We start from the raw sequence: 244,418 nt of genomic DNA on the forward strand, positions 1-244,418 counted from the left end.
ATGCAAATATGGAAAAGGCAAGTGTTCTATGGTGTTCATATCTGAAAGGGCTCATGTAAGATTCTTCTGTAACTTCAGAAAGGCAGACAGAGATCACAACTATTGAAAGAGAAATTCTTGATTGGGAAATAGTAGTAGAGTAACTGAACAAGGTCTAATGAACCATTGTTTTCATAAACACTAAGAACTGATCAGAGATAACTTCAAGAGCTGAAGACCCTTGGAGTCCTTGGAGTCCTCTTAGTTCCTCTGCCCACACTCAGCAGGCTCCTACCTAGGATGTTCACCATCATATCCCCTCAACACACAAGGGCTACACAAATGCTAACCTCCTCCAGTACCATGCTCACTGGGAATTGAAGTTTGGGTTTTCTAGAAGTGCCAGTGGCCTCTAAATTTTTACCTGGATCCCTGCCTTCTATCAGAGTACAGTCCTCCCTCACAATGCCAGTTCCCTTGTTCCTTAGCGCTCCGTGTTCTAGTTGTTTCACTGATCCGTCCTAGAAGCGCAGAAGTCACAGAATTCAGTCCAGGCTCCATTCCTCAGGAACATCAATCACAGTGAGGCTCCCTAGGCTCCAGTTTAGCCCCTAGGAAACTACCCTAGGCTGTAGCTCCCCACCCCAGAAATTCTGCAAGGAGATATCCAAGGCGTTACCCACAAAGCATCATCTGCATGAACTAAGAACTCTCATTAGAAAGTAATTAAAAGTTCTATACTCCCCAGGATCATGTGATGATTCTGATTCCCATTCTCACTTACCAGATTTCTACCATCCCAACGTTCACTCTTACACCCACACCCTGTAGACCCCCAGCTAGTATCCCTGGTGAAGATGGTAGAGGTGAAATACAGCTCAGATGAGGAAAATATATGAACTTAGAGATAAACAGTGGGCCATGACAACCAATTGGGTTAAGAATGTGAATACAGAATACAAAAAGGATGGTAAAGATTAAATGAATAAAGACAAAGATAGATGACTTTGGTTTTAAATGACTACAAGTTTAAAATGACTCCTTTCTGGATTAAGACACGATATGAACAGTTAAGTGAAAAGAGATTTGGGTTCCAGACAAGGGATGTGTAGGAGACAGATAGAATATAATTATGATATGATTTTAAATTGCAGTAACTGTAGGGTCAACCTAGGATAATTTCCCACAATGTCCCCAAGCTATGGGGGGTGCAAGAGAGATACAGTAGTAAAATATCCATGGTCAAGAGCAATTATGCTTTGCTCTCAAACCCAGAAAACATCAGAGAGTAAATAATTGAAGAGTGACTCAGAAATTAGAGCTATGGCTCCCAATAGCTGGCCCTGGACAAGAGCCAAGTATACATGCTGTATCCTCCACTAGAGCGTAAGTTCCTGAGGGCAGTTACGACCCTGTTTAATATTATGTGATGGTTAAACCGTGGGCTCTGGGGTCAGATCACCTAGATTTGTGTTCCAGACAAACCCCTTAATAGATATGTGTCCTTGGGCAAGTCAGCCAATCTGAGTCTCAGTTTTTTCATCCGTGAGTTGAAATAATAATAACAGCAATAACAACAACAACAATAATGCTACCTACTTTGTAGGGTGGGATTATAAAGAACAAGTGAGAAATACATGTAAAACACCACAATGGTTAGTAGCAACACAATAAATCTTAGCTATGATTATTATCCTTTGTAAATCCAACGATACATAGCACAGTGCACTCAAAGGGTGGTGCTCAAGTAGACATTTCTTGAATAAACTGAATACATAAATGAATGAATGAGTCTCATCAGGCACCTTAGAAATGGAATGTTACATAGAACAAGCCTCAGAGTCTCCAGGGCAGAGGACGGAATCAGTGATGGCCAGAGGTCACAGCTCTTAAATTCCCAGCCTTAAACTGGCTTCCTACCATGTAATGATTCTGCAGATTTTATTTGGTTTCCTTTCTTTTAGGTTTTACTATGTCGCAAAGTCATCTTGGGCCTTTTGTGGACTGTTCTGAGGAAGACCACCCCAGAGTTTTACAACACAAGGCTTTGTTTTGAGAAATCTTATGCAGTTTTCCACTTCCAGCATTTGAGAGGAGCCCTGCATCAATGTGAATCTTCTTGCATCTTGCCCTTCCTGTGGATTGCCAGGGAGACATTATAGGTCCAAAGAACATATTTTGTGCTTTACTGTCAAAGCCGTGACTCAGATTTTTCCAAAGGTGATTTCTCATTATTATAAGATATTAAAATAAAAGACATCCTTTTGTTCATAAAATGCTTTCACAAGCTTTTTACTTATAGTTTAAAAGAACACTGTTTCCTATGGCAGAGCCTAAGCATCTTGTATGTGTTTTGTCTAAGTAACATTTAAAGCTTCCTGATCTTTCTTCAGCCTGACCTCAAGTTCAGAACTGAGGTGTCTCCAGGAGAAGAAGAGGGAAAGGTGGCTTAGAACAAGCTCAGGAGATTCTTACAATTTATTCAATAGCCTAAAAGTCCTCAGCATCTGCAATGCGTTTTTGTAAAATATCCGAGAGCTTTGCAGCACAGAAGAAAATCCAGGTATACCTTACCCTTGCTTCCCTATTTTTCCACTAAAATAACAATAAGCAACAGATGAGGGAATTTGCACAAAAACATGCACATAAAGTGCTCACTTCCTTTGCTGATGATATGCAACTATATGCAACCAAGTGAATCAGCAAAGAAGGAGGGCCGTAATCCATCCTTTTAGCAACAGTGCAGAAGCAGGGCTGGCAAGCTCCAAAGAGCTGCATGGAGAGGCTACTTTTGCTGCAGATAAGTTTGCAGAGAAGAAAATTGGAATTTAACGGGGAAGAGGTGGGTGAGCAACTTGGAGATTTCCGGGTAGCCTTTCAGGAGCTGGAGGAATTAACTAGTAAGGGTGCAGTGGGAAATAATTAAGTCCTAAAAGGAAATAGCTCAACAGCTTGAGATCATGGCTGCAGCTTTATGGAAGTATGCATCCTCCAAATCTCCATGTAAGGAATTTTTGAAATGCATTTTAAAGGAAAACCAAAGAAGTCTTTTAATTCTCTTGTCTGAAAACGACCAATGCATATACTATGATTTTTCTTTTAATTGTTGCACAAAGTAGGGCCATGGTTCCATTATGTCTGTCACATCCCTCTGTTTGGCATTGTGGTAATTTGCTGGGATCTTTGTCTCTATGTGAGGGATGCCACATACCACCCTGGTTCCCACCAGAGTCAGCGGTCTGTTTCCTCTTTGTCTTCCTCTGAACTACCACTGCATGCCTTTCACCTCCCCAAATGTGCTGTCTTGCATTATTCAACTGAAAAGATGCTTTACTAGCACCAGCGTCCTCAGATGTGGTTCACTCAAATAGCATCCTACCAGCAACTAAATAGTAACTGGCATCCACCAGCCTCTGATGAGCGAGGGAGCTGAGAGACAAGACCACTTCTGGCTTAAACAAACAACAATAAGAATATGTGCAGATTCCAAAAGAACACACACAAAATCTAATAAAGACTTGATGGAATGAAAAGAATTGAAGACAATCTCAGAGACCTCTGGGACAACACTAAATGCACCAACATTCAAATTATAGGGGTCCCAGGAGAAGAAGAGAAAAAGAAAGGGTCTGAGAAAATATTTGAAGAGATTATAGTGGAAAACTTCCTTAACATGGGAAAGGAAATAGTCACCCAAGTCCAGGAAGCACAGAGAGTCCCATTCAGGATAAACTCTAGGAGAAACACACCAAGACACATATTAATCAAACTAACAAAAATTAAATTCAAAGAAAAAAATATTAAAAGCAGCAAGGGAAAAACAAAAAATAACATACAAAGGAATCCCCGTAAGGTTATCAGCTGATTTTTCAGCGGAAACTCTGCAGGCCAGAAGGAAGTGGCAGGATATACTTAAAGTGTTGAGAGAGAAAAACCGACAACCAAGACTACTCTACCCAGCAAGGATCTCATTCAGATCTGATGGAGAAGTCAAAAGCTTTTCAGACTAGCAAAAGCTAAGAGAATTCAGCACCCCCAAACCAGCTTTACAACAAATGCTAAAGAAATTCTCTAAGCAGGAAACACAAGAGAAGAAAAAGACCCACAAAAAAAACACCCCAAAACAATTAAGAAAATGGTAATAGGAACATACATATCAATAATAACCTTGAATGTAAATGGATTAAATGCCCCCACCTAAAGACACAGACTGGCTGAATGGATACAAAAACAAGACCCATATATATGCTGCCTACAAAAGACCCACATCAGACCTAGGGACACATACAGACTGAAAGTGAAGGGATGGAAAAAGATATTCCATGCAAAGGGAAATCAGAAGAAAGCTGGAGTAGCAATTATCATATCAGATAAAATAGACTTTAAAATAAAGACTGTTACAAGAGATAAGGAGGGACACTACATAATGATCAAAGGATCAATCCAACAAGAACATATAACAATTATAAATATTTATGCACCCAAATAGGAACACCTCAAAACATAAGGCAAATGCTAACAACCATGAAAGGAGAAATCGACAGTAACACAATAATAGTAAGGGACTTTAACACCCCACTTACACCAATGGACAGATCATCCAAACAGAAAACAAATAAGGAAACACAAGCTTTAAATGAAACAATAGACCAGCTAAATCTAATTGATATTTATAGAACATTCCACTCAAAAGTGGCAGAATACAATTTCTTCTCAAGTGCTCATGGAACGTTCTCCAGGATAGATCACATCTTGGGTCACAAATCAAGCCTCGGAAAATTTCAGAAAATTGAAATTTTACAATCGTCTTTTCTGACCACAACGCTGAGATTGGAAATCAATTACAGGGAAAAAACTGTAAAAAACACAAATACATGGAGGCTAAACAGTGCACTGCTAAATAACCAAGAGATCACTGAAGAAATCAAAGAAGAAATTTTAAAAATACGTAGAAACAAATGATGACGAAAACACGATGACCCAAAACCTATGGGACGCAGCAAAAGCAGTTGTAAGAGGGAAGTTTATAGGAATACAATCTCACCTCAAGAAACAAGAAAAATCTCAAATAAACAATCTAACCCTACACTTAAAAACATCTAGAGAAAGAAGAACAAAGAAAACCCAAAGTCAGTAGAAGGAAAGAAATCATAAAGATCAGAGCAGAAATAAATGAAATAGAAACAAAGAAAACAATAGAAAAGATCAATAAAACTAAAATCTGGTTCTTTGAGAAGATAAACAAAATTGATAAACCCTTAGCCAGACTCATCAAGAAAAAAAGGGAGAGGACACAAATCAATAAAATTAGAAATGAAAAAGGAGAAATCACAACTGACACTGCAGAAATACAAAGGATTATAAGAGACTACTACAAACAACTATATGCCAATAAAATGGGCAACCACGAAGAAATGGACAAATTCTTGGAAAGGTACAATTTTCCAAGACTGAACCAGGAAGAATTAAAAAATATAAACAGACCTATCACAAGTAATGAAATTGAAACCGTAATTAAAAATCTTCCAACAAACAGAAGTCTAGGACCAGATGGCTTCACAGGCAAATTCTATCAAACATTTAGAGAAGAGCTAACACCAATCCTTCTCAAACTCTTCCAAAAAGTTGCAGAGAGAGAAACACTACCAAATTCATTCTTCGAAGCCACCATCATCCTGATACCAAAACCAGAAAAAGATATCACAAAAAAAGAAAATTATAGACCAATATCACTGATGAACATAGAGACAAAAATCCTGAACAAAATACTAGCAAACAGAATCCAACAGCACATTAAAAGGATCATACACCATGATCAAGTGGGATTTATCCCAGGGATGCAAGGATTCTTCAATATGCACATATCAATCAATGTGATACACCATATTAACAAATTGAAGAAGAAAAACCATATGATCATCTCAATAGATGCAGAAAAAGCTTTTGACAAAATTCAATACCCATTTATGATAAAAACTCTCCAGAAAATGGTCATAGAGGGAACCTACATCAACGTAATAAAGGCCATATATGACAAACCCACAGCAAACATCATACTCAATGGTGAAAAACTGAAAGCATACCCACTAAGATCAGGAACAAGACAAGGATGTCCACTCTCACCACTCTTATTCAACATAGTTTTGGAAGTCCTAGCCACAGCAATCAGAGAAGAAAAAGATATAAAAGGAATACAAATTGGAAAAGAAGAAGTAAAACTGTCACTGTTTGCCGATGAAATGATACTATACATAGAAAATCCTAAAGATGCCACCAGAAAACTACTAGAAGTAATCAATGAATTTGGTAAGGTTACAGGATACAAAATTAATGCACAGAAATCTGTGGCATTCCTCTACACCAACAACAAAATAATCAGAAAGAGAAATTAAAGAAACACTCCCATATACCACTGCAACAAAAAGAATAAAATACCTAGGAATAAACCTGCCTAAGGAGGTGAAAGACTTGTACTCAGAAAACTATAAAACACTGATGAAAGAAATCAAAGATGACATAAACAGATGGAGAAATATACCATATTCTTGGACTGGAAGAATTAATATTGTGAAAATGACTATACTACCCAAAGCAATCTACAGATTCAATGCAATCTCTATCAAACTACCAATGGCATTCTTCACAGAATTAGAACAAAAAACTTTACAATTCGTATGGAAACACAAAAGACCCCGAATAGCCAAAGAAAACTTGAGAAAGAAAAACAGAGTTGGAGGAATCAGGCTCCCTCACTTCAAACTATACCACAAAGCTACAGTAATCAAAACAGTATGGTACTGGCACAAAAACAAATATACATCAATGGTAGAAGATAGAATGCCCAGAGATAAACCCACGCACATATGGGCACCTAATTTATGACAAAGGAGGCAAGAACATACAATGAAGAAAAGACAGCCTCTTCAATAAGTGGTGCTGGGAGAACTGGACAGCTACATGTAAAAGAATGAAATTAGAACACTACCTAACACCATACACAAAAATAAACTCCAAATGGATTAAAGACTTAAATGTAAGACCAGACACTATAAAACTCTTAGAGAAAAACATAGGGAAAACACTCTTTGACATAAACCACAGCAAGATCTTTTTTGACCCACCTCCTAGAGTAATGGAAATAAAAACAAAAATAAACAAATGGGACTTAATTAAACTTAAAAGCTTTTGCACAGCAAAGGAAACCATAAACAAGACAAAAGAGCACCCTCAGAATGGGAGAAAATATTTGCAAATGAAACAACAGACAAAGGATTAATCTCCAAAATATACAAACAGCTCATGGAGCTCAATATCAAAAAAACACACAATCCAGTTAAAAAATGGGCGGAAGACCTAAACTGACATTTCACCAAGGAAGACATACAGATTGCCAAGAGGCACATGAAAAGATGCTCAACATCACTAATTATTAGAGAAATGCAAATCAAAACTACAATGAGGTATCACCTCACACCAGTTAGAATGGCCATCATCAAAAACTCTAGAAACAATAAATGCTGGAAAGGGTGTGGTGAAAACAAAACCCTCCTGCACTGTTGGTGGGGATGTAAATTGATACAACCACTATGGAAAACAGTATGAAGGCTCCTTAAAAAACTAAAAATAGAACTACCATACGACCCAGCAATCCCACTACTGGGCACATACCCTGAGAAAACCATAATTCAAAAAGAGCCATGTAGCACAATGTTCATTGCAGCACTATTTACAATAACCAGGACATGGAACCAACCTAAATGTCCATCAACAGATGAATGGATAAAGAATATATGGCACATATATACAATGGAATATTACTCAGCCATAAAAAGGATGAAATTGAGTTATTTGTAGTGAGGTGGATGGACCTAGAGTCTGTGATACAGAGTGAAGTAAGTCAGAAAGAGAAAAACAAATACTGTATGCTAATGCTTATATACGGAATCTAAAAAAAAAAAATGATATTGATGAACCTAGCTGCAGGGCAGGAATAAAGAGGTAGACATAGAAAATGGACTTGAGGACATGGAGTGGGAGGGCAAAGCTGGGGTAAAGTGAGAGTAGCATCGACATATATACACTACTGAATGTAAAATAGTTGACTGTGGGAAGAAGCGGCATAGCACAGGGAGATCAGCTCGGTGCTTTGTGATGGCCTAGAGGGGTGGGATAGGGAGGATGGGAGGGAGGCTCAAGAGAGAGGGGATATGGGCACATGTGTATACATATGGCTGATTCTCTTTGTGGTGCAACAGAAACTAACACAGTATTGTGAAGCAATTATACTCCAATAAAGATCTATTAAAAAAAAAATAAAGACTTGATGCCACAAAAGGCTGTGTTAGTGGATGTTGCTGGAGTTCTTTTCCTCCTGGATTTTCTTGTATTGGTTTGTCTCTGGAAGCTGTGGGTCCAAATCTACACTCCCCATTATGACCATGAGTTGATTCACCTTTGAGTGTGCTGCCTCGGTAGCTAAGAGATGGGGCCGGGCAACTAAGGGGCTTGTTAGATCACTGCTCCAATGGAGCCAAAGTGTGAGCTCCAGCCCACAGAGTCGCTAGGCTCAGTTCCTCCAGCCACCCCACAAAGGCCTGGGCTTGGCCACAGAGGCATTGAGTTAAGGTGCTGGTGAAGTTTCCATGCCGTAGTGCCAAGAGAAGAGCCTTAAAAATCATTGCTTCACTGGTAGTAGCAAAGAACTTCATTAAAACTAAGTAGTAGATGTACGTAGTTCCACTTAGTAGTGCAGAGTAGAGAGTAGTTGTACCTACAGTGTATAGAGAGAAGTGAATATCTGAGAGCATCCAGAAGGCTTCACAGGAAAGGAGATATTTGAACTGGGTCTGGAGAGAAGCAAGATAGCACTGTTGCCCTGTGGAGAGAGAGACAAAGCATGAGCCATGAAACCCCACGGTGCATTCAGGTTTTCTAGAGGATTTAACTTTTTTTTTTTTTGGCTGCGTTGGGTCTTTGTTGCTGCATGCAGGCTTTCTCTAGTTGCAGCGAGCGGGGGCTACTCTTCGTTTCGGTGCTCGGGCTTCTCATTGCAGTGGCTTCTCTCGTGGCAGAGCACAGGCTCTAGGCACACGGGCTTCAGTAGTTGTGGCACGCAGGCTCAGTAGTTGTGGCTCGCGGGCTCTAGGGCACAGGCTCGGTAGTTGTGGTGCAGGGGCTTAGCTGCTCCGTGGCATGTGGGATCTTCCCAGACCAGGGCTCGAACTGGTGTCACCTGCATTGGCAGGCGGATTCTTAACCACTGTGCCACCAGGGAAGTCCCCACATTTTTTTTTAATAAAAGTAGAGATGATGACAAATTTCAGACAGTGCAGTAAAGAAAATTCTTTTTCAGACAACATTAGGAGGCGAGTGAAAGTTTAGCTGTTTGGATGCAAGATGGGCAGATTGGCCCTGAGAGTCTGGCCCAGAGCGCTTTCTGATTGCACATTCTCTTACTTTCTTTTGGTTTCTGAACTCCCAGATTCTCTCAAATTCTAATTTTTTGTGTTTTGATGTGCAGTTGTCGTGGTGGCGTGGGGAGAGGCAGGAGAGAGGAGAGGGAAGGCACTCAGGTTCCAGGGAGCTGCGAGGCAGGTACTGGCTGCTCAGGGACGTCTCCTCTGTGTGAGGGAGGGAGGGGGGCACGGGCGGCCCCTCTGCCCCAGGACGGAGCCTGCAGCGGCCCTCGCGGCTCCTTCTCCAGCCTCACCCAGCGCTGCCCACGCCTGACACTTGGCCCTGACCTCCCACGCTGTGCAAGCCCAGCACACTGGGCTGTTCTGTTGAGTGTGCCCCAGGTCTCCAGAGGGAAGGGAAGGAGGTAAAGGGAGGTGAACAACAGTCCCCGGAACCGTACACGGCCGGCCACTACGTGTGTCCCCGTGTGACTGAATTCTCATTCACAGGTATATTGAGCTAAAGGGTCCTGTTGTGGGAAAGGGACTGCAGGATGGATTTCATGACTTTTTCACTGCAGGGGAAAGAGGCAAAGAAGAGTGGAGACTCCCCATGGTCATCAGCAAATGTCCGCGTTTCATCTGGCCTGTCTGTGTAAATCTGCTTCCCTGCCCTTGACCCTGAACGACTTGATCCTGTCGGAAGGCAGCTGCTTTGGTGGCAGGGTGCTGCTCAGCAGCCGCCTGGGGTAGGGGGGCGGGGGGGGGCCAGGAGGTGGCCGCCCCGACTCCAATTGCGGCTGCTCTGGGTGAGCAGTGGCAGCGAGAGGTCCTGTGAAAATTGTCTGGGCTGCTTCTGCTGGCCCTCCTCCAACAAGAGCCGTTCACAGGCCTGTTCTCAGGCGGCCTCGTTCCAGAGGCTCTAACTGGGAACACAAAATGCATGGCTTTTTTTTTTTTTTTTTTCCTACCAACCTCAAAGAGGTCCTTTTATGGACAGACCAAGCCTGCCTCCTTTTTGAAAATTCCCGTTGAGAAGCTGACCTCCTTTGACCTGGGCGAGGCAACAGGTGATGACCCTCTCGGAGAGTGGGTGGTCAAAGCAGCTCTGCCTCTGGGGTGTCCGTGGAACTGAAGACAAATAAAGCTTTCAGCCTGAAAGGACACAGGCGATGCCTCGGGACATGCCCTTGAGTTTGGTGGTGCGTCAGGGCAGTGGGACTCCTGGCCTCACAGAGAAGTTGTGGCTGTTCCTAACCCTTGGGGAACTCACTGGGTTATGGTGATCGTGTTGGCAAACGGGAGAGCGGAATGTGTAACTACCCTTTGGGAAAAGTTCCTTGGGTTTTTACCCACATATACTTGGTTGCATTTGGCTTAAAAACTTACCCTCAGTGCAATCTCCTCTGTAGACAGTTGTGGAGAAGAGATTCTGAGTTAGGTCAAGACTGTCAGCATCACTGACTGGATGGGAAACGATACACTAGGTTGAAGAGATTTTTCTTGAAGACTGTGGTGTCTGGGATTTTTCAAATCTCCCAGAAAGCATTAATTTGATGTCGCTAATTTATCAAGACATAATTAAGCACTAAAACAGGAAATGAAATGAAATTCAAAATCAGCTCCAGCTACCACTCAAATGTCAGCAACTTGAGGTACAGATCTTGTTTTAGGAAAGGACTAACAGACCTGGATCTATATAACAGAAAGTCAAAAGTTTTGTTTATTTTTGGTGCAAATGCTTTTGAGTCCGTTTTAATGGCATTCTTTAGCCATGTATTTAGATCTCTATATTTATTTTATGTTTGAAGTGATAAAGAGGAAGGAAGCTACAAAAATGCTGGGCTCTTATATAGAAAACAAGTTTGTGGTTATGAAAGGGGAGAAGGAAGGGGGAAGGGACGAATTAGGAGTATGGGATTAACAGATGCAAACTGCTATAAAATAGATAAGCAACAAGGATAGACTGTATAGCACAGGGACTGATAGCCATTATCTTGTAATAACCTGCAATGGAATATAATCTGTGAAAACACTGAATCACTATGCTGCATACCTGAAACTAACATAATATTGTAAATCAACTATACTTCAATTTTTTAAAAATGCTGTGTTCTTTTTCTACTATTAGGAGATTTGGAGTAGATGACTCACTTATCCCTTTTGTGTATTTTCATTCTACTTTCAAACACATTTTTGTTTTATTTTTTATTCTGTTAGACTCTCATTTATTATACATATATGTATATTAAAAAAATTTAATAGGTATTTAGCACTCATACAGTGCCTTGCACTAAATTAATCATTTCAATTGGTGTTATAAATCTGGAAGACACAGTGGTTATCACAAGTGATATAAAAGACCTAAGGAAAAAAACAGTGCCAAACACAGAGTTCTTATAGACTGTAGAATTTAGGTGTGTATTATTTCACCCAGACAAGAAGCCAACAAGGCAAGTATCATGGCTTCTGGGAGTTGACCCAGAGTCAATCCCAAGTTGAGTCAAATCTCATCCCCAAATCATTTGACTCCTCCTCTTTGCTCTTTTAGCCATTGGTAAGGAGCATAGGGAAAATCACTGGCAATTAAAAAAAAAAAATTCTTACAGTGCTTGCTTGCTTCTGAAGAACTGAGCCCTGGTCTTGAGTGGCTGTTAGGCTCTAGGTCACTCCCTACTGCCCTGTATATCCCAGCGTCTGCATCTGTGAAATGGGGATACTTAAAACACAAGTTATTCTGCAGCTACGTCTCAGGGGGTAACAATGACAGTTATTTACATAGAGATCATTCTTTATTGCTTGGAAAATTCTTTTTTGTAAACAAAGATATTACACAAAAGAGCTTTGAAAAGTAAAAGACTGTACAATTGCAAGTGATTACTGTGCTTCACTTTCTAGAACTCCTGTTTCCCCAACAGTAAAAAAGATGGCTTGTAACAGTCTCAAATATTTAACAGGAGTTTGGAAAGTCACTCAGTGTCACTTGGACAGTCTTTTCTGAGCTAAAGAGATGGTCATTCAAAACATTTATAGAGCATCTATTATCTGTTAAGCATTGTGTTAGGTACAGGACAGGTGAGCAAAATCCTTAATCCTTTGATCTCGCCTCCAGGGACTTGCATCTTCACCTCACTTCCGCAGTCCATAGTAATTGTTACACCGTTAACCTTGGCAACTGAACTTTTAAATTTCAATATCCCACATTTTTAATGTTATCTTAATGCAAACCAATTAATGTTATTGAAATCCAAGATAAAAATTGTCCCGTATCACACTACCTAATTTGCCTGTGATATCATCTACTACTTGTCCATATGTTCATCAATTTTTGCATATTTACAGTATTAATATCAATAGAGTTCTTCAAGCTGTACTTTGTCACTTAGTATTATACCAGAAGACTTTATTTTTAAACTTTCCTAGTTTTTCTTTTCTGCCTCTAATAATCTTGTTCTAATATACTTTCTCTGTCCACTGTGGTGGATATAATGGTGGATATTTGCTTGCTTAATATCTATTCTAATCTCCTTCTACTTTTCTTCCTATACTAAAAAGGCTTGAAAACTAAACAATGACATTTCCCAGATGCCCTTGAAGCTAGAGCTGATTGTGATTTACCTTCCAGCACACAAGTTACCAGGGCAAATTTAGGCCCTGGACAGGAATGATAACCTGAGTCAAAGTCCTCAGTAAATGAGAGAGTGATTGGAGAGTGGTGGACAGCAGAAAAGAGGGAGGAAGGATGATGGTGTGAATCTAAAACACGAAACGTTTAGCATGAGGTTGGGAGACGTTCAGACAGTGTGGGCATTTTATGAAATGGCCAAGGGTGCCCATGACCCTCTATTGCCTTTCTCCCCTGCCCCCAATGCTTTCATTTCAGTACCTGAGGGGAACTTCAGCTCAATGTAGCTGCTATTCCTGTAGATTCCAAAGGGTCAAATTCTATCATTGAGCCTCTGCTCACGCTGCTTTCCCAGTGCCAAAGCCCAATCCCTTCTTCTCAGTTTACACACTTCATGGTCAACTGGAAGCTTTTTCTCTTTCATGATTTCCTTGTCAATTGTGACTCTAAGAAGTGTGTGCTGTACATGAATATCTAACACAGCTTAGTTGTGTCTTCATCACAGACTGCCATTTATTACTACTCTTCAATGGTTCAGTAGATCTTGTTACACAACAGTAGTGTCAAAACCTCATTATTCTTCTCAAGCCTTCTACCCTATCAACTCCCCATTCTTTTTTCACTCTTTCATTTCACGGAGAAAATAAAACATATCAGTTGAAAGAATCCCTCACATTTCTCCCTCCTCACAGTCTTCCTTCATGTCTTCTTATCAGGGAGGAAGAGGTACCCCTCCATGTGTCAAAGACACACATCCTCTACTGGCATCCAGTTCTCTTCATAATTTCCTGAGCATCTAGATGTTCCAGCACCAGCCCAGGTGCCAAGTAGAGGGTGATGATCTACACAAACATGGTCCCTGCCCTCAGAAGTTGAGAACCTAGTAGAGAACAGGTATTTGGTTATTATAAATAGGATGAGTGTAAAGTCACACAGGGATTCTCTCTCCTCCTGCCTTCTTGGAAACTGCCATTGGCCACCCCCTACCATCTTCACTATCTCCAAGCGCTTGCTTTTTATAACATCCCCACGATTAGTATTTATGCTTGCCGCTTCACCTTAAAAGTAAGATAAAAATTCCTTTATGCCTATTTCTCTCTAAATATAGTCCTACATTGTCTTCCATTCCCCAGCAAAACTTCTAGAAAGAGTTGCTTATAATCACTGTATTCTTTTTCTTACATCCTCCTGCAGCTTGGCTTCTGAAACACTTCCCACCTCCATCACCAGATCCCAGGAACCTCTCCCACCAAAAACAATGACTTTCACGTTGTGAACACAGTGCGTATTTTTCAGTTCTTGTTTGACCTCTCAGCAGTATTTGAAGTTCTTTATCATTCCCTGTTTCTCCAAACCCTCTTTGTTTAGCTTCAGGCACTCCACAATCTTAATTCCTCTCTCCTCTTTTGCTACTCTATTTCCATCTTCTTTGGAGGTTCATTTCAGCTGTTAGACCTCTAAGATTCAGTTCTCCCCTCTTTTCATGTGCTGTCTTCCACCTAGGCGATTTCATCCATTCCTGAGCCCTAAATTAACATCTTCAGAGAACTGTTCCACATTTATACCTCCGGCTCAGATCTTTTCTCTGAATTTCAGACTAGCATACCTAACAGAGCTTGGGTAATTTCCTCTGGGAATGTTTCACAGAATTCTTGACCAGCTTAAGGTCTCTTACAGTGCATTCCCATTTCACTTTGTATTTTTCTATCTACTTTATTGTGATTTTATTATGTCTTCTTCCCTGAAATGTACTCTGTGAGGGCAGGAACCCCAGTACTGTACCTATTTTATTCATCACTTTACCCGCAGTGTCTAGCAAAGTGCCTGCTTTGTAATTACTATTTATTGAAAGTCTGAATTGATCAATTTAATGATTTTCATTTAAGCCATTGTGGGAGTTGTCTGTTTTAAAGGACATCAAAATTAGTGTGTCTTTCACCTTTTACAGTATGATAGCCCTTTAATAACTGATACTTTTGTGAAATATTTATAAAAACAAATTACTAAAAAAGTGAAGCCAGCAATAACAAAAAAGACATACAAAATGCAAGCCCCAATTTTTCATTATTAGATACAGCAGACTTGTTTTTACTCTATGGGATAACTGTAAAGGTTTCTAAATGTTTACTCTAAATTTCTGCAATTTTCCGGATGCTGCATGGTGACAGCTCACACACCAGCATTAGACAGCTGACCATACTTTGAGTAGTGCTGGGTCGGATGACAGAGGTGGTCATACCTCTCAATTTTTTTGCATTTGCATCTTTCCCTGATCATTTTATTTGCCAAGGAACATTAGAGAAAAGTCCTTTTTGTTTTTGCAAAGCACGTAAGGAGCTGCTTCTCTAATGGTCAATGAATTGAGTATCCCTCATAGTTCAAGTTGTTGTAGAGGGTACAGATGTCACGGATGGTGCTCTGGGGTGGTGCAGGGAGCATCAGTGTGCACGTGTACCACGGAGACTGCTCGAGACTTTTGCTGCGTGGTTATCACGTGGTCCTCGACAGCGTGACCACTGCGTCAGTGCCCTCTATCGTGCAGCCTTATCCTTGGCACTGAGTGCCTTCAAACCAAAGACTTCCTGAAGATACCTGCATCCTTTCATTGTTTATCAATACTACATTCAGAACCCCTCAAACACTACAAATATTATAGCCGTTAGAAAACTCTTGCATTATTTCTGCTAAACATATGAGAACTGCAACTTCTCATGGAATTGCCAAAATTTTTTTTTCTAGGACCAAATATCCATGACACTAAAAGTTCAGGGTGATGATATCTATAGTTTTCCCACATATTTTTTAACAGTAAGACTATGGGGAAGTTTCAACCTCTTCCCCTTGTCAACTTTGGAATATTTCTCTGTTTAATATTTGAAGAACTAATAAAAGCCCAGCCTCACACTGGAACCTCAGATTATCTCAGGCAGAAATTGCTGGACAGAAGCTGTGTTTTTAATATCTTATTAAGGTTGCCAGATTTAACAAATAAAAATACAGGACACTCAGTTAAATTTGAACTTCAGCTAAACAACAAAAAATGTTTTTAGTATGGATGAAGCACATATCCGTTAGATGGGACACTAAAAATGTATTCTCTGTTTATCTGAAATTCAAGTTTAACTGAGTGTCCTGTATTTTATCTGGCAACGCTGTCTTGGGTAAATTATTTTATTTAGATGGGCGCTTTTTCCTATGTTACCGCTGTGGGTTTTTTTGTTGCTGTTGCTTGTTTCTTTTTTTGTTTTTGGACTCTTTTCTTCACTATTTGAACACACTTTTTAAAAGGCTCTCTGCCAATCCCCAGCTCATTATCAATGACATCATTAGCATCACCATAGCTCTAAATTATGTTGAAACAGGATTAGAACTACTGACAAATTGTAAAGACAAGAGGCTCCCAAGGAAGTTAGGATCAAATTATGATCAAGAAAGGAAAGGAAGGAAATGCCAAACTTAGCCTGTAGATAATGCCCAGCATAGTGAATGCTCTGTGAAGGCAGTCAGACACGAAATACCCCTGGGAGACCCATGGGCACTCAGCCTCGCATTTCACAGATGGAGAAACTTGAACACAAAGGGAGTTAGTGACTTCTTGAGGGGGCAGGAAGCAGCTGTATAAAGGGATGGGGGAAGAGAAGAGAAAGAAAATCTTCTGAAAGCCAGTCTTACCTGGCAGGGTGTGGAGAAGGCAGACATCACTGAAATGTGGATATTTTATTGAAATATTTTTCTTCTAGACGAGTGGGAAAGTTTGGTCTCTACAATCCCACCCTTTATATGCACAAATCGCGGAACAAGCACAGTCTAAAATTTGGAAGGGACGTTAGAGAACATTCATCCCAATTCCTTCATTATATTGATGGAAGAATGGAGGCCAAGGGTTTGAGTGACTTTAACCAAATTGTATAACTTGTAGGACTCCGCCTGGGTGTAGGCCTAAGGATGTCTACTTCTTAATGTTTTCATCCAGCTACTTTTTAATTAATAATTGATCCATAAACTATAAAAAGAAAGCCAGGGTGAGTTTTTTCAACCAAGGAAAGTGACTCCAGTAAATTGGGGCATAAAAGGGTCTTAAAATATCTCTCTTTTAAGTAAGTTTAAGAGCTGCCATGTAAGAATAAAGTCTGATCCTCTTGTTAAAGGGTAAATTATAAAAGAGATATGACTTATGCAAGTATAAAAAAACCATGTCAAATATTTGATTTAACTAATTAATTAATGAGGGAACCAGTAAGATGTTACAATTGATTTAAATGGCAGTTTGACATACAGAGAGAATATATTATCTACCTGAGTGCTAAGGACTGAATTGTGTCTGCCCCTCACAACTCCCACCCAAATTCCTATGTTAAAGCCCTAACCCTTCATATGACTGTTTGGGGTTAGGGCCTTTACGGAGGTGATTAAGGTTAAATGAAGATTTAAGAGTAAATCCTTGATCCAGTAGAACTGGTGTCCTTGTAAAAGAGCAAGAGATACCAGCGATCACTCTCTCCCTGCCATGTGAGGACACAATAAGGCGGCAGCCACCTGCGAGCCAAGAAGAGAGCTGTCACCAGAACGTGACCATACTGGCATTCTGATCTCAGACTTCTAGCCTCAAGACCTGTGAGAAAACAAGTTTCTGTTGTTTAAACTACCCTCTCTATACTATTTTGTTATGGCAGCCTGAGCTAACACACTGAGAAATCCATTTGCATTGCCTTGAACAGGAATCATTTGCATAGCTATGGACAGAAACATTAGCAGTTTTGTACGGTTAACTTCTCTCCACAGAGTTGTAGGAGCCTAGTCAAAGACAGACAAAGGCACACAACCCTATAGAATTAGATAATCCCCATAAGCTACATCATTCCATGGAAAGGCTATCTAATAATCTCTCTTAGCCATTTAAACATCTTCTATAATTTCCCCTCACGATTTTTATGAAGATACATCTGTAGGAAAATATTTTACCCTTGCTACTTTGAGCCCGCCTGCACTTCACTGGAGGTCACTCCATTCCTTACAGCACACTTTTTACAGGCTTCTATGGACAGAGAGCTCTACCTACTTCTCTTTCCTCCATTTTCAACTTTTTACTCTCCTCACTCTCCATCCTTTTCTGTGATTGAAAGTGTTAATTACATTTATCTGCAGTTAATTTGTATAAAATAAATATAAAACCTCTTTCCATTGGAAGATTAAAACACTTCCAAAATCAATAACCAGTTTATTTAGGAGAAAGAAGAGGAAGACTCTTTCCTAAATGTGTCATACTTCTCAGAATTAAGAGGCATCTCAATAGATAATTTTGTTCTTCATATTTAAGTACCTAGAAGATAAAGTTTTATTGAAACTATTCAAAAATGATTGAGTCATCCTGTTTCTAGATGATTCATAATAAAAATTTTATAACTACTGATAGAAATATAAATATTCTTATTGTAATGGTACTCATCCTTAGAGAATCACAGATTTAAATTTTTGAAGAAATTTAGAGATTGAAGAATATTTTCTCACCAATTTTTCATTCCTTTTGTATTACTCTTCAGAAAAATTAAGACTGCTTAAATATTTTTGATTATCTCAACACAAGAGGAATTCCTTTCTCTTGTTAAATAGCTCCAAAAATAATCATAACTCCCCCTAAGCCTTAAAACATTAAAAATATACTACTAATGCAAAATAATTTTAAGAACTTAGAGAAAGCTACTATTTCTCTGGTATGATAGCTACCAATTACATATATTAATCCATCTGTTACAATGAAGCTCTTCCAAGATTATTTTCCATCTTCTGAATTCATATCATCTAATGATGAGAAGTCTAGATTTTGGAATATATATATAGGTTACTAAGAAAGCTTTCAATTCTGCTTAATTTAATCTTCATGTGACTTTGGCTTCTCTATAAAATTCCACTTATTTTCTAGACCTTTATGGAGATTTATAATGACAATATTATAAATATTTTACATGAAAATAATTATAATTATTCTATTTAGGAAACCTGTAAACTGTACTTATGGAAATTAAAAAACGCATCCTCTAAAGTTAACCAATGAGTTCTTTGTAAAGTGTATCTTTACAAACTCATTGATTTTAATGTATTTTTGTATATCCATCCACTGCTGTTCTTCTTTTTCTTTTATGTTCAAAATTTTCCATCTTTGGCCAGTAGCATTTTCTTCAAGTTGGCTCCTGAGTCCCTTTGTTACAATTCCAATAGTCTTAGAAAGCTTTTACGTTTTTTGATATGGCATATTCCATCTTGTTCATCCTGGCCCAGGCCTGGAATCAGCCATTTCTTTCAAGCCCTGGTTTCTTCTTTAGGAGGAAAATAGTAGTAGTAGTAGTATTTTTTTTTTTTGGTTGCGCCGGGTCTTAGTTGCGGCAGGCTCCTAAGCTGTGGAATGCAAACTCTTAGTTGTGGCATGCAAACTCTTAGTTGTGTCATGCACGTGGGATCTAGTTCACTGACCCAGGATTGAACCCGCGGCCCGTGCATTGGAAGGTGGATTCTTAACCACTGCACCACCAGCGAAGTCCCAAAACTAGTATTTAAATTGCATAGTCCGTATGCCAACATTAACAATATTACAGAATCAATCCATTATTCTAATAACTGGCAGAATGGAAAAGAATCAAACATCTATATTGCTTTTCAAGAACAAATTGTACCTCAGGATAACCAAATAAGTGAACATTCTTCTTTATGAGAAGATTTCCAATTAATACGTGCAGAAAGAATGGTAGAATTGGAATGTTACCATTTTCAAGACCCTAATGAGATAATGGATTTAGACAGTTATTAAGTAGAAAGTTGTTGAACAATTTATAATGGATTGGGCTGACAATATCAATCATTGATCAATTAAACAATTACAATGATAAAACAAAAAGAGGGATAACCATAAAATATGTACCTTCTGATAGGATGTAACAGGAAGTACAGAACATCACTTACATAATGTCTCTCTCCCCTCCCCCACCAAAAAAAAAAAAAAAAAAACTGGAACCAAATCAAGCCTCTAGATCTAACTACCAGTTTGCTAATATGCTGGAGACAGTGGACCATGTTAAATGACACAACAAGGGCACAATTCTACATCCTGTTTTCCTAATAATTTCCTAAATTTTAAAGAACTAAAAAAAGGGGGAGAAGGAACTTATAGACTAAGAGAAACTTATAAAGCATATCAACCAAATGAGTGTGCAGACCTTGCTTGATCCTGATTTGAACAAAACAACTATACAATATGTTACAAAACAATCAGGGAAGTCTGAATATTTTTGATAATATTAGGGAGGGGATATGAGGATATATGTATACATATAGCTGATTCACTTTGTTATACAGCAGAAACTAATACAACATTGCAAAGCAATTATACTCCAATAAAGATGTTAAATTGAAAAAGAAGTTATTAATTCGATCATGGTATTTGGTTATATTTTTAAAATGAAAGAGTAGATATGAAGCAAGTTTAAACATGTGCTGATAATTGTTGATGGTGGAGGATGGGTTTCTGGGGTGTCGCTCTCTACATTTTGTAATCCCCCTATTTTTGTATGCTTGAAATTTTTCACCATGAAATACTGAGAAAATTTTAAATCCATGTATCCTTTCTTTTAAGAATTGTATTTCTAAGAATTTTGTCTTGGAGATATATTTGCATTTGTGCTGAACAACATGCATACGTGAATATGCATTGCAGTAGTGCTACAATATCAAAAGATTAGAAAGTATCTAAATGTCCATCACTGAGGTACTGCTTATATAAATTAAGATATATCCATACACTGGAGTACCATGCAGTCTTTAAAAAAGAATGAGGTAGCATTAGATATAAAATTAGGAATGATCTCCAAGACATAATGTTAGGTGAAAAAAGCAAGCGGAAAAACAATTTATATATCCATATATTATTGACTCTGGACATATCAGGGAGCACATATTCTCAAGTACCATTGGAAGATATTTTGTCATCATGAGGAAAGCTGGTGTGAGAACTAAGCTGATACAAGGGCAGAGCTGAGTGGATGTCAAAGGCATGGAGCTATTTCATTTTCTAAGTCAACTTGGTTTTCCATGCTTGCAGTCTAAAATAGCCTAATGAATGCATCAGGGCTAGTCCTGCATCACCAGGAGAAGATCACAGGAAAGGATTGGGGTTGGGATGTGGGAAAGACACAAATCACCTCTTCCAAAAAGTGACAAGTCAAGGAGAGATATTAAAATTTTTCATTGATAGCAAAGCACACTTTAGAGCAGTTTAAAAAAACTCCTTTAAAAGGTTACTAGTATAACCCCTGAAACAAATCTAGTACATTCAGATGGGATATCCAAGATTTCTGTCTAATTTTCTGCCCTAAGATCTTCCTATCCACTCAAATGTCCAGAAGTGCATTCTGGTATCTATAACACATAGTGTGCTGGGCAGGACTGTAAAGGTTTTTTTTGAAACCTAAAATAAGCAAAAGTTTCCTTGTCTGATTTTTGCTCTAAACACTAACCCAACCTGAGTGTGTGTGCATGATTTATAAACCACAAAGAATTCTGGGCCAAGTTTCAGGTGAAACTTCTTTTTTCCCCCTGGTTTCAAGTTAGGCAAAAATCAATGTTTCGGGCCCATTAAAAGTGAAAGTTATTGAGGTCAACTGACAGGAATTCAGATATAAGATTTTCCAACTCCGGTCTAAGCAGCAAGCTGCATAGAAAAAAGTTCTTTTATTCAGATCATTCCAACTGGTAGGCATGATTCTCCACAGACAAAAGGGCTTTGCTTAGTTATTGTTTGTAAACTAAACTTTAACAAATTCGATCAGGTAACTCATCCAAAGCTAAGAAAGTTTAAGTCAAAAGGATCCCAGGATTAAATTATCAAAGCAAGCCTTTAGGGTGCTTATTTTAGGTGGTTTAAATGTAATCATTATTTACGGAGTTTGTAGACCTCCGATTTGGTCTACTAAGGAATAAAAATGGCTCAAGTCTCTTATTTGGCTTATTAGGTTCCAACATCTTCTCAAGGGTAATAAAGGAATCTCAAATAACATTCTTTCCAAAAGTTCATCCAGGCCTTTAAAGTCTCTGAATTGAAATTACTCTTTTATTAACCAGATTCATAGTCCTAAGAACGCACGTTTCCATGCTGATCTGCAGAAGAGAGAGGTAAACACATTTATCTCTGATTGTAAAAGGCAGGGAGTAGAAGTTATAAAAGAGGAGACTACGTCACAGATGAAGGGCTCAGATTCCCAACCCAGGAGAGAGTTGTCTTTTCCCTGCTCCAAAAGACTGAGTGGCTCTGAGAAATAGGTGCCTGCCCAGGTCAAATAACTAACATATATATATATATATATATATATACACACATACATACATACATATACACACACATACATATATATATATATATATATATAATATATAGGTATATATATAAATAGGACCGCAAGCCCCACAATAAGCAAGTGAGAGGAAGAAGACCAGTAAGACAGGAGCAGGGCTACCAAAAAGGAGAGTGGAAAAAGAAAGATCAGGTCAGAGAGAAGGACTACCTAGAGCCTTGGAACCAAGGTCAAGTGTTCATATTCTTTTCTAATTAGAATGGAGAGCCACTGGAGCATTTTTAACAAGCCACAGTCTCTCCTTGTAAAGTGGTAAGTGTAACTACTTCAAAGGAGTGAATCATAGAGTACCTGTTTCTTAGTAAGGGTTCAAGAAATGGTACTGTTGCTATTTTTTTCTGGATGAGAAAAGCACTGCCCACCTCATCATTCTTTGCTCATCAGCACCATATTCCGAGAGCATCTTACTTGTCCTGTATCTCATTATGTCACAGTCAACTAACAAGTCCGAGAAAGCTACTTCTGCAGCGCTGTGCGGTACGGGAAGCTCCTGGAGGATGGGTGTGCAGTAAAGGTGGCTTCTCAGAGGTCTTACAACATCCCTGTTCTCTCAGAGTGGAGGGCACCACAGGATCACTAGTTTTTAATTGAAAAAAAAAACCTGCGGGTTTAATAGTAACTCCAAAATTGAAAATGTGACTTGAGTAAGCATCTTCAGTAGGGTGACAGCTCATACGCTCCCCCGGACCCCCAGGAGATTTCCTTAACCCCACTTATGGGTCAGGCAACAGCAACATGTTTTTCCTAATCTTCCAGCCTGAACCAAATTAATAATGTCATAGTTCATCTTCTGTGAAAATACATGAATGTTTCTAATACTATCTCACATTGTTATTTTAAATAAGGATTAAATGACTGTTCCAGAAGAATCATTTGTGGTTCAAGTAGTCTACCCTTGGCCAACAAATACTTTTTGAGGGTTATCACCAGCCAGGCATTAAAGTTATTTAGTACAGTGGTTTTACACTTTTTTTAAAGGCAGAGACAACTTTCTTCAAGCAAAATCTATCAAATGAATCCAACCTGTGAAACAGACCAACATGAAGCACCTTTTGTGTAAGCAGGGATGGGGTCTCAGGCCTGAGATGGGACTCTCAGATCAGCCATTGCTTTCCAAGGGGATCCCTGAAGGGTTTGGAGGAATTTGAGCACATTTGAAAACTAGTGCCCTGGGTGAAATTCAGATACTGACAGAAAATAGATTTTTTAAAAAATCACTTGGGAATGGTGGCCCAAATGTTAATCCCTCGTTCTTTTCTCTGTATAAGATTTTGTGTGTGGGGGGGGGAGGGTTATGAATTATATATCAAATCCTTTATAGTTTTAACACTTAATGTGCCTTTTTAGTCAAAGTTCCTACAGTCTACTGTTCACATAGCTATGCTGAACCTTCTAGGTCCAAGAAGCCCCCCTTCAATCCCCTTTCAATCACTCATCACTGCTGCATCCCACCAATAGCATCTAGGAAATAAAATCCCACCAGGTGCAAGACTCCTTCACAAATGTGCATGAGAGAGTCAACTGACTCCTAATGTACCCCCAGTGAGGTTGGACTGATTTAAGTATGTTAAAAGATAAACCGAGACCTGTTAAAAATTTTAAGAGCTTATTTGAGCAAAAATCGATTCAAATCAGGCAGCACCAAACCAGAAGTGTTTAGTAGCTCTGACAAGAGCTGGGGAAAGTCTTTTACAGAGAAGAGGTGGAAGCAAAGAAAGGAGATTATTTGATTGGCTGTAGCTTAAGTGCTTACCTTATTTGAAGAAAGCTAGTTGGCTGTGTGTGATTGGTTGTCCATTAGGTTCCAATTTTTTCATCTTGAGGCATTTACAGGCTTAGGTTTTGTTTGCTTACAAATGCTGCGAAGACATTAGAACCTCCTCAGTCTAACGGGCTCCTTACTTACTTAATTTAATAAGCAGGAACATGGTGGGTGGCAAGTGCTGTGATTTTAAGTTCTTGCTCTCCCACTTACCAATAGTCGGACCTGAGGCAGGTATTTTAATTTCTCCAAGTTAGCTGTCGTTTCCTAGTACACAAAAGAAGGATAATAAATAATACCTTTCTTACCCAAGAATGGTATGCAGTCAGTACTCAGTAAGTGCAGGTTTCCCCTTTTCACTCTTTCCTTTTCCGTTGTGTGGCACAGTGGTTCCCTCCTGCGAGCCTGCAGGGATGAGGGAGAGCTGGGGAAGGGCTGTGCCACGATTTGTAAACTATACCCCCTGTTTTCCCATGTATGCAGCTGCTGTTGAGCGAAGAAAATACAAATTCACTTAAAGTGTTTATCAAATTCAAGGTAGCCTTTTTTTAAATTTTATTTAAAAAAAAAACATGCATCTCCACTCATGTAAAAGGCCACAAAATAGGTTAAGAGGTCCTTTGACTTCTAAGGAGTGGAAACAGCTTTCGGGTGGAGCAAAAGGGCAGCCGCAGAGCTCTGGGCCTCGCATTAAATCCTGCTGGCTTCGTTTCCTCTGGTAGCACCCCCTCCGCATCTCTCATTACTGGTTATCAGTGGGTAGGTAAGGACGATAGCTTTGCTTTTCTTCACGTCGGCTGTCGTGTTTCCTGGCTTCCTGCCCCTCCTCCTCCCTGTCTAAGCCCCTCGAGAGCACATCTTAGGAGCGCGGCCGCAAGCAGGCCACTGAGTCACAGGCTCCGTGGTGGCGTGGGCCCTGCTCCCGACCCGGAGACAGCCCCGTGGCTGTGTCTGATTGCTAATGAGCCTTCTGGAAGCTGCGCCTTCTCATCTGCACCGTTTGTTTTTACAGGGCGCCGGTATAGACTTGACACGTGTTTTCCTTGCCTCCGAGGCCTCCGAAGGTTTTCCTCTTTTCTTTTGAGACTGTGTGGGAGCTAAATTTAAACTTGATTAACAACATTTTAGCCCAAGGAGGGTCAGCATACTATTTTCATGTTAAATGCTGCTCTTTCGGGGGATTCTGTTTTAAGACACAGTAGGCCCTCACGATGGGAGCCCTTCTGATTTTGTTGCTATGGTGTGAAAGACAAAAATAGCATAAAGCCTTGTGTCCTTTGATTCCCATCAGAGATGGAGGGGGAACTGATACCCTTTTGTGAGAATATAGTCTACTCTTGACAGAGATATTTGACAAACCTCACAAATACTTTTAGTAATGACATTTTGACACTTTACTTCTGAATAACTTCTTCCACTCAACATTTGGGGTCCAGCTTGATGTCATTTACTCAGGTAAACTCCTTGACTCCCCAGATATGTCAAGTCCACTCTTAGGGATCTCTTTCCACACCCAGGAAGCATGGTCTAAGGCCTGATTAAACCATTATTCATCATCTGCCTTCTTCCATAGCCTGTAAGCTCCACAGATGGGGCACGGCTTCTCTGGCTCGCTACCAAAGGGAATGAATATATAAATGGACACTGGCCGGATCACATAAGACAGTAGAACTCTGACCCTCAACCTCTGCAGCAACCAGTTCCGGAAGTCAAACTGCAACTTCTTGATCCAGAATGATCAGGAGAATCATCAGGGCTTGGTTGATGCCTGCCAGCTTCTCCAGTTTTGTCCCCATACCCAAATCAGGACCAAACAGAGAAAGCAAAATATGCTCCACAAACTTATCACATAGGATGCTCCACCCCCAGTCAGCCCCCCTCCAGCTTCCCCCAGGCCTAAAGCCTTCCCTTTTTTCACTATATTGCTTTACCACTCCCCTGCCTGCCTTGGAGTCAACTAGACTTAAGTGATGGTGGCTGATTCCCTTGCAATAGCAAACCCCAAACAAATGTCCTTTGTTTGTTCTCATTTGGATGGTCTTCATTTATCCCCACACTATAACCTTGTACTCAGGATAGTGTCTAGCACATAGCAGGCACTCAAAAGTAATTTAATGAGTGAAAGAGTACTCATTAATCCATTACTGGATTATAGTTCAATCTTCCTGAACAGAAAATTCAGGAGCCAAGAGGACCTGGGGCTTCACCTTAGGTCTTTATGTATCTGACTTAGGTCTTTAAGTATCTAAGGCTTTGGGGACGTCACTCGCTGAATCTAGGTACCATTTTTCTCAAGCTGTAAACTAGCAAGTTTTGACATGATGCCCATGTTTCAAAGATCTCTCATAAAACCTCTCTCTACAGCTGGGAGCTCAGGACATCCACCTAAACTTCTCCACATTGTGCTTAAATAGAAAACGTACTGAGTGCTTTCTCTGATAACACACCCTAGCTGACTCATGGAAAGAAAGAATAGCTTTTAAGAAAATGAGTTTTTTCCACCTGAATTAGGACTCGGTGAGCCATGATGTGTGCAGGGAAAGAGCAAGATCGTTTTTGTTATTTATTTCGTTATCTGCTAAAGATCCTGGGGAAAGCATCATGCTTTCATGTTGGAAGGCCATACTGTTAAGCTCTGTGCACCTCTGCTTTCCTTCAACTTATTTCACTTGGCTAGGATGTTCCCTCCTCCGCTCCAGCAATGCAAACTCTTCCAACTTCAAGGCCCACCTCACATTCCATATTCTACATGAACTCTTCCCCAATTTGTCTTGTTCCTGATAATCCTCTTTCTCAATTCTTATAAGACATCATTGGAAGTTCACATACAATCTTTTCAACTAGAATATAAATTGCTTGAAGAAAGGGATTATATCTTCTGATACTTCTACATTTGGCCTAATACCTTTAAAAAGTATAAAAGAAAAGTATCACTGGATGAGCCAGTATTACATGCCAGCAGTTTTCATTTCTGTTATGTCATTGAGTTTCTGCCACAATCTCAGGTAATGGTTATAGATTCCATATTACAAAAGGACAGACTGACTTTCAGAGAAGGTAGGTGAGTTCTCCAAGGTCACCTGGGTAGCTGTGTTGGGTCTCAAAGCCAGATTTCCTGACCCCTGGTCCAGCACTACACTGTTTACCCCACACATGTTGATTACTAAATCAGTTCTTGTGCTCGTTGACAAATCCAGCTGAAATATCTAAAATGGTAGCAAATACAGACTGGAGGACAAGTTCCAAAGTTTCAAGTTATATTTTCAAATTCAACTGAAATTTTCAGTTGATCACAGCATTTAAAAAAATTTTTTTTCCTAGATGTTTTGACCGCACAGACTTATGTCCATTTGTATGGCAGCAATAATGTTTGTCTTTATGTACTGAGTAATTTAAATATTCTGAAACTTTTTAATAGCTATTCGGTAAAAACCTAAAAACCAAAATAGGCAAATCAGAAGTAATTCCACTGCAATAGAAGTTTAGTTCAAAGTCAATGTATTAGATACTAGGAGATATTGTCACCTCTCATGATTTTTTCTCTTTTCACCTCCATAACAGGGATGTGAAAATAACTGGAAGAAAACCTAAAAGGAGAAAAGATTGAGTAGTGTACAATTCAGTAGAGTAATTACTGTTAAAAGCATTTTTAGAAGGCTGGGGTGTAGAATTGGAATAACGCATTTTTTATTACTGGTCAGACCTTTACCAAAACAAGAAGTTCGAGCTCTAGAATACAAAGTTTAAACACCTGGGGAATTTAGAGACAAATCAGAATAGAGTGTAGAAATGTTTAAAATGATCAAAAATGAACCGGAAATTCGACTAAAGCAATTGTGATTATTTGGCCTATAGAATACAACTCCACAACTCTGAGTGAATGAGGGCCTCCAGGAGTATCAAGTACAATAAATAAGACAAATATGAGTGACTTTCTATTTCCACTGAAGACTACAAAAAACAGAAGAAATGGGCATATGTATAACTGTGTCTTTCCCTGGCTATACTCCCTAATACTTTACAGGTACTTCTCCCGGGGTACTCATCACTTTCTCTGTGTCTTGTCAGTCATCCTCCTCTCTTACTTTCAGGGGCTATTTTTTATACATCTTACATTCTTACATTCTTGCACTTAGAAGAAATGAAACCAATGGGAGAACAGCAGAACTGAAAGATGCAAAGAGGCCAAGTCCTGACTGTGGTGATGTAGCGCTTGGATCCAGCCAAGTTTTAAGGTGGTCTGCCGTGGACTTTTCAAACCATGATTTTATAAATTCATATTTTTTCTTCATCAAGTTTGAATAGGAGGATTTTTAAACTAGAATTATGGGTAGGTGACCAGGACCATCAGAATAATAACAATGTTTAGCTGGGTTTTTAATTGGCATCTATCCTAAGCCTGGTTTTCACTCTTCATGGTCTTCTTGTCTGGTTTTCCTATCCTCACAGTTTCAGTAACCTCTATGACAATGACTCCAATATCAGTCCATATTCATAGGTCAGGACTTCTCCAGGCTTACACATCTAGCTGCCTACTGTCCCCTTCATGGGCACTTCAAACTCAATATTGTTAACACCACTTGTTTCCTTCTCCTTCAGACCTGTACATCCTCTCGTTTTCCCTACCTCATGTAAGGAATTCAGGCACCCAAGTCAGTCTTTTCTAATTAAATGATCTCCTCATGGGTGGGCATGATGTTTTCCTCTTGTTAGCAGTCCTAGCAGCATACCTAACACTTAATAGATACCTCCCAATTTTTTTGCTAAATAAATTATTAACAAAAACAGAATGAAGAAATGGTAAGACTACTCTGTTATTTAGTGATATCAAGAGCAGGTCTTAATCGAAAAAGAATAAACTAGAGGACCTCTTAGAATTCCTTTCAGCAAACTAACGTTTTTAAAAAATGACTCCTTTGCCTTGTTTTTAAAGTAAAGAGGTAAACCACTTTTACAGGTAAAAAGTGTTTTTGGTTGTTTGTTTCTTTATATTTCATTTCTGATCCATTTAACAAAGTAAGATGTCTAATTGGTGTTGATGCAATACAGTTGGTCAATCATAGACCATAGACTAGTCAATGGACTAGTTTCTTAATTCAAAGATTTGGAGTTGTCCTAAGTATCAATAATGCAACTTTGATCAAAAGTTGTTCTGAAGAAATACCTCTTTTATAAGTAAACTAGGAGGAGAAACAGGAAACTGGAGGAAGTAGACTAAGATGGGAATGGATGAAAAGACTATGGGAAGGTCTTAGTGGCAAACAACAAACAACTTCACATCAAAAAAAAAATGTATAAGACAATTCAATATAAAGGGAGTATTGAGAGAAGAATAAAGAAATTATATCCTGGGGGAAGTTCTAGTTTGATGAGCATTCTCTAAAATTTATTCCCGAATATAGCATAACATGTTCTTGTTTAAAAGAAAGTTTATAAATTAGGAGTTTGGAATCAGCAGATACAAACTACTATATATAAAATAGGTAAACAACAGGGTCTTATTGTATAGTACAGGTAATTATATTTAATATCCTGTAATAAACCATAATGGAAAAGAATATGAAAAAGAGTATGTATATATATAACAGAATCACTTTGCTGAAGACCAGAAATGAGCACAACATTGTAAATAAACTACACTTCAATTATAAATAAATAAATGCAGAATGGGCTCCAAAAAAAAGTTTAGAGTAATTGTTTTAATTGCAACATTGTAAGATGTTAAGATTGACTTCTTCAGGTGTCTGTATTTTATTTTTTATTGTAATTGGGGGTGGGAGAAAGGAAGATAAAAAATAGTAAAATTTTCAGAAGCCTAATTTCTTCCCAGGGCAAGTTCACAAACTCTAGATTTAGGTTGGAAACGTTGCAATACCAACTACTCCTGTGTACTTATTTACCACACAAGTCTTGTGTTCTGCCACAAAATCCTTTCCTAGCTAGCATATTGCTCCCACAGTGGTTTTAACTCAGGACTCTGAGATGCCAGTGATGACCACCTCTGACCTGGAGAGGCTAATGGTGCTGAATAAAATCACCTGAGAGATCTCACACAAATTTCTTCACAAAGCAACCACTTCCCAAAAGGGCATTCATCAAATTCTTCAGTATACAACCTTAAGATCTAGCCTAGACCTAATTACCATAATCTTCTTGCCATTTTTTCCCTGTAGGACAAAGTCAAGATGCAGTACTTGTAATCAACAGTAATCTCCTCTCCAGAATGCCATATTTGCTCAGAATGCCCACCAACATGGAGAGATGTGATGGTTCACAAAAAGGACACGAGAGAGAATGATTTATCTGGCAGCCAAGAACACAGACTCAGGCCTAATCTCTATCGCTTAGATGTAGAACAGGGCAATCAGGCAGAAGGCTCAATGAAATACAAACAATAGCCTGAAAAAACATGAATTACACTCTAATATCTTTTTGCTTGTGGGAGAATTCTCTGTGTTTGCTAGGTAGAAATAGCAAACAGATTTCTTGTTTCAGTCAAGAAATCTGGGACTCCGAAAGGACAAGTGAATATGATTGCAGCGGGGGTGAAAAGGTAGGGGAGATATCAGTAAATGTGGGCACACCATGAGGTCCCTTCAGAACCTCACTTTGGTCAGAAAATATGTTCATACAGTCACTCTAATCACACCTCCTCTCCCCACCATGGCTCTCATGCACATCACTCCCTAAACTTTACTTTTGTTGTACATAGTTATATGCATTCCTTTGTACCCATCTATTCGTATATATGTTTCCGAGTTGGTTTAGATACTCCTGCTAGCTCTTGAGAATTTTAAGGTCAACCTTTATATCTAAAGTATTTTCATTCCTTCTCCCTTGGGTTACTCTATGATTCCTTTTTTTGAATCAATGTTACCAACTAAGCTGTCTCATTTTCAATCTCAGAGAATCCCTTCTGAGAATAATGAAAATGTTATGGGTATCTATAGCTATCATTATGACTATGAAAGAAGAGTCTGGCTAACATGGGTGTGATGTCATATTTATATGCCAAGGGATATATGTTTTGAGGACAAAGCTACCAATTTTCTTCCCACTAGTCATTTGTTTTTAAAATAAATATCTATCAAGTGCCTGCGTATTAAACCTAGAAAAGGAGATTCAAAATATTAAGACAGGCTCTGACTTCTTTGTACTTTTGCTTTTAGCCCTCTTTTATTGATTAGGGCATCAGTTCTCTATTATTGCATAACAAACAACCTCAAAACTTAGGGGCTTGAATAACAACCACTTTTTAGCTCACAATTCTGAAGGTTGGCAATTTGGGCTGGATTCAGCTCGATGGTTCATCTGGTCTCAGCAGGCTCATTCATGCCTCTGTGGTGAGCTGGCATGCTTGCTGGGGCACGAAAGCACCAAGGCTCAGAGCAGTGTGGCATCATTTCCACTACATTGTAATACAGTATTAAAATAATAATTGTTATTAAATAAGTAGTATATGATATGCTATTAAATAATAATTTAATAATTATTAAATAATATTAAACATAATAATTATTTTTTAAAATCTCATGCTTTTATGGTTTTAGTTTTTTACAGATAATCTTTGCAGTTTCTGGAAAGCCAGGGGCTCTTTATAAACATACAGGAAATTATTGTTTTTCATCACAAGCGAATTGTAGCAAAAGCAAAGACCAGAGAGTAAAACTTTAGAAGCAAGCACTGACTCTGACACTTGAACTCTTCTAGCTCTAGTTTTCAATCTGTTGTCTTATCTGCAAAATGGGGTGTCATGGACTTGTCTCCCACCCCAAATTAACATGTTGAAGCCCTAATCCCCAATGTGCCTGTATTTGTAAATAGAGTGTTTAAGGAGGCAGTTAAGGTTAAATAAGTTTGATCCCTCATCTGATAGGACTGGAGTCCTTATAAGAAGAGGGAGACAGTGGCGCGCACTCTCTCTCTGCACATGCGCACGGAGCAAAAGCCCTGAAAGAACACAGTGAGAAGACAGCCACCTGCAAGCCAGGAAGAGAGTCCTCAACAGGAACTAGCCCTGCTGGTCCCTGGACATCTGGCCTCCCGAACTGTGACAAAATAAATTTCTGTTGTTTAAGCCACCCAGTCTGTGGTATTTTGTTATGGTAGCTTACAGTAACTAATCCTGTAAATTAAGATAATACATTTCGGAGGGATTTGTGGGGTTCAAATTAGATTTGCAAGTAAAAGAAATTTATAAACAAAAAAATCACACAGTAGCTAACTATGAGTAATATTTATTGATAATTAGAATTGGTAATTATTTATACTTGAATTTAATAATGGAATTAAAAATTGCCAAGGGTAGGTTAACAGGGTAGGGACAGGCTTGGTGTAGGGGTGTAGGATTTATGAGCCAGCGGAGATTGTCTTTCTGCATTGCTGTTGTTACTGACTCTGCACGTCGTGCAAAGAACCTGCCTAGTTTCAGGATGATGAGTGGAGGAACATTCATGCTTTAACCTATGATATGCCACTCAGGTACAACATTTCATGTCAACAGGGGACAAACGACTCCAGTGATCAAACTCCAAATTATAGAAATCATCATCAAAAGCTAAATGGATTTGCTTACAATGCAACACTTCAAAGACTAGTAAATCACATACATAAAAGTTGAGAAAACTCATAAGAGTAGATGGAAGAGAATTTTCTGAGATTAAAAAAAATTAATCAGGTTCAGCTGATATGTTTTCCTGATGCTTTTCTATTTTAATCCATTAAACCAAATACATGTACATTTACCATTGTATTATTTTATTATTATTTATTATTATTAATATTATTGATATAATATTATTATATTAATATAATATTATCATTAATATTATAATATAAATATAATATTATTATTAATAAATTATTTATTATTATTTATTATTATTAACAGCTCCCCTACAATCTCATTGTCACTATGAACTGGGTTTTAGAATATGGTTTAAAAGATGAGCTCCAGGGGCTTCCCTGGTGGCGCAGTGGTTGAGAATCTGCCTGCCAATGCAGGGTACACGGGTTCGAGCCCTGGTCTGGGAGGATCCCACATGCCGCGGAGCGACTAGGCCCGTGAGCCACAATTACTGAGCCTGCACATCTGGAGCCTGTGCTCCGCAACAAGAGAGGCCGCGATAGTGAGAGGCCCCGCGCACCGCGATGGAGAGTGGCCCCCACTTGCCACAACTAGAGAAAGCCCTCGCACAGAAACGAAGACCCAACACAGTCAAAAATAAATAAATAAAATTAAAAAAAAAAAAAGAATTGTCATTATTGGGCATATCGAGAATTTCATAAAATACTAACTCATAGGGCATTTAAAAAAAAAAAAAAAAAAAAAGATGAGCTCCAGGCTCTGTCTCAAAATATAAAAGGTCATCCCATAGTATTGGGTGTTTTCTTATATTTTAAGTAATACCTAGTTGGCTCTTTATCAAAACTTGAGGAGAAAACAGAAGTTCTATGGTAATAAAAATAAGATTGCGTCAGTTTTTTCCTTTCCATCTGGGCTGCCCTAGAGAATGGTGTGGTCACTGCAGCAGCTAGACTCCAGAGGCAGCGGCCAAAAACAACCCTTGGACACTGCATGGAGATGCTGGCCCAGGGGCGGTGAGAGGCAGTGAGCAGCCCTAGCTCAGTGACACCTTCCCCACTTCCAACCTGCCTGAAGTCCAGGTATTCTAGGGTCCATGTGGCAAGGGAAGAGGAGCTTCCGTCCAGGAAATAAGGGCACCATCTCCTTTCCCTTTCTATTTCAGCCACTCCCCTTGCCCCACTTGTTTTTTTGAGTACTTGAAACTGCCTGGATTCTCTCTTCCTCCTGAAAGGAAAAAAAGTCAATTCCAAAATGACATACTTGTCCAGCATCATTTTCTCCAAAGAGCTCAAAATATATTTTTAAAAACCTTCTTGTTTGCATAGCTCTTGGAAAGATAGATGGCAAATATTAAGTTTACAAATAGGAAAAGTTCCAGAAAAAGACTCTCCAGGGACTTTCATGAGAGAAAAGTTATAGAGTTGGACTGAGTTGTTTGAATGTTTTTCTCTATATTATATCCCATTACAAAATGCCTGGAAAAGTATAGTCTTTGTGTCTTGTACCTCTTACAAATTAAAAAGCAGGATACTTAACATGAAGAAAGAAGGTATTATAGGTTCTTCAACAGTGTACTTCCAAAATTTCTAATGGGATATGGGCAAAGGATGGATATTATGGTACTCCTTTTCCCTCAAAAATGTCTAAAAATATACAAACTAATAAAAACATCCCAATGATTTATAAAGAATGATTTTTAAAATAAATCAAGTTGAGGTGTGCATGCAGAAGGCCCTGGGTCTTGATGACCATTAAGTGGAAAGACAGGGAAGGATTGTGGTCTATTTGACATATACGATCTTTGGGATTTTTTAAGCCCAGCTGGTGAAGCCATGGCCACAACTGCTGGTTATTTCCATGAGTCATATTAGAGAGCTTAGACCAGTGCAATCATCAAAGAAGCTCTGCCTTCTGGTTAACTCTGTTTATAAATATATCACAGCTAGTTCCTCCCTGGGGCTACAGAAAAATTTGATTTGTTCTTTGGGTCATTTTAATGAAATGCTGACTTTCAGTTTGTGATTCTTGGCAGTATCCCAATTGCTAATAAAAAGAATTAGGAAAGAGACCCCTCTAAATATATACCATCATCTCCTAAATATACACCAGTATCTGAGAAACACTCTCAATTCATCACTCTGGGATGAATTTGTTTATGTCTGTGTCTATGTAAGAGCCTACACATAGTCTTAGAAGGAATTATCAGACTCTGGGATCAAAGTGTATATTTCTTAATATGTAAACTAGTTTCACCAAGCCAAACAATCAAAATAGGCTTTGCTGCCTTGTAAGCAGGGACTTCAGAGCAATTTTGAATATCCAAGAAAGACAATCTTAGAAATGAGGCTAGAGAGAAACATTTTTGTGAATGAATGCATAGAGACTGGTGTGATTGTAGGCAAGTCATTCACTCTTTCCAGGTATCAGTTTCCAAGATTCCTTTCAGCTTTAAAAATCTCTGCTTTATAATCCCCTCAAATTGAAATTTTCAATTCCAAAATTATCACTGAGTACATAGGGTGAGCCAATTATATCCTAGAGCTGCAGGGGGTCAAAATATTAAAGAATTAGATATGGTCCCTGCCTTCCAGGATTATGCACCAGACAGGACATCTAGATGAGAAATGATAAAATAACGATTCAGATTAAGGACACAAATGATAGCAGGGAGTTTTTAGCAGAGAGAGTAATGTGGACAGAAAAATAATTACAAAAATGTAATTCTTAAAGGATAGGTTAGATTTGAATTAAAAGTATTCAGTGTGTTCTTCCTCACTTAATTTCTTCTCTCCACTTTGGCATTTTCCCCTTACTGATGCCTTTCCTTCTGCTGACAGGTCCAGTTGTCACCAGTGTTGGAATGCTTCCTAGAATTACTTTTTCTAATAAAATTTTTGTTCTTTATGTCATTCCTTCAAGACAAACCATAGATCAGAGCAACATATAACATTTACTAAATGTTTGTTGATGATGATGATAAAAATGCAGTTTCGAAGGTAGCAGCTAAATAATTTGGGGGACTAATCTAATCCATTCTAAGTTTATTAAAAAGAGAGAGCTACACAAATTTTATATATGTTATATATAGTTTATATAATATATAATATGTACTTTAAACATAATATAATTAATATAACTATAACATAAAATAATGAGCTTCTAGATGATGGAGAAAATAAGGTAGTGACCACTGAGTGCCATCCTGGATTCAGTAGGAAGAAGTCATAGCATGCTAACCTCTTTTCTTTAGTTAGCAGAGTTGATGAAAGAACAGAATATGGAAATGCAGTAATCCAAAGATCTCCATATGGGATTTTTTAAAGGTCTGGAAGAAAGTTTAGTTAAATGGATTCTTGTGATGAACAACAATGCTCAATGAACATTTCCTCAAAATAAACCTGATGGGAGGATTCAGTAGGCTGTTTGGGACCCTCTCCTCAAGTTCTGTCCTGTTCTGCATTTTAATCAAGGAGTTGGATTAAGTTATGTAAAATTTGCATATTAAGTTTTCAGATGCTTTGAGACTGGGAAGAATAGCTTATTTTGTTTGCAGAATATGAGACATTTTTCAGAGACTTGAACAAAGAAATGAATCTAAGACTGAATTTTACAGAGATAAATATAAATGCCTGTATTTGACAGCAAAAGCCAAAACACAGGATGGACGAGTTATTGGTGTGGTAGGGTTGATAACTTGGAGACCTTAGTTGATAGTTGATTCTTAATCATCAGAGGTGGGATGTGGCTTTTAAATAAGTTAACATGTCCATGTAGTATATAAACAAAGGAGTTACAAGTTCTACTCTCCTCTGGGCTGTTTATCCAGACTGCACCTAAAAGATTTTCAGAACAGTATATTTTAAAAGAAGATAAATCAGACTGCATTTAGCAGAATGTCACCAGGATGGTTGAAGAAACTGGAGATAATTAGATTATAAAAAAAGGAAAGTTTCCAGGAGTGAGGAAAGAATAGAAAAGAGGCATGTATATTACAAAGGCTTTCAGATATATATGTTCTCTTTAGATCCAAGGTATTAAAGAAGGCCCAGTAGATTAAAAATCACAGATTAGATGAGAATTTTTAAAGAAAAATGTTCAAATGTTAGATTGAGTTGCTTTGTGTGAGGAAGAAATTTTCTTTTTGGAAAGGATTTGGGCTTCAGTGGTATTTGAATCAATGGCTTTTAAGATAGTATCTGTTGGGAGACAATTCTTCATGAATCTCTCATGTGTTTGTGCATTTTGTGAGCAGAGTTACTGATTGTATTTTAATCATAATTTAATCTTAATTGAGGTATGGTGAGGTCATACACAGATCAAAGAGAAAGGGGCCTTGAAGTCATGGAAGTTTATGATACTCACAGTTCCCCAGGGGAAAATTCAGCGGGCCATGCAGGACCACACGGGGAAACACCAGGGTCAGTCATGAGGTAGAGAGGAGGAGAGGGTGGAACATAGGCAAACAACTTTATTGTGGTTTCCACAGGAAAGAGGAGGTGAATCAAGGAAGGATGCTCTGGGGGTTGGTTAAAAGTGATGCCTCTGCAAATCCTTGCTGGGTGAAGAGTGTGAGGATGCCAGGTGATTAACTCAGGTCCCAATTGTTTACTTAAGGTAGCTGATAACCATCTTGAAGATGTTAAAGCATCAAGTTACATAAAGCCCAAAACATAGTTAATACAGATACTTTTATTCAGAACTATCTTTCAAATTTGTTTTTACAGAAATCAGTCTTGGAAGTTAGATATAGTATCTCCCCCCAGAGCAAGGGGGTAGGCTTGTTTACTCATCAGTACAAAGCAAACAAAGGGCAGGCAAGGTTATCATCCATTATAAAATATTAGGGTTCCCTAAGTTCAGGGTTCCTTTCCCTAATGCATCCACTGCATGTGCAGGTATCATCTGACTTTCTTTGCGTTACCTTGTGGGAAGTGGGGCTCAGGGAACCAGAGAAAATGCTGATACTTTGGCTACTGCTATGCCTGTGAATAGTAAACTGTTCTTATCTGTGACCCAAACCTCTCCTGTCTTCTGCCAGCACCTAAGAAGCTGTGACTGGTTAACCTGCTAGCATGCAAGTAGGATAAAATCTGAGGCCCTTCACAGTTCTTTTTTTTTTTTTTTTAATTTGGGTATAGTTGCGTTACAGTGTTGTGTTAGTTTCTGCTGCACAACAAAGTGAATCAGCTATATCTATACATATATCCCCTCTTTTTTGGATTTCCTTCCCACTTAGGTCCCCACAGGAGACCCTTCACAGTTCTTGACAATACCTTTTGACACCATGATTCTGTGATTTTCAAGAGTCTGGAGATAATGCCTTACTGCAAAAAAAAAAAAAAAAAATTCTAATGGTGAGAATTCCAGAGTCTGCTATATGATAGAGAGGTGACTGAGAGCAGGTGGGAATTTGAAGAGACTATTGGGACAAATTTCATGGACAATCATCTGTTCAGCCTCTGTCATTGTCCCTTCTCATGCAGTGAAAGATCTTCAGCACAACATGGATGGGGCCAGAAATACAGCCACTTCCCGGGAAAATTGTGTTATTTCAAATTTCTACTGAACAAGGATATTCTGTTTTGAAATATGACATAATCTGAACTGTATTTGAGTTCATACAATAGTGGGCTGCATCATACAAAGTTCCTCTTCTTTTATTGTCCCCAAAATGTATGAAGGTTTATCTGGCAAACACATGACCTATTAATTTTACTATCAACACCAGATTACATTTCTTCTCCATGAGACCTTCCCATTGGTGTGGTTGAAATCATAAAACTATAGTGTAAGGTTTTTTTTTTAATATCAATTCTTTTTGAGAATAGTGATAAAAGAGTGATTTATTTCCTTGAAATTCCAGCAGCTTTAGCAAGACCGATGTCTGATTATTTTTCCTTTTTCTTTAAACAAATTTTTACAATTATGTTGTAAGTATTTTATCAAGTAAAGGAATGTGAAACATCACATGTACCTGGGAATTTATGTGTGTGTAAACTTACATGTAACATGCACATGTGTTGAAGTGGGATTCACAGTCTAGATTCTTCAGGTCTTGAGCTGGGTGAGAGAAAGCTATAATGAGAGTCAACCCTAGCCACTCATCCCATGTCTCCCATGATTGGGTTTAGGACTGATATTTAGGATTGATTCTTCATCCAATCTTGCTCTCTAATAAGGGGAGGCAACTGATATAACACCCAGACTGGAATGGGAGCAAGGAGTGCCTGGATCTCCTTGTGGACAAGTTGACAGCTGAAGACTATGAGTGCCAAACTGGTGTCTGGCTCCGGAATGCCTCTGGTCTATGACACAACACAGCTTGTACCCTAAAGACTTTGAAAAATGAAAGGGAAAAAAGTTTGCTTATTGAAATACTTATAGTTAGGGTGGGAAAACTGCTTTCATTGTTTATAAAAATAATACATTCCAAGAATGGTGTATAGGGGAGAGCTTTAATTTTCTCACTCTCCACTGGATTTTTTTCCTCTTATTTCAGAGAATAATATGGGGAAAAATGGAAACTGATAGCATGCGTTTCCGTTGGATCGCTTGTAATTGGAGACAGGGCAATCCTAAAGAGAAAAAGAGTTGCTTATCTTATGGAAGAAAAACTTTAGTCATTGGAAACAGAGCAATATTGAGTTGACCTGTTAGAAGCAGGAAAGCATCTGTACTTACATTCATGACTGATCAGTGAGATGCATAAAACCCTGGATCATTCCACTGATCGTGTAAACCATGAGAAGACTGGCTAGAATTGCAGATCGGGCATATGCCCCAAAGGGCCCATGCCCTGTGGAACAGGCATCAGACACAATTCATGAGGAATATCCCAGTCTCTCTGATTCTTCTGACAGGCTCGGCCCCAGTATCTTTCATGGGTCTTGTATCTAACTGGCTCTGCTTCTCATTAGACAAATCAATTTAGTTCTCAGTGTTCCCTCACCTATTCTTTGGTTCCTGGATTCATCTCAGCTTCCCTTCCCATTCTTTTCCCGTTTGATTCTCAGTTTAAATTGGTCGCTCGTTCCCATTTCCAGTTTTTCTGATATCAAATCTCATCCCTCCCTCTACCCCCATCCACACTTGCGGCTCCCACCTTCATCATAGCACCTTTGTCTAATGATTGACACAAGAGTTTTCTTGCCTCTTAGGTGCATGTGAGCCTACCACTCCAGCAGTGCTTCATTTAGGGCATCCTGTTAGTATCACTTGCTATAATCACTTATAAACACTTTGGCAGCCTGGACTTAACTCTTCAAATTTTGACCCTTATTTATGTCTCGTACTGGAATTGGGGGAAATTTTCTTTCGAAATAGGAATTGGATTACAGGCAGAAGAAAGGTGTAGGCATAAATGGTCGCATTTTCTGGATAAAATGTACAAAATGTATATTCATTAGGAATCAGTACTCAGACTCTTTTCTGACCTTTATTGATTAAATGTTACAGAATGAGGAGTCCAGTGAAACATGTTAGTAAATTAAATTCTTCTTGGAAATGAATGTCTGTGTTTGGGGAGAAAAATCACAAGCAAAATCTTGTAGAAATATGTAAGTAATAGAAATGTGGCAGGTAAATTTCAGTCTGAGCAGTTGTAAGGTAATGAATTTTAGAGGAAAAAATCCAAAAGTTACTTATGATTATTATCTTTGAGCTACCAAAGAAAGTCTAAGCTAGCAACTGGTGTAATCATTGCAGACTATTCCAACATCCTACCATGACCAAAAAAGGCTAAACGACATTTTCTGGTATAAATGAGATACATAAATACAACATCACCTCCATGATACATAAAAGTTGGTGAATTCTCACTGGAGTATGCTGTCTTGATTGATACATTTTAATCAAGATGAGACATACAGATCTCAAGGAAGCCCAAAGGAAGGTAAAAAAACTCCATCTGTGGAAGGAGCTTTTCATAATAAGAGAAAGTAAAAATATTTTTTAAAAGGGACATCAATCTCGAAAGATATAGGCAAAGAGGACACATTTTCCTGATGACTTTTAGAAAACATAATTTTAAAAGATGACAAAATAATTCTTTTAAGCCAGCAGCCACCTTTATACTTCATGATGTCCCACCAGAGGCTTTCTCGTTAAAAAGCCAGACAACATAACAGTATTCACTTTATAACCATCCTATCAGGCTACTATTTCGCAGAGCTGAAGCAATCAAGAGAGAAAGTTCACAAGGTCCCACCACAACAAATTTGCTCAACTATATATATATATATAGTTGTATATATGACTACATACTCTTTCTTGTTTTCCATTATTATTCATGAACTGGCCATGTTCCTACCTATGTCAATCCTGCCACTTGGGCATCAGAGCCCACCTACTTTTGCCCACTCCAGAATATTGCTCCAGCAATTCTTCCCATCTTGCATCATGATTTTTCTCTGTTTACTTTATTATTCTAATGAGTATAGAAATATGCTGTTATTTTCCCCACTAAAAAAATTCTCTTGATTTGAAAGCTCAGTATTGTAAAGATGTTAATTCTCTCCAAATTGATTTAAAGATTCAACATAATTCCAATAAAAATATTTGCTGTGTGTGTGTAAAGTGATAAGGTGCTTCTAAATGTTTACAAAATTAAGTAGGACTGAGAGTAACCTCAAGAAGTACAGAATTGGAGGAAATACACCACAGATTATTAAAATTTATTGTAAAGTTATGTCTTGTAACCCTTCAGGAAGAACAGACTTGAAAGGAATTGAATACTGGATATTAAGATTTATTATGAAGTTATAAGACTTATTTTAATAGTAATCTTCAAGAAGAACAGAGCTGGAGGAACTACACTGTCAAATATTTTGATTTATTATGAAGTTATGACTTATTTTAATGTTATAAAAAGTAATCTTCAAGAAGAACAGAGCTGGAGGAGTACACTGCCAATTATTATGACTTATTATAATTTACAGAAAATAAGGTGGAGTATTTGTGTAAGAATAAACAAATAGGCTAATGGAACAGAATAGAAAATACAGACAAATACCCACACATATATGGTCACTTGATTTTTGATAAAGTCACAGTGCAGTGCAGTGTATAAAGAAGGGTCTTTTCAGTTAAAGGTGCTAGATCAACTGGATAGTCATATTAAATAAAAAAAAAGACTCCTACCTCACACTGTACCCTAAGTCTCTTCCAGATGGGTTGTACTCTTTCTCATTTCAATTAATGGACATTTAATCCTTCTAGTTGCTAAGACCAAAAATTTTGGAGTCATCCTGATTTTTCTGTTTCTCTTACATTTTACATTCAAGGCATCAACAAATCCTTTCAGTTCCTCTTGAAAACATATTCAGCACTAAATCAATTATCCCCACTTTAAGGATACACTTTGGTCCAAGTTATTATTCTGTCTTGCCCGGATTACTACAACTCCTATCTTAGTTTGGGTGCCTCCAGGAACTGTCCCTAAGAGGGTGATCCAGGAAGCATGGTGAGTTAGATGGAGAATGAAACTGGGAAAGCTGATGAAGCTGCACTAACGAGCAAGATACTGCTTGGAACATCAGAGCTCAGTTCTGCTGGGGACCCTCCTAGAGACTGTGTAGAACACACCTCGGAATTATCCCACTGAGAGAAACTGGAATCTTTATGCACAAACTCCCTCCCCCATTTGTTGAGAGTCCTTCTAGGTGTAATTCCCTGGCACTTCTGCTCCCGCTGCTGTTTTCAGACAGAGAAACAGGAAGCAGTCAGTATATATGAGAACTGTCTACAGGTGCCTTTTGGGGTGAACCAAGGCTGTATGGCCAGGAGAATGACAGCTTCTGTTCTACTCCCCAAATGGTCTCCTTGCTTTCATCCTCTTCAATCTGTTCTTAACACAACAGCCAGAACCACAGCAGTCTAAAGCAGTTCATATCACTTTTTGGCTCTAAATCTTCTAATATTTTCCCAACTCATTCCAAATAAAAACTTCAGAGTCTTTACTATGACACACAAAGACCTCCATGATCTAGACCTTCACTATGTATTTTTAAAATCTCATTTACTACTACCCTCTTTCTGAACTGTTCCAACTTCTTTACTCAGAAGATATATTTTGGTGAGGCTTTTACTCTATCTAAAATTTCAATATCCACCCTGGTTATTTTATATGCCTCTTCTTTGCTCAATTGTTTTTCCTTTGTCCTAAGCACTACCTATCCTAATTTATGTTATCTTTGTTAAAAGCTGGATTGTTGTTCCTCTCTTGGCTAGAAATATACCATACTCCCCCCCGCCGCCCGCCCCCATCCCAGTATTCTGTGCCCAGTGCTTAGAACATTTGGCTGATACAGAGTAAATGCTTAATAAATATTTTCCATTGAATGAATAAAACATAATTTGTAGATTATAAGATTTGCTTTTGAGAAAACCCAAGATAATCAATCTAAAAACTATATATATAAAACTATATATCAATTATAAGCACTTATAAAACATAATAAACATATAAAGCATGATAAGAACCTAATAATCTAACAGTAAAATAATCTAGTAGTACCTTATTAATAAATGTGAGACTTATGTTAAGAAAACCATAAACATTTACTGAGATGGAAAAGAAAGTTTTGCTATATAAAGAGGTAAATCATATTTCATGGAAGATGGAATCTGACAAATACGTTAATTACTCTAAATTAATTTACATGTTTATACAGGTTCCAATAAAATTCCACCCCTGCCCAAAAAAATTGTGTTGTTTTGGGACATTAAAAACTACTCTAAACATTTTTAGAAGACTAAAGAGAGAAAGTTAGCCAATAATATTTTGGGATTAAAAAACATAGAAAGAGTAGCTAAGAAGGAATTTGTTTTTTTAGATATTAAAACTTTATGTAAAAATTTAATATGGGGCTGAAATCAATGGATACATCAATGTAACAGAATATATAGGTCTGGTGCTGACCCTTTACTCCTTGGGGATAACCTATGCAATCATAATTATCCTATTTGTGGGTTGCCTACCCCAGGAGTGTAGGTCTTGACTATACTAGGTCTCTACCTTTTCTACCCATCTCATTGTGGTTCCTTCTTTATATCTTTAGTTGTGGAAAATTTTTTCTGATAGTCTTCAGGTCGTGCTCATGGATAGTTTCTCTGTAAATAGCTGTAATTTTGATGGCCTGTGAGAGGAGGTGAGTTCAGGGCCTTCCTACTCAGACATCTTGGCCACACCTGCTAGTTCTAAACAAAGTAAATTTCATCAAATCCCTGTAAAACAAAAAGCCTGTATGAGTAGAAAAGCTTTGCAATATAAATATAGAAAAAACGGGTTCTTCTGAATTAACTTGAACTATTATACACAGTTAAACTTTAGATTTATCTAAACCCATGGCATCACTTATTTAGTATCTTGCTTTTGAATTTTGTTTCTATTAAATTTGCTTTGATCAGAAAAATCTAGTCATCTAATTTTTCTGTTTTTATTAGGGACCCAAAATATTATTTTTTAAGTAAAAATTTTTAAATAAAAAAAGAAAAAATGAAATTTGAGCTTTACCTTCACCCTTAACCTCTTTGTCAGAAAAATAATTCTACAAATTCTTCTACCTGCTAATAAGCAGTCATCTAAAAATAAAAACACTGCAGGCAACAAAGCTTCTGTTCTAAGAAAAAGATTGATTTCCTTGTTTTGATGATTTTAGTCTTTTGTAGCCTGTCTCCACTGAAAGAGAGCTTTCAATTCCCCTCAAGACCTCAAAATACCCCCACTTCTCCCTCATCATTGTGGTTACCAGTTTATTTATCAGTTGTGGCAAATGGTAACCCTTTACACCATACTTAGCTAAATGTTGTTTGCTTTAGGAACAAAGCACAGAGGACAAATATTTCAGTGTGGCTTTTCACTTGGGGAGGGAGTGCGACAAACACTTGAACTCCAGCTGATTCTCATCCTCTCAGCCCCATGTTATTTGGCAGCTGAAACTTCACAGAGCCCTCAAGCCTCCAAGGCCTTGGACCCTGACTTGCACAGAGGAGGCAGGAATTAGACTGGTTGCAATTAACCTGAGAAGCCCATAGATTCCAGGCCCCTGGTAAAGAGAAAGTTTGAAAGACCACTAGAGCACCCTAAGTTAATTATTATATAAATAGCTCATAGGGAAACAGTGTCTCTTCTTTTAAGGACCCTCTGCAAGGGATTTTTTGGGTCAGGATTTATGCTGATTTCAGTAAATTTGCAATGAATGTTAACTCAAGCAAAATCAAAATTAAAAGAAACTACCTCTACCCAAGGCCACCCAATATGAATCAAAGAAAATCCCCTTCAAGCCTAATATATTAGTGGGGGTCAAATGGTAGAGGAGAGAATGTACTCTATCTTACTTAATTAAAAAAATACATTAGTTATGACGCACTGAATTGATTTCATGGTGCACTAATGGGTCACAGTCCTCAGTTGGAAAAACACTGGTCTTATGGGAACCCATTTATGAGTGGGAAAAGATTTAGATCTGGTGCATTGAGCCTGTGAGTATCCCAGATGTGTAATTTTTTTTAAAGCAGAATGGCCTGAGAAAAAGGAAGTATAGGGTTGCAGGGCCACCAAGGAGGAAAACCTACATTTTTTTCCACTGGCATTAGATTTCCTGGAGTCAGAAGCTGATGTGCAAGAGTGCAGGCTATTTTACTGGTCTTACCCATTTGTTTTTCTACAAATCGATCAGTCAAGTTTTGATAAGACTATCGGTTCAGGCTTTCATTTTTACCAATGGAAATGACAAAAAGCACAGTACAAATGAGGCAAAAAAAGACTTTGAAGTACTGGATAAGAGCACAGACTATGGAGTCTGGCAGGCTTTGAATCCAGTTCTGGCCCTGCCATTTACTAGTTGGTTATCTTGGCGATTTACTTAACCCCTATGACACTGTTTTCTCATCAGAGTGTCTTGTGACACTAAAGCACTTAGCACAGTACTGGGCACAAGAGGCTTAATAGATATATATGATGTGATTTTTATAGCATGGCTCTGTCACTAATAAATTATGTGACATTGTGCCAATCACTCAACATCTGTGAGGCGAGAGGAGCCATGACTTTCTCATCTGTAAAGTAAGGGCTTGAATGAGATGGGTAATGCGTTCCCCAGCTTTAGGTTTCATTAATTAAAATACACTACCACTAGGAATTTAGGAATACTGGGACAAGTTAGTGGAAATATACCTCTTAGCTAGATTTGTGGAAAACAGTCTTTTCGTTTTTCTCTATCATCCAGACACTGACTTCTTTAACAAACTGCCTTGTTTGTAAAAACCGTTTAGAGACCATTTCAGAAACAGAATAGGACTATAGAAGCCAAACAACAATTTTTCAGCAGGAAAATAAGCAGGCTGCAATGCCATGATATTGTGTTATTTAGATGCCAGAAGTCATGAAAGATGTTGCTACATATCACTGGTAAAGATCTAACTATGAATAAGGTTTTCCTGATCCAGTTATTATGAGATTTTCTGTCTTTAATACTATAAGGATTATGTATAGGTGCTTCTTTTGCTTTTATTTTTTTTTAATCTCAATCAGTTGCTTTTCCATTCAAGAAGGACATCTTGTCTTAACTATTGGAAAAATAAGTCCTATTTTCCATTTACCCCTATTCTACTTACTACTTTATTCTAGGCCAATGATCCATTGTTTAATTTAGTGAGAAGTCATTCAAAATGAGATTTTCCAGTCGTCCCTGAGCTTTTAGTCTTCCTCTCCCCTTCACTTTCTTCTGTTCTAAGAGAAATAAATGTCCTCCTTTCTGTGCATTTACCTGCTTTTGGTTAGAACCCATACCCTTCAGCTTCTCCAGCTAGGGTTATTTCTGCCTTATCTATATCTGTAGAATCTACCTCTATTTCTAGGGAATTTATTCTCCCTTCTCTATGCCTCCATTTTGGCATAGGAATTTATTATGTCTCTCCTTCACAATTGAAACAGCGTCTTAAAAGTTCACCTAGCCTCTCTTTTTTTTCTCATTTCAATATATTCTTGCTACAACTGTTAGCCAAAACTTTCTAAATCATATCACTAAGTCACAACCCCACTTCAAAATCACCAACAGCTACTGAGTGTTAAGTAAAAGAAAAATTCAAACTGGGGAACTCACTATTTCTTGGATGCTCATTACTTATTTGCATTTAAAAGCTACCCTATCAGACTTCTGCTTCTGGCCGTAATGTTGGGACTAATACTAAACTTATTCTAAGGCATAAACAACTATACAACTGGAAAAAATTAAATGAAATAATTATTTCAAATGTTTGACAAAAGGTAGCACAGGGCAGCAAGCCCTGAAAAAGGAAATAAAAATGAGGTGAACCCATTTTTTCCTAAGGCATATAATCTTAAAAGCAGACAGAGGAAAAGACACATCACCTTCAGGGGAATGTAGTAAGAATGATTGTTGCCTTCTAATCAGATATAATGGAGAAAAAATAATGGATCATTATTTTTAAATTACTAAAAGAAAAGAAGACTGTGAACCTAGAATTCTATAAACAGATAAAGTATTTTTCAAATGAAGTTGAAGTGAAGAGATTATTAGACCAAGCAAATCTGAGAGAATTTATTGCCAGAAGACCTGGGCTACAAGAAGTATATAAAGAAGGTCTTCAGGTTGAAGGATAATGTTGTATTAAAATGTGATTCTACACAAAGAAATGAAGAGCTCCAGATACGTTTAATATATAGGTAAATATAAAATACTTTTTCACATCATAATTTTTTAAAAAAACTAGTTGACTCTTCAAAGGAGAAACAAACTATCATGGGGTTTATGATGTGTGGCAGCACAAAAGATGAGAAGGAAGAAAATGAATTTATTCTGTTGCTAAGATTCTTACGATATACATAAATTATTATAATATTTTTGGTGGCAGAATCTAATATATTAAAATTCATGTAATAAATCCTAAAGTAACTATTAAAAAATAAAATTAAAAAATATGAAGATAAACCAGTAGAGGAAATGCAATGAAATGCTAAAAATTGCTCAACCCAAAAGAAAGTCAGAAAAGCAGGGGAAAAGCCTACAGATTATGTGAACAAATAAAAAGCAAACAATAAGATAGTAGATTTACAACCAAACATAAACATGCCAACAAAAATAAATTCACCAGGCCTGATTAAATCCACAGCCAAATTATTAGCTGCTTAAGAGAGGAGTAAATTAAGTGTAAAAAAAGCTACAAATAGGCTAAAATTAAAGGGTGGTAAAATATGTATCAGTCAAACACTAATCGTAAAAATTTGCCCATATTAAAAGCAGACAAAGTAGACTTCAGAAAAGAAGTACTGACAAAGATAAGAGGAACATTTCATAATGATAAAAGGGTCAATTCATCAGGAGGAGACAACCCACAAATCAATATGAATCTAAAAAGAGAATACATGAAACAAAGACTTACAGAATCAAAGGGAGAAATAGACAAATCCATGATTGCAGTTGAAGATTTCAATACTCTTCTCTCAGTAAATGATGGAAAAATTGGCATAAATCTCTAAGGATATAAAAATTTTCAATAATACTAACAACAAACTTAACCCATTTGACATTTGTAGAATACTACATCCATTGACAGTAGAATAAGTACTTTTTTCAAGTGCACTTAAGACATTCACAGAGATAGATCAGATGCTGGGCCATAAAATGAGTCTCAATAAATATCAAAGAATTGGGATAGTTCAAAACGTTCTCTGAACACAACAATACTACTTTAGAAGTCAGTAAAAAAATACACCTGGAAATCATCAAATATTTGGAAATTAAACAACGAAGTTCTAAACCATCTATAGATCAAAGAGGAAATTCCAAAGAAAATTGACATATATTTGGAACTGAATGATCCTGAAAAAAATTAAAGTATAGTAGTATATCAAAATGTGCGAAACATAGGTGTAGCAGGGCTTGAAGGGCAATTTGTAACTCTAAATGCTCATATTAGAAAAAAAAAAGGTCAAAAGTCAATGATATAAGTTTCTACTTTAAGAAACCATAAAAAGAAGGACAAATTAAACACAAGCAATCATTAGGAAGGATAAAATAAACACAAGAGTGGAAATCAATGAAATTATAGACAATAGAGAAAATCGAAGAAACTGAAAGCTTTTTCTTTGTAATGATTAATAAAATTGATAAATTAACTCGACTGACCAAGAAAAATAGAAAAAAAAATCCCCACAAATTACAATTTTTGCGAATTAAAAAGCGACTTTATTACATACTCTACAGACATTAAAGCAATAGCAAGGCAATATTGTAAACAATTCCATGCCAATAAATTCAACAGCTGGAGAAGAGCATGGATTCTAAAAGTAGATAAATGCATAGAAAGAGGAAGGCATTTATTTCTTTTAGACCCAAAGAAAGTGAAAGGGAGAGGAAGCCTTAAAGATCAGAGACAACTGAAGGATCTCATTTTGAATGACTCCTTGCTAAATCAAACAATGGATCATTGGCCTGGAATGAACTGCAAAGGGAGTTGGAGATAAATAGAAATAGGAATTATTTTTTCTGATAGTTTAAGACTAGATTGCTTTCTTTAATGGAGAAGCATCTGATTATTGAAATTTTTTAATGCCAAATGTGAATGTTGAATTACTCTTTCATTGAAAATGTTAGAAAATATATTATTATGCTCAAGTTTAAAAGTGGATCAGAATTAGACTAGTATCTTCATTCAGGTTAGACAAATTTTCATGTTAGCTGATTACATGGATTTCAATTCAAGAAGTAATTTTTTAGAAGGAAAAGGTATTTTTTTAGTGGGTATTGGTGCTTTCAATTCAGTCCCCAAACGAGGCATCTATGGGTCCTTATCAGTATGAATTCAGAAAGTATAGATATTAGGTGTTCAGCAGATAGTATTCTCAAAGATCCCCTTCTGTACACACAGAGTAGTCACCAAATGCATAAAATGTAAGCATGAAGAAAGTCTGCCACTGCTTTCCCGGCTGGCTGGGTTTCCTGGACCCAAGTTAAAGAGTGAGCTTTTCCAAGTATCTGCATGTTGTAGGGGGAAGAAGAGTTAAATTCAGCCTTTCCTGGGTAAACAAAAGAATTCTTTTCCCCAATCTTATTATTTTCTCTGTCTCCTTGTTCTCTCTAAATTGATTCACTTTCTTCTTTTTCATATTGTAAATGAACTTTTTGCCCTTATTGGTCTACTTCTTTTTAGAGTAAATCAATTTGTTCACAATGTGCTATTGAGTTAAAAAAAAAAAAAAAAAGACAGCGTTACAAAATATTGTATATATTATTATTATATTTTATACACATATATAGAAAAATGCCCAGGATAGACACAAATATGTTAGTCATGGTTCTCTACGGATATGGGATTATCAGTGTGTTTTCTTTTTAAAAAATTTGTTTACTTATTTACTTACTGTAATTTTTCTAGAATAAGCATAATTTTTTTTAATTAAAAATCAGGGGGCTTCCCTGGTGGCGCAGTGGTTGAGAATCTGCCTGCTAATGCAGGGGACACGGGTTCGAGCCCTGGTCTGGGAAGATCCCACATGCCGCGGAGCAACTAGGCCCGTGCGCCACAACTACTGAGCCTGCGCGTCTGGAGCCTGTGCCCCGCAACAAGAGAGGCCGCGATAGTGAGAGGCCCGCGCACCGTGATGAAGAGTGGCCCCCACTTGCCACAACTAGAGAAAGCCCTCGCACAGAAACGAAGACCCAACACAGCCATAAATGAATGAATAAATAAATGAATAAATAAAAATTAAAAAAAAAATCAAAGTCTATAAAGAATCAACTAAGAAGACATCAAAGGAATTTTTTAAAAAGTTTAATTCCAGCTGTTTTGTGGAAACTGAAAAGATTAATGCCTGAGAAATAATTTCTGAAATATAAATGTTATTGTAAACAGGTGAAGGGCTTGAACTAGTCTTAGAATAAGACAATAGAAGATTGAAGTCCTCATCTCCTTGGCCGGCTCTCTCATCACCCACATTATCTTGTCACTGTGCCTAGGTGTCTGAGTCATCATGTTTGAGGTATGACTAATCTGATGAAGACTCACTTTAGGAAGTGAGGAAAGAGAAAGAGTCTATGTGGCTGACATATAGGAAATCATATGAAAAAAAAGGTTAACTTTCTTTTCCTCCCAAGGTTGTCAATAGTTAGAGAACAGGTCAGATTTCTTTTGTTAGCTCACATTTATTGATCATGTAGCATGTGCATGAGTCATACTAAGCCCTTAACTCATTTAATTCTTACAGCAGCCTGTGAGCTAGGTAAAAGTATTATCCCCATTTTTCAGATGAGAAAACTGAGGCATAACCTTAAGCAGCTAGTAACTCAAGATCTGGGATTCAAAGCTTAGCAGTCTGTCTCTTAACCACTGTGCTATACTGCTTAGAGACTTTGGCCATGTGACAATAGAGGAGATAATGATTGCACTACCATAGTGTATTAGACGGAATTGACCAAGAAAATAGAAAGAACCCATTTCATTACAGAGAGTATAATCATAGGGGAGAAAGGAACTTTTGAGATAACATCAGTTTCTACCTTCAGGCAGGTGAATACCTGTTCCTTGCCTGACCAAGTGTTGTCTATTCTGTTCTAAAATATCCAGTGATACAGATTACTTTGTGGAGTGCTGTGGTAGGCAGCCCTGAAGAAGGGTCCCAGGGATTCTTGCCTCCTAACATCGATGCTTTAGCACATCCCCTCTGCTTGAGTGTGGCTGAACACAGTGACTCACTCTGACACATAGGATAGTGCAAAGGCAATGTGATGTCACTTCTGAGATTAGGTTAGAAAGACTGTCGCTTCTGTCTTACTCTCTCTAACATTCTTTCACTCTCTAGCTCGCCTCCTGCAAGGGAAGCCTGGCTGCCATGTTGTGAGCTACCCTATTAAAAGGCCCATGTGGCAAGGAACCAATATCTTCAGTCACCAGCCAGCAAGGACATAAGGCCTGCCAACAGCCAGGAGCATGACCTTGGAAGTGGATCTTCTCCTACTCTCCTACTTGAGATGACTGCAGCCCCAGCTGACTCCTTGCCTGCCACCTTGTGAAAGACCCAGAGCCAGAGACACTCAGCTAAACTACTCCTGGGTTCCTGATCCACAGAAACTGGGAGATGATAAATGTTTGTTGTTTTAAACTGCCAAGTTTGGGATTATTTTGTCACATAACAACAGGTAAATAATACCAGCATAATCACTGATCTCATTGAATCCACTGACAGTTCTTTGGGAAGATGTCTACTTCCTCCCCAAACTAAAACGCACGTGTCCCAGTCTCTGGTGTTGGACAGTGTCTTAAAGATGTTGCCTAGAATGACAGGACAATGTCCTTCAGGCAGCGCTAGACTAAGGAAGAGCCGTCTGACTTCTTTGGCTTTCCATGTTCCTGCCTTCAGTTCCTGGGTTAGTCTTACAGGTTACAGTTTTTCTGCTCCATCTTCCAGCCGTGTCCCTGGCAATGCCCCCACTTGGCTCCTAACCATCAACCTTGGCTGACCCATCACCCTCCACCTCCTGGACCACAAAATAAACCCAGGCCTCTGATCAGAGCTTCTTCAAGACTGTGTTTACCCTTTGGTTCGGCTCTGCCCGGACTTTCATCATGCCTTCCAGAGCATCATCTCTCTGTCCTGCACCTACAGATGAAGCAAACCATTTATTTCTGAAACTATGCTAGGTAAGGCCAAGTTATATTGTAAGTAATTTAATAATGTAGAATTTCCAGAGTTATAAAATAAAGAAGTAAGGTTATAATAACTATCTATTTTTAATGGGTTATAAAATAAAACAATGTCATTATTTCCAATAAATTTTGAACAATAGGCTATAAGCATAGCTCACTTCCTAAAGAAAAATTTGGGTTCTTGAGGATTAAAAGGTTAGAATTAATTATGAACCACACAATAAAATGTTTATTTTTCAGCTTAGATCTGGCACAATATTTTTTTCTAGAATGAATTTGAGGTGCTCTCTAAATTAAGAATTTGCCCTATACTACTCATAAAATAATTGTGCAACATATATTCGCTGAAAAGCCATGAAATGCAAGACACCAGGTTAGGCTTTATGGGAACATAAAAATGAAACTAGAAAAGTTGGGGGGAAATATTTTTAAGAACTTTCCCCTCCATTCCTCCACTCCCTTGTGAAATAGTTTGAAAAAATATTTTTCTTTCTTACTTATGTTACACTTGAGCCTTTGATCACTGAATATAAAAAATTTTTAAATTTTGAAAAAAACCACTATAAAGTATTTTTGCTCTTCAGACTACAAACTAAGAAAATCATCTTATATTTGTTTTAAAACTGCTAAAACATGTTTTGTATATATTCCAGTTTTCTTAAATGTTTGAGGATTTGTAAAACATTTCATGATGCTAGGACCTCAAAAAATTTTGTATCTTACTCTTGACCTAATCTGGGCATATATATATGAGAGTGTTTAAAGCAAATAATCTCTGATAAATAAAGGATGTTTTAGGGCATCTCTAATTTGCTACCTGACCTCCCATCCCCAAGACTCTCAGTTTCTTAAGGGAAAGGATTTTTACCTGTTTTGTCCACTGTGGTATCTCCAGTGCCTGAAAGAATGAATGCACGACACATAATAGGTGCTAAATAGATGTGTTGATTGAAGGAGCGATCACTCTGGAAGAAGAGGGTTGGGGTTTTGTTGGCATTATTATTCTCACTTGTCTTGCCATCACATGTAGATGAGTGTGGAATAGATATTCTTTCCTGCTGATATTATGATTCTGGCTTTTAACTCCAGTAAAGGAATTATATTTTGCTTTAAATGGAAATAAATGTGAAAACATGCTCAAAGGCCTAAAGTCAAAAGACAGAAAAAACCCTTCCCCAACCTGTTATTTATCTCAATCTTTTTTAGAGTGAGACTTTGCGGTCCTCAGTCTTTTAAGCACCTTCTAAAGATGAACTAGATCAGATTCAGAAGGATGAAAGGAAGTCAAAGACTCAGATTAAAACACGAGCTAACAACCAAATAGTGGCGCTGCTACAAAGGACTCAGCAGGAGAAGAGCAAGTGACTTGTGAAGAGCGGAGATTCATTTCCTTGTTGGGTCTGACCTTGGCTTTCTCTCCTTTGTTTCTTCCCTTCTCTCCCCTCCATTTCCTTCCTTTCTTCCCTCCCTCCTTTCATTCTTTCATCTTGATTTCAGGGCTTTCTAAGAAACTTGGGATCTTACGGGGAAGGCCTTTTTCCTACTGTATTTTTTCCACTTGTATTGCATTGTGACATACACAAAATGAGGATGGAATTACTTTTTTCTGGGATTTTCTTTTAGGAAAAAAAGAACAAATTTATTTTTTTAAAAAAGAAAAAATGCTGATGGGGTTTTTTTATCTCTTAAAAATATTTTCAATTTATGTCTTGAGGTTGGTACACATTTAGACCAAAAATCTATCTTTTCTTGTCTTCTGCAACCATATCTACATCTCTGAAACAGTAAGAATTAATTTTTAACATTTGGGAATATAAATTTATATAGTTCTTTAACAGCTTACAAATGCTATCTAATCCTCACAATAACCCTATACAATTATAACTCAATACAGTGAAAGACAATTTTGTTACCACCACATAGAGAATTCCTTGTATTTCACTCATATTTTATTTAAGCAGAATACATGCTGAAAATCACATCTGATTTTCATTGAAATTTCTTAGGCAGTTAGATGTGGGTATGAACTAGGGAATGTGTTTTCTTTGAATTCTGTAGCTCTTCTGCTCATTTCTTTATGTTCTCTTTCTTTCTTAACCATATGTTTTTGTATTATATTAATGAAAAATGTGGGATCCCTTGCTGGGGGGATTAGACTTGAGGGAACTTGTTATATGTTTAGGGAGGGGGAGAGTATGTGTGTTTGGCTTTGTCTTTCTATTGTGCTATCACATTTCCCAGTGCCAATTCTGGGGAGGGTAGGAATTGGTCATGAAGTGCTTCTATTATAAAAAGAATATGCTTTCTTTATTGCCAATTCGATTTTTATTTGTGTAAATGTGACAGGCTGGTGTAAAATTAAATGAAAATTATTATGCTTTGAGAAACAAAATGCTGTGAATGTATAGACATTATTTCTAAATTCTCCAAGTATGAAATATTAATTCAAACCCACTCAGTGCCAAGACACGAGGTTGGTCGTTAAAGGAGGTTGAAAAAACTTTCAGTGCCTTTTGGAAGGTTGTAATTTTATTTGAATTCTTGTGATCATTCCAGTAGCTCCTTCTTCCCTCCTTTCCTTCCCCCCACTGACCCCCGCTGTCCTTACCTCTCCTCTTAGAAGTAATTTAAGAAGGAAAGTAAAGGAAAAGAAACATTATTCTAATTTCTCACTAAAATTCCATCCACATCAAGCCCTATTTCACTCCTTACTAATCTCCCAAAAAGAACAGAGCTGGCTCCTTCCCTGTGTTCACCAGGACATCTCTCTACCAGACGATATTTGACCCCTTGCTTTCCAGATGTCATTGGAAGTGAAACCACATGTAGTTTTCTGAGTCAGAGTCAGCCCTTCTTACATGAGAAGTTAGCCTGGATAGCATGGACCCATGTATCCCCTGGGTGAAAAAGAACAAAAGTTAAAACTCAGTCCCCCGCTGCCTTGCCCAATAAGAAGGGAGAGAGTTGGGCTACCACGTTGTGTGGGGTGGCCAGATATTTCTCCTCCAGGGTAACTATTGTGCATCTGTGTTCCTCTGGGCCTGCAGCCTCTTTAGTTTGCTGATTGTTGTTGTGGTCATTTAACCTGGCCAGCTGTGAAGCTCTACTGACAGCAAGAGCTTCCAGGAGGCTGTGGACTTTTCAGTACAGTGAACAGATACCTGCCCATGAGCTACTGAGATCTGGGCTACAGTAAGGTCCAGTATAATTCCATTTATTCCTTTACTCTTTAAAAATTACATGCCAAAGCACTGTGCTTACTGTTTTGTTTTAAAAACTTTAAAAAAAAGAAAAAAAAACTCCCCTATCTTGGGCTCATCACAGACCCCTTTAATGCTTTTAGTTACTTTCAAGAACCACCAATCATTAGTCTCACTGCCTGATCAAATCATAGCCACTTCCTTCTATTCTTTCTTCTGTTAAAGTGTTTTAGATCCATTGTGCCTTCTTTTTGTGTTTTCCCACTATTTTCATTTCCATTGTTTGTCCAAGTGACTTTCTGCTTATCTGTAATTTACAATGGTTCCCGTGATCATATTCATTACTCACCTTTCCTCTTTCTCTGCATAGGTCAGCACTGATTGGAGATGGTGGTCTTTAACCTTATTATGGCCCTCCAACCTTCAACTATTCAAGGGAGCCTTGGCTCCTTTGTCACACAGGAGAGTTAAGGCCTAGGTTTATCCTCACTCTCATGGTCTCAAAGCCAAAGTTGCTGCAAGATCTGGTTCATAAAACATTGGCTAAGCAATGTGCCATCGTGCAGTGTCATCCTATTATTTAAAACAACTTGGCTTTTCTAGCTATTCTGCTGTCTTATTACTTCCAGATTAGCTGTCTCCCTGAAAAAGGTCTTTTCTGGCTGGTCAAGAAACAAAACAATGTATTGGGAGAAGGAAGGTGAAAATTCAAATGTTAATTTCACTCCTCAATGGGTCATTGAGTTCACTGCCATGTTAGAGATAGAAGGACCATCCATTCACTTCATAACCTCACTTATTCCCCCGCTTCCTCAAGACAACTCATGAAAATACTGGGCAACATTTTCACCACACAACACATAACACCCAAAGCCATCTTCATTCTCTTGTCTGATTGGTCATGACAACAGAACAGGCAGATTCCCACCATCCTTGCTTATGAGGTAGAATTTTAAAGACAAAGAGAGACCAGTATTCATCTATCAACTCACTTAAGGTGAGAACTGTTACTCTTTGGGTCACTTGTCCCATGTTGAATGGTCTTGTGGGACAAGTTTACTTTTTTCACATGGGTTTTCAATCTAGGAATGCTTAGATGATAAACCAGGGGAGGGAGTATAATGGGAAGAGCGCTGTTACAGAAGTTGGAGGGATTTCAATTGTTAAAAGGCGAAATGCCCGCTTTGTCTCTGGTTTAAATTTAAGTTTACTGCCAAAGGTCACATGATGCAACAAGTCATGCGGGCAGTCTTCAAGGCGCCCAAGGGACAGAGCTTGTTCTCTATGAAATGATGTCCAGGCAGGATGCCCTTTAGAAGGTTGTGGTTTCCACAGCAAGAGGCTGAATTGTGTTGCTGTCTCTAATTCCAGCTTATAAAAGCATGCAAAAAGATTATCCAAATCCTACAGAGTTTAGTAACTATATTAAAGACAGATTTGCTTTGAACATCAGTGGCCAAAATGATCGAGAAGATGAGAGAAGACAGAAGTGGAATACAATCAGAATTTCTATCTACAAATAATGTATCTTTAAAACTAAACCATTATTGCAAGACCTTTCTATACTCTCTGGATTTCAGTCTGCTTTGGCACTCAGCAGATGACCTTTGATCATGTCTGCAAAGAGACCAAAACATGAGTAACTTGAAAATGACAAAACTGAGAACCAGATACTCCCATTACTATAAGAACCATTCTTGTGTTGTTGTTGTTAGATATTTTAGCTGGGTTCCCAAGTAGCTCTTCAATGGTCAAACCAAGTAAACAATCTTTGGTTGTTTGGCAATATCTATTATAGCTCCTTCAATTGGATATATCCTTCAAATCAACATTTCCACCTTTAAAAGTTTGTCCCTAAAGTATACTTGCTCATTAGGGAAATGACATATGTTCAAGGTTATTCCTAAGTTAGGACTATTAAATATATTCTGACACATCTGTTCAAAGGAATAGCATACTGCTGTTTAAAAAAAGGCAAAGTGCATTACATATTGATGTGGAAAGATCTCCAACATATATTGTTAAATGGAAAAAAAAAGTCAAGGGGCAGAACAATGAGGATAGTTTTATTTTGCTAAATGTGTTTAAAATAAGAGAGGCAGTAGGAAGGGAAGAAGGAAAAGAGAAAGAGGAGAGAGGAGGGAAGGTAAAGGAAACCTGGGATAGCAACTGGAAGCTGGGCATGTACTTTTGTACCTTTTAATATTTTGAAAAATTTTGTAGATTTTAAATTTTCAAACCAAGTGAACATATTACTTGTCCTATAGAAGTTGAGAAGGTTGCCATACTTCCCTGCTTCCTTTGGTGGAGCTGGAAATGGGCAGTGGTGTTTAGTCCTGTAAAGTGTAAAGCATGAATATAGAAATGGGCATTTTGTTTCTTTCATCTTGATGATTTTACTGTCGTTTGTATTGGGATTTGAACATGTTATGCTTAAAAAGAAGAAGCTTTAAATATCCTTCTCTTGCTACTCTGGCTGGGTGGTAAGTAGTGAGGGCAAAACAATTAGCAAAAATATTAATAAACTGAAGGTAATAATGTTACAAGGAAGTAGAAAGCAAATTGGTAGTTTATAGATTCTCGTAAGAGGAAATAACATGAAACTGCTGAAGGATAGGCAATTTGAAAATAAAGCACATATCCGCATCTATATGCAATTGAGTGTGAATGAAATCCACTTCTCCCGTGGAACTTTTTTCATATGTCTATTTACAGTGTCATACAGCTCTGTGCTGTATTTGTCTGTTTACATGTTTCCTGTATTGTGAGCCCAGGGAAGGCATGACCTCTGTGCTAGTCACTTGCAGACATCTATGCCCAGCTCAGCTTCTGATGCCTGGCAGGGATTAATAAATGATTATTGCCTGTGTAACTGTGAGCCCCAAAACAATAGTGTAAGTTTATTGTCAATAAAGGAATCTAATGCTTTGTAACATAAAGATGCCAGAGTGTGTAGTATTTCCACCCTGAATTCTTTTTACCAAGGCATATACACATTTCTTAGCAATAAAAATATTGTCTAAAACTGTAACAAGGTTTATTTATGCAATTTGTAGCAAGCTTGTGATAGAATACAAATATACAGATAAAACGCTAAAACGGTTTTAACAAGAACCAGTAAAAAAAATAGTATACGCTATGATTTCTTTGCTTTAAATTTCATGAATACTAAATGTAAACATGTTGGCATTTATTTGTTAGTGATGTCACTTTACAAAATATATGAGACACTTAACAAAGTGATTTAACAATAATATAAAGATACAAAGAGCCACAAGAGATAATGCCAGGAGTCCCACTCTTCCCACAATGTAGTGACCATGTTCTCAAAGCTTTTAATTCTACATTTAACTCAAAACCACAGAAATTTCTTTATGATCAACTTAAATGTATAGTTAAAAAGGAGGAAGACATGTAAAAATGCAAAAAACAACCCATACTCTCCTCTGCTTTTGGCTCTTGGGTGCAACCTCAAACACAGATTAGCATTTGGAGTTTGATTAAAAAAATGAATGTCTTTTTCCTGACTAGCAAACCTTTGCTAGTCTAAAAGTTGAGTCCATCCAACTGAGAGTTTGAATTATTGATAGAATGAGATAATATAAAGTCAGGAGTGATTGTTTGACTGCGGGATTTTTTGCTTTTTCTTTTCTTTTCTTTTTTAAAACCAAAATAGTTTTAATTGGTCTTTCCTAATCCTGGATTTCTAGAGTTGGTGTTTTCATATAAGTCAGAGGTAAGTTTAAATACAGAATGTATGAACTTGCTGTTCCTCAGGGAGAGCTGTGCTTTTGTGAGAAATCCCCCAAAAGGGGCCACAGCAACTGATGGAGACAGAGGGCTTGGGAGGCAAGAATGGCTTTCAGTGTGTGCCCTGCATAAGCTGCCCGGACTCTGGTCGTGTGACCCTGGCTAAGTTTTACAATCTAACCTTAATTAGAAACCCTGTGAAGTGAGGAAAGTACTGTGTGTCTTCAATTCTAAGACATTATCAATTATAGGATGCACCATCAATTTTTGTCATTAATAACTAATATACAACTGAGAAAGCACAATTAATGACTCGTCATTGTCTGTAAGATGCATTCTAATTTCAGAAATGTTAGAATGTTGGGGACGGTGGGGAGAGTGCATATTAGAACACTTGAAATGCAGTAAGGGTATGTACCTCGTAGAATTGTGAGGATTAAATGAGTGAATGCATGTATATGGCTAGCACATCTCAGAATGCAATACGTGCCCAATAGCTATTGTTATTATTCACAGTATCCTCAACTTGAGAAATGACTTAGCTTTGGGATGGTGTCCAGCTAAACTGGAAGCAATCTGATACACTGACAAGGGGCAGAAGGAGAGGAGATTGAAATGTAGACCACATAGAATGGAGACTGATTTCATCTCTTGATTCTAAGCTGATTTGCAGGCATATATGTATCCATTCATACATGGCTTGAGAATAGTCACAAGATTTAGCTGTAAAGTAACTCTTATGTCAAGGTTCTACCAAGGTTGCTGCTGCTGCTGCAGACCTGTTGGTTTTTCTTTTCCTTCTCACGTGTCATTTCCTAAAGCTTCTTATTTAAATGTCCTTAATGTTGACAGCCAATCAAATTTTAAATGTTATTCTAATTTTTACATAGGCCTCAAATTATTAGAAACAAAACTAGTGAATAAGGGATTCGAATTAATTTAGGTACAAGCATCATAAAATAACCAAATAATTGGAACAGAAAAGAAAAAACAGACCACATAGCCCCTCCCCTATCCTTAGTTTTGTACTTGATTAAAATTTTAAAAATCTTCCAAATAATGGAGCTAGTTTTCTCGAATAGCTCATACTTTTTATTAAAAAAAAAGCAACTCCTTAGACTGAAAATGTTAAATATATATATATATATTTGAAGACAAAGGTGAATTTATTGTATTTATTCCATTTTAATCAAATATATAATGTCATATATTATCTCTCTTTCTTATGTAGCAATATTAAGAATAGTACTTCTATGAAATCCCAAGTTTCCTGGAAATCACAGCATTTGGATTCAAGTTGTCTGTTGATTATGTTATTTAGCCTTTCTGAAGTTTGCTCCTTAAATGTCCTCCATATCCAACTCTAAAGTTCAAAAGGGTTTAAAGTGAGAAAATACTATCTATCCACATAAATGGCTCAGGGTTAGGTTTATCTCAGATTTTATTTAATGATTTTGTCCGAATAAGGTCTCAGGCTTTAAAACTTCATTTTGTAAAGACAAGTGCTATTTATTCCAGCTAAGAGAGGGCTTCCCCATTTGTTCAATGTTCGTGAGGCTATCGCATGTGTATGAAGCTTAAAGAACCCTAGCGCAGGAAGAGAAGTTAACTCTCCACACCCCCATGCTTACTTGCCAAATTCACTTTCATTTTATTCCAAGTTGAAATGTTTCCCAGTGGTCTCAAAGTTCTTTCACGGGTATTTTTGAAATGACTTGCTTTTTGCCCAGGAAATGCTGTCATTTGGGATCCCAGTCCAAGCCTGGCATTTCTTTTTACAGCCATTGAGCAGTTTCAGGGGTAAATAGTGTTCTCTTTCATTCAGTGCCACTTGCTTGTGGAAGCCTCAAGGACCACTGCCCCATCAGAGTCGCACACAGAGCGCCCTGCTTCTGCATCTTTAAATTGGCTTCGTGAGCTGCTGAACATGTCAGCTCTGGTGATCCACTCTCAGATATCACAGGCACCTGCTGCGTCTGACAGGGGCCTTTCTGCAAGTACACATGGGGGTTGGCCTTGTAAAGTCTTTATCGTTTGCAGATTATTGCACAGAGTGGATACGAGCTGTGGTGTGATCCTGTCACATGGAGAGATTGGCCACGTTTTCAGAGCACCAGGAAAGTGACACCTGTAAGCTTAATACTCATGGGATTTTCAAAAAATTTTGTGTTACTCTAGGAAAACAAGACTCAAATAAATTCAATCATTGATCTGTGAAATAAATCATCTGACAGGAATGCATCAATTGACATTTTGGCCTAGGATTTTAGGCACAAATGAAAATCAGGCACAAAAAGTTTTTTAATTTATTATTATTTCCTTTGATAGTTTAACAAACTTCTAAAAAGTTTCATAAAACTACTTTCTGGGTTTCCTGTGACATTTTCCCCATGATATAAAAAGTTAATATTTGATAGCTTAAATATCAATATTGACAGAAACACAATTATTTAAATAGAAGCACAGATCATAAAACAACAATTTTATGTGATATAAAATAGTTGAATATTTTTAAAACTCCTTGGAGCAGAGATGCACTTAACATGTGGTAAATATTAGATACTAAAACCATCCCTCAAAAGTTGCTTTGGTAATCCTCCCTTTCTCTCCTGGCCATTTAAAAAACATAGGTTGTGGTCATCTGAATTTCCTTATAGGTTTAAACTAGGGAAATGCCTGCATTTAATACAAAGTGGCCCTTCCCTCCCCTTTTTTCACAGAAATGTATAGAGTTACAAGGAGAGTCTCCTCTTAGGTCTTGTAGAAACTTCTTGGATATTATTTATATCCATTTTAAAAATTCTGTTAAATCTTTAAATTGTATTTGGTTTTATTATTGTCCTTTCCTCTCATCTCCATTGTAATTCGCTACCTACATTTTTTTTAATGTATGAAATGTCAAACCTGCCAACATACCACCAAATCAAACAAACCAAACAATAATCATGATGGGTGGTTTTCCTTATATAGTTTCTTCTATCGTTTCTCCATTCTCTAATTTATATGACTTCTCTTATGTGTTAACTGTCTTCTCTTTTCTCTTAATAATATTGTTCTGATTCCATTGTTTATTTTGTTCTAAGAATGGCACTCTAGTACTAGCACCCTTTCATTACATTTTTATATAACCTATACCCTCATCCATTCCATTCAGACGTTTCTGTATTCCTCATATTTTGCTCCTCCAAACTCAACATCATCCTTCTATTCTCAGGGGCTCTGTGCTTTATTCTTCTATTTGTAACCATTAGGCACTCCTTCCCTTTGGAAAATAGAACAAACCAACAACCAACAGCTTTTTGTCTTTCTTAGCTCTTAAATAGTTACTTCCAACTATACATCCATTCTTCCTATATTTGCATTTTCTTAAGACTCCTCAACATGTATTTGCATTGTTCTCTTTTGAATCAAGCTTATTTGCAGAAGTTTCCTTCAAAGTAGCTGCAAGAGTTATTTTCCATTTGTAGGATACAATTGCCATCTATTTATTACCCACTGATGTTATTTTACTATCTTGCCCCTTTCCCACTTCTTTTTCTTTGAAAAGAGCCAACTCTCCCATCGTGATTTTGAGTGGGAAATTTGAAACATCTTTTTCACTGTGCCCTTTCCCTCTCATTCAAATGGTAGCAACAACAAAAAATAAAAGTCACTGTAAAGGGAAGCTCTGAAATCATTATCTTCAGTCGTTTATTTCTCTTGGATGAAAAATCACTAGGATCCTTTAAAATCTATTTACCCTATCATTCTAGAAAGCAAGAAGATTCTTAAGATGCTACACACATAGTTACGGGAAGCTAAAGATAAATTTGTATGCATAACTATAAACATTTAGATAGATGTGAAATAATTTAAATAGAAAAATAAAGGAAGAAAATGTAAAATACAATCTAAACAAGACTTGCCATGTGGTTGGCAGGCAGGATATTTCTTCCATGAGGTTTTTTTTAAAAGCATGAATGTACGTAGACCACATGTCTTTTCTTTATCACATGAGATTTAATATCATCCATCTTTTAAAATGTCTCCATGTGCTGACACAGATTTTATATGACAATTAAGGCAACTTACACTATATAAATGAGGCTTTTTTGCCCAAATACTAAAAGACATTGAAAATAATTTACCTTTGCAAATGTTTTATTTCATAAAATCCTTTGACATACTATCTCACAGGTTTTTCACAACAACTTTGTGATGGAATAGAGGTAGTTATTATTATCTTCCCAACATTTTAGATAATACAAGAAGCTCAAACCCTACGTGACTTGTCCAGTGTCACAAAGTAGGTGACACCCGGAGCTCCAATGTGGTCTGCTACAAACAAAGCCACAGCTCTCTCTACTTTGGGACTAGTGTAGGATGTTGGCCTTTCAGTTCATGTTCAAGTTTTAAATAAGGAGTTCCAGATGTAAAGACCTTTCTTTGCTACTAAACCAGCTATTTATGCTTTGGAAGGATATTAACCTCTCTCTCTTTCACTTTCTTCCGTCATAAAATTAGCAGGTGCTTCGCAACGGTCTCTGTTCCCTTTGGCTTTCACAGCCTCAGATGCAACACCACCAGTGGTTGGTCTCTTAATACAAATAACTTTCACCACTAGCCTAATTATATTTTTGTCTTTAATTATTCATCCCTAACTCATATTACAGATTCCTTTTTGCTTTACCCCATTTTGTTTCCCGGCTTTAGTTTTTGCTTGGGAAATGTGTTAAGGTTTGTGTCCACAAATATTTATTGAGCATCTGCTACTTCAGATGATGTGCTAGGTACCAAGGCTGCTGATGTGAGCAAGGAATCTTTCTTCCTCTCAAGCCCAGAGACCATCATCCAGGTGTACATCACATCAGCTCTGCCTTCCTCTATTCTTTCTCCCAGGTCCTGGGCTGAGGAAGCCTGCATTTCACCTAGCCATCCTCCCCTTTCCAAGGCTTGATAGGCCTTTAAACTCACCCTCAAGCAGAATCCTTCTCCGCAGGGAATCAGCACCACTGTTTTTCATTATCTTTCCCCCTCTGCCAGACTTTCTTCCTCATTTCCACTTCAACATGTCCTCCGTGTTCAATTTGTAATTCACAGTTTCTCACACTCTCATCTTGAGGCTTGAAGCCAATGAGTGTTTGTACTGAGCCCTGGAGGGATGGAGAGCAGCTTGCAAACATGAGCAAAGGGGGAGAGTAGATGTCACAATGACACTGATCTGTCTTTATTATCTGCCTTGGCCGTGTGGAGCAGTGTAAAGGAGGAATGAGAATTCCCCATGCAAACGGCACCTAAGGGAAATAGACTTCTGAGAACTTGAGTTCAAGTCTCAGCTCTGACAATCTCTTCCTGAATGGCCTTGCAGCAAATAACTTAACCTTCCTGTAACATAGGAGTGCTAATGGTATATATTTTAAATTCCTTTTTAAGGTGTGGCTCAAATGAGCTCATTTGTCTGGATAGACTCAGTGGGACTTTGTGAGGTGAGCTAAATAAATTAGTTTCTGAGAGCAGCAGGGGCTGCTGAGTATCTGGGAGACAAGGGAAGGAGCAAGAGATGGGAGAGACATTCAGAAAAAGAAATGAAAGGGGCACGAAACCCAATTCTACATATTCTGTGGTTTTGCACAGGTCCCCTCAGTAGCCCACGGCCACTGATATTGCTGCCTTATCCCCGACTGCTGAAGTTAAGAAATCCGGACTCCTTGAAAGGCTGCAGGCTTCACATTTGCCCAGGTCGAGCAGGCACATGGATGGGGGCTTGCGGCAACATCATCTTAATTCATGCTCATAATAGAAGAGAATTTCCTCCTTCAGCCCCGCCCGGTATCCCCACTCAATTCCATCTCTTCTCTAGTGAAAATAAAAGAAAAAGAAAAGGGGTAGTCATGTATCCCTAAGTTCAGTCTTTCTGGATTATGAGGTTGTACACGGGGAGTCCCTGTTCAGAAGAAACATCTGATGGGAATGCAGTGGTGGCACCTTGCTTCTTTGAATTTCTGTCCTCCAGCTTCTACCCGCCCTCACACTTCACTGTCTCTTACCTTTGGGTCTTTCCCTCTTGTATCTACAGTGGTCATTTGGAGGGAACTTTAATGTGGTCATCCTTTTATGCCCTTTTTCATTCTCTGGTTCTCCATACTGATTTTGCCCATCCTCACCAGATGGGATGTATTTTTTGGTGACTATTCACCTCATACCAAGATATTTGCTTCCTTCATGTCCACAGGAATTTGATACGTTTGCTCTCTCCACGCCAAAAATTTCTTTGGCTAAACGTCTTTTCTGGCTTCTTCTAATACATGTTTCCTTCACAGTTATCTTTTCCTGACTAAAAAGGTCAAGCGTCTCACTCATCTGACTTACGATGTTGCAGTCCTTTGCCTCTTCTGGCAACCATTTGATTTCTGGATACTCTGGACATAAGACGTTTTTATCTGTGACCTACTTATAATAATAGTACTGCAAAATCAAGCCAGGAGTTCTTTCTCTTTTCCAGACATGTTTTCCAAAATCAGCATCTACTACCTTTCTCTTAAAACTCAGCTCGTATGTACTCACTCACAACTTTTTTTTCTGGCCATGGAAATGTCTCTCAGAATTATACCAGGTGCCAGTACAACCAAAGTTCCTACCTTATTATCCGCATGTAGGAGTTTCCTGCCTCTTTTTTGAGCCGCATTTATATTTTATAGAGTAATGGAGTTTCTTTCCCCCTTGTAACGTTAACTAGGTCCTTATTTCTTTTTGTTCATCTCCTTTTCTTTATGGAATTTTAGAGAAATCCCAACAAAAATAGTTATTCAGCCCCTGTTGTATGCCAGGCATAGTTCTCAGTTTTGAGAAGAAGTAGAGACATAAGCCATAGTCTTGCCTTCTAGAAAATTATAATCTAGTTGTGGAATCAGATCATGAATAAATATGGAATTGGAAATCCAGATCCCTGTGGACCATTTCAGTTCTGTCCCTAACTCAATTTTGGGGCCTTGATAAAGGTTAGCTTCTTCTGTGTAACCTAATCACCACCCCAGTAACAAAGGATTTGTGAGGTCGACCTTGGTTCAAGAGAATTGAAGTGCACCTGGGGATGCTTAAACAAAATAAAAGCAGAAATAAGGTTAGAGGGACCTTGTTTCAAAGCATAAGTAATCTTAAGACTATCACTAAATGAATTGCTCTGATTAATTATATGTGTCTTGTTTATTCATTCGACCAGATCCTGAAGGACTGGCTATAGGTTATTAGTAAATATTTGTTATTTGTGAAATAATCACATTAGAATATGTATGAATGTGTGTACAGTATGTGTGCTCATAACCACATTTGAAAGTCATGACCAGAATCGTGGTCTTTGAAATCGATCACTCAGAACACTCGCCTTATGCCAGGTGCTGGGTCTCACTGATATTTTGCTGCCTCGTTTCTGGCTTATGTCGTAGAAAGCATCTGAGTATTGATGAAAAGGGGCAATTGAGCGACAGGACTGCCTCGGATTAGAGAGCCGGTTAGGGCTGGAGCCAGGAATAGCCCGCAGCAGGATTCCTGAGCGCTAATCAGGCAGCGTGACCGCGGGCGGGCTTCCCCCCAATAGCGGTCGGAAGGCTTATCAGTCCTCAAGCTCTCCGTCCTCTCCTGAAAGGGGTGCTGTGGGCAGCTGGAGACCTAAGACCTGGAGGGGTGAAGGCAGTGACCTCACTCAAGTCAGGGCAGAAGGCAGCCCTGGCTGATCCTTTCTTCTGTGGGTCCTCCTTGACTGGGTACATCCTTGTCAAGAACCTTCCAAGACCCGGGTGCTGGCTCTTTGCCCAAGAGCAGTGCGAGGCACACAGGCCAGCCTGGTGGGAAGACTAGCCAGACGTGCGCCTCCCTTTCGGCCCTTGCTGCCCTATCATTCACTGGGTGACAGTTGCATTGTTCTGTGGGAGAGGCCGGCCGCTCGACGGGGCGGCTCCGCTCCCCCCCCCATCCCGTCCTCGGGCAACCCTGGCGCAGCGCGCAACGCAATCGCCCACCGTGCGCAGCCAGGAGGCCCGGCGTGGTGGTTGGCGCTCCCCGAACTTTTAACAACACCTGCTACAAGAGTGTCTGTTGGTGGCATGAATGAAGCTGGCTGTCCGTGCAGGGGGGCTTTTATATTTTTTGCCCCGAGGGGGGAGGCTGGGAGCTGTCCCGTGGGACCGGAAAACGGCAGGGATGTCGACGAGAGCGAGAAAGCGATAAAGCGTCCGCGCCAGGAGACACTTCACCGGCCTCGGGACTGGCCGTCTTCCTCCTACCTGGCAGAGACGAATGCATTGTCTTGGGAAGTTTCAAACGACCTCATTTGTCCTACTGCAAGGAAGCAGTTGGCCCCGCAGAAGTGGAATCTGCAGAGTTTCCTCCAGGCAGGAGCTTTTCACGGTGTGACTCACGCTCACTTCTCCTGGGCGGGAAGGGAAGGGCCCTGAGTGAAGGAAATTTAATTAAAAAAAAAAAAAAAAAGATGCTTAATTTGTACCAGGCAAACGCATTTCCAAATGCCTGCTGAAATTTCCTCTTCTAGTCGCTTAAAATAAGACATCAAAAACTGAACTTGGTATTTTCTCTCCTGTCACTGGTTTCTCTGCTCAACTTACTTATTATGTTAAACGAATTACCATCTCATCTAGGTTTGCAGATCTGAGATCCTCTTGACTGCCCTCTACCCTGCCTGGCACATCCTGCCAGCTATGAAATCCTTTCCCTTCTGCCTTTGCACCATCTTTCACTGTGGTGGTCTTTTCCTTGATGTTTTCACAGACATGGTCCTAGCTTAGGCCATGATCTCTCCTCGCCTCCTGCACCTTAGCCAGAATCTGCAGTGTCTCACTCTCCAGATCTCCTGCCCCCCAGTCCAGGGCACACGTTGCTACCATATTGTCATATGGTCACCCTCCCAGTGATATTAGATGACTCCTTATTCTCTATAGCAAAATGTGCAGCTCCTTGGTGGGACATTGAAGACCTTTATTTACCAACATTATTTGCCTCCTCTCTATTCAAACTCTTTGCTTTGGTCAAAATAATCCATCAAAAATTCCGTAAAAATACCTCATGTTTTTTTTTTCTTCTGCCTCTGTACCATGTGCCCTATCCAAGACACCTCTCGCCTCTCTATTGAAACTTTACCAAGTATTCCTTTTACTATGACTACTTCCCCAACTTCTCAGAGGAAAAATTATGTTTCCTTTCTCAAGAAACCTAACACTTGTTTGTGTCAGTCTTGGGCAATTTATTATACGTTGCTGGCAATTTGTCCACATATCTTGTCTCTTTCTATCTCCTCTTTCTATACCCTAGGAAAGATGAGCAAAATGATTGGTTGCCTGCTTAACTGATGCAGCCTTGAAAATATCCATTAAGTGCCCATGAAGTACTCAGTAGTGTTTTGACACTATTCATTGATGAATAACCTACTTAGAGTAAAATAAAGGACATTTTAAAGCGTCAAAGGAACAGTCACATCTGTTTCCCAAGTTCCTTCCAGTGCTGACCCTGACATGCATCCTGCCACACGTACTTCTGACCAAGGGTACGCATTTGTGTAGTCTGTAGCCATGGGAGTACTGAGATCAGCTAACATTGGAATATTGGGCTCAGTAGCTCTATGCAGAGCCAAATGAACTAACGAAGCCCAAGTAACAGGGGTTTATAATATGGTCTAGAAGCAAAAACATCTTCTTAAACCCCAAAGTAGAACCAGCTATTACATTTTATTTAATACAAGTAAAGTAAAAACACACATGCCTCCATATGAACTAGTGAAGCAATGCTTCCAAAGTGTGAAGTTCCCCTAGAAATGCTCTTGTTGGCTTAATGGGCTTATGTGAAGTCTGATATAAGACAAAATCTAGACCTCCTACTTCAAAATGCATTATAACCAGAAGATGCTGCAAACCCAAGTGGCCCTGAAAAGGGTTCAGGAAGCAGTGTGTGTGTCAGCAGGGGCAGTATTCCTCATACCATCAGGCAACGCTTTGAACATCAGCTGGGTGTCCGATAATTCAACTCAATTCTGACACCATCTACCCCAAAATAGAATCAGATCCCACAAGTTAAAGTTCTACATTTCAGACGTTGCTTAAATCTTGGCATATCTGCCAAGCAAGAAGGTAGATATGACAAAATGATTCTTCTTTTTATTTAGGAGAATTAAAGTACATAATGAATTTTTCATTACTATTGATCCATAAAAGGATCCGTAAAGGGAATACTTCTTTTTAGAACATTTTTCTTTTAAAACTCTAGCCAGTGTTATTAGTCATCATTTTCTCCTCATTTTGTTTGGCCTCCTTATCTCAGAATGTCTCCCGCCAAGCTAGGAGAACGTAGATAATACCTTGACAACCAGGAAAACTCCATTTCCTAAATCCAGCTTTTATAAGAAAGGCTGCAGTATCATTTCACACCTGCCAGGATGGCTATAATACAAAAGACAGACAATAACAAGTGCTGGTCAGTGTGAGGAGAAACTATAATTCTCATCCACTGCTGATAGAAACATATATTTGGGCAGACATTTTGGAAAACTGCTTGGCAGTTTCTAAAATGTTAAACACAAATTTACCATATGACCCAGCAATTCCACTCCTAGATATTGACTCAAGAAAAATGAACACATATTTCCCCATACATACTTGTACGCAAATGTGCGTAATAGCACTATTCATATTAGTCAAAAAGTAAAATCAATCAAAAGTCAATTAACTGATGAATGGTTAAACAAAATGTGGTATGTCCATGCAGTGGAATACTATTCAGTAATTAAAAAAAAACAAGGGCTTCCCTGGTGGCGCAGTGGTTGAGAATCCACCTGCCAATGCAGGGGACACGGGTTCGAGCCCTGGTCTGGGAAGATCCCACATGCCGCGGAGCAACTAGGCCCGTGAGCCACAACTACTGAGCCTGCGCGTCTGGAGCCTGTGCTCCGCAACGAGAGAGGCCGCGATAGTGAGAAGCCAGCGCACCGCGATGAAGAGTGGTCCCCGCTCACCGCAACTAGAGAAAGCCCTCGCACAGAAACGAAGACCCAACACAGCCATAAATAAATAAATAAATAAATAAATAAATAAATAAATAAATAAAACAAAACGAAACAGAGTACTCACAGATGCTACAACATAGAAAAAACTTCAAAAGGGCAGCTTAGGTGAAATAAGTCAGACACGAACAAGCAAAGAAATGTATGTATGATTCCATTTACATGAAATGTTCAGTAAAGGCAAATCCATGAGACAGAAAGTAGATTAATAGTTTCCTGGAGTTGGGAATGGGGATTGGTTGATAAAAGAAAGAGGTGTTGGGGGGTGGTGATAAAAATGTTCTAAAATTGGATTGTAGTGATGGTTGCACAACTCGGTAACTTATACTTAAAACAGGTGAATTATGGTATGCAAATTATAAGTCATAAAGCTGAAAGAAAGAAAAGGGAAAGGAGGGAAGGCAGGAAGGAGGGAAGGAAGGAAAGGAGAGAGGAAGGGGATGCCGCAGTGCAATAACTCTCTAAACCGGACAGCCCTGCCTTGTAAGCATCATGCACAAGGCACCCAACAGCCTGAACACACAATGTCCCACTGGACTCCCTGTTTCTGGAAGAAGGAGCAAGTTATGCACAGTGCTAAGGAAGTTTACAGGCTGCAAAGGGTGGAAAAAACAATCCTTCCTTTTATCTATTTTTGTAAAAGTAGCAGAAGCTATAAAAATCTTCTCTTTCCTGGGCTGATAATTTTATCCCTCATGACCTGTCTGTAGCCCCAGAGGAGGAAGTCATGTAACTCAAGCCATGAGGATGGAGAGGTACTTGGAGCTCCCTGAAGCCCTCTTGCCAGCACGGAGCTGCCTCTGTGGCCACATCTGCTCTCAGCTGCTTCTGGCATTAATCTTGCCAATCAATGGCAAGAGGGCAGGAGAATTAGCTGTTGAAGTGGTAACCCAGCACAATGGGCTGAACCAGGGGCCCGGGAGCAGTTTATTTATTTGGTACCATTTCCTCAGAACTGACAGGCAACACTTCCTTCTGAAATCCCTCCTGGGCCCCCAGCACACTCTGACAGTGAGGGCACTCAGCTGGCAAGAAGCCAGACTCGACCTATGTCCTTATTACCCGTTGCCTTAGAAACAAGCCAAGGACTGTGTGGGTGCTTTGCTTCCTGACAGGGTGAACCTCACAGAGTCCTGCCAAGATGCTGCTTCTGCTGCTGCTGAGAGAAAGAGAAAGGGGGATGCACCAAACATACAGAAAGTAGGGACATGGACCCATTCTCAGAGCGAGCAAACCCAGCAAGGAAATGAAAACTCTGGATGTCCTTGGAGTTAAAAACACACGCACTTGTTCAGGTCTATACAGGGATGGGCTCGCTCCTCGTAATCACATCCTGTGCACATTGAAAATCTCCAATAGAATGTAATGCAGTGTGTGTGCCAACAATGTCACCTTCCAGCCAGAGCAGTGTTTTCTATTTTGAAGAACAATTTCCAAGAGGATGTTTTTCTTTTTCACAGCAAGTCCAATATCAGATTGAGTGTGTTTGGGGAGGGAGGGGGTAGTCTACTTCTAAACAAAAGGCTGTTTACCTTCTTATCTTTTGAACTAAATATAGAGATTTCCCTAAAAATGATCACAGATGATCTATGAATGTGGTGAGCTCAGGACAAGTAAGTGGGGACCTAACCTGTTGTCCACTCCCAGGGAAGGACTTCTCCCACGTGACTGTCAGAAGCCTGAAAATGCTGGTATGTTCAGAACAACCGCAGCCCAGTGTGGCACATCCTAGGGGGACGCATGCTCAAGTTGCATTGGGAGCACACAGAACATGGGTGTAACCTGGGCACAGACGGTCATGTGAGGCTTCCCAGATGAAGGAGTGTGGGATAAGCCCCATTGCACTGAGACTACTCAGGTAACTCCAGTCTTTAGAAGAAGCACCTTAAGTTGCTCTACATACGCTTTCAGCTACTGCCCATTTCTCTGATCTGCAGAGAAAAATTTCTAGAGTGTTCCATCCACGGTAGCTCCTTTCCTTATCTATTTACTTTCCACTTCCTTCTATCTGCCTTTTGTCCTAAGCCAGTCTTCTGAATCCACTCTGGCAAAAGCCACTGGTCACCTCCTTGGTGTCAAAACCAACGGATGCTGCTTTGGCCTCATCTAACTCACCTTTTCAACAGTGTTTAACACAGTTGAGCACTACCTTCTTCTTGAAACACTGTATGCATCCAGTTGCTTCTGCCTGGATGTAAAGAGCCATCTTTCTTTGTCAAAGGTGACATCTGTCCAGCAAGCTGAGCACCAAGGGGGTTGTGTCTGCCTTAAAAGGCATCTTTGTTATCCTTACAAAGGATCTGTGTAGGTGAATTACAGCCCCCCATCCACCCAGTTACCAAGAATGGAAACCCCGTTACCAAGAATGACACCTGCCAAATTCACCAGCAAGTCCTGTTGATTCCACCTCACTTCCATGGCCACCTTCCTAGTTCACACCACCATAGTCTAGGATACAGACTACCCTAACCTCCATCAGATCCTCCGTTTTCTTCATACTTGTCTCCTCCGATCCGTTCTTTACAAAGTAGCCAAAGTTATTGTTTAAAAACAAAATCAGATGTTTTAAAACATCTCCCTGGGCTTCCCTGGTGGCGCAGTGGTTGAGAGTCCGCCTGCCAATGCAGGGGACACGGGTTCGAGCCCTGGTCTAGGAAGATCCCACATGCCGCGGAGCAACTAGGCCCGTGAGCCACAACTACTGAGCCTGCACGTCTGGAGCCTGTGCTCCGCAACAAGAGAGGCCGCGATAGTGAGAGGCCCGCGCACCGCGATGAAGAGTGGCCCCCGCTTGCCGCAACTAGAGAAAGCCCTCGCACAGAAACGAAGACCCAACGCAGCCAAAAATTAAAAAAAAAAAAAATTAAAAATTAAAAAAAAAATCCCTTTTGTCCTGCATAATCTTTTAAAATTATTCTCCATTATCCTTAGAATGAAGTTCCCGCCTCACCTCTCCAGCCTCTTCCTTTTGTGCTTCTTACCTGTCCCCTTGCCCATCACCCATCACCAACAACGGCCTTTTGTCAGTTCCCAGAAAGGCCAAGCCTCTTTCCTCCTTCAGGGCTGTAATACTTACTTTTCCTTCCCTTGCTCTTCATGGGGTTGGCTCCTTCTTACCCTGAGTCTTCAACTTAAATACCATCTCTCTCTAACAATCTAAAATGGGTTGTTCCTGTAATGGTCCATTCCAGAACCTAGTTAACTTATTTTATAGAACCCAAAACAATGTCTAGTTAATATGTCTATTTATTGTCTATTTTCCACACTAGACTCTAAGTTCCTGAGGGCAGACCCCTCACCTATCTTGTGTTCCCTCATATCTTCTGGGCTGACACTTCCTGGGTCACAACAGGCACTTAGTAGGTACTTGTGAGTGAATCAATGAATTAATCTGAGTTTCAGATATGAGTTTTGAAAGATAAAGAAATTATTTAAATGAGACACCATTAGGGGCAGTTCCAAGTGTAGAGACTCAGGAGATAGAGCTTGTGGTTGAATGAGGAAGGTAATTGGTCAGTTGGAGTAGGTAATTAAGTAAGGTTGAAATGTAAATTAGAGGGGGAAAGTAAACTAAAAATGGACAGATAGGGCCATTGTGCCTCAGATTAAACTGGAGGGAGAAATTCAGAAAGAGCACACGAAAGCTACCTTTCCAAAGAACAGAGCAAAGTGGCTTTGAAAGCCACGCATAACTGGAATCTTCTGGTTGTGCTGTCAATTGGTCTTTCATACAATTTTAAAAGTGAAATAGAACACAACACTAGGACATTTCATGATGATTATAGTGTAGTTGGAGCATTCATGTCATTCATCTTGATGTTAAATTTCCAAACTTTTTTTTTTTTTTTGGATTTAATTTCCTGTTGGGAGAACAGTTGCAAGTTTAATACCAGATCCATATTGGATTCTGGAATCCATTTTCCTGTTTTGCTAGTTATCAGCTATGGATCTTGAGCAAGACAATTAACATCTCTGAAATGTGGTCATCTTGTTTGTGAGCAGATGAAAAGGAATTAATGATGGATCAGAGATTTGGGAATAGTAGGACACCTATGTAGATTTAAGTTATCCAAAGCAGGGTGAATATTGTGTACAGCATGTATGATTGTGTAAAAAGGGGGGAGGGCTAAATATAGATATTTGCTAGTATTGCTGTAGAATACTCTGGAAAAATAAGTGAGAAAAGAATAAGAGTAATTGCCTCTGTGGTGGGGATCTGGATGGCTGGAAAGGTGGGAGAAGGGACTTTCACAGTATGTCCCACTCTTCCTCCTTCTCTCCCCTCAGCCATCCCTGTTGTTCTCATTGCCAGTAATAGCTATTTTAAAAGGTACCAATCTTCTCCTTGACTATCAACCCGTATCTCAGCACTGTGAATTCTACTTCACAGAAAATGTAGAGATCATCTCCAGACATGTTCCTCAATTATATGACCACTTTCTTATATATCACCTGTCTTGGCATTAGATTTTACTTTCCACCATTTTAGATAATAGGATCCCATTCTCTCTCTCTCTTTGTACTTTCTTGGTAGTATTAAAATACCCTTATGTTTTCCTATCCTTAAAAAACCTCTCTGTACCCTAGAACTCTTTGCTGCCATTTTCCCTCTTTTCCCCTTTAGAGCTAAGTTTCTTAAAGAGTTTTCCATATTTTCTCTCTCTGTTTCATAATTAACAATTTACGTCCTACCTCACTGGATTTTCTTCCCTCCACTCCTCTGAAATAGTGTTCCCTCAGCTCACTAAAGATCTCCTTTGTCAATAAGCCTGATGAACATATTTTCTGTCTTTATCTTGTTTGACCTCGGCCCAACATATTGTCACTGAAGCTTACTTCTTCCTTTCCAAATGTTTTCTTTCATGGCTTCCATAAAGCCTTCTTCCTTTCCCTCTCCCTTGCCTGAGTAGGGAGCTTAGCCTAGTTGTTCTCATAGAAAGCTATACCTACTTCTGTTATGTGATCACCTGTGAACATGAACGGGAATATCTTCTCCATTAAACTGTGGTATCCTGAAGGCAGGAAGTGTGTCATTTTGGTCTTTGAATCCTCAGTGCCTAGGTCAGTGTCTTAATCAATAAATATTTGCTTATTGAATCTTGAATGAGTGAGAAATTTTTCTTCTATAACATCAGTTTTAATATTAACTATGGCAGGAACTGTTCACTGCCTCTAATATCTGTTTCCCCCCTTTTCATTTATAACAGAACCCTGAATGTGTTCAGCTGAAAAACTGCATTTCCCAGCCTCCTTGGTGTGACCATGCGGCCATATTCAGGGTAATGAGATGGAGGTAGAAATCTCTAGAGTACTTACAGAAGGCTCTTTAGAAGGGAGGTGCACCTCTTCTCTGCTTATTGTTTCCTCTAATGTGAAGTGAATGGCTGTAACTTTATCAGCCCTCTTATGACCCTGAGAATGGAGGGCAAAGCAGCAGAAGAAAAGGAGCCTGGTGCCCTGATATATTTTATAGGGTAACCCCACCAGCTTTGTACCAAATACCGCTGGACTTTTTAAATGTAAATTTATGGACCCTTAAACTGTTCAGTCCATTCTAGATGGCTCTCTGGTATTAGCAGCAGAACTTAATCCTAACCTACACACATCCTACAATAAAAATTCTTAACAGAGTTTAGCACACCTCAGTGATGGAGAGTTGGAGCCTTTGGTTCCTTAATTCACTCACTGCACAGGGAAATGGGGGACAGACAGCAGTTTAAATTTGGGTAATGCACAGAGACCAGATGATCACTATCATGTTTGATGCCCATCGATTAATGGATTTATCTAGAGCAATGGGCTCCTGTAGGGAAAAAAGTGAGAGTTTATCAGACTAAGATACGTGATTATTCAGTAGACAGTTTTTGAGGGATAAGTGACTGGATTAAATCTACACTAGATTATTCAAAAGCGTGATTGGATTAAATAAGCCAGTTAATTCAGCCCAAGCAGTTATCTTCTTTTAAATAACTTTAAAATTGCAAGTTGATCATTCTAAGACAAAATGGAAATTTGGTCACAAAACGGGACATTTCAACACCACAGGATCATGTCACCCAGGAGCAGTCCAGGAAGTGCCTTCATTCTAAGTATGGGAGCTAAAAGTAACATTTGGAAGAAGGACTGTGGATCTAAAAGGCATGGACCACAACAGGTAGAGATGTAGGCTGGGTGGTAACTAATTTTTTAGTGTCTTAGAAAGGCATGCAGTTGATTTATTCTTAGCAGGGCTCAAAAGATTTAGTGGACATAATCTTAAAATACATTTTCAAATAATTTGAATACCTGAAGTATGTGAGAGAGTCCAGACTCCTGCATTTACACTGGAAAGTTTGATAAGCCGGAGTTTTTCCCATATAGGCACGCAATTGATTTAACTATAGGCTTGACCCATGGAATTCCCTTGTCAACTGACAGCCATGAGAAAACCCACTCTTGCAGTGGAGTCCTCCTGAAAATAGAGCAGACACTTCTTGCCCTTTCTCACAGGCCTCTTGGCTGCAGGAAACAAGAATGCCCTTTGTCAAGGCATACCCAGGAGGAGCATTTTGGAGCTCAATTTTCTCATGGTGTATTCAAATAAAAGGAATGATGATAATTCAATTTGAAATATGTCCAAGTGTTTCTAGTATCTTCCCTGTGCTGTGGTATGTTTCTGAAGCAAATAAGATAATAAGGAATCCAATATGGAGAGTCAGCTAAATGTCTAATATCCTAAAAATAAGACCGATTGTAGATTTTTGCCATGGCTTTCTTTTATCCCTCCGTTTCTGAAATAAAATGCTTGATAACCTGATCTCCTGAATTCAAGAAACATACAAGCAGAAATGATTACCAGATCATGTCTGTGACCACAACCTATCTCAATATATAAAGTAGCCATTTCTTCAGTAGTCCTGCAGCTTAACTAACTGCCTTCTGGACACAGTGAATGAGTCATGAGTCCAAGAAGACTTAGCTGGAGAAAGGGTACCCAGGTGCCATCCACACAGACTAAGCCTACAGGGCCCTGCATTGCCGCCTATAAAGGGTACTTGGTGCCCTGAAATTATCCCATCCAGGAGCCTCAGTAGGAGGCAGCACCTCCTCAGAATATGACCTAGCAATTTGCTGCTGCACTTGACCTTGATCCAAGGTGTTACTATAGCTGCAGGCAGCACCTACTAGGCACTCAGTTAAGATGAAATATTGAGGAGTATGTGAAAAGCTGTTTTCACTTTTTCCAACTTATATACACTTTACTCACCAACTAATGTCTCCATAACCATTATTGGTTTAAGGCTAATGGCTGAAAACTATTTTTAAACGAACACATGCAGTGCTTTAAATTTTGCTGAATGTGATTTTCATGCTATTCACATACCAAGAAGGTTAAAAGAACAGGCTCTGTAGTCGGACTGCCTAGGATCAAATCCACTGGATCTGCCACTTACTGGCTGTATGATCAGGGAAGATTACTTCCCCTAGCTGTGCTTATTTGTCATATGTAATAAATGGGGATGATAGCAGCAAGTACTCAATAAAGCTGATTATATATAGTGGAAGGCATCAAACATATAGGATGGAAATTCAGTTGCTATATACATGGAAAGAATTCCAATGTTACAATTAATGTCTGTGTGTGAATGAATCTGGAGATTTGGAATTACTCTATTTCAGTCTTGCACAACCATATAGAACTCCCTAGGTAAAATGTCTTTAACTGGATCACATCAAATAGTCTGATAATTCATTTGGCCTGCTGCAATGACATTACAGATGTGATTATAAAATTGCAGGATGAACTGAAAAAAAAAAAGAAGCACAAACTGCTATGCTAAATTTACATATCAAAAGAACTGTTGACTTTCAAAGCTGTCACCTTGTGAGACATTTCTAAAATTTATTCTAATGCTACTCTGAGATTGCTGAAAATATTCTTGGTTCTTCTGTTTGGGAAAATGGTTTATAGGCTACAGGCAAAAAGTAATCAAACCTATTTTAGTTTTCCATCACATCTGACACTGATTGTAACTATTCTCCAAAATCCTATTTAGTCTTAAAAAGAATTGTTAACACTAATAGAAATCCAAAGAATGAATAACTGGCCCTGAAAGCAATAAATGAATGAATTCCCCTTTCATCCATAAATATTTACTTCAATGCACTACAAAAGATGCTTTTACAATATCAATCACACTGGCTTTAGTAAAATATTTTAAGTGATTGCTTTGATAGGAATGTGTATAAATTCCTGCCTATATTTAATTAAATAAAAGCTATTCAAATTAGTTTATAGACACACGCCAAACTTGAAAGCATCCACAAGGATGCCTGCTGAGGAGACCACAAGAAAATCATGGTAAATGTACTACTTTTTTAATGGAAGTGAAGTTTTAAAAGTTGGTGAGGTAGACATTATTTAAATTTATTATGATTTAGTGTTATGTTTAAGATTCTCTGCTTAGTTTCCTTGGGCTGCCATAAAAAAATACCACAAACTGGCTTAAAACAACAGAAATTCATTGTCTCACAGTTCTGGAGGTTAGAAGTTCAAAATCAAGGTGTTGGCAGGGCCATGCTCTTGCTGAAGGTGCCAATGAAGGATTCTTCTTTGCTTCGTCCTAACTTCTGGTTCCAGTAATCCTTGACGTTCCTTGGCTTGTAAATACATCACTCCAATCTCTGACTCCATTGCCATATGGCATTCTTCCTGTGTGTCTGTGTCCAACTTCCATCCCCTTCTTATGAGGAAACCAGTCATATCCAATTAAAGGTCACCCTACTCCACTATGACCTCATCTTAACTTGATCACATCTGCAAAGATGCTATTTCCAAGTAAGGTCACATTCACAGATACCATGGGTTAGGACTCCAACATTACTTATGGGGGGAACACAATTCAAGTCATAATACCTTATGTGTCAGTTTAGCTAGGCCATAGTCCCCAGTTATTCAATCAAACACATAGACATTGCTGTGAAGATTTTCTTTTGGTGTGATTAAAATCTATAATCAGTTTGCTTTACGTAAGGAAGATTATCCTAGATAATCTGAGTGGTTCTGATCTAACCAGTTGCAAGGCCTTAAAAGAAGAACTGATGTTTCCCTGAGAAAGACAGTCTACCTGTGGACTACAGTGTCAGCTCCTGCCCCAGAGTTTCTAGCCTGCCCTTCCTGATGACCTGCCCTGCAGATTTCTGACTTGCCTATCCAGCCCTCACAATCACATAAGCCAATTCACTGCAATAAACCTCTTAACATATGTATATACATATATAGTACTGGTTCTTTCTCTGGTGGAACTCTGATACAATACCTAAAGGAGGATAAACTTCTTGAAATCAATATTTCATCATTCAGAAATCATTTACTGAACACCCATACGACTGCCTGCAGTATGGTACCGGGGTTAAGTGTGTGGACTCCGGTGTTAGGCTGCCTGGGCTCAAAGCCTGGCTCCGCTGCTTACTGGTTTTGTCACTTTTGGCAAAGGAACATAACGTCCCCATGCCTCAGTTTCCTTATCGGTATGAGAGTGTGTGATAATAGTCTCACTCGATAGAGTAACTAACACTTGTTAATACTCAAAGCAGTTAGTACCAGTTAATACTTAGTACCATCGGTATCCTGGAGCTGACTTGTACTGGCTCAGGAAAGCCAATTGTGATCATTTCTCTATTCCATATTCACTTTCAAGAACTTTGGCAGCTTGAACTATGTTGTGGAGGGAATATTTACACTATGGAAAACGACAAACACTGCAGTTCAGGGCTTTTTTTTTTCCAGAGCTGGATTACCAGCATGATATATACTTATACTAATGTCTGCTAGTCCTTGGTAAATAGTAATGATTATAATAGGTAAAGTGCAATATGAAAAAAAGAGGATACTGCTGGTCCATTATGGTCCGTTTGTACAAAACAAACAAACCAACAAAAAACACCCCTCCTTCGAGAAACTTCACTGACACTTGCCAGGAAATCATGATATTAAATTAAATCTATAGTGTGAATGGTGACACCTAGAGTTACATCATGCATAACTTAGACAACTAACTACACTCAGTATTCCTGCAAGAAACTACACCCAGTGACAATTTCATTTTTCTATTATTGTTTTAAAGGTAATTTTTCTCAGTAAATATGTGAGTGGTCCCCCTATTTTCATTTTAACCTCAAATGAGCTTTAATTCTTGTGAAGAAATTCATTGAAAATAATGATATTTCTCAAATAAAAGAAAATATTTTCTATTCCAGGACATTTTGAAATATTTTTCTCAGTGGAGATAAGAACCTCAGCAAGAGCACCAGAAAGAGAAATAACCAGTTACTGGGAAGAGCAATGCTGAAGGGAAGGGATGGGGGCACATATTTACAGAATATCTTGACTAAAGCTGGATAATACACAAGGACAGCCAAACAAAACACGATGACAACAAGGACTTCCACATGAAAGCACCCTTAGAAACTTGTGAGAGCTAAATCTTTCTTGCTAGTGCCCAAGTTTGCATTAAGATGCCCTGCAGTTCAGCCCTTGGCCTGAGCTGGCCGATCCACGCGGCCAGCAATTCTTCACAGGCCCAGGGTGGCCGTCCTTGCGAGGCACCGTGAAGATAGTCTCCCTGGCACATTCTTGGTGCATCTACAGGGTCTGCTGCTTCCCAAGTCTTGAAGATGTGAAATGAAATCCCAAGGGCTACATTAACAAGGGCCCAAAACACAAGCAACCCCAGCCAGCGAAGCATCCTGGATTCCCATGAGAAACTCTTGGGATCTAGTTCATGTGAGTCACATGAGTCTGCAAACAGGAGGCCACAAGAGTTTAAAAATACTGGGACTGAAAAAAATAAAATAAAAATAAAAATACTGTGACTGTTGGAGATTTCCGTGGCCATATTTAGTTCATAGGTCTCGCAGGAAAGAACTGGAAAGAGACATAAGGCAGATGGAGGGAGAGAAAGAAGGCAAGGGGTGCTGCCCGCATTAGGAATCAGGATGCAATACTGCACCACCTTCCTGCTCCCACCTTCCCTTCACCCCTCACCCCTCACGCCCCACCCGCAAGGCTCCGTTGAGCACTTGTTTTCTCTCCAAGGAAGCTGCAGCCCAATGTAACTCCTCCGCCATCCCTGGACATCTGCTAGGCTTGTCTATTTTCTGCTACAGGCAGAGGACAGGAAGGAAGAGTTTGTTTCCTGTAAATAGAGGGAGAGAAAATTACAGCTATTATTGTTTTGACAACGGAAGCCCTCCCTGAAGCTTGTACCACGGTTCATTCCTGACAGGCATCGGGTCTGAGTTGCCGACTCTCGGCAGCAATTCCTCTCAAGGGGTCCCCGGGGAAAGCTGAAAGCCTTGATGGCTTTGCATTAGATGTCTAATGGCCTAAAGATGTAATTCTGGGCAATCTTGATATCGGGCTGTGGAAATGGAATGCAGCCTGTGTTTTGATGAATGTTTTGAGGCAAACCTCTGCTACCCGAAATGAGCGTGCTGGAGCTTGACACACACACATCGGTTCGTGCAAAACACATACCCCAGGGTTGAAAACGCCTTGATAACACAAATTATTTATCTTTTAACTATCTCCCCTTGCTCCCTGCTTTCCCAAACTTCCTTTCTTTTGAAGATTCCTGGGCTTTTTAAACTATAGACACATATTCAGTGGAAAGGTATAAAATTATCAACTACATACTGGGTATCCCAGCTTCTACTTTCCACGTTTGATGTGTCCACATGTTGTTGTGAATATATTTGACCGTGATCCTCAGGCATAAATTTGTTATGTTCAGATGTTTTAAAGTCACCTTTTACCTGATCAGTGTTTGAAATCTAAAAAGAAAATAGGAAGGAATTAACCAGAACTCAGGTTGGGAGCCAGGGGAAAATCTAATACTATGTGCATTTACTAATAAGAATGAGATTTGTTACTCAAAGGGAGAGATTTCTCCTCTTGGTAGGAGAAATAAACTTAATTTTGATAGCTGAAGCAGGATTCATATTTTTGTCAAATATATTAAAGAAGGGTTGTTTAGAATTTTTTTTTTTTTTTGCTGAACTTGTAACAGTAACAGAACACCCTATGCAGAATTAAATTAATGGGATCATTTTTACTCTTGGCTGTCTTGACAGTACACCCTTTGGTTGTCCTCTTTCACTGGCTGCTCCTTTTAGCATTGTTTCCTAGTCCCTTGTCCTCAACTCCACCCTGAATGTCCCAAGGCTCAATCTTGGACCCTCTTCACTGTTCTTTCTAGGCTTATAGCTTTAATAGTATCTATATGCTGATGGTTTTCCAATTTGTGACTCCAGACATCACCTGTCACTGGGATTCCAGATTCTTAGAAGCCACAGCCTACCTGATACATCCAGTTGGCCATCTAACATATATCTCAAATTTGACATGCCTAAAACAGAGCTCTTGCTTTCCCCATCTCCAAATCTGCTCTTACTCAGCATCTGCTATCTCAATAATTGCTACCACCATTCACCTAGTTGCTCAATAAAGAAATCATCCCTGAGTCTTCTTTTCCCTTTATCTCCTATATCCAATCTGACAGCAATTTTTCTTATTTCTACTTCCAGCTGACATCCTCTATTTGTCTGTCTTCCTCCAACCCCATGGCTGCTCTCCCAGTCCAAGCCACCTGGCCTACTGCAGTAGCCCCTGTCTGATAGCTGTACTTAGACACTTGGACACCTAAAATCCTTCACACACAGCAGCCAGAGTGATCTTTTGGATATGTAATAAGGGCAAATCCTTTCTCTGCTTAAAGCACTTTAGTGCCTTCTCATTGTACTTTGAATATAATTCAAACACCTTACCCTGACCTGCAGAATCCTGCCCCTGGTGATCTCTTCTACAGAGCCTAATCCCCTTCACTTTTGCATTCTACCATCTTTCTACTCTCTAGAGCCTTCCTTCTACCACTAGGTTCTACCACTAGAACCTCTGCTGGAAATGTTCTTCCCTTGGAATTTCATACCATGGGCTCCTTCTTGACACTCAAATCTAAGTTTAGAAGTCACCTTCTCAGAGAGGCCTAATGCCTCACCCACTATTTCTATCATTGAGCTTATCACCTCCTGGTGGTTCCTTGTTCATTTATTTGTGCATTATTTCTTCCTCCAACTATATCATAAGCTCATGTGAGCAGAGGTCTTGTCTTCATGTCCAGTGATATAGCTCACGTACCAAGAAGAGTGCCTGGCATGACCTGATGCTCGATGACTGTTGAATGAATGAGAGAATCAGTAAACATACTCTCAGGGGCCCTGATCTGTTCTATGATATCAGGAAAGACTTTCCTGAAAGAGTGTTGTCTGAGCAGAATCCTGAAGGATGGGTGGTAATTAACAGGAAGAATTTGGGGAGGAGACAGAAGAAACAACAGGTGTAGAGACCTGGAGTTGGCAGGAACACGGAGCATTTGTTACAGCATAAGAAGGGACCCTGTTCAGCGTGCAAAGACAGAGGAGAGCAGTGTGAACTCAGACTGAGAGAGGTATGCAGAGCTTCTAGACCAAGTTAAGGATTCCCAGCTTTACTATGAAAGCTTTGGGAAACCACTGTGCATTTAAGCAGGCAGATGCCATCTTAAGATTTGCCTTCTAAAAATATCCCTTTGCCTGCAGTGTAAAGAAGAGGCTGAGGTGTGGGCATTGTGGCTGTTATCCTTCCTGCCATTAGGATGCTGCGGCAGTAATCTAGAGGAAAGATCATGGGAGCATGGTCTAAACAAGTGGTGGAGGAGAATGAGAAATTGGGACGATTCCAGAGACAATAAGGAGGTAAAATAAATGGTGGTGTTCAATTCAGTGAAGGTAGAGTGATGGAGGGTGGGGAAAGATGGTGACATTAGGCCTGAAGCTCAGGTTTTTGACTTGCATGCATACTTGTATGGATGGCGGCACTGCTTATGGAGAAAGAGAGTATGAAAGAGAATTAAAGTGGCAAAAAATATCAAAAGTTTGGTTTTCTGTATGTTGAGTCTGAATGCCTTTAAGATATGTAAGTGGAGATGTGGAAGTAGACAGTTGGAATTAGGAGTAGGGAGCTCAGGGACTCCCCTAGCAGTCCAGAGGTTAAGACTTGACGCTTCCACTACAGGGGACGTGGGTTCGATCCCAGGTCTGGGACTAAGATCCCAGGTTGGGGAACTAAAATTCCCACATACCGGACTTCCCTGGTGGCACAGTGGTTGGCAGTCCACCTGGCAATGCAGGGGACACGGGTTCGAGCCCTGGTCCGGGAAGATCCCACATGCCGCGGAGCAACTAAGCCCGTGAGCCACAACTACTGAGCCTGCGCTCTAGAGCCTGCGAGCCACAACTACTGAAGCCTGCGTGCCTAGAGCCCGTGCTCTGCAACAAGAGAAGCCACCGCAATGAGAAGCCCTCACACCACAATGCAGAATAGCCCCCGCTCTTCACAACTAGAGAAAGCCCATGCGGCAACGAAGACCCAATGCAGCCAAAAATAAAATAAATAAATAAATAAAATAAATACATTTATTTTTTAAAAAAAAAAATCCCACATGCTGTAAGGTGCAGCCAAAAAGTAAAATAAAGGAGTAAGGAGCTAAAAGAAGAAGTATGGTGAGCAGGAGGTGTAAATTGGGGAACACTGGTTATAGCCTATGAACACTCTGATGTCAAGAACCACCTTGTATTATTTATACTTGCCATAGAATCTAACACACAAATATAAGCTAACGTGACCATTGCAAGTAGTAAGTATGTATGAAGGCAAATTGTACAGATTATTTTAAAGAAGCAAAATAAATGTCCATTTGGAAAGCTTTTTAATTTAAGACTTAGTAAAAAAAAAAAAAAAAACAGGAAAGACAGGAAAATCGTATATTTTAAATTTACTGTGAACATTCACAACACTTTTCTGCCAGAATTTCAAACTGGTTAAAAATTACCCCATTAAAAACTCCTCAAATGACTACTTCCTTTATGGGCAAGTTTATTGGGATTCCAAAACTAAATTAGTCATGGGACAAATATATCCTAAAGAAAGATTTTTATTATAATTATATCATAACTGTTTTCTGAGTTGAAGAATGATAAAGGGGTATGTTTTCCTTACTTCCAAAGCAGAGCACAAAGTAGCAGTTGCCCACCTTGCAATTCTGACTCATCTTTCATTTTATTCCAAAAAGGACGGCCTGACATGAATTGATTGGAGTAGAGTGGCTGAGTTTATTGTGTTTAAGCTTGAATTGTTTTAAGTGAGACATAATACGAGTATGAAAATGTGTTAGAAGATGCATACATGAAGTGCCGTGTGAGGGTGTCCATTTCCTAGAAGTAAACTATACTAGTTTCCTAGCGTTTTCATAACAAAATGCCACAAACTGGAGATTTAAAACAACAAAAATGTGTCTCACAATTCTGGACGCTAGAAGTCTGAAATTAAGGTGTTGGCAGGGCCATGATTCCTCCAAATCCTCTAGGGCAGGATCCTTCCTTGCCTCTTGCAGCCCCAGGCATTCCTTGGCTTGTAGCAGCCTAACTCCATTCTCTGCCTCTGTGTCTGTATGTCTCTGTGTCTTCATGATATTTTCCTCCCTAGGTCTCTGTTTTCTCTTTTTATAAAGACACTAGTCATACTGGTTTAGGGCCCACTCAATTCGAGTATGACCTCATCTTAACGCTACATCTGCAAAGACCCTACAGTATTTCCAAATAAGTGCCCATTCACAAACATTGAGAGTTAAGACTTCAACAAATCTTTTTTTGGTGGGGACACAATTCAACCCACAGCATGAACTATCAGAGCTAATGGAAATGCACATGTGAATGTGCAAATGAGGGCTCAGTGTAAGAGTGTGTGTGTTTCTGTGTGAGTGTGCATTCATGTTGTAAAGAACTATAACAAAGTAACCAGTTCGTTGATCTCTATTCTGATTCCTAGTTCTTGCTTTCAGTGGTTACTTGGAGAGCTTTTATGCTGTCCCAGGACTCCATTCTCAATGAGTAATGGATCGTTTCCGGGCTCTCACTCCCACTTTTAATGAATACCCACACTAATTAACTGACAGTAACATGTAGCTGCTCTTGGGTGCATGAATCTCTCACTGAGGTCATAACGGCTGTTGGTAACATAAGTTATTACTTCGTAAGGCACACTCTGGGACTCTCAGCGTGAAGACCATTTTTGCAAGTGCCAAGGCAGCGTAAGGCAGGCCTTTAAGGTAATATGTTCCATAGCTCCTGGGCCTTGGTATAATGACGCATCCAAGACACAATGGTTCCTCTGGAATGCTGTAAAGATTTCCAACCACAGTACCATCTGTGGGGAGGGACAGAGGACTATTGTTTGAACGAGGATTCCTGCTTATATCCTGAAATCAGAGACAGCAAGAGAACCCCCTAAATTATCAGAACACAGTGTATTATTAGTGTTATTTGTATTATCAGCCTTAGAATTGTTCTGGGAGTGAGAAAATTGCATCTCAGGAAGAAACAACACCAGACAAGCAATATCAAGGATGTCTGATTAGGAGAACGGCAGGCACCCGAGCCCTTGTGTGCCCTGCAGTGAGGTCACTCGGGCAGTCTGCTTCAGGACCCAACTCTGTACTCCCCGTGAACTCTACCAAATTAGCTTTACATGAGGAAGCGGCCTTGCTTCTCTAGAGGATCAAAGTAGCTGGACCCAGTCCCAATGTTCTGTAGATAACCAGGTCACAGGATACGTTTGTGCCCTGTTCTGCTCCTAGCACACCATGCTGCAGATGCCTCAGTATTTTCCAGTTTACATCCATAGAGTGAACTTGGGTTCACATGCTTCCTTCTATTATCTGCACTAATCTGGTGACCTGAGATCATTTACGTACCCTCCACTCTTGTTACAGTGCTTCTGGAACCGTGTAACATTTTTTTCTCATGTATGGGGCTACTGTTCCCACCAAGTCCTTTTATCCTCTGTAATAGTACCAGCACCTCCTTGTAACACTTAAAATGCTTGTCTCCCAAGGGCAGCCTGACAAGGGAAAATATGTAAATATGATTTTCAAAATGACATCTGAATAGTGAAAAATCACAAGACTATCTACGCAGCCAAAGTAATAAAAACAATGACTGTGAAAAGATGTATTAACAAAATAAATAAAGAATGGAAGAGAATAAGTTAGAATGAATTTGAGCTGTTCAGTGGTGGGTGTTACTGGTCAATATTCCATGTTTAGATTCATTCTCCTTTTTCTGATGCTCAATTCACATATACCAAGATCAGTCTCTACATCCATCCTTATATACAAATACACAGTAAATGTGACCATAAAGTTTTGAGACTGACTTTTTTTAAAATGTCAGAACTTAAATAGCCAAATTATTCTTTTCCTTGATCCTGGAAACATGGTTATTCCAATGCAACTGTATTTACCTAAAAGCCTGTGAAACTGTTCTTTTAGAAACAACTTTGAATTTAGTTTCTGAAAACTAAAAACAGAAAGCATACTCATTACTTTGTGTTCACGTCTGAAATATGTCCTGAAACTGTTTAATTATCTTGAATACTTACCATATTCAGAGAGTTAGTACCAAACATCTTGTCTTTAAACCCAGCCTCTTTGAATGAACATTTGATTTGATATTTTTAACTTTGTTAGATACTTTTAATAACAATACATTCATTATAATAAGTCAAAGATATGTATAAGGAAAAATAATAATCTCCATCCTCTTCTCTCCCACTAATGTCACCCTCATGAATGAATAGGATATGGTACATCCATATTAAAGAAAAATAAACAGCTATATGCATTAATCTGAAGAGATTCCAAAGATATATCTTAAATAAAAAAGAAAGAGAAGGATACAGTATACAATATGACTTTATTTTTATTTTAAATTTTGTCTATAAATGTATAGATCTGTAGCATGGATGTACCATATTTTACTCAAACTTTGCCCTATAGATGGACACTCAGGATATTTGCAGTTTGCCTCCACTACAAGCAGTGTTCCAGGGGACTTCCTTAATCATAAGCCTTTATGCATACGTACCTTTATATTGGCAGAAGAGATCCCCTAAGGTGGAATTTCTGGGTCAAAATGCATATATCACTTTTTTTGTGACTCCTAGGAAGAGGAAAAAAATACATAGAACTGGTAAAGCATAACTGCATTTAATTAATAGAAAAATTAAAAATCCAATCTGTGTTTCTCTATACTCATGAACAGAGAAAACTATCTAGATTATTGTTCAGTATTTGGTGAGCACCTGTTCATATGACACAACAAATCCATCACAGTCATGGGCAACTGTGCTTGTTAAGGCGGTCACTTCAACTATGTCTCACTCTTCAAGTGTCTAAAGCCAAGTTTCAAAATGAAAATGACAGTGATACAAGCATAAAAGAAAAAAATCTCCAGCTATACTATTAGATATAACCTAACAAAAAGTGCCCAGATAAGATATGAATTTGGTCATCCTGTTTTATGACCACAAAGTATACAATAATCCAAGTCTAACATATTATTAAATCATTGTAAACTCTGCCTAAAAAAAGCAACCATTTCACCCATTTGTGACTTTCTCTAGTTACTCAATAAATACCCACCATAGCAATGTCTGTGTTTCATCGCTGAGTCATTCTTCTAGCCCTATCACCTTCCTAATGTCATCACAGTGACTTGTCGGTACATAAGATGCACACTGATGAAAAATGCTGCATGCCAGTTTGCAAAGAGTAACTGGTACATAGACCATCAAATAATGTGTCCACTAATAGCCATGAAATGTTTTCTTCCATCTGTAATTACAATTTAGTGCCTTCAACTGTTCAGGAGAGAGGGAATACTCTTCATACTTTATAAAATAATGAGAACTGAGGTCACTGAGAACAGGAGAAAAGTTCTAGTATGTCCCATAATGTATACATTATGTTTCATTTGATAAATACTTATTGAGTGCCTCCTCTATGCCAGGAATTGTCTAAGGTATAAGGAACATAGAAATGGAGAAACTAGTCACTGGCTCCAAAGAGGCAAGAGACAAACCAGTAGCCACAGTTCCAGCACAGTTTGAGAGGAGCTATGATGGAGATGTGTACAAGTTGCACTGGAAACCCAGAGATGGGTCACCTACAGTACCAAAGATTCTCTAAAATACTGTAGAGTCACCACATTTGGCAAAGAAGCCCATAGAGCTGAATGTTTAGTTTGCTAAATAGTACTGAAAGCTCAGTGATTGAGTCAAGTGGCAAGAGAATTGGGCAATAAATGATATAATAGCAAGTCGAAATCTGCAAGGTTACATTTAAACCCTTCATTTTGAAAAACCTAAATACAGACTCACATATATTTATGGTGGAACCCTACCAAGATGTTCATGTTGGGGAGAGGAACAAACAAACTTTCTAAATTGTGAAATCAATTTATCAAATAAAATTCTTCTTTGGCCACATCCACGTAATAATACACCACTGTATCATGAGGTTTGACTGTATTTCTACAATCTTAATAAACAAAAGTCATTGCAAATAAAGATCTTATCTTTTTTTTTTAATTAATTAATTTATTTATTTTATTTTTGGCTGTGTTGGGTCTTCGTTTCTGTGCGAGGGCTTTCTCTAGTAGCGGCGAGCGGGGGCCACTCTTCATTGCAGTGCGCGGGCCTTTCACTATCGCAGCCTCTCTTGTTGCGGAGCACAGGCTCCAGACGCGCAGGCTCAGTAGTTGTGGCTCATGGGCCCAGTTGCTCCGCGGCATGTGGGATCTTCCCAGACCAGGGCTCGAACTCATGTCCCCTGCATTGGCAGGCAGATTCTCAACCACTGCGTCACCAGGGAAGCCCCCAAATCTTATCTTTTTATTTAATTTTTACTGACAGGGATAGACTTCCATGTGACACAGCAATTACAGCTTAATTCAGCTTCATAGATGAGCTATAAAACAAAAATTCTTTTTAAATCCTAAAGAATCTATAAAATAAAAGAATCCCAAGAAATTTTTTAAAAATTGATGATGTGTTAGCTTTAAGAACACCTGCATAATCCACTTAAATGGAAATAGTAAATGATGTGAGTGTAAAGAAGCACTCATAAAAAAATTTCCATCAGTGTTTACTTTTAATCTAAACACAATAATCCATAAAAGCACAATTTTAACCCTTGAGCTTTTCTTTTGAAAAAATCCAGTTTTCTCTGTTTCCCCCAACTCCCCAGAGCAGAGGGGTATTTTCTCATATATCATTTGTTTGTATAACATAAAATATTCTTAAGTAGTTTGTGTAAGTGAAATATTGTGTACCTTCACTTGGTGTTTTCCTGCAAAAGAATAAAAAATAAGGTCTCAATTATTTTTTAAAGTACTTTTGCAAGGACTTCAAGATAGCTTCACTTAGTACTCATTTACATGTGAGTAAATGGCCCCTTCCTTCCTTCCGTCCTTCCTTCCTTCCTCTCTTCCTTCAACAGTCTTGAGCAATAACAATTACATGTTTATCATGGTGCTATCTATACAGATTCCAAAAGTAGGCTTAACAATTACATCAAAACTGTTTTATTAAAGCATTTCACAGAGCAGTGTGGTGTTAGATTGCAAATATACATGATTACATTTAGAAAATTGAACACTTCTGATTCAGTATCATTTCATAACTTCATTAGTAGGATGAATGATTGAATACAAGGCTAGTTTTCAATACCTAGGGGCCAAAACTTTTCTCCTCTGCCTTGGGAAATATGTTCTAAATTCTGAGTGATCATGGAAAATTGGAAATGTGGTCAGATGGAAACCGATCAAAATCAATGAGAAAAATTGAACGCTAATTTAAAAGTAGGAAAATACATTACACAAATAAAATTATTGCGAATGACTTTTTATGTGAAGAACAATAGAAAAATATTCGCCAGTCTTGGACTCAGAGTGACTGCAATATGACTGTTGCAACAATTTGGAATAATCATTTCTCAGAGCAAGCATAATAGCCTGTAGGAGCCCAAAGGTTAATTCTTGCCCAACATGCACATGTAGAATTACCAAAGTATACTACTCAGTTGGGATACACCTATTGAAAGAAACACTGATGCTTATAGAAAATTCACAGTTAAGTCTTATTTGTGATATTAAGATTATTAGATCTCTTGGGAAAGACTGTCAAGTGGCCCCTGAGGATATTTACAGCATGATCCCAAACCACCATTCCCCACTTCCATTGAGGATGGACACAAGGGACACACAGGTGAGGAAAGCACATGGGTGAAGGAAACAGACAAGAAATGAAAGCTGCCTCTCTGCCTTGGGATCATATCAGATTCTCATCTTTCTGAAATGTTTGAGGTGTGGACCTCGCTAGAAATAGGGGGGAGCAAAATCGAAAACCCTGACTTCAAAGAGCTAATTAATATGCAGGTAGCTTCTCAGGAACTGCAAAAACAGCTATATTTCTCTTTTGACTAGAATATATCTGTATATATGAATTACTTACATGTAACATAAAGGCTTATAAAGTATGTGAAGGAGAACTTTACATTTTATTTAATCACTTGTTTTATAGCCTACATCACATCAGAAAGGATTGTAAATGGCTTACAAGGATTCTGGGAAGATGGCAGTGGTGAAGGCATGGTATTTAAATATCCTTGAATCCCCTTATAAAGAACAGAGCAACTATGATACCAGAACCCAAAATCTCATGGGCAACGTGTGAAGCAAACTAAGTGACAAAGTATCCTCCACAAACCTCAAAATATGAGGAGCCAGAGCACCCACAGCTACAAGATCTGTGTGTGGTCATCCTTAGCACAGGAGGAAGCAGAGGGAAGCCAGCAGGCATCTGGCAGCCCTGAGAATAGAAGAGGCCCAGCAAGCTCAAACTGGGGCCCCACAGCCATCTGAGAGAGTGGTTAGGCTGGAGGGTTTCATCAACGCTCCCTCCCAAGACAAAGCCCTGCAATGAGAAGACATTGCTGGGATAGAATTCAATTTGGGCAGTCAGGAGCGACAGGAACAAAGGAAAGAGAAGGTCCAGATAAATGCCATGACAACAACAGAAGGAGTGAGTGCAAGAGTCATCAAACTAGAAAAGATATCCAAAACTACAACCACCACTCTAAAATAATAGAAAACTCATTCCCCTCAAAAATTAGCAACAGGAAAACATTAGAGAATCCCATACAAAGTGATGAAATGAGAGAGAGAGAGAAAGACAGGGGAGCAAAACAACATCTCTACATACAATAAATATGTGTCAAAAAGATATGACCACAAAAAGATGTATAACCTAATATTTAGAAAAAACCTAAATGGAGAAAATGATAGAAGATATAAAGAATAACAAATTAGAATTGGGAAAAACTCAAAAACGAAATGATAGGACGAAAGGAAAATTTGAAAAGAAAGGTGACAGAACTTATGAAAGAATTAGAAGTAAAAGAAAAATGATATGATTTAAAGACTAAACTAGAAGGGATGCAAGAGCAAGTAAACATAACAGATACCTTTCAGGAGTTAGGTGACTCAACAAACTAGAAATAGAAGGGAATTTCCTCAGCCCGATTAGGGCATCTATGAAAAACTCACAGCTAATACCGTATTTAATGGTGAAAGGCTGAATGGTTTTCCTCTAAAATGAGAAACAAGACAAGGATATCTGCTCTCATCACTTGCATTCAATATTGTAGTAGAGGGGCTAGCCAGGACAGACAAGAAAATGAACTAAAAGGCATCCGGATTGTAAATAAAATAAAACTATCTTTATTGCTGCTGACATGATCAGCAGCATGATACAGAAAACCTTAAGGAATCCACTGAAAAACCATTAGAACTAATAAACAGTTAGAGCAAGTTTGCATGATACAAATCAATATACAAAAATCAATTGTATTTCTATACACTTGCAATGGACAATTTGAAAATGAGATTAAGAAAACAACTCCATTTACAATAGCATTAAAAGAATAATATTCTCAGGAATAAATTTAACAAAAAAAGTCCAAATTGTATACTCTGAGAACTACAAAACACTGATCAAAGAAATGAAAGAACATGTAAATCAAAACCCCGGCTGGCTTCTTTGCAGGTTGACAAGCTGATTCAAAAATGCTTAAAGGGGAATTCCTGGAGGTTCAATGGTTAGTGCGCTTCCACAGCAGGGGGCACAAATTCGCTCCCTGGAAGATCCTGTAAGCTGCATGGAGCAAAACAAAAAACAAAAATCAAAAAAAATCCATAAGGAAATTCAATGAGCCCAAAATGGACTAAATAAATAAATACTGAATAAAGAACAAATATGGGGGGCTTCCCTGGTGGCACAGTGGTTAAGAATCCGCCTGCCAGTGCAGGGGATATAGGTTCGGTCCCTGGTCCCGGAAGATCCCACATGCCGCGGAGCAACTAAGCCCGTGAGCCACAACTACTGAGCCCGCATGCCACAACTACTGAAGCCCATGCGCCTAGAGCCCATGCTCCGCAACAAGAGAAGCCACTGCAACGAGAAGCCCGCACACAGCAACAAAGAGTAGCCCCTGCTCACCGCAACTAGAGAAAGCCCACAGGCAGCAACGAAGACCCAACACAGCCAAAAATAAATAAATTTATAAAAAAAAAACCAGCTGGAATATAAAAAACATAAAAGAACAAATATGGAAGACTTCCTGCTTTCAAAGTTTAATAGAAAGCTACATTAATCCTGACAGTGTGGTAATGGCATAAGAATAGATATAGAATCATAATAATATCAGTCAATAAAATAGAATAAAGAATCCAGAAATAAAAACACTCAGTCAATTGATCTTCAATAAGGTACCAAGACAATTCAATTGGGGAAAGAATAGGCTTTTCAAAAAATGATGCTGGGACAACTGGATATTTACATTATAAAAAAATGAAGTTGGACTGCTACCTTTCCTAATATACAAAATCTATAATTCAAGAAAGCTTTCCTGAGAAAAAGAAATTTGAAAATATATATTGAATCACCAGTGCTGATAATTACTATTGATTTAAAGAAAAATGTTTGAATGGAGGTTACTGATATGAAGAGGATGAAAGTGGATGAGATTTGGAAGGAATACTCAAGGGCCTCCCTGGAAATTAGTAATATTCTATATGCAAAGCTTGGTCATGGAGATACAGATGTTTGTATCATTGTTCATCTTTATACCTCTCACATACACTGGAGGTATTCTATTCTGATTATGTTCACTATTTACTAAAAGCAATTAAATTGACTACTACCAAAAGACAGCATCTAATGAGTGCCTAATAAAGAACATAGACAAAGTAGGGGAGAGTTATCCTACAATGAGGGTATGAGCTTTTAAGTTGAATAGTATAGTAATATCTAATGATTGCTGAGCTCTTATATACAATGCTGTTATCTAAAGTACTTTACATTCATTAATTAATTTGATCCTCTGAACAATCCTATGAGATGCACACTATTATTTTCCTCATTTGGCAGATAAGAATAGTAAAGTACAAAGTAACTTATCTAATGTTTACAAAGTGAGATGGTAACCAAGAGGGAATTTGAATCCAGGCAGCCTAGCATGAGAGTTCATGCCCTTCATTTGCAATGCTCCACTCTCTGGGTAGTGGTGATGGTGGTGAAGCTGGTGGTGGTGGTGATGGTGGTGGTGGTGATGGTGGTGGTGGTGGTGGAGGTGGTGGTAGTGCTGGAGGTGGTGGAGGTGGAGGTAGAGGTGGTGGTGAGGTGTGGAGGTGGTGGAGGCAGAGGTGGTGGTGGTGGAGGTGGAGATGGAGGTGGTGGAGGTGGTAGAGGTAGAGGTGGAGGTGGAGGTGGTGGAGGTGGAGGTGGAGGTGGTGGAGGTGGTAGAGGTGGAGGTGGAGGTGGTGGAGGTGGAGGTGGTGGAGGTGGAGGTGGTGGAGGTGGTGGAGGTGGAGGTGGAGGTGGTGGAGGTGGAGGTGGTTGAGGTGGAGGTGGTGGAGGTGGTGGAGCTGGAGGTGGTGGAGGTGGATGTGGTGGAGGTGGAGGTGGTGGAGGTGGAGGTGGTGGAGGTGGTAGAGGTGGAGATGGAGGTGGTGGAGGTGGATGTGGTGGAGGTGGAGGTGATGGAGGTGGAGGTGGAGGTGGTGGAGGTGGAGGTGGTGGAGGTGGAGGTGGTGGAGGTGGAGGTGGAGGTGGTGGAGGTGGTAGAGGTGGAGATGGAGGTGGTGGAGGTGGATGTGGTGGAGGTGGAGGTGATGGAGGTGGAGGTGGAGGTGGAGGTGGAGGTGGTGGAGGTGGAGGTGGTGGAGGTGGAGGTGGAGGTGGTGGAGGTGCAGGTGGTGGAGGTGGTAGAGGTGGAGGTGGTGGAGGTGGAGGTGGTGGAGGTGGAGGTGGTGGAGGTGGAGGTGGTGGAGGTGGTAGAGGTGGAGGTGGTGGAGGTGGAGGTGGTAGAGGTGGAGGTGGTGGAGGTGGTAGAGGTGGAGGTGGTGGAGGTGGTGGAGGTGGAGGTGGTGGAGGTGGTAGAGGTGGAGGTGGTGGAGGTGGAGGTGGTGGAGGTGGAGGTGGTGGAGGTGGAGGTGGTGGAGGTGGTAGAGGTGGAGGTGGTGGAGGTGGAGGTGGAGGTGGTGGAGGTGGAGGTGGAGGTGGTGGAGGTGGAGGTGGTGGAGGTGGAGGTGGTGGAGGTGGAGGTGGAGGTGGTGGAGGTGGAGGTGGTGGAGGTGGTAGAGGTGGAGATGGAGGTGGTGGAGGTGGATGTGGTGGAGGTGGAGGTGATGGAGGTGGAGGTGGAGGTGGAGGTGGTGGAGGTGGAGGTGGTGGAGGTGGAGGTGGAGGTGGTGGAGGTGGAGGTGGTGCAGGTGGAGGTGGAGGTGGTGGAGGTGGAGGTGGTGGAGGTGGTGGAGGTGGAGGTGGTGGAGGTGGAGGTAGAGGTGGAGGTGGAGGTGGTGGAGGTGGACGTGGAGGAGAGGGAGGTGGTGGAGGAGGTGGTCGTAGTGTAAGCAGTGGTGGTGTTGGTGTTAGAAAGTTTGGCGTCATGCCAGCTATTCACAAGGACAGTCGGGAGAAGTGCAGACAATTTTTGATATTAGTTTTATTGCTAATTTGGGGCCAGATTTGGAAATGCCTTGAATGCTATGCAGAAGTGGGGGTCTTTATCCTTTCATCAGTGGCAGGTGTTGATCATTTTTCAGCAAGCGAGCTATAAGCTGAAAGTCATATTTAAAAAATGATAATAATAAACTGGGCTGGAAAGTTGATGAAAGAACTAAAGGAAGGCAGAAAATCTATTTGCAGACTTTGGGGGAGGGAGGAATACCTGAATTTAAAAGAGATGACTTTGAACCAGGAGCCAGAATCCTCAAATACTTTTTTTTTTTTTTTTACTTTTTGGCCACGCCCTGAGGCATGTGGGATCTTAATTCCCCAACCAGGAACCGAACCCGTGGCCCCTGTATTGGAAGTGCAGAGTCTTAACCACTCGACAGCCAAGGAAATTCCTCAAATACTATTTTTGACCACAATGCTGAGCAGTTCCTGAGGGAGACTGTGTACAGAGGACCAGGCCCAGCAAATGCATGTCTTTAATACTACGGAGTCTTGACTCCTAACGAATGACATCTCTTGCTTGAAGCCAGATGGACGGATTGTGTGGAGAACTCTGTCTAACTGGAGGCAGGACTAGAACCTAGACCAAAAGGTGCCAAGAAGTCTCAGAATTCTTAAGCCTCCTCAGCCTACCCTTCTCATGGTGAGTGTGGTGAGAGGAGTATTAAGAGGGGCAGCTCAGAGAGGTGAGAGCAAGCATCTGCAAGTGCAAGAGGGCCCAGAGCATCTCTTGAAACAGGCTTAACACATGCCCTCCTGCTACAATTTCATCCCTGGCGACCAGGTCATGCTACCCATCATGGACAGAAGTTGGGGAGAGAAGGGCTTCCAGCCGTACCTGCAATAGTCAAAGCATAGGTGATCTAAATGCTGATTATGGTGGTGGATATGGGAGCAGAAAAGAAGGACTTGATAAGAGATCATAATGACTGAAAGAATGGAACCATCAAAAATAACAGTTTTGAGCCAAAATAATGTGCCAAGAGCACTATGGGGACCAGAAAGAGATGCTTGCTCTGAGTAGACAATTATTCCTCCCTTTTTTTTATGCATCACAGTATAGCAAAGCTCACCAAACTTAAACGAAATTTCAAATTCCTGCTGCACCATCTTGAAGGCTTCAACAAAGGCTAGTAATTCAATATGCAAGTTTCTCTACAGGTTTATGTCTCTTTTAATTTGGAGAGTTTTTTTTTAAAGGGAGTGTACGTATAAGATACTCATACTTCTTATTATGAGGTAGGACAGAAAATGATAATGGTTTCTTAATAAAAAATAATAGTTTCTATTTCTTGAGTACTGATTTTGTTCCAAGCATTATGCTAAGTGTTTTATACACACTACAGCAATAGTGCTCACAATAGCACTGCAAAGGCTATTGTTCTCATTTTGCTGATGAGGAAATTTAGGCACTGAGAAGTTTAAAATGTTAAGAAATTCGTCCCAAGACACATGGCTAGTAAATGGCCAATTCATGCTGCAAACCTAGATCTGACTTCAACATGTCTTATCTAGAGTTAACGAAATGGTGTTCATATTGCCTCTGATTTCGTTTTTCTAGTATCTATCAAACCTACAAGTTTTGCTCAGGTGGTCACTACAAAATTAAAAGGTGTTCTTTTAACTAGATCGCAACTCACTGGTTATTTAACTAAATTATTAATCAATCAGTTTAGTCAATACTCTTAATTCTTCATTTATTAAAGCATGAAATCGACCATGTGCCAAGCTTATCAATCTGCTGGAGAAACTGAAAATAGAGACTTTCCTTCCATGTCCCCAGTTTGTCATCCATGGAGAGACACACTTTGAGAAATAAGGTACAGCATTCCAAAACGATGCAGAATATCACTACACAGCATACCAATTAGACCCTTATTATAGTACAGAATTCTATTCTGGAGTCACCAATTTGAGTCCGGTTTGGAGAAAGGCTACACCTAGTATGCAAAATGACGGCAATGATTGGGATGATAATCTAATGTAAACCCTACCACCAATTCTTGCAAAGAGACTAAGGCAGTAACTTTTTTTCTCATCTATATTTAAAATTTGTTTCTTTTTACCTTTTGACCCCCTTCATCCATTTCTCTCATCCTCCACCCCCTCAACCTCTTGACAACCACCAATCTGTTCTTTGTATCTATGAGTAATAACTTTTTTAAAAAATTAAAACTATAGTAAGTCAACAATACTTCAATTAAAAAACAAATAAACGTTGTAAAGGATGAATAAAAGAATACATGTAAAAAATTAAACTTCAATTGATACAAACCAAAGACAATAACTGAAATAATTTTTCAGAATCAGTCAGACAAAATAGCTATTTTTCATTGCATCATTCAGGTACTTCCTTTCCCAAATAGTGATTTGGGCCTGAAAAACCCAAGTAATTAATTATTTCCTTTGCTTTAGCAGCAAAGATCTAGAATGAGAAAAATATTTCAGACTGACATTTTAGAAAGTAAAGTTAGAAGGGAAAAGTCACAGACCTGAGTTACCTCAGCCTGCACGGGAACATTAATTCAGTAAATCTTCAAGTGCAGGAGAGGTTGCTGACCGCCTTCTCCACTGACGCGAGCAGAGAGGGGCAAGGCAGCACCGTGCCTGGCATGTAGCGGCTGCACAAGCAATTCATAATAACAAGGTCCCTTCCAAACAGGAACAATGCAGGAAAAGGTAACCCTCTTGGTGAGAGTTGTCTCTTGCTCAAAGTCGTTAAAAACCAAGTATAGTTTAGATCTAGGGATGACATTTCTTGGAATATTCCTCAAAGGGAGCTGGTTATGCTCCCAGCCACGCTTTGGGCCCAAAGCTGCTATTTCCTCATGAAAATTTGCCACTTTTATCTGGTCACTGCCACCCACGCCATGCTCTATGATCTCAAGAAATGAAACTCACTTCCCTAAATCAATCACCAAAAGGGATTTTAGACCTAAGTGATGCTAAACTCAGAGAAAGGGAGAGAAAAAGGATAGTGACTTCTTAACAACCTTCAATATTTTTCTCTCCAGTTTCATCTTAAAATCACATCTTTTCGATATTGGGGATGAATGTAGAACCCTTGGTAAGCCATTTCATGAATGCTCAGGCTTCTGGCATTGAAAACAGAGTTAAAGTGATGAGGTAAAGGCCTTGCTTGGGAATGCAATGACTTAGAGGTAAGCTCAACAGCTCATATCTGCTGAATCTCAACCCAAATAATACTTTAAAATTTTGTCTCACCTTAAGTCACCAGGAGAATGTATCTTGTGATATTGCTCCATTTAATAGGGGATCTATCATTATTCAGAAGCATCAGGGACTTAAGCTCACATCTCACTGTAATAGGTTCCAATGCAGCCCTCAAATTAGTCACACAGAGAAATGCACTGTGTATTGAAATACAACCATTTTCTGCATGTTCAGTAGAACACAGAAGCTATTTTGTTTCACAAGTATAACATGATGATTTTTATGGGGGAGGTGAAGAATAATTTATCCAGTGGGGGAGGAATGTAATTAGCTTGAATAGAGAGTATTGGAATTGGGCCAGGACAACAGCCAAGTTACTGAAAAAAATATCCCATTTCGGACACCAAAAATTTAAATGGTGTCCCCCTGTAGAAGCTCGCATTCTCGTGGTTATCTTATCTCTCTCTCAAAGTAGAAAATATGTAATAAGGTACTAAAGGACTACATCAGAAATAACACTTGAAATGACAATGGAGATACGACGACCCAAAACCTATGGGACGCAGCAAAAGCAGTGCTAAGAGGGAAGTTTATAGCAATACAAGCCTACCTCAAGAAACAGGAAACATCTCGAATAAACAACCTAACCTTGCACCTAAAGCAATTAGAGAAAGAAGAACAAAAAAACCCCAAAGCTAGCAGAAGGAAAGAAATCATAAAGATCAGGTCAGAAATAAATGAAAAAGAAATGAAGGAAACAATAGCAAAAATCAATAAAACTAAAAGCTGGTTCTTTGAGAAGATAAACAAAATTGATAAACCATTAGCCAGACTCATCAAGAAAAAAAGGGAGAAGACTCAAATCAATAGAATTAGAAATGAAAAAGGAGAAGTAACCACTGACACTGCAGAAATACAAAAGATCATGAGAGATTACTACAAGCAACTCTACGCCAATAAAATGGACAACCTGGAAGAAATGGACAGATTCTTAGAAATGCACAAACTGCTGAGACTGAAACAGGAAGAAATAGAAAATATGAACAGACCAATCACAAGCACTGAAATTGAAACTGTGATTAAAAACCTTCCAACAAACAAAAGCCCAGGACCAGATGGCTTCACAGGTGAATTCTATCAAACATTTAGAGAAGAGCTAACACCTATCCTTCTCAAACTCTTCCAAAATATTGCAGAGGGAGGAGCACTCCCAAACTCATTCTACGAGGCCACCATCACCCTGATACCAAAACCAGACAAAGATGTCACAAAGAAAGAAAACTACAGGCCAATATCACTGATGAACATAGATGCAAAAATCCTCAACAAAATACTTGCAAACAGAATCCAACAGCACATTAAAAGGATCATACACCATGATCAAGTGGGGTTTATCCCAGGAATGCAAGGATTCTTCAATATACGCAAATCAATCAATGTGATACACCATATTAACAAATTGAAGGAGAAAAACCATATGATCATCTCAATAGATGCAGAGAAAGCTTTCGACAAAATTCAACACCCATTTATGATAAAAGCCCTGCAGAAAGTAGGCATAGAGGGAACTTTCCTCAACATAATAAAGGCCATATATGACAAACCCACAGCCAACATTGTCCTCAATGGTGAAAAACTGAAACCATTTCCACTAAGATCAGGAACAAGACAAGGTTGCCCACTCTCACCACTATTATTCAACATAGTTTTGGAAGTGTTAGCCACAGCAATCAGAGAAGAAAAAGAAATAAAAGGAGTCCAAATCAGAAAAGAAGAAGTAAAGCTGTCACTGTTTGCAGATGACATGATACTATACATAGAGAATCCTAAAGATGCTACCAGAAAACTCCTAGAGCTAATCAATGAATTTGGTAAAGTAGCAGCATACAAAATTAATGCACAGAAATCTCTTGCATTTCTATACACTAATGACGAAAAATCTGAAAGTGAAATTAAGAAAACACTCCCGTTTACCATTGCAACAAAAAGAATAAAATATCTAGGAATAAACCTACCTAAGGAGACAAAAGACCTGTATGCAGAAAATTATAAGACACTGATGAAAGAAATTAAAGATGATACAAATAGATGGAAAGATATACCATGTTCCTGGATTGGAAGAATCAACATTGTGAAAATGACTCTACTATCCAAAGCAATCTACAGATTCAATGCAATCCCTATCAAACTACCACTGGCATTTTTCACAGAACTAGAACAAAAAATTTCACAATTTGTATGGAAACACAAAAGACCCCGAATAGCCAAAGCAATCTTGAGAACGAAAAATGGAGCTGGGGGAATCAGGCTCCCTGACTTCAGACTATATTACAAAGCTACAGTAATCAAGACAGTTTGGTACTGGCACAAAAACAGAAATATAGATCAATGGAACAGGATAGAAAGCCCAGAGATAAACCCACGCACATATGGTCACCTTATCTTTGATAAAGGAGGCAAGCATATACAGTGGAGAAAAGACAGCCTCTTCAATAAGTGGTGCTGGGAAAATCGGACAGATACATGTAAAAGTATGAAATTAGAACACTCCCTGACACCATGCACAAAAATAAACTCAAAATGGATTAAAGACCTAAGTGTAAGACCAGACACTATCAAACTCTTAGAGGAAAACATAGGCAGAACACTCTATGACATACATCACAGCAAGATTCTTTTTGACCCAGCTCCCAGAGAAATGGAAATAAGAACACAAATAAACAAATGGGACCTAATGAAACTTAAAAGCTTTTGCACAGCAAAGGAAACCATAAACAAGACCAAAAGACAACCATCAGAATGGGAGAAAGTATTTGCAAATGAAGCAACTGACAAAGGATTAATCTCCAAGATTTACAAGCAGCTCATGCAGCTCAATAACAAAAAAACGAACAACCCAATCCAAAAATGGGCAGAAGACCTAAATAGACATTTCTCCAAAGAAGATATACAGATGGCCTACAGACACATGAAAGAATGCTCAACATCATTAATCATTAGAGAAATGCAAATCAAAACTACAATGAGATATCATCTCACACCGGTCAGAATGGCCATCATCAAAAAATCTAGAAACAATAAATGCTGGAGAGGGTGTGGAGGAAAGGGAACTCTCTTGCACTGTTGGTGGGAATGTAAATTGATACAGCCACTATGGAGAACAGTATGGAGGTTCCTTAAAAAACTACAAATAGAACTACCATACGATCCAGCAATCCCACTACTGGGCATATACCCTGAGAAAACCATAGTTCAAAAAGAGTCATGTACCAAAATGTTCATTGCAGCTCTATTTACAATAGCCAGGACATGGAAGCAACCTAAATGTCCATCGACAGATGAATGGATAAAGAAGATGTGGCACATATATACAATGGAATATTACTCAGCCATAAAAAGAAATGAAATGGAGGTATTTGTAATGAGGTGGATGGAGTTAGAGTCTGTCATACAGAGTGAAGTAAGTCAGAAAGAGAAAAACAAATACAGTATGCTAACACATATATACGGAATCTAAGGGAAAAAAAAGCCATGAAGAACCTAGTGGCAAGACGGGAATAAAGACACAGACCTACTAGAGAATGGACTTGAGGATATGGGGAGGGGGTGGGGTGAGATGTGACAGGGTGAGAGAGTGTCATGGACATATATACACTACCAAATGTAAAATAGATAGCTAGTGGGAAGCAGCCGCATAGCACAGGGAGATCAGCTCGGTGCTTTGTGACCACCTAGAGGGGTGGGATGGGGAGGGTGGGAGGGAGGGAGATGCAAGAGGGAAGAGATATGGGAACATATTGTATATGTATAACTGATTCACTTTGTTATAAAGCAGAAGCTAACACACCATTGTAAGGCAATTATACTTCAATAAAGATGTTTAAAAAAAAAAAAAAGAAAGAGCCTGTGAAAACTTTCCTCTGACTCCAGGAAATTTTCATATTTTAAGCAGGTTCTAGTACTGGTTCTGCCGTAAAGAGGTTATTTCACGTTGGGCAATCATTTAACATGGTTAGGCCTCCATCTCATTATCACTTAAATAATGAGATGATTATAGAAGGAGAGCTTAGGTAGAAGATGGGCCTTCAGTTTCTTTTTGTAACCCAAATTCTATCACTCAATTCCATTTTAACCTGGATTCAATATTAAATTTATTTATAAAGGTGCTATGAAAAAAAAAAAAAAAAAAGAAATAACACTTGCAGGGGATCCACCGCATGCTAGACACTGTGCTAAACGTTCTTAGTCTTCACGATTCCTCTGTGCCAGTCTGCACAGGCAAGCTCCCTCCACACCCCCAAAAATGCCTGTCCCTTGGCCCCCCTCTTCAGCCTACAAGTGATCCCCAGTGGCGCAATGCTCTTTCAGAAAAACAGACCTGGAAAGAAAGAGGCCTGAGCAGATTGGAAATAGGCTGCGGCTGTGGACAGGAAATTCCAAGGTCCCTGGCACCCGGATGATGGCTTAATAGGCAGCATGGGTGCACAGAACACAAGCTCCAGGGGAGTGTGCCCCTTGAACTGCACACTCCTCAATGTGATGCCCAGAGGCGAGAACAGGGATTTCTAAAATGTGGAACCTGGTGCAGATCCCCATGTACCTTTCCACCTCCTGCCTTGGTCTGAGGCTAGTGCTACCAACCTGGGTCTAACTCAAAGCTTATGCTCTTAACCACTAGGCAAACAGTTTCATAGAACACAACTGGGTTCAAAAATTGCTACCTGAAGGAGTGATTGCATGAGACCGGGGACCTGTCCTCTTGTAGTAGAAAAAGACTTGTATTTTATCTATGGAACAAAATTGAAAAGATGTTGGGCTAAAGGAGCAAAAGAGCTCTGATCATCACCAGTTTTCATACCTGTGACATTTGGTTAGACTTGCCTTGAGGTGCCCCGATGGCTTAGCCATCAGGAAAGTCACTGGTTTCCCAGAGCATGGGCTCCAGCCTGGGGCCTCGCCACCACAGTTCAGGACTCAGCGTTCTACGCCATCTCAGACAGCCCAGAGGCAGTACTGGGTTATGCTGCTTAATGTGTTGTATACTTTTGGGGGTGGATCGAGAATAAAATAAAGGAACTGAAAGTCTGTCTAATCAGCATCAAAAACTATCTCAGCAGGGCCTCCTGGTAACAGGTTAAGGTGTTGTTCATTTGTATTGTGTTCAAATAAAATAACCCCTAAGTGTAAGGGAAGTAGAAATTTAGATTCTTTCTTAGCCTTTCTACAACACAAGAAAAGGTTTTTTTTTTCTTTTTTTATTGAAGTATAGTTGATGTACAATGTTGTATTAGTTTCAGGTGTACAGCAAAGTGATTCAAATATATATATATATATATATATATATATATATATATATATTCTTTTTCAGATTCCTTTCCCATACAGGTTATTACAAACTATTGAGGACAGTTCCTTGTGCCATACAGTAGGACCTTGTTGCTTACCTATTTTATATACAGTAGTGTGTATACGTTACTCCCAAATTCCTAATTTATCCCTCCCCCACACTGAAAAAGGATTTTTAAAAAAATAATGTTTTCTTTTATGATTACAAAAAAATGACATGCTCTTGAGGAATAAGTTTAAAAATGTGGAAATGTACAATGAAAAGTCAATCATATTCCCACCGACCAAGACAATGACCATTAGTATTTTATTGCACTTTCACATTCTAAAATCATTACCAGTTACTTAATTACAGCTTCTCTTTTCATCTAACATTTAAATAAGCGTTCTCCCATATTACTAAGAGTCTTTGGATACATTATTTTAATAGCTACATTGTATCCCATTGTGTAGATTTACTTAGGGTTAACAATTTACTTAATTAACTCATTGTTCCCATGTTGTTTTCCGGCTTTGTTTTTTCCTGTTGTTTGTTTTTGCTTTTATTTTCGTTTTGATGAATGATATTGTATTTATTTCCTTATTTTGCCTTTATTATAATATTATGTGTGAATCTATAGAATATATAAACACATCAAATATATTTGAGGAAGTAGGATAACTGGGTCAAAGGGGCAGACTATTATTAAGGTTCTGCTAAATTGCTTTCTAAAACCAGGGATGCAGTTTAAACACCAGATTCTTATTCCACCTCTCCCATCAGCATGGAGCACTACAGTTTGTTTAAATATTTGACAACTGATAAGTAAGCATGGCATCTCATTATTGTAATCTGTATTTATAAGGAAAACAATTTAAATGAATGGAATTATGCCACTTTCACCATTAAAATGTATTAAAAAATCATTTTATCTGATTGTCAATAATATTTCCTGACTTCCAATCAATGATAAAGTCATGAAAAATATCTCTGAATTTACTTTGTTCTTAAACGTTTTATTTTATTTATTGCTATTCTTAAAATCAGAGTTGCAGATGTCCTTGGCCTGGTCTACAGAAAGGGCAGAGTTTGGAGTGCATGTCTAAAAACTTAAATGAGCTAAAATGATTCCATTTTATTCCTGAAAACTCTAGTCTATTCCCCCCAAATTCAACTTCTTAAGGATCATAGTGGCCTCTAGCACTAGCTGGAATTATTGCTTCTTATCTTTGAAGCTTATTATGGACTTTCATTTTTATTATACTTCCCATTCTCCAAAGTATTGCATGCCATGTGATTATTTTTCAAAACTCAAACATAATTTTTTGGTGGTGTCGATGAGGATTATGCCTTACCATTCAAGCTAACTGTATTTAAAAACAAGCACACAAAAAAGCACAAGGAAACAGGTATGAGGATTACCAGCTTGAAGGGAGACTCACTTGCTAGAAAAGCATCCACACACTAACTTCAGCAGGATGTGGGACTTTTGCCACTGACTTTTTTCTATTCATGGTCTCACTTGTGAACAGCAGAAGCGAACGGAGCTGGTTGGTGGTCTGCGCCTGTCCAGTCAATGCTGGGAAACTGTCAGGATTACAATGCTCCTTTGTTGGCTGGCTTGGCAGCGATGCCAAGAGCTGAATGGGCCACAGAGACTGAACTAGAGTTATGACGACTGCTGGGTCCTCCCAAATGACCAGAGGGCCTCCCCACCTCATTGCCCAGCCACCCTGGGATGACAGCATGGACGTGGAGATGCCCCAATTCCTCCTACCAATATGCTGCACCAAGTTGGCCAATGGAGAATGCTGACTTCCTGATGATCAATCTAATTCAGTAGGGGTACCAAGCTCACTGGAAACTTGCAAAAAGAACACAAACGGGATAGAAAGTAAATCCTGAAATTGCTATGCGGTAATGATGTGCTAATCTCTCCCACTGAAATTGCACAAGGATTTTTGGAGATGGAGAGTAAAGGATTAAAAAATAAACTCAGAAGAAAACAGAAAAAGAATCTCCCCTATGATGATATTCATGGGAAAAATCTGATCTGACCAATTAGGTCATAAGGATTTTTATGTTTGTTTTTGACGAATCACATGTCCCAGAGCCCCAGTTTTCAGATTTAGATGCAGCCCCCAATAACAGAGAGAAGGAAACTGAAGATTATGAAGCAGGTAGGACAAAAAGATTATTAAACAAAAGATGACTTGTTTTCTAACAGCTTTCTGCTAACCCAGACCCCCTGGTTTTGTTTAAGAAGTCCACTGCCTTTGAAAATACACAGGGTCTTTTCAATAGCAAAAGATCAAATGATGTTAATCAGGCAGTGAGGCCTAACCCTTTAATGCAGCTGTCTCTTTACATTATAAACATCCTGGCTATACAAGCTGGAACAATTTTTATCTTAGCCTGTCTTTTCTTCTTCTTCTTCCTCTCTCTTTAAATTTTAGGTTTTGCCAATCTTTCTTCTACCTCCTTTCTAATCCCCATCAAGGAACAATTTGTTGTGCCTTAGAACAAAGGAAGACAAGAAGATGGGGCAGTGAGTACATCCATCTCCCCGTTTTCAACTCCATGTCCTCCACACTTTTGAGTTGCTCATTGTAGACTACGTTCTAGTAGAAAAGCCACATCCACAGGACACTGCATGTAGCTCAGGGTTCTCCCTGCTCAACATCTCTGCTCCTGCTCAGCTATTGGTTGGGCCTGATGGGTTCAGTTCCACTTACCACAGATATGGATACATTTTCAGATATGATCAGCAGCTTTTTTTTTTTTTGGATACAATCTTTGCTTCAGAAAGATAATAATCATATTTTGAATTCTGTAGCATGTTTAGCTGAAAGAAGAATTGATTGGGGTAGAAAGAAGGATGTATGACAGTTGTCTTCAGATATTTGACCTACCACCCTGTTGACATAGGATTGGACTTCTATAGGAATACAGAACCATCACAGCAGTGATTCTTCAGTGGGAGTGGTGGTGGTGAGTAGAGACAGTTAGGGACGTCTTCAGTTTACATCTCTGCTGAGACGCTAATGTGTCTGCAGTAGAACGCCATTGTTATCCTGAGAGTTTGACCTATTTCTTAGGAGGGTTAGGATGGAAAAAATTGAGATGGATCAAACTGGACTATAAATTTTGCCAAATCGGTTGAACTATATGTAGTTCTCTTATCATTTTACTCCTAAAGCCCAACAGGGCCTGACACGTGGCAGATGCTCAAAAATGCTTTTCGAAGTATTATTTTGTTGATGAATTAAAACAAAACTTCAGGGAAGCAAATTTCACCTTAATATAAGTGGAATGATCTGATAAGCACTGTCCAAGGTGGCCTATGACAGACAGTGAGCTCTCCATCTTTGGAGGAGTTCAAACATAAACTGTGGATACTGTTATGTAAGCTGGGGGGGTGACCCGGTTTATGAGCCGAAAATAGCGGCAGCCCATTAGCCCCTGGCCCAGGAAAAGCTCCAACACTTTCTACTGCATGACCATGAACAGATTCATTTTTTGAAGGGTATAAAAAGATGCATCCTGTAATATCATCAGTTTAAGCCAGGAACCAAATCCTTATGCTCTGCTTTCTGGGAGTTTTGTTCAATTTGAGCCACAGTTTATTAAATCCTAGGTTTTTAATTTCTATTCATAATACTGAAGTTTTTTTTTTTTACTAAGAATAATACTTGTACCTTTGAAACTCTTCGTGGACATGGTCTTCTTCACTAGAGCACCATTTGAATGCTGATACGTATTAGTCTAGAGCTGTGGTTGATAGGTCCTAAAAACCCAGTTCCTTCTTCCTACAGAACCAAAGGCTTCTAAACCCATCTCTTTGTTACACTAATTTGGAACCCAAATTTCCAAATTAACATAAGAATGGCCCACAAGAGAATTTCAACGCTTCTTGAAACATTGGAAGTCTTTTAAGATTTTCCCTTCCCTTCTCCTGTTCTTCCTTTTCCTCCTCCTTCCTCTTCTTTCTCTTCTCCTCCTTCTTCTTTTAATTCTGAATGAAGTTTATCATCTCAGGAAATGTGGTACCTTGATAATCTCTTTGATATCCATGCATCCCACGTTGATTTACACTGAACAACTGTGGTCCATTAAAAAAACTTAATAAGTGGAAGCCTCGTGCCCAACCATAAGATTTGCTGTGATGATCTTCTGGTGAAGAGCGCCACCTCTCAACAGCAAACCAAGGTGGCCTTTCTGTGGGCCAGAGTCAGAGGAACCGTCCGCCAGAAGAGTGAATCAGGGATTGCTAGCATTTTCTCCTTGCACGGCATTCAATTACCTTTTGGACCAACAATGGTAAAGTACCTGAGATTCACCATCTATGAATTCACTTTTAAAAGACAGTAATTCTTAATCTATTTCTTAGTATTCTTAGTATTCTTAATCTATTTCTCAGTCTGCACCATTCTTTAAAATCTTGGATTTTTTACTGAATAAAACAAGTCTCCAGACTTTATTCAGATTAAGAATTATTTCTTAGCATTTTAGGGATCTCACAGGTCTTCTAGGCTCCTCTTGTTACAGGTGCAGAAGGTGAGGTCTGGAGTAGACCAGGGATGGCATATACCTCCCCTGTTGACCCCACACCTGTTGACTACTACCCTCAGGCCCTCCCCTTTGGGCCACATTCCCCCTGTCTTGGGTTCCCAGAATTTTGCAGTTTAGAGGGTAACTGGAAAGACTGTGACTGTACAGAAACTAATTGTGATATCTTAGGTCATAGGCATTTTATCTTTATAACTTTATCATGTTCTGTTTGTGCTAATAAAGTACAAATCTCTCTATTCACAACACATAAAAAACCACAGATGTTGATTCTAAATTGAATTCTATTAATCACTGCCTATGCCTCTAAAATCATTCATGTAAAATTTTTGAAAAAGCATTTTAGATTCTTCTTCCTTTGTCAGGACTTGTAAGTGATTTAAAATATATACCTGCATGTATTATTTGATGTTAATACAGCTTTTCCTAAATAGCATGCTTGACGTTTAACAGAGATTTTTGGAGCTAGTGTATTCTGAGTGCCAATGGAGGGAAATTTACCTTATAATATATGATTTACTATAAAGGGGTGTTGCTACTGCAGAAGAAAGGCAAGGAGCGAAGGATGAGAACTTTGGGTTCAAGTCCAGTGTCTGACACTTAGCAGCTCTGTGAATTAACCCCAGAAAAACTCTCCTGGTGGAGGCATGTGTGTTGCTCGCAGGGACGGGGGGTGGAGGGGAAGGAGTGGTAAGAAACTCTACGCTGCCTTTCTCATTGAATTGTTGTTAGCATCAAGGGCAATGATATAGTTGAAAGTTCTCTGAAACTTATAAATCAAAGTCAAGTTAGTATTATAATGGCCAGAGCATTTGCTTGCTGCCATGTAGCATGTGAAGCGGAAGTCATATGTTTAAAGGTTAAAATCTGGGCTCTTTGATCTGCCCATTTGGATGGAATCCTAACTTCACTACTTCCTAGCTGTGTGCCCTCTGGTGAGTTACTAAACCTGCCTAAGCCTGACATCCTGAGGGAATGTAAATTGGTGCTGCCACTATGGAGAACAGTATGGAGGTTCCTTAAAAAACTAAAAATAGAGCTACCATGTGATCCTGCAATCCCACTCCTAGGCATATATCTGGAGAAAATTTTAATTCGAAAAGGTAGGGAATTCCCTCGCAGTCCAGTGGTTAGGACCAGGCACTTTCACTGTGGAGGGCCCAGGTTCAATCCCTGAAAAGATACACGCATCATAATGTTCATAGCAGCACTACTTAACAACAGCCAAGACATGGAAGCAACCTAAATGTCCATGGACAGAGGAATGGATAAAGAAGATGCGATATATATATATATATATATATATATATATATATATATATATGTAATGGGATACTACTCAGCCATAAAAAAGAACAAAATAATGCCATTTGCAGCAACATGGATGGACCTAGAGATTACCATACTAAGTGAAGTAAGTCAGAAAGAGAAAGACAAATACTACACGATATCACTTATATGTGAAATCTAAAATATGACACAAAGGAACATATTTACGAAACAGAAACAGACTCAGACATAGAAAACAAACTTATGGTTACCAAAGGGGAAAGGGTGTGGGGGAGGGATAAGTTAGGAGTTTGGGATTAGCAGATACACACACTATATATATATAAAATAAACAACAAGGTCCTACTGTATAGCACAGGGAACTACATTCAATATCCTGTAATAAACCATAATGGAAAAGAATATGAAAAAGAATATATATATATATAACTGAATCACTTTGCTGTACACCTGAAACTAACACAACATTGTATTGTAAATCAACTACACTTCAATAAAAAATAAATAAAAGATATAGTACAATGATGCATGCAAGGCACCAAGTGGGATGTCCAGCCCACAGCAAATAAACATTAGTTTGTTTTAGCACTATGAGATTCCTGGCTTTTTCTGTTCATACGGTTCTGTGGGATAAATAATCTGGGAGAGTTGGGCCTTTTAGCCCTTAAAATATTTTACTTAGGTCTCCCTCCCCTATGACTAGAGCTCTAGCTGAGACATCGCCTCAAAGGACACAGAGCAAATGAAAGTGTCATGAAACAAAATTATGAACAGAAGGATTCATAAGTTTGAGGGATAAATCCAAGAATATCTGCTTTTAATTCTGCCCTCCCTACTCTCGTCTTCAGAACCATGTCCCTTACAAAAAATTTCAACTCCAAGAGAAGAGTCGATTTCAGGATGTCTTCTTGACTCTGTTCCTAGTAAGCGTCCCAGTAATCTTAGACCCTTTATAAACCTTATGAAATTATAAATAAGTCATTGTTTTAAAAATTGTTATAAATAACTTGGTTCATTTACCCTATTTCTTCTTTTAGATTATGAACTTTGTGAAGCCTAGCCTCTTCCTGTTTTTCTCACTGTACCCAATGTTTAAGTTCCATGAATGATCCAAAGATCATTAATGCCTTAACATTACATGCACTTGGACTCATGTTGTGCTTTTATCACCTACTTGTTGGGTATCCTTGGGAAAGTTGCTTCAATTCTCTGAACCTTGGTTTCTTTGCTCATAAAATGAAGGCAACCTTGCAGAGTTCTCACGAATCTTGGTAGTAATACCTGGAAAACCCTTAACACATAATAAGACTTCAATAAAAGGTCACAATCAGTGTTTCTCTCCTTTAAGTTGTCTAATATGATTATTATCACCACGGTGGGCACCATTTCTATGCTTATCATTGGCCCAGATTCCCACGAACTAAAGGAAAACAGAAGAAAGGATATAGAAAAAGCCAGAGAAGCATGATGAGAGCAGAAAGATTTTGCTAAAACCAAATCAGCAAACACAGGACCATAAATGTATTCCACCATCCAAAGGTGACGGTGGCTTCATCATGCTGATAAAAGAGAACACTGGTGAGATAGTGCCACTTAGTGGTGGTCTCTTAATATTACATGCAGCGACTTCGTGAGCGGTGGGGAAATACTAATAATTGCCAAAGGAGCCTCCAGTTTATTCCTCTTGTCTCTTTTGAGGTGGGGATGTACCGCTTGTGCATTCCTCTCTCTCACCCATCCTGACTGGGGCTGTGGACAGCGCTGTGCTCGCAGACCTGCTCAGCAGCACTTTGTTGTTTGCTTGTTACTTCTACATTAATAGTCAGATCCTCTCTGGGCTTATAAATTAACTCATTAGCAACAAGTCAGCAATCCAACATATTAATCAATCACAAAGCAACAAAGGATGATGAGATTCTTGACATTTGCAAGTTAAGCTGTGGCCTTGATCACCATTTCCCCATCTGCAAAGAAGGAAGAAAATACTCATTTTTTTATAAGTTTATCAAAATTAAGTTCATAAAATTATGAACGTTTAAGGAAGAATGTTTTATCTATCATGATAGCGCATTCTGCAGTTACTTACTCAAAATTACAATCTTTTAAACACAATGATGTTAAGTGAGGAGTTTTACAGTGCTCTACAGACATTCAGCCCCGAGTCCCTGGGAAAGAGAAAATAAGCAGATTCAATTAACACTATATTATTTATTCACTTGTTCATAGTAGGATCTATGAAGACAAACTAACTCTACCAATAAAAGAAAAATCCAATAGCCCAAGTATAAAGCAGCATACCCTTCAACTGTAAGGAAATCTTTTTTTAAAGTTTAGAATTTTAGAATTAGAAGGCACTTTAAAAATTGGAAGGTTCAGCTCCTTCTTTTACAGATGACTCTTTGTTTATCTAACTCACATATTTTGTGATTTTGTCTTTTACCCTTGCCTGCTGTGTTAGGATTTGTTACAGAGCAGTCTGGTTCTATTAACAAGTCAGGCTGTAAAACACCTTCTACAATGTGTCATTTATTTGGAGAGAGGGAGCCTGGGAGAGAATTAGAAACAGCTGAAGGCATATACAAGCCCATCGCTGCTCCGGTTTTAAAGGCAGTTTAAAAGCTCAGATGACGAGAGAATAGGCAGAAACAGAAAGTTAGAGCAGGACAGAGGCTGCTGCTGTCTCTCTGGCCCTAGACGGGCCCTGGCCTCAGAGACAGGAAGGACCATCCCTGCAGTTTGATATGCCTCCTCCCCAACACCCTGCCACCCAGCCTCACGTGGGCATGGAAGGAGAGGGGAACACATGTGTCCCAATCCTGAATGCCCTTGCTTTATAGAAATGCCATGGCTTTTGGACCAATGGCATCTCTTCTGGTAGAAGTTGGAAAACATCTCCCAGATAGACTGATTTTGTTCATTAAATTAACATTTTTGAGCTCCTGACTTGGGCTATTCTACAAATCTCTCAACGATTTTCAGGCCTTTGGGCAAGTTGATTCCATCCCTGAAGGGCATCTCCTTTTTACACCTCCACCACCACCATCACCATCTTCTTGTCACCACATCTAGGGGAATATCGTGCTAGGTTCTAGGTTCTGAAGATAAAAGATGGATCAGACAGAGTGTCTACCCCCAGGAACCTTTCTGTCTAGTATCACCATCATGACAAAACTGCCTGAGAAATATTCCCTGAGCTCAGAAACGTACTTCCAAAAAGTTAAAGAATTCTTCTGTGGCTTCATGGTTTGCCATTTGATTTTCGCACCTTCTGAGGTCAAGTCCCACTTTGAAATGACAGGGGCAACCACCAGAAAAGAAACTTGACCTAATTTGTAAGCTCAAAAATTACCATTTCAATTAAGTTGAACCAAAGACACATGCAGAACCTGATTTGTCCCTAGAGAAAGCTTGAGATGCACTTTACCTAGAAGAAACTTTCTGTTCCATATCCCCTTCCAAGCTCTGAAATATGATTCCTTGGCAATATAGCCACTTCAGTATTTACATAATAATGGCATATTCTGACACAGCCTCTCTCTCTGTGTGTGAAATGATCTCCCCACATGGGAGAACTTGATGACTTCCAGGATTCCCACACTGCTATTCTAGAAAGTCCTAGGAGGCGGTATGGATACTAGAAAATACATGAGCTGTGGTGCTATAAAGTTTCAGTCCTGACACAGCAACTTAATAGGTGTAAAATCTTGGGCAAATTATTTAACCTTTCTGAGCCTGTTTCCTCACCTGCAGAAAGCAGATAATGATACTCTTGAAGGATGGTACAAATTTGAGTAATATGGCAGAACTCCTAGTGAAGCGTCTGGCACAAATGAGCTGTTCTTTAAAGAAAGGTATTATCACTGCCATCTAAATACTCCTTGTACTCACTTCCTGATACCCTCTCACAACACCATGCAAGACCACCTGCCTGTCCTGTGCTTTCAGTGAGGCCAAACCCTTCAGTTTTAGTATCTGTCCTTGTATTTAATTGTTTTCCTAGAGTCAATGTTCGTTGCCACCACTTGTAATATTCACCACTTGCTGCCTTTGTTGTTTGCTGTTCCCTCGCTTGTTTTCTTCCCTCTTCCATCAAACTTCCTCTATACTTCCTGGCCTGAATGTTGCTGTGGTTTGCCTTTTATGACTCTTAAAAAGCACTGAAGTATCTCTATTCTTTCTGAACATTAAACCAAGAGACCATTAAGTGCCATCTTGGACCCAATCCAATCAGGTTTTGGTTCAATGGCTTAACGCTGGATGCTCTGGTTCAGTTTGTCTTCTTTTTCCTGTTAGACACACTTTAAAAATTCCCCGCGCCCCCCCTTTAATCCTCTGGGTTCCATGCCACTCCAGATGTATAAGATTACTAGAATTTTGGCCTCTGGGATAACTGAGGTGTTGCTACAAAACATATAGGTTTACTCTTTAACAGTTAGGAATGTGCTAGAACAATAGCATTTCTTTTAGTTAGAAGTTGAAAAAAAAAATTCCAAATTGTTGAAAGCTGCATATTATCAGAATTGTTTTCTGGCTTTCTTTTAATATAATTTATTCTATATATTACTTAACTTGGCTGCTGTTTTATAGGAGTAACTATTTTTCTTTATTTAACAGGAAAATGCTACTGCTGAGTACGTACGATAGTATCATTTCTTTTTCTGTGTGCGGAGAAGGATTCTGCTACCTGGTCTAAGATACCTGATAGGTCACCGTGTAGCAGCTCCCAAAACAGTGGGTGGCATCACGGACCTCTGTGAAATTCACCTGGAACCCTGCCTTATTCCTGATGACGCATGCTGATGGACAGCGGAAAACTGTAACTTCAGTCATTCTAGAGGGATAAAAGTTCCAGTCTGTTCCATCTGATAAGGATGGAGTGATAGAGCAGCTGAAGATTCTTGTACAATTATGAAACACTTCAGTCACTGAAGGTGGGCATCAGTGGAGAAGATTTGGGGGCTTGCCAGAAAACTGGTGTAAGGGATTATTAACTCAGATAATAATTTAAAACAAAAAACAAAACAAAACAGTAATGTTGTCTTTATACATGCAGAACCCCTCCACTCTGTAATCCAGATGTGTCCAGGGGTGACTCTAACACACCCATTAATGGCAATTAGCTTGGAGCCAAACTGTTCTTGCTCAGCTTAAGGTTAACTGTTAAGAAGGCACATCTTTCTTGGCAATGTCCTGCCACCACCCTCAGCCACCACAGACAGGGTACACTCTACAGCTGCTCATTTGAGCAGAAAGCCCTCCCTTACCTCTGTCGTTAATGGCTGGTTTTATGGGGGACTGGTGCCCACTCTGACTTTTTTGCTGCACTGTAATACCGCACCACCAGCAAGAAAAGTGGCAAAAAAGAACAAAGCCCAATCTCTTTCCCTTGAGCAAATATTCCTTTTGTAATATTCCTCCACTCCCAGACATACTATCCTACATTTTTCTTCGGGGAGCTGAATTGCTCTGCTTAACCTAGTAACTTAACTGATCAAAGCCTTCCTCGAATTCCCCTCATCTTTCCAGAGTCTCTGTGGCCAACCTCCAGAGCCCTTCTACACTACTTTAAAAAGGGGTTACATGTGAAAATTGTGTGTTTACTTTATTTCCTCACTCATTTTAATATAAATGTAACATCCATTTTCTGCCAATTATAATTCATCAACAATAGGAGGAGTTTAATTTTAAGCATTTTCATTTTGGACCTATAGACTGCAGCTTCTTAACCGCAACATTAGTGACATTTGCGCCAGATAATTCTTTGTTGTGGGAGGTTGTTGTGTGCTTTGTGGGAACTTTATTAGCAGCCCTGACATCTGCCTTTTAGATGCACACTCCCCTGCTTCGTGACAACCAGACATGTCTCCAAACATTGCCACATGATCGGGGCAAAGTCACCCCGAGATTGAGAGTCGCTGATATAAACCAACTATTAACCTTTTTATCAATGAAGATATAGCAGGCAGAAGCATCATTTCTTCCTTGGGTGTCTAAAGGAAAAAAAGAAAAGAAAGTAGGTTTTGGTCAGACATGGTCTCTTTTCTTTCATCAGTTCCTAAAAGTATTTTTTTTTTTTTAAACTTTGGTTTGTTTATTTATTTATTTATTTATTTATTTATGGCTGTGTTGGGTCTTCGTTTCTGTGCAAGGGCTTTCTCCAGTTGCGGCGAGCGGGGGCCACTCTTCATCGCGGTGCGCGGGCCTCTCACTGTCGCGGCCTCTCATTGCGGAGCACAGGCTCCAGACGCGCAGGCTCAGTAGTTGTGGCTCACAGGCCTAGTTGCTCCGCGGCATGTGGGATCCTCCCAGATCAGGGCTCGAACCCGTGTCCCCTGCATTGGCAGGCAGATTCTCAACCACTGCGCCACCAGGGAAGCCCTAAAAGTATTTTTATAAATGTTTTCTGGGCAAATTTTCTCAGATCAATCCATTGCTATCTGTTCTCTTGCCCAATGCTTTACCTAAATGACAGTACATGAAATCTATTTTATACACAGGATCTCATTTAATTTCCACAGTAATAAGATGTGGTACTCACAGCCAGTTAGCTGGGAAGCAGCAGGGTGTCATGGAAAGGAAGATTTGGAGGAAGACAGGCCAGAGCTTCAATTCTGGCAGCCCTGTTCACTGGCTATGAAAACTTAGAATAGATACATGAATATGTATAACTGAATCACTTTGCTGTACACCTGAAACTATCACAACATTGTTAATCAACTATACTCCAATATAAAATAAAAAGTTAAAAAAAAAAAAGAAAAAAAAGTCAGGCCAGTTCTTCAGCTTCTGTGCCACTCAGTTTTCTCTTGGAAATGTGCGATTATTATCTTGGAGCAATGTTGGGTGAATTAAAATGAGGAAAGATGTGTGACAATATATCTCACTTAGTGGAGGCTTAAGCAGTGATAGCTTTTTTTTATTAGAACACCAAGACCAGAGCTTTGTGGACTACCCCACAGCTGCATATTGAAGCAGCTTTCTCAATAGCAGCAGATTTTGCCCCCATTCTGGTCACAGACCTCTTTAAGGATCTGATAAATAGAAAAACCCTCAAATGCAACACAATTTCAGGAGATTTCCATATTCCCCAGAAGTGTATATTAAACCCAAGGGATGAATCCCTCTAATGAGAGCCTTCTGATTTCACCTTTTCTTCTAGTTGACTCAGTAAGTGATACAAATTGTTTTCCTTGCCCATTGCTTTAAACTGGCACCCCCTTCTGGGGAAACAAATGGGTTCCAAGTCCCCTGATGTTAGTGGTTGGCCAACACGGCTTTGAAATAAGCCATCGGTCTGGTAGAGTGCAAACAGGCTTGCCAATCTCCCAGCAATAGACATTTAGCCTCAGAGAGAAGTAAACCTTTGACGTGTTAAACGCCTCAGATACAGAGGTTGCATATTACTACAACATAACCCAGTCTAGACTTCACTTCCTATTTCAGTGAGAAAATAGAGGCAATCAGAAGAGAACTCCACAATCTCCCACGACCACAACTGTCATTAATTAGTCACCATATATTCTCCCTTCCTCATGTTTTATGGATGAATGCTCCATATTCCTAAGACCAATCTTTCATCTCGTACCCTAGATTGTATCCTCTTCTATCTACTCAAGGCCGTCATTCCAGTATTTCTCTCCTTTGTCTCCTACAATACATCATTAATTTTCCCTCTCTATTAGATCACCTCCATCAGTAAACAAAAATACTGTAACATCTCCTGTCTTAAAAAGAAATCTTTCCTCCAGTAGCCCCACTCATTTTAAATGGGTTGCATTTCTCACTCCTGTTCTCTCTGGAACCATCTCCAGGTAGGGTTCTGCTTGCCCCAACAGACCAAATCTGCTCTTGTCAAGGTCAGTAGTGACAATGAATTTGCTAAATCCAGTAGTCAAATCTGTCTTTATCTGATACAATGTTGACTTAATTGATCACATTCCTTCCTTCTTGAAGTATTTTCTTCATTTGGCCTCCAGAACACAACCACGTCTTAGTCCTCTACCTAGTTCACTGGCCACTTCTTTCTGGTCTCCCAAACTCTAAACGTTGGTTTGCCTGAGAGCTGAGGCTTCACACATCTTTTCTTCTTCATCCACACTTTTCCACCAGGTGGTCTCATCCAGTTGCTTGGTTTTACAAACCATCTTATGTGCTGATGACACAAAGTTGTCACCTTTCCCCTGACCTCCTGATTTATCTCTCTACTAGGATCTCTAATAGGTATCTCAACATGTCCTAAATTAAACTTCTGATTCCTACCCTTCCCCACAACCTACTCTTCTTGCAGTTTTCTCTGGCTCAATACATAGCAACTCCATTCTTTCAGTTGGTCAGGCCAAAATTCATGGAGTCATCCTTGACTCCTCTCTTTCTCTCGTACCCCATGTCCAATCTGTCACAAATCCTGTTAGTCCCACCTTTAAATTGTACCCCAAATTTAACATCTCACCACCTCCACTACTAGAATCCTGGATTAAACCAAAATCATCTCCCCAAAGAATTACTTCAATAGACTCCTAACTGGTCTCCCAACTTCCTTCCTCCCTATACAGTCTATTTTCCATTTACCCTCTCTCATTGAGTCCTTCAGTATGCATGTCAATAAGTGCCTTTAAAAACTGGTACCATCAGTTGTTGATAGAATTAGGACAGATAGTTGAGACAGGCCCTGACCAACTTTTGGGGATTCTTCAGCACTTGAGGTGTCAGGGGGTTGTGATTTCAACATGGAATTGTATTCACTCCCTAGCCATTTACACTAATCTCTAAAGTCCTCTAGCTATGGCTAGCCTCCAAACCTTCCAGTACTTTTGTCACTCCTAACTAATGTCTCCCTTCCAAAGCATTTTCCTTGTGCCTCTGTTAAAATGTTTATAGATTGCTTGCCTTGAAGCAGAGTTCCTTATCTCTCCCTCTAGTCAGAGGTTGAATTGCTAAAAGGCAAGATTTTGGTGCATTATGGCATAACCTTCCTCCACCTCCTCCACACTCCAACCCCTCTGCCCCTCCCCAAGGAACCGCAATCCCTTTAAAAGTTTGATGGAGTTCAGTTGAACGGAGTTTAGCAAACAAGCAACGCATACCTAGATGTTCCAAGTACAGTGCCTCTGCCTTGGATGGTGCGATGCCCAACGGCAGCCACTAGGGCCAGGAAGGTGGAAGACTGGACAGAACGCCGGGAGAAAACCAGGGTGAGGAAATGGAGAAGGAGGAAGGAGAGGAGGAGAGGGAAGGAGGGGTAGGGAGGAAGAATGGGAGGAGCTTCAGTGGGCGGGGCTTCGGGGGAGGAGCTTCGAGCGGCGGTCGCGCTGCCGGCCCAGACCTGTCGGGATCGGTAGCCGCATGGCTGCGCCCATCTCGGGCCGCGGAGCCCGGAAGCTGCTGCAGTTCCTGCGGCTGGTGGGGCAGCTCAAGGTGAGCGGGCGCCGGGAGGGCCGCATGGGGCCCGGGTCGCGGCTGCGCGGAGAGAGGCCGGGGCCGGCCGCGGGGCGACGAGGCTCCTGCTCCCCACCTGGCCCGAGGCCTGCCCCCTTCCTCCGTTCTCCCGGCCTCGTGGGGTGGGCAGAGGAAGCCCTTCCGGATGGATGCGGTCGTGCGTCCGGACCGTGGGCGGAGGAAGCAAGTGGCGGAGACTGCGTGGCCGGGTTGCTAGGACCGACCCCAGGCCGGGAGGAGTCCGAGCCGCGCTGTTCCCTGTGTCGGCCTGGCGCTCCGATGGGGCCGGCCCAGGCGGCCTTTCGAGAGGTTTCTGGAGGGGATCCGGCGCGGTGATGTGCTGGTCCCTCTGCCCGCGTCTGCCCCGAGTACTTTTGGGGCTCACGACCCCACAACCGGCCAAGTGGGAAAATCAGAACCCATTGGTCCTGCAGGGTTTAAGTGGAGTGCTTAAAATCTGTCTCACAATTACTTATAGAAATAACAAGACTCTTTTTTTTTTTTTAAACGGAGGATTTTATGTAGCACACACTGGAGTTACATCCCAGGGGTCCTCCTCCTGCCGGCCCACCCCTGGCCACACCCAGTTAATGATTTTGCAGAACTTCTCCAAGTTCAAAGCAGATTATCTGTTTCATGCCATTGTTTCTACAGTTTATAAAATTCTTTAGAAATGTAAACTCCCGAGTCTCACAGGATCACATCATGATCTGAGTAAAAGCAAGAGTCATGACTGGTGGGTAGCATGAAGCAGTTAGAAATGCCTTATCCTTTCTGCTTCAGAATTTGGAAGTCTGTCGCTTGTTCAAATTCAGAGCTTTCACCACGGTTTCTACTTGTGTCTAATGAGTTGTTTGAAGTAAAACTTACCACTTCTTATAGTTAGGAAAGATAAGATACTTTACAGTTTTGTTCTTATGTTTTAAGGACTTGTATATGATCTGTACATCAGTACATCGATAACACGGAGTAACTTGACTTTTGGACTTATGTATTGTATACTTGTGAATTATTCCTCCCTCCCTCTCTCTTTCTCATTCTCTGCCCTCACTGGTTTATTTGATTCCAGAAGTTGATCATTTAGGTTAGTTAAGCGTTTTTTAATATGTACTGAAACCATGACCCAGCTTCTGTGCCCTATTCCCTGGACTTCTCTTGAAGAGCACCGTAGATAGTTAAAGTACTTATTTTTATCAATTGTTTTCTGTTCATTTTTATCAGAGAGTCCCACGTACTGGCTGGGTATACAGAAATGTCCAGAAGCCAGAGAGCGTATCAGATCACATGTATAGGATGGCAATTATGGCTCTGGTGACCAAAGATGAACATCTTAACAAAGACCGGTAAGCTGTGAACTTTGGTGCCGGTTAGGGTCTGTGGGTATGCATGACTCTTCATGACTGAGGCCTGTGTCAAATTCTTGTAGCTTAATGTATATGTCAAGAAAAATTACTTGAGGCAAACCATACAGATTCAGGATGTGGAAGGGGCACTATATGCTGATCGCTTCAGTTGTTGTAAACTGTACTCTGGGTTTTCTCCTGGCAAGTGAAAGAGCCTGCTTTGGTCTCAAGGAAACTTAAGTGTGATGTGAGGGTTTCCAGGGCCTTGAAGGTAAGTGTCTTTTGTCTAAAATTGTATCCATACACTGTATACCTTTATTTCACCCCTTTTCTGAATAGTAGCACTTATTTGTGAAGTGACCTTTTTGAAACCGTATGTGCAGGAAAGAGCTGAGAAAGATATCCTCTCTCCCTTCAGTCAACCAACAAGTGTTTAAAATGCTTTTTGAGGGACTTCCCTGGTGGTCCAGTGGGTAAGACTCCACGCCCAGTGCAAGGGCCCTGAGTTTGATCCCTGGGTGGGGAACTAGATCCGGCATGAATGCCGCGACTAAGACCTGGCTCAGCCAAAATAAATAAATAAAATAAAAAATAAAATGCTTTTTGAGCGCAGGACAAACTTTCCTAGCAATACAGTATAAGAGAGTAAATAAAACCCAGATGAATTACACAGGCCCAGAGTGGCTTCCATACAGAGCACAAAATAAATTAAGTTAGAAAATTTAACCGGAGAGATCACCTGTTCTTGGGCGGTCTTAATGGAGGAGACAGAATCGGAGTTGACCTCTAAGGTGTTGATTAGGTGGAGAAGTAGAAGACAGCACATAAAGAGAAGGGCAGAGAAACCAAATCTCTGATGGTAGGAAAGTAAAGGTATATTTTGGAATTGATAAGTGAATCAAATTGATTGAAACAAAGGTCCATTAGGGAGTCTCAGGGGCCCTGTTACTCTGTAGATGGTGTAGAATTTAGGAGATTTTTGGCAGATAGTACAAGATGAGCACGGTGTCAAATGGAGAGGCACGTAAGAACAGCCTGAGATTTGAACTAGATGAGAGAGCAACTGCAGGCAGGGACACCTGTGAGACGGCTGTGAGGCCTTCTTCTGCCTTGGTGGTGGTGGGAACATAAAACAGACTGGCCCTCTGGGGCATTTATCTCATGAGCTGCCTTTATTATTTTGATGATGTTTATCCTAATCATTATCACTAATAATTATAATCATTTGTTGAATAATCAACATGTTTCAGGAACATAAATTATCAAATTTAATTTTCATACCAAAGTTATGAAGTATTTGTACCCCTTTTTTACAGATGATAAAAATGAAGGCTGCAAAACTCATCATTTAAAGAAATTAAGTAACTTGGCAAAGGTCACACAGCTAATAGTTGTTGACTGCTGGATGCAAACTCAGATCTGTCCAACTCTACCCATTTCTCTATAAAGGGCCTCATTTTGACATCTGACTAGTACATTGGGGAAATGATAGTTTTTGAATTTTGTATCAGTTAGTAAATGCTATAACTAGATCACCTCCTGGCTTTTTAATCTAAAGTTATCAACCTTTTAAAGTGACATTTGAGAAACCAGCTATTTTTTTTTTTAATTCATGCTAACAATTTCCCCTGTATTCTCATGTATTGTGCTGAATCTTAACTAGCAGTTTTGATTCAGAACTGTTGCAGGCTGGCAGAATATAATTACTTTAGAAGATACTGCATTAAAATAAAATACTCCATGAGTCTGGAGAAAGAAAACTATATTGTGTAACTTCAAAGTAGTATAGAGAAGGAATCTGTAGTGAATATAATTCTGTGTAATTATTCACCATTTCTTGCCTGGTCAGATGTGTACGCCTAGCCCTGGTTCATGATATGGCAGAATGCATCGTTGGGGACATAGCACCAGCAGATAACATCCCCAAAGAAGAAAAACATAGGCGAGAAGAGGTCAGTGTTGACTGTTGACTCCACAAAAGACCACCAGAAAAACCCACTACTGAAACAAAGCTAAGTTTATTAGACCTATTGCAGTAAGGGAGAGTACCTCCTTGACAGAGTTTTAGTAGTGTCTCAGAAAGGAGGGTCAAGGGGGGGTATTTATAGAGTTTTAGGGCCTGGGCTGGAGGATGTTTGGATGCATCTTACAAGAGGAGCTACTATCTTACAAGATGGGATTGCATAGAGTTTAGGACATAATAACTTTGGGGCGGTAGGGCTGGTGAGCCAAGGTCTTAACAAGCGTCTTGAAGGGCAAGCTGTTAGTGCTTACTCTGTTTTGGGTGGTTTACAATCTTACCTTCCAGAAGTAAGGATTTCTTGGAATAAGCAGTGAATTGGTTTTGCTTATCCTAAGCCTTGTTTAACACAGAGACAGGACATTTTGTTGGTTTCAGTTCTTGTGGAGGGGCATAGAGGGGACCTGAACACAGAGTACAGCTAGTACGGCTTTCATTAGAACAATGGAAATAGCTGGAACTTGAAGGAATTCTCCATGCTAATTTAAGCTCTTTGGAGAGAAGTTCTATAAAGCCCAAGAATAATCATTATTATAATTAGTATTTAGTAAATTTTAAATTAGTCCTTTAATTTAGTGGTTAAAAGTAAAGAAAAAAGTTTTGTATTAGTAAAAAATGAATAACATCAATAAAACATTGTCTGCTGATTTGGACTCTAAATCAGAGCCCAGGGACAAAGAGGAAGACACATTTGAAACAGAGACTGGAAAATCCAGGAAGGTTTCTTTTTTAATGCTGAATGGCTGGTTCCCAATTCAGGGATTATAGCAAGCTGCTTTTATTGTAGGCCAGAGAGATTGATCCTAAATGTCTAAGTCAACAGATCCTTCATCAAGGTGGTTTAACAGGGAAGGTGGGCTTAAATACCTGTTCTGGAGCTGGCGGAGGCTAGAGCTCAGTAGCCAACAGCATTTTTGCCCCTCTAGAGGCAAGAAGATCTACAAGGAGTCTCAGTTTAGGAGTTCCAGCACAACCTAAATTATGGTAGTAAGGGGACTAGTGTAAGGAATGTGTTCTTAGTGTAAATACAGGTCCAGAACACATGAGCATCGTGACAGTCTGTAAAAAGGGAGGAGCTAAGGGAATGTTTCTCAGCAGGAGTCTAGACTGTCCTGAATAAAGAATTCCTAGGTTGATTGGCAGGATTAACACAAAAAGAAACCAATTAGCTCAAGATACTGAGTTGCGGAAAGGAGTTAGCCCCAAACCAGAGGATGTTGGGTATTGACATATGACATAGAGAAAAAGGAGGAGGAAAAGACTCCTCAATTATATAGCACGTTTCAGGATGTACGATAGTTTCATTCAAGGTTAAATATATACCTTGTGGACGAGAAATCACATACTGAAGTACCAGAGGGTGATCAGAGACCTTAAAGTGACGCAAAGGAAGAAGATAGCGTTCCCGTATAGGCACACAAGGAATGTGAGGTTCACTCCACAGAGGAGCGAGTCAGAACCTTCTGAAGAAAAAACATTCAGTAGGAAGGATCTCCAACCACTGGAGACAGAGAAATCCTACCTCTGTCCTGACAGAAGCTGAGTCCTGGCTAGTGACACCCCCCGGAGGGGCATAGAGGGGACTTGACACTCAGAGTGCTGCTTCTTCCTGGACGCCGTATCCAGGCAATGATGAAAAACCTGCCCAGCCTCATTAAACCTCCTGGCTCGTGCCCACTCCATCTGATTTACAGGAAAATAAATATCATCAGAAGGGACAGGGGAAGCATCTTAAAGAACCCCAAGTTCTTGGACAGGAAACCAAAGGCTTGGGGAGTGCTGATACTTCATTGCCTCTTCCTCTGCTAGTTAGGATTTGGGACACAGAAAAACATCTGGGAGGTGAACAATTCTTTATGCAAATGGTGTTTATGAGTAAGATTTGGATGTCTGAGCCATAACTTAAGATAATTAAATGAGGGTTTCTTGGCTCCTCAAGGTGGAATGCACATACTGAAAACCAGGAAGTATTATTTGCCCAGAGGCTAGCCAATGGCATCAGACAGGCTTTAAACCAAAGTAGGAATGGGAGGAAAAATACTTGATAAAATTGGAAGGCTGATTGTCTTGGAGGAGAGTAGGTATTAAGATGAAAGGGAGAATGAAGGTGTAGAAGAGAAAATTCAGCGGGGCCAAAAGTAATACTTGTAGTCTGACTCCCCTCCTAAACAGGATAAAATAAACTTCATATTATAACCCTAGTTGGTAAATGATGCCTGGTAGGGATCATTAAGAAGTAGTGGGATGAAGCTTGACTCTGGAATATAGCAATAGCAGGTTATATTCCTTTGCAAAGGGAAAACTTATTAAAACAGAAGGCAGAGTTATGATATATATGTACCTGAGAGTTAAAGTTGCTGAAGAACTAGAGGTTAAAAGGGGAAGAACCAAACTTTATTATGGGAGTAAACATGGCAACATGGAGAAAGTGAAAAATACAGTGAACATTTTACAGAGTGCTTTTCCTGTGCCAGATAATGAGCACTTTATATATATTAACTATTTAATCCTCACAGCAATCCTTTCAGGTGGGTACCACTATTAACCCCATTTTACAGATGAGAAACCTGAAGGACAAAGAAGTAACTTGCACAGGGTTCCACAGCTAGTAAATGGCAAGCAGGGTTTCAAAGCCCATCAGAATCTACAGTTTGTCATTAACTGTTGCACTCTTCAGCCTCACCAATGATGTGTGAGTGATGAATACTGCTTTCTGGGTGCTTGTCACAAAACTGACAGACATTTGCTGAAAGCTTCACTCAGCTCAGAACTGTAGGCAGATTCTTGACATGCTTTGCTAACAGGAAGAAGCTAGGGAAATTATCACTCTAAATCTTTGTGAACAAGACAAAACTCAGTTTAGAAGTGGGAGTGGCAGGGCTCACCATCAGGAAGGGAAAGTCTGACATCTTCAGCCATTTGTCCTGGACTTTAATAAAGTCGATTTCAGTGGCTCATTTGAAAAGGTAGGCATGATTCTGTGGCATATGCGGCCAAACAAGGAATAACAACTAAGAGGTCTCAAAATGCAATTCTGATTGTATAATAACAAATGATATCAATGAGTTTAGGTCCAGAAAATCATCGCTCAATTTCAGGAAGAGAGCAAAAACGTATTTGTTTGCTATGTTTTGTTTTTTAAAAGACATGGTGATTTTAGTCACCAGGAAGCTTATTAATAAGTCAGTAATCATATGTGATTTCCAAAAGGCCAACGCAGCCTTGGGCTGCATTTATAGAAAAAGAGCATTTGGCATGATGGAAGCTTTGGTTCCAGTGTGTTTCAGGGTCAGACCACATATCAATCACTATATTCAGTGCTGGGTGCATCGCTCTGAAGGAAATAAAGTAATCCCTTGTCAAAGCAGGACTTTTATGTTTATATTCTAAAAGTTTAGATTTTGATATGTCTCTGTACCTATATGTTATTCAGTTCATTCTTTTCAAACAAAAGCAATGGGCAAACTTATGTTTCTAGAATAGTGTAGAGAAAAGCGATCTATTTATAAAGACACTATTAATTTTTGAAAGTGCAAAGTATTTTCTCAAGTGTTTTGCTGAGATTTATGAAAAAGAAACAAGGGAGAATGCAGGTACAAAATACCCTAAATTTCATATCACTAAGGCTGCTGTAATGATACAAACCATTCAAGATGGTGATGTTAGTTACAAGAGCAGATCGTTGACACTGGCCAATATGGTTTGCTCTGGAAGTGGTTGTATTCTATGACATTTTTTTCTCCCGGTAATAAATAATTATATATACAAATATTCATTTTTATTTTTATTGTTTTTTCCCATCTCACCATTTGATTTTATGTGAGACCTTTGCCACTTTTATATACCCACTTTGCCAAAAGTCGTTCTTACAACCATGTTCTTTTCAAAGAGCCTGAGCTCTAGTTAGAAGAACTGGACCAGATTAAGAGGCATAGGATGAAGATAGTGAAGGAATTGGAAGCCATTTGAGAGTAGATTGCAGACCTCATGCCCCCAAAATGTGATATTTTAGAATTTCGGAGCAACATAGAAATGAAGGAAGAGATGGGAACGAGAGGGGCTCCTGGGACTTGGAGACTAGAAATACGTACTGAACACACCCTCCATGCTCCCACTCTCTCATCTCTGCTTTTCTGTGGGTTTTGGCTCTCCAGGCTCTACTCGGGGCTTCTGTCTCCCAGCCTCTGCTGGACAACTCATGCAGATGGTCCCTGAGTGGCTGGTTTGAGCTACATGGCCATCCCTTGGACCAATCACTGGTCGCAGAGATTCTGGCCCAGCTGGGCCACTGCCCACCTGTTTGACATTGTGTTTTTATGAGGGAGGAAGGCAGAAGAGCTGGGGCTAGGCATAGTGGAAGGACTACAGGGACAATTTTCAGCTTGATGTAAGAAAGTACTTTCTACCAATGCTGCCTAAAGCCCATTTGGGTAACCTCTTGAGGTGCTGGGTTCCCACCACTGGACATGTTTGTGGAGGGAGGATAAGAAGTGCCCAGGGATGCTGCTGGATGGTTTGCCTCGTTACCCTTTAACATCTCTTTTCAGCCTGTGAGTCTGTGAGCCTACGAAATGCTACTTGTAATTTCCTTTATGTTAATAACGATATCTGCCCATTTGTGTAGTGCTTTACATTTTGCAATAAAAACGTTTTAACAATAAAAAATGAACATAATGGTATACAAAAAATTTCTTTGAGATTTGTAATTCACTGATACTTTCCTATTCTCCCCACACTCAGGTTTGTTTTAACTTTAGTATGCTTATGGTTGAAATTCATGTGGGCATCTTGTGATTCATCCACAAGATGTAAAATCCATAAAACTCTTAGAGGAAAACATAGGCAGAACCCTCTATGAAATAAATCACAGCAAGATCCTTTTTGACCCACCTCCTAGAGTAATGGAAATAAAAACAAAAATAAGCAAATGGGACCTAATGAAACTTAAAAGCTTTTGCACAGCAAAGGAAACCATAAACAAGACAAAAAGACAACCCTCAGAATGGGAGAAAATGTTTCCAAATGAAGCGACTGACAAAGGATTAATCTCCAAAATATACAAGCAGCTCATGCAGCTCAATATCAAAAAAACAAACAACCCAATCCAAAAATGGGTGGAAGACCTAAATAGACATTTCTCCAAAGAAGATATACAGATTGCCAACAAACACATGAAAGGATGCTCAACATCACTAATCATTAGAGAAATGCAAATCAAAACCACAATGAGGTATCACCTCACACCGTCAGAATGGCCTTCACCACAAAATCTACAAACAATAAATGTTGGAGAGGGTGTGGAGAAAAGGGAACCCTCTTGCACTGTTGGTGGGAATGTAAATTGATACAGCCACTATGGAGAACAGTATGGAGATTCCTTTAAAAACTAAAAATAGAACTACCATACGACCCAGCAATCCCACTACTGGGCATATACCCAGAGAAAACCATAATTCAAAAAGAGCCATGTACCACAATGTTCACTGCAGCTCTATTTACAATAGCCAGGACATGGAAGCAACCTAAGTGTCCATCGACAGATGAATGGGTAAAGACTATGTGGCACATATATACAATGGAATATTAGCCATAAAAAGAAACGAATTTGAGTTATTTGTAGTGAGGTGGATGGACCTAGAGTCTGTCATACAGAGTGAAGTAAGTCAGAAAGAGAAAAACAAATACCATATGCTAACACATATACATGGAATCTAAAAAAAAAAAAAAGGTTCTGACGAACCTAGGAGCAGGACAGGAATAAAGATGCAAATGTAGAGAATGGACTTGAGGACACGGGGAGGGGGAAGGGGAAGCTGGGATGAAGTGAGAGAGTGGCATGGACATATATACACTACCAAATGTAAAATAGATGGCTAGTGGGAAGCAGCCGCACAGCACAGGGAGATCAGCTTGGTGCTTTGTGACCACCTAGAGGGGTGGGATAGGGAGGGTGAGAGGCAGACGCAAGAGGGAGGAGATATGGGGACATATGTATATGTATAGCTGATTCGCTTTGTTATAAAGCAGAAACTAACACACCATTGTAAAGCAATTATACTCCAATAAAGATGTTAAAAAAAAAGCTGTAAAATCCTTGGCCTCTCTTCTGATATCTCTGTAATCATTTCACACCCTCCTCATTGTCCTTTTTTGTGTCTGGTGTGCTGTAGGCCACAAAATAAGTGCTCGTGAATAAATACATATGAACAAATACATTTATTTAATGTACACAACTGCCCTCCTTGTAAGCCTAAATATTGTCCAATATCCTGCTGCCCCTTTGGGAGTTATTTGTAAGAGTTTGGGTCCATTATTTGGCATTTGTAGATGAGTTGTTAAATAAATGTGACTATGATTAAAATAATGATTTGGTATTTCAGGAAGCTATGAAGCAGCTAACCCAGCTCCTCCCAGAGGATCTCAGAAAAGAGCTCTACGAACTCTGGGAAGTAAGTATATCTGATGGGTCGCTTTTCATTGTAACTGAATTTATATGGCTCATCAGGGTTTCGTTTGACTTAGACTATCTCAATAAGCTGTCTCCAACTTGTTGCTTTTTCGGTCGTGTCAGTTTCTCACCTCCCAGCTGCTGCAGGAACTTCTCAGGACGAATAGTAATTTTTCTTCCCATTTCCCCATTTCCCTTGTCACCGTAAAGCCTGGCAGGGATACTGACTCACAGCCGCTGGATCTCCTGATGCATTGCTCTCATCCTCCAGCCTGTCAACCTCACACCCCCCCACCCAACCCCCGTCTCTGGTCCTTGAAAGGAATGTAGGCTTTGGGGTAGCTCAGAACTGGGTTCCCACCTCGCTCACCACTTGCTGACCTGGGGCTCCTTCCCCTCCCTGAGGCAGCTGTCCATCTCTGAAACCATTAAGGGGTGTTAGGGCTGAGTGAGGTCAAGGCCAGGTGCTGCCAGGGAGCCCAGCGCGGAACGTGGGCCCTGTGGGCGCTCAGTCCCTCCCTGGTGCTGCGGAGAGCGAGGACCGCCAAGGCGGGTGGGCCGGAGGGAAGGGGCAGAAAGAGCCCGGCAGACTCTATGCTGCCACTACTCCCCCTCCTGGTGCTGTTTTCCAGCCGTGAAGGGAAAACGACAAACAAACCCCTGCCTACTGCAGTTTCTCACTTCCCTCCAACCCCACTGACCCTCCTTTGCTTGAGCCTCTAGCCCCACCCCTTACGCTTGGGTAGCCCTGCCTCTCACTCTCACTTTTCACGTTTCCTTCAAAGCCCTGCTCCCTCCTCCTGTCTTCTGAACCTGACCTTCCACCTGTTCTTTCACCCCCTAAAACTCACATGTACCTCCAAATAAGACCTTATTTGGAGCTAGGATTCTTACAGAGGTCATCAAGTTAAAATGAGGTCATTTGGGTGGGGCGCTTTTCCAATATGACTGGTGTCCTTATAAAAAAGGGGAGTTTGGATGTAGAGACACACATATTGGAAGAATACCATGTGAGCATGAAGAAGGCCATCTGTAAGCCAAGGACAGAGGCCTGGAGCAGTTCCTTCCCTCACAGCCCTCAGAAGGAACCAACCCTGCAAATACCTTGATTTCCAATTCCCAGCCTCCAGAACTGGGAGATAATAAATTTCTGTTGCTTAAGCCACCTGGTTTGTGGTACTTTTTACAGCAGCCTTAGAAAACTAATTCTGTCTCTCTTTCTTCCTCTTTCCCTGATATTGTGCAGTGGCTACTTTATTATATTCTTCATTATTTTTTAATTATCTCTATATTCTCTCTCTTTGGCTCTTTACTGTATCTGTTAAGAGTTTTGTACGGTTATAGCTGAAAGAAAGCCTGTTTCCAACTCCCTTATTTTATGGATAAGAAGACTGGAGACTAAAGAGCTTTGCCTTGCCCAAGGTCTCTTAGCTAGCTGGTGACAAAGCAAGGCCACAAGCCTGCCTCCTAACTCAGCATTTTCTTTATGTCATTATGCTGTATGTCAATTAACTGAACAAGCATTTATAGTTCTTTTGTATTCATGATACTGTGTCAGTTACTTACTATTAATTGTAAGAGACCCTTGGTTTCCAGGGGCTGCTGTAACAAATTACCACGAACTTGGATGGCTTAAAACAACAATGTATTGTCTCACAGTTTTGGAGGCCAGAAGTCCAAATCAAGGTGTAGGCAGGGCCATGCTCCCTGAAGGCTCTGGAGGAGGATCCTTCCTTGCCTCTCCCTAGCTTCTGGTGAATGCGTCTTCCAGCTTTGACATCCTTGCCTTCTGAATACGTTGTTTGAGTCTCTGCCTCCTTAGTCAGGTGATGTTCTTCCTGTGTCTGTATCTGTGCCCAGATTTCCCTCTCGTAAGGATGTCGGTCATTGGATTAAGGTCCATCCTAATCCATTATGACTTTATCTTAATTTGATTACATCTGCAAAGAGTCTATTTCCAAATAAGGTTACATTCGTACGTTACAGGTAGACATATTTTGTGGGAACACTATTCAACAGAGAACACAGATTCTCATATTAACTTAGCATGTTTTAGATTCATGTACATTGGCTTCAATACCAGATTTCCAAGGTTCAAATTACTGGCTCCTCTGTTTACTAGCTATGTGATCTTGGGCAACTTACTGAACCTCTCTGTGTCTCTATTTCCTCATCTATAAAATGGTACTAATAGTAGTATACCTATTTTATAGGGTTGCATGGCAATCAAATGAATATATGTAAAGCAGTTAGAATATTGCCTGACACATAGTACACTCTATTTTTCTGTCTCCAGTCCATATGTTCTGGTTTTGATTTAACTTAGTACTGGTTACACAGAAAATGGCAGTTGATTGATTTCTGAAATGTTAATCACTGCTATTCACAACTGTAAATAGCTATCAGCCCAGAGGGTCACATCTAGTTAAAGCAATTAAATATCCTTGATTATAATTTCTCTTTTACCATAGAAGTGTGAAGTCAAATTTTAGTAAGTCAAGGGAAAACATTTTCATTTTTTTCCTCGAAATATGACAGAAAGATATCCACCCTACCACCTGCATTTTGCTTTAAAGAAATAACCCTTTGCATCCCAAGGCAAAGCAAGAGCTGCTCCCTGCCATATGCTGAATGCCTGCCTGGCACACTCACCTGCCCTTGGATTGTTTCCCAACACGCAGCTGAAGATACTGTTGGGTTAACAAGTACCCCTTAAAAAAGCCTCTCTCTGTTCTATCCTTTGAAGTACAAGTGCAGTATTTTGGTGGGGAGTTTGATATACAGCAACATGAGGGTCCTGGGTCCCAGAGGGAGAGTCACTAGGAGGTGGGAAAGTGGAACACATAAAAGACAAACTTTATATATGTCAATACTTCATGTAGAGCCAATCTTTCCCCAAGGGAGAGGGAGGTAACCTTTGATCTTCCTCTCCTTTCCTCTCTTTCTCTTTCCTTCGGTCCTCCATGTTGAGAACCTGGAACTTGTATCTCTTTCCTGCTTGCAATCCTCATCCTTCTGTTGTTCTGCAAACCCCAATCGGAGCTGCATCTAATAAAAACCAAGAAATCTTCAGTGATTCACATCACATCACCCTGCTGAGAAAGCATGACAGGTTCATTATCTGAACACATCTAGGGTGGAATTACAAATGAGAACTTGGCAGGGAAATCAGTTGGGAATACTTTGGTCTTAATAGAAGAATGGTTCTATATAGTATTAATTGGGACTGGTGGTTTTGTGACATGTGTCATGCACTAAGAAGCAGACTGCCTCTTATTTCTGGTCTGCACTGAGGAGGGAGGGGACAAAGGGAAGAGGAAAGGTAAAAAAGCCACTCCCCGTCCACTACCTTCACCGCCTCCCTGCCACCAACACATGCACATACCCATGGCATGAAGAGTTCTCAGACCCTGGCTGTATCCTCAAGAGTCATAACCCGGAGGGACTTGATTAACTCCTCCCTATCTGGAAAGCAAGGACAGAGATTTCCATTGTAGAGTGGTAACCGAAATTAAATGAGAAAGCTAGAAATTCACTTCAAAAGGAAAAGGAAACGCGACATTACATGGAGAGGGAAATAATTTGAGAAGCATAAGATGAAATACTAGCTTGAAGTTGAAAAGACCTGCTCTACTCAGGTGGATTAAAGAATAATGATCCTGAAGACGGGTTACTAAACAGGAAGGAAAATGCTTGGAAGTGTCCACGTGAACACATGAGGCCTCGCAGGCATTGGGTGGAATAGATCGAGCTGTGAGCACCGCCTTCCCACATAACAGCGCCGCTGTTAAGCTGTGGAATTGCAGGTGACTAGTCTCTGTGATGGGTTTGTATGCAGTGGAGAAATGTGGCCAGTACAGAATGTGCTTTTAGCTGTGACTCTGATTTCAGGTACCAGAATGAGAATTTTCCTGGAATAACCTATCATGCAGCCCTAATCGTGTGGCTTTAATTGTCCCTTTACTTAGGAATATGAGACCCAATCTAGTGCGGAAGCTAAATTTGTGAAGCAGCTGGACCAATGTGAAATGATTCTTCAGGCATCTGAATATGAAGACCTTGAGAACAAACCTGGGAGACTGCAGGACTTCTTCAATTCCACAGCAGGTACGCAATGCTGTTTTCAATAAGCATCATTTGAGTTTGGCTTAGTTTACTCCTAGTGTATATAATGTTAGTCATAACATTATATTGTATACCCACTGTTGTTACCCTCCTCTGACACTTTCGTACGGAGCATCTGAGAAGCAAATGGTCGGATTTATGGTATGAGGCGACCTAGTGCACAAGGGCATTGCCGCCCTGGAGTCTGTGCACCAGGTTCAAGTCACACATACTAGCTGTGTGCTTCCAGGCAGTCTCCTGACCTCTCTGTGTCCTCTCTGAAGAATGGAAATCATAATATACCCTACTTAAGACATAGGCTGGTTTTGAGATTCAAGAGAGATAGTGTATGTCAAATGCATTATAATATGTAAGTGCTTTATAGATGTCAGGCCATGTTATGGTGGAGGTAGAAATAGAGATTTAAGAAGAGAAAACCCCAAACAGCTGAAGTCACCGTCGTCGTTATAGCTCTTCAGAGCACAGGCCTAAAGTCAAACCGCATGGGTTTGAATCCTGGTTCTGCCACATACAATTTATGTAACTTCCAGTAAATTAATACTTAACCTAGCTCTGGGCCTTCGTTTCCTTATTTTTAACTTGAGGATAATTACAAAATCTACTTTATAGGGTTATTTGAGGATATATGTGAAGTGCTTAGAATAATGGCTGGCAACAAGCCTTAGCCATCTTCATTGTGATTCAGCTTCTGGAGTGAGGCACCAGGTGCACTGACCGCTGGTGTTCATGTTGCTCCCTGGAGTAGAACTCCATCTCTCTCCCCCGGGAGTTCTTCAGGCTCAGCCCAGCCTCCATCTCCCCTGAGAATACTGTTAGCGATGATTTTTGGGGGACCTCTCTGGACCCTTTTGTGACCTCATCAAGTAGAGGAAAGTCCCAGCTCCAAAATATGATTTGCATTGTAATGAAGTTGATTTGATTTTCCTTCTCTCTTTTCCAGCCCCACTACCTCTGCCCTAGACAAGGCCCTCATTATTTCTGTATTGGACTGTTGTTATAACCACCTCATTTAACCCGCTAGGCTCATGAGTTCATCCTGCATGTCTCGGTGCTTTCCTCCTTTGTAGATACAGGTATCGTCACCTCTTTGTTTTTTAAACGTTTGTGGCTTTCCTCTTCTGACACTTTTTAAGTCGTCTGAACAGCTCTGCAGGCTAAGGCCACTCAGCTGTCTGGTTTCCTCTCCTAATCCTCCCTGTCACAGCTGAGCGTTCCCTTCTTTTTGCTCAATCTGCCCTTGGTCTGCAGCCTGCCTTAGCGTTGTCACAGTCTGACCTGCATTCTCCGTAATGATGTTCCTCGCTGGGTTTCTTTCCAAAACCCCACTTGCCCACCCTGCCCTATCGTAAGCTGTTTGAGGGCTGAGACCAACCAGCTTTGTCTGATCTGTCCTTGATATAGGTGATGCTCAAAATGTTTGACTTTGGTTCAATGGAATAGTGTTGTAAACCAGGGGTCAGCCAGCTATAGCCCGTGGGCCACACTGGCTGCTGCTTGTCTCTATCAATAAAGCTTTACTGAAACAGCCACGCTCTGTCTTTCTCTGTTGTCTATACTGCTTTCATGCTACAGCAGCAGAGCTGAGTAGTTGGCAGCAAAGACCAAACAGTTCACAAAACCTAAAATATTTACTATCTGACTCTTTACCAAAAAAGGTTTGACCAATGATTGGGTTACTAGATAGCATATTTCCCCAATAAGGTAATAAAAATATGTCATGTTTATGTTGTTCTTTGCATTTTAATACTATTATCTTCTATTTTGGTACATTGACAATGAAAAATAGAAAATGAAACATGAGAATACTAGTACAATCAAAAACTATGGGAGCTGGAAGGGTCATCTGGTTTAAACTCCACATTTTATTGAGGAAGAAACTTGAGCCTGGAAAGAGGGTGATGTGCCCACAGCTGAGTTGAGATTAAAATTCACTGCACTTTCCACTCTGGTGCACTATTTCTGGTAAAAAATTAGTAAACTTAAACAGTGTAAATGATGTAAGAAATGGTTTCTTACCATTTCTTGCCCTGGTTTGGACCAGGGTAGTAATGGTAGAAAAAGTAAGAAGTCAGATTCTGGATATATTTTGAGTATAGAGTCGACAGGATTTGTGTATGGGGGTGTTTATGAGAGGAGTCTGAGGATTTTGGACTTCCCACTAGACAGGAAAGATGGGGGGAAGAATAGGTTTGGAGGAAGAAAATCAGGGGTCCCAGAAGCCGAGGGAAGAAAGTGTTTCAAGAGGGCAGGAGTAGCCGTCAGATTAAGCAACATGGAGCTGATCGGTGTCCTTGGTAAAAGCAGTTTTGGTGGAACGATGGTAAGTCTGACAGCATGACTTTTACACAGTGGGGCAGAGGGTGGCCGGGAAGCAACGAGGAGCGTGGAGGACAGGCCCTGGCCTGGTGGTAGGAGCTGCATGAGACAGAAGACAGCCGCGGCTGGAGGGCCTGCAGAGAAAGCTGTATCCTCAGGACGAGTGGGTGTCAGTCAGGGCAAGAAAGTGAAGGGGACATTCAGAGAAGAGATGGAGCCTAGCGAATCAATGGAATAGAGTTAACTGTGGAATGAAGAGCAAGCAACAAAAGGCACTGGCAAGAGAAGACGGTCAGGGAAGAAGAGACGGTGGGTTTAACGCCCCCCGCGTGCTAGCCACCATCCACCTAAGATAGCTCGGAGCTTGGTCGCTGCCCAGGGCAGAAGCCCAGAGGGTGCCAAGGAGCCAGGAAGGCAGCACAGACTAGCCGGTTTCATTGTAGATGTTTGCGTCCTGGGACAGCCCAGACCCCCTGGTCTTCCTATCAGTCTTTATATATGTAGGTGCATTGTTCCCCACAACGAATTGCAGATTCAGAATGGACAGCGATTGTTCTCAGTTCTCTGGACTCCATCCTTCCTGAGTTTCCCTGCAGTTCCTGGTAGGGGTATTCAGAGGCTGCCTGGTGAGATTTTCCCCAGCTCTGCCTGAGCTGTAGTTCTTTGCCTGATTCTCATCCTCATGCTTGATAGCAGCTGGGGTGACGTAGCATAAGCTCCGAGGGGTTGCCTTTGGCCTCTCTCCAGGACCTGGAATCTTACTCTGCGTTGGAGTGAAGTATGGGTCAGATCACAGACTCGAGCTCCTGACAAGCCCTAGGATCCAGCTGGAGAAACTGATGTATTCACTTGTCGTTGTCTTTTTCCCCATCTTCTTGCATTGCAGGAAAATTCAGTCACCCTGAGATAGCCCAGCTTGTTTCTGAACTTGAGGCAGAAAGAAATGCTAACATAGCTGCCGCCGCCAGTGAGCCACACTCGTGAGGTGCACTCCTGTAACAAACATTTTATTTTTCTGTTTCATGGTATTGTGTTTTGCCACTGTTGGTCTGTTGATTCCCCAGATGTGAGTCTGTTTATTTTCAATTGCTGGGACTCCAGCAAGAAACGTGATACAATTTGGACAGTAAAAGAAGCTACAGAACAGGGTGTGGTCCTGAAAATGCCCTGGATGAAGACTTGGAGGGTGGGGGGCTTTTTATGAACTGAATAAATAAATTTTGAAAACCTTAAACTTTGGAATATGTATTACTGATTTTAAGTCATCTTATTCTGAGTTAATAACCTACCTCCCTGAAGGCCAGATTCATTGAACAATAGAAAATTTAATTATGATTGCTTTTAAGAAGATTCTTCAGCTGGCTTAGTGATAAGGATCCAGGAAAGACAAAAGTATCATAATGCATTCTCCCATCAGATGAAATGTTGCTTTATTCAGATTCTGCAGCCAGATTTTTAATTCACTATGATCTGCTTTAGGCCCCTGATCATAGACTTGTAAACCTGGTAACTGGTTCTGCCTCCCCTGCTCAATCCTTTCTGTTATTTGGGGAAATAAATCTGGGCATGCGATCTCAAATGGCATTTCTCTTCCTCTGTTTTTCCCTGGCTGATTTATATTCTTTAGACCTTGATTATGAGAATATTTATCACCAGACAAGAAATATATGAGTTATACTGGGTCACGGGACCTTTTGGAGAGAACACATCCGACCCGACTTCTTCCCCTCATTTCCCTTTCATAGGGTAAGTAATCTGCCCGCTTGCCTTTACATGTTGCACAGCCACTGAATGGTGAGGAAAGGGAGGCTATCCACGCAGACCTGCTCAGTAGTTTGGTGGGAGCATAATGCCTGTCCTTTTAATTCAAATGTCAGTTTCCATTTGAAGAAGGCCTAAAAAGGCTGGCATGGTGAGAATCCTAGGCACCGTTTCTTTGGAAACTCTTTGCAGTATCCATGGATACCCAATCTGCCGGAAGCAAGGTGCATGATCTCTTTAGGAGCAACACAAACGTGTACATAGAGCTGATCTGCATTGAAAAGAGCAGTGCTTCTCTGCACTGAAATGCTGTTGCATCACAGCAACAGTATGTAAAAAGCAGTAAATAGTTGAAAGTCAGCATGGTTATTAATTGGAGATATGGTTAAGAAGAAAACAACTGTATCTATCAGTGTTTTGGAGTTTTTTCTCCTGGCATGAAAACATGCACACAAAATAACCCTTGATAAAGTTCAAATATTTATAACCAGAAGATTCTCTGTGGCCCTGGAGTTTTATTTGGGTTGTTTGCCTGCTGTAATTTTCATAAATCCACACAGAGACTTTCGAAGTCTTTACTGGGTCAGACTTAATACTGGTCACAATCATTATCTCAGTTTTCCATTTACCTACCAAATGAGGGTTCACACTTAGTCCTAAAGCTTCCTTATTGGGCTAATACATTTAAAAACAGAAAATGTAATGGTGTTATAAATAAAATATCCTTTAATAAGGACAAAACGAAGATCAATAAAAGAAGATAGCTATTGCATTCACCAGCCAGTGTCTACAAATAGTTAAGCATTATCAATCTAATGTTTTTTTCTTCTTAGATACCTGTGCTGCTTGTCTGGAATTGGTCTTCTGAATAACAAACCCTAGAACTATGTTGCCGAGTAAATAATTATTCTTGGGTTGAACTGTTGGTTCACAGACTGGCTCCTCTACACGGAGGGCAAGGAGAGACTGAAGAAGAGGCAGGCACTCCAGCTTAGTAGGTGGCCAGTTCACAAGCAAGGCAACTTACATATGCAGCTTGTCTGGGGCAGCCTCAAGACAAGATCTCTGCACTCGCCTGTCAGAATCTTGAGTTTATATAGAAGCTTTAACTGGCTTCAGTCAGTCATGTGTACCATCCAGATGGTCTCAACCATTTCTGTCTCAAGGCAGCATCCTTGAAACAGCTCCTAGTGTGGGAATGGTAGGTGGAACACACATTACATGCACAGGGATGGGGTGAGGACCCTCTGATTGCCTGGGTCCAGCTCTCTGGTCAGCTGGTGGTCACATCCTCCTGATGACCTCCTCCAGCATGAACTCAACAAAAAAAAGAATTCCTTGTTACCTCTTAGGAATGAGGAAGAGACTACCCCGCACTCAAAAAGAGCAGCTGGAAGGGTTGGTCTGCAGGGGGCACCTCAGGCTAGTTCTCCCTGCCTCTTCCCTGGGGCTGATCTGGGTCGGGTGGAGGTGGGGGTGGTTCCTTCTCCAAAACAATTCCTTGTTTTCCCATTGTTTGTGGGCTACCATTTCCCTAGCTCTTAGGTAATTCTCAATGCCCTTATATTTGACAAATAGTAATTCTAACAGAATGGCCAACCTGTTCATCTTAAAGTCTTGTAACATATGCTCTGGGATAAATGACTAACGAAGTGCCTTGGGAAGAGCATCCTCTGTACCCTGCATTTTTATTTAAGTAACTTGCCAGTCTTTATAGACAAAGTGAGATTGGGGATGATTTCTGTGGGAGATTTAGGATTATGTTATTTGTGGTTTGCCTTGATATATATACTCTTTATGGTAGAAACAAAGTCAAGTAGAAATAAAATAAAGAACTTTACCATTCTTAAATAAAGATTATCAAAAATAACCATAAGATTTTGCCAAATATAGTTTGAAATTATATTTGAATGCCAGGTTTGAAGAAGTTGCTTTACATGTCATATTTAAATCACTTTTTAACCTTATCACCACCTTACTTTATTGTACCCATCCACACTCCAATTTAATAAAAAGTGAGAGGAGAGGCTTGGGGTTAAAGTTCACAACCTTATGCACCACTTTACAGTGAAGTTCAACAACTTTCAAGCTGATGGGTAATTTTGGAACAATGCACTGTGGCAGAAGAGCCGCTTAGATTCCCAGAGTTCTCTTCACATTGACCACTGTGAGTGGCATGGCTTATCAGGACAGTTTGTTCTGTTGTCTACGGTTCAAGAGCAGATTTATAAGAAAATGTATAATTTAGGGAAAGATACAGATTGCTTTGCTGACATGACCTACCAATTGTCATAGTCTATGAGATACGAGTTTAAGATAAATTTGCAGTGTAAATTTCTGAATATTTTCCATCAAAGCAACAGGATTTAAAAAGTAATGAATGGTTAAATTACAGAATGGCTTACTTAAAAAAAAAAAACAGTTTATTTTGTAATCACAATTCACATTGGAATTTTCAATTATTGAGATGCATTTTTGGTATCATACATGTTGTGGCATTTCGTATACTTGGCTGACCTGACCTGAAGTCGTTTTGATTTGTTAGCAAAAGGCTATGTCCATTGTGTGCAAATACTGTTCAGTACTTGTGGAACACTTTAAACTACTGCATGTGAACTAAGCCCAGCTGGACAAAATAGGGCAACTCAGCGGCCAGTCAAATTGGGACATACTTGCCCATGCAAAGTCAGGGAGACACGAGCAGCTCCTGAGTGAGTCAGCAGTGAGAAGATGAGACCTACCAGCCAACAACTGATTTAATTATTCTACTCACACATCTCATGACAAAATGAAAAAAGATATGTCACGGCCATTATATCACTCCCAGATCAGAGGGAATAATTTTAATTAAAAACAAACTTTTCAATTAATAGAGGTGATGTGAATATAGTTTTTACAAAATTGATGAAATTAGAATTTTTGAAGAATGGTTTAAAATAAACAGCTAGGTACTTTCCTGGTGGTCTAGTGGTTAAGACTCCATGCTCCCAATGCAGGGGACCCGGGTTCGATCCCTGGTCAGGGAACTAGATTCTGCATGCTGCAACTAAGATCTGGCGCAGCCAAAAAAAATTAAAATAAATAAATAAAATAAACAGATAAAATATATTTTATTTTATTTTATTTTAGCTTTGAGGCATTAACACTAATTTTCTTGATTATTTTTCTACCTAATTTTAATACTGTGTTTTCAGACTGTAGGGTTGAGACTATTGTGTGCAGAAATGGGTTGGTGAATGAAAATATGTTTATAGCAACATAACTGCATTTTCTAATACAATGCAGCATGCTGAATGCAATCAAAGAGAAGGTGGCAGTGAGTTTACAAAACGTGACCAGGCAACTGCAGATTGGTCACAGAGAGACCGAGGACACGCTGCAGCAGGGGGTGAGCAACTCAGTCACAAGCCAGCTGGACAGGGTTTGGCTCCAACCAGCAGGCTGGGAGGATAAATTAGGGAGAATGCCAGCGCTTCTACTGGCAGGGCTCCTTTGTCCACTCTGGTTCAAGTTTATAGCCCCACACCTATTGCTCCTGAGGTTTCAGGCTTCAGAGATTATGTGGCCCTGAACCAGTTCGATTTTCAGTTAGGTGTACGGATTGTCCTGCTCCATTAAGTTCAATGGAAATTTTTAGGTTGGTCTTATTTCACTATTTACATATATCCACTTCTATTTAATAATAAGTTAAAAAATGAACAATGAACATACTATCTATCTATATTATGTATATTATATATTATTTATATATAATATATAGTTATATATATTGCTTATTTAAATTGTGAATTTTTAGTTGGTAGGTCTATTCTACATTCTACAGTGTATATTAAAATGTAGCTATAGGGTGCTACTAACAACAAATGCTACCTTCTACCTAATAACAAATGTATGTTCCCATTTAGAAGAAAAAAGAAGCATATGATGTGGAAGGTAAACAGTACTGCAGAAATCTGATTGTACTGATTGATGCTTTTTTCATTCTTGTGAGCAATTTGCAAACTGGAAACAGTTGCAGAGCTCTGCTTCTCCCATTTTCTAGCAATTCCCTTTTCAGCTATCTCTTGCCTACTTAACTCAGTAGTTACCAAGTTAACTACTACTCTAGGTAGATTAGAGAGAATTTTAGAATCGTAGATTGTTTCAGCATCCTAAGGTCGCTGAGGTCATAATTACTTACATATCCTCTCTCATATTTTCCAAATTAGCAGAAGTTGATTTAAAATAGCATCTGCAGAATTATACCTACCACCTTTCAAGGTCATCAGCAGAACTGAAACGTAAAGAAATTAAGAATTCAAAGTCGTCATTAAAATCAATTATTTTAATTGCTTAAATAAACATAAGGAATTAAAGTAGGCGAGGGAGATAGGAAGCAGTTTGATGAAATTCTCAGTGTCATCCCATTCACTGCTAGAGACGGTCAGAAAGAGCTCCATCCTGTGGACAGAACTGAAAGGAGGCACTGAGCCTTCAAAGACATGCACTTCGTACAGGAGTCCAAGCAAAAATCAAAGCAAATAACTAATAGCTACATGTTTGGAAAATATGTTGAATTACACAAAAAACAAGGGTCGTGATCAACTGTGTACCTGCTGAAGCCGACATTTTAAAAGATGACAATCTATGAATACTAAAGTGTGATGGTCATGTGGTCCATCAACACAAATTCAAGTGGAAATCATTTAATTAAACTTTCAGGAGAAGGCATTTGAAGAACAAGGTCAAGGCCTGGGTCTTCCAGTGGGATTCTGGTCTTCAAATCCGGATGCGCGCGGGCAGGGCAGGGTCCCTGGAGGCGGCTGCGGGCGCGGGCGGGGCCCTAGCACTGCAGCTCCTCCCCCTCGGCCCGCCGGGGACCGCCGGCCGAGCTCTGCGCGCTGGCTTGGGCCGTGGAGCTCAGCACCTCCTCGAAGCTGCCTCCGCCGTGGTTCGTCCCGCCTACTTTCGTCTGAAACGGGTTGAGACGCACACATGCAGTTATTTCGTTATTTCTATAATTTTAAAAATAAGATCGATTGCTTTCAAGTTCACAAATATACTTGTTTTCTTGAAGGGGGATGCAAAGGATGTAGAGAAGTTAGTTTCCTTTAGCAGGGGGCTAGGATATCATTCATATTTGGGTTCTGCGACTGGACTCGAAACTTTAATTTGTACAGATTTAGCGACTCTCTCTTTGTCTCTTCTACATCTAAAATTCTCAGTCCCTTCAGGGGCATATGTAGATCTGTGGATTTGCACCATCTACTCACTCACCCAGAGAACCGATTTAATCAAATGGAATTGGATATTAGATAAATTCCCCCAATTTCACAAACGTGTGAACCCCTTTTAGTGACTCCAGCTTGAGTTTTCCATTTGGGATTTAGTAAGGCAATCTGGATTTCTGAAAATTGTCTCTTGAAAAGCAGAGCGGCTCAATGGAACATGATTTCTGGTTTCTAATACTTGGAGAGTTGGAGATGAATCATGGCTTAAGCACTGCTCCTCTCACATCTTTCCAGGCAGTTGTCTTTATAGGAGGAATATACCTGAAAATGCAAAGTTATGATGCTTTACGAGGCTCTCTTTTGTGTACTTGTTATTGGCTAATAAGAATATAGTCAGGAAGAAATCAATTTATAATTAAGAAATATGGTTAAGTATTTTGAAAAATTCCTTATTATAAGGTCTCTCAAAAGAATATTTAATGGTCCAAAATGCTTAATGCAAGTCTTGTTAATGGCCGCATCGGCCTTCCTTTAACCATTAACAATTTGGAAAAATACTTTGAAGAAAAGAAAGGTATAGAATAGAAGATGTTGCTCTTCCCAAAATGCTGCCTACACCTCACTGTCACTTATGATCACTCACAAGGACATAAACCACACTAGGAAATGTACCTGCCAATTGCCTGGCCTGCCCTTTTAAAACCTTAACCAGGATTTAAAAGCAGTTCAGTCATTGCAAATCACACACAAACTTTTCTCCCATTGTCACTAAAATCCCTCTCTGCCTCTGTAAATTCAGTTACTAAGTTGAATTTTTCCACTCTGCTTGAGATTGGAAAACTCATTCTGGAAAGTGACAGATTATAAATATTTTAGGCTTGGGAACCACATTGTCTCTGTCACAAATACTCAAATCAGCCATTGAAGAAAGCAGCCAAGATAATACATAAGTGAATGAGCATGGCTGTGTTCCATAAAGGCTGTATGAATGGACAGTGAAATGTGAATTTCGTGTAATTTAATTTTCAAATCACAAAATATTGTTCTTCCTTTGATTTTTTTTTTAACCATTAAAAAAAAAGTGAAAACCATTCTTAGCATACAGACCGCTCAAAAATAGGCAACCAGCTGAATCTGGCCCATAAACCTTAGTTTGCAGACCTCGGGGACAGAGCACTAATTCCTCCTCCACTCTGTGTTATCTTAGCACTGGGAAGAAGCAGGGGGTTGGTTTCAACTATCTGATTGTTCACTATGGTTATTTCTTTTCTGAGAGAGGCAAGATTAATTCAAAGTAATTAACTCTATTAATAGTTCCCATCCTCCTCTTTAGTCGCATTCTCTTTAGCAATAGAAGTCACACACAGTGTTGAAATCAGGTGAATACCAATTACTGATGTTTTCTTCTGGGCTTTGTTTTGTTCTTCTCTTCTAGTTCTTGATTTCTCAAATCAAAAGAGAAAAATAAAGAAGGAGGAAACCACTTGGAAATAAAGCAGTTTGGCCAAGAAAAGAGTGGACTAAAGGGGTTTCCTTACCATGTGGGTTTAATAACCACACACTACAATACTTTAGCCAAGGACCTGCTTAAGCAGAGATGTGAACAATAAGCTTCTCCCGCACCCTTCCCTTCAAAATGGTTTTTCATCCAAGAAGTTGTCACTGTGTCCCCAACATTATAATTGCTCTTTGCAAAAAAATTTTATTTGAATTACTGAACTGGGCTTCCTGATCTTTCATAATAAAAATATCCGGTTGAAAGGACACAAAGAAACAATAAGTATATCTTACCTTTTTTTATGGTTTTAATTCAGGCCATACAATGTGCTCACCAAAAAGTAGGGGCACTAAAAATATGTTCTGCTTGACATGGATGCAGAACGGTCGGAGGGGATGTAGTTGCTCATGATACACTGGAACATGGTAGAACAATCCAAATATGGTTTCATAGGAGCTGATTCTGGGTCTGTTTTCTGTTTGCTTGTTTTAGATGAAATAGAAATTGTGCTTATTGAGTGTACAGGTGACACCAGCCAAGATGTCAAGTAATACATTGATGTATTACAAGGATGTAGGCAGAAAGGACTAAATTTTATATGATTTTGATGAATTGGCAAGTTTTTCATGGAAAATCAAACTATCTACACAATTGGGTATAAAATAAGAACGATCCATTGGGTGCAAATGCCAGATGGTGTGACAGACTGTGTGAGAAGATGGCAGGAACGGACCTCGCTTCACAGCAGAACACTATTTCTAATAGAACACAAATATGAACACGATTCCCTTTAAGTGGTGTTTGAAAAATCAAGCTTAAAGCAGGATGTGTGAGTGGAAATACAGCATATAGACCTGCAAGGAATTTCACTCATCTGTACTGATTCATGAGTCATTCCCTCAGCAGGAAATGACCTCAGGATTGAAAAGTTACAGAAGTTTTGGAGAAGATTCAGAACACAAAAGAAAACTATGCAGAAAATAAACTATACACAGAAGGTTTAAACATCTATTGTTTAGTCTGGAGGGAAAAAAAGGAATGAGAACTTTGTAATTATTGAGGAAGTGGGAGGTTTGACACACAGCATGATTATTAGCTATTCTCCCGTTTCCTGTGTGGGCAGAGAAAGAGAAACTAGGCATTGGGTGTGACCCAGGCGGTGGATGGGCTGTGAGTCTTGTTAAACCCATGGACAATCATGCAGACATAGAATCTGCTTTCAGGGGGTCTTGACACAGGCTAGTATCCAGATGGCTGAGTTAGTTTTGTGCATGTCTGAGGAAGGCAGCAGGCTCTGTACCTTCCATCCAGATGCGGTGAGAAAAGTGAGAGGCTGACAGTGTGGATTAGACACTTAAATCATGTATGAACTGTGAGCTAACGAGAGTTTCCTAAAAGCAAATGAAAACAGGTTGTTCTTTATTCTTCTTTTGCTTCTTCATACCTCCTTCTTCTAAAGGAAACCTAAAAAGTACAACTTCTCCTATGTCAGAACTTGACAACAGAATCCATCCTTCTTGGATTGTCTAAGGCTGAGAACCGAATGTTGAGAAATTAACTCCTGGGGTTTTTGGAATCTTTTGTTTTGAAACTAGATATTCTGGCATGAGAAATGTCTGTGACACTGCAGGTCTCTACCCATAAAAAGTTTTTCCTACAAACAGTGGCAATTTAATGGCTCCTCCGGGTCCCTAAACACTCAATAAACGATAACGTTGACAGGCAGAGCAGTAAAACTGCGCAAGTAGAGACTGCTGGTAAATGAAATCAATGAAAGCATGGTAAATGTTGAGTAATAATTTCATTCTTGAGCCTTAAACACCTTATCACAGGTCTGGAAAAGAGAAGACTATGTTAAAGCCTCTTCTAAGGGGAAAGACCCTCCAGGTCAAAATCAATAAGAGCATCTAAGACCTCGACTAAGGAATAACTTATACCCTCACAGACTCTCATCTGGCAGCACATGTGAGGGTCGTATGATTCAGAAGCAGCTGGGTAATCAGCACGAGCCTATATGTGCTTTTGATCTGATTAAAGATCACACATATTCTTAATTTTCCCAGTAATAGGGAAATACAGAAATGGATTGTATGTAAAATAGTGATAATGATATCAAGATGTAATTAAGTTTAGGTGGTATCTTTAAAAAATCTTAGTAGTATCAATGACTTTTCGTGTTTTAAACGTTCTATACATTTAGGACTAGACTGATTTTACTTTTGCTCTTTTATCCTCTGTACATTAACTTATCTATGCTCAAACAATAAATTCAATGATTTTTTTTGTTAGCACCTACTATAGAACAGGCATATTTTCAGTTTATACCCAGGGAACAAATGCACTATTACAAAATAATGCATTTTGTGATTCAGCTTTATTTTCCCTCCATGATACCCATGCTGTGCTGTGCTCAGTACGTGAGCGGAGTAGGCAAGTGGTGTTGATGGGCGGTGGATGGCAGGTGGATAGCACATGGAGCCAAGTTCATTTCTACTGGTCCATGTCCAAACCAGAGGAGCTCTGAGCTGTTATTGAACTTTCACTTACACTCTAATTTCAGAGTTCACAGATCCTTTGTCCTATCCACAGTCATCTATCACATATCTGCTTCTTGGGGGATAGCATTAAGAGTTCTAACCAGTGAACAGATCAACACAAATCCCAATTCGCTTTCATGAACAGTTCACTTCTGAATGATTTATTTATATAAACAACTTGGTATGGCTACAGTAACACTATTCAATATTGGTTTTCTTTATAGATTTATATGTGAAGAAGAGTGACTCTGTGCACCGCTGCCTTCTTGGCTGCATCAAATGCTGGTAGCCCCGCCTTTGGAGCCAACGGCAGCAATGACTAAGCTGTCCTGATTCAATGAACCCAGCGACACAAAATTCACTTCATCTGTACCTTAAGGCTTGTGACAGTTGTCTCAACCCTCTCCTCAAATGATTTGAAAGTAGGAGAATTCCTAAAATAACAAAAAAAGAGAGGTCAGCTCTGAAGACCTAGCTGTCTTAGCAATCGTGCTGTGCTGCCTAGTTTCTCCTCTTACTTGCAAACATCTCCTCTGCACCAGAGCTAGTTGCTGGCTTGCCACCTACACCAACCATGTTTTAAAATTTATTTCACTTCTGCTAGGTTAGATCCAGAAACCATAACCCGACATGGAATTTTTCTAAGTAAAATAGATAACTATAGAATAAATAATATAGCATTTGGCAAGGATACAACTGTAATAATTCCATGGTGCACCGTAAATCATTTCCAACGAGTCAAAGGAGTGATAGCTTAATTTTTCATTTACTAATTAATTGTTTCTATCATAACACTCTTTTTCCCAGCTCAGTTATTTTATAACCAATAGAAAGTCTATCTGAAGAACGTCACATTCGAGTTTTCCCACTTGGAATTTTAAAAGCCATTTATCTTAGTGAATGTGAGACAAGACAGAAATAGCTAAAGGAAAAAAAAAGTTCAGATGTTTTCAAACTTTAAAGTTTTAAAACTAAGCATTTTATCAACATCCAGGAAGCAGTGTTTCTGAAAGTCAGTGCGTTCATTATTTTATGTTGAAATATACTCACTGCTTGTTTAATGCTTGATCAAAATGGTGCTATTAGCACGTGTTATATTTCCTCCCAAAGAAGATACACTTACTTGTTCTTACCAGACAGAACCTTTGCTGTCTATCGACAATTTATTTGTGACTCATTCATTGTGTTAAATAATCTACATACCATCTTGTAACTTTAAGATTTAGATCTTTCATTTGGTGCTTTTTGGTTTCCTATACTGGATTTGGCCACATGACATTATGACTTAATGACATCATTACCATTAAAAATGATATCACCAAGTCCAACTAAGGAAACAGGAACTGAATTAAAAATGTGTCTTAAATCTTGTGTTCATGTTGGCTTTCAGCAACAACTGCCATCATTTTCAGGTCAAAAAATTCAACCGAATGTTACTATACTTGATAAGCCACTTACTATTCTCTCTTGAGTGCAGAAGAAATAAAATAAGAGGAATGGCCTAAAGAAACTTCATAAGGGCGAATGGTTATAAAATACGGGCTTCATTGTATGGTGTGGGCTGTAGCATGGCTCTAATACTATCAAGAGGAAACTAATGTAGAGGATATGTTTTTGAATGAATTTGGCTTCATCAGGGATTGTCTCCCAAGACTCTGATGCTCCGGATGGTCACAAATGCATTTGCATCCAGGCTGTATGAAGTAACAGTGGTGAGTTCAGAGGGCCCAAGCATGGCGTCACACCTTGTATATGACTCAAGCATGAGTTGAATTCCTGTGAGTAACCCTCCACCGTACCCGTCTCATGATGAAATATTAGTGAAATTACATAAGAATGATTCAAAAGTGTACACTTATTAGCACTTTACTTCCACTGCATGTTTTATTTGGCCAAGCTGGTCACATGACTAACTACCTGTCATCCATCAGTTGCACAGGACCACAGTGGGCAGACAGTTCAGCCTAATGGTTCACGGTTTATGTTAGTTGAGGAAAATCTTTTTTTTTTTTTTTTTTTAAGTTAATTTCAGGCAAGCTCAAGAGGAATACATTTGACCCATAAGTCACTATAAGTCACTAGATGGATTCCTGGTTCACAGAGGAAAATCATATTAATTTTTTTTCAAGGCTTTTTTGGACACCCAGACTTAAAATTTAACAAGTAAAGAAGCTCAGAGCTGCAGGCTGCACTGCTCAATTCTGGTGTTCTTATTCTAGGGGGAGCAAGTCATTCAAATATGGACTAAGCCATCTTGAATCTATGCTCTCTACTTACCACCAAATTAGGGAAATCAAATGCTGTGGTTAAACTTCCAAAGTAACCACATAACCCCAGTGTAGAAGAGACATCATCAGATATAATAAAACAGACATTCCCCTAATCAAATTACACTAGAGTGCATGCTGGGGAATAGGGAGAAACTATTTATTCAGATTTAATCATGTCATATACAACTACAAACTTGTAGCGCTGCAGATAACCCTGGAAAGAATTTGGCTTCAGTGGGCTCAAACTATTTAGAGTAACTGAACTCCCTCTAGAATGTATTCACACCACAATATATAATATAAAGCAGGAAGAAGAGGCACAGTTCTGACTGAAGTGACGGAGGGTCCCAGAGACTAGATCCCCTCCCACTGAGGCCCAACCAGGGCAGCCCAAGGAAGCACTAGGGCTCCTGGAAGCACCAAGGGAAGAGCAGTAAATCTGGTTCTAGCCTCTTATTTTTAAACATGATGAAACTGCTATCACTGAGGTGACCTTCCCAAGGCTGCCAAGTTCACCCCTAGCAGAACTGGACTACAGCCAACACCTTCTGATTCCCAGTCTAACATTCACTCCTCTATACTCATTACTATTATTTTGATTTTATCTGATTGTATCACTAAGTCATGCCAACTGGAAGCGAGAGGAACATCTTTCTCAGGAGTTTTCATCTCACCAGTAATTTTAATGACATTTTTATTGTTCAACAGACTCTGCCTTAATATATCCCTTAAAAAATCCTAATGATATCCGTTCTAGAACTGCAGCCCTCTTTGTCTCCTACCTTTTCATTTAAACTTTCTCCAAGCCTTGCATTTAATTCTGTGGGAATAAAAGGATTTCCACCTTTGCAAGTGTGCTTGGAATGTTCCAGGCCCTGTACTGCGTGCTTTACACAGGTTACACATCTCACAACAGCCATGTGAGGTAGGTCTTATTTATTCCAGTACACAGATAAGAGAATAGAGATAGAGATAGGTAAATAACTTGTCTCAGGTCACACAAATCAAGAGTGGCTGGATTTAAACCAGTGGGTCTGGTCAATAGCCCAAGCCCATTACACCTACAATACTTCTACAGGATTGTCAGCCTTTTTTCCTGAGGGCCCTCAGAAAAGAGCATAAGATAGGTCATGGCATTTCCCTTTATACAAAGAAGGAAAAAACCCACAAAGTATCAATAAAATAACACTTCATACACATTCTGCATTGATATTATGTAAAATAATTTACACAGATTACCTCATAGCAGGCATACTTATGGAATGGCGAATGGAGTAGCTTCAGGGCAAAAGCAGATTAAAGGGGAAAAAAAAAAAGAAAGAAAAAAGAAGATAGCACAATATAAGTACATGAGAAACTCCCTATTCACGGTTTCAAAACAGCAATTTCAACTATTTGAAGTGCTCCCTGCACACCCCACCAAGATGAGATTTGTTTTTTGTTGGGTAGGATGGGCCACAGTCACTTCCAAAGGGATAAGAAGACCAGGTGGCCCATGGCTGCATATTATTTCACTTCCTGTAGGTTCCCTGTAGGCCAGGGAGGACAGGAGGAGACTGTCTGGTTTGCCCCAGGTCAGCCCAACAGCCGGTGGACATGCTCTCTAGGTCCAGCTCCCTTCTCCTGTTCAGGAGGACAGTAAGGGGCAAGGGGCCGTGCTCAGCACACACAGCCAGGCAGCTAAAAGCTAATCATTCCATTGTAGAGAAGCACTCCAGAGGACTGTATGTAGTTAACATGAGTCAACCAAGGAAACACATGCCAGGTAAACGCAATTCACACAGTCCAACATGGTGGCAGGGCTTCTGCATCCATCCCAGGACATCTGGTACAAAGATCAACTTTTCTGAGAACTCTTAAGATGATCAGCCTTCTCACCCTGTTGCTCCTACAGCGCCTAACTCGTCTTCCTTCTGATCGACTGCCTGTTATTTCTATGTGAGTTCCACTCGGAAATCAGGCTGCAGGAAGGGAGGAAGCAAAATGGGGTCCATGTTCCTAGGCTAGCATGCCCTCATCCAATTTCCACCACAGTCCCGGCCTTCTCTTTTCCCAGGAAGCTAACAGGTAGGGGATCAGACTCATCACCTTCCCCAACAATATCCACTGAGGTCATCAGTAGGGGCGGCACTTTACTAGAACTCAGAAAGAAAAGGACAAAGAAGTGCAGGGGAACCTTACGGTCTTACCCTAAACACTCCATTTAGAAATCATAGGCAAATATTTCCTCATAAGTTACATTTAAAAAAGAATTACTAAAAGAACTTCATCAGCATTATAAATTATTCATCTCTTTAAATACAGGTAGTTTTCTTAAGAAAAAAATTTTTTTAAGGTATGTAATAAGATTCTACCTAAAAGGAGGCTTAATTCAGAGACCTGGGACTGACAGTTGCACACTTGCTAACATCTGAGCTCTTCCGGTGGCCTTTCTCCTCTTCAACTTCAGAAGGTACAGAAAGTTGAAGGTAAATCCTCTGCCTAAGTAACAGTTACTAGGAATTCAGAAAAACACGACGATCTAGAGGAAAAAACTCCTGTTTCTCAACTTCACTCTCTGAAAGTTTCGTAAACATACGCAACTCGCAATTGCCACTTTCCTCTTCTTCTCTGCATTCTAAGGACCTCTGCCAGTGTAAGAAGGCATGATGCAGAAAGAGATTCCTGAGGGATGGCTCAGCAAGTGAAAGTCGTGTAAATGATTCAGAAGTGAGATACGCAGGGGCTGAAATAGATTCAAATGCATTAGGTGCCCTATACTCTGTAACTCTCCCTGGTGGTGAACACTCAGGAACAGAGACCTGGTCTTTGGCTGAAGCGCACCCACAGTGGGGCTCTGGGGAGGAAGGGAGCGGCTCGGCAGCCGGCAGGGCCCTGGGGGCAGCGCTTACCCGATGGAGTGAGACCTGCAGCCGCAGCAGCACAGGAGAGAAGAACAGGAGCAGGGTTAGTACATCCGGACGCAAGGAAGCGGCCTCGCTGCCCGCCGTCCCCTCTTTCAAGAGCCCCAAGGAAAAGATGAGGGGGCCCCATTTGTTACTCTTCTTGAGTACACTGACTTTTTAATGTCTTCACAATTACTTTACCAGCCTATGGTACGTGTGCTTCTCACTATTTTTCTCATGGATATATAGAGGTGGCTGGATGCTCTAATAAAGTTACATGCCTCCTCCAAAGATTTCCTCTCCACTAGATCACACGCAGTTTGAACAGATTCACCAAGAAGTCCCAAGAAGATGGCAACCTTATTAATATAAAAGTGATTCTAATAGCTTGCGTTTCTTCAGAGTGCTTTCATAAATGTGACCTTATTTTACCTTCAGAGAAAACAGTCTAGTTAGGTAGCTATTAACCACGTTACCTGACAGGTGGAGAAGGAGGCAGAGCAATTCCGTGACCAGGCTAAGGGGCCTTCGCTTAGTGGCAATCAGGAGAAAACGAGAACCTTAGCTCAGGAAATATTATTTATTTTTATAAAACATCTAAATTAAATCCTAACATAGCGCTTTTCATCCAGTTATTAAAAGGCCCAAATATTAGATTTTCAAAACCTGTAAGCATTAACTTTTAATTATTTTAAAGAAAAACTGAGAGGGGATTCCCTGGCGGCCCAGTGGTTAGGACTCTGAGCTCTCACTGCCAAGGGCCCGAGTTCGATCCCTGTTCGGGAAACTAGGATCCCATAAGCCTCGCAGTGCAGCCAACAACAACAACAACAAAAAACAACAACAAAAAAAACCCCACAAAACTGAGAGGTACTGTTTTTCTTCTCAGGTATCTGAATTTTTCTGGCAACCTTTTTGAAGAAGTTCAGAAATTTGTTCCCAGAATTCACAAAAGAATTTTATGGTATAACTAACAAAATATAAAATAATATGATACTTTCAAACTGAAAAGGGGTTCAAAGTAAAATGCCTGTGATAAAATTTTAAAATTTCCCCACTATCATTTTATAAACTGGCAAATTAATTTGAACGAAAAATTTAAAATTTACTAATTGTTCTCTTTTGAGAATTGTTATTATATTAAACTTAAGTACTTTTCAAATATGACTTTTACATATATTACTTGTTCCAGTATAAAAGTAACAATTCTTTGTAAAACTTTTTGCTTTCACAGGAAGTTATCCTCATTTATTTCAAATGTTAGATATCATAGTTTGAGAAAAATATAGGCCTGAAAATATAGGTCTACAAAATATTACAGGCCCATATTTGAATGTGGACTACATTTCCCAATATTTTTAGCCACAGTTTTTAATGGAAGTTTTGTATCCTCTACACAGAGCAATAGTTAATGAAAAGTTTGGAACTCCTGGGAAACAGGTTATCCATTATGCTAAAACAAAGCCACATTGAAACAGGAGGAAAGGCAGTCAACACAACCTTGATATTATGCCCAGTTCATGTAGGAACATGAGTATGTCAACATGCTGCACGTGTGAAACACGGTCTTCGTTCTTTACAACTTATGAAACACACTGCACTCCTGTTCACCGACTCTCCCTAATTTCCGTCCTGTGGGGTCACCTTGTAACTGAGACAGTCACTTAGTAAAGGTAAAAACTGGCATTTATTGAGTGTTTAGTACATAGCAGGCTCTCTTTTGCTACTTGTATATAAACTGAAGACGTTGTTACTCTTTTCCCCATTTATAACTGAGAACAGCCACAGATTCCTAGACGCCACCCAAGACCTACTGAGGTGCAATCTTGGAGAGAGAGGTGAAATCTGAGAATATGCATTTATCAAGCTTCAGAGGTGTCTGTAAGGTCTGCTACCGTTATAGAAACACTATTCTAGTTGGCAGTATTATGCCACTGAATCCCAGTGTTCAAGTGAAAGGTTTCAACTAAGTATGTGGAGAACAAACTTTATAAACATGACAAAATATATTTTCTTGGATATAACTGGTGATAAGGTCTTTCCTGTTTTAAGGAATTATTTAATTAGTTTAGATAAATGTTTTAATGCCATTGAAATGACTGCAAATTTTTATATAATAAAGTTAGGGTTAATTCATAATCCAGAATATTTACCGTTCATCACACACTGCCTCTGAAGAATTTTAACTGCTTTTTGTTATTGCTTTATTAGCAAAAATGAAGATAAAGCAATGTACTCAGATTCATGCACATGTACTTACTTAACTCTAGCCTCATGAATGCCAAGTTGTTAAGATGATGCATGAATATTGGGAACAATCCAGTAATTTTTTTTTTTTAAATTTATTTATTTATTTTATTTATGGCTGTGTTGGGTCTTCATTTCTGTGCGAGGGCTTTCTCTACTTGTGGCAAGCGGGGGCCACTCTTCATCGCGGTGCGCGGGCCTCTCACTATCGCGGCCTCTCTTGTTGCGGAGCACAGGCTCCAGACGCGCAGGCTCAGCAATTGTGGCTCACGGGCTCAGTTGCTCCGCGGCATGTGGGATCCTCCCAGACCAGGGCTCGAACCCGTGTCTCCTGCATTAGCAGGCAGATTCTCAACCACTGCGCCACCAGGGAAGCCCGGGAACAATCCAGTAATTTTTGACGTCAAAAAATAACTTAAACACAAAGATATAAATATTTGCCTCTAGGTATCAAAGCTGCAGGGTAACAAAGAAAGCAATAGTTTAAGAATCCAGTAAAATAATACACACATATTTTTTAAAAAGAAGAAATATAAAATGTACTTGAGAAGTTTTTAAAAAGTAAATTTGATTTCTAGAGAGAAAAATGACATTGATTTATAAAGAAAAATCTCCTAAGCATATCAGCCAAATTCAAAATAAACTATGATAGGTACTTAAACAAGCAAAAAAATGAGAGTAACAACTCTATGTAAGATAGCTTCCTAGTACATAATACGAAAAATAAAAATGGTCAATACTACATTGTTTTTCTGGTGCCTGTAGTGAGGTCATTTGGTTCTCAGTTCAAAATCTTGATATTCACCCTAATTTTATATAACAAATACTGAAAATAACCATAATGAGCAAAGGGACTGGTTTAAAAATTTTGCTACAGCTATGCACTGGAAGATAATACAGCCATTAAAAATGAAGATGTAAGGACTTCCCTGGTGGTGTTGTGGTTTGGAGTCCGCCTGCCAATGCAGGGGACATGGGTTCGATCCCTGCTCCGGGAGGATCCCACGTGCTGCGGAGCAACTGGGCCCATAAGCCACAACTACTGAACCTTTGAGCCTCGAGCCCACGCTCTGCAGCAGGAGAGGCCACCGCAATGAGAAACCTGAGCACCGCAACGAGAAGTGGCCCCTGCTCTCTGCAACTAGAGAAGGCCTGCGCACAGTAACGAAGACCCAATGCAGACAAAAATAAATAAATAAATAATTTTTTTAAAAATGAAGATGTAATAGACATTTATTAACATATTCACAATATATTGCTAAAGTAAAGAAAGAATACTACCAGGAGCACACACTATATGGTACCTTTTTAGAATAAGAGAATAAATATCTATGCATTTAGCATAGAAAAAATACATGTACTAGTTGGAATATATACAAAAATGTAACCAAGAATAGTTTATCAGAGAATATTCCACTGAAGGCATATTTTAACTTATTGTTTAAATTACAGTGATTAAAATTCAGTGTGTGCTGCATTCTTTTGAAATCTCTCCTTATTACGGGTGATTAAAGGCACCCTCTATCTTCTATTTCTACTAGGTCGGGTCCTAGTGGAAAAGGCATCTCTGGGACCAGGCCCACTAAGCTGACCTTCAGGCAGAAAATGTCCCAATATAAAAATGTATCTCAGTCACCAATACTATCAGCCACATAAAATTTTAATCCAACTTAAAAAAAAAGAATGTGTTAGAAAGACCAGTTGAGATAGATATATGTATCTCTAATGCTCCCCTTCTCTCGGAAAGCCAAAGGCTTAGCCCCATTCCCGTGGTTCTTTCCCACAGTACCTCATGTCTCCAAACTTCTTGCTGATGGCCGTCCCAACGTTGCTGAAAGCTGCAGTTGCCTTCTGCCCTGCGTGACTCAGAGTTTCATGTGTTTTCTTGTAGCTAGAAATAAAACAAAAAATAAAACAGAGAAAGATAATAATGATATCATGATTTCCCATAAAACATTCATCGTACTTCTCTCTCCTGACTTTGAAAATTCCCTTTCCAAGACAGATTTAGGAAGATGATCCACAGAAGTAATTGTTTCTATTCATTGTTCGGGAAGGATGGGTTGGTGGCCGCTCATCAGAGGGAAACTCAGACCATTAAATCTGAATTCAGGAAAAATATACATATATAAGTCCAGATCTGAATGCACAGATCTTTAATCACAAATAGTGGAACTGCTCTGAGAGTAGAGAGTTATTCTTAAAGAGATGTATTAACTCTAAGAAGTGACGACGAAAGCTCTAGCCATCGACGGTAACACAAATTAGAAAATGTATATTTCAAAGGGAAATTTAAGCTTTTACTGCTTATGTGGGTAAAAGTAACCATAAAATGGCAAAATAGAACTAGTTACTTAATTTTCGAATACTTAGAGCTGGGAATAAGAAGGGTGCATAATCTTAAGATAATATAGTTACTTTTTTCAAAACAGTTTTAGGCATATAGTACTGCAATGATCTGTTCACAAGCCTATGTCCCCACAAGGCTGACTCCCTGAGGGCAAGGAAGCCATTCATCTTTGTGTCCCCAGTATGTGGCAGAGGGATACAGGGGAAACTTAATAAATACTAGGGGAATGAATCAATGATCAAAGAGCTCCTCTGTGGCTGTGAACTGGGAGTCATGGCAGTAAGAACAATGCAGTGTGATGGATTATAGAGAGAGAATGGACGGACTTGACAGGAGGTTATAAGTGACAAATGGAACAAGACGAAAAAATTGGCTTAAGGTTTTGAGCATGGTGACAGGAAAGGCAGTGGTGTATCCACTGGGCTAGGAAATTTCTAAGCGTTAATTAATAAAGTAGAAAACAAAGGCACCTAACCTGAGGGAATAAAAAGAAATCAGCCGAAAATTTCGTATACCATTTCACAGTATATGTAAGTCAAGTCATTATGCTATACAGCTTAAACTTATACAGTGCTGTATGTATTATATTTAATTTAATATATCTCAATAAAACTGAAACAAACCAAACCAAAAAATTTTCAACTGATTTTTAAAAAATAAACTAATTCTTTTTTTTTTAACATCTTTATTGGAGTATAATTGCTTTACAATGGTGTGTTAGTTTCTGCTGTACAACAAAGTGAATCAGCTCTACATATACATATATCCCCATATCTCCTCCCTCTTGTGTCTCCCTCCCACCCTCCCTATCCCACCCCTCTAGGTGGTCACAAAGCACCGAGCTGATCTCCCTGTGCTATGCGGCTGCTATGTGGCTGCTTCCCACTATAAACTAATTCTTATAATGCACACACCATCTTCTTCCAATATATGCTGCTCCCAGGTAAGTTCCCCCAAAGCTCCTTGCTTAGCCTAGAACACTTGCGTGCATATGGTACATCTAAGAAGACTATGTCCTGTGAAATTCATTGCGTAGGAACTTCCGTCATCCCTCCCACCCTTCCACCTCCCACAAATCATCCGGCTCTAAATATACTAACAGACTCTACACAAATGCTTTAAAACATGCTCCTTGGTCTTCCTTGGGACTGAAATCACTTTATTAACATGGTATTCTATTATTCTTTTTTTGTTAGCAGGAAGGAATGAGTCTGATATTATCAGCACCATATGTTATTTATTTACACAATGCCTGTTTTTCAGGAAGTGTAAAAATCAAGTATTATCTAGATGATAAAACCAAACCAAATATTCATTTACTAAACAGACATTTTCTAGGGAATAGGGAAAGACCTACAGGAATAAGGGTCAAAGCAGAATTTGGTGAACGGGAGGTAATTTGTGTCTCTGGGGAGAGGTATGTGATTAGGGGAGGTGGACCCCAGACGGCTCTGGGTCAAGCAGCAAATGAGAAGTGGGAAGATGAAAGAAAGGAACAGCTTTTAGAATGTTTGCTTAATTTTGTTCGCTGCCATGTTACAAAAATATCAGTTATTCAAATTACAACTTTCTTTTTACATTTTACTATAGGATGTTAGGTTTTAATTATGGCAGGAGAATATTTTTGATCATGTGAAATCATGGAATTGCAGGCAGATTACACATAAAATAAAATATTAATCTCTAACTTCTTATTAGTGATAAGGCAGTTAATATAGCACTAAATGTGGACCAGAAATAAAAATCTCAATCATTATTACAAGAATTCAGGAGGTGTGATCTTGAAATGGCACATGCTGAGAATTCTTCAGAAGAAACATGCTACTAAACAGGTTCCCAAAGCAGTGTCCTGGCACTTGGATTAACTAGGCATAGAGATAGCCTTGAAAACAAAGATTTAAAGGTAGTAGTTTTAGCCTTAAAAACAAAAGGATTTATTTACAAGTAAACAAAGAAAAATGTGGAATGCTATTCCAGTTATATTTTTAGGATGCTGACAAAGTTTTCACAAAGTAGTAACCCGGCCATGAAATCAGATCTATAGAGGGAACTCCCTGGCGGTCCAGTGGCTACGATTCTGTGCTTTCACTGCCGACGGCATGGGTTCGATCCCTGGTTGGGGAACTAAGATCCCACAAGCTGTACAGCATGGCCCAAAAAAACCCCAAAAATCAGATCTATGGAAAATGGCCTGTAAAACATGAAATCCATACATGATGGAAGTGAGGAAGACACTATATTATACACAGATGAAACATGGTCTTGCACTATGGGCTGGAATTTAGAATTAGGCTCAATTCTAATTAGCAAGGAAAACTTTTCCCTATGCAAAAGTTTCTCAGGCATATTGGTGAGGAAATAGAGTAATCCATTAAATAACCCAAAGAGAAGACTTTGTATCTTTTCCCTTCTACTCCTTTCACACTCCATAGCCAACCCATCAAGAGACCCTGCTAGTTCAACCTTCCAAATAGATCTAGAATCTGTCTACTGTCTCACCACCTCTACTGGTCTCTGCCTTAGTTCAATTCACCATCATCGCTCACCTGGGGTCTTGGCCAAGTGAATGTCAGAGGAACAGAGTTGGGTTCTGGGGGGAAATGGGCACAGAAGAGGGAATCGAGGAAGGCCAAGAGAAGACAGTCAATCGGGTATCCACCCAGTACTGCCTCTGTAAGCCCTGAAAGGTGACTCAAGGGAAAAGTAAAAAATTACTCTGCCACACTGTGGTCTTTGCATGAGGTTGGGACTGGGTACCAGTTAGAGAATTCCTTCTTGTGTTGGTCCTGCATTTCTTTCAGGAATTTCTTGCAATTAAAGCAAATATTTAATTTACTTGTAAACTTTCCACATAGTTGAACTTTTATATATTTGAGAATGCTTTGAATTTTGAGGTAAGAAGTGACTTTTGAACACTTTCTGTGTGTGTGTGTGTGTGTGTGTGAGACATTCTAAATTTAATGGCTTCATTTAAAAATAGCTAGTCAGGGAGAAGTACAGTTAGCCCGCCGCATCTGTGGGTTCTGCATCTGCGCATTCAACCAACCACAGATGGAAAATATTCAGGAATAAAATTCCAGGAAGTTCTAAAAAGCAAAACTTGAATTTGCCATCTGTGGGTAACTATTTCCATAGCATTTACACTGTATTTAGATCTATTTACACTGCATTAGGTTTTATAAGTAATCTAGAGATGATTTCACGCGTATGGGAGGATGCGTATAGGTCATATGCAAATACTACACCATTTTATATAAGGGACTTGAGCATCCATGGATTTTGGTATCTGCATGGGTCCTGGGACAAACCGCCCGCAGATACCTAGGGGTGACTCTACATATAGTAAGCAATAAGTGTTAGCACATTATGTGTTAAACACGCTTCTGTATCAAAATGTGAGACAGGTGTTTACAGGCATCTGACTACTTTAGTGAGGTATTAGGGACATTTAAGTCCTCACCATGAAAAATGCATCTCTATATCTATGTGAAATTTCAAAGTTAAAATTCAACCATATGGATAGCTCAATGGAGTGTTAAAGATTTTAGGGACTGTTAACCCTTTATTTCTGGGAATTATAAAATGTTAAATCTGAAAGGCACTAGAGCCCGATCCCTTAAGACTACAGATGATGAAACTGAGGCCCAGAAGAGCTGAGTGACCCTTTAATGACAGAGGTAGGGTTAGAGTAGGCAGTGTGCCTGCCTTCTATCAGGGTGTCTTGTTGCCTAGGAGATGACAAGGGTGAATTAGATCAACTCCAGTGTTTGTGGAGAGAAATAATAATACTATATTTCAAGAAATTTTAAGATGCACATTTTCTACCCACACTTTTAGACCTCTTCCCCTAGGCAAACCACTACATTCCTTGAAAACAATTAGTAGTCCTTATATACATTACTTAGAGACCAATAATTGAGGACAAGAGATTTCTAGGGGTTAGGCAATGAGAGAGGGTTATACATGGGGAAGTGAGCTCCACGAACAAAATAACTAGGGACTCCATGAGAAATAGGTCAGCAGGCTCAGAGCATTTAAAAGCTCCAAGGAGTACCACACACATTACCGCCTAAGTGAAGGGTCCCTCTGGAGTTGTGCACTGCACAGACCCTGTACCTTATGGTGCATCCTAATTGGGCTTGATCTTAAAACTGAATAAGTAATATACATCCTCATCCAGAGGCTAGGAGCCTGTGTCTTGAAAAAACGCTCTTCTGTCAGGCCACAGATAACCCCCAAGGAAGTCAGTGTATTTGCATTTTACTCCCTTTATTGTGCCATGAAATCCTGTACATAGTTTGTACTACTAATACTGAAAACTGTTTTTTCAACTCTATCACATAAAATTATGTTCAATAGTATTCAAATAATGAAAAACAATTTAAATACTAACATCCTGATTCACTTGACAACCTTATAATTTAAATGGAAGTGGTATTTAGCATTTTACATTACTAGCATCTCTTATTTTAAGCTAAATATAAATTATACCATTGCTGAGTTCCATAATTGATAGAGTGGACAACTAACACATTTTTCTTAAATAAAAATCAAGTGTTAAGATATCCTCAGGGACTTCCCTGGTGGCGCAGCGGTTAGGAATCCGCCTGACAATGCAGGGGACACGGGCTCGAGCCCTGGTCTGGGAAGATCCCACATGCCGCGGAGCAACTAAGCCCGTGCACCACAACTACTGGGCCTGCGCCCTAGAGCCCGCAAGCCACAACTACTGAGCCTGTGTGCCACAACTACTGAAGCCCGTGCTCCTAGACCCCGTGCTCTGCAGCAAGAGAAGCCACCGCAATGAGAAGCCCGTGCACCGCAACGAAGAGTAGCCCCCGCTCGCCGCAACTATAGAAAGCCCACGCGCAGCAACGAAGACCCAACGCAGCCATAAATAAATAAATTTATTAAAAAGAAAAAAGATATCCTCAGGTTGCTGTCAATTGTGCACTGGGAGGCAAGAAAACTGGGAGTATTTGCTTCAAGAAGTCTGTGTTGGGTGCCTCTCCTCAGGGTTCCCATAATCCCCTCTGCACAGCTCTTTGCAAACGTCCTCCCAATGTGCTGCAATTACGGTTTTTAAACCTCTCTCTGGGACTCGCCTGAACTTCCTGAGGGCAGAACCACGTCTTGTTCATCATCACTGTATCCCCAGTGCCTGAATCAACTAGAGAAAGAGTCACGTGAGTTTCCTCTGGACTCTGGAGGCTGGGATGCCCCAGCTTCAGCTACAGGTGCAGAGTCAGGACTTGGCGGTGCGAAGTTTCTAACTCTGGAGAAGAGCCACGCGACCTTAAGGTGAGTGAGGGCAATTCTTCCTTGCGTGCTCTAAAGCAATCCAGCAAACAGTAGCTTTGGAGGAACTGCACTTCCCAACAAGGCTCAAATATGGTCCAGTGTCGAACCTTTCTTTGGCAAAAGTTTAACTGTGATAAGCAAATGGCAGCTCACATTTATTAAGCACTTTGTATGCGTTAACGTATTGAAGATGCATTTTGTTTGCTTGTTTTGAGTACAAGTAATCTTCCTCTTTTCCAATGGAAGTCAACAGAAAAATAGGCTTTACTTTTCAGAGATTCAGTTTGGCTGGAATGGATAGCTTCCCCCCGTCCAGCTTTACTGAGGTATAACTGACAAAACAAAATTGTGAGATATTGGATTTGATATACATATACACTGTGAAAGGACTCTTTTCCATCTAGTAAATTAACATATCCATCACCTCACATACATATATGTGTGTGTGTGTGTGTGTGTGTGTGTAGATGAGAACATTTAAGTTCTACTCTCTTAGCAAATTTCAATTATACAATACAGTGTTACCAACTATAGTCATGATATTATACATTAGATCCTCAGACCTTATTCATCTTATAACTGAAAGTATGTACTCTTACCAACCTCTCCCTATTTCACCCATACGCCCACCTCTAGCAACCACCCTTGAACTCTGTTTCCAAGAGTTTGATTTTTTTTTAGATTCCACATATAAGTGATACCAATGCAGTATCTGTCCTTCTCTGACTTACTTCACTTAGCATAATGCCCTCAAGGTTCATCCATGTTGTCGCAAACAGCAGGATTTCCTTCTTTCTCATGGCTGAATAATATTCCATTGCATTCGTGTGTGTGTGTGTGTGTGTGTGTGTGTGTGTGTGTGTGCGCACATCTTTAAGGAATGGGTAGCATTTAACTGCTAGAACAGGTGAGCTGTTTGGCCAGCACACCGACAAAGGGCTCTTCAGTAGTGTGGGGTAAGGTTCTCTGCAAGCCAAATAAAAGGCATTCTGTTGACTTTTCATGCAGATTCCTCTTCATGTCTTAACAGATTTGAAAGTCAGTGTTAATAATCAAAAGGAGAAAGCGTGTCATCTTCTAACATGTTCTGACTTAAAGCATTTTTCTACATACGGATAGAAGAAAAAATTTTAAATTCAACAGTCTTTTTACAAGAAGATATCTTATAGCCCAAGTCTGTTTTCTATTATAGAATTTAAAAGAGAGCATTACTTGAACAGTTGCATATGCAGCATTTCACCAAAGACACAAAAACTATTTAGGCTTCTTTTCTTCCAAAGCTTCCCTAAACACACTATCAAAACATAGATTTACCACTTGAATCTAGAAAAGTAGAACCTACTTCCTGCCTTGTGTGATAAGATGAAAGCCGAAAGGTAAGAAGAATGAACGACCATGTGAGAGATGTGCTACGTGGTCTTTTTAAATTAGATCTTTAATCTTCACTGGCACTTCTGAACCCAATGGTGCCACAACTGGCTCCTCATAAAAAGAGGAGTGAAAGTGAGTCCATAATCTTTACTGACCATAATAAGCTGGAAGTCTTAGAAGCACAAAAGCAAAGAGTAAATAAATCATAAACTGAGCTTCAATTTTCAAGCACTGTGCATTTTTTTTTTAATGCTGAATGTTAGAGTTTTACTCCTCTGTATATAGGATGAAGTTATTAGGCTTTCCGAAAAGATGGAATGGTTTAAATTCCATTCCACAGCCTTCTCCCCTTTGTAGACCTACCATTTGTTCTACGATACAACTCAGTGTTTATTGGTGGGCAATTTCACTGGTTAGCAAAGGCTGAACACTCACTAAAATAAAGCATATCAGTTGTAATAGCCCACCACGACATCAAGTTTCCAAATTCCTTTTCCTTCTATTTCCAGAAGAGATTCAATTTCTCCTCCAGTGGTCTCCCCACCTCTTCACCCCAAAGCCGCCCACCTCCCCCATGCTTCCTTGAAGCCTAAAAACATTAAAAAACTTCAGGATGAGGCTGGGGGGAATTTTTTGTGAGTGTTCTTAGATTCTCTGAAGTCAAGGCAAATAAAAAACTATGACAAAAACAACAGCAACGACAAACCCAGGGACACAGATGACCTCTTGACCTACTACTGTATGGTTATCTTTCTATAAAGGAGATAATTTCAGTCTGCGGTGTAGTTATTCCTACTCATCTGGTCCTATTCCAATTTGAATCCTACCACAGACTAAAATATGCCAAGATCTTTCATTAACATGTCACAGATTTTCTTTTCATTATAAATCAAACTAAATAGGTCATGATTGCTTAATCAGTATGCAAAGTATTGCCTCTGGGATACCTGCAATACTCTGACAGCTGAAATTCTTTTTAGTGCTTTGAAATCTAATTCTCTCCAATCGAACCTTACCCCAGTTCATCATTCCCCCATATCAAAATTTCATTGTATGAGGTATAGATATTGTTCTAGAATGGGTATCATGGAGGCTAATAGCAGGGATTTAAATATTCAGGGGAAAAATAGATTCTGCTTTTCTGTCTGCCCCCCTCCCCCCAACATATGATTAAGACTTTTCCCTTTCCCTCAGCAGCCAAGAGAAAATGGTGGGAAAAAGATGCTCTCCAGAAATTTTGTTGCTGATAGACTCATGCCTCCCTCTTAAGAAAGAGATTTTTTCTTCTTTACAAAGCAAAGTTCACATCATTCCTAAAGGTTAGTGAGTCCATGATCATCTGTATTTATTAACTCATCTCTGAGGAAATCTCATCTAGGTCTGCAGCTTTCAATGCATCAATATGTAGATGACTCTCAAATGTCCACTTCCATCCCTGACTTTTCCTCCGAGTTGCCCTCTCAATATATAAACTTGTTTATCTACTGGATGTCTCAGACTGCGCATGGCCAGAACAGAATTCTTGGGTGTCCCCACCAGACCTGTTTCCTAGAACAGCAAACAGGCCTACAGAGTGTCAGACACGGTTCTGCGCTCATTGAATCCTCACTACCTACGATCAGTACTAATATGATCTCACTTCATGGAGGCAGGGGACCCAGATTTCAAGCCAGGCAGTTGGTTGGTGTCCACAGCCCACCAGCTTAACTACAGTGCTAAACCCCCACTGCTGTAACCAGTCTCAGTATTCACCCAGGAGCCCAAGTCAGAGACCTCAGGTCACACTTGATCCCTCTATTTCCCTCACCGCCCACCCCACCTCCAAATCAGTGGGAAGTCCCATTGGGTCGACCTACAGATCCTGTCCCCTCTCTGCTCATGACTCTCCATCACGACAACCCGGGCCACTGCAACAGTCTTATAAATGATTTTCTGGTTTCCATTCCTGCCTCTTCACAATCTATATTACACAAACTAACCAGAATGTTCTTTTTAAAAGGTGAATTAGAACAAGTCACTTCCTGCTGCAAATTCTCCAACGGCATCCAAAGCTCTTGGAATAAACTCCTCACTCCTCCCCTTGGCCTGGGAGGCCCCAGAGGCTCTGACCTCAAGCTCCTCTCACTACACTCCAGACACAGCCCTTTCCTCTGCTTCCTGAAACCTGTAAAGCCAGGTCTTGCCTCAGTGTCCTTGTGGCAATTTTTTCCTCAGCCTGAAAGCTCTTCCCCAGATCCTCACAAGATCATATCTTTCTGTCATTCAGGTCTCAGCTCAAAGAAACCTCCCAGGACAGGCTTCCCCTGTCAGGGACCCATCAAAGCAGCTTCCACCCTCTCCCGCGAGTCACTCTCTAGTACCTCAACCTATGCGGTCTTCATCATAGCATCCCGACAGATCCTCATTTGTTTGCTGCTCGTTTCCTGCCCTTTTCCCTTCCAACACTCATAGAGATTAGGAACTTCGTCCATCTTGTTGAATCCTGCATCCTGAGGGCTTAGATTAGCCCCTGGGTAATAATGCCTAATAGCAGACACTCACTAACACACTTGTTGGGTAAACAAACTGTCAGGACCCCCCTAACAGCTTTCTATTGGCTGTGGATAAAGAATAACTCTGTTATAAACAGATGCCACAAGCCCCGGCCCCTTCTCCCCACCATCTCAACAAGACTAAGTAATTGGACGGATTCTCCTTAGGAGAAGGAGCCTTCTCTGCCAGCCTTAACCAGCTGTGCCTCCCCCAGGACGCTCCTCCTGCCCCCCGTGGCCCGATTACACTCCAAATCATCCTTCAGAGTTCTGCTTAAACATCTTACTCAAAAAAGCTTCCCTGAGACACCAGGCAAGGTTCCATCCCCTGCTTTACATCCCCTACAATACCCTGGATTCGCCATTACAACCCTGTCACACTTAGCTTTTAACCGGTTACTTGTAAAAACTTGTAAAATAAACAAAAACAAAACTCTATTTTCCTGACCACGACTTAAAACTCGATAACCCCAGAGAATAAATCTGTTCTACTCATTCAACAAAAAGCTTGATACTAAGTGTACTGCCTGACTATAAAACCAATTGGTTTTTTCAAACATGGGAAAACCAGAAACTATATATTCTCCAGTGCGCAAAGAGGCTACAAGCCTTCCTTGAACTTGCCTGCTCTAAGTCCATGTCTCAGGAAACCATGACCCATTCCCCTCACTCCCCCCCCCCCCCGCCTGCCCTGGCAGACCCAGAACAAACTGGCCACACCCTCTGCTCAGATATTCCCTGCTCCCTCCCTCCTCTCAGCAACAGAAGAGCCAGAATTGCCCTCCCTCCATTGGGTTCTCTTATCCTTGCGGTGTGGTCAGGGAGCCCAAGCAGAAAGATCCTGCCTGGTTCTGACACCCCAGAAGGAAGTTCAGATGAAGTGACAAGAAACCCCAGACCTGGATTAAATACAGAGGTCACCAGACCCAGGGAATTAGAGATGGCTCGGCCTCACCCTATCAGGGCCATTAATTGGTATAGGCCACCAAAGTGCAAAGACAAAAAGCAAAACTACTGACAGATAAGCTCATTTAATTTAGTGCCTAAAATCCAGCTATCCTGAATTTTCAGGAGATTGTTCATACGGTGTTGGCAATATATATATTTTAAATTGATAAACATCAGTGTGTAGTTTCTTATCTTCTTCCATAATCATCATGTTGGGGAAGGTTGGTCAACCTCTGGAGAGACACTGATGGGCTTCCTGGCTCCATCCTGCCCTACTCTGGACTGTGTCCTGACCCTTTCTGGATGAGCCCATGGGGTGCACACGCACAGATGCAGATAGAATTGCTAGGCGCTTAGAGCTGGAGAGAATATTCCCCTTTACATGGACACTAAGGGAACCACAGTGTGGAGACGTCAGGCTCCTCTTAGATCTAACTCCTCATGCAAAGGGCATCTTCACTAAGGTCTTAGATCTTAGTTCTCAGTAACCAGCAGGCAAAGTTGGCCCCCAGCCAAACTGAAATAATTGCTGTCCATCATGGGTACCTTTTCTTACTACCAGGCCCCTCTGTGCCTGGGAGAAATGTACCAGCAAAGAGAAAAATTGTTTCCCACTTAGATACTAGCAATGTAATATCTTTACCTTCCAAGGAGTAATACTAGGGAAGAAAATGCATAACACAAAGACAAAAATTTCTTGATGGTGGAATCTGGGGTCAAGGGATAGGAAGCCTCTGTGGTTTCTCCATCGGCCCCCAGCTCCCAACACACAAAAGGAAGAACAATCACATTATGATGCGGGCACCTTCTTCGCTTTGGCACAAGACCCCCTGGTAAGCAAAATATTTTAAATCATTAGAGACGTACCACAATAGTTAAATATTTCACGTAATTTAAAAAGTAACCCCACGAAAGCATGATTGTAGAATACCCAAACCTATTCTGTACCTTGCCTTATATCAGACAGGAAGATAATGGCAAAGCTGAAAACATTTCTGTTGGTCTAAGTAAGAAAAACTTGCTTCTCCTGTGTTTCTCCTTTACTCTCACATTACTATCAGACTCACAATACTTCTGATATCAGCTATGGGGGGGTTTCCACACACCAAGCAATTCTGTGACACCAGCTGGGCGTTCTACAATTTAACTCAGTTCTGACACTATCTACCTGGAGATCGAGTCAGACCCCACAGGTTAAGGGCTCAGTCCCACAAGACTGCTCCCCACTCACATCACTCCAGATGCCAATCGCAAGTCCAGATTATCACCAGTGCTCCTGACCAGTGGGCTATAAGTCAGAGGTTCCCACAACCTCCTCCTTGAGTCCAATTAATTTGTTAGAGTGGCTCACAGAACTCAGGAAAACAGATTTCTTACTAGGTTACCGATTTATTGTAAAAATGATATGATAAAAGATACAGATGTACAACCAGATGGAAGAGGCATGTGGGCATGGGTACCGAGCTTCCATTCTCTCTCCTGGTACGCCACCCTCCCGGCACCTCCATGTGTTCAGCAACCCTAAAGCTCTCCAAACCCCATATTTTTGAGATTTCTATGGAGGCTTCATCATGTAGGCATGATAGATCATTTCCAGCTCCTTTTCCCTCTCTAGAGAATGGGGGTGTGGGACTGACAGTTCCAAGCTTCTAATCATGGCTTGGTCTTTCTGGTGACCAGCCCTCATCCAGGAGTCCACGAAGAGTCACCTCATTAGAACCAAGGATACTGCTATCACCCAGGAAATTCCAAGGGATCTAGGAACTCTGTGTCAGGAACCAGGGTCAAAATGCAAATGTTAGGGGGCTTCCTTGGTGGCGCAGTGGTTGAGAATCTGCCTGCCAATGCAGGAGACACGGGTTCGAGCCCTGGTCTGGGAAGATCCCACATGCCGCGGAGCAACTGGGTCCGTGAGCCACAACTACTGAGCCTGCGCGTCTGGAGCCTGTGCTCCACAACAAGAGAGGCCGCGATAGTGAGAGGCCCGCGCACCGCGATGAAGAGTGGCCCCCGCTTGCCACAACTAGAGAAAGCCCTCGCACAGAAACAAAGACCCAACACAACCAAAAATAAATAAATAAATTAATTAATTAAAAATGAATAATGCTTAAAAAAATGCAAATGTTAGAACAAAAGATGCTCCTGGTGCTCTTATCACGTAGGAAATTATAAGGGTTTTGGGAGCTCTGTGCCAGAAACCGGGGGCAGAAACCAATATATTCTATTATTTCATGTGGCCTTAACCCAGTTCTAACATTCCCTAGAGTAGTGGGGATAAAAGCACACCCCCAAACATGAGAGGTACAAGCTTTTCTTTTCACGTAAATGGACAAAAAGTCTGTACAGTTTTTAAAGCTGTCAACCATTTTTGATAGTAACTCAAAATATGCAGTGAATGCCAAGTATTCTGAGGATTTAGAATTTTATGAGAAAACATAAGGAAAAAGTATATATTTAACAAATGTTAAAAAAATATATATATATAATGAAGAGAAAGAACTTTAAACTGTACAACTCCATAAAAGTAGTCTGAGTGAAAACAGTGTTGGTGAACAAAGTTTTATTTCATGAAGCTACTTTATAGAGTCTGCATCATGCAACATATTAATGATTATTCATATTTCCTTATTTTACTTCTGGAGAAAATATTTTTCCCTAGCCACCAGTATGAAATCAGCCTCATGGGAAAAAAAACTGAAGAGGCAAGACAGCAGGCTGAGTGATTTATTTTTAAGAAAAACGTATACTTACGCAGTAGTAGTCTGCACGTCATGCCAGCTTCTGCTGAAGTTCTGTTTTAATTCATTCATCAAGTTCATGCCGAGTTTTTGTTTTATCTCAACCAGGCGCCTTTCTTTCGCTGATAAAACTTGTCGTAATGTTGTAATTTCATCTTCTAGCTACAGGTAGGAGGGAAAATGGTGGGGAAAGAGGTCAGACCAGCTGAAACACACACGGGTGCCCTCGGTGCTCCAAAGCAGCCTCTGCGCCCTCTTGTTTACATAGCCCGGTGCATGGCCTTAGCAAACACATCCTGTAGAGAAGACAGTCTAATATTTAAAAATGAAAGTAGATTTTTTTAGCTTTAATGATTCTAAAAGAAATCACTACTCCTTGTAAAAAATTCACTCATACAGCAAAATATAAAGAAAATAAAAATCATGTGTATTTCTCCAAAGAAGATATACAGATGGCCTACAGACACATGAAAGAATGCTCAACATCATTAATCATTAGAGAAATGCAAATCAAAACTACAATGAGATATCATCTCACACTGGTCAGAATGGCCATCATCAAAAAATCTAGAAACAATAAATGCTGGAGAGGGTGTGGAGGAAAGGGAACACTCTTGCACTGTTGGTGGGAATGTAAATTGATACAGCCACTATGGAGAACAGTATGGAGGTTCCTTAAAAAACTACAAATAGAACTACCATACGACCCAGCAATCCCACTACTGGGCATATACCCTGAGAAAACCATAGGTCAAAAAGTGTCATGTACCACAATGTTCATTGCAGCTCTATTTACAATAGCCAGGACCTGGAAGCAACCTAAATGTCCATCGACAGATCAATGGATAAAGAAGATGTGGCACATATATACAATGGAATATTACTCAGCCATAAAAAGAAATGAAATGGAGGTATTTGTAATGAGGTGGATGGAGTTAGAATCTGTCATACAGAGTGAAGTAAGTCAGAAAGAGAAAAACAAATACAGTATGCTAACACATATATACGGAATCTAAGGAAAAAAAAAAAAAAAAAAAAAAAAGGCCATGAAGAACCTAGTGGCAAGACGGGAATAAAGACACAGACCTACTAGAGAATGGACTTGAGGATATGGGGAGGGGGTGGGGTGAGATGTGACAGGGTAAGAGAGTGTCATGGACATATATACACTACCAAATGTAAAATAGATAGCTAGTGGGAAGCAGCCGCATAGCACAGGGAGATCAGCTCGGTGCTTTGTGACCACCTAGAGGGGTGGGATGGGGAGGGTGGGAGGGAGGGAGATGCAAGAGGGAAGAGAAATGGGAACATATTGTATATGTATAACTGATTCACTTTGTTATAAAGCAGAAGCTAACACACTATTGTAAGGCAATTATACTTCAATAAAGATGTTTAAAAAAAAAAAAAAAAGAAAGAGAAAAACAAATACAGTATGCTAACACATATATACAGAATCTAAGGAAAAAAAAAAAAAAAAAAAGCCATGAAGAACCTAGTGGCAAGACGGGAATAAAGACACAGACCTACTAGAGAATGGACTTGAGGATATGGGGAGGGGGTGGGGTGAGATGTGACAGGGTGAGAGAGTGTCATGGACATATATACACTACCAAATGTAAAATAGATAGCTAGTGGGAAGCAGCCGCATAGCACAGGGAGATCAGCTCGGTGCTTTGTGACCACCTAGAGGGGTGGGATGGGGAGGGTGGGAGGGAGGGAGATGCAAGAGGGAAGAGATATGGGAACATACTGTATGTGTATAACTGATTCACTTTGTTATAAAGCAGAAGCTAACACACCATTGTAAGGCAATTATACTTCAATAAAGATGTTTAAAAAAAAAAAAAATCATGTGTAATCTACTAGGAAATAGCCACTGCTTAATTTTTTTGGTTTCTAATCGTCCAAACGTTTTCCTAAAATTATACATAGATATAGTTTTTGAACAAAAGACTGGTTTTGTAGTCTATGCCTAACAACTTCTTTTAAAGTGTTATTAGTCAGTGTTGTTTATTTTTTGCCAACCACACCTAGCATACATTGTGGTTTGCCAAGGTGGTGCCTCAGGAGAGAATGAACAAGGGAGAAGAGGATGTATGCAAGGGAGTGATTTGTGTTGATTTTTCTTGTTAACAATTTTAATTGACATGTAATTAACATACAATAAACTGTACACATGTAAAGTGTCCAATCTGTACGTTTTGATATATGTATACTCCTGTGAAGTCATCGCCTTAATCAACATAGTGAAGAAATCATCACCTCCAAAACTTTTCTAGTTCTTTGTAATTCCTCCCTCCCTTTTCTCTTCCCTCACCCAGGCAGTCACTGATCTTTCTTTCACTGGAGTTTAGTTTGTATTTTCTGGAATTTAATATAAATTGAACTACACAGTATAAACTCATTCTTGCCTGACTTTGTTCACTCAATATAATAATTTGAGATCATTTGATTCATCCATGTTGCTAAATCATCAATGGCTTTTCCTTTTCTCTGCAGAGTAGTATTCCATTGTATGGATATACCACAGTTTGCTTTCTATTCAACTACTGAAGGATATTTGGGTCTGGCTAATGCAACTAAAACTACTATAAACATTCATGTACACGTCTTTGTACTGATGTATCTCCTGTTTCCCCTGTGCTAGCAGAAAAGCAAATCTCTTCAGCATCATAAAATTGCTCTTGTACACTATGGAAAACAGTATGGAGATTCTTTTAAAAATTAAAAATAGAACTCTCATATGATCCAGCAATTCCACTTCTGAGGATTTATCCAAAGAAAATTAAAACACTAGCTCAGAAAAGATACATGTACCCCTCCATGTTCATTGCAGCATTATTAACAATAGCTAAGATATGGAAATAACCTAAGTGTCCATTGATAGATAAATGGATAAAGAAGATATTTTACATACACACATACACACACACACACACACACATACAGAAATATTACTCAGCCATTAAAACGAAGGAAATCTTGCCATTTAAAACATGGATGGACCTTGAGGGCAATATGCTAAGTAAAAGAAGTCAGACAGAGAAAGACAAATACTATATGACTGTATGATCTCATTTATATGTGGAATCTTAAAAAAACCACCAACCCCATAGATAAAGAGAATAGACTGGTGGTTGCCAGAGGCAAGGGAGGGGGGTGGGTAAAATGGGTGAAGGGGATCAAAAGGGATAAACTTCCGGTTATAAAATAAATAAGTCATGAAAAAATTGCTCTTGCAAATCTAATTTCTAACAAAGGAGTTCTGTAAAATACCCAGATTTTAGAGAGCATTGCTATATTTTGTGAAAATAATTTTGAACCTCCTCGAAGTCTTTGATTCCAGTTATCATACTTCATTCCATTGTCACACTTTGTATCATATTGCCCTAGTAATATTGCTTAAATTTACATCTTTGTTTTCTGAAAAGTATAAATATTTGTGACTTTCTTTGTGAAGCCAGAAGAGAATCAGTAGTACTCCCTTAGTATCCCACACGCACAGAGGTTAAAAAAAAAAAGTGCCTGACACTTTATGAGATTATTACTTTTTTTAATGGAGATCTGTGTCTCATTTACATTCTAAGTGTCTCTCTACTTCTGACCACAAGGAGCATCACTAACCCTGTCAGTCATCTTGCAAATGTGTTCCTTGGGTCACCAGAGACGTAGCTGCTGAAAAGCACATCTCAACAATGACAGTTACCTTTGCAAAAATTAGTCCTTTTTATTAGAGCAAGGAAGATTTTACCCCAATGGTGAACAGACAAAAATAGCATTGTAAACCTTCGCATTCACAAAAAATCACTTAAGCAAAACAGGCAGAAATACTGAATCAAGCATCTTAAATCATCTAGTAGAAAAGAACAATATCTTGGAGCTTTTAATATCAGCAAAATGTCCTAGTAATCTAACATTATCCATTTTTTTTATGGTTATGGAACATTTCTCGTATGCTCATAGAAATCTTTTTAAAGTCTTTCTAAAATGAATTTCACCTTCCATAAACATGTTATAATCAATAGCACCCTGTCTTTTCTTGATGAGCAAGAGTCTTCAGGACGCAGACATATACTCATTACTGCAAAAGGAGTGCACCCAGGGACCACCAAAGGGGATCATGTTTTTAGTCTCTCCATTAAATGAGAACACACTGTCATTTTATTTTATTTATTTATAAATTTATTTATTTATTTTTGGCTGTGTTGGGTCTTCGTTTCTGTGCGAGGGTTTTCTCTAGTTGCGGCGAGCGGGGGCCACTCTTCATCGTGGTGCGCGGGCCTCTCACTATCGCGGCCTCTCACTATCGCGGCCTCTCTTGTTGCGGCGCACAGGCTCCAGACGCGCAGGCTCAGTAATTGTGGCTCACGGGCCCAGTTGCTCCGCGGCATGTGGGATCTTCCCAGGCCAGGGCTCGAACCCGTGTCCCCTGCATTGGCAGGCAGATTCTCAACCACTGCGCCACCAGGGAAGCCCCACACTGTCATTTTAAAATCAAACCCTTCTATCCTTTTGCTCTCATGTTATATTCCACTTTTTCATCTTTGTCAATGTGTTCTTCCGCACTTAGTTTGCTGCCTAAGATTTCTCAAGGTTGTATGTCTAGCTCTCTTACCATAGAAAATACGTGGCCTTCATTTCAGCCTTTTATTCTGTACTAGAAAGACCTTTTGGGCTTTCTTTCAGTTTGAGTGACTGAAGTGACTGGGAATCTGGTTTTGTACATGTATCAGGTGTTACTGTAGTTTCCAACTTGTAACAAAATTAATGGGAAGTTTTCTAACTTGCAGAAAGAAATTAAAGCTGTAGAGAAGAAGAAAGAGGTTTAAACATCTTGGTATTTTCCATCTTATATCTATGGAACCCCAGAAATTTATTCAAAACTATGGGGGACAGTAAGATATTCATGAGTTATTTGGGGGTGGGAGGCGTGGGCATTCACAATTTTCTAAAGAAATCCACGATCCCAAAAAGTGATAGAAACACTGAAGTGACCAATTTACCAAACACTATCCTAAAGAAAGATAAAATTCCACACCTAATAATTTAAAAATCAAAGCATACGTTAAAAGGCATTTGTAGGAAAAAAAAAAAAAAAAAGGCATTTGTAGAGAAAAAACTTCTAATGATGGAAACATGAACTCAGTTACTCAGTTGGGTCTATTGTCAGGTTCTATAATGAAAGTCTCACCATTTCAATAAAATGTAAGGCTCACACTTCTTAAAGCTTTCATTTATTTATCAGTGATCTAAATATATGCCAAAATATCTATTAAGCAAAATCCAGAAGGTGAAAAAACAGATTATCTTAAATTACATTAACATGCAAGACTGAATATGGCCAATCTCATCTCTTTCTGCAGAGCAGAGAGTCCTGACACAGCAGAAAGGTCTTTAATCACAAATGCTTTAAATGACAATCCTGGTGAGATTCATTCACTTATCTGACTAAGGAGAATTTTTGGCCTAGTTACACCAGTGGTTCTCAATTTCAGTTTATATAAAAGTCACTCAGAGAGCACATTTAAAATGCAGATTCCAGAAGTAAGGCCCCTTTTAATGCCCTGAGATTCTGATGTCTCAAATTTGGTGAGGCCAGCCTACATATATTTTTTAACAAGCACCCCCAGATATTCTGATGCAGGTAGTATGCAAATTCTACATTATAAGTACCTCTGCAGCTATATCAAATTCGTTTTGGAATGAGCTGGAGGGCAGGTAAATCATCAATTAAAGTATTTAAGATATCCTTTCCCCTTTAATTTTAAATGAATCATATCTTCACTAGAAACTGATAGTCTGGTTCTTTGGTTTCTTGACCCCTTAGAAGATCTTCTTATAGGATAAATATTTATGCACAAGATTAGATATTTCAACTTGATTACTCAGATATGAATGAATAGGAATGTAAGTGTTGGTGAGGATGTGGAGAAATTGAAACCCTTGTTCACTGCTGGTGGGAATGAAAAATGATTCAGCCACTGTGGAAAACAGTCTCTCAGTTTCTCAAAAAGTTAAACATGGAATTACCATATGACACAGCACTCCTGCTCCTAGGTATATTCTCCAAAGAATTGAGAACAGGTACTCAAACAAATACATGCATATGCATGCTCAAAACAGCACTACTCACAATAGCCAAAAGGTGAAAACAACCCAAATATTCATCAAAGGACGAATGGATAAACAAATTGCAGTATATACATAAAATGGAATATTATTCACTGGTAAAAATGAATGAAGTACTGATATAAGCTACAACACAGGTGAACCTCAAAAACACTAGGCTAAGTGAAATAAAGCCAGCCACAAAAGGTCACATATTGTATTATGATTCCATTTACATGAAATACCTAGCTAAATCCATAGAGACAAAATGCAGGCTGATGGCTGCAAAGAAGAAAGAGAAATGGGAAGCAACTGCTTAGTGGGTATGGGGTTCCCTTTTGGGACGATTAAAATGTTTTGGGGCTGGACAGAGGTGGTAGTTACACAACACTGTAAGTTTCTAAATGCCACTGAATGGTTCAATTTAAAATAGTTAATTTTATGTTATGCCAATTTATTGCAATAAAAAATGAAAAAAATTATAAATTAAGTAATGAGTTAGCTTCAATATGAAATTTATATTAGAAGATTGAAAACTTACTTTTCTATTTAATCTGCTATATTACATAAAATATCTAATTTAAATCCAGAAAAAGAAATACTTTCATAAACTATTAAGTATCAGTATGATGTTTAGGAGTAAGAGCATTTGGTCTCTTGTACACACTGCTTCAAGTCCTGCCACTTCTCCTGGTTACTCCTGCCTTGGCTAAGAATATGGGAGAATTAAAATTAAAATGCAAATAATATCTGGGAGGGTGTGACAGGCCATGGGGTGCCCAGACATTTGGTCAAACATTATTCTGGGTGTGTCTGTGAGGGTTAGTCTGCATGAGATTAACATTTGAATTGGTAGACTGAGTAAAGCAGATTGCTCTCCCAAAGTGGGTGGGCCTCATCTAATCAGTTGAAGACCTATATAGAACAAAAAGGCTGACCCTCCCTTGAGTAAAAGGGAACTCTATCTGCCTGTCTGCTTTTGAGCTGGGCCACTGTTTTGTCTTGTTGTTGTTGTTTGTTTTTTTGTTTTTTCAGATTCAGACTGTAACATTGGCTCTTCCTAGGCCTTCAGACTGGAGCTACACAATCAGCTCCCCTGAGTCTCCAGCTTGCTGACTGTAGATCTTGAGACTTGCCAGCCTCCAGAATCACAACAGCTAATTCCTTATAATAAATCTCTATATACATATATATATATCCTATTGGTTCTGCTTCTCTGGAGAACCCTGATTAACACAGAGGGGTGTTACAATAAGACAGTATTGGTTGTGAAGACTTTAGTTGTTCACTAGCTCAGTCCAGAAAAAATGAAAGTCTTGAAGGAAAAAAACTGAGAGAGGAAGGAAGAGCTTAGGGCACTTTGTAAAGGCTAAGAGACGGGTGGCTTGAGGGCACTGTGTGCTTTTCTTGGGGAACGACACACTGAGCAACAGCCATTGTCTACTTGATAATGCTGTCTGGTATTTTTCCTACTCCTATTAATGCTCATTTTTCTTGAGTCATTTTATCTAGGGGACATTGGCAGTACTTGATTGTTATATAATCATAAATTTACAGTTCTAATGCCAACACTTCATCCTTTTCAAAAGGCAAGCCACATTATAGAATACTGAGCATCAAATGCAGCTTAGCGAAACGAAAGTGGGAGTGGGATGTTAGTAGCACAGAAGTATTGAGCAAGTTTATTTAAAAAGGGAGAAAGGAAAAAATAATCCACAGAATAGATGCATAAAAACCTCAGAAAAGATGTTAGGAGCAGCTGGTAATAAGACTAATGAGAACAAATATGTGAAACAAAATAGTATTTCTTTATATATTGACAAGATTTGTAAAAAAAAATTCTTCTTCCAATATTCACAAATATAAATGTTTGTTGGCGCTATGATTCAAGTTAATTAAAAATCTTAATTGCACACCTTCTGTGCACAAATCACTGCACCAGATCAGAAGTGATATTGGCCCCGCACTGAAGGAACTTTTAAAAACACACATATTGCATGAACATAATAACAAACTCGAGACTGAACTGTGTTAACGACAGATTCCTCTTTTAAGGTGCAGACCTCGGCTAAGATGTATCCCCTTGGACAATACCGGCTCATTTTACGTCTCTCCCCACAAGGACAGGTGTTCCTTCTGCCAGCACTTGGTAAGCACAACAACGTGCCGGCTGTGTGGCTGAATGGGGTTACAGGCTCGCCTGAAGTCTAAGGGCGTCCTCATGGGAATATAGACCACAGAACAGTGCAGGGTAAAGCAGTGGGGCGGGGATCCAGCACAGCCAGCAAACAGTGGGAGAAACTGAGGAAACGAGAGAGAGGAGTGTACAGAAGAGGAGAGCGGGTGCCTGGCACACCCCGAGACCCCTCTAAGCAAAGCAATCAGACGTAAGAAGTCCCCCTTCACAAAGCTCTTGCTTTGGATCACGGCCACAACTTACCGCCTGATTCAAAAGCAGTCTAATAGGCTGACCTGTGAGGTGTCCTGTTACCCAAGTGGCTAACAGACCCAGTAGGATCTTCCCTCAAACAGAGAGGGGTTGCTTATGACCAGGGGCCCCAGAGGAGTATCTGTGGAGAATTGAGGCAGAGAAGCTGAGCTATCTGCACGATGTCTCAGTTCTTCATAGGGCCAGCCGTGGGACTGCTGAGATGCCCTTGATGCAATTAAACCCTAGCATTTAAGGTAATCTGAATGCATGTGTGATCTGAAAGAACCTAATTTGTGGTGTGTGTGTGTGTGTGTGCGCGCGCACGTACGCTGTGAAAGGGCAGAGAAAGTGGATTTAAGAAAAGAATGAGCAGAAAGCAGAGGTGGCCTGAGACGGAGGGAGAAGAAATGGAAATGTGAAGAGGAAAAACAGCAAAGATCCCCTCCTTTGCTTTTTGCTGGGCCTGAGGCAAACAGCTGTGCCCAGTGCCCCTGGAGGTTACACTGCTACCTTTGGCAAGACGTGGTGCTTCTCCATCCCTGAGGAATCCAGAAATAAGAGACAGGAAGCATGGAGGCTAATGCATCCTAAAGGATGAAAACACCAATCCTGGTAACATGAAAAAGTAACAAGGAGTCTGGTGTTACTTTCAGAAGTCAGCCTCAAAAACTCTTAGGAATGAGACACACTGGAGGGTCATTAATGTGGCCAAATGAGACAAGAATGTGTGAAAACACTGGTTTTTTATATTCATGGGGTCATCCATTGAGAACCAAGGCTTACTGTTTCTTGATTATAAACATAATACTTGCTCATTGTTGAAAGTTTAGAAAATACAGCATGCAGGCACACAAAAAACATAGATGTATGTATGTGTGTGTGTGTGTGTATATATATATATCCCAGTAATCCCAGAACTGAGAAAAATCAAGTCATTTTATAAAAGTTGGTCTGTTACAGAGGTTGTGTATGAACTTAAACTTGGATGATAACAGTGAAGGAGTTAAATTTCAGCTCAGAATCAGTTAGCTGATGCCAGTCTGCAGAATATAACTTTTGTCAACACAATTGACAGGAACAAGTCATAATCCAGGATTCCAGGCCTTAAGAAAACGTGGAGCTCAGATATTCTCTGTTTAGGTTGACTTTGGTCCGTGCACTCTGGCAGGTGTGGCCAATCTGAAATAAACGAGGTGGTTCTGGATCAGTGGCCACAGACAGATCCAGCTCAAGAACCAGGCTATTTGATCTGAGGCACTGTCCTTACTAAAATAATTTCTGCTGTACTAGAAGAACAAGCTGCTCTTTCATTTTATCATGAGGTTATTGCAGGGTGTGTCTTATGAAAGCACCTGAAATGTCTTTAGTATTATTATGAGCTGTCATAAACACACACTATCAGAACCTTAGAGCTTGGAGAGTCTGGGGTGGACACAGCGGGGTGAAGGTAAGGTGAAGCTTAATTTAAAGCTGTGTCTCCAGCCTGTAGAAGAGGCCAGAGGAAGAAGACAAGCCTTGTTCCAGCTGGACCAGGAGCTTCCTACCCTCTGAGCCAGGGATTCAAATGGGGAGGAATGCTGGCCTCTTCCCCTCTTGCCCTACTGCTGCTTCTACTTGAGAAGCTCCCTTCTCCTGCCCTTTCCTCCTACAATGTAAACGCTCCCTAGCAAAGTACTTAAGAGGTAGCTAAGTGTTTGTAGTGGGTGCTACAAACAAATGGCTTGAACAAAGAGTTGTCTTCACGACAAGCCAGGCACCCTCCTCATCTCTAGGTCCAGATGCCCACGGCAACTACACAAGCTCTAATGAAGCCTAAAATCATCATAGCTTCCCTCTCTACCGCCGGAGCTTTATTCTTCTGAAAAAGAGCACATCAACGTAATAAATTCAGTTGCTTCTATGAATGAATTTTTCATTATAAACATAAATCCTTTCAAAGTATTTGTTGAGCTAAGCTGCTGACCTAAATCAACAACTGCTCTTCAAAGGCAGCTTGCGCCTGTACCAAGGTCTTGAAGGAATTCCATAAGGTTTGTAAGTGATTTATTGTCCCCATAGCATTGTGATACTAAGGAGAGTAAGAGGTGCATATTTACAACTAATTATTTTTGCTTAAGCAGCATAACCGTTTGTTTTCTTATGGCCACCAATGGATAATGGACAATTAGCATTACAAAAATACCTCAGAAAAATGAATCATCTTACAATATATCACTTATTAAATCTTATTAAATGAAAGACAACATAATTGTAATATGCAACTTATATCAACTAACAATAATTCTCAGGATTTGGAGATAGACATAGCAACAATAAGAAGATTACTAAACATACCTGAACTAGTTCTGCCTTTAACTCCTCTTTTTCCTCCTCAGAGAGCATGCTAGGGAAGTCAGCACTGGCTACTGTATCTTCATCTCTTCCTTGCAGTGGTTCAGTCTCCAACAAACCTTTAGGCAAGATTGGCAAAACATAACGCAATTTAAAAAATGAATTTAGCCAAATTCTACTTCCATGGTCTGAAGAGCTAGATACTCTGACTGACTCTCCCATTGAAAAATAACTAAAAATTCCAGAAGAAAGAAATCCTTCTAAATGTGTCATGAGCTGCCAAGAAAGTAGACTAAGAATCCCAAAAACTAAGTGAAAGTGGGAAGTTGAGATGTAAACAAAACAAGTCTTCATTAATTCTACATTTACCACCCAGATGAATCCCAGCCTCGGTTTTTACTGTCCCATGGGATGCAGGGGGCAGAGGACAAAGCCCAGGGCCACCGAGGGAGAGGAGGTTATGGTGAGACCCCTCCATAAATCCTCCTGCCCACAGGGCTACACCCTGAGAGTAAGGTGACCTGGAAGTAAATACCCTCACTCCCCACAGGCATCTGCAAGGCAAATTGCCTGCCTTGACACCCAGCATGAAATGGACAGGGCAAAAGGGCTTCCCCTGAGAATTCACAACCTCCCAGGTGGTCCAAAAGAACCTCGAGATAAGAGAGTATTAAAACTTTTTTCCACTTCGATGTGGAAATATGCAGATATGGAACCTGGAGCAGCTGCAGCCGTGAGGAAGTATTGTGGCCACACTGACTCTGTCAGAGGGAGGTGGGAAGTGCCTGGACAATGCAAACACACATGTCCTCTGTAAACAGGCGCACATACATACGGAAGCTTTATTTATGGCATGAATTATGACAGGGCTGGCATTTATACATCTCTGGAAAAAGGGAGGTCTTTTAATAAATTGTCCTGGAACAAATAGTTATCCATATAGTAAAAATAAAATTGGACACCTTGACACCATTCACAGAGATTAAATTATAAATATTTTAGAAGACAATATGGGACTTTATATTTATGAACCTCTGGGTAGGAAGGGATTTCTTGAGACACAAAAAAAGGGCAAATCATGAAAGAAAGGATGGATAAGATTGAGAATGAGTTATCACTTCACACCTGTCGGAATGGCTATTGTCAAAAAGACCACAAGTAACAAATGCTGGTGAGGCGAAAAGGGAACACTTGTGCACTGTTGGTGGGAATACAAATTGGTGCAGCCGTTATGGAAATAGTACGGAGGTTCCTCAAAAAACCAAAAATAGAACTACTGTATGATCCATCAATTTCACTTCTGGGTGTTTACCCAAAGAAAACAAAAACACTGACTTGAAAGATATAGGCACCCCAATGTTCATAGCAACATAATTTACAATAACAAAGATCTGGAAGCAACCTAAGCGTCCATCAACAGATGAATGGATAAAGAAGACATGGCATATATATATATATATATATATATATATATATATATATATATATATACACACACACACACACACACACACACACACACACACAATGGAACAGTAGCCATATAAAAGAATGAAATTCTGCTATTTGCAAAAATGTGGAGGAACCTAGAGGGTATTATGCTTAGTGAAATAAGTCAGACAGAGAAAGACAAATACTGTTTGCTATAACTTATATGTGGAACATAAAAAAATAAAACAAACAAATAAAACAGAAACAGCTCACAGATATAGAGAACAAACTAGTCATTACCAGTGGGAAGAAGGATGGAGGAGGGAAAAGATAGGGGTAGAGGATTAAAAGAGACAAACTACTATATAAAATAAATGAGATACAAGGATATATTGTACAGCACAGGGAATATAGGCAATATTTTTAGAATAACTTTAAATGCAGTATAATTTATCAAAATACTGAATCACTGTATTGTACATCTGAAACTAATATAATATTATAAATCAACTCAATCAAAAAATAAGAATGTTTCTTCATCAAAAACACTAACTGTATGGAAAATAAAAAGACAAGCCACTAATGGAAGAAGATATCTCCCAGATGTATAACTAGCAAGATTAGTTCCCAGAATAAACAGAATTCCTACCAACCCACATAAACAATGGAAATAACCCAATAGAAACATGGGCCAAAAAACCCAAACAGATTCATTACAGGGAGAAATCACAAGTGGTTAATAAATCCAGAATAACATGCTCAACCTCATTGATATTCCGGGAAATACAAATTAAAACATTTCATACCCACTGGATTAGCAAAAAGTTAAAAGTTTGATGATATTAATAAAAGTTGATGACTATGTAGAGGATGGAAACTCTGATACACTGCTTGCAAAAACATAAATAGATACAAATAACTTGAAAAAAATTTATCATTATCTAGTAAAGTTGAACATTCACACACCCTACAATCCAGCATTCCACACCTGTGGATATACCCAAGACACTCATACATCAGTACCTGAGGTCATTAATAAGAACTTTCATGGTAGCAAAAAACTGTAAATCAGCAAAAGTCTATCAACAGGAGGATATATAAGCACACTGTGGTCATTTACACCAAGACAACTCGACCTAGTGAGATGAGTGAGCTACAGCCATGAACGCCACATGGATGAAACACAGAAACAAGACACTGAGTGAAAAACACAAGTTGCAGAAGAATAATAAAGTATAATTACACTTATATGAAGTCCCCAAACACACAAACTAAATAAAATACTGTTTAGGAATAAAAGTAAAAAGACAAGCAAGGCTATGGTAAAAAATTCAGGACCATAGTCTTCTCTGAGGAGTGGGGGAGACCAGTTTCAATGCTAAGTATTTCTTTTTCATGAGTAATACCTGTTCGTTGTAAAAGATAATAAAATAAAATGACCCATTCATCATTAAAATTACTATTAATCACACTACCCAGAAATAATGATCATTTTGTCCATCCTTTCTGGTATTTCTTCTATGCATTTGTTTACATTTTCTTGTATATACTTATATGCATTTACTGTTGTGAATTTATTTTTTCAATAGGATAACATGAATATCCTTTATGTCTAAAAATGCATATTTACCTTTATTTATTTTTATGGTTGTACAGTATTTTGTCTCACGTATGACTGATAATTTATCCTGTTTATTGGGGAGCTGCAGTGAACATCTCCTTGTCAAGTCATTAGGCAAAATCTTGATGATTTCCTACACACTGGGTCACAGAGGCAAAGGCCATGGACATTTTGAAACCTTCTGCCTAGTTATCCCCCCGAAAGGTGGTGCCAGTTTTATGCAAACATCAGCAACCTAGGAGAATATCTCTAGATTCTCGGTACAAGAATGTTAAGTAGGTCATTTAAAAGGTTTTAAACACTGTCATTTATTTCTGCTGGTAAATATTTATGTTTACATGTGGCCAATATATTTTTAGTCAGTGTTCTAGGATAACTGTCTAAATCAGGAATCAGCAGTAATTCCAAGCACAGTTTTAAGAGATGGGCCCAGAAGGTAAGCTGCCCGCCTGCACTGGGGGCTGGGGAAGAGCCATAGGAGGAACCTGTAAGACACTCTGGTCTTCTCCCCAACTCAGCCTGGCCCAGGAACTTAGCAGATACTGCTCAAACTTAGCCAGAACCTAAATTCTCCATCTTCTCCTTTCTTGACAGTATGAGAGGACATGTACCAGGGAACAGACAATAGTTCCAGGCACTTGGACTTTTCAAGACATCAAACATCTTTAGTATCTTCCTATATTCTAGGAAGATTCGAAATCCATTTTAATTGCTAATATGTGAATTGGGAAACTTCTAGCAAATTTAGGGAAGGACAGACCTCCCCTTATCCAGCAGGTAGCTTCTACTTTTCAGGGGGAAGGGATATAAATCTTATAAAGTGAGATATTTCCTGCGCTGGCCTTCAGCTCTGATCTGTCACACATGCCACGCCGCAGAGACATCAAGAATCTCGAAGATTCTCCCCCAGAAAGCAGCCATTCAGGAAATCTGCCTGGAGCCCAGAAGCTGCTAGTTAGGTCAGGTCTAATTAGACCAGCTACCTTCTTTACTCTTATCTTTGAAATAAATGCCAGTTCCCCATCATTGTTTTGACTCACTGGGTTAGGGAAGTAGCAATCACTCATGAGGTCAAAGGATAATTCCAGAATCAAGGAGTAGGGGAAAAAAGGAGTTCGATTTTAAAAAGTGACTAAACAGTGAAAGAGTCAAAATCAGAAAGAAAAAAAAAGCAAATAGCAAGAGATACCAAGTGACAGATGATAATGTGAGAAGGGCAGTAAAATGAGTATAAAATAAACTAGTTACTATGGAAGAAGATATTAGAGAAGACTAAAAACATATTTTTAATAAAAGCAATAATTAGTGGGCAAAACTGTTCAAGAAGCACAATTTTTAGCAGGTACCAATACATTATGAATTTTGTTCTCTTTTCCAAATGTGCAGACTACGCCACCTTTATCTGGCATAGAAGAAAGAGCACTACAACAGGAGTCAGGACACTTGGAATTCTGCCTACCTGTGGGCTTGCCACTAACCAGCAGAGGACACTTGACCTCAATTATCTCATCTGTAAAATGGGTACCTTACAGGATTGTTGTTAAGATTAAGTGATGTTAAATCAGATATGTGAAAATGTTTAAATTTCCATACAAACCTCAGCAATATATTGGTGAAATTTGGGGGTGACAGTTTTTAAAAGTATTAATGGGCTATATTCTCTTTTGTGTTTTAGCCTCCCCAAGATCTAGCATTTTCCTAGCTGGTCTAAGGCATCCATCTGTCTGAGGTAGAGAAAGGAGCAAAAGAAACACGAAGATTAATATTTAGATTTTTGGCATTTGAAATTGGATTGGCCAGGAAGACAACAGTTTTGCAAAATGGGCAATATTCTTAGGAGGGGATGTTCTCCACATCTTTGTTTCCCTCTTTGTACATCAGAAGCCAAGGCCAGGACATCCAGGCCAGGAAGTTCCCCTTAGGGACACAGTGCATGAGGACTTACCAAGGATGCATGTGCCTCCTGCTCTGTGCCCGGGAGCAGGCGGGAAGAGGGAAGGGAGGAAGAAGGAGAGGAGCTGTGAGGCGTGGATGTCCAATCTTTCACTTTGGGTTTCGGCCCAGAAAGATTTATAGAGGAACCTGCTGGAGGTTCTGTTTGCTTCTCCAGACCCACCCTCTATCCTCTTCCACTCTGCTCTGTGCCCGGGAGACTGGCCTAAGGATTACGCCAACATGGTTCCCTCACCCTTCTGCCTCCTTTCTGCATTGGCCATCAGAGCCCCAGCGGGACCCTGCGGGGCAGAAGAAAGGGGCAGGGACTGCCTCTCTCCCTGCCAGGCTGCACTGTGCAGCTTTATTTTTCCACCACCAAAGACCACAGCTTCTGTTGGGTAGTTTTCTTCTACAGCTCAGCTCTTGTCAAGTTCCTAGAACCCCGCCCTGTCCTGCAGCCTAGGGATTGTAATGACTTCCTGCTATTGCTCTGAGGAGCTTCAACACCCCTGCTGGTTTCCCTTAATTCTTCCTATCTTTCTAATAGTCCCTTCATGAAACTCTTGAATCAGGCACCCCTTTTGAGCATGTCATCCATTTACTTCTTTCCTAGTCCCTGACTGATATAGGAAGTCTGCACCACTCTCATCTGGAGGGCAGTGGTCGCTCCAGAGAAAAATATCTTTCAGGCTGTCCTGCACCAACCTGGAGCACAGCCACTTCCCTATCAACAGGTGCTGGGAGGCTGGGCATCTTGGCCCTTGGTGTTTAGTTCCCCAGTTCACTCTTCTGCAGTCAGTTAACCACGTGTGGGATCCAGAACTCCCCTTAGCACTTAGGGAGAAACCTGCTGCCTTGGCAAAGGGTTGGTGCCCCTGCAGCAGGAGCGGAGGTTACTGGCCCTGGCCAGAGGTCTGGGTGGAGGGGGTGGAGAAATCAGCCATCAAGAGCCAAAGTGAAGCTGAATCAGCTTGGAAAAGTTACTGGGCCCAGACTCAGGTAAGGAAGACAAGATCACAAGTAATATCTGCAGAAAACGTCAGCATCGGAAGACTTCATGGTCCCAGTGGCCCGAAGAGCCAGAGGAGAAGCCAAGGCACTACATGGGCCCTTCCTGCTTCCATATACCAGACATCCCCTTAGCTGGGACAAGGAAAAGGGGAGCTGAAAAAGGAGAATTCTGAGCTAGAGGGTAATTTTACTAAGGAATTGATTATTATATAAGGGGCTTTAAAAATGATTGTATTGGAATGGACTAAAGCAATTTTTTCTTCCCCACTATCCAAAGCCCAAGGGTAGTAGAGGTATAGATATAGATCAGGCATGGAGCACATGTGCACCAAGATGTAGTGTGAATAAATCTTGCAAACCTGCTGCGGAGTATTTTGTACTTCAAGATGCCCATTTTACTTTCATTAGTACATGCAACAAAATATATAGACTTGTCTTAATAAAAGTAACAAATATTCACAGGAATGACTCTACTGCAGGAACTGTGCTTCTGCATTGGCCGGGTGACATCCTGGGGAAGCAGGTAGGTCTTTAAATACTCGTCAAATGCTACCACCCGCCTGCTTTCACTATACCTACAATGACCCAGTGATGACTCATTTAAGTCCCACATATGGGACTAAATGATACAACAAACTGAACCAGATCCAACTGAGAAGTCACTGTGGGCCGGTCTCAGCCTTTGCTAATGGGGACCTTCACTCATGGGACCTGGGTTCAGAGTCTGGCTCAGTTACAAGTCGCTGTGTTCTAACTTAGGTTAGTCTGAGTCCTAAGCCTATGCCTTTCCCTGGCTTACAACCATCTGAAGAATAGTAAACAAAATGCTGCTGAGTACAAATCAAGAGTGAACTTTGGATTAAAGTGCTTCCCCTCCAACCTTGATATGAAATCACCTATTGGCATCAACATACTTGAATGCATCCTGTCAAGCACTCCCCTGGGTTAGGCTGTGGCTTCATGCACATGACTGAAACAGTACAGATAGCTATGAGGTAAAATGATTCTGAACTGTGATTTCAGATGAGTGACCATACCCTGAATTGTTGGCAAATATATAAAACTTACAGAATTTCTTTTAAATAACAAAAGAATCTTGCATGTATGTGCACCATATTCAGGAATTAAGAAATAAATCCAGCGAAGGAAGTGCATATTTTCAAAAAGAATACAAAGTTATCCTAGGACTTAATTAAAAAAAATTCAATAAAATAGCTTAAATGAAAATTCACCATGTTTTAAATAATAAATTCACAACTGTCATATTTATTACTGAATTATATTTTCTTCATGATGTTTGGTAAAAATAGCTTCAGGCATTCTTTTAACATAAAACTTCAAAATATCTCCATTTATTCCCTAAGGGAAAAGCTATTGAGCTAATCTCATTATTGTTGGATTTATGATTATCTCTGAGTACACAAACAAAAAGCTAATACCTGTTAATTTGAGGAGGGTAGAAATTAAAGCTATAAAACAAATTTATTTATTAGAATCCCTTCTGCACATCTACTAAATCTTCCACACAAAAAACCAAAATATTATTTCTTACGCACCTCCCTTCTTGAACTGCTTTTCATTCATTTACCAGAAACTCATATCTAGCCTATTGTTGAATCACACGTAGAGCAGATAGGGCTTTGAATGCTTTTCCTTGCTGCCCTGTAGTTTTGGCAGAGGGCTCAAATGCTAAGAACAATATAATGAGAGCTTTACACTCCCACATCCTAAAAGCAAGGCTGGAACCCTAATGCAGGACATGCCAGTGGGATAACCTATCCCCAGCCTTGGTGAGTGGAGGTGACACATAAACCCCAACTGCCACCTATGGCAGTCTGTAGCTTTAATATATGCAGGGTATCCCACTGTTGAGCACTGGGAAAAGTCCACGGTGGGCTTTCATCTCCCAAACCCTCTCGTATAGGAGTTGCTCAACTAATATTCGTTGAGTTAATCCCTAGAATAGAAAATCAAGCTATCAACTCTTCTTTTTTAAAAAACATTGAAGTATTGTTGATTTACAATGTTGTGTAAAGTGATTCGATTATACATATATATGTCTATATATTCTTTTTCATATTCTTTTCCACTATGGTTTATTATAGGATATTGAATATAGTTCCCTGTGCAATACAGTAGGATCTTGTGGTTTATCTATTTTATATATAGTAGTTTGTATCTGCTAATCTCAAACTCCTATTTTATCCCTCCCCCAATCCCTTTCCCCTTTGGTAACCATAGGCTTGTTTTCTATGTCTTACCAAGTCTTCTTGATGCCCTTTCCGTATCTTTTCATCATCTGTCATATCTGTCTATCCTTTTGAATTTTCATTGCTATGACACAGTACTGCTTGCTGTGCATACTGCTTGCTGTGATTTAGGGCTTTTGTCACTACACACTCAAGATTATTTAAATCTTTGCTAAATTTTACCTCCTTGCTTGCAGTCTCTTTCTCCATCACCCAATCTACACAACACTCAAATGAATATTTTGAACACATGACCTTCATCATGTTAAAACCCAGTTGCAAAAACATTACATGGATGGAATGGAATTGCTTCTAGCCTAAATTTGAAAGTTCTTACACTAGCATTCAAAACCTTCCACGGCTGGCTACAAGTGGTGATTCCAACTAGCCTGCCTGTGATTCTCCCGCCAAGGCCTCAAAACCCACTAGGCTGTCATATGCAGTGTTCCTCACTCATGTTCTATTCATTCTTATGTTTTTGTGCCACTCCATCTCTCTCGAAAGCCTCTCTCCCCTTCCTCCTCAGTTTCTCTTCTAAGAATCCTACCAAGTTGCCAACAACACTAGAATAACAAGTTAACATGTCGTGTGCCTTAAATTGATCTAAAATGGCTTTTTTGCTTTCTCTATGTACTACAATGTACATTACTCTCTATATTATGATATACATTATTCTATATATTACTACTAAATATTATATAGAGTAAAAGCTACATTACAACTTGCATTTCATAAATTGCACTAATACACATAATACTATATATTACTATATAGTTAAACAAGTTTATGAAGAAAATATTTCAGACACTGTCCTGTAAAATTTTATTGTCCTTCTTAAAATATAAAGAACACATGAGTCACCACTACTAATAGCATTATTTTCTAAAGCTTTGGTGTCATTTAATAATGTAGCTAAAAAAGATCATCTCTGTAATGCTCAGCCTGAGAGTGTACTAATCAGTTGAATAAAGACTTTATGCTTTTTACTAAGTATTTTATCTAAAGATGCTTCTGAGGTTGTAGACGACTAAATTAAATTCTTACACTCCATCTTTCCCCTTTTTTTTTAAAATATGTTGTTTAGGTAATAATCCACATAGTTAGATGCTGGTTAAAATAGACTCTACTCTCTAAAGAAAAATTTGTGACTGACCAAAACCTAACGTTGGCTAAAGATGGAAGTGACATGCTTTTACAGATAGAGATAAACAAATATATGGAAATATTTCCTTCCATTTCTCATTCACCCATATGTACAAGGTAACTGTCTTCTGACTGTAAGAGGAAACACACCTTTGATATAAAATTTTTAGGTGCATTGTGTATTGATGAGGTCACCAAAATTCAATAGGATACTAAAGTTAGCAGAAAGTATATGGCACGCAAGAGTTAAATAAGTACTGCACAGCCCTGAAGGGCAGGCCATCTTCAAGGAGCTCAAATCAATCAGGGATGCACATAAACCTAAATTATCATTTCTGTGACTAAGGTCTGACCAGGACTCTTACCTACCGTTAGGGATAAGAATCCCAGACAGTCTCAACTGGCCCCATTTACCCAAGGCTTCCCTGGGCTCATGCCTAACCCACGCCTTTAGGGTGCTCCTGAAGGCACTGAGAGCTGTGGAAATTTGAGGGATGGAGAAGCCCTGCTCCCCTATGGCTACAGTGGCACTGCCCAGGCCCATGGGAGTGGCTTGCTTTGTGGCATCATTTTACTGGGCTAACTACAGAAAATGTCCTTGCATTAAGACATGGCTTCAATTATTGTGAAAGACCAGCTGGCCATTCAGGCTGGGATCCCTAGGTTGGCTGCATCTTTGAGAGATGTCATATTCTGTGGTCTGTTAGGCCCAGATATTTTATTTCACTACTTCACATTGTGGTAATCAGCCTCTTAGATGATAGTTTCCACTAACAAATCTTCTGGGAGACTGATTTGCCAAGAAGACCAAATTTCTTTCGGGAAATTCTGTGCTCTTTACTTTCTCAGAACAAAATCTACTAGAGAAACCAAATGAACAGCAAAAGATTATTTCGTAAGCATTGGGAAGAATAAAGAGAGTTTGATGACTTCAAGATATTTATCACTTAGGCTATATTTTAACCGCACAATTCATTGTCTTTCTCCTCCTTCAGATTATGAGGTACTTTATACACTCTTAATATGAGGTTCTCCATAAATATCAATATTTGTGGACTAATTTAATTAGCTCTCATGACCTTACATATGTACTGTTCAAATGCCTATAAATTAAATCTGATATTCAGTCAGGGGAGCATCTGTCTTTTTGCAGTGTTGAAGACAAAATGATCAAGACTTACCACCAACGCAGTGGCCATTGACAGAAGTAGTAAATAACGCAGCAGAGAAGTAACAATCAGCACACATCAATATATCAGCTGTCCTGGCACCATCACTACATTGTTGTTACTGCATCTAGTCCCTTCAAGAACTACATTAAGCCAGAGGCTAGCTTTCATTCTATCAATGTTCTGCCTGAGTTTATACCTTTATATTCCCCAATAAAACAATTCTAAGTTTCTACTTCCTTGATACAAGTAAGTAAAGGGAGAAAGTTTAAGAGGAACTAGGATCCTCAAGACATGATGGGTGTCCCTAGAACATTAACTCCATTTGGTAAGAGAAAACACCTACAGCAGGATCTTACCCGACATCCCGACAAGTTGAAAATTGACATATACCTGGGACTATCTGTGGTAGAAAGGTGTCCCTTCATGTCACCCAGGACATAGTTGTGTTACACTGTCCAACCTCTGTGTTAATTTAGGTTGTTTAGAATATATCAATAAAAGAAAACTTTAGTTAACTGTGAATACTGTAGAAAAAAATTTCTTTAAATGTTTAAAAGTGGGTCAAGGGAACAAGTATGGAAAACATTGGGTTTTCTTTAATGAAAGCCAGAAACAGAGAAGCTTAAGTTCCTTACGGTTGATGTGGTAGATGTGTCCCTCTGGGGGCTGCTTCTGAAATTCACTCGCATGAGGCCAACATGAATCACAACCAAAGAGTGAGCCACTCAGACCTGAGTTTTTATTCCTCACCTGAGGTCACATGGCCTTATCCACACCAATGGCTTCTGCTGGTTACGAGCATTTCAAGTGACCACACTCAAAGCCATGGGAAAAAAACATGAAGTCAATTTTCAGTTAAAAGATGTGACACATTTATCATGAATCTTCTTGGCTTCTCCAATTGCCTACGTTTCAAGTATAAGATTAAGGCACTTGGAATATTCTTCCCATTTCAAACCAGCATTTGCTATTCTAGAAAGGCACAGTTTGACACACACAAAATAGATGCACAGTGGATAAATCTGCAACTCAGACCAAAACACTCCAAAAGCAGAGTGATAAAAACGTAGCAGGCACAAATCTGTGAATAAAAAGCCAAACAAATAGTTATGGAAAAACAAAAAATAGCTAATCTTCCTGATGGACAGACTCTAGGAACTTCCTTCTCTGAATAAACTCCTACATTGATGTGGAAAAATAAAACTATTGCAAGAATGTGTATAGACAAACCAAAAATAGGTAGATCATTTAACCTTTAAATAATCCTTTTTTTTGTATCCCCATCCTCATTTCACAACTCCCAGCCCTATATATACATATTCAACTTTACCTCTCATGAAACTTGGAAAAGGAAACCAAACCTGACAAAAGATAAATCCTCGGAATTTAACACCCAGCCTTAGATTTTTGCGTTGAACAAGAAGGAAGACAGTCTCACTTACATTACAAGAAAAGCCCAAGGTAATAAACTATCCTGGATTCAAACTCATCAACAAAAACTAACACTCATTTTAAAAAAAGAAAGAATCCCTTCTCCTTTTCTCTCTACTTCTCCCCTCTTTCTTCTTACACCATCAGAAATAGACTCGAGAAATATATTTTCCATTCATTTATTTGGTGAGTCGTCTTGAGATACCTGAGCTACAGTAGAGGGACCTGGGACCAGTTTCTCATTTCCTCCAACCCCTGAGGGAGTGAGACAGACACAAGCTTGCATATGGTCAGCTTCACTGAACAGGCTACACTCCCATCCTCGGTCATTCCTTGAATGCTCGTGGGTCTTTGTAAAGGTCTGGGTCATTCTTCAGGGCAAGTTCAAGCAAAAAAAGTAAAACCATTCCCTTTACAATAGAAGACATCTTCTAGGGACTCAAGCAGAACAAAATATAACTTCCCCCCCGCTGCTCCCCACATATTTACAGAAAGGGGTAAATAGTAAGAAAGACCTCCACAGGCCCAAGGTTTTTTGGGGTTTTTTTTCTAATAAGCTTTTAAAAGTTCTTTAGTCCTTATACAACATTATGGCTATGGTGAGAGTTAAAGAATAATGCCAGGATGCAGCCTATTAGTACCACAGCCAGACTTGAAGGCCTGATCATTTAAAAAGCACTGGTCAGAGTTATAGTCAGTCTTCCCTTTACTGTAAACAATCAGTTCAGTAGCATTCACATTTCCCCAGTTTTGCTTATCAAATCTTTAGCATTTCAGATAGCTGCTATTGACAATGTCCAGGAGAAAATCTTTTTCTCCTGAAATCTCAGTAGGAAAATAAATGCTAAAAGAGATGGAAAGATGTGTTTCTGAATCATGAAATGTTTAGCAGAAATAAAGTATGCAAGAATTAGGAAAGTTTAAGGCAAGTCATACACAAGAAAATGCAATGGCTAAATAATATATGAAAAGACAACCTTACCAGTAGAAGGCAAATGCAAATTAAAATTGCAAAGTGGTATGATTTTTCATCTAAGAGATTAGCAAAAATTCAAACGTTGGAGGACAGCCTGTGTTGGCAAGGTTGTAGAGAAACCGGTCCTCCACCACATCACTGGCTTCCGGACTCTGACAGCTGACTGGGAGAGCCTCTGACCCTGCCATCCCACTCTTGAGAATCAATCTTACAGAAATAAAGGAGAAGATGTAAGAAAATAGGTATAAAGTATTTACTGCAGCATTGTTGGTAGCGGCAGAAAACTAAAAAAACCTGGCTACCCATCAGTAGGGGAACACCTGAAACAAGTACAGGATACCCATACTGCGTACTATTTTTCAGTTATTAAAAATAATGAACTGGATTGACATTCATGGACCAGGAGGAATGTTCACTGTATGTTGTTAAACGTGTAAAGCAAGCTGCCAAATCATGTTCACCCATGACCCATTTCGGGACAGCAATAAAAATTGTTGGGAAAGGTGGTCTCAAGCATGCAGTCTTTGGACCCCCATTTGGCTGAAGGAGAATGGGCCTTGTGCCTGGAACACTTCCTTACTAAGAGATAAAGAGCCCACATAGCCTGTGCTGGGCTTATCACCTCGTGAGGGAATCTCTTTCCCTATCTCAGGCTCAGTGGGTGCTCTGCTTAAGCATGTGTGTCCATGGCCTTCAAGCGCACCCCAGCTTTCAGTATTTCAGACTCCACAGGGGTGCAGTTGGGATCATTCCTCTCTATTGCTGATGGTGGTAGAAAGGAGAGGGGTGAGTAAGGTCAATTGCCCCAGTCAGCTGCCGGGTGACGGAGGGGACCTGCTAGCCATGAAGGACCTAGGCACAATACTGAAGCTGATCTTGCTCTCTTTTCTATACAAGTAAAGCACTGTTCCATCTAGAGCCTGACCGCGTTGTTGTATTTTCCTTGGCAACTCCAATATCAAGATACAACGGACAGGAGTGTTTAGAGCCCTCTCCTAGCACTGGTGCACAGTGTTCTGCTCCCGTGGGACTAGTAACCAGCACACAGCACTCTGCCCAACAAAAATACCTTTTATATGTGGACATGAATGTCTGTGTGTTTGTAAGAACACTGAGGAAGGTGAGAAAAGATACACACCAAATCATTAATGCTGTTCACTGCAAAAGGGTGAGACTGGATAGGGAAAAGATTAACTCTGTTTTACATACCTCTGTATTACCTGGCTGGTTACAGTAAGCATGTGCAAGGGACTGAATGTTTGTGGCCCCCAAATGCACATGTTGAAATCATAATACCCAATGTTATGATATTAGGAGGTGGGGGGGGTCTTTGAGAAGTGATTAGGTCATGAGGGTTGAGCCCTCATGAATGGGATTAGTGCCCAGAGAGATCTCTCCCCACTTCCACCATGTGAGGACATAGCAAAAGATGGCCATCTATGAACCAGGAAGTGGGCTCCCACTAGACACAGAATCTACTGGCACCTTGATCTTGGACTTCCTAGCCTCCAGAACTGTGATAAATAAATTTCTATTGCTTAAGCCATCCAGTCTATGGTATTTTTGTTATGGCATCCCGAATGGACCAACATAGCATGTAATTGTTAAAATTTTTCAAAATTTGTAATTTAAAATTTCAAATTTATGTATAAGTAAAACTTACAAGGATTACAAAAGTATAAATATAGATATAAGATACTACCTATCCTAGTCAATTCAGGTAAGAAAGATAATACTTAAATCTTGGCTATTAATTTTTAAAATATCCAGAAAATGGGTTCAGGAGTCCCATGGTTGCAAATATGTCTCACAGTTGTTATAGTAAGGAAGTCCTTTCTAATGTCTAACTCAAATTATTCTCACTACCATCAAAGCAAATGCCTCATTTCCATTCAGGTCAACCAACATTTATTTGTTTACTATTTATTACCTTTTGTCAGTGGAATTAGTGAAAAAATACACAATATCACTGATGTGGTATTTTTAACAATATTAACTGATATGCTCAGCAAACTATCTTAAAGACAAATATTGAAGACTAACAACAACAAAAAGGGTGAAATATGTTAAATGCCAAAAAATGGAGGATTATTTATACACTCTATGGTAAATCCATAAAAAGGAACATTTTGCATCATAAAATAATCATTTTCCAGAAAAACAATTAATAATAACATTAAAAGCTCAAAATTAAAAAAAAAAAAAGCTCAAAATATTGTTAATTTTAAAACATATAAAACCATGGTTTCAAATTTTATATCGAATATTAAAGTACATATATTTTCTATGCATAGAAAAAGACTATATGAAGGAAATCCACAAAAATCTTAAAAATGAATATTCTGGGAAGTGGATTTACAGGTGATTTTTTTTTCATTTACTTCCACTTTTCTGTATTCTTCAAATTTTCTAAAATAAATAGATATTAAGAAGAAAGTACAGATCTTTCTAGTTGGGTTCCTCAGGGCCCCTACATCATTCCTATCCTCGTCTGTAACATCACAGTAGAGGCTTTGATGTCTCTTTACTGGATTCAGAATAAAATATAACCCTCGAAGCAGAGCATCGAGACTGAGTAGAGCCCCTCTATGCTGGGCCCTTCAGCCTTTCTCCATCAGGCAGCCTACTCTCCAGCTGTTCCAGCTCACCAGTCATTCTCAGAGCCCTGGGCAATCTCTGCTCCCATTCCTCTACTCACACTACTCTTTGGTAAGTCATGCCCTTCCCTACCATCTTCATGTGTCCAACACTGCTTCGTCCTCTAAGCCCAGGTCAAATAGTGCCTACACTGTGAAGCTTTTCTCTGAATTAACTGCTTCCTCATGTATGTGTCTTATCTGTTCTCACTGGTTCTGTTCCAGCACTCATCACATTGAATTTAGGGCTTATTAGTCCTTACCCATGAACTCTTCAAGAACAGAGACACTGTCATAATCATGTCTGAATCTCCAGCACTTAGCACCGTTGTGGCATATAATAGGAGAATTATTGGAACCTCCAGCCAAAAATCACCAAGAAAATAGAAAAAACAAGAAGGATCACTGGATCAAGGAGACCTTTCTGAGCAAGAGAGTCACAGAGTCTTACAAATTGCAATCTAAAATCAAAATCAAGGACCATTTTTAAAAAGCCATACGTGGGAAGATAGATTTTTTACATATTTAAGAACGAATACGTAGAACGAATAGATGCGTCTTTTCAATTGTGTCAATGTTATCATCAAAGAACAGTATATATACAGTATATGTATAAACCATTAAATAACTCATTCACTTTACAGTTTTGGTATCAGTGGGAGACAATGCACACTTCTAAATCATGAATGGTGGTTTTTATTTCAAACATAGAGTGGGCGAAGGAACATGCATGAAGAAATCTTAACTTACGCAAACTGAGCGAAATGGACCCAGGCAAAGGGTCTGGCTTTTCGAAGGTGGCTGAGGAGACAGTGCCTTTGGAGACAGACGGGAGGTACAGGGAGAGCATACAGTTCCAGAGTTCCCGCCCTCCCTCTCAGACAGTGCTCACATGCCCACCGCAATCAGAAGTCTTCAGAAGCCAGTCGACTGTCCCACACTCGCAGACACACAAGCCTTTGCTCACTCTGGGGATAAATGACTATTGAGGAACATTTAAAAATTAGGTCACACTGAATTATTGAGAAACTGTGTATATCATTTGTCTCTATTTTGTGAAAACATTTCTGATATTTTCAATGCACATTTTTTCAAAGAAAATATGTATTTAAATCTGTGGCTAGTACAACTTTGTACACATGTAGTCAATTTTCAACACATTTTTAACAAATGACTAAATCTAGAACTATTTTTTTAAAAAAGATCAAACTATCTTCAGAATTTATGAATGGAACTTATGGCAAGCTAAACATAGAAGCAGGAAGCATCCTAGCCCTCTTTCAAAATCCTTCCCAGTCGGTGGCAAACAAAACTTAAAAACCAGTCTTCAAGTAAGATGACTGAAAGAAGGGTTTAAATAATAATCATGGCTTTAAAATGTATGTTCTTTTAGAAAGGTGCCACCGCAGAAGTTCAACACAGACTATAAAACATGGCAGTGACGCCAGGCTCACCTGTGTATCCCAGGCAACCCAACCCAGGCAGGCAGGTGGTAATCACCCACTAAGGAGACTTCATCTAATGATGCAACAACGTGGAAACACAAGGCAAGTCGAGCTTTAAAAACTGCCCTATGATTCTAAAGCATTCTTGTGCAGTAAGTCATTTAAACATTTTCATCAACGTCTGATATTTTGTGATACAAGTGCTCAATTCTAGCACATTTTCTTGTATATTAAAGCAAGCTAAACTTGTTATCTTTTTCCTTTAGAGTTTCATTTGAATTGAAATAAGTGTCTAAACACAGAATTTAACACTTGACCTTTTCTTGGTTTTGTGTGTCATGCAAACAGCAGTAATTATTTAGTAAATCATACAAATCTAGCAAAACATTTTTTAGGCCGTATGATTGGTAAAAATTAAAATCAATAAAATCCAGCCTTAGATCCTTCAATCCACAATCAAGAAACCAGCTGAGTAGATAGGATTGCTTATTTAAATTAAAACAAACAAACAAACAAACAAAATACCTTTACTTTTGTTTTCTTTCACCATAATCAGATTTAGTTTCATAGCATTGTCTAGATTTTATAGGCTCTTTGTTTCCTTAAGTACCAGAAGAGGTCAGTATTGTTATGTTATCATAATGTATGTTCTTTTTCCTAAGGATGAAGGAAAATGAGCCAAACTTGCCCTTTTTTGCTATGACTTTTCAGTCAGATGGGTTTCTCAACCCCAGCACTATTTGACATTTGGGGCCAGAGGATTCTTTGTTGTGGAAGACAGTCCTGTGCATGGTAGGATGTTCAGTAATTTATTTAATTTATTTAATTTATTTATTAATTTAATTTAATTTAATTTATTTATTTATTTTATTTAATTTAGGGCTTCTGCCAGATAGATACCAGTAGTACCTTTCCCACAGCTGGGACTATCAAACTGTCTCCAGACACTGCCCCGTGTTTGCAGGGCAAAACCACACCCAGTTGAGAACCATTAAGGAAGCTCTCCTGGGGCACAGAGGCAGCCCCACATCCACAATTATGGCTGCTGGGAAGGAGCTGACACTTGTGTTCTTCACGTGTCAGGCCCTAGGTCAAGGGGTTCGATGCTCATTAATTCATACGGTTAGGCATCACTACCCCTAATTTATAGATGAGAAAATTGATGTTCACAGAGAGAAAATGGTCGAGCCAGGCTTCCCTGCTTTTTCTATATTCAGGCAACTTATCATCTTAGTGTGTCCCTAGGCCTCCCAGCTCTGGAAGCTGCTCATGTGTTTGCAAATAGATTTCCCTTACTCCATGCATCCAAACGTGTGTAGAGGGGTAGAATTGGGGCAGCCACTGCAAGTGAGTAGAAATGTAAAATAAAGAAGAATTTTGTGATTTTTTTTTTCCATCTCCAGTGAATAACTGAAAAATCACTTAACCTGGCCACTACACGTTTCAAATACTACACAAGATGCCTTCAAAGACAACAGACACAGAAGACTCAAATTGCCTTAAAGGGTTTAAAGTACTATAAGAGCCTCCCAGTGGCTGAGAGCTTTTGTGGTTGCCTCTGCTGTAATCAGGATCCACTGGAAACTAACCGCAGATATTCTGTCCCTAAAGGTGGACAGACCTTGAGCTCCTCCATTCAGGGAGCAAAGCAGAGTTCAAGATCAAATGAAGATGGGGCTGACAGCCAGGGTCTCAGCTTGAAGCCCTGGGCACAGTCCTACTTCCTGGTAGTGCTTTCACAGTGCTGACCTTCCCAGATCCTGACCCTTACTTATTTAACTGGGGCAACGGGCTCACTCAGAGGGCCCTGGGCTACCTGATCCCTCAGCCAGCCTCACGTTGACCCAGAGCTGCAGAGGCTCTGGCCAGCCTCACCCATGTGAACACCAGCAGTGACTGTTAGTAACCACACTTGGTTGTGACATTCCCTACCTCTCTCTTTTATTTTCTTTTTTTCTGGAGACACTAGTGACTCTACTGTCTCAGGTAAAGGACACCCAAATGCCTCTTTGAAAATTGGGTGGTGCAACCCCTCACCTCTGAGGTTTAGTGGGCTTCATTCAATTCCCTTTGGGTTCTTCCACGTCACCAATTACGTATACTTTCGTTTACTTAGTTCCTGCCACCCATCTGAATCCTTAGCACTAAGACGAAAGGAAAAGTAACTTGGCAAGTTTTTAATAATCTTTTGGGGTACAGCTTAGTTGAGAGTAATCACTGGAAAAGCAATCTTGTTTCTGAAGTGTGGTCTAACTTTAAGAAAGTATTAAATTATATGTTATTTTAGAAATAACTAGTTTGCACACCTGATTAGAACGTTATATTTTACTTTGGGTAGAAAATAGCCTTTGCTTAAAAAAATTCGTCCAACTATTCTGCCTCTTACAGTCCTGAATTGTACACTTGACCCTCAAAAAAGTCTTTACTTTAGGGTCTGGCAGGACGAAAGAGAGAAATGCCTCCTAATTTGGGGGACAAACATTTCGCTAAAATACTCCACGGTAGAAAAGGAACTTAAAATTTGAGACATGAAAATGAGAATGCAGAAAAATAAGAAAAGTTATGTTTCCTGCATTTCTGAGCATGTGAGCTTGATTCATACCGCTCAGTACTGAACTGGATCAAGGGGCAGATATGTGCTGTTTAGAACTATTTAATTAGAGATTATGAAGAGAACAGACCTACCAAGATGAAAAAGTAAAATGGTTCAAGGATTTAGAAGGTCAAAGTGATAACACATAAACAGAGATTTTAGTCTAGAAAAGTGACATCTCTAGAGACTGTTCATATAGGGAGGCGTGTTAAAAGGAAAAGGACAGCGGCTCTTCTTTTCAGCAAGCAATAAGAAAGATGAAATAAAATTTCAGCAAGCAAGATTATGAGTCTATGTTTGGAATATTTTCAGATTATAAATTAAATGTAGTTCCTCATGATCTAGAAAAGGTTGGGAAAATCCCTTCCGGAGCTCCTTAGTGGGAGATTCACCACGTGCGTGTTCTGATTAAAAGCACAGACTTGTCCAGATGATCTCTGAGGCACAGTTTTAAGGTTGTTGCTTTTATTTCCCTGCCTAATGATTTAGGAATATGACCACACTTTTGCTACTAAGGGGGAGGAATCCGGATGCTGGGTCTGCCACTCACTGGGTAAGTGGCTCCGAGCAGGAATCAGCCTCACTCTCACCTCTGTGCCCCATAATAAGGGGCACAGCATGTCACAGTCATAAATCTGTTCAGATACCATGGTGATGAGAGGTGGAGAGTCTAAGAATAAAGTCTGATATCAAATACACAAATATGAGGAAAAAGAAAAAGTTCTATTTCCACTGAAACTTGTTATACAATTTTAATGGACTCTCTGATAAATACCAAAGTACATATTATGGATAAAATAAACATTTATTTCAAGTACATTACTCAGTGTCATGTATCTTATATAAGCTAACAGAAAAATAACCATTTAACATGTAGTATATTTCTTAAAAATTATTTGGTGATTGTTGGTCTTGCATTGAGACAGAAGGCCGGATGATAATTATTTATATTTCCTTTATTTGTAGGGCGACATACCCAAACTTGTTTCAACATTCAAACTGTAATTAAGCTCTTACATTACTGAAACGGTAATTAAAACTTTGGAACTGCCCCAGATGTTTCTTTGGCTAATGTAAGTTCATGTTTGATCTTATTATCTCTCTGTGACAGTCACAAGGATTAAGGATATGAGATGAGGTCTTAAAATAAAATACAGAAAGTCTTATAAACAACCACAACTTTGGAAGCTGTGGAAAGCTTATCTTTCCTTGTTTTCCTGAGCCTTTGATGATTCATACATTTAGAGCTAAATTTAAGGGCATCACTCCAGGTCAACTGAATTGGAATCTTTGAAGTCAACCTGGCACATCTGTGTTTTTTTAAGCCCCACAGGTGACACCGGTGTGCGCAGCCAACGTTGAGAACCACTGATTTTAAATAATATAATATGATGTAAGTGGTGCCACTGTGAAACCGGCCCTGGTCTAGTTCTTAGATAAAGCCTCTGCTCTCATGAACCTTAAGAGACGCTTGATGAGCAGATAAGCAGCAACTCTCGTGGCTGTGGCAGTGCTATGGTACAACAGGGCACGGTGACAGAGCAACTGGAAGCAGGGTTTCTGTCTCAACACATGACCAACAATGATTTGAGAAGTCAAAGGAAGCCTCGCTAAGATGGGTCAGGTGTGCTGGCCCCAAGAATGGGGTGAAGTTTAAAACTCCCAAAAGGAAAGAGATCTCCAGGGAGAGGTAACAGCTAGTTCAAAAGCCCTAAGGTTAAAATTTCTGCTTGGAACATCAAAGAATCAAAATATGCAAGTGATGATTAGAGCAACTCGAGATGACAATGCTGATTTGCCCAGTATTACCAGGGAATGTCACATCAGTTCCTTTTCCATAGATCTAAAGTTTACTTAATGTTAAAGCATTTTATACAAAATCTTTCTCTCATTAAAGGGTGATACAAAAAATGCATGACATGCTTCTTACCCTCAAAGAACAGAGTAGAGAGCCTTAGTGTACTCAGCTAACTATAAATTAAGAATGTATTAAACACTTTAGCCAAGGTCTAAACAATGTATTATTAGCATAAATAAGAAATGTTTAATCCAAAAACTAATCCTGAAGGTCTTCACAGAGATAATGTTGTTTGATTTTGGTCTTACAAAATAGGAGAATTTTGACAGGGAGAGATGGGGAGGGAGGTCTTTTAGGAAGAGCACTGGCAAAGTATAAGAACCAAAAAAGTTCAGGTATAGTACAAGAATGAAGAGTTGCTGAACTATCTGAAGTTAGGCTTTTAGGGGAAGGGGTTAAGGAATGTACCAAAAAGGATGTTTGGTCTAGATCACAGAGGATCCTGAATTGGAAAAAAAGATGGAAAAGGAGACTGGAGGCAGGAGAGGAAAAGAGAAGCACAGGTTTCTGAGCAGAGGAGTGACAGGATGTGCTTAAGGAAGAAAACACGACTTTCCTGATGCTATGATGTGCTCACGGATGACCTCAGGGGCTGCTGAATTATGAATGGCCCTTTCGTCCTTAAACAGAAAGCCCAGAAATGCTGAGCTTCCAGATCTATCCCTGTTTCTTCCAGATTTTTCCCTGTTGTGACCTGCCACTTCTAATTGATTGCAAACTAGACGTTGCCAAGGGAAACAAAAAAGTCACACTCAATATTAATCATGAATTGAGTAAATAAGCTTGAATTCCAAAGGTGGTCCTAGTCAGCTCTTAGGGACTAAAAGGCATGGAGCCTTGTATTAGTTTTCTGGGTTTTTGGGGGGTTTTTTTTAGATTTTTTTTTTTTCACGTGGACCATCTTTAAAGCCTTTATTGAATTTATTACAACATTGCTTCTGTTTTATGTTTTGGTTCCTTGGCCGCAGGCATGTGGGATCTTAGCTCCCCGACCAGGGATCAGACCCACACCCCCTGCATTGGAAGATGAAGTCTTAACCACTGGATCACTAGGGAAGTCCCTGTATTCATTTTTTAATTTTTTAATTCTTTTACTTTTCAGAAGACTTTTCCACAGAATTCTCTGGCTGTCTAAATCATGACGATCTAAAAGAATGGATCTATAAATAGAACTGTCAGTATTATCCTGAAGAAAAACAAAAGCGCTTTGGGTTGTGAGATCCTTGAAGGCCTGGGCGTGGCCTTCACCCCCACCAACTCCCCACTCAGTCTTGCAAGTCTCAAAGGAGAACTGCTCCGCAATGAACATATCACAGCTTTGCACCTTTACTAAGGTTGATGCTGGAATTGGGAGAGGAGGAAACACAAACCTAGAGTCCAACATATACACATCAATATCTATACCTAGGTATATAGATTCATATATAAAATGAATATATATTTTCTCATATATGTATTTTTTATTTTCGCATATATGTATGTTGCTCATATATGTATATTTTCTCATATATGTATTTTTCATGTATATGTGTTTTGCATATGTATGTTTTCCAGGTGTATATGCACTTTATATACATGTTTCCCGTTTTATATACATACATTTCTCATATCCATAGCGGCTGTTTTCCAGCCTGCCTTAGCACTCTGCTGCTGTGTGCGCCCCCTGAAGCTATGCCATCACAGAGAGAACGCCTCACACAGAAAGTCACAGAAAAATTGCTTGCGGATTTGTTAGCCTTCCTTCAGCCCACTGGTTCTCAGCTACTTTCCATCACGGTGCCCCTAAGGGCTGTAGCACAGCCCTCAGAACAGTACTCAGTGTGGCAGTGAGTGGCAATGGTGAGGACAGGCACTCCCCTATTCTGTCTACCCAGGAAAGTACATCAGAATAGGAAAAAGGAGGGGAGCAGAGAGGAGGGAGGAGGGACATGGGAAAGGAGAATATAAACACAAGCAGCTTGAAAACAAATTCTCTAAGTCCTTGTGCCCTACCCCACTGGGGACAGGTCTAGCCCCAGTCTCCACCCTCTATGCTGAGAATCGCAATATCACTTAAGAATGTCTCTTTTGGAATAAGATGGGCCTGAATCTAGTCCTGGCAACACAATTATTAGCTGAGCAATCCTGGCTATCTCACTTAGCTTCTCTAAGCGTCACTTTCCTCATCTGTAAAATAGAGAAAATAATAGTAACTACCTCAAAAAGTTGCCTGGAAGATTAAATGAGATTAAATTATGTAAACTCTTGGGTACAATGTTTAACGCATAAGGATAATGGATAGATGTTAGCAATGATTATTATAAACAGTCAGCCAGGCAGAGCTGAACTGCTCCGTCAGTGCCCTTATAATTAAATGCTTGCCAGGGAAGACATGGATGCTAATAAAATCTTTCAAGAAATCAGGTAGGACACTTGTGACAGAACCAGCTCTCACTGGAGTGGCCACACATGGGCCTGACTTTATCAGTAAGGTATGCGTGCGGGTCCAGTGCAGAGCACGGGGGAGGCAAGCCCCACAGGGGTCAGTGCAGACTCAGGCCCACCACCAAAGCAGACCACTGTGGCAAAGTCCTTGGCTGGTGTTTGGAACCACAGCTAATATTCTCTTTTCTCTCCGAGCTCTTATTAACTCTCAGAAAAGTGGACTTAAAAAAAAAAAAAAAAAAAGTGGACTTAACCTAGCTGGTAAGTTAACAAAGGGGAGAAAAATCAATGCTTACTTCCTTAGAATTGAAGATGGGCAGACAGCAGGAAGACTCCCTTATGAGGTGCTGCTGTACTAAAAAAAACAAAACAAAACAAACCCAACCCCTTCTTCTTTCCCATGAGGTGCTAGTAGCACATCCCCTGGTGGCCAGGTGATGTCATAGCAGGTGTTTTTCCATTATGGGGACAAAGTCTGCATAAGTCACATCTGCATGTCTATTTCTCCTCCCCTTAGTAGGTTACGTTTCAAGTTACTAGCATGTACATTTTGGGATCCTGCTGAGGCACTTGCAGATAAGGAAAATAAGGATTTTCCTTTTTTCTCCAAATGTGTCTTGCTATGGACTAACCCAAACGAACTTCATGATGCTGGTTCTGAAACCCTCGGCATTAAGGGCAGGTGTCAACATGGCCGGGTGACAGTCACATGCCTAGAGCTAAATGTCTGGTGTCCTGAGTGCTAGCCCAGTTCATCAGGAGAACACCAATTTCCACCTGGAGTCAAAGTCATCCTCAACCCCCCTACCCCCCACTAGTCTCCTGCAACAGAGGCCCTGAGGGAATAATGATGAGAGGACAGGTTTCTCCAACAACATGATCAGGAGAGCTTGGTGGCTGTGTAGTAGCTATTTCAGGTCCTTCATTCATAATTCTGTTCACATCTTTTATGATTCTACTTTGTACCTTGAATAGCAAGTTCCATATGTTATTATACCGTGTGAATATTGGTTCTTTTTTATTTTTCTTGAACTTACCTTTTAAAAAATAGTAATAGTTCATAATGACAAGGTATGTAGATGTCCAGTGAGCAGAAGAAGGAGAGAGAAAAGTCAAGTATCAGAAGGCCAGTGAGGACGTCGATGTCCCACAGTTGTTCATTTCTTCCTTTGCTCTGAGCTCTCTCTCTCCTCAGATGTTAGGGAGAGAGACACACTCAGAGAATGTTTGGCTTTATACTTAGGATATCTGCACCCTATTTCTCTATATTGACAAACTACATGTGAGAATAGCCAGCCAAATGGGAAGTACTGCTGTTCTTGGGCATCTACAATGCTGCACCAGTGATACCAGTGGGTAGGTTCCTCTACACTGTTTCAGTTAGAAGAAATAATATTATTCACCCAGTTTTGAACGCATCATTATCCCTTCACCATTTCCTGAAATTAAAGAAAAATAATTAAGTCCATATTTTGATGGAATCTGGAAGGGGACATTCAGTCTCTCTCTTCTTCATTTAGGAATGCCTGTGCTCATGGAAACACATCAAGCAAATGGACGATGGGTGAGATCCAAGTGTCAAAGGACAGTTTGTTCTCCTGCAAAAGCATCCACTAGGAAATAAGGCTAGGAATATTACTGACAATAAAAGAATGGAGAAAATATAATTTGAACAAAATAACCAAACACAGACACCAAGAACAAAACAAAATCCCAAGGGAACCAAGGAATGATTCAATTTTAGAGAAAACGTTAGTTATAGTTTGGAAGACAAGTGAATTTAAAATCATGTTAAGAGTCCATATAACATCCTATGATACAATACAAACCACTGTAATCAATAAGTAGAGTGGAGACAACAGTAATGGATGGCTCTGTATTGTTTCCTTAGTATAGCAAAAGAGAATATATCGAGCACATCATAAAAACTCCGAAGCATGCTGATGTAATGTTGATGGCGTTCAGCCTCATCGATTTCCTACCATCAGTCTGGGTTTTGCAGTGACTCCCACATGCCACCTACTTCAGTACTGTTTTCAGAGAGTAAGACCTAGGACTTATTCCGAAAATGAGGCACCAGGGACAACAGTTTATTTCACTTGGGACTGGTCATAAATTTGGTACCTTATTTTTTGACAGTCCTACAAACCAAGAAAGACATATTAATTCTTGCCAGCCACAAAATCACAGCTGATAGAAATAGTTCAAATTATGACCAATATAGTTCAGAGAACCTATTTCTACCCTGGTACTTGAGGCTGTCTTCATCTATAGAAAGATGTGGACTTAGGAGCAGAAAGCTCTATCTATACTTCCTCTCCATCCTAACCTAAAATATTTCAATGTTGGTAGAGAATTCTAGGATGGGAAGGCAAATGGAAAGGGAAATTTTAGGAGGACCTATGATTTGACTTTCAGTGTCTCAGCATACCCTTTTTGTTATGTGTTTTGTCAACTATAAGTATTGCTATGGCTCTTACTCTACATTCTTCTTTCTGTGCTGCTTATTAAATAACGTGAAAACAAAAATGGCTCAATTTGTTTCAAATACTCATGTTATAAGGAAACAAAATCAAGTCCCTACAATATTAGGTTTGGATCTACTTAGGAGTAAAAAGGGAAGAACAATGAGGTTGTTGAAAGAAGTCTTATGGAAAAGTACCAAGAAGAGAGAGGTTGCCAATCCCCATCTCTGTTCTTTCCCCCTGTGATGAACTATCTTTGGACAACACCTGAAAAATCAAAGGCATTAATGTTAATCACTAAGAAAAACATGTTAGATGAAAAAAATAAAGTTGATGGCAGGATATAAAGCCTTTTTTTCCTAATGAATATCTAAAAATGTTTGTTATACACATCTTAAATTAGGTATACTATAAAGGATGCCGTAGGCAGAGTCCATTGTCCGCCTTCTTTTTGAACTTTGCTGCTCCCAAATCCTGTTAGATATAACACATGTCATTTTCCTTTGTGGTCAAAGTATGAGTCAGGTTTTTAAACACTTCCACCTTCAGTGCCTGCATCAGTCACCTCTGTGATTATGACCCACACAAATTCTGTATTTGGAACGAGGTGCACAAGTGATCTCTATTGGTCCTGAGAAGAATTAATTGAGTGGTTTGCCCAACTGGGATAATTACTATAAGAGAATATACTTAATTGTTGTTATGTATGGTTTGGAAATTCTTTTATTTCCATTTAAGCATGTAATTTTAAAGCCTAAGTGGAAAAGATAATCTAAGAATGTTTAGGGCAGAGGTGAAATCAACTGAGATGCCTTCTATTTACACCAAGACAACCCGCCTTCTTATGACAGACCCAACCGCTGGAGAAAAATCATTACCTAAGGCATCTACCGCAGCAGGAAAAAAAGTATTTGCTCCCACTTTAAGCTAATTCTCTAAAAGTATCACAATGCTTTGCCTAAGACTGAAAACTATCTTAAGGAACCTGCTCCCTGAATGTCTTCCACATAAGCTGGCTTTACTGGCATATACTCAATAAAGCAAAGCACACCTAGGTCTGGACTTGACCTCACTGAGTTACTGCCTTGCCAGCCCAGTGGAAATCTTCTGACCGTGGAATGCCATGCACGCAGCTTGATAGGAATCTTCTAATGCAGTATTTTTTTCAAACTGTAGGTCACTACCCCATTTAGTGGATCACTAAGTCAACTTAATGGGCTGTGACTAGCATTTTTTAAATGAAATAAAACAAAGTAGCCTAGTAATATGACAGATGTATTAGTTTTATTCCTTTTATCTGTTTGATGATTTCTGTTTAAAGTCCTCATTTGTTTTCTACATATTTCTATATTTTTCTTCTTTGTTTTTATAATGTATTCTTTTTAAAAAATCTATTTTACTGAAATATAGTTGATTTACAATGTTGTATTAGTTTCTGCCGTACAGCAAAGTGAATCAGCTATACGTATACATATATCTCCTCTTTTTTGGATTTCCTTCCCATTTAGGTCAGCACAGAGCACTGAGTAGAGTTCCCTGTGCTATACAGTAGGTTCCCATTAGCCATCTATTTTATACACAGTATCAATAGTGTATATATGTCAATCCCAATCTCCCAATTCATCCCACCCTTCCCCCCTTGGTATCCATACGTTTTCTCTACATCTGTCTCTATTTCAGCTTTGCAAATAAGATCATCTATACCATTTTTTTTAGATTCCACATATATGCATTAATATGTGATATTTGTTTTTCTCTTTCTCACTGACTTCACTCTGTTTGACAGTCTCTAGGTTCATTCACATCTCTACAAATGACCCAATTTTGTTCCTTTTTATGGCTGGGTAATATTCCATTGTATATATGTACCACATCTTCTTTATCCATTCCCCTGTTATGGACATTTAGGTTGCTTCCATGTCCTGGCTATTGTAAATAGTGCTGCAATGAACATTGGGGTGCATGTGTCTTTTTGAATTATGGTTTTCTCTGCGTATATGCCCAGTAGTGGGATTGCTGGGTCATATGGTAGTTCTATTTTTATTTTTTTTGAGGAACCTCCATACTGTTCTCCATAGTGGTTGTATCAATTTACATTCCCACCAACAGTGCAAGAGGGTTCCCTTTTCTCCACACCCTCTCCAGCATTTATTGTTTGTAGATTTTGTGATGATGGCCATTCTGACCAGTGTGAGGTGACACCTCATTGTAGTTTTGATGTACATTTCTCTAATAATTAGGGATGTTGAGCATCTTTTCATGTGCCTCTTGGCCATCTGTTTGTCTTCTTTGGAGAAAAGTCTATTTAGGTCTTCCACCCATTTTTTGATTGGTTTGTTTTTTTGATATTGAGCTGCATGAGCTGTTTGTATATTTTGGAGATTAATCCTTTGTCAGTTGCTTCGTTTGCAAATATTTTCTCCTGTCTGTCATGTTAGTAAATAAAAGGGGATAAATTTGCCTTAAGAGAAAAATTTCTCCAAAGAGATCCTAAAGCGCAACCCAACTACACCTGCATAAAACTATCTAAAAACTATGTGAGTTGGAGGAGGTCAAAGATAAAAGTATGGGAAATGGTATACCAGATGGAGGTAAATGGTGAAAACAAACAAAAACAAAATAAAAATAGACAGCTGAAAATAATAATAATACAAGGCAAGATTATAGTCAAGGTAAAAACCAGTCATGAGATAAAGAGGAGCATTTCATAAGGAAAACCATCACAAGTGGATGCCTAACCAAATCACCCCAAGATCAAATACTAAACATGAACAGTAGAGGTAATACTAGCATTTGCAGGGGTGGATCCAGGCCATTTCCTGGGGCTACTGGTTGTGACATCATGGAGCGTATAGTCAGTCCCCCATTGTCCCCTTCCAGGAAATCTGTTGACACCCTATACCCAAGGCTCTTGTTGGAATATTTCAGTTGCCTTATATTTTCTGGCTGCTGTAGTGAAAGTGTGAGAAGAAATCACTTCACAATGCCTTGGTTTCCAGGCTCTTGCTGTGAGGACCTGTGACATCTGAGATGGCCTAGAAATTACTGACAAACATCCATTGGCCTTCCTTGAGCAGAATATTTTGGACTTTCTTCCTTATGATTTTCCCATATTATTTCCTTTCTTTTTGAATGAATTGCTGTGTTTAATTCCAGTTTCTCCTCTATTACATTGAGAGCTATGTCCTCTAGTTTTTTTGTTTTTTTTGTCCTCTAGTTTTGTTCTATTATTGATTCCTAGAGGATTTTAACACTCATACTTAAAAATATATACTTAAAAGTCCAAAGTTTAACAATATTTGTACACTCTCCTTAAAAATTATAAAATGCTGAACATAATCCCTCTTCCTTTTACATATTTATAAAAACTCAAATTTTTAGTTCTGTCTTTTTAAACCTAAATGTTTCATTTTTCTAAACAGTCAATTTTCATTTGGATTTCCTTACCTATACTGATTTAATTTTCAGAATTATTTCTTGTATCTTCTTCTCCTCCTCCTTCTTCCTCTTCTTCTCCTTCTCCTTTTTCTTCTTATACTTCCTTTAGAAGTAACTTTAATGATGGCTTATTGGCACTAAAATCATTTTTTTCCACTAAAATATTTGCTGTGGGTACATTTCTGGGTTTTCAATACTCTCTGCTGCATTCTGGCCTCCGTTGCTTATAAGATGCCCGCCATCCAGTGGTTCAGAATCTGCCTGCCAATGCAGGGGACATGGGTTCGAGCCCTGGTCCAGGAAGATCCCACATGACACAGAGCAACTAAGCCCACGCGCCACAACTACTGAAGCTCACGCGCCTAGAGCCCATGCTCTGCAACAAGAGAAACCACCACAATCAGAAGCCTGTGCACCGCAATGAAGAGTAGCCCCCGCTCGCCACAACTAGAGAAAGCCCGCTCGCCACAACTAGAGAAAGCCCGCGCACAACAATGAAGACCCAATGCAGACCCAAAAACTAACTAAATAAATAAATAATTTTTTAAAAATTAAAAAAAAAAAAAAGATGCCCACCATCAATTTTTTTTCTTCGTAGTTAATCTGTGTTCTCTTTATGGATACTTTTAAGATGTGTGTTTTACCTTTATTGTTCTCTGCGGTATACCTCGGAGAATTGTGGTTTAGTTCCAGACCACCTAAGTAAGGTGAGTGTCACAATAAAGTGGGTAATAAAAATTTTTTGGTTTCCCAGGGCATATAAAAGTTATGTTTATACTATAGTATAGTCCATTAAGTGTGCGATAGCATTATGTCTAAAAATATATACCTTAAAAAATGTAGACTAGAATAGAGTAGAAATTATTAGGAATGCACATAGTAAGGGCAAGTAATGTTTCAGGAAATTTTGTTTCAGTTTTAGCCATTATTGTATATATATATAAATATAAACACAAACATATACACACACACATATATGCACACACACACACCAATATAACAGAATGTAATATAAAATGTATTTGTTACTCTGTATCAAGATTTTAAAAGTTTGAAAAACACATCTAAGAAGGATGTTTAACTTTGTTTAATACAGTATCTAAATTTTCACATACTATCACTATAATTACCTCTTTCCAACAAGGTAAGGGTGGGAGTCAACCAGGATGAGTGAGACCGCTTTTAGCCATACTTAGAATGCAGCTGTGGGAAGAAGAATCACACTTACTACAGGAAGAAGATCTACTGAAGGATAAAAATGTGCCCTTCCACTTAGATAACAAGTTGACAGAGGAAAGATGCACTGTAAAGTTTCCACTGGAGTGACTAGTGTTCTCTGCTATGGTAACTTGTCCGAAACCTACCCAGCTGTGAAGGCTTTGGCAGAATGTACAATACGCTTGGATAACTATGGGATATCTTATTCAGCAGGTGATGCCATAAAACCTGGCCACCTTCTCAACAGAAACTTCCCAAACAAGATCTCTATTAGTTATTCTTAAAGGTGAACTGCTCTCTTACTCTTCCTTCTGAATCCCAGCTAAAACCCTTTATGCCTTAACACTATAAAAATCCTTGGTAAATGAGGATGTATAAAAATAAAAGTGCATCTGACAGTTTCTGGATTTGAGATAACACAAGACTTTGTTTATTCTCTGGCAATGCGTGTATGTATGTGTGTGTGTACATGTACAAATATCTAATTACACATACACATGCACTTTTTTTGCCACTGTTTGAGAAAAATAGTATCACATTTATACGCTCCTCTGTCTCTCGCTATTCTTATTTAACAATTCACAATGAATATACATGCTAAATGGTATAGCTATAGCTAACTGTTTTAAGGGACTGGTGACTATTTCATGATAAGCAAATACTATATGTATTCAAGCATTGCCCCTTTGATGGACACTTACTTACTTCACTTTTTTCTGGATGGGGAAGTGCCTACTATAATCAGTGCGGCAATGAGTATCAGTGCATGTATTATTACACAAGGTAGTTTTAGTTCCAAAAAATTTCAAGAGAAGAATTTAAATTTTAATAGATGTTGCCCGATTGTTTTCCAAAAAGACTGAAGCAATTCACACTTCAACCAGCAGCACGCGAAAGTATTCCTTTCCTCCATCCTTCTCAGTTACTGGAGTTATCACACTTTTAACTTTTTACCTATCCAAAGTATATAACACAATATCGTGTCATTACTCAAATCTGCATTTGTATAATTAATTTAAGCATCTTTTCATATGCTGTTGGCCAACTGCATTTGCTTTTCTGTAAACTGTCCATTCAAATAATTTGCCTATTTTCTATTGATATATGAAAGTATTAGATTTATTCATACTTTATTGATATTAATCCATTAACTGCTATATGTGATGAAATTTTTTCTCCCACCTATTATTTGTTGATTGAATTTGATAATACTTTTTGTGATGTAAATCCTTTAAAATTTTATGTAGGATAAAATGTTCATTTTCTTTTCTGTGTTTCCTTTCTTAGTAAAAACAGTCTCCCCAGTTATTACATGGTACATAGCCATGTCACTTTTCTTTGAATATCTGCATTTTTTTTACAGTAAAGATTTTAATCTATGTACAATTAATTTTTTAAGGCATAGAATAAGAGTCTGACTTTATTTTTTTCAAATAGTCAATTGTACTAGGACTTTGTTATTAAATATTTTCCACTAAATTGCATATATTAAATTCCAGAATATTCTAAGATCCATTCTGGACTCCATTTTGTGGTATTTATCTATGTTGGCAATACCATGCTGTTTTGAGTGACTTTAGGGTATATATTAATACTACATAAGGTGGGACTTGCCTGGTGGTGCAGTGGTTAAGAATCCATCTGCCAATGCAGGGGACACGGGTTCGATCCCTGGTCGGGGAAGATCCCACATGCCGCAGAGAAACTAAGCCCGTGCGCCACAACTACTGAACCTGTGCTCTAGATCCCGCGAGCCACAACTACTGAGCCCACATGCCACAACTACTGAAACCTTCACGCCTAGAGCCCGTGCTCCACAACAAGAGAAGCCACCGCAATGAGAGTGTGCACCGTTAACAAAGAGTAGCCCCTGCTTGCCGCGACGAGAGAAAGCCCGTGCGCAGCAAAGACCCAATGCAGCCAAAATAAATAAATAAATAAATACAAATAAAATAAAGTAGCAATATTTTAAAAAAAAAAGTCCATAATGCAACTCCCTCCCCCACTTAGCTGTCTTTATCATAATGCCTTGTCTAATCTCACATATTTATTCTTTATAGCGACTCTTAAGAGCATTTGTCCAATTCCAAAATATCTTATCTATACTGGAACTTTAAATGGACTTATATGAAATACAGTTATTAATTAATCTATTAAAATTTTCAATTCTCCTTGGATTAATTTTGGTAGTTTATATTTTGCTATACTTCCTCTGGTTCAGGGGTCAGCAAACTACAGCTTGCAGACCAAATCTGGCCCATTGTCCATTTCTGTAAATAAAGTTGTATTGGATCATAGCCATGCCCATTTGTTTTTATAATGTTTGTAGCTCCTTTTGTGCTACTGTGACAGAATAGAGTAGTTGTGACAGAGACCGTATGACCTACAAAACCTAAAATATTTACTATATGTTCCTTTATAGAGAAAGTTCACAGGCAAAAACCAAAATAAATGAACAAACCAAAACAAACATGTAGATACAGAGCAGTGATTACCAGAGGGGAAGAGGGAGGCAGATGGTGAAATGGGTAAAGGGGGTCAACTGTATGGTGATGGATAGAAACTAAATTTTCGTGGTGAGCACACTGTAGTGTATACAGAAGTAGAAATACAATGTTGTTCATGTGAAACTTATATAATGTTATAAACCAAGGTAACCTCAATAAAAGAAAAGGAAGAAAAAGAAAAAGTTTGCAGATCCCTGCTCTAGGTTTAAAATTTAGTTTCCAAAAAGTTATATGTGGTATTCTTCAGCTTCTAAAATTTCTTCAATATTTTAGTTTTGTTTCTTTTTTTTACTTCTAACTTTGCTCTCTTTTTCTCTAGAAATAGGCTCTCAAGGGATGTGTATCTTTCCAAATATTAATATTAACTTTTGATTTACCCTTTCTACTATTTTTGTTGTTGCTGTTTTCATTCATTTCTGTTTCTATCTTTTAAAATTCTCTCTTCTTTTAGTGTGTTTTTTCTAGTTTCTTAAGTATTAACTTCTATTATTTGTGGTTACTTTGTATCTCATAGATTTTGGAGTGTTTTCCTTTTCATTGTTTTCTAGACAGTTCAGAATTCATTTTGATTTTTTCTTTGGCCCAAGTATGTTTATTTCGAAATTTTTTTAAATTTGGGGTTATATTTTAATATGTATTTCTAATTTCGGTGGACAATAAAAACTGTGGTCTGTTATACACTAACAACAAAATGTCACAAAGAGAAATTAAGGAAACAATCCCATTTACCATCGCATCAAAAAGAATAAACTAACTAGGAATAAACCTACCTAAAGAGGCAAAAGACCTGTACTTTGAAAACTGTAAGATGCTGATGAAAGAAACTGAATATGACACAAATAGATGGAAAGATATACCGTGTTCTTGGATTGGAAGAATCAATATTGGTAAAATGACCATACTACCCAAGGCAATCTACAGATTCAAAGCAATCCCTAACAAATTACCAATGGCATTTTTCACAGAACTAGAAAAACACTTTAAATCTGTATGGAAACACAAAAGACCCTGAATAGCCAAAACAATCTTGAGAAAGAAGAATGGAGCTGGAGGGATCATACTCCCTGACTTCACACTATACTACAAAGCTGCAGTAATCAAAACAGTATGGTACTGGCACAAAAACAGACATATAGATCAATGGAACAGGATAGAAAGCCCCAAATAAACCAATGAACCTATGGTCAATTAATCTATGACAAAGGGGGCAAGAATATACAGTGGAGAAAACACAGTCTCTTCAATAAATGGTGCTGGGAAAACTGAACATCTACATGTAAAAGAATGAAATCAGAACATTCTCTAACACCATATACAAAAATAAACTCAAAATGGATTAGAGACCTAAATGTAAGACCATATACTATAAAACTCTTAGAGGAAAACATAGGCAGAACACTCTTTGACATAAGTCACAGCAGTGTTTTATTGGATCCGCCTCCTAGAGTAATGAAAATAAAAACATAAATAAACAAATGGGACCTAATTAAACTTAAAAGCTTTTGCACAGCAAAGGAAACCATAAACAAAAAGACAACCTTTGGAAAGGGAGAAAATATCTGCAAATGATGCTACAGACAAGGGATTAAGTTCCAAAATATACAAACAGCTCATACGGCTTAATATCAAAAAAAACAAACAACCCAATAAAAAATGGACAGAAGACCTAAATAGCCATTTCTCCAAAGAAGACATACAGATGACCAACAGGCACATGAAAAGATGCTCAATACCACCAATTATTAGAGAAATGCAAATCAAAACTAAAATGAGGTATCACCTCACACCTGTCAGAATGGCCATCATTAAAAAGTCTACAAATAATAAATTCTGGAGAGGGTGTAGAGAAAAAGGAACCTTCCTACACTGTTGTGGGAATGTAAATTGGTGCAGCTACTATGGAGAACGGTATGGAGGTTCCTTAAAAAACTAAAAATAGTTACCATATGATCCTGCAATCCCAGTTCCTGGGTGTGTATCCACAGAAAACTCTAATTCGAAAAGATATATGCACCCCAATGTTCACAGCATTATTTACAATAGCCAAGACATGGAAGCAACCTAAATGTCCATCAACAGATGAATGGATAAAGAAGATGTGGTGTGTATATATACAGTGGAATATTACTCAGCCATCAAAAAGAATGAAATAATGCCATTTGCAGCAACATGGATGGACCTAGAAATTATCATAGTAAGTGAAGTAAGTCAGACAAATATCATATGATATCACTTCTATGTGGAATCTAAGAAAATGACATAAATGAACTTATTTACAAAACAGAAATAGACTCACAGACAGAAAATAAACTTATGGTTATGAAGGAGGACGGGGGGGATAAATTAGGAGTTTGGGATTAACATATACACACAATGGTATATAAAATAGATAAACAACAAGCACAGGGAACTATATTCAATATTTTGTAATAATCTATAATGGAAAAGAATCTGAAAAAGAATATAAATGTATAACTGAATCACTTTGCCGTACACCTTAAACTAACACAACATTGTTAATTAACTAAACTTCAATAAAGTAAAAAAAAAAAAAAAATCCCATTCCACATAAGCTAAAAAGGTAATGTTACTGTCGGAGCATGTAATAAATTCCTCATTTTCAACATTAAAAAAGTATGTGGTCTGTAAAAGGTGTTCTGAAATTTTTAAGCTCTTTTTTGGGCCAAGTACTTCACCAACTTTCCCCATGTTTCATGGCACCAAGAGAGTTAGGGAAAGAACATGAAGTTCTATAGAAAGTTCCATAATATATCCTATTAAGTCAATTTAATTGGATCACCCAAGGCCCTTTTGTCTTTACCTATTATCTACTATCTCCTCGTTAAAATACATCACTATAAAACTGAATTATTAAACAGTTCTCCAGGCAATTGTGATAGCTTTTGATTATGCATTTCTAGTTGCTCTGCCATTTGGGCATAGAAGATTATGACATCACAAAGTGTGACTCCTTTTATTGTTTTGTGCTTTCCTTCCAATACAAATATTGTTCCTCATGCTTTTAGTTTGTTTGCTCTTTGCCTTGTATATTTTTGCCTATCCCCTTCTTCCCTCAACCTTAAAAAATATTGCTTAAGTATATGTCTTGTAGCAACTTTTCTCATATTTTTATTTTTATCCCAACAGTCTCTTTATTTAGATCTTTTACACTGTAATGTAACAATGGTATACTTGACTTTTTTAATTTTATAGTTACGATTTAGTTTGTTTTCTCCTCTTTTTTTCTTTGTTATTTTGCTGGCTTGGTAGACTTTCTGTTCATTCCTTTTTCTCTTGTTAATTTGAAATTTCTACTACTCTTCTCAATTCTATAAGTTGTTGCCTTTCCTTCACAAATAGTTGTACTAAAATCTTCTGAAAACAAAGTGCCTAATACTAGTAATCAGACAAAATCAAATGTTGGCTATCTTATACAAAGCCAACTATTGCTTCCTTCCAGATACATTAATCCTACATCACTTCCTCCTTTGTCCCTGTAAGGCGAGAATTTGCATTCTTCTCTCTGTGGATATGCCCGCCTCTACTGCAAAGTCCCAGAAGCTGGCCTCCTTGGATGACGCCGGAGGGCCTCATGTGACTTTGGTTTGGTCAGCCAGAGGTTTTCCCAGGAGATCTGTGAGAGCAGAGAGGTAGAAGACTCACTTCAGCCATTTCTGCTGTTCCTGCAGCCAAGCACAGTCTTGAAGGCATCGGCTTTCTGTGGCTGAGGTCCCAGTGTTTGCCCCCCACCAGCTTCATGACGTGAGCCATTCATTTTGCTGATGCAGACAGGAGCAGGTGTAGCTCTGGAGCCAATGGCAGGAACGGCAGCTTGGTGGCAGCGGGTCCCGATAGCAGCGGCTTCCTGATTCAAAATGCTTCTTAATAGTAGCTATGGCAGCAGCAATATGGGGCCCCAGTTCTGGGAGTAGCTTTAAGAGTTGTTCCTGAAAGCTGAGTCTGGAGTCTACTCCTTTGGCCACTATGATTCTGCGGCCTTTTAACAGGGCTCTGTAACAAATTCCTTCCTGTTTAAAATGGATGGGTGCATTCTATCCTCTGCTGTTGGACTCTAAATGACATGCCCCCTTCCTCCCCAAAGGACTCCCAGATTTTACTGAGATAATAATTGAGTACATTTGGTTTAAGACAAAGTTTCCCTTTCAGTATGTCTCTTCTGTGTCAAGACTCCTTATTTAGCTCATATTACACATTGCCAATCACTATCATTATTTATTTACATTTAATCAACATTTGAGTGTCAACCAAGTTGCCAGGGATTGGGCTCTGCAGGAAAAACAACTGCTAAAACTTGATCCCTGGCTCATTGTTCTATAATCACCTTCACAAGTTTCACAGGTTTTATAAATATTTTCCAATTTCATTCTCATACAATCCAGGGATGCTTTGTTCATTGTTTTCATTAAACGTCCTTCCCTTACGATCTTCCAGTGGAGTCATACAAAGAAATACCAACAACATCAACCCGTGCTTCTGCTCAAGGCCCTTCAGTAGGCACTCTTCATCCATCTGTGCTTCTTTCAAATACTTATATCCTATCATTCCTAACTACAAAACCTAGCTCCAAGCTCACTCCTCCAAGAAGTTCTCCTATATAGTTCTGACCCAGGCTGGCCACCTTGAACCTTCTGGATGCTTCAGTGTTGTATATGCACCTTCAATGCTGCTTTCATTCCCATTTTTCATTCCCATTTTCTTTTCATTTTTGTTTATTGTATAAGGATTGGTTCTATTGGAAATTCCTCAAAGAAGGGGAAGTTGTCTCTTTGGCTGTCCTCAGAGTTTATAACGCAGTGATTGGCATGAAGTACTCAAAATAACATGCCTTGCATTCTTAATCCCCACCGTGTGTGTGTGTGTGTGTGTGTGTGTGTGTGTGTGTGTGTGTGTATTCCAATGTGGTATATAAACACACACACACACACACACACACACAGTAATTTTTTGAGTACTTGGTGTGCAAATTACTTAAACTCTCCAGGCCTCCATTTACTAATCTGCAAAATGAAGATGCTGTCACCTACTGCTTAGCTATGTTTTGGTGAACATGAAATGGGATCTTATATGGCAATGCTCTGAGCAGTGGTCCAGGGTCCAGAGGTGAGGAAATGGTAGGGATGATGATGTCTGACAGCCAAGCCAGTGCTCATAACATCCTGACTCCCTCAGCTGTTCTCAGCCAAATTAATTTAATGTCTTCTTCTTTCCTTGTACTCCAAAAGCAAAGGCTCCTTTAAGAAACTGCACCCAGAGCCTGGAATGTCATCATCCATCCAAATGGCAGGTTCCCTCCCTTTCTACCTTCAGCCACCTCTCAGAACCACCCCCTCGGCAGGCAATCCTCTCCTGACTGCCTATACAGAGGCAGCCACTGCTCTCCACCTCATGGAGCTAAAAGCGTAACGCCTACACTTTGCTCACGACTTCAGCTCATGAATCCTGAAAAACAACTTGTGCTGAGATAGCTAGTGGGAAGCAGCCACATAGCACAGGGAGATCAGCTCGGTGCTTTGTGACCACCTAGAGGGGTGGGATAAGGAGGGTGGGAGGGAGACGCAAGAGGGAGGAGATATGGGGATATATGTGTATGTATAGCTGATTCACTTTGCTATAAGGCAGAAACTAACACACCATTGTAAAGCAATTATACTCCAATAAAGATGTTAAAAAAAATAAAACTAGAAAAAAAAATGACACAGCGCTGTGCGTCTGTTCAGGGTTTACGTACTTCCCCCGTGCCTCTATGTGCTTTGTACATCTGCCTTAGATGCTGTTTAAACCGCTTTGTACGATGTCCAGCCAAGTAACACACATTTACAACTATTGGCTTAATAAAGTCCTCCCAGCATTGACTTAGCATCTATGCCTATCTGCCTTCCTAGGGACTCTTGGTCATTACATGCTTAACTGGTTTCTAGAAAGTACAGCTGCAGAGGAGCATAGCAGTGCCTCTCAAAAGTCAGAAGCGTCCTAGAGTTAGCCTTGCCCATAAGAGCTGCCCCGAAGGGGTGATCTAGGTAGGAGCCACCAGGAGAGGGGCAGTCCAAACTCAACTTTCCGAATGAAAGCCAACTGCCCCAGAATCTCTGTAATGTCCTAGAGACTCCTCAGACCCTGAAATCAGTGCACCGTCTAATAACAACTCACTCCAGCTCTCCTTTGACAAACTGAGAGAAGAGAGAAATTGTCCAGAGATCTATGGCTCATACCACATCAAGGGAAACAGATCAAGCCTGGATGCTCATTATCTGTGCTGACACATTTTAGCATCCCTCCTAGTTCATCACTGTATCCCAGAATCTATACATTACTCAGGGCCCAGAAGATGTTCAGGAAATGCTTGTCAGTAAACAAATGTTATCATAAAACAACATATGCCTCTATCTAGTTCTGTCCTCAGTGCTAGTGGAAAACACCCAAATCCTATAACTATTCTTAGTCTGATATTTAAATCCCATGATGCTCGTTAAATCTCAGTTTGGTTTCCTCTCTCTTTTTTTTCTCTAGAAAATAGCATGTACGTAATCAGGTAAAATAGCTGGTCTGCCTCAACACTATCGCTGAAGTCCCCAATGGTTAGCTCTTTTTGTACTGTGGCTGATATGTTTCTTGAGTCTCTTAATAGGTCTGTTATGTAGTTCTCTTGTTTATTCCTAAATCCTCCTGAAGGTCTTATATTACAACCTCTTAGTCTTCCTGAATTTTGGTCTTGGCATTGTTACTTATGCTAATCATTTAGATCACGTATTATCAGGTTTGCTACCTCACTGCTACAAATTAATCACTACAGTATATAAATCAATCAATTAATTTGACATCATATTCACTACTTGGTTTACTGCCATCAGATTCTTTACCCTTTCTAAATCTTAAAGAGAAAAACAAACAGTGGGCTTGAACCCAACTTCTAAGATTACTTTAAGCCATCATTGTTTCCCCTCTTCTGGTTCTAGCTTTGTAACCTGCACAAGAGCAACGCCAGCCAGCCTCCTTCGCACTACCAGAAAGTACTGTGAATAGTCACAATTAGATGTACTGAATAGCATTCAGCAAGTATAAAGGGCTATGGTAATAGCAAGTCATTTGGCTGCCATTCTGTGGGCCACCAGAGCTGGAAACTGGTGGGATTCTGTTTCTTTATTTAAAAGAACTTTGAGCAAGTAAATAGAAAACATTTTTGATACCTGAATGTATCATTAGAAAAACCAGGAAACAGTGTTTTATATAGATGTTAAACAGTCCCACTCATGTTTTCAATTATAAGTTGAATTCTACAGAACAGGGTAATTCACACTCTCCTTTATATTCTCTGATAAAGAAAAGCTGAATACACAACACACACATATGCTGAATTTATTTATTTATTTAAAAATTATGTATCATATTTAATTTGCAAATTCTAATTTGTCAGTAATGTCACGACCTTCAAAGTTAAAGTGAAATTTTGCTCAATTTAGAAAAGTTATAAACCATGCTTGGCACTAACTGCCCAATTAACCATAGCAGATGGTAGGTAACTCTGGGAAAAGACTCACTTTCAAATGTCTATCTTTGAACTCTTAATAATACAAGCCTGCTTTTCTTTTCCTTCCTTCCCTCCCTTCCACCTTCACTCCATAACAGAGTCGAATTGGCTTACGACATCATATATGATGAAATAATAATTACACAAAAATAAAATAGGGCTTATGCAGCACTTATGAAAAGACAGAGAAGAAACTGAGACATCTGATGATTCACCAAGACTCTGAGTAGAACAATTATTCACATGATAGAGCGTCAACAGAAGAACAGCAATAACCAGAGCTATGGATTAGAGGTAATGAAAAGGTAGTATCGGGATGGTATCAGAGTTCTGCCTGGTGGTGGATTCAGGTGCACTCAGACACCAGGTAGAAAGTGACTCTCCTTGTTGAAATGGCTTTCAACACTCTCCCTTAACCAGACTGCCTCTAAGAAGCTGCTCCCCAGAGCAACATAGCCCTCTTAAAAACCATTTCCGATTTTTTCTTAGAATGCTCAAGCAATGCTATCATGCACGAGAGCAGAAAAGCCTCACTTCAAATAAGAGCTGCCTTCTCAGCATTTCGGTCCAAAAAAAGATGGCTGGCATTCAGAGTAAGTAAATTGAAGGACTAGAAAAAAGAAGTTAGTACCACCGAAAAGAAAGAAATGAAAGATCATTCTGCCACGTTGAAGCTATCCTGTGGAAAAAAAAACTTGTGCCTTAAATATATACCAGATACAATAAAATTATCAGCATTGTAAAAACAATAGTACAACTCGCATTATCCTAAAGCCTAAACAGAAAGGGAAAAAGGTGATCTGCTTGTGAAGTGCTTTGAGGGATTTACAAAACAAACATTCAACCACGAATACCATGGAAAATTAGCATTCCTATAGTGGTTCTTAGTTAACAAAGGTCTTTGAGGCTTGTGGGGATTATTATAATTCTTATTCACACTTCAGGGAGTCCAGCCGCTGAGCAATTGCCTTCACCCCGGAGGCGGAGTGGGACTACCCTGTCTTTCTTTGAGCAGCACTATACTTACTGCGTTAAGCAACAGGGTCTACTTGGGTAATCCTCTGTGTTCTAAGGGTCTACTTGGGTAATCCTCTGTGTTCTAAGGGTCTACTTGGGTAATCCTCTGTGTTCTAAGGGTCTACTTGGGTAATCCTCTGTGTTCTAAGGGTCTACTTGGGTAATCCTCTGTGTTCTAAGGGTCTACTTGGGTAATCCTCTGTGTTCTAAGGGTCTACTTGGGTAATCCTCTGTGTTCTAAGGGTCTACTTGGGTAATCCTCTGTGTTCTATAGAACACAGTGATAAACGAGAAACGGAACAGAGCTAAGGCACAGTGTTTTTCCTCTTGAAGTTCACTGTTGCCTGGAGAGTTAAAGTTGATCAGGCAAGCGACTGGGGAAGCTGTGTCCAAACTGCAGGAGAGAACCATGAAGGACGCCTGGAATGCCGTCAGGTACGTCTGTTAAGATTGAGCGGTCTGAAGAATATGAAGGATTTCAGAGGCACATCAAAGGTCTTTAAGGTTGGGTGAAAATAATGTTTATATTTTGTAAGAGGCAAAGAAATAACGAAATCCAATCAAGTGATGTGGGGCTGCAGGTTTCCCTTTAGAATTCACGGAGTTGTGGACACGGCAATTATAAGTTCAGAGTATTCACCAGGGTCACCAGTGGGAATGCACGCAGCGTCCCAACCCAAATCTCTTCTCCTTGTGCAACTTCAAGTGTACTCAGAAAGCCACATCTCTCTTCTGGAAAGTAAGCTCAGTTAAAGGCTCTGTGCAGCGTTATCAATCCCAGAGAGAGGCAGAATCATCTACAACCATCACTCCACCCACCACCTTCATCACTTTACTGTTTTCTTTAGCACTGACCAACAACTAGTATACTACATCTTCAATTCATTTATGTTGTTTACTATTTGCCTCTTCCCTAGAATATGAACTTCCTGAGGGCAGAAATTTTCATTTTGTTTGCTTGTGTTTTTCTGGAGTCTAGAACAATGTCTTGGCACATAGATATTTTATTTATTTATTCACTTATTTTTTAGATTTCTTTTTTTTATTGAGGTAAAATAGGTTTATAACATTATATTAGTTTCAGGTGTAAATATTTTAGATAATTATTGCACAAAGAAATGAATGAATGAAAAAATGAATAAAACCAAAGCCACAGAACTGGGGTACTTGTGGGAAGACATCTGAGTATATGGTATTTTATATTATGTTTGAGAGAATTTCGTCTATTGAGAGACGATCAGGTTTAGAATTACAATTTTAAGTGTTTAATTAGGAAATTGATTTAAATGTGATTTTTAAGTGGAAATCTTACTAAATTTGTAAGTAATATTAGAACATTCAAGAGAATTTTAGATTTACTATATTTACATATTTAATTTTTAGATTTACAAGATTTAAGTAATTGGGAAGGATGTCAACTAGAAAACTGAAGTACTCAAATATGAAATTGACTATATCAGCTACATTTGTACATCACACTATTTGACTGTCATACTATTCAAAGTTCCTTTAAGAGTAATTATTAGCATTTGCTAATTTTATAAATAGAATAAGATTTGCAAGCTGAACTTAAGAGTGTAAGTTTTCTGAATCTGACTGTAACGAATAACATGTTAACGTTTAAATGAAAAAATAAACCTCTAAATAGTCTTTCCAACAAGACATAGGAACAAATCACCACAATGTGCTACAGAAGGTGGAAGGCTGCACGTGACAGGATCACAGGGCTGCGAGGCAGTAAGGAAACCCGTGTTCTGTTCTAGTGTCTCCACTTATAAGAAACTAGCCTGGGTCAACACCCCCATCCCCACCCCAGATCTCTTGGAGTGTTTTCATCCACAAAATGAGGAGACTGTATGACATCATTTATTAGTCCCTCCCAACTCTAAATTATGATGCTGCCCCTTAAGGACATAAAACAGATTCCAAATGCCATGGAAGTTGACAGAAGAGGGGGATTATCTCCAGGGAGAAGATCAGAAGTTCATTAGTAGCTGGATGGGATCTGACAAATCGAAATGAGAGGAACCAGCCTTCCAGGTGGACAAAACCACCTGAGCGAAGGGTCTAACATGGGAAAGTAGAAAGTGGGCTTGGAAAACGAAGGGACAGGAAAATGTCCAATGATGAGCAAGCCAGCCAGTGCGGTCAAGAGAGCACTTCACCAGTGTGTTGATGAATACATCTCATAGCTCAAAAAGCTAACGTGTTAGTAGCAGCCTTTACTGTATCTGCTAGGATGCCAGAGATATTTTAATAGCACAATGGTAGTATTTACACAGGACCTAAACAAACACTTGATTATCAAAATTAATACATCTATTTGTATTAAGATTAGATTTTGGAAGAAGGATATGCTTTTACATTACACAGTTATTTCTTGGGAGCTTATTTTAAAATGACCTTATACTGTACTACTTTATTAGTATAAAGGCTAATCATGATTCAAGTATTCATTTTACAGAATTCATCTTGAGTTCTATGAAACAGAAAGAATACCCACATAACCTGATATTTCTGTAAGAGATTTCCTCTTCTCTAAATTCTCAAATTTAGCAAAGCTAAAAATACTCTCCAGTGAAAGGTCAGTGAAAATGGGAGAAAAATGGACTCATATTCATCAACATTTCAAACCCTCACAGGTTATCAGCAAAGACTTGGGGGAGGTGGCACATTCAGGGAAGGAAATAAGTGTTTTTCAAGTTCAGTAACTTCTTGCAACATGCAGAATAGTGGACCTAAGAATATGGACATATTTTCTCATAAATCTCTACAAAATAGAAAGCAGAGCAGGTCACATGCACATTACAGAAGAAAATGCTACCAAATTATTGTAGCTTTTATTTCTATAAATGAGATTTTCATTTGTCCAGTTAAAATAGTTTGAACAGGTTTGCTGATCCGAGGTTTTCGACTGCACTGAAAATCAGCTGCTCGGGTAAAGCACCCCCACGGGACTGGGCGGCAGTCTCTCCTTCTCGTCCCTCCTCCGCCCTGTTGGACCCTCCACCCCAGGACAGTCAGAAAAACCTGGGCACCCAAAGCACACGGTTCATTTGCACATCTCATACTGAAGACTATTAAGTATTTGCTCAATATTTGCTTAATGGAGATTGGGAGAAACTGAATATCTATTTCTTTGTTTGGAAAATATACATCAGGTGTCCAATGACCTCTTCTCTTTTGAGCTGTCTCACGAACAAAACTCTACGAAAAAAAATGTGAAATTCTATACTGAATAAAGATATCACAGGGGAAACTAAGAGGTGATGATAGCATTTCCTGGGAAAGCACCATTAGAAGCATCTCTCGTCCTAAGTTTCTCTCCTCAGCCTCCAGGCATTTCTTCTTCTCTCCTGCTGTATTTCTTTTTCTCCTGCTAAGGCTCACTCTTTGTGGGTCCTTCCCTCCTTGCTTTCCATATTTCTCCCTTACCCTCTCCACAGCCCTCTCCCTCTCGTTTTCTTAAGAGGAGCAACTTAGTTCTACCCCAGCTTCTATTTTTATGTCGACATTCCCCAACACCTAAGCTTAATATCTTCTTCAGCATTTCAATCTTGGAAACATTCTGTGACAATGAAAGAATACTGAGAATTCTTACTATCACTCTAGCACTTCTTTAATTTGGAGAGCTTTTATGAGAAGTTATAATAAAAAAATTTAAAAACTATTCATTTCTTATAAAAGTTGAAATGTTCATCCCCTATTACACCCTGCCGGGGTTATATAAGACGTTATCCACTTGGTACTATTCATTCATTCATTCATCGTTTCCTCCACAAATATTTACAGAGTGCTTTCCATGGACCAGTCATTGTTCTGGACACTGGGGATATGGTAATAAAGGAGACAAAGCCCCTGCCCTCAAGGAGTTTAAATGACAGTTGGGAGAAAATGAAGACAAATAGTTATGCATAATATAACATGCCGTAGTGCTATGAAGAAAAAGAAGGTAAAGTAAAGGGAATAGATTGTGATGGGGTTTTATATATTTATATTTATACATAAATAGCTTTCATTCGTGCGTTACTTATTTTTTGAAACCTCTGACATAGCAAGAGCAGAAATCTGCATTTCTCATTAGGGGCTTTACAGAATACTCAGACATCTCAAGCATGCTGCTAAGCAACAGAAACCGGGATCTTCCAAGGCCCGCCATCCGGAATACACACCTTGCTCCACGGGCTCTGCATTCCTTCAGCAAGGCTGCACTGTAATAATCAACACCCAAGCCACGGAAGATCAGAACTAAGGTCAGCTAACTGAAAAGATAAGCACTGCCGGCGCTCCCCACCACCCCGATGATTTATTAAATTATTATGAGAGAAGCAATGGAAATGAAAGCAAAAAGTTTAACCTGTTCGTCCTCAAAACGTGTCCAAACGATGAACATTGCTTTGTTATGCCTGCATATCTCTAAGCTTTTACCCGAGTAAATAAAGAACCCAAAGAGCAATCATTTAAAATATCCTCTTGGGACTTCCCTGGGGGCGCAGTGGTTAAGAATCCGCCTGCCAATACAGGGGACATGGGTTCGAGCCCTGGTCCGGGAAGATCCCACATGCCGCGAAGCAACTAAGCCCGTGCGCCACAACTACTGAGCCTGCGCTCTAGAGCCCGCGAGCCACAACTACTGAGCCCGCGAGCCACAACTACTGAGCCCGTGTGCTACAACTACTGAAGCCCGCGCACCTAGAGCCCGTGCTCCACAACAAGAGAAGCCACCATGAGAAGCCTGCGCACCACAACGAAGAGTAGCCCCCGCTCACTGCAACTACAGAAAGCCCGCACCAGCAACGAAGACCCAACGCAGCCAAAAATGAATAAATAAATGAATTTATAAAAATAAAAATTAAATAAAATATCCTCTTGTTAGCAAAATTGCAGTGTGCTTTAGTAGGTAAAATTTATACTTCAGAAAAGAACTTTGCCTGCTGGCCAGATGTCCAAATTCCATCAACTTATATACTTATTTCTATCTTCAACCTACTCATCTTTCCTTAGCTCCAGAGAGCTATATTTAATCATGTGGTAGGTGGTGTACCACATCCAAAGAATTTTCTGATAAAAGAATGCACTAAACATAGTAACTTGACACCTAACTGCTTCAATAAAAATAGGATGGTAAGCTCACAAAGAAATGACATTTGCTTAATAAATAAATCTCACCTTTCCTTGTAATTACCGTAATAGTACCTAAGCGCCATCCCCAGTGCCTCCCGGACATCATCTCCCTCAGTCACCACCAAACCCCCTGGGTGGCCACAACTCTCACCGTTCTGCAGATGACCAAACTGAGACTTGGTTAAGTTAAAGGTCACACAACCAAAAAATGACTGAACTGGGACACGAATCCAAATCTCTGTGACAACATCTGTGCTCTCCACCACTAGGCTAGAGTCCCTTTATCTGACAGAAGCTTTATCTTTCTTCTATTTCTTCCTCCTGACTTCTCCCCACATGACCGCACTCATCTTCTCAGCCTGGAGAAACAGCTTATGTGGGTGTACAGTCAATCTCTAAATGAGAAGTACCAGCATCCAGACTAAAATCTTAGGAATTACGTTAGGAAATGAAAATACCTAACTTGACCGCAAACTTTCCATATAGAAATGGAAGCAAGCATAGTTCCATTATGGTTGTTTTATATATATAAGAACAGCAGCTTTATATATATAAACATACACACACATTTGTATGTGTACATATGTACATACACAGATACATACACATCTTTTTTATTTTTAGAAAGCAACACGGATAAAAGAACTTGAATGAGCCTTTCAAGAACGAGCTAGTCAGGACCTCAAAGGACATCTGATCCAACTCCTCAGGTAAGAGGTGAGCAAACAGACCTGAGAGGTGAGTCATAATGATGACAAAGCTGAGACCAGACACAAGTCTCCGGGCTCCCAGGCCAGTGCCCTCTCTCTACATCAGATTGCCTCCCAAAAGGGTTTGATCAACAGACAGATGACAGAAACAACAGAAGGCATCTACCCAGGGAAAAATGTAGATTTATATTGGGGAAAGCAGCCAGGGCTCTCTATAGATATCCTTTGGACCATGTGCCTGACTCAAAGCGGAGAGTCCTTTGGGACAAATGACTGAGCTGGCACAGCCTGGTAATTAAGGGAAGGGAGAGAAGAAAATGGGGCACAGACCAGTGGGGAAGCCGGACTCTCTCTTCCTCCTGGATTCCTTCTGTGAGCACATGATCACATCTACAAACCGACCGCACAGCCGCCAGTCTGCCACAGAAAAAGAAGAGGCCTGCTGATAGAAAGTAAGGGTTACATTTCATGGTGATACTGGTAAATGGACTCTGGTCTTGCAAGAATGGCAAACCCTGGGTCAGTTTGTTCTTTTTATGGGGGAAGTCGCAGGGAATGGAACACATTTTTTCATTTATTTAACTACTATGCTTCAAACTATTTTCTTCACATTCATTTTTTACAATTCATGCAATTATCCAATACTGAGCTAAGTCAATAGAAAGAGCCAGTTGATTTCAGTGGAGCATTAACATGGAACCAGTAGACTCTCAAAAAGATTGTAGCTTGCTTCATTCATTTAATAAATATTGATTGAATCCCTATTATGTGTAAGCTCTAGGTATTGGAGATTGAGCAGTGACGAACACAGTAAAATATTTTGGCCTCAGGGAACTTACTTTTAGGAGGGGTAGGAAAAGTCAAGGAAAAAAAATACATTAGGTAAAATATATAGTATGTGAGAGGGGAATAGCGGCTAAAAAGAGAAACGGAAAGCAGGTTAGGGAAATATCTATAGTAAGTGTCTCTGTGCGCGTGAGTGGTGAGGGTGTAGGGTGAAGTGTTATGTAGAGAGGCCACGACACGATCATCACTAACCTTTGCAGGGCCCACGGCAAGAGCGCAAAGGAGGCACACAGCCTGTCCTTTCTTCCCACAGACACCCTGCACCATGTTAGCTACCAACTGCCACATGCATGTTACCATGAAGTCAGCTGCTTCAAATGACACGCTTCTATTATCTCTGAGCTTCTGTGGGTCAGAAACCTGGGCACAGCTTGGCTGGGTCCTCTTTCAGGGTCTCACAGGGCAGTAAGCTGTAACCAGATGCCAGCCACACTGCACTCTCCTTCTTTTTTTAAAATTAATTAATTTATTTATTTATTTTTGGCTGCGTTGGGTCTTCATTGCTGCGCATGGGCTTTCTCTAGTTGCGGCAAGCAGGGGCTACTCTTTGTTGCGGTGCGTGGGCTTCTCATTGCGGTGGCCTCTCTTGTCATGGAGCACGGGCTCTAGAGCGCAGGCTTCAGTAGTTGTGGCTCGCAGGCTCTAGAGCACAGGCTCAGTAGTTGTGGCGCACGGGCCTAGTTGCTCTGTGGCATGTGGGATCTTCCCGGACCAGGGCTCGAACCCGTGTCCCCTGCACTGGCAGGCGGATTCTTAACCACTGTGCCACCAGGGAAGCCCAGCGCTCTCATCTAGAAGTTTGACTAGGGAGAATCCACTTCAAGTCTCACTCGGGTTGTTGGCAGAATAATTTCCTGGCATCTACAGAGCAGAAGGCCTTAGGTTTTTGCTGCCCTCCTCAGGTCCTAGAAAACACCCAGTTTCTAGAAGCTGCCCAAAGTTCCTGGTCACGTGAGCTTGTCTAACACAGCTGCTTCCTTCATCAACCCACCAGGAGAGTCTCAACTCCAGTCTGCTAAGACAGAGTATTATTAAAGTAACATAATCAAAGGATAACATCCCATCATGTCTGTCACATGCTATTAGAAGCGAGTCACAGGTCCTGCCTGAAATCTCGGTGGAAGGATCATACAGGGGTATGAAAACTGGAAATCATTCATCACTGGGGGTCACCTAGAGGTCTGTCCACCACAAGCACAAACGGGGGCTCCTGTGCACGTGCATGGGGAAACCTAGCCCAGTGAGTTTATATCGGAACTCTCAAACAGAGTGTGCATCAGAATCATTGGGAGGGCATTTTAAAACACAGATGGCTCGCCTCCAAAGTCTCTGATTCAGTAGGTGGAGAGTGGGGCTTAAGAATTTGCATTTCTAACAAGTTCCCAGGTGAAGCCCATGATGCTGGTCAAGATCGCACTTTGACAACCAGTACCCTAGCCTGTATGTCCAAGCGACTCCCACTGCCAACTCCAAGCGCAGCCAGCTCCGTCATCTCTCAGGATGAAGAATGTTCACGCTGGCAGCATGGTCTACTCATGGAAGGCACAGGCAAGCCTGGTAACACACTGAGGGCTGTTTGGGCAGAGAATTCTGGAGTCCCGGGTACCTAGAGCTCGGTCTAGAAGAGGAGGCATAGGTTCTAGGTGGGTCTATAGACTACTCATTCCAGACAAGGCTCACACAGAAGGGTAAAATGGGGTCCTCTAAAGTTAATGGCTCAGGAAAGGTGTCAAGAATTGTGAAGTGTTGGATTTCACCCCACTTGCAAGCAAACAAATTAGCCTGCCAGTTTCATAGATGTTGGCAGAAAATACAAGACTCCTGGGTCACAGAAAAAAGAAAATGTATTACTCACAACAATAGCAGTAGCCATAGTAACATCATTGCACCAGTTCCCTGAGCCCTAATTCCACAAGGTGACGTGCTGAGGGCCAGGTGTTGCCTGATTACACAGTGGGACGTGTTTCCGAGAGTAACACCGACATTAGGATGCTCTGATTTTGTACAGGGGCTGCTAGCAAATCTTCACGACATGGGGTCCAGAGGGAGTCCTGATCTTTATTATCTTGGATGGTAAATCTACCTGCCCCTAAGGGAGACAGTCTCTGTCTTCCAAGGCTGCCTGCTATGCAAAACCTCCTTGAAAAGAGAGTCAAGGGAAAACTAGCTGTGAATGCCTTTGCTCACAAGACCAGTTGTGCAGAAACTTGAGAGACCGACAGAGAACTGTCTCCTGACAACAGGGGCCCAGTTGCCAGGACTAAGGGTAACACTGGCTGGAAACGAGGATGAGGACTCAAGCCAGGAAGGTAGCTGAGGGAGAGTTTCTGAGGCAGAAGGATTAGTAAATTGAAAGGCTCTGAAGAAGCAGCAAAGGGAATTCCGAAGGAGAGCATTAGGAGATAAGGTCGGGGAAATAATGAGGAGGAAGGGGAATCACGTGGCACCCTTGTATCCATAGTAAGGACCCTACTCTTTATTCTTAGTGAAAGGAGGAGTTACTGCAGAGTTCTGAAGGGAGGAATGGCATGATATTACCTGTTTTGAGATGATCACTCTCGTTACTATGTTGGGAATAGACTGAAGACAGGCCAGGGCCCAAGCAGGGAGACCAGCTAGGAAACTCCTGCAGAAACTCAGGTGAGAAACAATGGCGGCCTGGACCAAGGCACGGTCAGCAGAGAGGGTGGGAAGCTGTTCCGCTCTCAATATATTGTGAAAGTAGAGTTGGCATGACAGACTGGAAATGGGATATGGATATGATGGGGGTGGACCCCAAAACAAAAACCTTTCCTGGGATAGGTTTTGGGCTTCCATGTTTGAAATGGAGTTGCCATTAGCTGAGATGGCAATAACTTTGGGAGCTATTGGGATACTAGGGTTATTTCAGAGGAAGAAGATCAGAAATTCAATGTTAGACACGTTAAGTTCAAGATTTTATTAGACATTCATGCAGACATAGTAAATGAGTAGGCTGAAGGTGAGGGGCCAGGTCCAGGCTGGGAAAATAAATTTGGGAGTTGTTGGTCTGTTGGTGTATGGATGGAATTTAAAAGCACAAGTCACGAGGAGCTCACCAAGAGAGCGAGTGCAGATAGAAGGCAAAGGAAACTGAGGAGGGGCTTGCGAAGAAGGAGGGGGGAAAAGTGCTTGGCATCCTGGAAACCAAGAGAACAAAGTGCTCCAGGGAGGAGGGAATGAACAACTGCGCCAAGAGATGCTGGTAGGTCAACTAAGATGGGGACGGTCGGAGGACTGACCACTGGATTTTTTTTTTTAAAGAGAAAGAGCTAATTTTCTCTTTCCTCAAAGAGAACCCAAATTCAAAGCAATTACATGGGACCATTATAACTCCACTCTATATAACAGGTCCCATTACATTAATCCAAAATATTTATTTTCCCTCAGCCTTGAGGAAGAACTAAGAAGAACAGACAAAAATCTGAGGAAGGCAACTCTGCAGAGGCAGGCACAGGGTGTCATCGGGGAAGAGAGGGCCAAGCAAAACACTGGCATCAAGTTCTTTTTTTCCTGACGTCAGATCTCTACAGGAGGTAGTTTTTGTACTTTTACATGTTGTGAATTCCTGGGTCATTGCAAACAAGCATATTTAACTGTAAGTACACAACATGTGGGATAACACTAAATATAAATGGGTTTTTTCTCTACAGTAGCAAAGATCAAAAAAAGTTATATTTGTATCTAATTGTAAAATTTGGGATAGTAGATTATAAAATGTTAGTGCTAATACCACTATTGTTTGTCCAGTTCTCTTAATGAGGGAAGTCAGCAACCCCATAACATACATAATCAAAGAACTTAAGTCAATGTGGTGTGGGCAATATTGTGATTCCAATTCTTTTCAAATGTATATCTGAATCTCTTTTCAGATGTGTGTTTTACCGCTGTTTTTTACTGTTACTCAACCGACCTCCCTTTCTTTTCCAATACGAGATTTGCTTTTCAAATGTATTGGATTTTGTATTTGTAAGTACAAGGGCCTTTCTCCTTTGTGGAGGACAAAACCCTTGCTCGAAAGGAGGGGCCTGGGTCTCAGCCCTTCTCCTGCATGCAAGAGAATCTGTAAAGCATATGCGTTGAGCGCTGCCATGAAGTAACCACCTGCCTTCTGGCTGGTGGATACACTCCCCTTACGTCTCCACATGCAGATTTTATCAAAATAGCAAGATCATATTTCAAAAAATTTCTGCATGTGTGTTCTGATCTCTATACATTGTATCTATGCATCTTATCTCTCTTATCTGTATACATTCTCTGTCACAGTGAAAAAAACGCAAGTCCTAATGCTCAGAATAAGCTTCCTTCTTTCAGGGACAGTGTCATTGAGAGTGGACTATGGGAACCTGATGGGACATCTCATAAATGACTGCAACCATGCCTGGCACACAGTAGGCCCACAATAAATAGATATTTTCCTTGTCAGTAATGTCCTTCATGGAATGAGGAAAACAGAAATAGGTGAGTACTTATAAGAACCTTCCAATCACTTGAAATAAACTTTGCAGGAAGAATGAATATCTTGAAATTTCCAGATGGAGACCTGGGGTATCAAAAGAGGAATAATGAGGCTAAAGACTTCAACTTCCTCCTGGCCTGTCCTAACTCTTAAGTAAGGGAACCATCTTTCCATGATGTCTTCATGTAGAAATGAATCCATTTTGAAACCCTGAATGTTGGAAATACTTATAAACAGTTTTCTTTTCTGCTCTCATTATTGCTACTCTCAGCTCATTCATGTGCAGGGGGGAAAATCAGTGAAAAACAAACAAATATCCAACAGCCAAAGACTCTGAAACTGAGAAATCTGAAGAGATCCCTTCTCACCGTCCCCAATCCCTAGTTATCTTTTTCTTTTGAATGAATCAGTTCTGCTTCCAGGATTCTTGACAAGGTGCTCTTGCTATTGATTGACAAAAGAGGTGTCTAATTATAAGAAAATTGCATTTTGCAATTTCCAAGGGCTTGGAGGATTCTATGTTTCAGATACACAGCAGGGAAAATGTAATTTGTGTAAGGTGCAAATAACCATGGATAAGTCTGGAGATAAGGTGTAACATATACACAGGTTTTCAGTGTGTGGTACATCATTTGGCTATAGCACAAATAGTCAAGTGTCAGATTTTTGTCTTTTGAGAAAGAAGCAATATGGTGGTGATGAAGGGGTACTCTTGGAGATTTGTGGTTTTATTCTGGGAATTTCACACCCTCTGCATCAAAATGTAACACTTATAAACGACTCACACTGTGAGAAACTATTTAAAATTCATCTTTCCTTGAAGACCCAAAGCTTTCATTTAGCCAACTCAAATTCATTAAAATGTCCTACTGCCTTCCCTGGTGCATGAATAATGATTCTTAATTTAATGCACAGATTTTAAATAAGTTACACTTCATTTCTAAAATATTCAATGAAAAGTAGAATGACAGGCTGGAAAATCCACAGATTGGGGTCATCCTTTACGTGTTCTTATGCATCCTAACTCCATAAGTTTAAAAGGTGGCTTCAAAGTGTTGCTGGGGACCTTCCAAAACTGCAGTAATGATGAACGCCCACATACACGGAGAGCAAGCCAGGCTGATGCCTGGGACTGCCACCCTCTTTTCTTCAATTGCCATTTTTAAAAATTAATTTTTACTGGAGTAGAGTTGATTTACAATGTTGTATTAGTTTCTGCTGTACAGCAAAGTGAATCAGTTATACATATACATATATCCACTCTTTTTTAGATTCTTTTCCTATATAGGTCATTACAGAGTATTAAGAAGAGTTCCCTGTGCTATACAATAGGTCCTTATTAGTTATCTATCTTATATATAGCAGTGTGTATATGTCAATCTCAATCTCCCAGTTTATCCCTTCCCCCTCTTTCCCCCTTGGTAACCATAAGTTTGTTTCAATTGCCATTTTAGACCACAAAAATTTAACACAGAGATTGCTACAGTAGCTTAAGGACAAACCCTCTGACGATTCCATTTTTTCCACTAGGTACCTTCTTAAAGTAGGTATTCTGCTAACATGCTGGGAGACAGTTAAATTTAAACATATCGGGGTAAACAAGTAATTATAATAATCATGAGACTATAAAAATCTTTCTTTTTTGGGTATTAATTGAGATGAGTCCTTTTAGCGGGTATCTAGAGTGTACAGACCCTACTTTCTGGAGACAAGCATGTAGATCCTATGTCTTTTATTTATTTTAAAGTCTTGAGATTATGAGATATAGATGAACACGAAGTGGAATAACATATTTGAACCATTCCACCTTTGAACTGTCTTTTCCTTGCAGCTGCTGATAAAATTCCGTACTGGTTCTAAGAATCACATGGCCTGTGATTTTACAGAATTTCCCATCTTGAAAACAGAACTAGAACAGCAAGCTGTTGCTACATAAGCACCCCTACCCCAACTTGCCATAATATGGGGCTAATTCTTGCAGACCTCAGCTATTCTGGGTCATATTCCCAGACCTAGACGCTGCCCATATATGCAATGGATAGTATGGTTAAATTCTGCCCTTTTAAAACCCCCTTGACCATACAGAACGTCAAGAAAAATCTATTATTTTTAACTTTGCACACTGACCACTTATACACACCAACTTAGGAGATGGTATAGAATATTAGTAAAATCCCAAAGTGTGGAGTCAAACTCTCTGATTCCAAATCTGGGCTCCAACACATCCAAGACCTATGAATTAAAGGAAGTTGTGTAACTACTCTGTCATTTAGTTTCTTCATCTGTAAAACGAAAATAACATTACCTTTCTCTTGACTTTGTTGTATTTAGTAATAACATGATTTTTTTTAAGTGCGTAATAGCATGGTATCTGGCACTTAAAAAAACAATACAGTATTATTGTTTTTATCACCCTCAATATGAATTAGTTCTAATGAGTACTGTAATACTCAAAAAGTCCCAATGAGATGGAAATATATCATCTAGTTAGTTCTATGTGCCATTACCCATAGGAATGACTCTTCTTGGTTGCCCTCCCTGGAAAGATGACCCATGTCAATCAAACACATCTTTGCTTCCCATTGGCATATACTGCCCATCACATCCTGAGAAATGGTGTAGTATAGTGGTAGAGCTTACACTCTGGACTCAGATGGACTTGCAACTGAATTCTGCCTTCCTCACTGAATTTTTCTGACCTTCAGTTTTCCCTGTCTATAAAATGAGTTAAAAGTAATAGTATCGGGCTTCCCTGGTGGCGCAGTGGTTGAGAATCTGCCTGCCAATGCAGGGCACACGGGTTCGAGCCCTGGTCTGGGAAGATCCCACATGCCGCGGAGCAACTAGGCCCGTGAGCCACAACTACTGAGCCTGCGCGTCTGGAGCCTGTGCTCCGCAACAAGAGAGGCCGCGATAGTGAGAGACCCGCGCACCGCGATGAAGAGTGGCCCCCACTTGCCACAACTAGAGAAAGGCCTCGCACAGAAACGAAGACCCAACACAGCCATAAATAAATAAATAAATAAATAAATAAATTATTTTTAAAAAGTAATAGTATCTATCCCATGGTGTCATTAAAGGATTCAATAAGATAATGCATGTAAAGTTCTTGGCACATGCTACTAAAAACATCAGCAAATGTTTATAGAGTACTTACGAAGTGTCAGGTACCGTTTTAAGCACTTTGCATATATTAACTTGTTAAATCCTCATTACAATCCTATGAGATAGCTGTTATTGTTTTCCTCACTTTATGTATGGGGAAAACAAGGCCCAGAGAGATCAAATACATTTTTCAGGGTCATGTTAATGATAAGTGACAACGGTAGGATCAAAATACAAGCAGTTTGACTTGATTCTGAAATCTTAACCACTATTCCCTCCTACCTCTCAACAGTAAGTGCTTGTTGAATATTTGTTATTACTATAGTAATCAATAAATATTTGTTGAAATATTTATTTGACAAATCATTATTTGTCAAAGTATCAATACTTATTTATTATTTACTTAGCTCCCTAAGTACCAAATCTTATGACTGGCCAGAAAAATGGACTCTTCTGCTTATAAGTTTTTTGAAGCAACTTCTCAGATTCTGCCTACCAAGGGTATCAAGAAAACAAGGTGTATATTAGGGAATGCAATTCAAAATAGGTTCCAATATACTATAATATCTATGATTTGTGGTTCCAATATACTATAATATCTATGATTTGTTATGACTCCATTTTATAAGAATGTTAATTGTAACAATAGTACATGATTTGTTGCAAATGATGGATTTTATCTTATATAAACATCACTGATTACTTTAAAACTTTTATTTAGAGGGAAAATAAAACAATAGAAGGTAGCTTTGAAGACACTAAGAATGCTTTTCATAATATTTTCAAAAGTCATTAATCAAAATGTGTAATACCTAGCTTCCACAGTTTGAGGTTTATGATTATATGCCCTGAAATGTGGAAAACAGATTTTTTTCCTTGGGTAATCTGATCCCTACAATATAAGAGACTTGACCTGTTGCTATTTAGGAGAGAAGGGATTATTTTACTGTTTTGTAAAAAAAATAACATGCCTTGTTTACAAAGCAAGAATTTGTTTTCATGGAATATTAATAAAAAGGATATAACTGTATTCATTTTTCTAGAGCTCATTCCTTGCTTCATTTTCTGTTCTTATCCTGGTTTGTTTTCTTTCATCTATTTCTAATTTACATTACCTTGCTGTGTTTCATATATCTGTATAAACTGCCCTGAGTTCTTCCTGGAACAAGATGAGTGCAAATAAATGTCCTGTGAGCAAAGTAGAAAGTAAGGTAAATATGACATTTTCACTTTAATGGAATCTGCAAACAGGATTAATCTGATGTTTATTACTTTATGTCATTCATGGACTTCTGAGAATCCTTCTGAGCAGAATGTCTGAATATAAAAAATAGTTACTGTAATTTGGCTGAATAATGGCACCCAAAGATATCAGGTCCCAATCCCTGGAACCTCTAAATGTTACCTTATATGGGAAAAGGGTCTTTGCAGATGTGATGAAGTTAAGTATCTTGGGATGGGGAGATTACCTTGGATTATCCAGGGGAGCTCTAAATGAAATCACAAGCATTCTTAAAAGAGAGACAGAGGGAGATCTGGCAGACAGAAGAGAAGGCAATATGACCACAAAGGCAGAGACTGGAAAGATGCAGCCAAAGAATACCAACAGCCACCAGTAGCTGGAAGAGGTAAGGAAAAATTATTCCTTAGAGCATCCAGAGGGATCGAAGCCTTGCTGACATCTTAATTTTGATCCAGTGATAGTGACTTTGGACTTCTAGCCTCCAAACTGTGAGAGAAAACATTTCTGTTGTTTTAAGCCACTAAATTTGCAGTAATTTGTTACAGCAATTATAGGACACTAATACAATTATTAATCTGAATATATACAAGTGTTAAGTGAAATTTTGCCTTTTAACATTGAAGACAGTGGGAAAGACAAAAAGTTATTTCCTAGAGTAACGAAATATTGAAAGGTAGTTCAAAAAGATCAGGAACTTTTTACTTTAAAGGACTGCCATATGTTTCAGGAAAATGCTACATTCCTAAATAAATTCTCTCTCTAATATATCATTTTTATGAAAGCAAATTCTCTACTACCAGGAAAACAACTGGCAACGCTGGCCTCCTGTGGGCCTCTCACTGCATACTGTTCTCCAGGCCCTCTTCGGGGAATTGCTCTGCTCCTAACCCCACTTCTGTGTTTCACCTTCTACCAAAGTCAAAGAACATATCTGCAGCATTTCACTTAGGGAAACGTTTCTAGGACCCGCTGCTGCATTTATGGAGCGATGTGTACAAATCATGTCCATAGCATTTGTGTGGGGGGTGGTCCCCTGCAAAGTACGTGGGGATATCTTATCAGCAGCTGACCACTTAACCTCACTCAGTTTTGCTTTTCTCTAGATCAAGAGGCAGAAAGAGAAGCCATCCCCACTCTAGATAATTCTAAAATAAACGGTGTTGAGGATAGAAACTTGCATTTAGGAAATCACAGGACTCTCTTAGAATCTAAGAGGCAATTCATTTAGCCAGAGAAATGTGCCAAGGGGCAAGAAGATCTTGAACTTGATGTTACAAGAAATTTACATCTTTGACCTGTTTCCTTTCTGGAGAAGGGGAAGGACAACACTACTTAGTTCATGAGACTGTTGTGAAGAAGAAATGAGTCAACACATGTAAAGCACAAAGAGTAGAAACAGGGACACAGTAAACAAACTCTACTGGTTTGATTGTCACCTACTAGGCCGGGAGATTTTTCAGGCTCTTGCTACACTGTGGCCCTCTTCTTATCATTAAGATGCCTGCAATTTTACATTTTACTTATCAAATAACTATCAAATTAATGTCCATCTCTTCCTCTACTGTAAATTTCATGAAGCAGAGATCAAGGCCGTGTTTGTTCCTCCTAGCACGCGTGCTTGGCCAAGGAAAGCACTGGAATATTTGTTAAGTATATTTCTCAAGTAAAGCAAACAAATAACACTAGTGGGTCCAATATGTAGTTTCAGAAACCTGATGAATGTTTCCTATTCCTATCTGCTGTAGTTTTTCTCCAACCTCACTGAGTAACAGATTCACCTGGGAAGACTTCAAATATACCCATGCCCAGGCCCCAGAGATTCCAATTTGATTGGTCTGGAATCTGCCAGGGCCTGTATTTAAGACTGCAAATGATTCTAATCTGCAAAGCAGGTTGGAAAGCTCCAGCCTTGTTTCCACCTGCTTCAGTTTAGGAGTGAAGGCCTCCAACCTGACTTCTGCTTTTGAATTTGACCAACAACCCTTGGTTGAATTCTCCTTTCCTATTTAGAGAGTGGGGAAAAAAATACTGGAAGTGGCAGCTTTATGCACAGGATCTTGGCTGATGGTAAGAAAGAGGATGGTTTGTACTGTTCAGACCATCGTAATCCTGGCAGCAAACCTGTTGGGTGGCTCCAGGCCCAAGTATCTGCCAAGTCGCTCACACGCAGGACGCTTAGGCCTCTACAGGCCGAGCATATACGGTCATGAACCTCTGCTTCCTTTTTTTTTTTTTTTAAACCGGGTTTTTTATTTATTTTAAAAAGCCTTCACAGGATTTCCCGCAGTGTGTTAGAAAGGTGGCGGTGATTGTTTTAAAGGCTGAACTCTGCCCCCCATCCCTTCTTGGCGTTGCTCCCAAGACAGACTCCAGAGTCCGTGTCTTTCCTACCAGTCTCCTGCTTCACCTCCGCCCACCTCTGTTTCTTTCCACCGACCATTTACTTCCACTCTTGTACGGTTCCTTCGGGATTCCCTAACCCTCGTCCGTGTGTGACCCCAAGACACCAGGCTGCCCTTGGTGAAGCGGTCTCGGGCTCCTCGAGCGGGCGACCCCAGGAGCTGGGAGCGTGGCGGCCAGACCGTGGCCGGCGGCCCTGCGCGCCTGGGGAGGCAGAGGTCGCTCCCGACCGTGGGAAACAAGGACACCCGTGTCGAGCTGCTGAAGATCAGCGGGCGGTAACGCTCTCCCGGCCTCGGAAGGCAGGTCCCGGCCCTGCAAACCCCTCGCGTAGCCGGGAGAGCCGGGTCCCCGCGGAACCACCGCCGCGGCGCGCGCCGCGCTCAGCCCGGGAGTTGGGAGCCGCGGGACGCGAGCCCACCGCTCAGGGCAGGAGGGTCGCGCTCCCCCCAACTCCCCGCGGGGAAAAGGGAACGAAACGCGGACTCCGGTCCCTGCCCAACAGGTCCTTTGGGCGCCCACGAGGTTCGGGAAGCGTGTGGGCGACGGGCTGGGAAAGTAGAGCCTTCCGCTGGCGCATTCCCTGCGGAGGGTCCTCTGCACTTCATGCGTCCTTCACTGGTCCCCAGCCCCACAGCAAATCCTGAGTTTGGGGAGCAGGAATTGCCCCGCAGGCGCGGGTAGGAGCAGAGTTGCGGACGCGTGGAGCGGTCACCCATCCGCTCGGTCCGGGAGCAAAGTTAGGTGATGCAAGGAAAGGGCCTTTACGCTCCCCAGGGCCTGACCCTCAGGGCGGTCGGCGACCACTCACCTCGTGCCTGCGCCTCCATGGTGGCCGACTTCGGACTGAGCGCGGCGGGGACGCCCGGCGCTTGGAGGAGAAGCAGCAGCGGGGCCCGAGCTCGGAACGCGGCGGGGACGCCCGGCGCTTGGAGGAGAAGCAGCAGCGGGGCCCGAGCTCGGAACGCAGCTGGCACAGCCGCTCGCGTCCTCTCCCGGCACCCTCGTAGCGAGCGCAGCGCTGAAGGGGTGGAGACCGCGCAGCTACCTCCGTCTGCCCGCCTCTGGTTACCTCCGCCCCTTCCAGTGCACCTGGGCCCAGGCCTCGTGGGGAGGCAGCCCACCGCTGGGCGCCACCTGCCGGCCGCTCCGCGCATCGGGCGGACGGCGCCCGCTCCGGGCTCGGGGCGCGTGCTCCGCCCTATGAAGGCTTGAGGTCGGCTGTGCCTTCACTTTTTTGTGTGTTTGGGGGTTTTTTAGTGAATACATTTATTGATACCCATGTTATATAGTTCAATGAAATAATCCACAAATTTAAAAGCATTTTTCTTTTGGATATCACCATGGTCCATGTAAATACTTAACCGTCAGAATCGAATCGTCTGCAAGTAGCACTCCAAGGCACATGTTTAAGTTTACAGACCTGAATATACATATTTCATTAAACAGTGGCACTTATGTACTCAAGTGATCCAGTGGCTTTGGAATCTATGACTACTGGGCATGTGGGATAAAAATAATGTGTACGTTTAAATCAAGGGAAAGGGTATCAATCATCAACAAAAAGAAAAATTATGAATTAATATCCTAGGTGAAGAAAGTTCCACAGTTGACACTTGGTGTCAGAATGCTGGAGATGAACTTTTGTGTGTGTGTGTGTGTTTTGTTTTTGTTTTTGTTTTTATGGGACAGTTTATTGTGAATGATGTTGCTAGGCCAATGGCAAGATCCATGGGCTGCAGCACAGTGGGCCAATGCCCTGGGGAGAGGAAGGAGGGTGGATTTACAATAAGGAATCATTGCTCCTGGTAGAAATACAGTGTTAGGTTCCTCTGACATTCTGGACCCCAAATTTTTGTCAACTGATCAGTATATAACTGTTTTATGTGTGTTTTTGTTTAAAGATACCTCATTTAATACATGCTGTTAACTCATTAACATTGAACTCCCCGGCCAACAGCGCTATTAAGCTTATTTAACTTAAGAAACGTGAATGAAACTTCTTAAGCTTATTTAATGTTTGCATTTCTCCCTAAGGCAGAGACTGCCTTCTGGCACTTAGGATACCTGACAGCACTTCAGCACTAGGCTTGGGGGTCATTTTAAATAGCAAAATCACCCTCTATAACACACAAAAATAGTCTGTTTGTAGTCTGTGAGAAGGGCACTTGTTTATAATCTGAGTGCTGAAACAAGAAGGTGGAGCTTAGCCTTTTTAGACCTTTGCTGGGAGGTGTGCACCTGTTTACCCAAATTTTTCAGTCCTCTACCCTTGTCTGGGAGGGACCGTGAAAGCACTTTATTGATTCTGGTGTCACAAATAAATTTTTGTGGGGAGGCAAATTCACAGATATGGAATCTGCAAATAAAAAGCATCAACTGTGGATATATTTTCTAATCTGAAACCCATGGGCTGTACCTGTAAGTTGATGAAGCAGTCATATTTTCAGAGAAAAGACTAGAAACTTACAGTTCTGTTCCTGGCCTGGCCTGGCAATGTGACTAGAAAGCATGGCAGGGACTAAGAAATATCACCTCCTGTCTCACCTCCTCAGGTCTTTAGCTGTCACAGATCTTCCCCTTTTCTTCCCATCTATACCATCCTCATCTGCAAAATACAATGTAGTATTTACTTACATTTGGTCTTGAATAATTTTCTGTATTACTCAGTCTTTTTTCTCTCTTAGATGGTAAAGTCTGTCAGGGTCCGGTGTGAGTCTTATATTGAGCCTCTCATATTTCCTGCCAAAGAGCCTTATACAAATTCATAGCTAAAAAAAGATTTATTGAATAAACAATTAACAAACTAGTAGGTTCTATAGTTACTCTCAGAATATAGTCTAATAAACATTAATAGAATCTTACATTTTTGCTTGAAAGAAGGAATACTCATGATTGCCTGGCACATGTAAAAACACATTAGTGTTTTTTGTTATGTTGAAGATGTCCCTGATTTGTACTCAGTGCCATTAAAATTCCTCTATAGGGCTTCCCTGGTGGCGCAGTGGTTAAGAATCCACCTGCCAATGCCGGGGACACAGGTTCGAGCCCTAGTCTGGGAAGATCCCACATGCCGCGGAGCAACTAAGCCCATGTGCCACAACTACTGAGTCCGCGTGCTGCAACTACTGAAGCCCGTGCTCCCTAGAGCCCGTGCACTGCAACGAAGAGTAGCCCCTGCTCTCCACAGCTAGAGAAAGCCCGAGAGCAGCAACGGAGATCCAATGCAGCCAAAAATAAATAAATAAAATAAATAAAGTTATATTAAAAAATTCCTCTATAGCACACCAGGCATAGGGCTTTTAAATGGTTTTTGGTGATAGTGACCACGGATGCGCCAAGTGATGAATCAGAATCGGTGATTAAATCACTTTTTAGAGTCTATTCCGCTGTTCTGGTCCTCTCTACGCTGGAGATTAAACACCAGGTTACAGCT

At 39.8% G+C, this 244,418-nt stretch overlaps 2 protein-coding genes and 1 long non-coding RNA gene across 15 annotated transcripts; 1 reads left to right on the forward strand and 2 right to left on the reverse strand.

Annotated features, from left to right (window-relative positions):
• Positions 1–110,779: 110,779 nt before the first annotated feature.
• On the reverse strand, positions 110,780–119,957 carry LOC309635291. 4 transcript variants are annotated; one of them, XR_014248732.1, is made up of 5 exons: positions 119,838–119,957; positions 117,293–117,394; positions 116,692–116,744; positions 112,841–112,919; positions 110,780–112,718 (listed from the first exon to the last, which is right to left on the reverse strand). It is a non-coding gene; the product is annotated as an uncharacterized lncRNA (long non-coding RNA). The 4 variants fall into 4 exon arrangements; XR_014248733.1 differs by having other exon boundaries at positions 116,692–117,394; XR_014248734.1 differs by lacking the exon at positions 119,838–119,957 and having other exon boundaries at positions 117,293–118,087.
• A 57-nt stretch (positions 119,958–120,014) lies between these two features.
• On the forward strand, positions 120,015–147,805 carry HDDC2 (HD domain containing 2). Of its 3 annotated transcripts, none has more exons than XM_082406294.1 (6): positions 120,015–120,168; positions 121,411–121,532; positions 123,382–123,484; positions 129,933–130,001; positions 133,969–134,107; positions 147,672–147,805. In XM_082406294.1, exons 1-6 carry the CDS (start codon positions 120,097–120,099, stop codon positions 147,734–147,736), a joined length of 570 nt encoding a protein of 189 aa, XP_082262420.1. In that variant the 5' UTR covers positions 120,015–120,096; the 3' UTR covers positions 147,737–147,805. The 3 variants fall into 3 exon arrangements, with proteins under 3 accessions (XP_082262420.1, XP_082262419.1, XP_082262421.1); XM_082406293.1 differs by lacking the exon at positions 147,672–147,805 and adding an exon at positions 137,328–137,675; XM_082406295.1 differs by lacking the exon at positions 147,672–147,805 and adding an exon at positions 135,066–135,652.
• Positions 142,512–242,056, reverse strand: TPD52L1 (TPD52 like 1). 8 transcript variants are annotated; one of them, XM_082406262.1, is made up of 8 exons: positions 241,794–242,054; positions 180,965–181,080; positions 170,102–170,250; positions 156,639–156,740; positions 152,609–152,623; positions 150,957–150,995; positions 147,821–147,881; positions 142,512–143,153 (listed from the first exon to the last, which is right to left on the reverse strand). In XM_082406262.1, exons 1-8 carry the CDS (start codon positions 241,810–241,812, stop codon positions 143,025–143,027), a joined length of 630 nt encoding a protein of 209 aa, XP_082262388.1. In that variant the 5' UTR covers positions 241,813–242,054; the 3' UTR covers positions 142,512–143,024. The 8 variants fall into 8 exon arrangements, 7 of the variants coding, with proteins under 7 accessions (XP_082262388.1, XP_082262394.1, XP_082262389.1 ...); XM_082406268.1 differs by lacking the exon at positions 241,794–242,054 and adding an exon at positions 211,920–211,999; XM_082406265.1 differs by having other exon boundaries at positions 143,070–143,196; positions 241,794–242,056.
• Positions 242,057–244,418: the final 2,362 nt, after the last annotated feature.

Source organism: Balaenoptera borealis, assembly GCF_965194805.1.
Source record: "Balaenoptera borealis genome assembly, chromosome: 9".
Lineage (NCBI taxonomy): Eukaryota > Metazoa > Chordata > Mammalia > Artiodactyla > Balaenopteridae > Balaenoptera > Balaenoptera borealis.

What these genes read in the sequence shown, in the direction of transcription:
- HDDC2 (XM_082406293.1), top strand. Translation starts at nt 120,097, where the DNA reads ATGGCTGCGCCCATCTCGGGCCGCGGAGCCCGGAAGCTGCTGCAGTTC. An exon ending in GAACATCTTAACAAAGACCG is followed by an intron (nt 121,533 to 123,381) that starts GTAAGCTGTGAA and finishes TTGCCTGGTCAG; the next exon opens with ATGTGTACGCCTAGCCCTGG. An exon ending in AGCTCTACGAACTCTGGGAA is followed by an intron (nt 130,002 to 133,968) that starts GTAAGTATATCT and finishes CCCTTTACTTAG; the next exon opens with GAATATGAGACCCAATCTAG.
- TPD52L1 (XM_082406262.1), bottom strand. An exon ending in TAAAGGCAGAACTAGTTCAG is followed by an intron (nt 170,251 to 180,964) that starts GTATGTTTAGTA and finishes TCCTACCTGTAG; the next exon opens with CTAGAAGATGAAATTACAAC. An exon ending in GACGTGCAGACTACTACTGC is followed by an intron (nt 156,741 to 170,101) that starts GTAAGTATACGT and finishes TTTTATTTCTAG; the next exon opens with CTACAAGAAAACACATGAAA.